The 248917-nt window shown below is 56.9% G+C and overlaps 2 protein-coding genes and 3 long non-coding RNA genes across 14 annotated transcripts in view; 3 read left to right on the forward strand and 2 right to left on the reverse strand.

Annotated features, from left to right (window-relative positions):
* Positions 1–1909, reverse strand: part of LOC108402996 (ficolin-2-like) — a 6749-nt gene extending 4840 nt beyond the window's left edge. The window contains exons 1-2 of the mRNA XM_037007736.2: positions 1681–1909; positions 1–35 (exon numbers count right to left, since the gene is read on the reverse strand). The exon at positions 1–35 is cut by the window's left edge and continues 79 nt beyond it. Coding sequence (XP_036863631.2) covers positions 1–35; positions 1681–1774 — 129 coding nt within the window. The 5' untranslated portion in view covers positions 1775–1909. The remainder of the gene's footprint in view (positions 36–1680) is intronic.
* A 17830-nt stretch (positions 1910–19739) lies between these two features.
* Positions 19740–168766, reverse strand: COL5A1 (collagen type V alpha 1 chain). 8 transcript variants are annotated; one of them, XR_005058395.2, is made up of 68 exons: positions 168257–168765; positions 132195–132362; positions 126370–126583; positions 125317–125479; positions 108321–108452; positions 107359–107496; positions 106631–106888; positions 105527–105685; positions 105269–105325; positions 100901–100942; positions 100610–100672; positions 93525–93599; positions 92597–92689; positions 91009–91065; positions 90108–90161; positions 89697–89750; positions 86406–86459; positions 85102–85155; positions 83875–83928; positions 82806–82850; positions 81183–81236; positions 80567–80611; positions 79898–79951; positions 79647–79691; positions 78814–78867; positions 74769–74813; positions 73991–74044; positions 70789–70833; positions 69000–69053; positions 66792–66899; positions 66108–66161; positions 64327–64380; positions 58552–58596; positions 58375–58428; positions 57323–57367; positions 56857–56910; positions 55780–55833; positions 53087–53140; positions 52235–52342; positions 51137–51226; positions 50989–51042; positions 49693–49800; positions 47987–48094; positions 47061–47114; positions 45997–46050; positions 45803–45910; positions 44929–44982; positions 44721–44828; positions 43469–43522; positions 42468–42575; positions 41818–41871; positions 41465–41518; positions 40414–40467; positions 39762–39815; positions 38836–38943; positions 38682–38735; positions 38538–38591; positions 37505–37612; positions 36193–36246; positions 35358–35393; positions 34950–35003; positions 33885–34140; positions 32842–32954; positions 30011–30079; positions 28724–28852; positions 28148–28636; positions 27560–27748; positions 26560–26698 (listed from the first exon to the last, which is right to left on the reverse strand). XR_005058395.2 is itself a non-coding variant. In XM_037007739.2 (67 exons), exons 1-67 carry the CDS (start codon positions 168366–168368, stop codon positions 22164–22166), a joined length of 5658 nt encoding a protein of 1885 aa, XP_036863634.2. In that variant the 5' UTR covers positions 168369–168763; the 3' UTR covers positions 19740–22163. The 8 variants fall into 8 exon arrangements, 5 of the variants coding, with proteins under 5 accessions (XP_036863634.2, XP_036863639.1, XP_036863638.1 ...); XM_037007739.2 differs by lacking the exons at positions 27560–27748; positions 28148–28636 and adding an exon at positions 19740–22310 and having other exon boundaries at positions 26465–26698; positions 168257–168763; XM_037007744.2 differs by lacking the exons at positions 27560–27748; positions 28148–28636; positions 28724–28852 and adding an exon at positions 19740–22310 and having other exon boundaries at positions 26465–26698; positions 168257–168763.
* Positions 110961–118243, forward strand: LOC140846229 (uncharacterized). Its single transcript, XR_012125191.1, has 3 exons — positions 110961–111221; positions 114704–114895; positions 117965–118243. It is a non-coding gene; the product is annotated as an uncharacterized lncRNA (long non-coding RNA).
* Positions 168767–168914: 148 nt separating the features above from the next.
* LOC140846228 (uncharacterized) lies at positions 168915–169978 on the forward strand. Its single transcript, XR_012125190.1, has 2 exons — positions 168915–169490; positions 169674–169978. It is a non-coding gene; the product is annotated as an uncharacterized lncRNA (long non-coding RNA).
* Positions 169979–205881: 35903 nt separating this feature from the next.
* LOC140846231 (uncharacterized) lies at positions 205882–213217 on the forward strand. Of its 3 annotated transcripts, XR_012125200.1 has the most exons (4): positions 205882–206593; positions 206865–209929; positions 210925–211082; positions 212456–213217. It is a non-coding gene; the product is annotated as an uncharacterized lncRNA (long non-coding RNA). The 3 variants fall into 3 exon arrangements; XR_012125202.1 differs by lacking the exon at positions 212456–213217 and having other exon boundaries at positions 210922–211652; XR_012125194.1 differs by lacking the exon at positions 212456–213217 and having other exon boundaries at positions 210925–211652.
* The last annotated feature ends 35700 nt before the right edge of the window (positions 213218–248917 follow it).

Genomic DNA, 248917 nt, shown 5'->3' on the forward strand with positions numbered 1-248917 from the left:
CTTGTCGGCGCCGTCCAGGCCCACCACCTTCACGTCTGCAGAGAAGCACGGAGTGCCGGTCACCCAGCTCGTCCCGGGCCTGAAGGCTCTGCACGGCCACCCCACTGAGGGGTCTGCTACCGTGGTGACCTCCTGCCCATGCAGATGGCTGCAGACAGCCGGGGGTCAGCCTGGCAGCGGGTTTCCCGCCTCTGGTGGGGACTTGATTCATCCAGCCCCCTGGGGCGCTGCTCAGGCGGGGAGGTGACGCAGGGCAGCCCCTTAGCTTTGGAGTCCACCCTGCCTGAGGGGAGCCCAGCTCCTCAGTGCTGTGTGTCCTCGGGCAAGTCACCCAACCCCTCTGTGCTTCTGTCTCCTGGGCTGCCACATGAGGATAGGCCTAGGGCTGTAGGGAAGGATTACAGCAGATCATGCACATTTTAGCAAGTCTTAGAGTAATCTGTGGATTTAGAAAGGCCTCACAAACAGTGGGTACTTCCAATAAATAATAACAATAAACACTTATAAGAAACTTGGGGGATTTGGGTGAATACTGCGTTTTCACCCCAGACCGTGGCCAGGTGGCCAGAGAGCTCCTGAGCCGGAAGGGGCCCAGGGGCCCCCTGGAGAGGGGACGCGTTTGGTCCAGAGACAAGGAGCAAGCTCGGGAGGAAGCAGAAGCCGAGGCTGATTTCCTCTGTGGGAAGGGGAGCCTTATTGTGCTGATCACAAAGGTGAAAGGTCCTCACGAGAGACACGTTAGCAATGCGGGAACACGCGCTGCTCCCCGGGGCGAGGCAGCTGCCCCGTTTGGTGTCTCCATCCTCACCAGCCGTCTCGTCACTCAGAACAAGTGAAGACTTCTTTTCTTAATTTGCTCAGTTTTTGCTCTTTAATAAACAATACTTGGCAATTTTAGAACAAATCAGAAAATGAGACATATTTAGGGAAGAAAATGGACTCACCTGTAATATGCCTATGAGGAGCCCCCGGGTGCATTTCCTTCCTAACTCATTCCAGGCCTTTCCCCACAGTGAATAGCCCAGGGTATGTCCGGGCTGCCCTGCCCTCACCATGCCTGTTCCTGCTGTGGGCCAGCACTGGGGCAGCACCTGTGCCCGCGTTAGGACGCTGTCCTCCGGTGTGGCTGTGGAGAAGGGCCTGACCCAGACGACCCCCAGGGCAGGTGGAAGAGCCACTGGGCAGGGTGAGGATGTCCCGGGTCTATGGGGACCCTCCCACCCTTGCTCTGCCACCTCAGGGACACAGTGGGGTCAGCTTGTCCCCAAGCCTGGCAGGTCCCCGACTGGGAGTCCCACACTGCTGGGTGGGAGGCCTCAGGCCATCTCCCAGAGCCAGTGATAATGGCACAAAGTCAGCCCAGCCAGCACCCCCAGCCCCACTGCCTGGGCACACAGCAGCATAGTGGGGTCTGCTGCGGCCCCTCAAGGGGGCCCCAGAGAAGACAGGCCACCTGGCAGGGCCCCTGCAGGTGGTGTGGGCTTCAGAATAATGGCTGCCACCTTTCTTTGGTCAGCTGCCTCTGCTTTGTGGTTGAGCTTTCTCCCTTGGGAAATCATAGGCTGCACCGTCTCCAGGAATCACAGAAGGGTGTTCCAGAGAGGCCCAGCTGCGGCCTGGCACGCAGAGGTCAGTGGGCGGAGGCTGCCACTTCCAGGTCCTGCTCACGTGGCGACTCACCTGGACAGGTGTCGGTGCTCGAGGACACGGCACACAGGAAGGCGATGGCCAGGGCAGTAGGCGCCCTGGCCACGGCCGCTCTGCTCAGCTCCATCCCCTGGGGTTTGCCGCTGAAGGGGCTGCTGCTCTCTAGGGCTGCGGCCCCACCTTCTCTCAGGCTTATCTGTCTTCCCTCGTGGCCTCTTCCGCCCCCCTGGCTTGTGGCGCCAGCGGGAGGCGGGGCCAGCCTCGGATGGCGCTCTCTGTGTCCCACACCCCAAGTGACACTCGACCGACTGAAGCGCCCCTGGACATCATTACGCTTCCTGTCGGATGGATAGTGTTCCCAGCAGAAGATGCCAAGGCCGAGCGTGGGAAGGGCCAGCCTTCCTATTGGAATCTCTGGGGGAAGTCTCGGCTGCCCCCTGGCTGCCCAGCTCTGCAGGCCTCTCTGGGTTGGTGGGTTTGTAGGACTGGTGCTGGAGAAATTCATTTGCATATAATGGGCTGCAAATCCACAAAAGTGAGGAAGCTCCCTGGGGGCCAGGATGTTGGTGCTGGGGGGTGATGGGATTCTGCAGGTGGAACTGGGCTGGCGGGCAGGGGGTGCCATGGGGGAGGGGAGAAGGCGGCCAGGCCAGGAGCATCGCGAAGGGGGTGGTGCCTTGGGACGGGGACAAGTGCCAGTCCAACCAGGGCTTACATTGCAGCAGCTTCAGGCTGGGGGCCGTGGGGCACGGGAGGGAGTAAATTGTCCAGGGGCCATTTGACACCTGCCCCAGGAAGAGCAAAATCCTGAAGCCACTTCTCTTCCTGAGCTTTTGGAGACCAGGTGGCAGTCCTGTGCCTCCAACCTCACCATGAGCAGCCCTCGTCCATGTGGTGTGAGAATTGTGACCCCAAGGCGGACAATAAGCCTGTGCGCATCCAGGTTCCGTCGGAGACCATGTGAAGTCCATGGCAGTGTGGGCCTGAGGACAGGACAGCTGGTCAAAGCCCCTTTCTCTGGGGGGGAGGAAATGGATTTTCCCTTTCCTGGCGTTCTTAGCAGAGGCCCCCGCAGTGTGGGCCAGATTAATAAGGGGGGACAAAGAGCAGCTTCTCACCTGGCTGACCTCCTGGGCACATGGGGGGTGCCGGGGAAGCAAGCCCCCCATGACGGCTCAGGGCCCACACTGCGGAATGGGGGAGAGGGGCTGCAGGTTCCAGCAGAGAGGACCTGGCTCTAGGAAAGGCAGCCGGGCCTAGCAGTGCAGGCAGGGGGCCGGCAGTCTGTGACAGCCTGTGTGGGTGTGACATGGCCTTGGGGAACCCGTCCCCGGATGAGCCAATCTTCCTGGTGCGTGGGACACAGGGAACCCCATCCTGGCAGGTGAGGGAGGTCAGGAGGGCTGTTTTTCAGGCACCACAATTCAGAATAATCAGCTCCCCGAAGTGGCCTGTCTTGGGGTGGGGAGCCTGCTACCCTCAACTTAGGCTGGTCACAGAAGGAGGGGATGCCAGGTGCCATCGTGGGTGAACTGGCAGGGGAAGAGGGCTCCTTGGGGCTGTGTAGACAGGCAGAAGCTGGGGACGTGGCCTCCCTTGGGGGTCGTCCCTCCAAGTTGGGGGTAAGGCAAGCACTGAGGTAGGAAGACCATCAGAGCTGGGACTGGGAGCCGGTGTCCTGGGCAACTGCCCCCTCTTGGCACCTGGCACCCTGAGCTCTGAGGTCACGTCCCTCCCTTCCGCCAGCCCCCTCCCCCAACCCCGTGGCTGTGTGCTTCCCACTGAGTGTAGACAGGTGGGGGGACTGGAATTCACAGTATTCGTATGTTAGTATAAAGAAGTCTGTGTCACTTCAGTAATTCGAGTATTGCCAATATTTAAGATAATTTGTCCTGTGAGACTAACAGCCTGACAACCTAATGAAAATGTGAACTTGCTTAACGAGATGAGTCAGTGATTTCACGTGGAAAGTTCAGTGTTTATAGGGTGGGAGCAGTTAAAAGACCCCTAAGTTTATTACATTCATATATATACGTTATTAGACTTCTAAAAACTAGCCTATACACAGAAGCTTTTATTAAGGATGGACAATGAGAGGTTGAAACACAAATTGGAACATATTCATTTTGAAAATGCAATTAAAATGCATAAAGCTGTTAAATTAACTAGGTCAGTGAATGGAACTAGACTTATTCACAGGCCCCTTAAAGGGAGCTATTAAAATGTGCCTTTTATATATAGAATAAGGTTTATAAGTCTAGCTTAAAAGCTTAAGGAATCACTGGACTTCTGAAATTACAGTTTTAATAAATTGAACAAATTATATCTGAATAAACTTAAGAAGATGGCAGCACACTAAGTAATCTTCTCTGAGTAAGAAACCAGGCAAGGCTTGGCGATAAAACACCATCGACGAGAACTACGCGCCATCAGAAGAATCAGGCAGTTCAGCTGCTGTGCTTTGAAACACAGGGGGGCGCCCAGAGAAGGAAAGAGCCTGCCTGGGTGCCACACAGCCTGTTAAAGTGAGCAAGGGTTAGAACTGGCCTCCCAAGCAAGAGAGAAGAGGGCTGTTTAACAAGCGCCTGCTGTGCCAGGCACGGGTCTGTGCCCGGTGACACAGCGGGAAGCACACAGGTCCCCGGACAACGGGTCCCTCTCCTAGTGAGGGAAGGCAGAGAGCCAGCAGGCAAATGAGGACATAGTTACGATGGGGTCTGACTGATCTGATCTGAGAAAACATCACATACACAATAGGAAATATAAGCAGAGTGTATTACCAATGGTTAATCCGACCGAAACAGGCCCACCCTGAAATCTCCGGGACTTCACACGGCACGGTCCTAACAGTGCAGGGTGAGTGCTCCAGGCTGCACGCCTCTCCTCTCTGGGGATCCCAGGCCCCGGGCGCCCCCCGCATGCATATGGCTCCCATCCTGAGGGGCATCTTCATTCCAGCCAGCCCACTGGAAAAGAGCATGGAGGGCCCTGGGGGGGAGCATCGGTCCTGGTGGTTGCACACCTCCTTCCGCCCACCTCCTCTGGCGGGCGCTGGTCCTCAGCCCCATCTGGCCAGCAGGGACAATGGGGAAGGCAGCGTGGCCGTGCGACCCGGGGAAGGGTCACGGGTGTTGCTGAGCACACGGGACAATGGGCTGGGAAGGAAGAGCGCCTTTCTCAAGGCCACTATTGCGCAGTGTCCTACTTCTGTTCGTTTGCTTTCACCCTGTTTGTCCCATGAAAGCGCTGCTCCTGTAAGCGGCCCGTCCCCGGATCCCGCCTGTCCTGTCCCTGCTGACCACCTCTGCTTTCTGCTGCTCGGCTGGCTCCTGCTTCCTGTGACTGTCGGCGCTGTGGCGTCAGCTCTGCCGCCTTTACTTCATAGCCCATCTTTGCTCTGTCTTGCCTGGCTTCCTTTGGGTTGGTCAAGGGTTTTCCAGTATTTCCTGCTATCTCTGCCCTGACTTTCCGGTTCTACCCCTTTGTATCATATTCAGTGGTTGTGTGTCACGTTGCGTCACGCATCTTTAAACGGTCACCGTTGAAAGTGACTTTCACGCCACATCACGCGCCATGTACGGACCCTCCTATATCCTTCTTCCTACTGCTACAGATTTTGCTTTTGCATGTATTTCAAACCCCACAGTACATTTTTATTATCTTTGTCTTCAAAATTCAATTGTCTTTTCACAACGTTTTTGAGTGAGGAAAAATAAATTCTATGCATGGCCTCATCCGTAGCACGTCAGCTCCTGCTCATTCCTTCCCCAGGGTCCGCGGTCCCCTCTGGTACCCCTTCCTGACAGCCCGGAGAACCTCCGTCTGCGTTTCTCGTAATGCGGAGCTGCTGACAGCTTCTCTCGGCTTTTCACGTGTCTGAAAATACATCCATTTCATTTTCACTTTTGGGTCACTGTTTGGCCAGAATTGTATTCTAGGTTAAGAACTTCTGTCTCTCACCACGTTAGAAACGCTCTTTCTGCCCAGTTTGTAGCAGGAAGTCTTCATTGTTAGCATGCTTCCCTCGTCTTTGTCCCCTGCTGGCTGCTTTGACACTTCCCTTTTCCCTTCCTGCTCACAGGAGTGCCCGGGTGATCCCCTTTCTGTTTATCCTGTCGGGTTTCACAGAGTTCTTGGATCTGGAGATGGATGCTCTGGGCGAATCTGGAAAGTTTTGGCTTTCTCCAACATTCTTCGTCCCCATCCCCCCTCTCCCCTCTGGACAGCGACTGCAGGCTCTCACGCGCTTGGCGCTTTCTCGCAGGCAAGGAAGGATGCACCCCTTCTAAGGGAGCTTTGCTTTCCACCCTTCAGTTTGGATAATGTATTCACGTGTTTTTGTACTCGCTAATCCTTTTTTGTATTGTTCAGACAATGAATTTTTTTTTTCAGATACTGCAATTTTTATTTCTAAATTTACAATTGGTTCATTTTTTAGAGTTTTCCTTACCTCTTTTGAAATCCGCATTTTTTCACCCATTATTTCCATCTTTTCTTGTATATTATTCAATATAGTTATCCCACTTATTTTGAAGTCCTTCTCTGTAAATTCCAATGTCTGAGGCACCCCTTAATTTGTTTCTATTGACTTTTTCCCTCTTGATTATGGATCACATTTTCCATCTGTGTGTGTCTAGTGAATCCCGATTCTGTGTGAGACGCTGTGGACGCCAGGTTACAGAGACTGAATTCCGTGCTCCTCCTGGGGAGAGAGCTGGGCTGGCAGGTGGGGTCACTCTGGTCCGCAGGCCTTGGCCCTCACCTTGTTAGGGTGGTTCTATTTTGCCTGTGATCCTAGTGGATAAGCTTCAGTCCCGGGATACTGTCCCTTTACTTAAGGGTTGGTTTTTCCGGGGTGTCCACAGCAGCCTGAGGTGTCAATCAAACCCACCGAAGATGATGGCACTTGAACTCAGCTGCCTGCCTGGCCCTGAGAATTGCTGAGGTCTCCACTCCGCTGTGTGCCTTCTAGTGGTTTCCTTCTGGCAGGTCACTGGTATCTCTCCTCGTGCATGTTGAGGTCAGCAGCCAGCCAAGGTTAGGAGAGGGTGTGGTAAGCAGATTTGGGGGATTCCTCCACATGACTTCCTCTTTTTAAGGACTTCCCACCCCACTCTCCTGCTGCTCTGGTAGCCTGGACCTCTGACACCAAGTCCCGAACTAGTAAGACAGCCTCCTTCTGCTGTAGCCATGCTCTGCCTGCGTCATACGGGCTGGCAGGGCCCAGGAGCAAGTCAGGGCAGCTGGGTCGTATTCTGGGTGGCTCCCTTCTCTTACGGTTCACCCCACACGCAGTTCTGCCTGCTTTTAGTTCACTCTCCTTTGCCTTCAAATAGTTGTATTTTCACAGATACTCTGGAGTTCATTAGAGTTAATATGATGTAAGCTACCTTCCAATTATCAGGTGCTAGAAGTCTGAAGGGTGAGGTTTTCATTTTAGCACTTCATTCCACCTCCTTGAAGAGGTGGCATTTGAGAAGAGAACAGAAATACATGAGTCAGATGTGCAATATTTCAGGTGGGAGTCTTACAGAAAGAGGCAGAGATCTTGGTGGGTTTGAGAAAAGCAAGGAGACCAGGGGTCAGAGAATAGTGAAGATCCTGGATGAGCCAGTGTGAAAGGTGCCGGCTGTACAGGAACACTGGCATCCACTCCTGCACCAAACAGGACATCAGTGTGCACGTGCAGGGGCACTGGCACCTGCCCCTGACTTCACAGCCACCGTGCCGCTGAAGTGACCCTCGAACAGGCCTCTGCCTTCCATGTACCTCCCCCACCCCAAAACATCAGGCTCACAGGTCTAAAGCTTAGCTCCGGTCACATCCATCTCCTGCTCCCAAAAACCTTTCCCTGGGTGTCTGTCTTTTACCTTTTACTCCTGAACAAAGTGTATGCCTAGGAAGTACACAAAGCCGCTTTCTGGCTGACATCCTGCAACTTCTTTCTCTGCCCTCTGGTCAAACTGGGAATGCTCTCATTACCTACACGTGACGCATTTATGTCCCACCTCTATGGTAGCTCCTACAATGATCTCCAGCCGTGACGGGCATCCCTATGTATCGGTTTGCACCTTCTCATTCAGGCCTATTATTTTCCCTTTTGAACAATCATATTCTCCCGGAGGAAATTTCATGCCAACATGCAGGAACAAACCCTCACATGAAGTGCTGACATTCTCCATCCTTGGTCACATGGACCAGGGTCTCAGGCAGGAGAGAAACGCTGCCCAACTCCCCGACACCGCTCTTTACCCTCATCCATTAGAGGACTTTCCACACTTTCTCTGTCTTCTCAGGCTTGCTTCTTCTGCACCAAATTCCTCTCAGAATAAAGGCTGTCAAATTGATTTCTACTAAAGGATCACTATTAAGAAAAAGCACCTCTCAAGCCTTTGAAAGACTTGCATTTTAATGAGATTCCAAGTTTCATACGAAAGGAACAAGTTTCTTTACAATGGAATTCTAGCATCGGGGCGCCATGGTGTGGTGAGTTGTGTGGGTACGTTCTGAGCCTTTCTGAAGTCCAGCAGGCAGGAGGGGTCTTTCTCCTCCATGGCCAGGCTGCACTGGGGTCAGAAGACTGGAAGGCCTCCCAAGCCTGAATGTTCCCAAGCAGCGGCAGGATGCCTGCCAACGTTCTGGGAATCTAGGATTCTCGGGGCCACACTGACCTACTGAGTCAGATGCTGGGGGAGGAGGGGCCCCCAACAACCCATGTTTTAACAAATCTTCCCCATGCCTCTGATGCAGGGTCAAGTGTGAGAACCACAGGCTAATACCTCCCAGCGACCTCCATGCTCTAACCTCTGACTCCAAGGGCTTCCCCTGAGTGTGAAGGAGAAGCACCCCCTCCTCGCCTGGGACAGGCCACTGTGACTTTACTCCAAATCCTCTCTTCACCTCCAGGCCCCAGGCATGAAGCCCCAGACCCGCAGCTTTCCCGGCACCCGTGAGCCTGGCCACGGACCCTTGATGGACAGTCCTCTGTCCCGAGCATCACCAGAGCATCACCAGAACCAAAGCCTGGGCCATGCTAGACTCTTGCTCAGCATTTGGAGGTATGTGTAGGACGGGCGATCATGGCTAACACCTGCACAGTCTTCAGGATGCGTCAGGCACCCCCTAAGTGATTCCCATCACAAGGGCCAGGTAGGCAAGACCCCAGGCCGCTGGTCAGAGTGGCAGGCTCACAAGGCCCTCCCTGCCTGGGGGAGCACGTGGTGGAATCCATGCATTTCCTAAGCAGAGCTGAAGCCCACAGAACTCAGCAGCTGGTGTGGCATCTGGGGTCCCATGGCTGGGCGTGGGCTGGGATGTTTGTCAGCTGCCACCCAGCCAGCTCCCTGTCAACTCCTCCAGGCCCAGGAGGTCCCTGGGACAGAGGGACCCAACCCAGCAAGGGGGCGTACCCTAGCCAAGGGTGGACAGGCAGGATCCCAGGAGTCAGATCCGACTCATCATCCAGGCCTGGGTCATACTTGCTCCTCCATGAAGCCTCCTGATGACAGGCATTTGTGGGGCCCCACCTTTCTGCATGAGTCTGTGTCCCCTTACTGCAGCCTGCTGGTGCCTTGAAGGCAGTGGTCCTTGGGGATGCACAGTGAACACCTGAGCACCCTATTGCCATGTGCATATTGACCTCCATCTGCACAGTGGCCCCCAAGGGCAGGATGCATCTTCCCCACGTTCTCATCCACATGCCGTTTTCCATGGGCCAAGGTGGGGGCTGGATCAAGGCAGACAGCTGCCATGTACCCAGGGTCCCCCCCACCCAGGCCGCCTTGGCTTCGGCTGTGGAAAACGGCGCTCCTTCTGCCCACCTCTCCTCATTTACCTTTCCCGTCTTCTGGGATACCCTCCACAAAGGACCAGTCCAGCATCCGGCCTTCAAGTGCAAAGGACCCTCCACTGAAAAGCATTCCCAACAGTCCTTTGGCAGACAGATGCCACAGAGGTGTGCACGAGAAATTCGAGATATCCTCTGCACGTCTCCCCGTTCTACCCTCGCATCTGCGGTGGATCACGCCTCCTCCTTGGGTCCACTCCAGCCTATTCTGAGCGGACCCAGCACTCAGCCTGTGCATCTGGGGCCACAAGCATTGGCACCTGCCCGATCCTCTCTGGGTGGACCTCTGGAGTGTGGACCCCCGGTGCAGGTTCCTTGGATGCACCTGAACTCATCGCGAGCAGGACGTCCTTCCTGTGCAGCTGCCCACTTGCCAGCGCAGTGCTGTACACCCAGCAGGTGCTCGACACTTAGAGATGTTCAGTGACTAATGTCAGGGGTGTGATGCCCTGCACCTGGGGTCACTCGGCTGGACACTGGGGATACAGGGTTATTCCACAACACAGATGCCGAGGCTCCAGCACCCTGTGCTGCTCATGCATGATCTCACTTGACCCCACAACCCAGCGAAGCACCAACTATCTCTATTACAGATGGGAAAACCGGGAACTCGGTCTTTCACTTAATGACCTGTTTCCATGCAACAGGGGCTAAGAAACTTCCCTAAGGCCTCAGAGTTGATGAGGTGGCATGTCCAGTACACACGTCACCGGCACTGTAGCTGGCAGCCCCGACAGTGCCCCTTCCTGGGCTTCTCACGTGTGTGTAATCCGTCCTGGGATGGGAGCTGGACACAGCGGTCTGCTTCTAAGCGAGAGAACATGGCAAAGGAGATGGGTCATCACTTCCATGGTGAGGGTATTAGTTGCCACCTGGCAGAAGCCCACACAGAAAGGCCCTGAGAGTGGCCTCCCACCAACAGCCAGTGAAGACCTAAGGCCCTCAGTCCAACAGCACTCGGGGAACTGGATCCGGCCAACAGCTGGGTGAGAAAGCTTGAAAGCAGATCCTTCCCCAGTTGAGCCTCCTGATGAGACTGTAGCCATGGCGGAGAGCTTGAGAGACCCCGAAGTGAGGACCCAGGTAAGCCGCATCTAAATTCCTGGCCCTGAGAAACTCAAGATAATACACTTGTGTCATTTTGAATCTCTACATTTTGGGGCAAATGCTAAAAGAGGTGTTCTTAACAGGTCTCCCGTAACTGGAGTGTTTTGCACAGTAATGACCATTAGGCGCTCTCACTGTAGTGGCCTCCAGTTTGAAAATGAATTTGAGGAAGTTCCAAAGGGTAGCGAGATTCTTACGCTGTTGAACGTGTCAGCTGCAACGTATGCCTGGGAACTGGACTTCTCCCAAACCTACGTGATGCTCATTTGGAAATTGGGGGGGGGGTGCGCAGGGAAAGGATGGTTTGTGCCTGTGGCTTTTGTTGAAGTATTTACTCCTGGGACAGTCCAGGGAAGTGAGATTTTTCTGGCTGCGCACAAACACAGACCCAGTGCCCAGAGAGGCTGGTAGGTCATCACGCTGGACTGGAGCGGAACAAGGTGCCCTGCATCTTTCCAGCTTGTGGCAGGGGAGCCGGAAGAAGCCAAGGCCGCTTCCACCAGCCCCTTCCACTGAGGCCCTTGTCACTCTGTTTTGGGTGGATCCTTTGATTGTTTCTTCTCTTCCGTGGGAATTGTCCTCATGATCCAATCACATTTGCGAGATTGTTCAATAGACTGGTGATTACTTTTTTTTACATATATATATATATTTTATTAAGGTATTATTGATATACACTCTTATGAAGGTTTCACATAAAAAACAATGTGGTTACTACATTTACCCATGTTATCGAGTCCCCCCCAAACCCATTGGTGTCACTGTCCATCAGTGCAGTAAGATGCCACAGAGTCACTACTTGTCTTCTCTGTGCTACACTGTCTTCCCCATGATCCCCCCCCACACCATGTGTGCCAATCATAATACCCCTCAATCCCCTTCTCCCTCCTCCCCACCCACCCTCCCCACCCCTTCCCTTTGGTAACCCACTAGTCCCTTCGTGGAGTCTGTGCGTCTGCTGCTGTTTTGTTCCTTCAGTTTTGCTTTGTTCTTATGCTCCACAGATGAGTGAAATCATTTGGTACTTGTCTTTCTCCGCCTGGCTTATTTCACTGAGCATAATACCCTCTAGCTCCATCCATGTTGTTGCAAATGGTAGGATTTGTTTCTTTCTTATGGCTGAGTAATATTCCATTGTGTATATGTACCACATCTTCTTTATCCATTCAGCTACTGATGGACACTTAGGTTGCTTCCATATCTTGGCTATTGTAAATAGTGCTGCGATAAACATAGGGGTGCATATGTCTTCTTGAATCTGAAAAATTATATTCTTTGGGTAAATTCCTAGGAGTGGAATTCCTGGGTCAAGGGGTATTTTTTTTTTTGAGTTTTTTGAGGAACCTCCATATTGCTTTCCACAGTGGTTGAACTAGCTTACATTCCCACCAGCAGTGTAGGAGGGTTTCCTTTTCTCTGTATCCTCACCAGCATTTGTTGTTCTTAGGCTTTTCGATGCTGGCCATCCTTACTGGTGTGAGGTGATACCTCATTGTGGTTTTCATTTGCATTTCCCTGATGATTAGTGATGTGGAGCATCTTTTCATGTGCCTGTTGGCAGTCTGAATTTCTTCTTTGGAGAATTGTCTGTTCATATCTTCTGGCCATTTTTTAATCAGGTTATTTGCTTTTTGGGTGTTGAGGTGTGTGAGTTCTTTACATTTTTTGGATATTAACTCCTTGTCAGATATGTCATTTACAAATATATTTTCCCATACTGTAGGATGCCTTTCTGGGTCTGCTGATGGTGTCCTTTGCTGTACAGAAGCTTTTTAGTTTGATGTAGTCCCATGTGTTCATTTTTGCTTTTGTTTCCCTTGCCCGAGGAGATGCATTCAGAAAAAAGTTGCTCATGTTTATATTCAGGAGATTTTTGCCTACGTTTTCTTCTAAAAGTTTTATGGTTTCATGACTTACATTCAGGTCTTTGATGCATTTCAAGTTTACTTTTGTGTGTGGGGTTAGACAGTGATCCAGTTTCATTCTCTTGCATGTAGCTGCTTCCAGTTTTGTCAACACCAGCTATTGAAGAGGCTGTTGTTTCCCCATCATATGTCCATGGCTCCTTTATTGTATAATAATTGACCATATATGGCTGGGTTTATATCAGGGTTCTCCAGTCAGTTCCATTGGTCTATGGGTCTGTTCTTGTGCCAGTACTAAATTGTCTTGATTACTATGGCTTTGTAGTAGAGCTTGAAGTTGGGGAGCATAATCCCCCCTGCTTTATTCTTCCTTCTCAGGATTGCTTTGGCTATTCGGGGTCTTTTGTGGTTCCATATGAATTGTAGAGTGATTTGCTACAGTTCATTGAAAAATGCTGTTGGTATTTTGAAAGGAATTACATTGAATCTGTAGATTGCTTTAGGCAGGATGGCCATTTTGACAATATTAATTCTTCCTATCCATGAGCACGGGATGTGTTTCCATTTATTGGTATCTTCTTTAATTTCTCTCATGAGTGTCTTGTAGTTTTCAGGGTATAGGTCTTTCACTTCCTTGGTTAGGTTTATTCCTAGGTATTTTATTCTTTTTGATGCAATTGTGAATGGAATTGTTTTCCTGATTTCTCTTTATGCTAGTTCATCATTAGTATATAGGAATGCCACAGATTTCTGTGTATTAATTTTGTATCCTGCAACTTTGCTGAATTCAGATATTAGATCTAATAGTTTGGGAGTATTCTTTAGGGTTTTTATGTACAATGTCATGTCATCTGCAAACAGGGACAGTTTTAACTTCTTCTTTACCAACCTGGATGCCTTTTATTTCTCTGTGTTGTCTGATTGCCGTGGCTAGGACCTCCAGAACTATGTTGAATAAAAGTGAAGATAGTGGGCATCCTTGTCTTGTTCCTGATCTTAAAGGAAAAGCTTTTAGCTTCTCGCTGTTCAGTATGATGTTGGCTATGGGTTTGTCATCTATGGCCTTTATTATGTTGAGGTACTTGCCCTCTATACCCATTTTGTCGAGAGTTTTTATCATAATGGATGTTGAATTTTGTCGAATGCTTTTTCAGCATCTATGGAGATGATCATGTGGTTTTTGTCCTTCTTGTTGTTGGTGTGGTGGTTAATGTTCATGGATTTTCTAATATTGTACCATCCTTGCATCCCTGAAATAAATCCTACTTAATCATGATGAATGATCTTTTTGATGTATTTTTGAATTCGGTTTGCTAATATATTGTTGAGTATTTTTGCATCTATGTTCATCAGGGATATTGGTCTGTAATTTTCTTTTTTTGTGGTGTCTTTGCCTGGTTTTGGTATTAGTGATGTTGGCCTCGTAGAATGAATTTGGGAGTATTCCCTTCTCTTCTACTTTTTGGAAAACTAAGGAGAATGGGTATTAGGTCTTCACTAAATGTTTGATAAAATTCAGCAGGGAAGCCATCTGGTCCAGGGGTTTTGTTCTTAGGTAGTGCTTTGATTACCAATTCAATTTTGTTGCTACTAATTGGTCAGTCCCAATGTTCAGATTTTCTGTTTCTTTTTGGGTCAGCCTTGGGAGGTTGTATTTTTCTAGAAAGTTGTCCATTTCTTCTAGGTTATTCAGTTTGTTAGCATATAATTTTCATAGTATTCTCTTATAATTCTTTCTATTTCTGTGGTGTTTGTAGTGATTTTTCTTTTCTCATTTTTGATTCTGTTTATGTGTGTAGACTCTCTTTTTTTCTTGGTAAGTCTGACTAGGGGTTTATCTATTTTGTTTATTTTCTCAAAGAACTAGCTCTTGCTTTTATGGATTCTTTGTATTGTTTTATTCTTCTCAATTTTATTTATTTCTGTTCTAATCTTTATTATGTCCCTCCTTCTACTGACTTTGGGCCTCATTTGTTCTCCTTTTTCTAGTTTTGTTAATTGTGAGTTTAGACTGCTCATATGGGATTGTTCTTCTTTCCTGAGGTAGGCCTGTATTGCAATATACTTTCCTCTCAGCACAGCCTTTGCTGAGTCCCACAGATTTTTACGGTGTTGAATTATTGTTGTCATTTGTCTCCATATTTTGCTTGATCTCTGTTTCTATTTGGTCATTGATTCATTGTTTATTTAGGAGCATGTTGTGAAGCCTCCATGTGTTTGTGGGCTTTTTCATTTTCTTTGCATAATTTATTTCTAGTTTCATACCTTTGTGATCTGAGAAGCTGGCTGGTACAATTTTAATCTTTTTGAATTTACTGAGGCTCTTTTTGTGGCCTAGTATATGATCTATTCTTGAAAATGTTCCATGTGCACTTGAGAAGAATGTGTATCTGCTGCTTTTGGGTGTAGAGTTCTGTAGATGTCTGTTAGGTCCATCTGTTCTAATGTGTTGTTCAGTGCCTGTGTGTCCTTACTGATTTTCTGTCTGGTTGATCTGTCCTTTGCAGTGAGTGGTGTGTTGAAGTCTCCTAGAATGAATACACTGCATTCTATTTCCCCTTTTAATTCTGTTAGTATTTGTTTCACATATATAGGTGCACCTGTGTTAGGTGCAAAGATATTTATAATAGTTATATCCTCTTGTTGGAGTGACCCCTTTGTCATTATGTAATGTCCTTCTTTGTCTCTTGTGACTTTGTTTTAAAGTCTATTTTATCTGATACAAGTACTGCAACACCCACCTTTTTCTCCGTATTAGTTGCATGAAATATCTTTTTTCCATCTCTTCACTTTTAGTCTGTGTATGTCTTTGGGTTTGAAGTGAGTCTCTTGTAGGCAGCATGTAGCTGGGTCTTGCTTTTTTATCCATTCAGTGACTCTGTGTCTTTTGATTGGTGCATTCAGACCATTTACATTTAGGGTGATTATCGATAGGTATGTACTTATTGCCATTGCAGGCTTTAGATTCATGGTTACCAAAGGTTCAAGGGTAACTTCCACACTATCTAAGAGTCTAACTTAACTCACTTAGTATGCTATTACAAACACAATCTAAAGGTTCTTTTTTCCCCCCTCCTTTTCTTCCTCCTCCATTCTTTATATATTAGGTATCAGATTCTGTACTCTTTGTCTGTCCCTTTTCATTACCACTGCTGACAGCTATTTAACCTTAGGAACACTTCCATCTAGAGCAGTCCCTCTAAGATACCCTGTAGAGGTGGTTTGTGGGAGGTAAATTCTCTCAGCTTTTGCTTATCTGGAAATTGTTCAATCCCTCCTTCAAATTTAAATGATAATCTTGCCTGGTAGAGTATTCTGGATTCCAGGCCCTTCTGCTTCATTGCATTAAATATATCACACCACTCCCTCTGGCCTGTAAGGTTTCTGTTGAGAAGTCTTATGTTAGCCTGATGGGTTTTCCTTTGTAGGTGATCTTTTTTCTCTCTCTGGCTACCTTTAATACTCTGTCCTTGTCTTTGATCTTTGTCATTTTAATTATTATATGTCTTGGTGTTGTCCTCCTTGGGTCCCTTGTGTTGGGAGATCTGTGCACCTCCATGGCCTGAGAGATTATCTCCTTCCCCAGATTGGGGAAGTTTTCAGCAATTACTTCCTCAAAGACACTTTCTATCCCTTTTTCTCTCTCTTCTTCTTCTGGTACCCCTATAATATGAATATTGTTCTGTTTGGATTGGTCACACAGTTCTCTCAGTATTCTTTCATTACTAGAGATCCTTTTTTCTTTCTGTCTCAGCTTCTTTTTATTCCTCTTCTCTAATTTCTATTTCATTTATTGTCTCCTCCACCATATGTAATCTGCTTTTAGTACCCTCCATTGTGTTCCTCAATGATTCGATCTCCATCCTAAATTCATTCCTGAGTTCTTGAATATTTTTCTGTACCTCCAGGAGCATGTTAAAGATTTTGATTTTGAAATCTCTTTCAGTAAGATTTATTAGTTCAGTCTCCCTCAACCCTTTTTCTGGGGTTGTTGAGATTTTGCTGTGAACCAGGTTCCTTTGATGTTTCATATTTGTAGGTGGTGCCCTCTAGCGTCCAGAACCTGTACTCTCTGGAGCTGCTCAGCCCCTGGAGTGATGGCAGGCATTGCAGGGGAGTGGTGCTGGTACCTGGGGGGAGAAAAGAGCTGTTTCCTGCTTCCCAGCTACTATGCCTGTCTCCACTGCCAGAACCAATGGGCCGAACACACAGGTATAAGCCTCTATGCTTTGCGCTTGTAGTTGCTGTAGACAGGGCTTCCCTCTGGCAGGCCTGACACCAGGGCAGGGTTTGCCGGTATGCAAACCAGGTGCAGGCTGGCTGGGAGGAAGGTGCAGCAGGCTGTGTATCATGGTGGGGGCCTTGGAGCTGTGTAGCCAGCCGGGGAGCTGGAGCACCTGAAGATCGTGAAAGCTCCCAACCTGCTGGGCAGAGTGCACCAGGACAATTCTGTTTACCTGTTCTTTCTCTTGAGCAGTAAGCTCTGTGAAATCTTGAGCAGCCCTCTCGCTTTTAGGAAGTCTCAGACTGCCTGGCCAGATCAGCCAGATATGGGTCCCTGTTTTCCACAAGCAGCTGGAATCTCAGTCTCTCCAGGTATTCCGCCTGTCTTAGCTTTCCAACCCCACCAATCACCAGAGCACCATGCAATGTAGGTTTGTGCTCCCAGAGCAGATCTCCAGGGCTGGGTGTTCAGCAGTCCCAGGCCTCCATGCCCTCTTTGCTCTGTCTCTCTTCCTCCCGCCGGTGAGCTTGGGTGGGGGAAGGGCTTGAGTCCCGCTGGGTCACGGCTTTGGTACGTTATCCCATTCCGTGAGGTCTGCACTTTCCTCCAGGTGTATGCAGTCTGGCACAGCCCTCTTTCCTGTTGCTCTTTCAGGATTAGTTGTATTAACTATATTTTCATATTATATGAGATTTTAGGAGGAGGTCTGTGTCTCACCTCTCACGCTGCCATCTTTAATCCTAGTCCTCTGGTGATTACTTTTTAATACTCCAGACACATTTCATTAGGTTAGAAATATTTAAATCTTATTGCAACATCCACATGCATTATATATTTTATATTTGGCATTTATTTTCTATGTGTTATATATTTACATTTTATCTATGTATATAAACTGTATATAACTGTGTGCAAACACACCTCTAACTTTATTCACTGTGGCTTCTTGGAACCCCATTGGTCAGTTTTTAGCATCTGAATTCATCGCAGATATTGGTTCAGCCCACTTTATGCTGTGATTAGCGACTGAAGATGGTGGGGCCTCCACCTGTGAAGTCTGGGTGGGTGGGATGCACATGGTTGTATCTGTAGTGGTTTGAAAGCCCTCTGATTGATCGCAAATTCCTGTGGGGATGCGGATGCAAGAGTCTTTGAACACAGCAGATTCTAGTGGCTGCCCATGCCCCAGGGGTCTGGTTTCCGTCTAGGGTTGAATGTAGAATGTGTATATTTAGGAAATTCTGCAGGTGAGTTCAATGGGTAGCCAGGTTAGGGATCCACCAGTGAATGAACTTCAGTGCCCATCACCAGAAGGATCCATGTTCACCCAGCACGTGGCAGGGGCCACCAGAGAAGGTGAGCTCCCTGCTCTTAGCTCTGGGGTCAGAGCCAGGGCCCCTCCCCAGTGGGGAATGAACCTGAGACCGCCCTCATCTTCCAGGGCCAGCACCAGGGCACTCCTATAACCCTGAGTCACCCCAGCCCATGGCACAAAGCAATTTGTGAAAGTCGCCTTCTCTCTCCCTTCCCCTTCCCCATTAAGGAGCAGGTTGAGCCTGCCTGAGGCTCTTTTCAGGCTCTCTGGTCCATCCCCGTGCAGCTTCTCACGTTGCTGTCCCATCCTACAAATGGGTGGACGGAGCTCCGAGCAGCAAGTTCCTCAAGGCCATGGCAGGGCATCGGTGATTTCTGAGCCTGGGTAATGGGGATGCCTGCTGTCATTCTGTTCTCCCCACCACACCTTAGCTGTGTCTCAGCACATGCATGTGTGTGAGCATGTGTGCATGTGCTCTGGGGGCCTCATCCATAACCCAGGGCCTCCTTGAGTCTCCCTCTATTCACCTCTTAATGCTCAGCAGACCCTGTGGACTCCATGTTTGCAATGTTTTTTTGGCCTGTTCTCACTGTGTCCACGCACGGCCACCTCCCACCGGCTGACTGCAGACGTCAGCTCACGGCCGCCGACTCTTGTTCTAACACAGGCCCAGGAGAGAGCCAGCCAAAATGTAGGGCACGTGGCACACACCCTGTTGAGGCCCGCAGCTGTCTCCTCGGGCAGCGGAAGAAGGTGGCTCCACGGTGCAGCAGCCCAGCCGGCCGGCCCCTGCCTGCCTTCTGCCTTCCCTCCCTTGGCTTTGCTCAGGCCACACTGGCCTCCTCCCCGACTGCGGGGCGCCATCCCGCCTCAGAGCCTTTGTCCCCAGATGGCCCGCCTGTCGGCACTGTGGGGCACATTCTCTCCACCTGCAAAGGCCGCAGGCTTTCCTTCCGTTGTTGTAGAAGTGGTTCCTGCATTCAGGGGCCAAGTCTACCATCCTTTAGGGTCTCCGAGGCCAGAGCATGTCCGTCCAGCTCGAGCACGTCCCAGAACCATCTGGAGGCCTGCAGTGGAGCCGAGGATCTGCACGCCTGCCAAGGGCATGATGCTGGCCCGAGGGCTGCACTTTGGAAAACACTGGTCTGGGACTTGCCGTGTGACCAATGGTCCCTCACACCAGTGTCTTAAAAGACAAAAACGTGTTTCTCTGTCAGGCCACAAGATCACTGCAGGTCGGCTGGGGACACCCTCTGGGCCTGCTGGTCATGCAGCTGCTCCGTGGAACGCGGCTGGTGGCACGCACGAGGGAACCACTACTTGAGAGAGGAAGAGCCACGCGTCACTTTTGATCAGATCGTCAGCCAGAACGAGCCTAGGGCCCCAGGCGGCCTGCGGCACCGGGAGTGATTCCTCTGTGCCCCTGGGCTGCGGGCAGGCCCGCCTCAGGGCACTGGCTGGGCGGGTGAGAGGGAGCCCCACACGCTCTCCAGGCCTGGATGCCCGAGGATTGTGGGGACTCCCCAGGAAGCCTTCTGGGCTGGCGCCTGCCCACATCCTAACAGCCCCCCAGGAACAACCCTGTCGGCGGGCAGGCCCGCGGTCACCTTCCATCCTCCTCCTGTGACCACCGCCGGCATGTGGGTTTCTGCGGTCCCACGGCTGTGCTCACACATCAGCCGAACACAGGGGGAAGGCCCTGGTCACACGTAAGAAGACAGCCAGTCACATTCCTTTATGTTGGAAACAGTCAACTTGATTTATTGAGAAACGATTACAATTATTCATCTGTTACACAGGCTTAAAATATTTTAAAACACCCTTTCCTGGGCATCACAGTTACGAACATGTCTGTGGGATCTTCAGGAAATGTACAGGGTGTCATTTTTGACATTCTGTTTTAGAGGGTCTCGTGTCCTAGAATCTCTACCATAGGTTTTCTGTTTACCATTTTCGTTTTCTTTTCTTCAACACGTGTCCAATGATATAGGTGAAAAAAAAATAAAATTACGCCAAAAGAAATTTCTGCAAATATGAGAAGTAGTTTTATTGCAATATACCGTACGTGGTCTGGGGAGAACGGGACAGACGTATCTTGACTTCAGTACAAATTACAACAGCTTTGAGGGGGCCAACAGAGGCAGAAAATGACAGAATAGGAGACAGGAGGGATGAGAAGTCACAACCGAATCACATGACCTAGATGGAACCCTCAGGGCACGCGTGACAATCCTCACATATGGCTTTTTGTTGAAGAGATGAATGAGAAAGTCACGGCTCTGGCACGGAGATTGAAAGAATCTTGGAGCCCGACATTTCTTTGGTGAGAGCAAGACTCGTTTTTCATGGGAATTCGGGGTGTCCTTGTGAGTGGGGTGTCGTCCTCCTGGCTGGCTTTGCTGTGTCCTCCCAGGTTCTGACAGGCGGGTAGGTGGAGTGCAGCACCAGAACTGTGGGGGCGGGGGTCACAGTTCCTCTCGAGGAGGCTGCACGGGGTCCCGTCGCGGAAGGAAAGGGCATTGCAGTGGGCAGCTTTTCACAGTAAAGGGACTGCCTTTCCGCACCAGCCCCTTGGTCCTCCGCCCGTGGAAGGCAGCCCCTTGCCCTGCTCAGGGAGAGGGAGCCGCACCCAGATGGAGCCCTGCCAGCCCCGCGCCCCACGCCCCGCGTGTCTGCAGGTGGACTCCAAACTGCGCGCAGGAGAGAGGAGCCCCGCTGCAGCCCTGGAGACGCTCGCAGAGCTCGCGGCCCACGGCTGTCTGCCGAGGCCACAGGGGAGGCAGCCCGGCTGGCAGCTTCAGCTCAGTTCCTGGACAAACACAGAAATTAGCACCACAGACACCCGGCAGCCACATGCCGTTACACCGCGGCCAACGCGGGAAGTGTCTCTGCATTTTGTGTGTTTGTTTCCCGATCACAGGAGCATACCCTGATATTCACAACGCGCTTGGTGGCCTCCCGGTGATCCGGGAAGGGAAATGACATGTGTTTACGTTACTGTCCTGGGCAAAAACTCAGATTAGGGAGGCAGTACCGAGGATCAAGAAAGGTGGGAGAACGAGGCACAGCCAGGCACCCCCAGTGTCACCGTCAGGAGATCTTAAAACAGATAGCACCACAAGAGAAGTGTACAAATAAGCACCATTTTCATTTAATTATCCTCTACAGAAAATGTGGTTTCCCTGCCCTGGACATTCTCCCATCATAGCTCTGTAGGAAGAAAAACGGAAAAAGGAAGCAATTAAAATTAATTTAAGTCTGCACTCAGTTTTAATCTGAGTGCATGTAGAAAAGGCAATGTCCACATTTCTTTTTTTCCTCCCTATTCAGAAAAAAGAAAAATCCAGAGCTGATCAAAAAATGGTCTGGAAAGGGGTTCTGCCACCTGTTTTTCAGACAGTGGTGTGAACTCTTGCTGCCCTGGGCACATCTCCAATTCGTCGCACATTCTTGACCAGGGAGGGGCTGGGGGCTTCCCATTTCTGATCGTGATGGGACTGCACCCCAGGACGCCCCCCCCACTTTCTTCCCATTTTCTCTATGGGACTGAGGTTGGCTTTACATGCGTGATTGAAAGTCGGGGACACTGAACATTTATGACAATACAATACAAATATTTACTTAAAACTCACAAAAAACAAAAGCACCTTTAATCCATCAGAAAGGCACACGCAGAATGACATCTGGCCCATCGTGAATGGATCGTGTAGTTGGAAACCGGGGCTCGGCGGGGTGGGGGTGACCTTTACGGGGCTTACCTCGGAACATTTTTTGAAGGTCAAGGAAATACACATCTCCTCGCTGAATTTTTTTTAAAAAGCGGTCTCCAAATTCCGCAGCCCGCCCCCAGCCCCGTGAACTATCCAGGAGTGTGACCTGGGAGCTGGGCGGCCGGAAGAGTGGGCCGTCCCCTGCCCTGGGAGTGCGGTGTAGACAGACGGGCTGGAGAAAGCGGCATTCGGCCATCTAGGTCATGTGATTCGGCTCCGGGGTGGGGCACACGCTTTCCCTTCGCTCCCTCTGAGTAGGGGGGCTGGCACAGTGCGGTGCCGAGGTGCAGACGAGGTCGGGGAGGGACGAGGGGCCTTCACTGTCCAGGACGCCCGCAGACGGCGCGCTGAGGTCACGAGGTTGCTCTTGGGGGCCGGGTCGCGGCTCCTAGCCCAGGAAGCAAGCCGGCCCCACTTCAAATCCAAATTTCTGGGATGCTTCACCGAAGTCGTTGAACATGATGTCCACGATGGGCACCTGCTCCACCTTGGGGGTGTCGATCTCCAGAACGGTCTTCTGATAGCCTTTCTTCGTCTGGGAAGGAGAAGGGCAGCCATTGTGGGAACGGGGCCTCTCGAGGCTCACCACCACCCTGCACACTGTGCCTGGCACCGAAAACAAGCCCCATCCCTCCGGGCAGGTGGGTGAGGCAGTGTGCTGACCAGAGCTGGCCAGTCTCCAGCGGTGGCCCAGGTCACCCTCCCCAGTCTGGGAGGGGCTGTGACGTAGGGTTCGCAGCCCATTCAGAGCCCCTGCCCCCCCTGCCATCTGGGACACCTCTAGGGCACCGTATGTGTGGGCCCCAAGGCAGCCCCGCCTGGACCACCTGCAGAGAACACAGATCTCACAGGAGCACCCTGTGCTCTGAAATGACAGATTCCAAGACAGCAGAGGCAGCTGCCTGCCCGGCTCCGGGTCCCACCCAGGAAGAGGACTGCACATTCACAGGTGCAAGGAGAGGAGGGAACCTCACCCAGTGTGGTCCAGAGGAGTAAGGGGTAAACGGAGACGCGGAGGGGGAGGGCAGCACAGAGGAGCCAGCCGCCCGGTGAGGGAGTCAGTGCCCACCCATTGCTCAGATGGTCTGTTTAATTTCCGGGAACATCCCATTTCACCTTCGACTCAACCCAGGGAATGGGATGCAGGCCCCATCTGAGGGATTCAGACAGGGAGCCTCAGAAACGCGTCTCCCTCCCCTGCAGGGACCATGTCTCCCCAAACAGTGGGAGCAAAGGTGCAAGATGGCCCTGGTCCGGAATGCCCTGACACTGACTGAGCGTGGGTGACACGTCTATGTGAGGGAGCCGGCCCCGCCTCCCTGGCACCCTCCCCCAGGACGCAGGTCCCAGTGTGGGCATCGTTCCCACTAGCCATCACACACACACACACCTGCGGCCTGTGCCGGATGAACCCCTTTTCCTACCTGGCTCGGGGACGACAGTCACTCCCAGGTGGGTCTGGCCCCAGGGAGGGTCTCCCTCTGCTGCCAATCCCACTCCTGCAGATTGAGGTCAGCATGTCCCTCTCAGGGACCTGAGATGCCCACTGGGATGGGCACATAAGCACCTGGGATGCTCTCAGCAAGCGTGCGCTGCCAGGAAGCATGCACTCTGGGGTTGGCTCTCTCCAGTATGGCCCCAGCTTCCCTCTGGCCCCTGTCACTCCCCTGGGGGACGCCCTCGGCAGGCAGCCCCCTGGGGAGGCTCACGGGCAGGCTATCATGACGCAGACCGTCCAGCCTCAGGCCGGTCCTCACGGGACAGGAGCCCTTTGACCTCAGGCACTGTAGGCCGGAATGTTTGTATGCCCCCCACTCCAAATGTGTGATGGCCTCTGCAGGAGGGGCCTCTGGGAGGTCACTAGGTCATGAGATGGAGCCCATGAATGGGATCGGTGCCCCTACAGGAGTGGCGGGAAGGCCGGCTCGTATGGTCCACCACGGGGGTGCGCCGCGAGAAGGCAGCAGCCTGCAGCCGGGGGAGGGCCCCCACTGGAGTCTGGCCGTGGGGCACCCTGGTGGCAGGTGTCCAGCCCCCAGAACAGGGAGCCACAGGCATCTGCTATGTGTGGTGTCCTGCAGAGCTGCCTGGGCCGGCGAGACCCTGTACCAGGACCGTCCGGCTGAGCCACTGCCCACTTCTGACCCTCAGAAAAGGAGTCATAACAAATATTCATTGCTCTAAGAACTAAGTTTGGGAGTAATTTGTTACTAGCCACAGATAATGAACACACGTGGGGCTGTTTTCTGGGGCACAGCAGTGGCGAGGAAAGGAAGGGCCCTGGCAGGGCCCCCGCACAGATGGCAGCCGTGCTGTGCCCTGTGTGGTCCCCGCCCTCCGGCTCCCCTCAGCCCAGACTCCCGTCCTCACAGGGTCAGGAGGGAGTTATTCCAAAGCTGGGGTTGGAACTCTGGAGCCACCATGACTCCCCTGGGGGCTTGTTAATGGGCAGCGCTCGGGCCCTGTTCCAGAGACTCAGAGCCTGGTGTCTCGGCAGGATTCCAAGCTTGCTTTCAGGCATCTCAGAGAACTTGACACTGTCCTGAAGGACCTGCCAGAGGTGGCCAGGAACCCGAGGGCACCGGTTTCAGACAATGTGGCCTCTGCCCAGCCCAGCAGAATACATCTAGGGTGGCCGCCCTGGAATGGGCTTGAAGGGGTGGCCACAGCTCCACGTGTCCAAGGAGAGGGGCGGGGACCAGGTGCACCCCCTGTGGCTGCTGGAAAGGACTGGGTGAACTGGGGCTGACACCGAGTTCCCAGAGACGGCCACCATGCCCTTTCGGGGTGCAGCTCTGGAAGGCAGCTGGCCCTTCAGCCCTTCCCGGCCAGGAGAGCAAGGAGCCAGTCGTCCCACCTGCCTGACCACTGCCCCTCTGGGCCTCTGCCCCTCACTGGGTCTGAGCACCACACAGTCAGGAACCGTGTGAGGGGGCTGGCCTGGTGTCCGCTGGACGGCTGTGATGTCTCGGGAGCCGTGTGACCTTAGCTGAGGGCGGCCTGAGCCTTCTCATGCCAGCAAGCTGACCTGCAGGGCAGTACCTGGCCCTTTCCTCCCCAGCGAAGGTGGGCAAACAGACTTTCTCGGGGTCTGCCACCCCTCACCTGAGGGACAGCATTTGCTGAGCCAGTGGTGTGACTTCCCCCAGATTTATGGGGCCCCATGCTCCAATTATCAGAGCACTTAGGGATGGGTGTATTTAAGCAAGCCACCACACGCACACACTGTTCTGTTACCCCGTTATTCTTGACGCGTAAATAACCATTACAGACTAGCAATGGCCCCCCGAGGGGCACAAAGCTGCACAGAGCACGGGATTTATGTGGCATGGCTCCCTGGCCACTTGCCCGGTGATTTGTGCTCCTCCACGGGGCTGGGCTCTGCTCAGCAGGCCCACCAATCAGGCCACACAGCCCCACAAGGCCCTGGGTGGGACCCATTTCTTTGGCCCTTATTATGACACGAATCAAGCCACCTCCTGGGGCCCAGGCAGGCCCTCCACCACTTAGTTGCATGGCTAAGGCTCCCCTAACATCCCTGACCCCTTTCCCCAGGGAACTGGATCACTGATCTCAAACAGGGACAAGTCCTGCACAGTCTGATCCAAGGGCTGACCCCACACCCCGGGCAGCTGACTCCACAGACCCTGGCAGCTGACCCCCATAGACCCCGGGCAGCTGACTCCACAGACCCTGGCAGCTGACCCCCATAGACCCTGGGCAGCTGACCCCACAGACCCCAGGCAGCTGACCCCCACACCCTGGGAAGCTGACCCCACACCCCGGGCAGCTGACCCCACAGACCCCGGCAGCTGACCCCCACACCCTGGGAAGCTGACCCCACACCCCGGGCAGCTGACCCCACAGATGCCAGTTGGCTGACCCCCACAGATGCCAGTTGGCTGACCCCCACAGACCCCGGGCAGCTGACCCCACAGATGCCAGTTGGCTGACCCCCACAGATGCCAGCATGGACACAGGGAAAAGAGGCTGAGCGCTCAGGGAGGGCTGCCCTGTAGGCACCCTGGCCTCACCAGGCCCTGCACACATGCACCTGTGATGCCCAAGCAGCCCTGGGAGAGCTTTTAACTAGGGCCGTCTGTGGGGGAAAAGAACGGAAGGGTGCAGCCCAGTCCCAGCGTGTCAGTCAGGGAGGAGACAAGATTTGAACCTGGGTCTGCGCAGGGCCTGCTCTCAGCGGCTGCCCTGTAGTCCAGCCCTGTGTGCCAGCACTGCCAGGGGAGGAGCTCAGAGCTCAGGGTGCCTCTCCCTGGCCTGGGACGCAGATGCCCTGGCTGCTCTGTTCAGAAAGTGGGCTGGGATCTCTGGAAGCAGGGACCACAAGCCCGGGCTCCGCGCACCTATTCTCAGGAAAGCCGGCCGAGAGCCAGTCCTGAATTCCAAGTCAGACCAACATGGTCTCCTGAGCTATGTGCCTCGTCACACCAGGGATGGGGTCACAGGCCTCGCCCCTGGGCCTGTCCCAGGGCTCAGCTTTCCCTCGCTGACAGACAGCACTGCAGAAGGTCCCTGAAGCGCGGCTCCCACGGGGATCCCAGTCCTCAGGCAGTGGGGGCCACCTGGGGCCGCTCCTGCCCACACCCAGAACAGCGCCCACGGCAGGCGCCCAGTAATCTGCGTGGACTGAACGAACCCCCCGGGGCGTGCGGGCCCGTGTGTGACACTCACAGCGCAGCCGTCCACCAGGGCGCGGATGTAGGGGCTGTTGTCGTAGGACATCTCCTCGTCGTTGGAGCCCAGGAAGCGCATGGCCTTGTCGTAGCTGCCCGTGGTGGCGTCCTGCCAGGCCACCGACTGGTAGCAGGTGTAGGTGACGTTCTGGTGGGCAGAAGCGCTCAGCAGCCGCAGGAAGGTCATCTGGACCACGCCCACGGGGTTGCCCTCGACGTCCACGTAGGAGAGCTGTGGGGGGGCAGAAAGGGGCCTGCTCAGCAGGGGGCACACAACGAGGCCCTGTGTTCACGGCCTGGGCTTCCCAAGCTTCATCCGCGTGTTGTCTTCTCCAGGGTGTGAGCCACGTCCAGGGCTCCACCCTGAGGCCTGAGTGCACTGGCTTTCTTGGGGGTTCCCTGGAACAGAGTGACCCCCCTTGTTTCTTCCAGGACCTAAGTAGCCCAGCCACTCCTCTTTGCCCAGCTGGTGCCTACTCATCCTTTGGGGTTAGCTCATGTGCCTCTTCTTCTGGGAAGCCTGCCCAGGTTCAGTGCCTTCTCTCACTTTAACCTGGCTCAGTATCCATTTTCTTTACCAGGCTGGAAGGCCGTCCCCACCACAACTGGGCCCCTGAGTCCTGGGAGCCGGGTCTGTGGCCCTCCCTGGACCATGAGCGGAGGGCAGGACCTGGCACGTGTGCCCTGGGGTTGGGCCCTGCGGCTGGCAAAAGAAAGACACTCACTAGGGTAGGTTAGTAAATGAAGACCACCTGCTGACAGCCATGATGCACAAGGCCCTGGCCAGGGGGCCTTTGAGAACTGGAGGCAGTGGGCCTCGAGGCGTGACGTGGGCCAGCTGGGTGCGGGCCGGCAGGCAGGTAGGCCGGCCCGAGGGAGAGTCAGGGGCTGTATGGCCCAGAGCTGAAGGGCCGGGATGACGGGCGCCCACCAGCAGGCACAGAGGAAGTGGTGGCGCTCAGGAGAGGCCATCCCTGCCCCTTCCTGGGCACACAATCCAGGGCCAAGCAGAGCAGGCGTTCCGCCGCCTGGGGGCGCTCAGCCCTGTCTACGCTGAGCGGGGGCAGCCAGGCACTGTGGCGACGGCCCTCACCGGAAGGCCCCGCTCTCTGACAGCAGCCCGGGCCCAGCGTCAGGAGAGGTGATGTGTTAGGTCTCAATGACTTCTCCAGCGTCCCCAGCTGGACACCCCAAAATGGCTATTCAGCCTGGCCGGGCGCAGGGCTGGCGCATGGCATCCTGACAGATGAGCCTTAGTTTCTGCATCTTTTGCTGCTGGGCGCTGCCAGGGGACACGGGTGCTTTTCAGCCCCTGAGATAAGGCTCATCCCCCTTCCTACCCAGGCACCAGCGCTCCTCACACACAGGCGTCCGGCTGGGCGGGGACGGCCACTGTGCCTCCGCATCGGGTGACGGTACGAACGCCAGGGTCTGAGACCAGCAGGTCCCTCCACTTGCAGTGGCCCCACCACCACTCTCTCAGACCCTGCCCCGGCCCACCCCCAGGGAGCAGAACTGGGGGCAATGCCGCCCGCTTGTCTGCATGTTTATAACCAGGGGCTGGAGGTGCACGGCCAGGCTGCCATCCTGCTTGCCCCCATGCTGCCCACCAGCCCCAGTGCCCCACCCAGCCTCCCAACATCCCACAGTCGGGCCTCACAGAGGAGGACTGAATACCAACCGCAGCTGGGCTGCCAGGTGCTCCTGGGAGGAACTGACTGACTCGAGGAAGGGCGCGCATGCGCAGTGGGGGCCGGGCAGTGCTGGACGCAGAAGGACCTGAAGGCCCGGCCGAGCCGGGCGGCAGCTTGTGTCTGGCTTGGAGTGCCCAAACCCCACCATGAGACCTGCCCTCCCAGCGGGAAAGGGTCTCATTGCCGTGTGGCATGTCCAGGGCAGCCCAGCCTGGGAGAAGGGCCTGTTTCTTGGAGGAGGGGCCTGCACCTATGTCCTGTCCACTGTGACAGTCACAGAGAACTAGAACTAATGCCGTGGGAGAGCCCGAAGGTGAGCTGGTGTCGTCCGTTGGACGGCCCTGCACCTCCGCACTCAGGTGACTGTGGAGCAGGACAGAGCGGGAGGTGCCCACTTTGGGCCAGTGCTGAAGACGGGTGTCCTGGGACCATTTCCTCAGAGTGAGGCGAGCAGGTCCTGGCCGACAGGGGCCCGTCTGCGGGAGGCAGGGCCCAGGGCTGTGGAAAGGACCCCGCTGGCCCTTGGTTCTGGGGGCTGCACCCGCTCTGGGCTCTGTCCTCACCTGCCCCGTCCCACCCCTTGTCCCCTGCAGGTCCTTCTGCGTGCCAGCCGTTCCTTTCTGAGGAGCACAGGAGAGGCGAAAGGAAGGAGAAACAGCAGGAGCAGAGGGAGAGGAGAAGGTCTGTGGGCCCTGCAGGAAATAAAGGAGGTTCCCACAACGTGGCAAGAAGAGGCGGGGGCCCTCAGAGTGTCTGGAAAGAGCAGAGTGGCTTGGAAGTGGGCAGCCCGTGGGCGCGAGGCACTGCCAATGAGCCATGAAGGGCCCCCAGTGTAGGGTTCTCCAGAGGCTGCCTGGGAGTCCCTGCTCTCCGGGTGCCGGGGGGAAGGTGGCCAGCCTCGCCCTGCTGCAACGGGGCCTCTGTGCCCACTCGGGGAGGCTGGGGGCTGGGACCAGGGCCAGGGGGTCAGGCTGGAGGTCATGGGGCCCAGGAGCTGGCTCCGGTGCCAGAAAGGCCCTCCTTCAAGGGCCGCTTAGGGTGGGGCAGCCGGGCGAGGACGTGAGCACAGGACGCAGGCAGGGCTCTGGTGGCCCCTGTACCCCATCCGCATTCTGGAGCCCTGGTCCTTCTTTGGCTTGCTAGGGAGACAGCATGAAACTCTGCACTTTGTTCCAGAAAGGGGCCCCAGTCAACCACCTGAGACATTCTGGGGAAGGCGCTCTGCCAGGCAGAGGCAGCCACTGGCCTCAGGTAAATGCGTCCAGGCCAAGTGCGCCCCAGTCTCTACACTGGCGAGAAAGCATCACCTTTGTTCTTTCAAAGGGATGCCAATGTCTTTTCATTTCTGGGATGGATTATTTAAGACTGCCTTCCCAGAAGTTAAAACGGGGATGAACACAGCCGTGGGGGACGCACCAGAGAAGCCCACGGCCAGGTGGGCAATCACAGTGGCCCCTGGGCCCCAGCGGCAGCAGGGACAGGTTCTGGAAAGAGCTCTGACTGGCTAAGTGGCCCAGGACCCATTTATTTCACCTGAGCTGCCGACCAGGACTCTTGCTCCTGGCGTCTTTGGTCTTAATTTCTGGCAGCACCCAGCTGTGGCTCTGGGTGTCCTGCATGCCAACCTCACTCCTAGAACTGAATGGAAAACAAGCCACCTGCTCCCAGGCTGAAAGGAACTCTCATCGGGGAGGCAGGAGCGGGCACCGATGCTGAGTCTGGCTGTCACGTGCCGTGGAGCGGTTTGGCCAAAGGGGTGAGCGCGGGTGCGGCTCACCGAGGCCGTTAGTCCCATGCAGAGCCTCGAGCCAGGCCGTGCTGCAAGCAGACAGTGCCCAGTGGCCACTTACCAGGGACCCTCGCTTGTACTGACTATACCAGGTGGAAGGCTGCTCTTTGGGCCAGCGGGCCATTTTACTCTGTAAGATATGAAACGGGCGGGTTTACAGGACAACCGCAGAGGAGACAGAGGCCGCCTTACCAGTTTACCGCGCTTGAATTCACTGAACCAGGAACCCGGGTTTTCTTTGGGCCAAGAAGTGATTCTGGCCTAAACATCAAGCAGGGGAGGTGGAGAGGGAGAGAAACAGAGAGAACGACAGGGTTACTTCTGCCTCCATGTGTCACGCTGCCCCGTCCTGCAGACACGCCTTCTCCTGCCCGCAAGGGCCTCCATTCTGCTCTCGCTCCAGACGCCCAGCCAGCCAGCCGGAAGGATCCCTCAGCTGCCTCTAACCCCCTGGAGCTGAGGTTGCCCACCCAGGACAAGGGCCAGTGACCACGCTGGGCACAAGGAGACTGACGGCTCTCGAGGTGCCAGCACCCGCCTCCCATGCAGGTGTGTGGGCTGCGCCTCGTTGGCCTTTGTGCACCCAGTGTCCAAGACAGCACTTGGCACTTCGTAACTGCTGAACAATGCTGGGGGGTGGCAGGCTGGCTGGATTCTCACGGGCCCCAGCAAAGGCGACAGTGATAAGAGCCAATGTGTACTGACAGGCTAAGGGAAGGGTGGGGTCATCTCTGACCCCCAGATCTGAGGGGTGTGGCTCCTCTCCAATGGCATCCACCTGGGGACATGTGAGGAGACCCACCAGGCATCTGTGACACAGCAGGGCAGGCTGGGTGTGAGGTGTGCATGGGTGTGTGTCCCTGCGGGTGTCTGTGTGTGTGGTGGGGTGTTCTCCGTGGGTAAGTGGCCTGGGGGCAGTGACCCTAGAGTGCTCACAGTGTCCTGGGGCCCAGAGAGCACGGGCCCCTTCAGTGCTTCCCTGAAGAAGGGGCAGGAAGCAGCCTGTCATCAGGAGAGAGCATCTGCCCCCATAATGGGCGTTTGAAGGTGGCTTTCTGCAGGGGACGAGGTTCCCAAGGACAGGGAGGGGGCGGCTCAGTAATGCTGTGGAGTCAGTGGCTGAATGAAGGACCCTCCCCAGGAGACGTAGCTGCCTGGGGAACCTGCCTGGACCTTGAGAGTGGCCCCGGCCCAGCCCTTGGCTGTGAGAAAGCACAGCCCTGAATCCTTGTCCTCACCCCCTGGCCTTGCCTCTGAGCTGTCTTTGTGCAGGGGAGCTGGAAAAGCAAGGGGTGGCTGGCCTGCCTCCTGCCTCGGGTCTGGTCCTCTCCCCTGGGTTTCCGAGCCTGCTGATGTCCGTGCTGTGCTCAGATGCTGTGCAGGCGGCCTCCCCTGGGAACAGGCCCAGCGATGCGGGCAGGTGCTCACCAGACCCCAGCCTTCTGCTTTAAACCCCAGGCCCTCCTGCTGGCTGATGGGGATGGGTGCCCCAGGTCACTGGGCAGAGGGTCTCTACTTGCACAAGGATGAGTGGCCGTGGCCTGAGCCCGAGGCTGCTAGCCCGTGGATGCCTGGCTGGTCAGCACAGGTGCAGGGGAAGAACAAGGGGCAGTGGGCATTCTTGGTGCCCCACAGGTGCCGTCCGCCTAGCTTGCCATGAACTAGGGCTCCCAGGGGTGTCCTGCTCATTCTCCCACAGCAGGGCCATTTGTGGAGGCCAGACCGGGACAGAAAGGATGAGAAACAGTATCTTTTCCACCTTAATTACCTCCTGGGCCTCTGCCCGATGGAAGGGTCCTGAGCTTTGAACTTTCTGTTTGAACCACAGGGGGTAGTTGGACATGCATGTTACCAAGGATTTAAAATTTCAGGTTGGGGGAGCATGCTTGTAAAACAGGGGTCCCCAAATCCTCCCCATCAGTGTAGGGACGCCGTTCCTGTGAGCTGGGCCCTCCAGCCTAGGGTGCTGGAGCTCCCTACAGTCATGCTGAGGTGTAAGGATAGGTGAGCAGACGGCGCCTAGGAGAACCTAACTTCTCTCTCCGGAGGAAACTGCTTCCCAGCGCCAAGGCCACCAAGAAGCTGCAGACCGCGGACTGCCCGCCTCACAGGGCCAGAGCCTGCACCTGCATGGCCTCCAGGAACCCGCTGCCCTCAGCCCAGGACAGCCAGCTGTCTGAGGGGCATTCTGGACATCGTGAACGTCAGGACACTAACTATGGTCCGTTCAGGCTGGATGCTGAGAGCCCTGGGCTGCAGTCTCCCACCTTTCCAGTTAGAGGCCTTGTCCACCTCCCCTGTCCTGGGCTAAAGTGGGAAGCAGCACATGCCTGCCACACACACACCTGTTCACGGTGTCCACACACACACCAACTCCCCCACGGAGGTGAGGCCTTTTATAGAGGCGACTGCTAAATTGCACAAAACCTCAGTGAGTCAGAACCCTGCCACCTGAAGCTCCACACTGAACAGACGTCCCACCACGAACTGGCCCAGGACAGCGGGAGGAAGGCCGCGGGAGCAGCTGGGACTAAGAGCTGAGGCAGACACCAGCCTCCAAAAGATGGATTTGGGCCACTGTATGCCTGTCCCAGCCCTGCCCTGGGATTCAGACTGGTCTCAGGTCATTTTAGGAAGGCTTTGATCAACCAGGGGTTGACATCCGAACCCTGGGGGCAGTGGGTGGGAAAGAGCCATGAACTAGCCGCCCTTCAACCTGCCCTAACCCGACGCTTTGCTCACCCCGTCCATCGCAGAGAATTTCTTCTTAAAGCAACTTAAGGTCTCCTTCTGGAGGAAATCCTTGATTTTGAAACTGGCCAATTTCTGTTTTGCATTTTAAAGCCATAAACACGTGTGCTAGGAAGGCGGCCAGGGCAGGCACGTACTCACCCCCTCGGACTTCTTGTCGGGGAAGACGCATGTCGAGCCTCCAGCTGTGAAGTTGCAGTAAACTTTGAAAGAGTCCCTGGAGCACCCTTGGTTAGGATCTACCCAGTATTCACCTGGAGGGCAGAGGCGGGAGGGGAACCCTGAGAACTGTCCCTGGGTGGCCCCAGAAGCGGCCACGACATGCAGTTCTGCAGCCCGCACACAGCTAGGGCCTCACAGCCCCTGCCTGCACCTTCCCAGGGTTTCTCTGGTTTCTCTGATGGAATTCTGCTCTTCCTGCCAGGCCCACCAGGACACACGGGCGGACGCACGGCCAAGGACACAGCTGGAGCATGAAGCACGTGGGCACATGCTTGGTGAACATGAGAACACGGGCCCAGCACGCTCAGCAGGTGGACAGAAATACAGAAATGCTGCAGGTGAACTCGGAAACTCATGCTCTTGGGACCAGAGGGCATGGAGCCACGGGCAGCCCCAAATCTTGTTGGAGAAACGTCCATACTTCCCAAGGGGAAACGGCAAGTTACTGCGATTTTACTTTTCAACAGGTGGGCGGTGGCAGGTCTCACGATGGTGCTTTGTTTGTGCGATGTTCTGGGTTAAAGAGTGCCTTCCCAGGTACGAAACTGAATACCGGCACCACCTACAGAACCTTCTGAGGGTTGGCCAAACTAAGTGTGTTTGCCTCCCTCTTTCCCACAGTCCTCTGGCAGGCAGAAGCTCTGACTCCCGTGCTACAGGTGGGTAAAGCGAGGCTCGGGGTGAAGCAGATTACATTCCAGACAGTAGCTGAGACCAGACCAGAACCTGGCTCTGTGACGTCAAAGCCTCGGCCTCTTTCCCCCACTCCCAGGATGTCATGTCCTGCTGTGACTTCCCCCTCAGGTTACAAGGGGAAGCACCCTGCTTGCCTCCTGCGCAGAGGGGGGCCCTGAGGCTGGAAGCGGTGCAGCTGCCCGGGCCTATGTCCCTCCTGCCAGGCCCAGCCGCCTGCCCTTGCCCCACAGCCCCAGCCCTTCCCCACTTAGCCCCACGGGCCGCACCGTCTGGGAAGTCAGGGTGGCAGAGCTGAAGGTCCTTGCAGGTGCGAGCAGGGTTCTGCTGCGTGCCCAGGGGCCGCTTCATCTGCTCGATCTCCAGCTTCAGGGAGTTGAGCGAGCCGAAGATCTCCTCCATGCCATCCGCATAGTCCATGTAGTTCTCGCCTGCCCCATCGTCCAGCAGCTGGCTGGCGTCGATGTTCCGCCGGGTTCTGGATGCCTGGATGGGCAGGGGCTGGATGACCTCGCCTGGAGGGCCCTGGGTGTGAGAGAGGAACACAGGTGGGTGGGTGGGGGGACGAGATAGGGCTGGGCGGAAGCAAGGCTGGGACAGCCAGGCCGTGCCCGCAGGGCTCCCTGGGGCCCAGGGTCCTGTCTACCCTCTCTCCCCTCTTCCTGCCTCTGTGACGTCCTACACCCACTCACTGCCAGGCCTGGCCTGCCCTGAGGCCTTTCCTCCTTGACCCACAGCCCAGCTGCCCCTCCAGCCCAGCTCCTGTGCCACCTGGCCTCCAACTGCTTTTCTCCTCAGAGCCAACACCCAGCCTCCCACAGCCATGGGCCAGTTTGTGTGCATTCTAGGCTCAACTAGACTCGACGCCACTGGCTCTCCTCCTGCACGGGGCTGCACACAGTGGGGCAGCATTAATGCCTCTGTAGCCCAGCCCAGGGCTGCACACAGTGGGGCAGCATGAATGCGTGTAGATGAGAGGAGCCTTCACTTCCAGGGCTGCCAGGAGGCCCCGGCCAAGGGCAGGGGTGTGAGTCAGGGGGCTGCACCACCAAAGGGAGTGTCCGTGGAGCACTCAAGGCTCCCTGGCCCACCCTGGGGCTCCATCCTGCACCCTGGGGCCTTGCCTAGCACGGCCCCACCCGACCCTCCCTCCACCCCCTACAGCAGCCGGCCTTCCCAGGGAGGGGTAGCCTGGGCGCTCTCTTTCCCTTGGCTCCATCCCAGGAACCGGCTTCCCCACCCTCCCACCCCCGGTCTCATGAGGTTTTGGGAGATGGACAGCACAGACTTTCCACAATTCCCCACCCCCTTCTGCATCTTCAAAGGCTGCTTACTGGTGGTCCGGGGGGTCCTGGGTGGCCTGCCTCACCCTTCGGGCCAGTTGGACCCTGGGGAAAAAGAAAAGAGAGCCAGCCCTGACCACTGAGGCCTGGTGTGACTTAAATCCACCTTGAGTTCTAGAATGTTCCCCTGTGGAGAAAGCAGAGGGACGAAGCCCTGAGGTGCCAGGGCAGGACCGCTGCTCCCCAGTCCCGGGTGTGAGAACCGGAGACCCCGAGGGGGGTACTTAGGTGGACAGGGCCCTTTCTGGGGAGGCAACTTGCCCTGCCCTCACCCTGGTCAGGCCGGCCTGGTGCTCAGGCCTCCGAGGGGAAGCAGGAGTCTTGGGGGGGTAGCAGTGGTCTCATCACTGGGGACACCCCCAAGGTGGAGGGGCCAGTTCAGGGGCGCACATCACTTACCGAGGAACCCTTAGCACCTTTTGGACCAGGAGGGCCCTGCAGAGAGGAAGGAGGGCATTGTGAGCGGACGGCCCCTCACTGTGGGGCCGCTAGCCCACAGACCCTCCCAGGCCTGGCCGTCACCCTCCTTGCCCTCTGTCCCCCCACTGCCCAGGAGTCTCTGCTTTCACCTGGGGAGGTGGCTGGTTCTCACCACATGGAGGTGGGAAGGGTCCTGTCTGCCCCAGGCACCCTCACTCCATCCCCCAGCTGGGAACCATAGTTCCGGGGACCCAGTGATCAGTCAGAGGGCACAGAGGGCATATGCCGGCCTGAGGCCCCGACACACGGCCCCCTCCAGCAGCTCCCAGCAGGGGCCAGTGTTAGATCAGACGAGGGCCACCAGGGATCCCGGCTGGGGGATGTGACTACTGGGTCTCCTAGTAACACAGGAGAGGCCCCAGAGGATGGGACCCCAACCGCTCCTGCCCGGGCTAGGCCAGCCCTACCCAGGCTGCTGTAGGGCAGGTATAGCAGCAGCAGCCCTCGGCTTCCCCAGAACGCCCACAGCGGAGCGCCCACGTGCCGGCAATGCCCCGCCTCCCCTGACCTGACCCAAGGCCCAGGGCCCTGGCTTCCTTGCTCTGTTCCTCGGAATCCAGATGTGGAGCTAACGACCAAAGCCACTCTGGGGCTGTGACCCTCACTCGGCTGTGGGCCCCAATCCCGGGGGTCTCTTGATGTTCCCACTTCCATGACTCTCCTGCTGCCACTGAGGCCCCCGGCCCAGCTCACCCACCTCCCTGCTCTCCCAGGAATAACCCGGGGCCATCCACACCCCTTCCCACATACACACCGGCAAGCCAGGAGGGCCTGGGGGGCCGATGGGGCCGGAGGGCCCAGCAATACCCTGGAAAGGAGAACACAATTATCACCATCAGAAAAGGGGGTCCTAGAGACACTGCTGTCCTAGAGGCACACCTCTCAGCAACCCTGATAGGCACATCTGACGTGGGGCTGGCTGCACTCTCAGGGGGCCATCTCTCCTGAAGGGCCTGCCCATCCCCAAGGGACTGCTGAGAGCCCTTCTAATGTTCTAATTTGCAATATGGAAGTGATTGCTACAACACCCGGCCGCTGGCTTGCTCCTTACTGTTTTCCGTTCACGTGGTGGGTGTTCCCCCAGTGTGGGGGTCGGGACAGTGAGGGTCCTGGGGTCCTGCCCATCCCGCCCGCCTGCCCAGCCTCTACACATGCTTCCCATGCTGGGACTGTGGCCTCTGATTCGAGCCTCCCTCCAGGTGGGCCAGGCCAGCCGGGGAGCGGGTGACTCCTGTCCGCATCACTTCCTACACCTGTGCAGCGGGAGGGCTACGGGGGGGTTGGGGCGGATGGGGCAGGTTTTCCAGGGACGCCACCCCACCAACTTATAGGGCCCAGTGACAGTTCTACTTCATCCCCCTGACTCCCGAGTCCTGACGCTTTCAGGTCAGGTGTAGGCTGAAGTGGGCACAGGTCAGGGGCACGTACGACCCCATCACACCTGGGTGGGGACACGGTGGTCCAGTTGTAGAATGAGGCCCTGTGGCCCTCCTGTGGGGAGGGCAAATCCACAGAAGGTCTGGGGAGGTGGGGCCTCCCTTGCTGCAGCCTCCATGGCATGCGTCACCCTCACTTGGCCCTGGGCTCTCTGCACCTGCCCTTCGGGAAGCCCCTTCAGCGGCCGCCAGGTGCAGGGCACGGTGGGATGCCCAGGCTAAGCTTCTGTGCTGTGGTTAGCTGGGCGCTGCAAACTCCAATTAGCTATAGGTCGGTTGTGCACATCTGGGGTCAGGGTGGGAACCTAGCCCCACGTCTCTGGCAAACACGGCTGAGAATCACCAGGGACCTCCAGCAATTAGCTGGGTCAGGGTCTCTTGGTGACGTGGAAGAAATGACCTTCACCCCCGAAGCCACCACGGCAGCAAGGAGGGAGCACATGCCAGCGAGTCAGGGCCTGGGCTGGGCAACGGGTGGGCTGTGACCCCCCAGCTACACTCGTCTGCACCTGATGGGCACGAGGACACCCTCCCAGGCCACTGTGCCTCAGGTCGATTGGGCACTGAGGGCAGCTTTCTAATGCTGCTTATCTCCGCGAGGGGCTGTGCTGGGAGCGCCATCACACGCACCTGTTCTCCCTTAGGGCCAGAGGAGCCCTGGGGGCCGGGGAGACCACGGTCACCCTTTTCTCCCTGTTCTCCTGGAGGTCCAATGAGCCCGATCAAGCCTGGATGACCCTGTTGGCAAAGGCACGGGAGACTCGTGTGGCAGAGCGTCACGTCCAGCCATGCGGGCCAGCGTGACATGGCAGCAAGGCTGCGCCATGGTGCCAGAGTCACCACCCCGCATCCCCAGACAGGTAGGGGGACAGAACAGCAGGTCTGATATGGCACAAACTTGGTGAAAATCATTCCTAAGGAGAGAGACCCAGATGCTGACACAGACCAGAGTGATAACAGGGGCTTTCCTGTGTGATAATGTCTGTTTCCTACTTAGATGGATTTTTCAAGTTCTTTGTGTAAACATGCACACCTTTTGTTATAGGGACCAGAAACAGCACTTACGGACTTTTCCGGGAAGGAAGTTACAGAGTAGCATAGATACTATAATAATTTATGTTTTCTTAGAAGAAAAGTCCCTTACATATGCTGCATATATATGTTTCACATGAGCCGATAGAAAGTTCTGGAAGGGTTCCTCCAGCTTTCATTACAGGAGGTTGGGTGGAGGTGGTGATTGGCTTAGAGAAAGAAAAAGACTCCACAATCCTGGTTTATATGCAGCTGCTCAGCTTGTGGTTTCGCTTTATGTTTGTAAATAAATCGATGCTAGTAGAAAAAAAATCACCCCTAATTAGAGAAGATGGCAGGGCTTTGCCCGGCTGCAGTCTGCACACCCCTGTGGGAGGTCTGAGACCGCCATGTGCGGAACAAGCATGTTGCTCAGATCCTAGACGCCCTCCCACGGGACCTCTGTGCCCAGCTGGAATACCCCGCAGGGGCCGTGCGGGTCTGCAGCCGAGGACAGGGGCAGGCCCCAAACAGCCTGGGTCTGTGCTCTCACCACCTCTCAGGGGCCTGTGGATCACCACCCTGTTGGATTTGAGCTCTGTGTGTGAGGGCCCCGATTTACCACCCCAGAGGCCCCCGAGTCCCCTCTTACCTTTTCTCCTTTAGGGCCAGAATCTCCTTTGAGGCCAGGGAGTCCTGGGGGCCCCTGCAGAGGGAGGCAGCGGGGTCAGACTTCTCCTCCCCGATCCTACCCCCCACCCCACTGCCAGGGGAGCCCCTTAGGAACAGCACTCACCAAGGGGCCGGGGGGCCCGTCAGGGCCTGGGGATCCTGGGAGACCCTGCTCGCCCTGAAACACAGCCGGCCCTTGGCGTGAGCCCCTGAGCCTGTCTGCACCCCACGCGCCCCCTCAGCAGCAGCTGCCCACCCTGGGCTCCCCGCCCACTCACCACCGGGCCGGGGATTCCTCGCAGGCCATCAGGCCCCGGCTTCCCGGGGGCCCCCTGAGGGCCAATGGGGCCAGTCTTCCCGGGAGGGCCTTCCAAGCCAGCTTCTCCCTGCAGGGCAGGAAGGACGGAGGGTGGGACCCAGAGGCCTGGGGTGCCAGCCACCCTGATCCAGGACCCCTGCTCAGAAGCCCCAGGGGGGTCTGGAGAACCCAGAGGCCCCCACATTCCCCACATTCCTGCAGATGCCGTGCCAAGCAGGTCTCCCTCCCCCTAAGCTCAGCAAGCTGGGCTCCCCAGTCTCCCAGCCACCAGCCACCTGGATGGCAGGCACAGCCTGCTGGGTGGTCACGGCCAGCCCCAGCATGGGGTGGACACGGCGCCATTTCCTGAGCAGACACAGGGCTGGACGGTTTCCGCCCAGTCTCAGTTCATGACAGGGCATCTCCAAGGGAGACAAACGGTGCCAACCAGGATCGCTGGGAGAACGGTCCCACGAGAGCTCTGGGTACCCGGCCGCCTGCCAACTGCAGGCGCTGGGGGGCCACCTTCTCCGCAGCCCCAGTGGGCTGTCATCACCTCTGGACCGCAGGTGAGCAGCTGGGGTGCAGCCAGGTCAAGTGCCAGGCCCGGGGTCCCCAAGCACCCTGCTAGCCCCTTCCTCAGGTTGGCAGAACAGACAGACTGTGGTGCAGGAAACCTGGACACCAGCACCCCAGGGCACCGCCAAGCTGGTACCTTGGGAGAAGACGGATGCTTCGCCCCAGGCTTGCAGTGAGAACCCTGCCCCAAGTGGGCAGCCGCCAGCTCCTGCTGCCTCCCTGGCCTGCCTATGTCCACGCACGTCCCCACAGCCCACCCAACTCAGCCCGCACAGAGTGCCCCCTCTGGAAGTCCTGGGTGCGGTCGGCTGGTCGGAAGCACGTTACCTTGGCCCCTTTCTCTCCCTGTCTGCCTTCAGGGCCTGCGGGGCCGGGGGGACCCTGGAACAAAGGCAAGGGAACAACACGTGACGAGGCGGCTCACAGCAGCCGGAGTGGTGAGCTCAGCGTCTGGGGAGAGGTGGTCCTGGGCTCGGGGGAGGGCTGGGGAGGGCACAGTGGTGGCTCCCGGGCCCTGGCCTTAGAACGCATCCTGATGACTCCAGTTCTGGGTGAGGGTTCTGGGCAAGCTGGGGGGTGCCCTGGCCGCCGAGAGTGTCGGGGCCTCCTTCCGCTCACACACCCAGCAGCCCTGTTTTCTGCAGGGGGCTCTGTGCAGAGAAACACCTCTTAGCTCGTTCTGACTTTTCGGAAGGCCTGACCCGGGGAAAAGCAGCTTTTTCTGCTTTGTGGGTGTTTTTCCTCCCATGACAGGCTTTACTGATGGTGTCAGCAGCTGGCTGCCCCTAAAAGGAGAGGGCACATCAACCCAGCAGGTCTGAGATTGACGATGGGGCAGGAGTGGAGAACACACTTTGGATGGAAGCATCTCCTCATCTGTACTGCTTGGAGCACCCGGGGTCCACGCTGGAGGGCTGAGGGAGGGGCATGCTGCATGCAGAAGGCTGACAGGCGAGGGCAAGCTTGCAGAATTATTTACCCTTTTTCCTGGAGGTCCAGAAGGACCTGGTTCACCAGTAGGGCCGGGGGATCCCTGTTATCAGAGAAAGAACACAGAGTTTAGGAAGCAGAGTCTGCTAGACCGAGGAACAGCAGGTCTAAACCTAACAAAACACCCAATTTTCAATCTAATCTGTCCTGGGCTGTCCCAGAAACTGCCCCTCTCCTTTTCTGGAGCAGGCACAGGCGTCCCCAGCAGTTGCCCTAGAATTCTCTGCTCTGACCCCTGCACTCAGGGCTCTGGCTGCAAAGCTGGGGAATCCTGACTCAGTCCCATTTGCTGCATTTTGGAGGCAGACCGTCCCACCGCTTAGCAGTTCCTCTTGCTACTCAGAGACCCGCTCAGGCCAGGCCACTGCCTGCAGGCATCCCCTTCTAGAGAACTGGGAGGGCAAGTGTCATCCGGGTCACCCGCCAGGAAGCGGACACGGGCATCTCTCCAGATAGCCTGGCCTCATTGCTGGTGTCTCTAAACTCTGCGTGATGCTCACCTAAGATCATGACATCAGTGTGTGCCTGAGGATCAGAAGTCCCCAGCAGCCATTTGCCATATTGGTGCAGGGTGGGGGGCAGGGAGAGCTGAGGTCGACACTGAGGAGTCCCACCCAGTGACCCAGACAGACTTGGCTGGAAGCAATGTTTCAAAAGCTCAGTGTAAGAGGCACCACCTAGTGTGATCTCAGCTCAAGGGGCTAACATGGCACATGGCAAGAGCCTTTTAGATCCGATTCAGCAGAAATAAGGTAACCCTGGCATTCATGGGTGGGCATCGGGGCGGGTCACGGACTCCCTGGCTGGCGCTGTGCACAACCACTGCTCTGGCCATAAGCACATTTCCCCTTCTGGGAAGAGACTCCCCAGCTTTCAGCAGATCCTCACAGGGCACTGTCACAGTTAAGAGTCAATATCATAAGTGACAGAGTTTGGGTTTTTCTCAGAAACGAACAAAACAAGTTGCAAATCCCCAGAACACATGATGCCCTCCACCAAGCAGCCGGGTCGGGATGCCTAAAGGTCCCGAGCAGGCTCACCGTTTGTCCGGTCTCGCCGTCATCACCTTTGTCACCAGGGGGACCATCCTGACCCTGTGGGGACAAAAAGCAAGTGCGTTCTGCCCCTTGGACGGACGGCACCCTGAATTCACGAACCAACGCCCGGTGTAGCCCCAGTCCCTTCCCAGAAATCTGACTTTATCTTGTGGCCGGGACATAGTGTGTTCAAATGTGGGAAATGCACCCATCTCACCACCAGGACACGGGGTCCTTTGGGAGAGCGCTGTATCCCAAAGAAAATACACGAGAAAAATCAGAAAGAGAAAATGGGGCTGGCAAAGCCAGGTCAGGGCTGTGGGGCACCAGGGGGTCCTGCAGCCTTGAGCACCTACCGCGGGGCCAGGCTCTCCAGGGGGACCAGGATCTCCAGGGAAACCAACCGGACCCTGAAACACAGAAAGTGGCATGGGCAGGCACTAGGGCCACCAGCCTAGAGCGGACGCTTCCCGCCCACACCTGCTGCCCTCCAACTCTACAGCCGTCTAACAGTTCCGACACTGGCAGTGCACACAACCCCCAGGGCCCTTTCTCAGACACCATCTCTCTTCTGCAACAGGCCTGGCATCAGGGAAGGCGGATCAATCCTCCTGCTTCTGGGAGGCCCCCAAAGGGCAGGCATCTTGCCCACAGCTTCTGGAGCTCCAGGCTGAGACTGGAATCAGGACCTTTCGTCTTCTAGGACATGCTGCCTACAAGCCCCTCCTGATGCAAAACCGGGGCAGGCCACAGGGAGGGGCAGTGTGCACAAGCCACTCAGCCCGGCAGCACCCTGAGGGCCGCCCTCCCCTCAGCTGCTCTGTCCTGCCCCCGTCCTGCCGGCTCTGCCGCTGGCCTGAACATCTCTACACTACAGAGAAATTAACCCAAAGCTTGTAAGGTGAGGGAGCTTTAGTGCACGGCTGCTGAACGGAAATGGGCCCGGTGCAGGGGTGCAGGGGCCCTGGCCCCTGCTGGGTCCCCGCGGCATCGCGGAGCTACTCACGGGGCTGCCCTTGGGGCCGTCGTCTCCAGGCGGGCCCTTGGGTCCCGGGGGTCCTGCAGCGCCAGAAGGGCCTGACTCGCCCTTCTCTCCCCTCTCTCCTTTTGGTCCCTGCAGGGAAGGCCCAGGTCTGTGTTTTCAGAGCCAACCTCCCAGCTTACCGGAGCGAGGTGCTGGCAGGAGGCACATTCCCGTTCATAGGGTGTGGGAAGGGAGCGCCCTGACCAGGCGCCTGGCCCCCTGGCACAGCTGCTCAGCTCCCATGACAGTCTGGCTTCCCCAGGGGCACAGGCCTGAGGAGCCCCGTGGCTTTCTGGGGCTGAGACTCAGCTCCTAGGTGGGAGGGGCTGACTTCTGATCTACACAGCAGATGGCGCGGACCTCGAGGGGCTGCAGGGACCCAGGCCACCCACCCACCCTGGGGCTCACAGGTGGGGGGAGCGCCTAGAACCCAGGAGACCTTTGTCCACCAGCTGCCTCCTGGGCCTGAAAGCCTCCTACAGGCAGCCTGGAAAGGGTGCTCATCTGACTCACAAAAGCCTGAATATCCTCTGGGCAGACAAGGGGACAACAGTCACCCCCACACTAATGGTCACCCATGAAAGGGTCTGGACCACAGATGACAGAGCAACACACAGACATTAAGCCATGGGTGATCACTGCAAACACCTGGAAACATGACATGTGCAAACATGAGTGCACACATGTGCATGCACACACACATGTATGACACACATACACGTGCATGCACACCGGTGTGCACTCATCACCATGTACATATGCGCACACGTGCACACGTGTGCACACTTCCACAAGCATGCACACATTCACACAAGCACACCTGCTCATCCCTTTCACACTCCTCTTTTAACAGTAATTTTGTGAGGTGAGCATAAGGGGAGACACAACTCCCATTTCATGGGTGGGAAAACTGAGGCAAGTGAGTGATTCCAGCCACACCTGCCCAGGGTCAATCCGCCCCTCCCCCAAAGCCTCTCACTCACCGGGGGGCCCCCTTCACCAGGAAGGCCAGGCTCTCCAGCTTCGCCAGGTTCACCCTGAGGAGGAGACGTGACTGGTTATGGCAGCGAGGACAGCGGCCCCAGCTCTGAGCATTTGCCAAATCCTCTCTGCTACTGGGCGCCGGGGCTGGGGGACCTAGGAGGGGCGGCCAGCTGCAACTGTCCTCTCAGGGCCCCCAGGATTGGAGGGAAGGCACAGCCATGTCAGGGATACAGCGGAGGCAGTGACAGACGGAGGCCATGAGTGATGGGTATAGAGGGGGGGATGCCCAGGGGACATGGGGGTGTCATGGTGCCTTTCCTGAGGAGGGGGCACTCAAGGTGCATTTGGAGGAGAATCATGGAAGGGAGGGGGTGGGAAAGCATGACAGGCGGGGGGAGCCAGGGGGATGAGCACAAGATCCTCTGGGATAAGGGGGTGTGGGGTGGCAGATGAAGCTGGGGTGCATGCCGGCAGCAGGGGCACCGAGAGAGGTGCCTCTGAGTGAAAGTAGCGCATCATTAATTTGCGGTCCCAGTAGGTGTATTTCCCAGTAATTTTCATACAGTTAAGAAATGAGCAGTGATGGAAGGCTTCTTCCAATTTAGTGGACTGATGTCAGAAACAAAGTTCTGGACATGGTGTACAGGGAATGCAAATGCACAAAGCTCAGGCATTTCTTTCCTTTGATCCTAAGCAACCAGGATAAGGGCTTTGAAAGTAGCGTGAATGCATGAGACCTGAGAGGGAGTCTGTTTTGGCCCCATTATGCCCACCATGCCCGTGCTTGCAGGCATACACACACCACATACACACAGAGGCCACCGTGCCCACTGAGTCACCTGCGGGACCCAGGCCCCGACGGATTGGAGCAGACAAAGAGGAATCCCGGCTAAGAGAAGACAGGATATGACTGAAATGGAAACTCTAGTCGTGTGCCTCTAGCATGTCAAGGAACAGATGATTCCATCGTTCAGAGCTAAATCTGGGAGAGGATGGCAAGGCCTTTGCTGGCGGTTGTAGGGTGCAGAAATTCTGCAAAAGGCTGTCACAGACAAAGATGTGGGAGCCCCCAGCTCCGCTGTACGGGTCTTCTAAGTTTCAAGATGCATTTGACAGGAATGGCCTAGCAACACCCCTGTACATCTCAGTATATCCAGCTGGACACGTGGACACACACAGACACACACACACCCTGGTTCTCGTCCCACACTCACACACTGGGCACTGGGCCAGTTAAGGGGCATGACTCGCCTTCTCTCCCACAGCACCAGGATTGCCGATTCCACCTGGGGGGCCCTGAGGCCCGTCAGCACCTGGAGCTCCGGAGGGCCCTCGGGGGCCGGGGGGACCGGGAGGGCCCTGGGAGAAGGAAAGTCATTGAGCACAGAGAAAATGCAAACATTTGCCAGAAAAGAACCCAGCTGCCACTGCCAGGCCTCAGTGTCGCCATCACACTCACCATCTGACCCACGTCGCCCGTCTCGCCCTTCTCTCCTGGGGGTCCCGGCAGGCCCTGAGGGTGGGGATGTGTCAGAATCTCAGCCAGTCAGCACGGCTCTATCCAATCAATACACACACAACTCCCACTGTCCCCCAACACGAGGCCAAGCCTCCAAAAGACCCTGGCACGGCATGTGTACAGCTACATGTGAGGACGTCCCCAAGATTCTCAGGATTAGCCCAAGGAAATCGTGAGAAAACAATGCAAAGATTTATGGACAAGGGTGCTTATTGCCGCGTCCCATAGACAATAAAAGCTAATGAGCCCGACAAAAGCAGGGCGATGTTCGAGTGTTATATCACCACCATATGCTGACATACTATGCAGGACTGAAAATCATGTTTTCAAAAATAAAAAGTGACACCTTCAAAGAATATCTAATCACACTGCACATGACTCATACAATGGGGAAGCCAGGGACAGGCTTTGTATACACACAACATGATTCAGGTTGTGCAAAAAGCAAATACAATTACACCCGTGCATGAGATGGAGCCAGACACTGGCGTTTGTTGTTCTGTGTGGTGTTTCAGAAGTCATTTTTGTTCTCTTTTCTTACAATTTAGTGGCCATTTCCAACATTTCTACAACGAGGATGGACATAAATGTCACTGGTTAAGAGAAGTAAATGTGGGCACAGCTGCTCAGGGAGCCCACAGTTCTTCTAATTCACGGGGAAGCCCCTGCTGCCCAGCCTTAGTTTCCTCCTTGGAAGCCAGGAGGGGAGGGGAGGGGAGGGTGAAGGAGGGCAGGAGAGGGCAAGGGGAGGGAGGAGCAGGCAAAGGTGCAGGAGCCATCAAAGGGAACCCCAGCCATGGTAAGCTGCCGTTACCTGCAGCCCCACGGGCCCGGGGGGTCCATGAAAACCTCTTGGACCCTCGTCACCTTTCTGCCCAAAAAGGCCCTGCTGGCCTCGGGGACCAGGCTCGCCGTCAGCTCCCTGCAGGGACACAAATGGGCAGAGGTGAGGCCAGTTCCCGGCTCTGTACCCGCACTTCCTGAGGGTCCCCAACCACGGATACTCACGGCAGGGCCTGGCTGTCCAATGGGACCTTGGGGACCTGTAGGCCCAGGTGGACCCTGTGGAGAGAAAACAGAGACACAGCTGCTTCCCGAATCACAGCTGAGGCAGAGGGAGGGGGCCGGCCAGCAAGCCCTGGGGCAGTGTGTACAGGGCCATCAGGTCAGTCCCCACGTCCTGCAAGCCACCTGCAGGCTCTAGAGCTGGCGATGCTCTTGGCTGAACCCCAAGCATGTTGTCATGAGTAGCCGGTGTGGCTGCCACCCATGTCCCCCCCTCCCCCGTGCATCCTCTGGGCTCCCAAAGCTCCCACGTCACAGGCCCCAGAAGACCGTGCAGCTCGTCCGCGGCCCAGCTGGGCCGGACCCCAGAGTTCACGCTGCGCATGGAGACATCCCGCCCCCACGGTCCCTACCAGGCTGTCAGCACAGGGAGCACGGGAGGGGCCGGCAAAGGGGGCAGCAGGCGCCCCTGTCCTGGGGTACCTGGGCCGCACTGGGCGGCAGCTGTGTGAGGACAGAGTCACTGGCTGCCTGGGACAGGGACCCCTGCTGGCAGGCATGGCCACGCAGCAGAAAGGGCACATTCCACAGGCCCCAGGGAGGAGCTGGCAGCTGAATGCCTGGGCTTCTGCAAGAACACACTAGAGCTTCTGAGCATCTCCTTTTAAATGAGGGGGAAACCAAGAGGCGTTGGCCGAGGTGCTACCCCCGTGGGAGTGTTCTGCAGCCCTCAGATGGGAGGGTGGTGGTTATACCTGGGAGGCGAAACCCCGAGGACAAAATGCTGGACTTGCCTTATTTCATGAGCTGTAGGAAGGCTTCCTGTTTGTTTGCAAGGGGCTCGCTCACAGATGCACATGGATATACACCCAAACATGCCTGTGCGTGTGCCCACGCATGCCCACACATGCCCATGCCAGGTAAGACAGGGGAGGAAAGCCCACCAGCTGTGTCCCATCAGCTCTTGGTTATTGACGTTGTCACATCAGTAACAGCGGTCGACACCGGCGGTGACCGTGCACCCCACCCCACCCTGCCCTGGCCGTGGCTCGCCCGCCTGGCCTTACCTGTTCGCCTTTGTCCCCCTTGCTCCCCTTCTGTCCTGGCTCCCCAATCTCGCCCTGTGGGAAGACGTGGAAGGTCCTTAGCCAGCCCATCACCACTGGATGTTACCTGCTCTCCGTAGTTAATTCTTCCTGGAGATTCATGATAACCTCTGCAGGGGGCCCCATGACTCCCCAAGGAAGACGCATTCCTATATATTAATTGGGCTTCCTCTTTGATATGGGCGCTCCAAGTCTGAGGCTTTGATCTCGCACCACACAGAATTTCAGTACGTTTGAAAATGTGGTAAAAGTCATCATGAAAATATTTACTTTGTCTAGTTGGATGACAAGATGAGGCGGTAACAGACAGATCAATTACTGTGTTTCCAAATAAGTTATTAAAATCTGTCCAGTTTCTGCTGTGCAGGGCTGCCTTCCACCCCAAGAGGCCAGGCCCATCTATGCAGAGGTGACAAAGTCGGAAATGTCACTGGAGAGTTATCACACATGGGAGGTTATGTCGAAGAACTCAATCTCACTGTCTTCATTACATGACCTATAAGGCAGCTATTGCGGCCACACGCTGGAATGAGAAGGCGCGCTCCTACCGAAGGGTGCTTCAGCAGCCCAAGGAAAGACATTTAAAAAACAAATGTCGAGTAAAGCCTCATTAAGTCAGGCTCCACAGTTTGAGAATTTGAAGTGACGCAGAGGACAGCAGCGAGGCTTTTCCCTGCTCCGGCTACTCACAGCTGCTGTCCTGGGCAATGCCGGAACCGCCAGGAGGCTGGAGGCTCCCATGCCCCACGTGTGCCAGAGACCTCCCACGTTGCTGCTTATGGGCTCGCCGCACCCTCGGTTTACAGTGACCGCCTGGGCTGCAGCCTGCCAGCCTGGTGCCAAGCCTGCACCGTCAGGGGCGGGGGGACGTCCCCAAGTTCTCCTACCTTATCTCCATCTTCTCCAGGGGGCCCCACAGGGCCAGCTGGACCAGGGAGCCCCACAGGGCCCTGGAGACCATCTCGGCCAGCCGGGCCTTGTGGACCTTTCTCGCCCTGAAAAGGAGAGATCCCTGGTCAAACACAGCTCTACCATAGGAGCACCCCAACACCATCCCATGCCCTCAGAGAGAGGCCGTGACCCCCACCAGAGCCCTGATGGATTTCAGCGAGGCACACCGAGGGGGGCACCCCTTGCCATGAATTGCTGCGTTTAATCCATTTAACCATCCTAGGTAGGGCTAGTCTTTTCCAGATGGGGAACCTGAGGCATGATTTGCGAACAGTAGGCTGAGGATTCAGACCCAAGCGGGCTCCCCTTTCTCCCAAGAGATGCACAGAACCAGGGTGCATACACTGGGGATGAGGACACAGAAGACTGTGGCCAGCACCTCGTGGTATGTCACCGCCCCATTCAATGCTTCCTGCCTGCACAATTCACTTCCTGCGCCTCAATTCAGTTTCTGCTAATGTAAATTCCTGCCCTAATTAAGCCAGAAAATGCCCAGGCTAACTGGCTTGTCTGGCACTTTCCCATCTGACATTACTGGTCAGGACGGTAATGCTTGGAGACGCCTGACCTTTTCTTGGCCTGTTCCTCTCTGGAGATTTTCTGGGAGAATGACAAGCTTTTAACTGGATAGTGCGACTCTCAGGAGGTTTCTGCTCAAATATTTACTGTCTTGAAACAAGGAACCCAGCTGAACTTGCGAGCGCTCTGCAGGGACGGGACGCCGGACGGGAGCCAGGTGTCTGGCGCAGAGACAGGGGAAACAACGTCCTGGGTGCCTCCCCAGAAACGATCAGACACCATCAGAATTGCCATCTGGTGGCACAGAGGCCCCCAGTGTGGTTTCAATGGGGAGGTCTCCCCCAGGGAAGGCAGGGCCCTCTTCTACCCCTGAGCCATGGAAAGTGAGGCACACAGAAGAACTCGGCCTTTCTAACGGGAATCAGTCAGCAAGCTGTCTTAACTCAGTGCGAGACGGTCCGTGAGGACCCGTGCCCTCCCCTGGGACCCCGGGCCCATTCTAACATGTAATTCAGAAGGGAAGTCTGAAATGAAATCTGTCTCCTCGGTTTCAGGAAGACCCGCTGCTTGTGGGGACCACTAGGGGTCACTGAGGCTGTGGGTGGGGGTCCAGGGAGAAGCCTCCTCCATCACACACCCCAGTCCATCCTGCTCTGCGGCTGCCCCTGCCCAGGAGGGGAGGGCCATCCTGAGACCTGCCCTTCTGACGCAAGCCCCGTGTGGGCTCGGGCCCACAGGGAGGGGCCATGGCCGTGCACAGGCAGCCCCCAGAGCCTGTACGGAGGCCAGGGCCCTGGCCACGTTTGGGCACAGACTGTCTCAGCCTCTCCCTGTCTGCACATGCTGGGGCCTAACTGTGCAGGTGTGACAGGCTGAGCCGTGGCTGGGGACCTCCCCGAGCACCCTCCAGCTCAGGCGACTCGCTGGAAGAAGCTGGCCTGGGGTGGCAATTCGCCCGCAGTGGGAACTGGCCCTGGGACCATAGTCAGGATGCCTGGGAGCAGGCACAAGCTCTACCCACCTTCCCCAGCCTGCATCCCCGGGAAACGCCCATGGGAGGGACGGCTCAGGGCAGGGACGAGGGGGGCATGGGGGACCCCAGGGCCTCTGAGGTGGTACTTACAGGAGCTCCTTTCTCCCCAGCCGGTCCGGGAGGCCCCTGGGGCCCAGGTCTGCCAGGAATGCCAATGGGCCCTGCCGCACCAGCTGGACCTCTCTCCCCTGGAGATCCCTGGGGTGGGGCAAGAAAATGGTTCATTCAAAGGCTCTCAGGCGGCATGGACAGGACTTCCTATGGCACCCCCCATTTATGCCCTTGCCCCTCACTCCAGAGCCTCCTGTGGCTCCCCAGGCCCTAGCGGGCTCGGATGGTTGGGCCTGGCACTCGAGGCTCCGTCCTGTGGCCCTCTCAGCTCTTCCCCTCCTGTAATTACAGGTGTACATTTGCCCCCAGCATGTCTGAGATACATTCTCCTCAAGCATTTCCTGGAACTGTCTTCTCTTCCTGGGGCTGGGGGGACTGGGCCTGTTTCTTGGGTAGCACCCAGAGGCCACTGTTGCCTGGCGTGTTGTCCTGCAAACGCCTTCATCAGAGGGAAAGGCTCTGTTTGAATCCCCACATGCCTCACAGTTTTCCCCTTACTCAAGTGGCCAGTGACTCAGTTAGGGGGCGGGGTCCCCTCTCAAAGCCAGCCTGGAGCCTCGGGCAGCTCCTGGGGCCCCGCATCCACACAGTTGTGGGGAGTCAGATCAGCCCCTTTGAGAGGCAGGGGAGGAAAAGTACGTGTTACATTTCCATGAAGCGTCAGCCAAGAATGGGGTGGGGGCAGAGGGGGTATTCTGCAGGCACATGTCTTGGGGTGGACACAACCTCACGTGGCCCCAATTACCCCAGAGTACAGCTCAGGGTCTGGGAACGCTGAATCTGTAGGCCTCTCATTGCTAGAACCCTAAATCAGAGCGGGATTATTCAGGTTAACAGACAGCCAGGGAGGAATCCCTTGACCCCCAGCTCTGGGGCACAGGTCCCCCGTCTGGGCTGGCTCACTTCTGCCCTGGGCATTCGAACAGCCCAACTCTACAGTCCACGCTTGGAGGCAATGGAGACCTGCGCCCATTCCCCTGCTGGCAGCCTCAGCCAGACCACATAAGCATGTCAGCTTACCCCTTACTCCAAGCACCTAGCTCTCCACCCTCCTCATACAACGTGCCCTGGCACCTTATCACCCTACTGCCAGCTCAGGATACACAGCACATCCCACCCACGTCCGTCTCCTCCCCCACAGCCTGCCTAGGACCCAGGTGGGCCAGGGCAGGTACGTATGCTCCCCTGGCCCTTGAGACCACCCCTCTTGCCTACAGGGGAGGTTTTGAGCAAAAAGGCGGGATAAAAGGCATTGTGCTGGGCAGCACCACTCACCGCAGGGCCAGGTGGGCCAGGGGGGCCTTCGCTGCCTTTCAGGCCAAGTGCTCCCTGCAAAGAAACAGTGTGGTCAGGGGCACTGCAGGGGGAGGCTCCCAGGGCTGAGCAGCGCCCCACTCCTTCCCACACCCGGTCCCCCACTCACCACTGGGCCAGGAAGCCCTCGATCACCAGGGAAGCCGCGGAGGCCTGGAGGGCCGTCTTTCCCAGGGAGGCCGGCGGGACCTGGGTCACCCTGAAATCAGAGCCATAGACTATCTTATGAGTGATGCCCAGGGTCCCAGAGAGCAGGGGGAGGGCTTTCTCTCCCAGACTCGCCTGGGATCGGGGCTGGAGGGGGCTTCCTGGGGCCCCGGGCTTTAAAAGGGACTCTGAGTGCTACCGCGGCTCCGCGCCCGGGAGGCGCACGAGGCAGGCTGGCTGTGTGTGGTTTGGGGATGGCCACGTTTTCTGAAAACATGCACCACCTGAGCATATACCTTCCCTGGGGTACATTAAGGTTTTGATATCTCCCCAGAATTTTCTCTGGGGTCCACCATGGATGCAGAGCCCGTTTTCCAAACCAGAGAGCTCCCTTTGTGACCGGGAGAGATGGTATCTGCATCTCCATTTCTATCTCTCTATATTAGGCACACACATATGTATTTTTTTCAAGTATGTATCTGTGTATTCAAGTACATGTACACGCATACACGTGTGTGTACCTTCTTCAGCATTTCTTCATCGGTCCTACTTTATTCTCCTGGGTGTGGTCATAGGAAGGGCTGGGTTCCTGTGCCCCCGATGGGCTGTTCATTCTCAGGCTGACACAGGCAGCACGAGTGTGAGGGGCGGAGGGGGCACAGGCCTCCTGGGGAAGGGGGAGGAGGCGGTCCTGACCCCCAGAGGCCAGACAGAAGCGCATCGCTTCCTACCCCTCTCATTTATTCTTGAGCCTCTTACAGTGGGACTGCTTTTAAAGGGTTACTTTCTGCCTGGTTTGTTTGGACACAAGGTGTTGGACGTTTCATGTGTTTCTGGTAGCAGGCCTGGCGGCAGGGGGTGGGAAGGCCGGGGTACTTTGGCCCCAGCCCCTGTGACCGCCCGTCGAAGGGAGCTGGCTCACGTTCATCTTCCTGCAAACCCAGCGGAAGCTTGGCGGGTGGGTAGCGTGAAGAACATTTGAGAAACTACCCGCCCATCAAAACACTAGGCGAAGCCAAGGCCCTGGAACAGCCCCTTAGGGCAGGTCTGAGTGACTCACCTTTGTCCCTTCTTTCCCGGCAAGGCCCGGGAGCCCCTGTTCACCAGGCGGGCCTGGAGGCCCGGGGTGGCCACGCTCGCCCATTGGACCAGTTTCTCCAGTGGGACCCTGCGGGGAAAATCAGCACAAGCCACCAAACTTTTCGAGGGACATGCAAATAGCTAAACCTCTTTTCCTAAATCTAAGGATAGCCCAGGCCACGGAGGCGAAGGCCCACCAGGCCTCCACGTTCCTCTGCAAGGCCTCTGCTCCCAGTATAAAACCAGCAAGGAGGTCAGAGGATGCTGTCGCACCGTCCGCTGCACAGCCCTCTGGGGAAGGAGGAGGCGGGGCCTGCGTCTCCCGGGGCGTGCTGGGAAGTGTGTGCAGCGGGCACTGGCCAAATCAGCACCAGGTATGGGATGCCCATGTTTCCTGCAGTCCCTGGCCGAGGTGGGGCAGTAGCTTATTCACAGCTAATCAGGTGTGAACCTTCCCAGAAACGAGGTGGTGGCTGCTCTGAGCCACCCCCTCATTCACCTGCCGGCCCGTGCAGCGGCAGGCCCGTGGCACTGCTCGGATGCCAGGGCCAGAGAGCCTGCTGTGGACGCCGGCCAGGGAAGGCGGGCACAGCTGGGCCCTGCCCTGGGGTGGAAACCAGGCTGCTGAGCCACACGGTCGAGCCCCAGCCTGGCTCTGCCTGCCAGTTCGTGCTGACCGTGCAGTGGCTCCTGCCCTCCCTCTGCCCAGCCGTCCTGTACGGAGCACGTCTCCGAATGCTGACAAGCGCTGTGGGCCTTAGGGTTGCCCTCCAGGAGCCGACCCAGTGCCACAATCCCGTCTCCTGTGGGACCCAGGGGCGCTGCATCTCACCTGCGGGCCGACCACTCCCGGGGGGCCTGGCGGGCCGGTCTTGCCTTGGAAACCCTGCAAAGAGAGAGTGGTCACACCGAGGTGGCCGAGGGCCCCCGGGGGGCGTGGCGGCTCTCGGTGAAGGCTCGCGCGCCCACCCACCCCAGCCCCGAATAGTGAATGTTCAGGGTTCACTGGAGGGGGCCTGTTTCTCCCATTTCATTTGCGCATTAATCCAGAAGATAATGAAGCCAGATGAGGCAGTTTCACTAGCTGCTTCCCATCGCCGTGTCTCTGTGCTAAGAAACCGTTCTCTCTTCTTAAAGCCGCTCATCTTCAGGACGTCACTACGTGTTCGTTTTCCCCGCTGCCGGAAGCCAGACGTGGGAGCTGCCTCCGGGCTGTGCCTCATTAGCCACTTTGTGGAGATGGTCCTGCTGGTGTCCGGGTCCCACTGTGGCACGGCAGGGGGGTCACCAGCGTGCTCCTCGGCCCTGAGATCAGGAAGTCGCAAGGACTTGATACTTTCATAACCCGGCAGCTTGGGTGTGTCACTAGTGTGATTCAATGGGTCTTTCTCATTTCTGCTCTGTACGCTGGTGCATATGTGCCAATCCTGGCTCACTCTGGGCATGGGCTGCGCAGTCCATACTCCCCTTCCAGGACAGAGCTGGGTGTAAGGCAATGCAAGCTTAGTTTCCTGGAGCATCTACAGAGCGTGGCGCATGCTGAGATGCCATCTGCAGGTGCCATGTGGCGCTGGGGCAGTGCACGGATGCTACACGCAGATGGAAGCTCTAGGGTCTAAAGAGGAAAGCGGCTGGCTTCAAGACCACAGCGGACCTGGGGGTGAGCGGCCCAGCCTGGCTGACGGGCGAGGGCAGCTCAGGGCTTCCCTGTCAGGGTGGCTGACACGCAGGCCTTGGAGGTTCCCCCGCAGCCGCCAGGCCCTGTAAGCAGAGCAGGTTCAGCTTCTGCGCCGACCCTAGGAGGGCTCTCTTTAGGCCCGGCTGACTTGCAAGCTATGAACTAAAATGGTCATTTTTATTGCAGTATTCTCTGTAGGCAGCATTTACAGGGAGAGAAACAAGGGATAGTGGGCAGGTGGATGGCACCCTGCTTGGTGGGCCGTGGTGGAAGTGCCCAAGTGGAGGCAGGAGCCTGGGGGTGAGGTAAGGAAGATTCTGCTTGGCCATGGTTGGGCACCATCCTTGGCGGCCGAGGGTGAAGCCCACCCGTAGCCCTTGCTGAGATATGGGCTTTGGGCTCGTGTTTAGAAGGACTGCATTCCTGTGCTTACAATTTCTAAGGAAAGAACAGTGTTGTGACCCCGGTGTGTCTGCACTCCCCACGGTGGGGACACCTGTGCCAGGTGGGGCTGGGGTGCCCCCGGGTCTGAGGGCAGCCAGGCGTGGCAGAGACAGTTGGAAAGGACCTGTGTCACCTTCCCAGCAAAGATGAGCAGCTTAATTATTTTACCAGCCTCTTTCCAAAGTTAGAGGGAGAAAAGCCCACCGCCAGGCCTTCTATCCCGCCTCCTCAGGATGGCATCAGAAAGGAATGTGCAGAGCTCAAGATATGTTTTAATTTTTCTCTGTAAACAAAACAGCGAAGCAATCTCCATTTATCAGCCACCATGTTCTTCGCAGCACAACACTGGGAAGGTATAATTAAAGGGGTTTCATCACCATGAACCAGAGACACACAGGGATTTTTAAAAAAATCCAGCACAAGAGTGTATTAACTCTGGCATCCAAATCCTCCATCCACGAGGACCCTGCAGGGACCTTTGCCCACAAGGAACCCGGCTGCAGAGACAAAGAGGCCTTTCCATCAACCTGCACCAGTCTGCTGGCAAGGGGGTCACCAGGCACGGCATGCCCCCAGTTCCCTGGAGCCACAGGGTCGCAGGGGCCCACACCCTGCACCAGGACGCCTCTACAGTGGCCACAGCGTGGAGCTGAGCCAATGTCACATGGTGCATGGGGCCAGGAAATGATCACATTTCTGATAAAGGCATTTCCTCCAGATAAAAATGTCGGAGTCTTTAGTGTCCAGCTGACAAAGCCTATAGCGGGCACTTCCAAAGGGAGGGGCGAGCTCCAAGGTGAGCCCTTGATGGCAGAGACCACGGGCATGAGCACAGCCGAGCGGCCAAATTTGAGTCCAGCTGGCTGCCCGCCTCCCTTACCGTAGAGAGGAAGTCGAAGGAGCCCTAGACCCCCAGCAGCAACCCTGACGCAGGAAGGACCTGGACAGACAAGGCTGGGGTCCGTGCAACGCCCACATCCCTTCTCCTGAGGTTTTACAGCATGAAACGATTGAATGACCAGGTGGAAATGAAGAACCTTTGCAGCCACTTTCCCAGTTTGAATGCAGGCCGTTCAAGCTAGGCCGCACTCAGAATTATTCTGTAGGAAAGAAAGGCTGGCTGCCTGAGGTTCCAGGGTGCCCATGGCATTTTGTTTGCATCATGGTGGTTTTAAATGGGACTTGGCCGAGTTGCTGGGACAAGTTTGAAGGCGGCACCTGACTTCTGCACAGAGATGTCGCAGGGGCTGGTGACCTGCTCAGGGCTCTTCCCAAGGGATGAAGATGGCCTGGACCTTGGGGGCCTTCCTGAAGCCAACCACGCTCTCCCAAGCCAAACGGGCAGCTGTGGGACAGGCCGGGCTGCGCGCATCTCTGTGTCCGCCAGCACTGCCAGTACTCACCGTCTCTCCCCTCTGTCCTGGGTGTCCTGGGAGTCCGTCCTTGCCCGGAGGGCCCTGCACAAGCAACGGAAAGAAGTTTCAGTCCTGAGGAGCACCTTCAGGACTTAATGCCACACCAGGTGACAGAAATTACCATTTCATTTCGAAGGTGATCACAGTTCAGTTGTGGGGACAAAGTACCACGCAGTGGCCTGGACCCTGGCATCATGTCCTGAACACTCATGCCCAGCCTGAGGGCACCCTGCTGGCACCCTCATCTCCCGCGGGAGAGACGGAGGCAGAGGGAGGTCAGCCAGCCCCGAGCTCCAGCCGCAGGAGGTGCGGGTGGCACGGGGACCAGGTCGGCCTGGTTCGGGCTCCAGCTCTCCCTAACTGCTGCCCTCTAGGGCATCCTGCTAGGCAGCAGCTCCCAGCATTGGACGGGTTTTTCTTCTAGCCAGGTACGGGAGGAAGTATATCGTACCTGGGGATGAGGGGCGCTGTACCGTGTCCCCAGAAAAGAAAGGTTGGGACCCTAACCCCCGGAACCCGGGAACGTGGCCGCATTCGGAAACTGGGTCTGTACAGATGTAATCAAAGCAACGTGAGGTCTGACGGGATCAGGGTGGGCCTACATCCAAGGACTGGCGTCCTTACAAAAAAATAGAGGTTGAGGACCCAGAGAGCCCGAGAGGAGCGGGCCATGGGAAGGTGGGACGGAAGCTGGGGCGAAGGCGCTAGGCCAAGGATGGCTGGCGACCCCCGGGAGCTGGGAGGGGGTGTGGAGCGGATCCTCTCCCAGAGCCTCGGGATGGAACCAGCCCTGCGACACCTTGAGTTTGGACGTGTGGCCTCTGGGTGTGAGGGGGTGAGTTCTTGTTGTTTTGAGCTGCTATCTCGGTGGTATGTGTTATGGCAGCCCTGGCAGACTCATACCCACCTGGAAAACCACCACAAACTTAACGAAGCAGCTCCCAGCAGCCAGTTTCCCACCCACCTCCCTGCCCCACCTGCTGTGCAGGCCGCGCAGCCCAGGGGAGGCGAATGCTCCCGGAACCCCCGTGCCAGGCCCGCCCAACAGGGAAACAGGGTACTTACAGGGGGGCCCTTAGGTCCAGGAAACCCCGTGGGTCCTTGGGGTCCGTTGGGTCCCTGGGGACAGAGAATGGCCAGCCTGAGGACAGATGCCCCTTCCCAGCGCGTGGGGCCAGCAGCTCCCACCAGACTCTTTCTGCGTTGCTGGTTCTCTGGGCAGTTTCCTCTCCCGGGCCCTTGGCTCCATTTGTTCCGGCCACTGCCTCCCCGCATCACCAGTGTGGAAAAGGGTGCCCACAGGGGAGCCAAGGAGGCCAGCATGGGGCCCATCCCGGCAGCTACCTCCTGAACCCCAAGGCCAGGGCCAAGTGGATGGGGTCGCTGTCTTCAGCTGGCATTAGACTCCATCCCCAGGCAGGCTACCTCTGTCCCACCTCTCCTTCAGGCGTCACGGGCATGCCCCACCCATCCCACCCCGGTGAGGCATGTGGCAGGGATGCTGAAGGCACTGCCTTCACGGGGTCCTTACCCGTTCCCCCGGAGGGCCTGCCGGGCCATCACCTCCCGAGTTGCCCTAGGGAGGGAGGGAGAGCGCAAACAAAGCTTATTATGGTTATTAGGACTGTTCCTGAACCCAAGACTCTGGCCCACGACATCCCCAGACCTTCAGAGTCACAAGCTGCTTATGTGCACTTCTGTCCGTCATTCAAGGGCTCAGTAGTGAGTGGAGAGCGTTAGCCACTGATCTACGGCTCCCAAAGGCCACCTGCCCCTCATCTCTACGCACACACGTGACACTGAGCAGTTATCAGCAGGCTGTGGCATTTCCAGGAGGACCATCTGCGGCAGCGAGATGGACGCTATGCTCCAACCGAGATGCAACAAAAACGCACGCAGGCAGGACACAGGTGTCTATTCCAGGCCCACCAAGCAGGGGACAACAGCTGCTCTGTGACGTTCAGTCAGCTTATGGACAAGAAGCAAGGCACCCCAGAGCATACTGTGGGAGGATGTACTGTATCCTCCAGGTGGGTGCATCTGGTTAGCTGAGGGGCAGGCCAGCTGGAAGGCCCATCTCCTCGGTGGCAATGCCTCGGAGCCACGTCCTGCCGGACAGGACGGGACAGGACAGGAAGGGCCTGTCTGGTGGAGGTTTGTTTCCACACTGACAGCAGGAGGAGAGGATGTGAAAGACAGACTCCAGCTCCCACTGCAGGCTTGCTTTAGATTTCTAGGAAAGATCTCTCTGCAGCATTCAGGCCCTTTCAAGGACAGCAATAAGGCCGCCCCACCAGAACCGGGTGGGCCTCACTCCACAGCCCACTGGACCTGGCCGCCTGGGGATGCTCCACTGTGGGACAGCCCATCCTGCCTCTGCTGCGCACTGGGGCCTTAGCCACGGGCGGTCAGGGGGCCCAATGTGCCCGGAGGCTATTGGAGGGGACCAGCTCCTTCCTAAACACCCCCAGAAAGCTTTTTCCAGACATTGAAGGCCGAGGGCCACCCTCAGGCACTCTGTGAGTCTGCGGCCTTTGACTTTGGTTCATGCGCCACCACATGGGAGACTGAACACATACATACCTTGGGACCAGGCTTCCCAGTGATGCCCCGGGGGCCTCTCTCACCCCGTGGGCCCTGGATACAGGGGAGAGAAGAAAGGTCAGCTTCAGCCCTCCAGTCCTAGAGGTTCTCCAGCCCCCCAGGCATGCTCCCTGCAATGTGCTCCCATTTCTGGAAGGCGGCCCAAAGGGTGGTTACCGTTGGGCCTCGCTGCCCCCGTGGTCCCGGCTTCCCAGGGGTACCCTAGAATCAGAGAAGAGGGGGGTCGGTCAGTCTCTCAAGACACCTGCCATTGCCTGAGTGGTGGCCCTGTCCTGAGTCATGGAGAGACTGCTCGAAATCAGAAGCTGGGGAAGGCCCACTCTCCTTATCTTTGTTTTAATAGGTTTTTCAGGGTGAGAGAATTCACTGCACATTCCATGCACAGAGCTTTGTATTTCTGCACACGGCCTGTTGAAATCCAATTTTCTTCCTGTAGTCTGACGGATGTTTACCACTGTTATCTGGTTTTCTTTCCACAAAGCGTCTACACCACCCTCCTTCCCTGTGTCCTCATCTCCCTCACTCTCAGCAGGTGGGGGGGAATCGTTATTGTGAGAAAAAAGAAGAAAGTCGACCCCTTTCATACATAATTTACTTCTGCTATAGTTAAGAATATTAGCCATTAAATTTTCAACAGGCTCTGCAGACAAGCAAACTTGCAATTTAATGTATAAATCATATTTCCGAGAGTCATTTGCTTCTCTTCTAACAGAATCTAGACTCTCTGTTGTTGCTTTGCATTTGCCAAACCACAGAAAACATTTGAACTACATTTTTTCCCCCAAAGCAGACATAATAGCTGGTAAGTGCAGTTTACCTCCAGCCCCTGGAAGTTACGGATTACATGGCCCCTATATCCCCACTGCGTCCCGATTCATATTCTGGAATTTTATTCTGGTTTCTAATGATAAAGCCCAAGACAGGTCTGCGCTGCTAAAGGCCACCTGATCAACTGCCTCTCACCAGTTTCATTCATGCAATGCCAGAATCAAAACAGCTTTCTAGAGTCGCCCATTTTGAAATGATTTTCATAAAACCATTTGTGATGATGAGGTAATTATGTTGCCTTTTAACAATGCACTCTTGGTTTCACTGCTTTAATTATATGGCAATATCCTTTGGCTTCAAATAAATATTTGCATACAAAAATTAATGAAACATCTGCTTTCTTCAAGCAACAGACCTTTGCCAGCGCTGATGCCATGATGAGTCCTGGGCCCCTCTTGGTGTCTCTGGATGAGCATGGCTGCTGAATTTTCTTACACCCGCCCCCCACCCAAAGCTGGAGCCACCACGGTTGGTCGGGTGGGTTTGATCCTGCCTCGTGAATGGCTCGCAGTCCTAACCTAAAGATGCCCGAGGCTTTGGGAAAGAGCCCCAGCCACCAATCCCCTGCGCCTCACAGTGGCCCCTGAAAACTAACCCCAGCCAGAGGGTTTTGGTCCCACGGACCAGCACTTTGAACAAAAAGGGGCTGGTGCACAGCCTCCTTAGCGAGCCACCCACTAAGTGGGTGCCTGTTCCATGTCCTCAAGGGCAGGTTCAGCAGTCCAGAAGTGGCCCTGTTCCAACCGAAAGGCCAAACACAAGCAGAAGAGGCCTCCCGGTTGCCAGCAGTGTTCCCAAGGGGACTGGCTCTTCCCAGCAGGGCCTGCCCAGCCACCACCGTGTCCCCTTACAGCCAGCTGTACATAGAGGCTCACGTCCCTGATGCTTGTACTGAATCCACAGGTGCTGACGCACAGAACTGAGCCAGTGCCGCTGCAGGAGCAGAGACAGGCTGGCAGAGGGCACCTGCTGGCACACAGGCAGCCCAGGGCGGGAGAGGCACCCACATGTGAGCACAGGCACGAATCGATCATGCCTGGTGCCCGGGCACCCAGAAGCACACATCTGACCAGAGTGTATGAAAGCAGATTAGAAAGACCTTTCCAGAGGAACGTAGTACATCCACTGCTTTCCTGTCCATCCCACACACAGCGAGCAGCTCTTCTTTAAAGATTCCCTGTTACTCCCCTGATGAACTTGGCTGGGCGCCCGCACCGCTTTAGAATATAGAGCTGACCGTGAGGGGCACAAGGGCAATGCCAGCAGCCCTGTCCCCAGCCCAGGCCTGCCTTCCTCTCCTCCCTGCTCTCACCTCACAGCCCAGGGAATGTCACAGCCTCCAGGAAGCCTCCTGACTGCCCAGGTGGGGCTCTGGCTCCTGTGAAAACTGTCCTGATTCACCCTGTCCTTCCTCACACTGGGCACTCATGAGCGCTACTCACTGGATGGGCATTTGCCATAGGGGTGAAGGTCTCCACATGAAACCCCAGTCTCTCCAATGCCCAAACCAAGGGCAATACAAGCACAGTCCCGCCAGCGGCACCGGGCACTCATCAGTTCACGGAGGCTCAGAAGGCAGACAGTGTCCGATGCCTCCGGACAGGAGGCTCCATGCGGGGGACAGAGGACAGGCCCCTCTGCAAGGCGCTCAGCCCTCTGCAGACCCCACCCACTCTTGCTCCCCAGACTTGCCACACAGCCATGTCATAGAGAAAGCGGTATTTCAGATGTTGTGCATGTGCGGCTGCCCTGGGCCCGGCTCGGGGGGCACAGGTGAATCGAGGGGAGGTAAAGGCAGGCTCCTCTCTGGGCTCTGCACTGAAGCCTGTTGCCTGCATGTGAGCGGGAGGAGCCCCCGCCTCCTGGCGTGAAGTCCACACTGGGTGTCGGGCTAGGAGCCTGAAGCAGAGGGTGCTGAATTCCAAGCCAGGCCAGATGTCCGGCCACCAGCTGGGGGGCTCCCACCAGTGGTCAGGCACTGGGTGGTTGCCTGGCAGGTGCGTGCGGGTCTAGACTAGACCCGAGTTTTGCCTCCAGGCTTTGTCTGCAAGTCCCCTGTCGGTGGGGCGGCGGGGTGACCTGGGGCCGGCAGCCTGGGTGAGCATCTCTTTTGCCCCCACCCGACTCCCGCTCTCCTGGTCCCCAGCCAGGCCAGGCTGCCTCCTCCCTGCCAGTGGGACAGGAGCAGCGAGATGCTTCTCACACAAGGCCTCAGAGCACCAGTTTCTTACCCCATGGCTGCTGCCTAACTTTCCTCAATTCCCATATAGAGTTTGCAGGGATGACGTTTTCAGTGTGGCCAGAGGCTTCAGGCAGGTGGCGAGAACCACCATGCCCCGGGGGGATGGCTTTGAGTCCTGGGGATGCGACCCCCTCTCACCCCCACCACTGCACCCTGGTCACCATCCTTGTGTCCTGAGGTGGCCCATGTCCCCTGGCCTGCCCCCTCCTCGTGCTGACCCCTCACTCAGGCCTCGGCCTGAACCTCCCGCGTCTGCACGGCCCAGTCCACATCGTCCCCCCAGGCCATCTCCGGCCCCCACCTAAAGTCAGTCCCCCGAGCCCTCCCTGCCCACCTGCTCTATGCAAGCCTTGCACACCATGTCCGCTGCCAAGCCTGGTGCGCTCAGGATGTTGCGTTCACTGTCCCTGCCTCTGCAAGGAAAGCTCTGCCAGCGGGGCATAGGCTTTGCTGCTGTGTCCCCAGGGCTCAAAGAGCACCCGGGGACATGGGGGCAGAGTGGGTGCTCAGTAGTGGCGTTTGAGGGGATGGATGGACACGGGCACCTGATTCTAAGAGAAACCCTGAAACCCGGTGTGAAGAGATGGCCAGAGAGCAGGACTGTGTGGCACGGGGCATTCCAAACCACGGGGCGCGACCAGGGGGGGCTGCTGTCATGGGGGACAGCTCCCTAGGATCCCGCCTCCTTCCGTGGGGAAGGTTCCAGAATAAAGGTGGGACCGTTTCTCAGATGGGGGAAGCTCAGAGCCTTACGGGTCTTCCTGTGCAGGGACACGGCTCTCGCTCAGTCGCCCTGTGGGCACTGGGTGCGGGGAGCCCACAAGCTGAGGAAGGAACAGGCCGGGTCTCAGACCCGGGGCCTTGCTCTCCAGTAGGATGAGCCCAAAAAGCTGCAGCAGCTGGTTCGCGCGTGACCAGGAGGACCTCGGGTGCCTCCCAGGGATGGCCTGGGCCTCCCCAGATTCCAGGTTCTCCATTTGTCCTGTGGCCCCAGTTGCAGGGATGGCCCTGGCCCCGGGCACGTTTCTCCCACAGTGAGTGGCGTGCGTGCCAGGCCTGTCTGGCAGTGCAGGAACCATTCCCCTTGTGAAAGCCGGCATCGTTGTCACTCCCCCACCCCATGCCCCCATCAGGTGTGGCCCCCCACCCAGCCAGGTGTCCACCAAGTGCATGATGGAGCCACACGTACCCTAGAAAATCCTGAAATCCCCAGAGTGGATAATATCTTCGGGGTGTCCACACTGCAGGCCTGGAACCCTGGGTCACACCCCACAACCAGAGCCAGCCCCCGGGCCCACATTCCTTGCATTCCAACTGCTCGGTTTTTGGCGAAGCCCCTGGTGACCCACAGCTCCGAAACACGGGCACAGGGGTCCAACCTTCTCAGCTCAGGGGTGTGGAGGCTGAGAAGCATGAGGGGCACAGGTGGGGGATGGAGCCAGGACCAGAGTGCCAGCCTCCAGGGCCGCCGTCGGCCTCTGCCCCTCCTCGAGGCCCCAGACTCCTCCATGGGGCAGGGCGGGCTGGGGTCAGGTCACATGGCCAAGCGCCAGCCGTCCCGACCCCTCCTGGAGATTCCTGCTGCCCTATGGGGGCTGTCCATCCTCCCTCACCCCATGCTCACCAGACCCTGGGCCACTTTTCACAAATGGCATCTGCATTTTCCAGAGGACGGCCTTCCCCAAAGACAACAGACTGTCTATAAGGAAGACTAGACAGATGGGCAGGCAGATAGACGGGTAAAGAGACAGATGATGGGCAGACAGACACACAGACTGACAGATAGACACAGAAATGACATAGATACAGACACACGTGTACACACAGACCTTGTATAGACAGAGAAGGACAGATAACCATCTCTCTGTGTTTAGGCTGCCCATGTGCACAAAGAACAGGTCCCCCTTTCTCTGCTTGGCAAACGTGGCCCACACGTTTACTTACAGGGGTTCAGGCTCCCTGAGGCCTTTGTCTGAACTTCCTCCATCCCTGCCCGACCAGGGTATCCTGAGGTCGAAGCAAGTGCTCTGAAGTGAGGGGCCGGTCTGCCCGGATGGGAGAGCACGGGCAGAGAACCGGGGTCCCGCCAGGAAGGGCTGAGAAAGGCTGCTTCTGCCACAGCTTGTGCAAAACCCGCTGCCCCACAGGGCCCCAGGGCCTCGCCAGGCCTGCTCTGCGGACGCTGCCCTGCATGCCCCACACATGCCTGGGGACAAGCCCGGCTCAGAGCAAAGGCCCAGGTTGCCTGTCTTGGTCCTGTTTCCCTGGGTGGCAATGCACAGGCGCCGTCACATGATTCCCTAGTCAAGGCTATCCAGGGCTGCTCCTGCCAGAAGGCCGGGGCGAGCAGGGACTCACGGGGGGGTGTGTGGCATGACTACCCCAGCCCACCCCTCAGAGTGATCTTGCTCGGGCGACGACAAAGAGAGTCACAGTGCACACACCCTGGCGGGCACTCTGTCACAGTGACGGCCTGGAACAGCCAGGGAGGGCGCCTCTCAAATCTAGGTTAGCAGAGTCAGTGAGATACAAAATAAAATTCCTTTCCCCTTCCTTTTAAAACAAGCCTGAAGAAGTCGGTCGGTTGGAAGAGAAGAATCTGCCTTTTGCTAATGACCAGCAGAGCTGTTGCTCAGTGTTGATTAGAAAGCCTCTTTCCTCCACATTTTCCTCTAACACCTCCTCCGCTGCCTGCTGCCCCCTCCGGCATCCCGCCCGTCCGTGTGCGGAAGACGCCCGGGCTTAGTGTAAACGCTGCGAGCTCAAGGTCGGCTGTTTTGGACAGCAGAGTGGGTGAGAAATAAACAGGGTGTGCTGGAAATGTACCCACTAGCACCAAGGCAGAGGCCAGGCTTCCTTACCCTGCCACCCTTCTCTCCGTTGGCACCAGGAAAGCCAGGGAATCCGATGGAACCCTGAAAGAAAGGCAATAAGGAGGAGCTGAGAGCTGGACCCGGGTGGCTGGGAGCAGTGTGCTACGGCCCACAGCTCTGACACAGACCCCACCCCACCTCTCTGCCCACTCACCCCCCCTACCCACCCACTCAACAGATCTTTTCCCAGCACCTCACAGACTCCAAAAGTCTTACCCGTGCTCCTCCACCCCCTTCTCCCACCCGTGTCTTCAAGACACTGCTGGTTTAAAGGACAGGGAATGTGCGCTAAGATTAACTGGAGGCGGTGTGCGAGCCCCACGCTCGTGACAGTCTGTTTACTGTGCCTCCTCGTCAGGTTTTGTTATCTTCCCAGAACACCTCTAAATAAAGAAGCTTGTAAAGTCAGAAAGCTTGCAAATGTATGCGTCGCAGCTAATTCTAGAAATCTACAGGTGCACATGGGCAAAAAATAAAATTGAGCGCTTGGGTCTGGCGACCACCCAGTACCTACTATGTGACCCCAGGACATGGGGAGGTGGGGGCTGCCCTGGGGCACGGGGAAGGGTCTCCACTCTCTACATGGCCTTAAAATTTTGACCTGCACATATTCTTAGACCACGAAAAGTTTACATATTTTCAAATGTGGCTCTTCTCACATGGGGCTGAGCTTGGCCAGCTCCCCAGTACACCCATCTGCCAACCAGGCAGGGGGCCTTGTCAGTGTGGGAGGTGGGTCTGGGGCCATATCTCATTTCCAAAGTGCCCCCAACAGCTTCAACAGGCTTCCCTCACCTTACAGAAAGCTGCCTGAACCTGGTCCAGGCACCCGCCCTTCTCTCCCAAATTCTTGCCTGTCCTCCCCTCCCCCAAGGGGACATGTACTCCGAGAAACCGTGTCCAGTGGCCCCTCTTAGCCCACTGTGCATGGACGGCACTGTGGCTGGCAGCTGCATCATGTCCATGTTCAAAGCAGGACAGATGGACACTAAATAAAACACCTGTTTCAGGGCGAACCACCTCCCCTGCATACGGGTGGGGCCACGCGCCGAGTGTGGACACTGGCTTCCCAGGGAGGGCCGACAGGAGCATTTCCTCAACCAGAAGGGACTGCCTGGTGCGCAGCCAGCTCACAGCACCTGCCTCTGCTGACAGAGTGAGCACGTGGGCCTGAGAGGCGCTGGAGCCGGAGCGAGGCAGAAACGGCACAGATGCAGACCTGAGAGAGACAGGGCTTCTCTTTTGCTGTTAATTATGTCTCTGGTGCAGGCAGCTGGTTATTTTTTAAGAAAGAACCATGAATAATAAAAGGTGAGATTTGGAAAAAAAAAAAGTTTTAAATGATTTCCAAAGCTGTAAGGAGCTGTTTCACTTAGAGAACATGACTTCATCTAAGAAGGCCTTCATCTGTCTTTTATACTCAGTTATAAACCCTCAAATCTCCAGGGTGAATCGGCAGAGAGGCTTATGGAGCTCCGGGTGTGGGGAAACCAGCAGACCAAGCCCCCACAGGGCCGCAGGCGCCGAGGACCCTGAGGGGCAGCCTCCCCACGGCCCAGGCTGGGTCTGCCCCCTTCTCTGAAAGGCTTAACCTTCTGAGCGCCTTTGTCCACAGAAGGCTATGAAAAGAGCAGCGCTGGACAGATCCAGCAAACGTGACATTCCCTGCTGCCTTAGCAGCCTCCCCAGGGATGCCAGCAGATGACAGTGTGTGGGGCGGGCAGGGCAGGGAGTGTCCTGGTGTGAAACCCAACAGGGGCGGAAGTTACCTTTGGCCCTTGTCTTCCTGGGTAACCGGGCAATCCTGGGACTCCGAGTTTTCCCTGGGGAGAAAACAGGAGTGGCACTGAATGGCCAGCACAGTCTTTTCCCACCCACGTCCTCAGTGGAGAGAAAGCCGGTGCGTGCAGACGGGGAGGCCCCTGGTGTCTGTCCTGCCAGTGACACCCCAGAATCCCTGCCCTGATTTAAAAACAAGAAACCAGCACCACGGCTGCAGCAAAAGCAGAGACACGTGCCCGAACGAATGCGGTTTTATCTGTCAGCCTTGGGGCATGTTAGCCTTGGGGCAAGCCCTGTGGGAAGGTCACTCCAGGAGCCAGTTCCCGACGGAGGCTGAGGGCAGGGGGCGGGCAGCCTCATGCAGCCGGAATGCACACCGAGGGGAGATGTATGTGGTCGTGGGGCTCAGACCCCCAGGCTTTGTGAACCCCTGTAGGAGGGCATCTTCCAGGGACTGGCCATGCACTCAGAGAGACCCAAGTCGGGGCAGGGAAGGACTCATTTGCCAGCACACAATTTGCCGGGAGGGTGGCAAGAGGGCCAGGTTGGGGCAGAAGGGGCTGCAACCCCATCAGACCACACGCACCCCAAGTGGAGGCCTCAGCCTCCCTGAGCCATTGTCTAGGATGCCCTGGGCCATCAGGAAGGGTGCGGCATCCTGCATCACGTACCTTCTCCCCTGAGGGTCCCAGAGGACCAGGGTCACCATTCGGACCTCCACGACCCTTGGGGCCCTCGGGGCCATCTTCTCCTCTGGGACCAGGTGGGCCTATCTCCCCCTGCAAGCCAGAAAACAGAAGGTAAGCCAGACCACAGCAGTGTCCCCCGCCTCTGTCCTGGGGGCGGCTCCCAGGGAAGCCTGAGGTAGGAGCTTCTTGGCCCACTTAGGGGGGCCTCCTAAAAGCAGATGAACCTCCCAGAGCTACTGACCAGACGTGAGCACCGTGCAGCAAATTACAGGGCTCCGCTGACCAGCTTCGCCGCCCCCTGCACCGTGGAGGGTCAGTTGGCTTCCGGATAGTTTCCCGAGGCTACACAAGCCTGTTTCCCCATCAGCTCTTGGCTGACAGGTCGGTTAGCAATAGCAGCTCTGAATCGCTGCTCCCCCAGATTGGGCAGCATAACCTGCAGGGATGGGGCGGGGCTGCCTTCTTTCCCTGAAGCCCCAGGAGGCATGGAAATGGACCATGGCCCCTAGGGGACAGTTGCCTGGGTGTAACTGGCACACAAGAGACCGTGTCTCCAATGGAAGGGGCCTACATACAGCCTCATCCAACTCCCCCCATGCAGATGGGGTGCCTGGGCCCAGCAAGGAAGAGGGCCCTGGGGGCTTGGCAAGCCGGCAATGCCCACCCCAGCCATCCCCACCGACCACTGGTTTTCAGGAGCTGCGACTGGACATTGGTGCAACCCACAAGAGAAGAAAGCAAGCACGGATAAAGACAGACCACCAAGCCCCCGTCTGCCCGTGGGTGGAGAACTCTGTGCCTAAGAAGTGATTTCCTCAGTCAATGGAACAACTCTGCACATATTAAGTGAACACTTAGGAAATGCCAAGAGCATGGCAGAAACCTCTCTGCAAGAATCAAGGCTGCCGATGCTTGCTCCTTGGCTGAGGGGGCGTCCCAGCTCCCAATCCCGTCCCCATCCACCTCCAACAAGGGGCCACCTCATGTAGCCTGGCTCACGACCGGGAATGTCTTTGGTGCAATCTCTTTTGAAAATGCACCCTGGCAGTGTGGACCCCAAATGCGTGCACTGTGTTGTCAGAGAAGCCCCTTCCTGGGGAGTCAGGATCCTGCCACCACAGAGAAACTTCTGGAACGGCTGTCTTTAGCAGCAGCCTAACTGGGACACGATTGTGAAACGAATCCCTCTTTTATTACCTCCTCCCTTGAGGCAGGCACAGATTGCCTCCGCTTTTTTAGCTTGGAACAAAGCACCAAGGGTTCAGGGCTTTGGTCTGGCATGTTCTGAAAAGGCCCCTGCAGGCCTGCTTTGTAGGGGAATGATTACGGCAGCCGCACAACAGCTGTGCGAGCCACAGCCTCCCGCCCAGGTGTGCACACAGCTGCTGCCCCGGCGCGGCCCGGATGCGCAGGTGTCTCATCTCTGACTCACTGGCAAGTTATCAGGGGAACGTCAAAGTGCTCACACGGTGGTGGGCAGCCAGCCCACTACCCAGAAACTTCCTCCAGCGTCATCTGTGTCACCCTGTCCTCATTTACAGGAAAACACAGCCAGTGGCTTCCTGCTGGGCGCTTGCCACATGAGCAAAGCCCCGTCCTCCCAGCACCAGCCAGCCTTCTCTGGAACTGAGATGAATTATTCATTACAAACAATGGGTTGTTGCCACTGCTGATAGCCCAGCAGGAGCCCACATGCCCGCGACTGCATGGGGCTAAAAAGCAGCTAAAGAGCTGTTTGGGGAACCAAGATGCTCCCAGGACAGGTGGGGCCCCAACTTGCTGCCCTGCCAGAGATGGGCCCCGTGACCTCAGGCAGGCTGCTTCCCTCCCAAATGATCATTTTGGTGGCCCCTTCCTCCCTTGCCCAGGCAACCCTCCTCGACCCTGAGCCAAAGGAATTGCTCTGCAATCCAGGGTATCAGCCAGAAGAAGCCAAGTCCCCCCACTGAAGCAGAGCAAGGCCAGGGGGGCCAGGTAACCACAAGCAGACCCCAGTAACCAGGGGGCTGATACCAGGTGGGGATGCTGAGGAGGGGACGGGGGCCACGCCCTTGGGCTTCCTGCTGTCCCCACTGGGGCCTGAGAATCTCCACAGGTGTCCCCTCCACTCTGGGAGGCTGCCCTGCACCCCAAACACCCCAGCGCCTCCTACAAACTCCTCCCTGATGTTGCCTCCCCCAAAACACTCACCCGATCGCCCTTGATGCCCATGTCTCCTTTAAATCCAGGAAAGCCATCTTCACCCTGAAAAAGGGATCAGAGAGAGACAAGAGTCACACGAAGGTGCCACCTCCCGCTCAGCACATGGCCCCCAACCCCGGGCTCCTGAGCCACAGCACAGGGGCCGGGATTCTGAGTGCCCTTCCCTTGTGAGCACACTCCTGTTGGCCCTTGGCCTCCGCAGACGTGAAGGCCCATGGTTCTGGCCCGCCCATGCCCTGCCCGGCCCCGTGCGGCCCTGCACGGCAAGCAGCCAGCATCTGGTTCCTAGAGCCGCTCACTGGGTCAGCCTATCCGCAGGCCGGGCCACAATGCAGGTGAACATTGCAGGAGGCGACCTGCTGGGAAGTGCGTGGGAGAGTCAGTCTGCCACAGTGGGCTTTGCAGGCAGGGACGGAGGGGCCAGGCGTGCCGCTGTACCCCCTGGGGCTGCCCGTCTCAGCATCCAGGGCTCCTGGTCTCAGTCACCCACCACAAGGGCATGGGACGGAGGGGGCCTGGGAAACTCAGCTGGCTCGTAAGCCCCAAGGCCGGCTGGGAGCTCACACATGGAGGCGGCAACTTTCTGGGACCTGATGAGAATTCCATCCCCTCAGTCAGCTGCTGGCCCACAGTCCTTATCCACAGTGTAAGTTAATGCCGTCAGCTCATCAGCGGTGGTCAAGGGTGATGCCAGAGTCTGGGGCGGGTTCCTCACCCCAACCCGCTGTCTCTGTGGCCCCTTGGGGGCGGGGCGGACATTTTCTGGAGAGGAGGTGTCTCCCTTGGTGATCAGTATCCATGACCAACATTCGCTCAAGCAGCCCCGTGTCTGGCTAAAGACCAATGTGACAAGATAGACGTACCAAACCTGGGAAGCCACCTTGACAGGAGAGGGGCCTGGGACCAGGGATCGGGACTCCAGGGACACGAGGCCTGCAGATAACCTGCCAGTGGGAACACCTGCTCCGTATGGAACACGTTTGCTCCAACTGCAACATGCTCCACCGAGAGGCCAGCGTCCTCGGGCTGGACGCGCCCTCTGGTATCCAGCCTCCAGGGCCCCGGGAAGGAGGGCAGGACGGTCCAGAAGCTGGGCTTAGAGTTCCGCCTCGTGCGGGCCCAGCTCCACAGGAACTCTGATACATGTGTCTGCTTCCTCCAAGAAGTGGCTGCTGAGGATGCGGCCCAGACAGGGGCGCTGAGCCAACACCGTACACAGGGCCCGTGCAGCTTCCATGCCACCAGGTCCAGCATGGCCGCTTGACAAGCCCCCTTGGGGATGGCTATTTCCACAGGAGAGGATCCATGTCTGACACTGAGGGTCCTCTTGGCGGGCCAGTGCCCTCTGCCCTGGGCACCTCTCGCCTTCCTTGCTGGCCCTGCTACAGCTTGAAGGGCTGCCCGGGAAGAGCATCTAACTACAAGGAGACCCGTTGGCAGCTGCCTTGCAATTGGCCTGCCTGGGCGGGAAGCATAGGTGTCCACTGGCCTCTGCAGGGGAGGGGACAGAGCGCTGTATCTTGGCAGGGGGCACAAAGCCCCAGACCCTCAGCATGCCCGCTGGGAGATGCACCCAGTGGCTGGGAGGGCCGGTCTTTGACTTGCAGTTTCTTCGTTGCAAACAGCCTGTCCTGTATGGTGGTATCAAGCCCCTGCACGCCCAGAGCTGACATCAACCTCAGCTGTGTTACAGGAGGGCTGTCACTGAAGGGGCCAGTGGCTGGCACCCAGCTCTGGGCTGGACCGGCCATCACCACGGAAAGGAAGGGGCACTCACCTTCTCGCCCTTAGTGCCCTTCAGACCACGGATGCCATCGGCCCCCTATGCAAACACAAGGGAGAAAGTAAGCAATCTCAAGTCTGAGCCCCAAATACCATGGGCGGCTGAGCGCCCAGCAGCTGACACATGCCTGCCCCCCCACCAATGCCAGACAAGCTCCCCAAGCGTGTCCCCAGCCTCAGAGGGAGCAGGTGGAACGTGGGGCCTGTACGTAGGCTCTAGAATCAGGCAGACTGGTTCAGGATCCAGCCCCGCTCTGTGGCCTCTGACAGCATCCCAGACTGCTGTGTGCCTCAGTTTCCTCATTTGGGAAGTGGGGGTGATGGCAGCCCTCACCTGCTTACTGCTGGTGGGAGGGGGACACCTGAAAAGCCCTCAGGGCAGAGCCCAGCACACAGCAGGTGCTCAGAAAACAGTAGCTCTGCGCCATCTGATTACTTCTATTCTCCTTTATTATTCTTTACATATGATGATGTAAAATTATTAATTACCAATTAGTAATAATAGTACCTCCACCAACAATAATTTTATGGTTATCAGCTTGGGAGTTGCTCATCTCCATGCTAAACAAGGACCATAAGGGGGCGTGTCCTCTTTGGGTAGCCTGCTGGGCCAGCCCCTCGCTGGCCTAGGTGACCAGGTGGAGCAGCCATGCCCAGTCTGCCGAGCAGGGCACAGACCCACGCTGACAGCTGGCAGCTTTCTTGGGCTACCTCCCACGGGACCCCAGAGATGCCAGGCCCCTGGACTGGATTCAGCGGAGGCTGCCCCAGGATGGAGAGCCACCTCCCAGGACCCCTGGGCTACCAGCTGTCCTCTGAACAGGGCACAGACCCCGCCGCTCTGAGCCTTCTCCCAGGAGCGAGAGGGGGCCTGGGAAACTCCGAGACAGGATGGAGACACACAGTGGCTGAGAGCTGGGGCCACGCCTGGGCTCAGCGGCCGCCTCCTGAGTGGATGGCCGCCCTGGCCGCACCCGGCCTCCGTCAGTGCCAGGCAGTGGGACGCTTTGGGGCAGAGGAGGGGGTGCGGCTCTCTGAAACCCTGTACTGCGGGGGGTCAGGCGCCAGCTCTCCTCCCTCTTGCAGGATGTTGGAGGGCTCCCCGTCCATGCCCGTCTGCAGACAAGAGCGTAAGACAGAGACCCGCTAGGACCTGTCCCAGACCTAAGGTTCTACCCCTCTGTGACCATGTCAGAGGCCAGGCTACAGCGCCAAGTGGACAGTGGACCTGGGGTTTCAGCGTCAGCTCTACTGCCGTCGGGGCAGGGTCCTCTCCCTGCCCCACGTCATGGGGCTGCCCTGTGCGCTGTGGGATTACAGCCACACCCCTGACCTCTCCCCATTCAATGACAGCAGCTCCCCAAGTGACAATCAAAAATGTCTCCAGATGTCCCCGGGGGGCAGGTGTCGGCTGTGGTTGAGAGCCCTGGGCCAGAGCACCCACCCTGGGCCCAGGGGGCCGGCGCTTTGGGAAGGAGGACAGTGCTAAAACCCGGCACGGGAGGATCTGCCCCACCAGCGGGGACGGACCTTTGGGGTGGGTCTGATTCTGCTGACCATTAAGCCCAAACATACTCCCAGGGTGGAGGGAAGCCCAGGGGACACTTAAAGGGCAGGAAATCAAAGGACACCCAAGGCTCTGTTCCACAGTGGAGAGAAGCTGGACCTCCCTAACCGAGGGCTGTCCTGTCGCTGCAGTTGGCCGCCCCTCCCACCCCTGCTGTCACCGTCCTTTGGGGCCTGCTGCTCATTAGGCTGCAGATTCTGCTCACATTTTCAAACACCGGGGAGGCTGAGAATCTATTTTCCCAATGAAAGAGTGTTCAGCCTTGCTTTCCCTTCCCCCTCTGCTTCCTAGTCAAACCGGATTGCTCATGTCATGAATGAATTCTAATCAGATAGACAAGATAAGAGCATTCTCCATAAACATTTTAAAGCAAACACCTTCTTAGCTCACAGAAGCAGCATTATGCAATTAGCCACATACGGTAGCTGGTGGAAGCTTTTGCTGTGCGACTAGAATTTGTAAAATAAACATGCATAGAGCTCACGTAATCAGTGTTTCTACTAAATTATCATCCTTATAAAACTCACTAGATGTGCTGGGAAAAGCCTGCTTCAGAGAAAAGCCTGGCCTGCCTGAGGCACCCAACCTTTGGGCAGTTTCTGGGGTGGCTCTTATACCAGGCACATCCTGATTCCTGGGGAATGGAAGTTGGGGTCCCTGTGGGGGTCAACGATGGGGCACTTGATTGGGGAGCACGTTTGGGTTTGAGTTCTGAATGCAGCATTAACTTAAGGGTCGTCTGGAAGCTGGGGTCTGGGGCTCATAGCCACCGTGGTGCCCTCCGATGCACAGGAGCTGATGGGTGTCTCTATGCAAATCCCTCAGGCTAAACCAGTTGCTTTTCATATACATATTTATGTTTTCCTTCACATCAAATTAAAGTCATTTTGAAGGTGAGACTCACCATTAGCTTCTTTAAAGCCCCAGAATCACTCGAGCCTAAAATGCTGCAACATCACAGTTCTCGGAGAAAGAGCATCTCCTTGCACACACTCCCGGGGGCATGTCCCTCCCCACATGAGCGCCTGGAACGCCCAGAGAGCAGCGTAACCAGATAGTGCATCATGCAGCTCAGAGCAAACATGGTCAGCTCCTGGGGACCATTAGGCCGTGACCTGGGTGCCAGCCTGGAGCTCCGTGTCCCCCTTCACAAGGGTCCAGGAACCTTCCTGCCACAGAAACATGACAGAGCAAACAGACACCTCCCACCAACCATCTCCCAGCAACTCGGTCTGCCCAGATGCTGTCGGGGACAGACTCTCACTCTAAGTGTGCAAATGGCCCGGAAGACAAGTTTCTGGGCTTCCCCAGTAGACAGTGCCAAGCTCTCGCCTCGCCTGGGGTCTGCGGTCAGTGAGGGGCTTGGCGAGAAGACATGAGGAGGGAAAGGGTGAGATCCTGCCCAGACAGAGGGCAGAGCCTCCACAGATGCATGGGGACTGTCCCTGTCCAGGTCCTTCCGTGCCACAGCCGGTCACCCCCTCTCCTGCTCAGGCCCACTGTCCAGGGCCTGACCTTCACACCCAAGACCGGGAAGACCAGGGCTCCTCCAGCTTGGGAGACCATGGAGGAATTCCCTAAAACTGACCAAGCGGTGCCCTCCAGGAAGACATGAGCTGCAGTCTCTCACCTTGACTCCCCGAGGACCTGGGTATCCAATGGGGCCCTGGGGGCCGGGCGGACCCTGAAATCACAGGGAAGACCATTAGCTTCGTCTCCAGCGGGCACTGCATGGCTGTGTCTGGGCCACCCCTGCATCCTTCCAGCTTGCAGCCAAGCTGGAGAGCTGGCCCTCCACGAGCACCTTCCCCTCGTGTGAGCGCAGCGCACATCCAGGACAGCCCCTCGGAAGAGACTCCAGGAACACCTCCCAGCCTAGGGACCTTGGAAGAAATGGGAGAGCTTCCGGCTGGGAGAGGGGACAAGGGCTGGTTGTCTGGGGAAGGGATGGCCTTCGACAGCCAAAGGGCCTTGCTGACCGCTGTCCACAGCTCCCTGGGGCAGCTCTGGGCCTGCAGAGGCCGTGAGTGGGAAGGGAGAAAAGTGGGCCTTCGTCGCAGTGGGGCAGCAGGCAAGTCCCCATGGGTTCAGGCCACCTGGAAACTCCAGAGATTTGGCCCCAAACAAACAGTGATGGGTCAAGACCCTGCACGATCACCCAGTTTCTGGTGGTTACGGTCAGGGCCGCACCCACATCCCCAAGGAGTAACCAAGGTGCGGGGGGGCTGCAGGGGCCCAGATGGGAGGACCCCCCCTGGCCAGGTCCCTTCAGCGCAGACGCCTGAGGAGGGAGGCAGCTACCCTGCTGGGCCCTTTGTGACCGGGTTTCCCAGGGCAGTCGGGCCAGGAGCCCTGAGGCCAGCCCCACAGGAGATGCGGGAGCAGTCGAGGGCGCAGCCTGTACCCACCTGGCCTCCTTTCTCTCCTGGAGGGCCTTCTTTGCCAGGGTGCCCCTGTCAGGAAAGAAAAGGCAGGGTCAGTGGCCGCCCTAGAAGGCGGCCTCTCGACATCTCAGCGACCCCCGCAGCCTACAACGTGAGAGCAAGAACTGGGCCCTTCCATCTCCTTCCCTCCCCAGGAAAACACAGGCAGAGAGCGGGCTGCCACGGGACAGGCAGCGGAGGGCACCCCTCCCAGCCCGGGCCCCCGGCCGCTTCCTCTGTAAAACGGGGACAGGGCCAGGCCAGGTGGGCTCCGGGCTCCATCGGGCGTCGGTGTGACCAGGCGCAGCCCACGCCCAGCCCACCCTCACGAGCCGGTGGGCGGGGATGGCAACAGGACATTTGCTCAAGGCCACGCAGCAGCACGAAGCTCTGGCTGAACAAGGAATAACAAAGCAGGGCCAGAGTGCCAGAGCTCCGGGCATTCCTGCTTCTTGGACTTGTGCTGACCACAGATGTGCCCGCGGCCCAGGGACCAGGAAGAAGGGCGGGGCTGAGGCCAGGGTGGCGGCTACGTCCTGCCCTTCGAGCAGGGGCCTCGGCCACCCCCACAGGTGACACGGATGGAGGGGGAGCAGGGGGAAGGTGAGGGCACCCCCCGACACTGAGGACGCAGAGCTGAGGCCCAGCGGAAGGGGTTATGGCCCCTCCATCGCTGCCGCGCCCACCCAGCCCAATTCCATCCTCAGGCCCGCCCCTCTGGCTTCCCAAGCAAGGGCGGTCACTAGGTTCAATGCCCTTTGAGTCCACGAGCTGAACACAGGTGATACAAGCAGAAAGATAAATACAGCTCCATCCCCAGGGATTCCAGAAAAAGATGCCCTGTGGTGTGGCGAGGATGCTGGCAGGGGGTGTCTGGCGGCTGGACTCCCCTCCTGGTTATGCCAGCCGCCCCGCTCTGTGATCTTGGATATGTCGCTTGCCCTCCCTGGGCCTCCCTCTCCTCGTGTGTAAAAAGAGAGGGTGGGCTAAGTGCTCTTTCTTCCTAAGTGTTCTACAGAGCTGGCTAGGATGCTGCTTTTAGAGCATGGCAGCATTATGGAGACCCAGATCTCGTTGAAGAAATGGTTTGTGGGTGTTCTGTTTTGTTTCTACTAGTTGTGAAATTGGATTTGATGCTATTGCAAAGAGCCTATCACAGTGGAGCAAGTTGGAGAGCACGGAAGTTCCCTGCGGGGTGGGGTGCCTTCGGGGGGCCCGAGGGCACGGGGTGGGGAGTCCTGGGAACACCTGCCTCTGAGGAAAATCAGGCACTGGCTGGGCCACGCCCGCTGCTCTGGCCCATCACCCTGCCTTCCAGAAACAAGGCCATGGACCAGCACCTCAGGATGGCAGGCGGGTGTGGGGTGCTGTTCCCTGTCTGCCATATGGGTTTTGGGGGTGTTTACTGCAGTTTCCATCAACCATAGACATTTCCGTTAAGGAACTGGGGGATCTCACATGTAGGGGGCAGACCCCGCATCTGGTCACTGGGGGAAGTGAGCTACTGCTCCCCCAGGGCGATGTCCTCATATTGTAGAGGTGACAACCTGCCTGCACCCCTGGGTTGGGAGGGGACCTAAAGGAGCACAGCTGTTTACACAGCAGTCAGGACTGCGCCCCACACAGAGGGACCGGCAAATGTTACCAACTCTCCTAGTTGTTACCGTTATTTGAATTGAGGCTGAATTTCCTTAGATACATTTTAAGTTGCATTGACAAAATGAGAGGACCCCCGTGGGGGAAGGCACAAAGCTCACTTACGAAGAATACGTTTGAACAGAAAGAGCCAGAAAGGAAATACACCCAGAGAAGAGCGCTGGACCGCCCCCTGATGAAAAGCCAGCCTGCTTCCCTCTCTCTTTCTACCGGTTTGCATTTCTCCACTATTCTACAATGAGCATTACTTTTATCATGGAAAAATAATAAAGCTTACATTATTTGTATTTGATATTTTCCTCATTAAAAAGGTAATATATGCTTATTGTAGGCAATTAGGCAAGTGGAAAGGAAAATTAAAATCCTTCATAATCTTGCTGCTCACAGCAACTATGGCTTATTGTGGGATATAGTTCCCCTAATCTATTTTCTCTGCAAATACGCATGCAAAATTCGCATCAGGTGATATATTTTTAATTTAATATTGTATCGTGAGCCTTTTCTCATGTCACTGAGTACTTGCTGAAATTAGATTTTTACAGGCTCTGTAATATTCCTTCGAACCATAACTCATTTACCCATTTCCCGCCGTGTGCCACCCGGAATGATTGAACACAACTGCCAGCACACCCGGCTGCTCTGCAACATCTCAGACCTCTGGAAAGGTTTTAAATCCATCTTTCCTTTTGTTCTTAATCAAAACCAAACCAAAGCAAGGAGAGAAACAAAACCCTCTCTGCAAGGCTGACCAGCAATGTGCTGCCTCCAGGGGAGAAAGAACATTTTAAAATCTCTCTTTTCCTGAAAATCCATGTGAGAGCATGGGCTGTTTCTTCAGGCCTCCAGTGAGTGTGATGTTGCCTTTTTTATCTTTTACTTTAAGCACGTTCAGTGCCGAGCACCACCGCCTGCCCCACGTGTCTGCCTGGGTCCACTGTCCACCACATCTCAGAGGATAATGTTGGTTGGGGGAGAGCTGGAGGGTCTCTGAGAGGCAGCCTACTAGCTCCTAGAAGCCCCTCTTTCCCCACAGAACCTGGAAGAAAAGTGGTGACTCTTCAGGGACCCCAGTCCTTGGAGACTCCAGTGTGGAGAGGCGGATCCCGGGGCAGAACTGGTAAGATAGCGAAGGGGCAGGGGGCGCTGCGCAGCAGGGCCTCGGGCCTGGCCATTGACGGATGCCTTGCAGGGAACGCTCCATTTACACTACGTCCTTCCAAGAGCAGTGAGAAAAAGTGACACGAAGGACAGACATTCACCTGTGATCAGGGGGCTAACCCATGGGAACAGGGTCAAGGGTTGCTTTCCCTTGTTGCCATTTCATTCGTTTTCCTTATTTTCCATAGTAAGATGTGTCGTTTTGTCATCAGAAGATGCAATTGGGTGAAAATGTAAATTATAGGACATAAATGACCTACTGCAAAGGATTCGTGGTTTTGTATCCAAACTCCCAGTAGTCTAGGAGACCAAGAGCCCCAGAGAGCTCACGGGCAGCCCACGTGCTGGTGGTCCCCTGATTCCAAGAGAGGTGGGACAACTGGGGGCCTGTGGTTCTCAGCCACAAAGACGGGAATAGACAGCCGTGGGTCAGCAAGCCATCAACCACCTGCTGACATATTTACCTTTCTTGCTTAGTTTTTGATGGCGTTATTCAACAATACATTGCATCTGAGATAACAAATACAGCTCATCTTTGTTTTCTGAAGTAGGCTCTCTATGCCACATGAACAGAGCACAAAAAAACACCCAAAAAACAAAAAGCCTGCAAAGCAGCCTACAAAGAGGGTGGTTGGTGCAGAGAAGTTTGCGCGCGTACGCTCACCGTCCATGTCTTCCCCACTGGTCGCCCCGCTTAGCCAGACCGCATGTGCCGCTGACTCGTTATTTCTAGGCGGTGCCTGATTTGGCTCCACAGCTGTGCGCTCGCACACTCAAACGCGTTTGTTCACCCCCCTTCCCAGTGAGTGATCGCTAAAAATACACTCGCAGCACACGCTGCCCCTCCTTTCAAATGCTGGTGACACGTGAGATGGGTTGGAGCCCAGCCCAGCCCTCCTTATGGTTAAAAATGCAAGGCTGACGTCCGATAATTAAACAGCACACCCTCATAAATAACCAGTTTCCTGTTCCTGCAATCGCCACCCTCTGATTGAAGCATGTTATGAAAAAGCGTGTCCAAAACCCCATAATTACTGAGCAATCAAGCTCGCCATCAAATGGGTCTTCATCGACAGAGCTGGAAGACACACACGCACCACCGGCCTGAGTGAGGGGATGCAAGAGGCAGGGGCAGTCTGCCTGGGTTCCCGGTTCCCATCCTGAGGGGACACAGGGCAGGCTGGTGTGGAGGAGAGCAGTAGGGAGGGGTACTCACCGGGGGCCCATCGGCACCAGGCATTCCTGGGAGGCCCGGTTTGCCCAGGGGGCCCTAGAACAAATCGAGACTGTTAGCTTTTGGGGTTCATCTCCCCAGGCAGCCCATGTACTCTGCATGTCCCCAAGGTCACTGCTCGACATTTCTGCTCAAAGTACATCATCTGTAAAGGATGCTCAGAGGTACTGAGGTTCCACGGGTGACCTGCAGCACATAGAAGGGGGACCTTTGCCCTTCACTGTTTCCTGCAAGTTTTGCTATTGGAACAAAGTCCCCCACTGAGTGAAGGCAGGAGCGGTTCTCAGATGGTGGCCTCAGGCCCCACACAGCCCAGTGTCACATTTTAACAAGCCCCCAGGGGACCGTGCTGAGCTGAGCCCCAGGCTCTGCCGGTGCTGGGGTGTTCTGGGTCGCTCCTAGGCATTCAGGACTCAGCAGGTGCCGAGAAGCGTTAGGGTTGCCAAATTTAGCAAAACCACAACCACAACAACAAACAAGATGCCCAGTTAAGCCTGGATTTCAGACAAACCACAGAGCTGAAATGTAACTAGGCGTCTGTATTTATTTTTCTTCCTAAATCTGGCAGCCCTCTGCGTGGCTAGTAACTGAATCTAACATCAGTGAATGCAAAGATCTGGGACCATCCCCAGCTGACTTGACTGGTGCATCACGGTCGGAGCCCCCACCTTGAGAGGAGGGCAAAAGCACACACCCCAAGCTGGCGCCGGCCGGCGCTTCTCTGGGGCCCACACCCCACAGGAGTCGAGCTTTCCCTGGGCAAGGTGCACCCAGCAGGTGGGCAGTGGCCCCTTATGCGCAGCTCAGCCACTCACCTTTTCTCCTGGAGGGCCAATTGCTCCCTGGGGACCAGGAAGACCCTAGAAAGGGGAAGAGCAGGGCACGGAAGGTCAGGGGGCCCGTGGTTCAGAAGCCCTCCCTGCCCTGCCCCGCACCCTCTCCCTTATGCGGGCACTGACTCAGGTTCCAAGTCACCTCCGGGTCCCAGGCCCCTTTGGGCCAGACCACCAGCAGACCTGCCCTTCCCGCTGCCCGTGGCCCACCAGCCCGCCCCCAGCCTCCTCACCTGGGCACCTGGATTACCCTGCTGTCCTGGGGGGCCAGGCTCTCCTTGGGGACCCTACAGGAAAGGAAGCAAAGGCACTGAAGGGGGTTCTGCGGGGCAGCTGGGTCACAGTCTGCTCTCACGCCTGACACGAGCCCGGGAGGGTGCCCAGACGGGACACGGCAGGTGGCCCTGGGGCAGGGAGCGGAGCCTTGGCACCTGTGACACTTTCAACATTGACCCTGGTGCAAGGGGCAGTCATTCGTTTCTCGAACACACCCCAGACACTGCTAGGAGGAAGAGACCAGGAAATACTCTATTTGGCAGAAGATTCCCAGACCACCACGCCACGCAGTCTCCCAGTGTCCCCAGAATGGATGTGGGCTGGAAACCTGCCCCTTGGTGGCGCTCCCAGCGTGTGCTCATCCCAGCGGGCAGGGGAGAAGCTAGGTGACTTCCCGCCGTGCCTGCACTGCATGCTCTGGCTTTGGACTGAACAAGCAGAGACCAGGCTGCACGGGCTGCCCGCGCCCCCACCCCCGTGGCAGGGTGCCCGCCGGCCTGGCCCAAGGCCTGTGCCCGCCTCACAGTCTGACATGGTTCTGACAGCAGTGTATCTCCCCAACCTGGCTGGGGGTATACCCAGGGCGACCACCATGAGGCCAAGCTGCAAGGACCCCAGAGACTTACCACATTTCCTTTTGGGCCTGGCTGGCCGTCCATACCCGTCACACCCTGGATGAAATAGGGAAAAGGAAGATGGAATGTTCAAGAACCCCCAAGAGGAAAATCCTACTCAGCAAGCTTGGGCGCCTGCCGGTGTCAGGGAAGCACACCCTCTGGGGGAGGGGACAGGCTCTTTCCCCTGCAAATAAGCCCTAAAGGCTCAACCAGATCACAGGCAGGCCGAAGTCCATGCAAGTGGGGTGGAGAGCCAGGTCCAGCCCTGGTCAGCCGCCCCCTGGGACACAGCCCCCCATAACTTGGGTTTCTGCTTCCTTCTGGAACTGTCACAGAAGTGGCTGGAAATACTTTCAAGGGAGGACATGTGGCGTCTGGTTACTGTATGTGACCAAAGGGGGCAGTAGTGACGCAGCAGGCCCCCTCCTGCAGGCCCCCACCGGCTGGAGAGCTCCACTAGAGCATCACAGCCCTGCCGAGACAGGCACCAGCGCCGGGCAAGTGTGCACAGCTGTCAGTGTGGTGCGCCACCTGAAGGCCCGAGTGGGTCATAAGCTGGGCTGAGGGAGGGGGGTTCTTGAGGGCAGTGATGGGGACAGGCATGCAAAGGGGTGACAGGACTTACAGGAGGTCCTGGAGGGCCGGGGGGCCCCTTTGGCCCCAGAAGACCACGTGGACCCTGCAAAAGGAAAGAGAAAGGACAGTTCAAACTTGGCCGGGAACTCCATCCCCCGGGCCCTGTCCCCAGGACGATCTGCAGCCCCGATTGGCCCCCATTGTGCCCAGGTCTTTGCCGAGACACGGGCCTCCATGGCCCCCAGGGAGCAAGCTGACAGTCCTCCTCGTCCGCTTCATCCCCTTGCCCCACTCTGCTCAGCTCCGCCTGGCCACCTCGGCCCTGGCAGTACAGGTGGGTGCCTGGGGTGACAGGGGGCTCAGACGAGGGACAGCGGGCACCCGTGGGGAAAGGGGTGCATTTCAAGTCAACTGTGCCTTTTCACGCTGGCTCAGGACAGGTGCACAAAAGCTGTCCCAGCTGAGGCCACATTATGCTCTGCCACATGGAGCACGTCTACGGCTTTGTTGTGACTCCCCTCCAGTCCCTCTGGGCAGCGATTCGCCACTGCACTTCTGACATCAGAGCCTGCCAGCATGCGGTGGACGAGGCCCCTGACGGGGTCATCACGACCGAGTGTGCAGAGATGGGAGTGGAGCTCGGGCCTTTTCTGGGATGGCCACTGCGACAGCGCTTGGTCCTCCCAGCCCTGGCAGCGAGGGGCAGGTGTGTGGGCAAAGCCCGAAGGCGGCCCTGGCCCCAGGACGGTCCACAGGATTGAAGAGGCGGCACTGCCTGCCACGGGAGGAGCCTGCAGCCCAAACGCTCACACCCACCCTGCCCACGGTGGGCGAGCCTGAAGCCGGGGCACCTGATTTCAAGTGTCCTTGATTTTGGTAGAAGCTCTTCAGATGCAGCAGAAAAGAAACCCTTCCCACATTCATGGCCACTTTAGTGTCCCTCATTATGTTAATACCCAGTCACATAAATGTTTTTTAGAAGTTAATAACCCAGAAGGTATCGCTTAGACATGTGTTAAGGAGAGGGCTGTGCTGATGAATTCTTAGCGGCTAATCAAACATCTAGGGTGTAATTTAGCCCTGAGCGAGCGGGCAGACACCGGCCCCAGGCTCTCCTCTGTGCAGCTTTCTTGATATTTCTCCTCAATTAACACCACCAGACGTGCACTCGGTGTGGACGTGGGTAACAACTGTGAGGCGTTTGAAAATGTCCTTTGCACTTGCTTTGGCCCTAAATAGACGTCAGAGTATGGAAAAGAGCTCTCTGACCCCTGCAGGGCCACTGCTGGAGGGCAGTTTTTGGAAAGCACAGCCATCAGAAAGGGTGGCATACTCCGGCGGATTCAGGCCTGCAAGTGCCTCTGGATGCCCACCACTGACCCTGGACACCCCCACGCTGACCCTGGACACCCCCATGCTGACCCTAGATACCCCCATACTGATGCTGGATACCCCCATGCTGCCTGTGGTCACCCACCGTGATAGTGGCCTGGAGCCCTGGCCTGGGCTGATCCTTGGGAAAGGCTCAGACCCATTCTGCCAGTGCCCCGTGGGCCCTCTTCTGTCCCAGGGGACTTCCTGGGCGGTGCCTCCCCGATCTGCGCTCCGGTCCATCCCTGTGCTGCCAGCCCCGTGCTAAGGAGACACAGTCCCACCCAGCCAGTGGACTTACGGGCTCCCCGGGCAGCCCTCTGGGCCCGACTTCTCCGTCGTCACCCTGTGGGGAAGAAAACAGGCGGGATTTCAGGGACAGACTCCAAAGCCGGACAGACAGGCTTTCCCTTGACTGTGCCAGCCAACCCGGGTGCTGCTTCAGTGTGTGCCGGCCGGACAGCTGGGACGTCCTCAGCCCCGGAAGCTGCAGGTGAAAGGTGAGGCCCAGGCCTCTGGGACTTGGCTCAGGGGCTCACAAACCACGGCTCCAAAGGGGAGCGCCGGGCAGAGGGAATCATGGGCTCAGAGGGCTTGCTCACCTCGGATGGTAGTGAGATGAAGGACAGAAGAGGACAGAGATCAGAGAAAGACAGTAGACGACAGGAACATGAGTGACAGCGCAGCGCGGACAGGAACCGGGAGAGTCACCAGACCCCCTAGGCTGATGCCAGGGGCCTGATGTGCCCACCGGCATCCCAAACACAGTGGGGAGCAAACCAAGAGGGGGGCTTTCCTTCTGGTTCGGGGGGGCAGTGCGGTCCCGGCCAACTGGTTCCCGGTCAGGAGCTGCCTGTAAGCACTCGGCTCACAGCCTGGAACTGGGCACTGAGGCCGTCTAAGGGGCCTGCCTCCCGGCCAGGCTCCCACACCAGGAGAGCAGCGTCCGTCCCTTGCCTGCCCCCTCAGCCATTCCGGGCTCTCGCCACCGTCTCCCCATCCCGAGCTCCACCACCTGCCACCTCCGCCAGACCCCCGTCAGGACGAAGCCATCCAAGACACGGACTGCGGCACCATCTCCTGGAGTCAGAGGCGATCTTTCTGAGGCCTGGGGCAGGGGCCCGCCTCTCCTGGACGCGTCCACAAGACCAATGACGTCCAGCTCACCACCCCCGCTGTGCTCTGCTCACAAGTCCTGTGCAGCCTCTACGTCCTGGCCCAGGGCTTTGCCCACCGCATCCCCTCCCTTCCCACCCTCCACACCAGGCGTCCTGTCTCATAGCCACCCACGATCCCCGTACAGTTTTCCTGCCCAAACCCTCCTAGGAGCCAGCCAGGCAGGTGCAGCCAGGGGCCCACACAGCACATACCCTTTCTCCGTCGTCTCCCGGAAGTCCTGGTGGGCCAGAGGGACCAGGGTCACCCTAGGAAGTCAGCGAGGTCAGTGTCAGCCCTTCTGGGGCAGGTCGTGCATGGCTCTGCCAAGGCCCCCATTCCTCTCGCTCTAATTCTAGACTCAGCGCTCAGAGTGTCTGAAAACTTCCCTGGAGCCACAGAAGACCTCTCTGGATGGCGCACACCGGCGCAGCTGGGCTGGTGGCTGGGGAGGCTCTCACCCGGGGCCCTGGGCCCTGGAGGTGGGTTTCTAGACCAGGCATGCAGCGGGGCTGGGCTGGGGCCCCAGGACACTGAGGCGGAAGCAGGGGCGCACCCCAGGCCTGCACTGCCCCCTGGAGAGGGCCACTGCCCTGGATGCTGAGTGCTCTGAGGTCAGCACTGGTGCACCTCGCACGCCTCAGTCAACAGACTGGCCCTGCCCCTGCCCCTGCCCCAGGGGCTGCCTCATCCATTTTCACATGATGGATGGAGCAGCTTTGACAAAATTGCAGCAGACATTTCTCAATGCATCATGAAAGGGGATAGATGAACCTTAGTACAGAATCGGCACATGAGTGTGCATGTGCGTGTCTGTGTGCACATGTGTACATGTGCCTGCACATCTAGAACGTGCCAAAATAGAAGAAGCATTGTCTGCTTCAAAGAAAATGCAGGAGGGAGAAAACGTCCAATAAGCTATGAAGGCCGCCAAGTGCAGACCACCTCAAGGGGATGGGAACTCCGGGGCCGGCCCCCGGCACACCCACCCAGCCTTCTTGGTGGGGCCCAGCCACTGGGGACTGTTCCCACCTTCTAGAATCCCCCCTTTACTGGTGCACGGGGCGGCAGCTCCCAAGTAAGCCGGCTGTATTTCCTGAAGGCTCGAGGGGCCCATTAAATAGGAAGTGCGCTCCTAAAGGGAAGGGCTAGTCCTGCAGCGTCTATGTCCTTCTGCTGAGTGGACCCAGCTGGCTCCTTCCTCATAAGCTGCAGAGACGAGGCCCGCTCGCTCGGGCTGACTTCCCGTGAACACAGGCGTCACACTGGCATTCACGTGCACCCCCTACTCCACACGTTTTCTTTAGTGGCTACTTTGGAATCGAGGGACCCACCCCCACACACGAGATCGAAGGCTCTGGAAGGGCCTCCAAAAAGTGTGTCTGCTGCACAGAATGCGGTGGGAGCTTCATGCCTGCAACTCTCAGACGGGGAGGACTCACCCTGTGGCCCTTCTCTCCCGGCAAGCCAGCCAGGCCGTCAAAGCCGCGGTCGCCCTGCAAGGACAAGAGGCTGCTCAGAGACAGGCGTGCCCCAGCAGTCGGACGGCCCTTCCTCGGCCGCGGCTCAGGCAGCGACCTGCACCTGGGGCCTTAAGAAACCCGCCCCTCGGCGCTCATTCCGCCGCCTGGGTCTGTATCCCGGCTTCTCCCCCAGACAGCATAGCTGCCAACAGAGGGGTGGCTTTTCTCCTGGAGCCACAGACTTGGAGCCGTGCTGGCACAGAGAGGGACATGGGTGCTTGGGGCAGCTGTAACGCTGGGGGTGCCATCTGCTGGTCTGGCTCTGCCATTGCATCCTCAGTGCGCAGGCTGAGCCCCGTCTCAGGGACGCTGCGCACCCAGGGTGAGGTCAAGGGTAGGCAGCTCAAGCCGTCCAGACTCTGATGTCAGAGACCGTGGTTGGCTGAGAGGGACTCGGTGGGCCTTTCCTCTCCTCCTCTCCCCACAGCCGGTCACTGAAGCCCAGAGCCCCTCATTAGCTTGGGATGCCCGGGGAGCCCCTGAGCGCTCATCCGTGCAGACAGGTGAGGTGCACACCTGGCGGTTTGGGTGACCTATCCCCGCCCCCTTCCAGTGAACAGTGTAGGTCTCCTCCCTGCAGGCCACCTTCCTCCGGAGCCTCGCGTGGCCATGGACAGACTCTTCCAGAGCTGAGACGGAAGGGTGTGCCGAGGACGGGGAGGCTTCGGGCCAGCGCTGGGGGCAGAGGGATGGCATGCTGGCCCACAGCAGCTGGGAGGGTGGGGGCTTCCACGGGCTCCGGCTGCAGAGCTCGTGTCCATGCACGCATGATGGCTGAAGTCCCAAGGGGCACGGGTGCCCAACGCTGGACAAGAAGACGCCCCACCCGAGCACTGTGATCTGACCACCTCAACGCCGCATGTTCCCTGCATCGGCCCCTGTGAGCCTCTTATGACACACATGGCTCCTGTGGCCGCGCCTCTACCCATGCTGTGCTCACCACCCACAGATGGCAAGGCTGCCCTCTAAGCACGCCGGCTGCAAGGGCCACACCTACTGGTGGAATTCGCCCCACCACCCATCGTCCTGTCAACGCGCCAGAGAGACCGATCCTGGCCCACCTTCCTCAGCCCAGGGCCTACCCCCAACAGGCGTAAACATCATGAGAATTAGTTGTCATCATGGACATTCTCATCACATAACCTGCACGTTGGCTGCATCACCAGCATGATGACAGTGATGGCCCTGAACGGGGACACGATGACGCAGCGAGTGTGGCCTACCTTGGGGCCAGTCTGTCCAGGCATCCCTCTTGCTCCGTCACTCCCAGCTCGCCCCTGTAACAGAGGTACAGTGTCAAGACAAAGGCATGGCCAGTTCACCGAGACCCTGGAGCGGTGGCTTCTGGGGGCCAAGTGTTGTCCCATGGCCCCGTGTGCTCAGGCCGGTGCAGAGGACCCAGATAGGGGCCTGGGCTGCCGTATACCTCACCACCTTAGCTGTCAGATGGAGATAATGACACACACCTCTCTGTTTGGAGATGGGGCAGGTGAGGCTGCTCTGCAGCAGAGCAGGTGAGGAACTGGTTGGTCTGCAAGCTGCAGGTGTACAACCCAGGAGAGACCACGCCTCGGACGTCAATACAGAACACATGTCCTTCCTCACCTTTGGAAGTCAAAGACCAGAGAGCATAGGGCAAGAGAGAGCAAGCGGCTGGTGTAAGTGTGGCTGGCCAAGGAGGAAATGGGCCCCAGGGCGGTGGGTTGTCTCACTAAGGCCACACAGCTGCCCAAGGTAGAGTCTGCCCTGTAAGAAAGACGCCCCATCCACGAGGGCCGCTCCCACGGCCGTTTTTTCCAGCTATGGAAATAACCGAGGACAAGTCCACGGTCCCCTCCTGAGTGGCCCTGGGCTGAAGGGCAGGGCCCGGACCTCCCAGGGCCCAGTCTGCAGGCCCTGCCGTGTTTGAGGCAACCAGGACTGGGAGAGACATCCACTCGCTAATGAGAAATGTGAGCAGCCCAGGGTGAGGAGCTGGTCCAGATCAGCCGCCTCCCTCTTCCCCGCGTCCTGTGGGCACCTGATCAAACAGGACCATCGCCTGTGACTCAACACCAAGCTGAGAACGTGCAGACAGAAGCAGCTTTTGGTCTCAAAGCACAAGAAAGACAGTGAGGGCGGTGGCAGAGAACCCCAGAGAGAAAGAAGCCTGGGGCCCGGGCAGCAAGGGGATGATGGCCTGTGCTTCCCAGGGTACAGACGGCAGGGGACTGCCAGGGATGACACCTCACCTCACAAAGGGCACCCACCCCACACGGCTCCGGGAGAAATGTGGACGCAACACCAGAAAGGAGGGACCAACGGGGAGCCCCTCCCCAAATTTCCAAATACAGCTCAAGGGAAGCTCACCAGGAAAGTTCACATGGCTGCACTACAGAGAGCTGGCGCCTGCCCCAGGCTCTGTGCCCTCCCACCACCCGTGCCCCTCCAGAGGGCCTCCAGGCACAGGTCCCCCTCCACGCAGATACATGGGCCTGACCAGGCGGCTCTGTGACTAGTCCCATCCTCAAACACCCCTCCTGTCTTTTCTTTTTTCACCTCGCCCTGATGGAGAAGCCATTTTCAATGCAACACTGTTTGCAGAGATACACAAAACACTTAATGAAATAAAACACTTCGCAGAAGCGGATCCAAGATAAATCACCTAACCGTTCACCACGAATGGCCCAATTCCGGCCCTGGTGGCCCCTGTGGAACCGGCTCGTTCAACCCCGTGCCGTGTGCCTGGACCCACCCCACAGATGCGCCGAGCGCCGCCTTGGCAGGCCAGTGAGAGCAAGCGTCCCCACGGTGCCGATGGCCACTTCACTTACTAACTACAGGTGACTCCCAGGACGCGAGGATCCCCGACCACTAAGGACTCACTCACGTTTGCCTTCATGCTCTGAAGCCAGAGTGGGAACTGGTCCCTGAAATGACCAACATCCCTTGAAGAGGTTCATATCTAAACAAATGCTGTATGAGAATGAATTTCTTTTCCCCTCAGTATAAACATTTGCTGGTTGAAAAGATCTACTTGTTAGGAAATGATGGGGGTTAATTAGGATACCTCTAACTTATCAGGATGGTGTTCATGAATTTGTATAAACGTATAAATGCATCTCCTCATGCCAGAGCCATGATTATATGGACACTGACTAGCACCGCCCTCTGGGATTACATTCCAGAGAGTCCCAGGTGGCCAGGAGAGCACCGGGACAAGGGGATGGCCTGAGCACCTGCCCAGGCATGTCCCTCAAACGGTGGCCATTTCTGGAGAAGCAAGACTGCCTCAAGAAAGTGAGGCCGATGGAAACCCTGTCTTCTCAATGCTTACTCCCAAGGGGCCTGGGAAATTGCTTTAACTAAAAATGTTTCTTCAAATTAACACCCAAAAAACAAATAACCCTGATTAAAAAATGGGTGGAGGACCTGAACAGACACTTCTCCAAAGAGAAATACCAACGGCCAACAGGCACATGAAAAAATGCTCCACCTTGCTAATATTCAGGGAAATGCAAATCAGAACCGCAATGAGATCTCACCTCACACCATTCGGAATGGCCACTGTCCAAAAGACAAGAAATAACAAATACTGGCAAGGATAAGGAGAAAAGGGAACCTGCGGATGGGAATATAAATTGGTGCAGCCACTGTAGAAACAGTATGGACATTTCTCAAAAACTAAAACCAGAAATACCATTTGACCCAGAAATTTCACTCCTAGGAATGTACCTGAAGAGAATAAGACCCCCGATTCAAAAAGATACACGTGCTGCTATGTTTATCGCTGCACTGTTTGCGATAGCCAAGATATGGAAGCAGCCTAAGTGTCCATCAGTAGATGAATGGATAAAGAAGATGTGGTGCATATACACAATGGAATATTATTCAGCCATAAAAAAGAAGAAATCCTTCCATTTGCAACAACGTGGATGGGTCTAGAAGCTATTATGCTCAGTGAAATGTCAGGCAGACAAAGACAAATACCATATGATTTCACGTTTTGTGGAGTATAAAAACAAAGCAAAACAGAAGCAGCAATGCAGCAGTGGACTCAGAGATGCTGAGAGGCGATTGGTGGTTACCAAGGGGGAGGGGAGTAGGTGGGGACACAGGAGTGGCCGGGGGATAAAAGGGCACAAAAATTTGTAATCACAATATAAGCTGATCATGGGAGTCCGTTGAACCACTGTGATGTACATTCAAAACCAACGTAAGACTGTAATAAATAATATTTTAATTAAAAAAAAATGTTTCTTAAGCTAAATTCGCAAGCTCAGGACAGTGGCCAGGACGGCACAGGCAGGTGAGCCGTTTCTGCCCCAGGACGCAGAGCACCGGCCAGGGCACCCTGGGGAGTGGGACCCAGGCTTGGGGACAGACTTGCCCTCTGGAGGCAAGGGAACAACCGGGCTTTCCACAGCCCAGCCCGGCCTGCCAGGCAATGGTGTTGGGGTGGGGTGAGCCCTGGGTGGACTCCCACCCCATCAGGGATCCCGCTGCTGTCACAGAGCCAAAGAAAAAACACTTACCCGTCTTCCAGGCTTTCCCGAAGGGCCAGGTGGTCCCTGCACACCTCGGGGACCCTGTCCGGAATCAGAGGGCAGACAGTCAGTGGCACGTGCGTGTTTTTCAGAAGCAAAAGCAAAGCCTTGACCCGTGCTTTTCACCCCAGCCTGTGGCCCGCCATCTCAGCCAACGCGTGGGCAGCGCCCAGACAGGGCACAGGGTCTGCTGCCCCGGGTGGGGGACGGGTACGGGAAACGCCAGGTGGCTCCCACGGCAGACATCCAGGGCTATTTCTGGGCTGCTTCCAGTCTCATAAAGCCACAGCAATGGCCAGCAGCTCCTCTGACAAAACACAGCCTCTGGGACACTACAGACCCGGCCTCCCATACCCAGGAGCCACCCCTTCACAGAGCGAGGGTGCCGCGCCTACGTACCTGTGGCCCCATGTCTCCCGGCTCACCCTTCAAACCACCGCTCCCGGGAGGGCCCTAGGAGACAAGCTCTGGGTTAAGGGAAGCTCAGCAGGCGAAAGCTGGCTGGGTGGCCGGGGAGTGGGGGGTAGAAACTACCAGGCTTGCCCAGTCCCCTGAGGGCCGCAGGGCTCTCTGGCCACACAGCCCAGCCAGCCGGCCTCGGACAGAGCCAAGAGATGAGCTGTGACTTTTCAGTTGTTTTGATCTCCTAGTTTTTAGGAAATTCTGGGCAATGGAGTGTATAAGGGTCCCAAAGCTCACGGCAGTGTCTGTTTCCACTGGAGCTCGCAGCTCAGCTCACGGTACATGTACCCATCTCCTGGCCATGGCGAGGCACGATCACGGGTGGAAGGGAGCAGCCCGGGCCAAGGCGAGGCCGGCGGCCAAGTCCACCCCTCCCGGGGAAAGGGGTGGGGGAACCGTGGAGCCTAAACCCTCTGCTTTCTTGCAAAGTGCAAGGCCACTCGCACTGCCTAGACCCCCGAGCCAGTCCTAAGTGTGTCCAGGAACACTGCATCCTTGTGCAGTGGGGGCAGCCAGGGGGACAGGGGTCCAGGGTCTGCCCCCACACTGAGGTGCTCTTGACTTTGGAAGCATGGCCCCAGAAGAAAGAGGCCAGGAGCCCCTGGGTCATGAGGCCTAACACAGCCAGGAAGAGCGTGGGCCCCCAGACTCCCCAGGCCATGGCAGGCCACCACCCTGTGTGGGACCCTCGCCCGCTGACATGCCCGCGCTAGAATTAGTGCTTCATAAGAGCTCAAAATGCGCTCACTCAGGTGAGCGCTGGGAGCCTAACGGGCAGGGGTGACAGGGGACACCCACCGCTCACCACACACCCTGCAGGACCCCGCCAGTGACTTACCATGGGGCCAGGTCTCCCAGTAAGCCCCATCGGGCCAGCTGGCCCCCTCAAGGCCAACTGCAAGAGAAAATGGGGTGCACTGAGAAATAGCTGGTTTACTGGTGCTGACGGGCGAGACACAGCCAGGCAGGAGCCCTAGAGGGCAGAGGGCAGAGGGCAGACGGGCCCCAGACACCCGGCCCTGCAGCTCCTCTGGGGCCCTAAGTATCCCTCAGGAGAAATCGGTGGGGGGGACCTGGAGGCGGAGCCCCTTCCGTGCCACTCCTGCTTTGGGGGTGGGTGCTCCATCCACTTGGGGTGCTCACAGCCTTTGCTGACCTTCCTCCTGCCCAGCCCACACCGTGCAGAGGACCTGCCCTCTGCCCTCTACCCTCACCCCTCCGAGGGAGCGGAAGTGCGGCCTCCGCCCCCAGCCATGGCGGGGACTCTGCTCTCCTCGGGAAATCAGACTGAATAACATTAATTTCCCACCAGGGCACTCCCAGACCCTTCTAGCCACTGCAGAGGCATTTCAGAGCCCTCTTAGGGTGAACCAAACAGGTCCCAGAGTAGGCAGCTGTTGGCGCACAGCCCCCTGCAACCCACCCAGACACCTGCCAGGGGCTCTCGCCCACCAGCAGGCCACACAGCTCAACCCACTTTCTTAAAGAACCCCTTCTTGCTCCCTTTATGTCACTCGGTGCCCCCTCCACAACACCATTTTCATTTTGGAAGGTCTTTTCATATATAAAATCTTTTTGGAAGCCCATCACCCACTTGGCTCCAACTGAAATATGCACAGATTAAAAGGTGGGTGAGGGAGGCCCAGGTAATCAATCCAGTTGCTGGTAATGGGCAGGTTCCCGACTGCACTGGGCCACACAGGACATCAGCTCCGTGGCAGCAACTCAATACAGAACCCGTCCTGCCATCACCCATGCATTCTGATCATTAGCCTCGGCCCCACCGCACCAGAGTCACATAAATATTGCCCAAACAAGGGGCTGTCTAGCAGCTTCTTGAGACGCCCCATTTCGGGCACCCCACAGAAGGACCACCTGCCCAGCCCTCCTTGCCCACCGGGGTTTGCTCTTATCACAGCCAATCAGCCATCCAGAGCCTCATAGTCAAAAACTCCATTCACTGACCAGCTGGTTCACAGAGAGCAGGGCGGTACCAAGGCAATGCTCCCGGGTCCCCAGGTCAAGTGAGGGGCTTTGGAGCCCCTGGGGTTTCCCACAGTGCGTCCAGAGCAGCCCAGCCACATCACAGGCAGTCCCTTCCAGCAGCCCTGAGGTGTCCCTCTCTGTCCCTGGACCCCAGCAGAGGGCAGCAGCCAGCCAAATGTGGGCCACCGGGTCAGCACATGTGGGAGGGGCCCAGAAATCCCTCACAAGGCTCTGCTGCCACGTCCTTACCTGGGAACCTGGTCCTCAGTGTGGGCAAGGAACCTGAGGACCCTCTTTGGCCTCCCCTGGTGTTCACCTGGCCCCCCAGCTGGACACCGACAGTGGACGCTCCTACAGTCTCCTGAGGCCCCAACAGGCGAGCAATGCGCAAGCCAGGAGAAGGTGGTTCCCCCCACACCGGGCTCTGTTCCCGCACTTACCCGGGCCTGCTGCAGAATGGCTTGGGCCTGGGACTCCTGGGCTGAGACCATGGGGCCTTTGGAGCCCGCATCACCACCCCCTCCAAAGCGGAACTGTAGGGTAAGACAGAGGGTCACGAGGGGACCGTCCTGGGTGCCTGCACAGGACCCTGGGGCCGAGGTGGTGCCCATCGGCCTCTCAGGTGACAGGGGGGCTTGGAGGTCCCGTGGGAAACATCCAGTCCCAGCCCCACTCCCTGAGCACCCCGCCCTCTCTCCCAGCAGGGCTGCCCCAGCCCCACCTGCCAGTTTCAGCCCTGGGGCCATGCCGAGATTCTCCCTATGCCCGGGAGCCTTCTCTCCCTGAGACTCCACCACCCTATTTATTGCAAGGGAAGGCCACTGCAAGGGCCCGCATCAAGAGGCTTAGTGAGGGTGCTCCTGGCTCCACACAGGGTCTCCCTGCACTGGGCCGGCCTCCTGGGCAGCACGGGGTCAGGGAGAAGTGACACCAGCCAGAAGACTGCCGTCCAGGCCAGTGTCCTCCCAGACCTGGGCTCCCATCTCCTTGGCAGACCCACAGGTCATAGGCAGGTCAAGCCTAAGGAAGGACCAGCTAGCAGCACGCCTACTCGGAAGTCCAAGTGGTGACAGAGGCAGATGCCACACAGATTCCCTTCAGAGGGCCAGACTCCTCACCCTCCTAGATGGGCAGCCCTGGGCACCAGTGGACAGGAGAGGCCTTGACTGCTGCTGCCCACTCTGCCATGTCAGTGGGAACACCCCAGAGGAGCCTATTTTTTCTATTAGACAGTTGCCCAGGGTAGTGTGAGTCTGTGGCTCAGACTGTCCCCTCAGGAAAAGGAGCCCAGGGCCACATGCCCTGTGGCATCCTGAGCTCTGAGCCCACCCGCCCCGGTCTCCCGCCCACATGGATGAGGGTACTCACAGGCAGCATGAGCATGGTTCCGGGGGGCCCGGGCAGTCCATCGGCCCCAGGAAGGCCCGGACGTCCGGGGGGGCCCTGTGGACAGAGGGCAAGAGAGCCGTGTCAGCTGCAACAGGGGCGGAAGGGGGCTGCATCAGGATGAGGGGTCAGAGCCGTGGCCTGTCGGGAAACACACTGGACAGGCACAGAATGTTCCAGAACCAAAGCTCAGAGAAAGGAGGGGCTCACTGCGGGCTGAGGATGAGTGAAGCCTTCTGCAGGGAGGGATGCAGAGGGAGGGGGTCCGAGCCGATCGCGAGGGCTTTGGAGAGACACGAGGTGGGAGACTGCAATCCGGTGGGGAGAGGCGGCACTCCGGGCGGTGGGCACCCAGGCACCCCTCCAGGTGTCCACACTAAACTCAGAAACCCTTGCTGACTGCACCACCAGGGGGTGCCCCCTCTGTGGGCCAGCCCCCAGGGACGCTCAGACACAAGACGGGAGGAGGCGCCCACTTGCTTGGACAGACGCAAGGGGCTAGAATAAACCCGAGGACGACACCATGGCCACCACAGATTCTGCTAATCTGGCCTCAAAGGCAGATAGATGCCCTCTACAGATTTGCCAGATGGATTCCGGCCTGTCTCAGGACTACATGATGCAAAACTAACGGGAGAGTTTATTTTCAAAAAAGATGTCGTCTTAGGATTGACTCCCATTCCCAGTCAAGAACAGCAAGAACCTGGGTAGTTCCCTGGGACCCATTGGGAGGGTGGGAACCGCCTGGGACTCGGCGCCCTGCTTCTTCGGAAGTGACTTCATCACGGAGTGATCCCTGTTTCGCGAAATGCTGCGTAGCATGGATTTACAGGGTGAAAAGTGACCACTGGCTCTGCTCCCCCAGGAGGTCCCGGTGCTGAGAGCCGGCTGGACGCCCCCAGCCCCATGACGAAGAGGCCGTCCCCAGGCTGGTGGCTGGGAGAGGGTTTTCATCCCTTATAAGATTATCTTCCATGCCTTGTCCTGCCATTTGCTATTTCTCTTTGCTGCACATCACGGCCTACTTATGAGCTCGGCTTCATTCTAAGAGCCGCAGAGTTTCCACGTGTGATGGACTCCGCCTGGGGAGCCTGTCCCCTCCCGATGCACACGCGGGTCCCTCCCAGCTGTCAGGAGCACGCATGCTGCGTGATGAATGGCCAGCCCTCTTTCCTAGGAAAGTCCCTAGAAGCAGAATCGTTGGGTCAAGGACCACACTTTTTTATCACTAATGGACACAGCCAGATTGCCCTTGCCTGTCATTTTGGAGAAACTTCTCAGAAGATTAAAAAAAAAAAAAAATCCAGAGTGTGTTTTGCTGCCCAGGTTTCCTCTTGGAAATCTGGCACCGACAGCTGCTCACAGCTGAGCTTTGTGCCTCCGAGTCGATCCCAAGACAAACCCTCAGTATAAACATAGGGTCCCGAGGAGGAGATGCCGTCCATGTGGGGTCTACGTACATGTGTGCATGGATGTGGGGCGCTGGGGGCCAGGCAGTACCCTGGGGCAGCCCTCACCTGCTGTTTCCATTCCCAGAGACCCTTATATCTCAGTATGCTTCCTCCCTGCCCTTTCTGAGCCTGGATGCTGAAAATTCAACCTCAGGACTGTGCAAACAATTTCACTCTAGCCACAGATGCTTCCTCTCGACTGTAACCAGACCCTCAGCGGTGCCCAAGAACAGGAAGGCAGGGGGACAAGGATAACCTGGAAGCCCCTGGAGAAAGCGGTGGTGCGGAAGGAAGTCAACAATGCTAACCCCACGCCCACGGGGGTCCTTCTGGAGCTTGAACTTTATGAGTCCTGCACAGCCGCTCACCTGAACCTGCATTTGCCACTGCCTGGAAACATGGTGAGCAGCCCTCTGCCCAGGACCGAGCTCTCTAACAAACCGACTGTCCCCGAGCAGGAAGGTGGCTCCCACTTCTCAGGGCACGAACTCGGGCTAACGATTGCGTGCTCTCTGCTCCACCTTGTGTCGGACACCCCGGACACTCCAGCAAGCTGATGGGGAGGGTGTGGGGACCTTCCTCAGCTCCAGCCACCGGGTGAAAGGTGAAATAAGAAATGTCACCTGGCCTTTGTGCGTTTCTCTGTATCACTTGATGGGCCTTCAAACCAGTGCCCTAACTTGGTCGAACAGCAATGTTGTCAAGCACTGGTATAGAGGGGCTCTGTGCACACTGAGATCTGGCAGAGAAATGTGGGGCCATTTGCACACCAAGACATCACTGCTGGTTAATGGGCTTTCCTGAGGCTGTCTCGGCACCACCCCTGCTTGGAGATGGAGGGACAGGGAGCCCAGACCCCCTGCAAAGCAGCTATCGGCTGAGGCTGCAGATTCAGACTGAAGCAGAACCCAAGAGCCCTCAGCTCAGCACTGGGGAGCCACGTGGGGCCTGGGTCCAGGCTGTGAGGTGGGCTGGGCAGCAAGCAGAAGCCTGAGCTGTGCCATAACAAAGGCAGGGGATGGGGGGAGAGCCCCAAGGACCAGGAGCCTTTACTCTGAGATGTTTTTGCTTTCGCTCTTAGAGAGACCCTGAAAAGGAGAGGGACGTGGCGTGAACCCTCCAGGCCCTGTGGGGGTGGCCTTTCATTTCCAGGCCAGCTCCTGCCCGGTCACGGCTTAGGAATGGCCCGTGAAGAGCTTAGAGGTCACCTCCCACTGCAGGTCTGCAGACTGGGCTCGGGGGCTGTGCTAAGGCTGGGTTCGGGTGGGGCTGGCAGCATGTCCCCGCACGCCGCCCCCCACCCTGCCAATCTCGGCCACCCCGGAGCAGAGGCCGGCTGGAAAGCTGGGCTCAGCAAAGTCCCTAAGCCCCGGAGCCTGCTGGACCTGGAGGGAGGGACCGAGACGCGCCCGAGGCCTGCTTCCATTCCCATGCTCGCCCCCTCTCAGGATGACTCCCCTGCCACATGCTCCCTAAGATGAAAGAAGCTTCCAAGGGGTTCAGGGATTAACAGAAGACTCGATGATGTCTCACGAGGCGGGGACCTGGTCACAGAGCACAATGGCTCCACCAGCCAGGGGACAGCTGTGTCATGGGGCTTAAGGCCTGTGGCTTGTCCCCAGGACACAACAGATACCTGGCACTGCAGAGCATGAGAGTAACCAGGTGTCATGGATAGGAACTGCCGCCCCACAGAGGTAAGTCCCAACGCCAGGAGCACCTTGCAGAGAGCACAGCCTGCCCGGGGGCAGGGAGACGTGAAGCTGAGCCCGGCGTGGCCGGCAGGCAAGAGCGGCCACACGCAGTGGCCTTCCGCACAGTCAAAAGCTTCGTGTGGTCCTCGGCGGGCCCCGTGTCCCTGCCAGCTGCTGGAGAGCCAGTCCGTGCCCGTTCCGGTGGCCCTGGGCGCGAACCCAGCTGGCAGGGAGGGGAAGCGGACACTGGGGGTCGCTGCCCCCGGGCTGGTGTGGCACACACTTTCTTGTACAAGGAGCAATAACTACTGCTCCTCACGGTGTGGTTTACAGGCCTCTCAAGGCACAGGAAATGCACGCATGCAAAATCCCACAGGCAGCCTAACCCTTGGAACACAAAGAGGTGCCAGGTGGCAGGGGAGCCCCCGCGCAGGAGGGACGGCGCAGCAGCATGCCCATGGGCCTGCAGGGGCTGATGGGTGGGGGCCTGCCCTGTGCTCCTCCTGGAGAGTATTAGTGCCTCTCCACTCTGCAGGGAGGGAGGCACCTCTGTGGGGAAGGGTCTCCACTTTGGTCACGAGGCATCTTGGAAGGAACTTGCACGGGGCTCCCCAAGGCCCCGGAGCAGTGCCCAGCCGTGCCCAGTGTCTTGGAGCTCCCCCACCTGTGGTTTGCTTCCGAGCCGCAGCAGGAAGTGGGATCCTCCCGACCTGGGCCCTGGGAGAGCAGCCCCAGCCCCGCCTCCCTGCCATGGCTCCCAGCTGGCCCTAGGCCTCCCTGCAGGGAGTGGACGGGGTGAGGGCTCAGGCCCCTTCTTAACTGATGCTGCCTGGGAGCAAGAAAGGATGTGAGGGTCAAGAAGCTCTGATGATGCCCAAGACAGACGGAGAGTGGTGGGGGCCCCAGGGCATGAGAGGGAGAGAAGACAGTGGCCACTGTGTCTGGCCCAGCGAACGCCTGGGGCCAGGCTGGAGCGGGCTGGCCAGGGCAGGAAATGGGACGTCTGCCCTGACGGGAAGCCTACAGACACAGGGCTGCAGGCAGGCTCATGGCCACTGTCCACAGCTGCCCACGGTGTGCCTGCTGGGTGCCTGGCATGGGGAGGGAGACCCAAGGAGAAATACAGGTGTGGGACTTGTCATCAAGGACCTCACAGTCACTTAGGAAGAAAGGCTCAAACAAGTTAAGGTTAGATGACAAGAAATAAGTAGTAACTAGTAACAGGAAAGCCTACAGAACCCCAGAATGGTGGGGCAGGGCAGGGGGTGGCAGGGCCTTACAGACCACCCAGCGAAAAGCTCTCATGTACAGACAGGCCAATGAGGCCAAGCAGGTGAGGGGATCAGAATATGCTACCCCAAAATATGCCACTTGGGCATAAGGATTATTCTGAGCTGAATGCAAATAAGAACCAACAGATGCAGTTGTTCTCTGTCCTCCCCTTACCTGCCCGCAGCAAGGCCAGGATTCCCCGTTGCGCCAGCGGCGTGAATTACCCACCACCCCCACCTGTACCAGGGGGAGGGTGACCCCTCCCGCTGCAGATGGGGGGCCAGCACCGAGATGCGTCTGCATGAACAGACCCGACTGAGATGACCCTTCTCCTCCAGGGATCCCCCCACCCCCCGCATTTCCTGGTCACCGCTCCTCAGTCGGCTGCCCTCTGTGAGGATGGTGTCCAGGCTCCCAAGTCTGACTGCTTCTCTGACTGTTCATGTCTTTTCCGTGAAGCCCTGGCACATGTAAAATTTAAAATAGTAATACAACTGTATGCTTTTTCTCTTGTTAATCTGCCTTCTGTCGGTTTAATTTGCAGGCCCCAATCGCTAAATCTAAGAGGGGGGAGGAAAGGTTTTCCTTCCAACAGGGATTCTGAGGCGGTTGTACTGGCAGGTAGCAGAACGGGATCCTGGCTCTGCAACCCTTTTCTAGCTGATGAGCAGACATCCAAATCTGGGCACGGAGGGGGCACTGAGCTGTGAGCAGGGATGGATGACCTCCTGGGCAAGGCTGGCTTAAGCAGGGCCCAAAGAGGTGGGGAGTGCTCGGGGACCAGCATGTGCCCCCTCCTCACTTGAAGGCCCTGTGCAGGCCAGTGGGCCACACGTTTCCCTTCCAACTCTGGGTCAGAAGGCTCTGAGGAGCTGGGTTCTAGGCTGACTCCGTCCCCAGGCCCCTGGCTTGAATTCAAAGATACTAGTTGCTTAAACCGACACTGTTGGACCATCAGGGCCCTTGGCTTCAGCAGAGCAGCTGGGTCAGGCCACCATGCTCGAGGCAACCGCAGGGCCACCCACCACTGGCCCAGGGTCGGGCTCAGCCCAGAGGCACGGCCCAGGTGGGGAGCATGTCCCTCTGGCTCGGGACCACTTGGATCCTCAGCCCCGGCACTGTGGGCGCTCAGCGACTGTGTGAGAGGTGGACAGATGGATGGATGGCCGGATGCTTGGGGTAGCACCGAGGCTGAGGAGGTCAGTCAGTATTGGTGCAGGTGCTGCAGATGGCATCCTATCCTATGTGCACGGGGGAGGCTATGCCCTGCGGTCCTCTCTCATTGACATTTGACTCAGTCACCCGTGGGTCCATCTGGTGATGGCTGTGGGGGGAGACGTGGCCGTCACCCCATCTTACACACATCTTTGGGAAAAGGGCCCCCTGACAGAGCTGGGTGACAGACCCCAGAACTCAAGTCGTGCTGGTCCTGGGATGGGGAGGGGGCCTCTCCTTCACCTGCTTGTGTGGAATGCTGACCGTGTGGCAGAGGTGGAAGTAGTGAGCTGCTGAGATGGGGAGCGTGAGAAGGCCAAGCATTCCAGAGGCCAGCCAAGTCCCCCTGCCACAGAGGACCAGCCACCTACGCTGGGTCCCCGCAGCTACCAATCACAGAGGAATGACAGAAGAGCATCTCGTTTGATGTGCAGTCCGACCTGGATGTACTCAGAGGTCATCCAGCCACACCGGACAACAGGAAGAGGGTGCCCAGCCTGACGTAGCCCAGTCAGTCTGGGAGGTCAGCCTCAACGCACACCTGCTTCGTCCACTGGCATCACACTGTCCCGAGCGACTCCCCTAAGCCCCCAGTGCCTTGCAGCCAGGAGCCCCCACCACCACCGGGACGCCCTGCTGTACTGTAGCCACCTTCCCACGTGGCCCAGTCCATTCACATGCCCACCCAAAACCAGTGTGCCTGGCCCTGGGGACAAAGGCCCATGAGGACGCACACACGTCCCTGGTTTCTCTCATCTACAGCTTAGCCATCTGGTTATCAGCTCTTAATCTGACTGTGTCACATCGATATTCAGAAAGGAAAGAAAAGCCACCCTGGACAAGGACCCATGGGCTGCAGTAGCCTGAAGTCCCACTAGGTGTCAGAACAAAATTGTGGCATCTGGGCCAGGCCTCCTCCTCTCCTATAGCACCAGGATGAACCCTTTGACCAGGGCAACCTCAAGATGTGACCCTTTGACCAGGGTGACCTTGGGCAGCCCTTTGACCCAGGAAAAGCTCTCCTATGTCTGTGGCTTGATTCCCGACAAGGAAGGTGGATTGCGGGGGAATTGGGGCCAGGGAAGTCCTTGCACTGGGGGTGATCAGTGCAGATTCTGGGGTGCAGACACCCCTGCTCACTTTAGCCGCTGTAGCTGTTGCATCTGTCACCCCCCTGTGAGCTGGCTCCGTGGGGCCCCCAGCCTCGCTGGGTCCTGCTCCTGTGGGTGCCGCCGGCCCCCAGCCGGGGGCCGGGCAACAGAGGGCCTCCCTGTACCTGAGCAGCCTGGGCCAGTAGGGGTGGGCTGGGAGGTGAGGGGCTGGGGCAGTGTGGAGAAGGAAGTGATGTCCCGGCTGTCCTCTGCACATGTGAGGCGATCGGCCCACAGGGCCGAGAGGACGCACGGAGGAGCCCAAGGGGCCGAGTCACCCTTACCCTTTCTCCAGGGTCACCCACTTGGCCAGTGGGACCCATCGTTCCTGGAGGTCCTGGGAGGCCCTAGAATTAAAAACAAAATCAATACTGAGTTCAAAGCTGCAGCGACAGGCAATAGCCTGTTCCCACCTGGCTGGGAGAGGTAGGGGCCGCGAAGTGCTGGGCCCCAGGGTGTCTGCAAAAGGCGGTGAGCACCCCCTCTTTCCCATCTAGGGGCTTTAAGAGGTGTCCCTGGCCCCCCACCCCCAAGCACCTCCCACACATCATGCGAAAATAAAGCCTGACACTCACTGCGGGGCCCTCCGGGCCGGGCGGCCCCTCCATGAGCATGCCCTGGAAGAGACGGGAGAGAACATCTGAGGGCCGGGCCCCACAGTGAGGACACCCCACAGTGCGCCTGCCGTCCTGGCAGAGTCCCCAGCAGCAGTCTGTAAGGGGGCTGTGGTGGGGACCACGTCACCATGCTAGTGTGTCCAGGTACGGGGCAAGGCCCAGACAGTATCCCACCCGCTGCCCTCGAGCAGCTCGAGAGAAGCACCTTCCGATGCCAAGGGAAGGGGAACCCAGGCCCCCTGGCTCTCCTGTCTCCTGAACGGGAGCACAGGCAGGCCTGGGTGGGGGCCAGGAGAAGGCCCAGTGCAAGGGCAGTCAGGGTGGTGGGGCGGCTGCCCTGTGGATTCAGGGGAGCCTAGAGGAAAGAGGCCTGCAGGCCGAGGCCCAGGAACTGTCAGGCCTGACCGCTCACAGAGGCCGTCCGGAGCCTCCAACCCCCTCCCTCCAGGTGGGAAATGCCCCCCCACGTCCGGCAGCCCAGGGCAGTGGGGTATACTGCCGAGTCGCTGGATGCCGGGCCACCCTTCAGGCTTGTCCCCATGTGGGGGCAAAGACAGTGAGGTCCAGGAGGCCAAGGGCCACCCTGCCTCTGGCCCCCCCAGACTTCACTGTCCTTATGTCCACATGGGGACAAGCCTCTGCCCGCTCTGTCCACCTGGGCCCAGAGGGATGGGGGCAGTGGAGGGGAGAGGGGCTTCAGTCCCCTGCTGGATGGCGCTCCCTGCCCAGGGTGCTCCCCCTCTCGGACCTCCACTCCCAGCCCCTTTCTTCTCCCGACTTCTACCAGGTCAACGCCAGGGTCAGGAATCCCCCCACGTCCTCTGCATTTCATGCCAATTTCAGGGGGTCTGAGGCAATGCATGGCCTTCCAGGGAGGGAAGGGTCCCCTGCCTCTGCGGAGATGAGCACCTGAGAACCCACCGGAGTCTGGGGACCAGGCGGATGCCCTCCCGTCCCGCTGGGCGGCTTCAGCTGCATGCGGGGCCAGTGGGCGCAGGGACAGCCCTCTCCCTGTAATCCTGAGACGGCCAGGGCGGACCCCTGTGCCCATTCCTCCAGACCAGAGAAAGCACAGCTGCTTCTCTAGGCCAGTCAATGCCACTGTGCCCTGGACTGCTTTCCGAAAGTACACAGTCCTCTCATGAAGCCAGGAGTGGCTTCCCAGGAGTAAGGTGCTGTGCTCCATTGAGGCACATGGGTCAGCACAGGTGTCTGGCACCAGGCTGGTGGGAGGCACCCAGCCAGGGGGAAGCAGAGACCTTCACCCCCTTCAACCTCCCCAACAGGGCTCCCCAGTCACTGGGAACATATCCACTGTGTTTACACGGCGTACGCTCAGAGCAATACCTGCCCACGAGATGTAAGCAGACATCCCCCAAGTGGCTCTGGGAACCCAGCGTCCCCATGTGCTCTGACAGGCAGCAGAGGAGGCTCAGAAACCCAGATTTAGATGGAAGCCCTGGCGCTGAGGCTGGGGGACCCCAGCTGTCCTCCTGGACACACTGACCATTCTCAGGAGCCGGGCCATGTCAGGCAGGGACCTTCCGGAGGGCCAACCCAGTGCCTCCAGGTCAGCATGGGAAGGAAGCTGGAAACTGGCAGAGGGGATGCCAGGAAGCATCCCCATGGCCACCAGGGAGGACCATGCCTGTGACAGCAGAGTGCCCTTCCCACACCCCATCAGGGCATAGACGCCAGCCTCAAAATTCAGCCGGGACAGTGACTGTAAGTAAAGGTCACAGCCTCCGCTGAGCTCAGAACAACTCTCAGAGGAGGGCCACCCAAGAGCACACTCAAAATAAGTTTTAACCCCAGTGAAGGGAGAGATGACGAATTATACGCCTCTGAAGGACATGCACCAGGTGATGTAAGACTCTGGATCTGGGGACGCCCTGGTCCCCGAGGCTCAGGACAGCCAGCGGCACCTGGATGCCGATGAACCTGAACCCTCCCAGTTGAGTGGATTCTTGTCCTTTCAAGGAGCCACTGGGACTGCTGACAAATTACAGGAAGTGCCAGATCCAGGTGGGAAATGGCTGGCATGCATGGCCCTGGTGTGGACAGAGGGAAGGAGCTGATTCCGAAACTCAACAGTGCGTCGCATCTCCCAGAAGGAGGTTGCTGAAGCAGGCGAGGGGACAGGAAACAGGGCCACTCCAACCTCCAGGGGCCGGGATGCCACACGGCTCACAGCAACCCCCGCGCCAGTCTCCCAGGCCTCGGCCATCTGTCTGTGGGCAGCTTAGACTCTGAGGACATCTGGCAATGCTCCAAGTGGAGAATTCCAACTGTTTACGGGCTCTCTCCAGGGGACGCTCTGAATGGGCTGTGGGCTGGGCAGGAGCGAGGCCAGAGCAGGAGGGGACCATCCCTAACAGCATCCAGATGGCGCATTTTCCCCCTGGGCAAAGATGAAATGGATTTCTGGAGGCACGCTATTTGTGCTGGGTGGTGACTGTCTCCTCAGCCCTGCCCTCGGGCGGGCCCTCGCCAGCACAGACCCCCTTACCAGGCCAGATAGGGCTGGGGGATGGGAAGCAGGTCCTGACTGAGGGGCTGGCCGAGCCCCTCCCAGAGCCAGGGCACCGAGCCTGGGACTCCACGGAGCCCAGGCACCCACCCACCCTGGGGCCACACTTTCTTCCCAGACAGGACACGGTTTTCACTAATGTGATGGAGGCACCACAAAAGGTGTCCTAAGTCACTAGCAAGTCCATCTGGGGACTGAGACCGTCTGGGGAGATGTCACAGTCCCGACGTCCCATGAGGTGAGGATAGCTTGGGCCACGGAAAGCCACACTGGGGGTGCGCACCCTCGGCAAAACCCCTGGAGCGGTGGCCACAGGCCAGCACCCTCCTGCTTGGGAAGGCCCGCCCCTGCTGCCTGCCCCTCCCCTTCCCCACGGGCCTCCCTCCCTGCATCTGGCCTTGGCATCGGGACTTTCTGTGTTGCTGAGCAAGGGGCTGCCTGGCGTTGGTGCCCCCTCAGAAAGGTGGCTTCCTGCCCCTGCCTGCCCTCCTCCACCCTCAGAGGAGCCCAGCCTTCTCGGACCCAGGGAGCATTGGACCGTGCGAGCTGATGGTCCTGTGCCTGGGCCAGACCTGGAGGGAGAGCAGAGCCACACAGACCACCCTGCAGTCATCTAGATGTTTCCGCGGGCTGGGAATGGGTCAGGCCGGAAGCGCTCTGCTAAGCCTCTGCTACTGGGAGATCCCCCCCTCCAGGAGATGGGACGTGTCCTGCCAGCCCCGGCCACAGCTTGCTGTCCCTCTGTGGGAGGAAAGCGCTTGCTATGTGTCATCACTCAAGGTTCTGAAAGAACCTTCCCACCGAAATTCTCCATCCCAGGAATCCCAGACCAGAAGGAAGCCGCGAAGTCTTATCCTGAGCTCAGCCGTCAGGAATAGTCCTGGTGGCGGGAGCCCCAGCCCAGTGCCAGCCCTGCACCCGGCCACAGCGCAGGACGCTGGTCTCCTCCCTTCGACGACGTGGCAGGGGTGGACCTTGGCAGCCGGCCCCTCCACACTCTCGTGTCCAGAGACACCTCCTGGCTCACGTGGCTGTGCCCACCATGTGCAGCTGCTGTGGCCCCGCCTGGCTGGTCACGTGGTACCTCGCCTGCTGGGGGACAGGGCCTGACCTCGGCAGCTCCTAGGCCATGCTGGTGCTCCCAGCCAGGCCCAGCTCCCCGAAGCAGAGGACACGCCAGCAGGAGCAGAACCACACCAACACCACGGGCCCCGAGGGCACCCAGCCTCCCCATGTGCTCCACACCTAAGACACACAGCGGCCGCTTCTGTTCAGCCGCCGTCCCATCACCAAGCACGGCCAAGATTCACTCAACTGGAATTGCAGCTTGGCTGCTTCACTGAACTCCCGGACGGTGTGAGGACAGCCTCTGCGTTTCAAGACCTCGGGGAACTTCCACTGCACGGAGGTGTGACCGGCGTGGAGGGGCAGATCTGCAGCCACCAGGCCGCCCACTCCAGGCCCACGGCAGTTGCCTGCTGACCACTCTGACCCCTTCAACCGGAACCCCCTGCTTCTCGGAGGCTGTGAGTTTCTTGCAGGTAAAACTGGCCACAGTGACCCACACGGACCTTCACTGCACAGTGCAGAGCTCTGGCCAGTTCCAACCCCAAGCCGCCACCTCACGAGGGTCTAGAGCGCTGCCCCTGAGGGCCCTGGCCGGGTCTCAGCCACGAGCAGCACGTGGAGTCCACTAGGAGTCACAGTTCCTCGCAGTGGCCCAGGGCCTCCCTGCTCCAGCCACGTCCTCTGTAACCCCCAACACTGGTTTCAGAGGGAGGATAAGAGGTCCTTACCGGCTCAACGATCGCGGGCTCTCCCTTCTGACCTTTCTCGCCCCGCGGTCCTTCAATCTGGGGTTTGTAAAGCAGAAAGAAGGCCCGGTTTACACCAAATCTCATGGCTTACAAAGCAGGGGGCACTCACAGCCAGGCCCTCCCCAGGTCCAGGAGACTAAGGGTCAAGACCACGGCCACACTGCTGCTGCCCAGAAGGAGCCCCCACCTCAGGGGCCAGAGGAGCCCCACCAGGCCCCGGGGCACCCCAGCCCTCACCCCTTCGTAGATGGTGTCCTGGTTGGCAGGCATGCCCGGCCCAATCTCTGACGGGGAGATGGTGGGGTCATAGTAGGGATCGTAGTAGTTCTCATCCAGGTTTCTGATGGTTTCTTCGGTGAACTCCCCCTCCAGGTCATCCCCTGGAGGCGGGGCCGGCTGCAGGGAGAGGAGGTGGCAGGGGTCACAGAGGACGCCAGGAGACTGGACGTCACATCCCTCCCTTCTCGGGCTCCAGGCCCCACAGTCTCGGGGCAGAAGGGCAGACCTCCCAGGAGTCTGCTGTCTACCTTGTTGAGGGAGCTCCCTAGTGGCCTCTGCACACAGATTCCTCTCTCTCACAATGGGAAAAGTGTCACTCCAAACTGCCCAGGGCCCCACGGCAAGCAATACCTGCACCATGAACCTAGGAATGTCGGTACCATCAGGGTCTCCACCCCAGGACTCCAGGGCCCTTGGGAACATGCCCCTGATCCCATGCCCGCTGATGGGTTTGGGCCACGAGAACCTGGGAACTCTGTGGCCATAGAGAATTTGGCATCACACAATGGCCATTTTTAAGTGTTCACTGTGTGCTGCAGGCTGGGCTTGAGCCCTAACCTGGAGAGTGACAACTCAGGAGGCAGGCAGAGGACCCTGCAGGGCGTGAGGACGTGGACGGAGAGAGGCAATGCCACTGTCCCAGGTCACGGGTGGGACTCAGCCCGTGGCCATACCGGGGACCACCAGCCTCCCGTCTCCTGCATTTGCCCTGCTCGGCAGCTCATGCACCGGTCCAGCCTGACCCCCACCCCCAGACACAGAGAGGGACACTGCCTGCAAACACGTAAGTCCCCAGGCATCTCCACCTGAACCCCAAGCGACCTGGAGGCTGGGGCTCATTCCACCCATTTTGCAGAAGAAAACTGACCACAGAGATGACTCAGCAAGTCAGAGACTCCAAACTTGCTCAGCATCCCTGGGGGGCATTTAAAAAAGCCCAGCCACCAAGGACCCCAGGGTCAGGGAGCGGGGGAGTCACCCAGGACACCCCTCAGGGGAGAAGCAGAGAACGGGGTGCTGCCCCTTGCCCTGGCCCAGCCCACGCGGAAGGGAAGCAGTCACCCTGGAGGAGTTGGAGGTGCCGGCGGTGCTGGTGGGGGCTTCAGCCTCGCCGTGCTCGGGGAGCTGGTCGGGGAGCTGGTCGGGGCTCCCAACGCCCTCGTGGTAGTTGAGGTCCTCGTAGGGGGGCGGTGTGTAGTAATCCTCACTGGGCACGTAGTCATAGTCCTCTATGCCTATGCCAGGGTCCTCGTCCTCCCTCCCGGGCCCTTCACTGGGGTCAGGCTCTCGGGGGGCTGCCGTGGTGGTCGGGGTCAGCTCCTGAGGGTGGGGCCGGGACATGCGGGCTTAGGGAGCATGCTCAGCCCCGGGCCCCTCCTCCTGAGCGGGGCACAGAGCACAGACCCTGGCCAACCAGAGCCCCGTGGACTTGGGCAGGGGCCCAGACAGCGCCCTGCGTGGACTAAAGCCCGAATCTGCACCTGGAAAGGGTGAATTCTACCTCAAAAGAAAGTGAGCCTCCCAGATGCAGAGCAGCAGGTGCTCCTTCGTGTGTGTGCCTCCCAGATGCAGAGCAGCAGGTGCTCCTTCGTGTGTGTCCCGAGGTCACCGCGGTGGAAAGCCCTCTGCCCACCTCCCCGTTGGCACAGGGCACACACGGTCACTCGGCTGCCCCGTCCCTGGCTTTCCGCCGGCTCCCACCCAAGGCCTCCCAGTCTCCCAGCATCACCAGCCGGCCCCCTGCGCCGGCCCTAGTCCCCTCCCCACCACACTGCGGCCTCCAGCCAGACCTCCGCTATCTCCGTGGTCTCTCGGGCAGCTTCCACGGGCTTCTTGGTGGGGGTGGGCTCCTTGCCCAGGTCCTCTGTGTCCTCATAGTAGGGATATTCATAGTAATAGGTCTCGCCTTCTCCTTCTCCCTCTGGGTACTGAAAGTGATCGGGGCCACGTGAGGAAGGACAGACCCCAGCAAGAGCCAAGCCTGCTTCCTTTCTTGTGTGGGTTCAGCCTGGCAGAGTGGGCACCACAGAGTCAGGCCCAGTGCCAGGCAAGAGCCCCGTACAGCTCCTGGGGAGGCTGAGCCAGCCCCATGAGAGGGCAGGAAATGGGTACCCCAGGTCCCCTTCCAAGGAATTTGAGTCCAAAAAGGTCCAGACATCTGCCCCTTTGAACCGGAGGGCCAGGAGAGCCAGCCCAAGTGCGGCTCCTGCCAGCAAGACCCCGAAGCCTTCCCTGGAGCCCACCCCACCGCGGGAGGCACTCATAGCCGCACTTGTAGCCATGGGGGGCCCCACCCACAGCGCCACGCCAGTCAAAAGCCGGGAGCCTCAGCTGCAGGAGCTCAGCGCTCCTAAGATGCGCCCGCTGCCTCAGCAGGGCTGCCCTTCCTTCCATCCCAACAGCTCATGAAAGAGCAGAGGCCAGGGGGGCGATAATGGCCCCGAAGCACGTCTACTCACACACACCCCACCCCTGGAGAGCCGGTGAGGATGCCCCGCTCTCCACCTGGAAACATGTGTGAAAGATCCTCTACAATCAGCCGTGGTGACTGCCGCTTTGGGGCCCCAACTGTGGGTGCAGTGAGGGAGGCACCCCGCGGCTCTCTCTGGGTCAGTTCACATCCCCGCTCAGGGGTTTATTTTAGGTGGGGGTCCCATGGCTTCTGGGTGCCTCCACCCCTGCCCTGCCTGGCCCGCCCCTCCCAGGGGGTCTGCCCCCGGCGCCCACCATGAACGTGGAGGGGCTGACTCACATATTCATCTGGGTTGGGGTCCTGGGACTGGGGGGTGTCGGGGACCGAGGTGTCACAGTCAGGGCTGTAGTGCTCACAGTAATCATAAGCCGCCCGATGGTCTGAGACGAAGAGCAGCTGCTGGATGTCACCCTGGAAAAGGACAAAAGCTCTTGAACAAGTGGCACACAGGGGACCCACATGGGAAACCAAGAGGCCAGCCTGGTGCCTTGAGGCAGAGAGCAGCCTGGGCCACACCTCGGGAGGAACACCTTCAGGGCCAGCCTTCTGCTCAGGGAGCTACTGCTTCCAGGAATCACTCAAGCCAGGATGGCCTGCCACCCATCTGTCCATCCACCCGTCCGTCTACCTGTCCATTCACCCACCCGTCCATCCACCTACCCACCCATCCACTCACCCATTCAACTACATACCCACCCATGCACCCACCTATCCATCCATCCATTCATCAGACACCAGTCGAGCACCTCTCAGGTGCCTGGTGCAGTGCTCAGAGCTTGTGCACTATGGGTGAGAAATACAGCCTATAAACTCCTCCGCCCTAAACTGTAAGAGCTTAGAGGTACCCTACCTCCTTCCCATCACCTCCAACCACAGAAGCTGAGGTTTATTTTTAAACAGGCAGAATACCATATAACCTAACATTCTAATCCTAAGAACTAAGACAGGTACATAAACCATTTGCCCAAATCAGTTCACCCAAGTAAGAATGGCAAACAGGGATTCAAACAAAAGCACGTATACCCATGTTCATGGGGGCACCATGCACAATATCCAGGAGGTGGGAAAAGCCCAAATGCCCACCAACACATGAATGGATAGCAAACTGTGGCACATCCCTGCAGTGGAAAACCATTCAGCCCTAAAAAGGAAATGACAGACACATGCAGCAATGCGGGCAAGCCCCCACCAGCAGCCCTGGACTTTCTGGTTCATGGAGAGGCACGCTCCTGACAGCCGACAGTCCCCTGCGTCAGCTAGGAAAAGCATGCTGCCGGTTTATTCCCTGTCGCTCGTCAAGCTGTGTGGATGACAGAAAAATGAGGGGTCTGCTACTGGGACTGCCATGCGCAGATCTCATGCCTGGCACCGAACATTCCCCATCTGCTGGGCCCCAGCCAGGTGGGTATAAATGGGCTGTACAGTGATGGTTCTGAATGTCTGGTGCTTTGATGGTGCTCACTGCAGACACATGGTCACTCAGCTGCCTGCAAGATGTATGACCTATGAGCCCCCATTCTGAAGCTGAACCGCTTCTGAAGTGAGGCCCAAGAGGTCACCTGCCCTGCAGCACAGTCCCACAGCAGGGGCACGGGGCCACCTCAATGCAGCCTGGACAGCGCCAACCACTGCCCTTCACCCTCACCAGGCTCAGCACAGGGAACAGAACGTGGAAGAACATGCCAAATGCCCAAACCATGAGGCTGGAGACAGTGGCCCAGGCAGGGCCCATCAGGGGCCCTTCCTTGGGCCCGGATCCCATCCAGCCACATGGCTGTTTTGCAACTGCTCACCCTTACACCACTTTTTTCAGAAAACATTATGTGTGACAGGAAAGGACAGGCCCTGGGGCCACTGTGAACTCCTCGGCCACACCTGCCCTCTGCCTCTCTCTCGCCCTCTGTCCCTCCCTCCCCCCTTCCTCTCTCTCCCTGTCCTTTTCTGCGGATGTCAAAGGCTCCTGGACCACATTTTAAACTCTCTAGCAGATGAGAACCATATGACAGGACAATGAATCAAAACCACACGTTTTTATTAAGCAACATGACTTCTAGTTCAAATTTCATCCAATCCAAATACAATATTTTCCCCATTCAGCTGGTAGCTTGACATCTGAATATATGTTCTCCAAATATAGTTCACGGGAAGGAAGAGGGGGCTTGGGGCCCTGAGGGAGGGCAGCTGTGGCTGCTGGCACTTGGGGGACCCCTTGACCGAGAAGCCAGCATGCTGCATGACCATCATCTGGTAAAGGGCCTACTTCCCAGGACAGCCCAGGTCCTCAGGCCATGGACGTGCCTGGCACATCTGTGTCCCTGTACCCCAGGGCACCCGGTCCAGCACCGGGCTTCCCAGGCCTGCACATGCCACCCCAGTGAGGCGCCTGCCTAAAGGCTGGGGCACAAACGCCCCTGAACAGGCACAGGGCAGGGGGCGTCTCCAAGGACTCACCCCAGGGTCTGGAATCCAAGCTCACGTTCGTGCTGTCCCAGCCTCGGTCAGCCCTGCTTCCCCGCTGCTCACTTCCCATATGGCAGCAGTGAACATGTGATCGGTCAAGGGCCCGGCTGCAGCCGCTCTGCAAGTCCGAAACGCCCTCATTCCCAGCCCTCCCCCCTCACAAACCTGTAATAGTTTAGTCATTTTTCCCACCAAACCCATGAGTGGGTTTTCGCCCCAAAGATTATGCCAGTCTACTCTGTGTGAGTGCCCTCCGAGGGCAGGGGCCTATCTGTCCCCCAACCTGCAGCAGAGAAGGGAAACAGAGGCACCGATGTTGAGGCTCACGCTCAGAGCCGCTCCAAGCTGGGTCAACTGCGGACCTGCATCCTTGCCAGGGCCCCTTCCAGCCCACCCACCACGTCTTCCCTGCACACAGGAAGAGGTCCTTACAACCCCAGGCACCCCTTTGGGGCAGGACTCTGGGGGGACCGGCCTGGCACGAGATCTGCCCCCAGGCTCTGGGAAGGAGCAGATGTCTCCGCCGCCCCCAAACAGCAGGGCCGGGGGGCTGCTCCTGTGTCACCTCCCCGAGGGGCAGGGAGGAGGGCCCTATGACATCAGCAGCCCCCCAGGGCCTGGAGGAGGAGGAGCTGGAGTGCCCTGAGCAATGCCGAAGAAACTCCTGCCCTCTGCCCTCCTCACGCCGGGGACCCCGGTCACCACGGAGACGGATGGCAGGTAGGACTCGGGCCCTTGAGGCTGTGGGCCCTGGGAGGTTCTCACTCTCTCACCTCGGGTGGTTCTGAGCAGACAGGATGGCCACTGTACCCCAAAGTACTAATGAGGTGCTGTGGGACACTGGGCAGCCCTGGCTGAGGGGCCGGGGGTACCAACCTCAACTATACCCAAGGCCCAGAGCCCTGGGACCCTCACTGACCCTGTGAAGACCATGCTGGGTGCAGGGCAGGGAGAGGTCCTGTCTCCTCAGCCCCATACCCAGTAGGGACTGCAGGGAACCGGGCCCCCTCTCAGACACCTGACTTAGTGGGCTCTGGGGCAGGGCCTGGGACTCGGGGTGCTGAAACCTCAGGTCATCCTAGGGTGTAGCCCCGACTGAGCATGGCCCTCCCAGTCTTCAGACAACTCTGACCTTGCATTTTGAGCTGAAGGCAACACCCCTGGAGAATGCGCCTCCTTCTGTCCCCAGGGAGACGGCAGGGGTTCCCTCTGTTCCTTCTGGAACATCGAGGCAGAGCCAACACACGTCCCTCTGGAGCAAGAGAGCCGCGTGCAAAGCTGGCAGCCCAGCTACCAGCAGCCAGGCTACCCCAGACGGGACGCAGCTGCTGGGAGCCTGGGCCCGGCCCGGCCCCCCTCCACCCCCGTGCGGCTGGGCAGAGCGCCTGCCCAGAGCTCAGGGAGGCGAAGGACACCCTGCTCCTGAGAGGGCTTGGGGCCCGCTTCTTGGGTCAGGGACGCCAAACGGCTCGGGCGCCCTTTACAGGGTCTCATCTCCCATGGTGCTTTGCCTCGCTGACACCAGACCAGGGGCGATCTCAGAATCCATCTCCACCCAGGGCTCCCGGCATCCCCCACCCAGGAACTGGGACACGGCACGCCCCTTGGCTGGCCCACATCAGGTACATGTGGCCTTCCAACTGTGAGACACGTGGTCCAGTTTTATGCCTGTGTGCGGAGAGCGCTGTCACGAAGCCGTCTGTGACGGGAAACCAGACTCCAAACCGCAGACCCTGATGCTCCCTGAGTGCCCTCCTGGCAAAGCCGTTCACAGCGGGTGCTGAGGGCAGGTGCTGGGGGCTGGAAGCCCAAGCTCTGACTGCCCACAGCCAGCAGCCCCTCTCTGAGCCCTGTGCCCACAGTCAGCAGGACATCCCCGGGCTCAGGGCAGAAGGCTGGAGCCCGGGGCTGGGTGGGGATGCCCATCTGTGGTTACCAGGGCCACACACAGTGAGGCCCTGGCCTGTAGCCCCTTGGGACCTGACCTGGGTCTAGTGGGAGCAGGATGCTGGCACTGTGAGGCTGGACATAGGTCAGAGCTGACCGTCTGAGGTACTGAGTGTGCCCCAAGACTTCTCCATGCCAGTTGCCCCCTTGGAGATAGGAGGGGCTCTGACCCCCAGGAGCCCTCCATCAGCCTGGCCTTGACCTTGGAAGAGGCTGCATCCCCCTCCCCTGGAGGCAGCCTAGCAACCCCCAGACCCGCAGGCCCCCCTGTAGGATGTGGGGTTATCGGGTGTGCATGCATGTGTGTGCACATATGGGTGTGAATGTGTGTGTGCATGCATGTGCAATGCAGAGACAACCTTTACAGGAACTTCTGGTCTGGGTGACCCACATCTGAATGGAAACAGAAAGGGAGACCCCGCCCTTGGGGATGCCTCTGGCTGGCCCAGGTGCCCCGAGACGCCCTCGGGAGCTGCTCTGTAGCCAGCGGAAGAAGGCGGTGAACGTGGCCCCAGACACGGAGGGCCTGACAGTGACCGGGCACAGGGGACCAGCCACCCCGGCCCCCACCCCACTGCCCGGAACAGTCCACACCCCTGCCTGCTTTGGCAGGTGAGCCAGGCACAGACTCTCGCCAGGCCCCAGCGGTCCCTCTGGGTATCAGTTTCCTAGGCTTCAAGATTTGTGCTGAAGTGATTCCACGTGCCCCACCGATAACCAATACCACTACTCAAACCCAGGGCTGCTCACCTGAGGCAGGGCCTTCCCTTTGCTGGGCACCCCTGGGAGCCCACAGCCTCCTGCCCCCCATAGCCCCCTCACACACTGGGCCCTGGGAGCTCGGCCCAGCACAGGCTTCTCAAAGCATTTCATGGAGGACCGGGGTCCCCAGCAGGCTCACACTCCAGGCCACCCAGAGGATGTTAGGTAAGAAGGGCTTACAGGACTTGTTTTAAAGAATAAAACCCTTTATCTCATTTTCTAGGTGAGGGGTCTGAGGTCAGTGGGGATGGGTCCCTGAGCCCCAGCAGTGGGTCAGCTCAAGGTGTCTGAGCCAGGAGTCCTTCCACTCAGGGTACTGTGACACCGGTGGTGGGTTCACTGGCCACTGTTGGGTGTCTCTCTGAGCCTCACGCAACCCCCATTTTACAGATGGGTAAACTGAGGCAGTGAGGTAGAACTTTCCAGAACCAGGAAGGTCCTACTGTGCATCTCCTCACCCCTGAGGCACTCCTACCACTACCTCGCACTTGACAGGGGCCTGGTGGCCACCTGCCCTGAGTCAGTGCTACCTCACCCCACGGTGGCTGCGAGGTTCCCTGAGCATCCCGGGCTCTGCTGAGCTGACCCCTCTGCCCTGAATTGCTAGCTCCCGTCACCTGCCTGTGGTGTGGGGGTGCCACCAGCCCTACACAGATGCCTCTGCACCTCACCGTCCCCGACTCCCACCCTGGCCGACCAGGACACCGCCCTCCATCCTCCCCACACGGCTGGGCACCCCCTCCACAGAGCCTCACCGGGCTTCCTCCCTTCATCCCACCAAGCCCCAGGCAGCAGGCAGCACGTGTGAGCTCCTGGCCCAGTCCCCGGGTGCCCAGCTCTACACGTGTCACATGCAGGCCCCAGCCCACACCGCTGGTCTGAGGGCAGCTGGAACCGACCCTGAGCCCCTTGCAGCCCCGGGGTGCACTGCCCCCAGCCCATGGGGCATCTTGGGAAAGTGATTCCCTTTGTGCTCACATGGGTGGGCCCCCAGCCACCCCCACAGCCTCCCCAATAGAGCCCCAGCCCGGTCTCCTCTCTCTCATCTCCATCCACAGATGCACAAAGCAAGGCTCAGAGGGGGCGCCACTCTCACAAGGGCACAGAGTGCAGGCTCCCAGTTGCCACTCCACTGTTCCCACCCCAAGGCTGCCTGGTCTCCCTGGAGTTCCACTGGTGTGTCCTGAACATCCAGCAGCCAGGGCTTCTAGTTCCTGTAAATAACACCACCACTGCCTCCAGGCAGCCCTCCACATGGGGGCAGGGGCCAGCCCCACCAGTCAGGCTGCACCTGCTTGCAACCTTGATCCCAGGCTGAGCCCTTGAATCCCTCAGGCGGAGACACCCGGCCCAGCTCCAGCGGCCCTGCCCGGCCTGCCCGTGAGCCCCCTGGTCACCCAGAGGAGCGGGCACTGCTGTTGTAACTCCATCTCCTGCTCTGACGATGGCCGCAGTTCTCTCCTTTTATGTACCTTATTTCTGCCCCCTGCCAGGTTCATAAAGCTCTGCAGAGCCCCCAGAAGCTTCTGCCCCCATGTCCGGGGGTCACTGTGGCCACTCCGCTGCACAGCCTCAACGCCCAAGGACAGGCCGGCAGCCACCGGGATGCAGCAGGGAGTGTGTTGTCCTTGGCCCTCGCTGAGCTGGGAACATTTCTGCTGAGGGAATCAGTTCGGCCTTCTCTGGTAATGAGGTTTTTGTCATGTCAGGCTGTACTTCTGCTGTGAGCTGAGGAAACTGCAAAGTTTTCATTGGAGGGCTTTGCACCCTTGGGGGCTCTGAGGTCGGAAAATGGGGAGTTTGACCAAACGAGGGAGGCTCCTGCGGCTGGCCCGCCAGGCTGGGGGTCTGCGCTACTGCGCCCTCCAACAGTCTGGCTCCTTCTTTCCTCTCCTGGGCCATGCTACCCTGCATTCCTCCTTTCGGCAAAAGTCCCACAGTCCCCAAGGAAGCCAGCCCACCTCTGCTGGCCTGCACCACAGCCCTGCCTGGTCCAACCCAAACAGCCCTCAGGGGCCCCGCCACACGCCCGGCCTTTCCTACAGATTCTGTGCTCCAGTTTCGGCCAGAGCACCTCACGCTTGGAAGCCGAGACCCACAGATAATTTGAGAAGACAAACGTGTCTTGCTCGAGGTCACAGGAGCGGATGGGAAGCATGCAGTCTGTGGAGCAAACACAGGAGGCGGCACAGGCTTTCCTGCCACCAGCGAGCTCTGGCCAGATTTGCAAAAGGCAGCCCAGTCCAAGTCCATGTGCCCACCAACCTGGGCACAAGCACCTGCAGCTCAGACAGGGCACCGGGGCTCCCAGCTCCGCTCACGCAGGGCAGACAGAGGAAGGCATTGGGGAATGCCAGGGCTCTGCAGGCTGGCACACCTGGGCTTCCACTGCACCTTGGGAACTGCTGGGTGGGTGGAGCCCACCCCAGCCTCTATGAGCAGGAGCCGTGGTGTGACTGCATTTCCCAGTAACACGTAGCATGGGGTCACCACCGGTGTGTACCAGGGACACGGGCAGGTACCACGACCACTGGCCACCCTGGCAGAGCTCTCCCCAGGGAGCCTGGTAGATTCTGACAGGCGTGAGCAGCACACGGGCTGGGAGATCGGGCGGGGGCAGGAAGGTTGCTGATCTATGATCCACTTTCCTGGTGTCTTGGGCCAGTTCACACCTAAACAGCCACCCAATTCTCCTGACAAGCTATTGTGGCCCAAACAAATCACATTTACTATCTGACTGTGACATTTTTCACCTACGAGTCACTCCACGGAAAAGGAAAGGCCCCAAGCCAGATGTCTAAATAGTATTTTCCATGATTTTTGGAGTAGCCGTGCAGTCTGAGAGTGAGTTGAGCACTATTTAGGTGACGGTTAAAGAGATCTTTCCATGTGGTCGGAAACCACTTACTGCCACCCCCAAGGTCCCACCTTGCTGGTCCCTGTCTGTGACCTTCCCCCACCACCTGGCTGCCTCTGGTCCCAGTCCAGTTCTCACCTGGGCCACGAGCCAGGTGCTGCTCCAGGGTGTCTGGGGTCATCTACTCACACCCATGCTGGCACAGGCTGCCAAACGGTGCTGAGTCTCCGGGACTGGAGGCACCGGGGCCAGGGGGTGGTCAAGTCCCAGCCTCATCAGACCCTGAAACTAGCCACAGGGCTAGCTTGGTGAGTTCAGAGAAGGGACACCTTGTCCTCAGACCGAGGGGTGAGGCGGGGGCCCAGCCCACAGACCCACCTCCTCAAGAACTCACCAGACTCCAGAACCGCCATAGCTCTCATATCCTCCTCCTGCTGGCTGTGCAACCCTGGATATTTCACTCGGGACATTGAGATGACCAATGCAGACAATCACAAATGCCCATACTTGTCACCTGGGTGGCACACGAATTGTGCTGTCCCTTTCTTCTCCCCTCTGGACTTCCAGGGCAGCTATGGACATTGGACTGACCATGGAGCAGGGAGCTTGCTGGGCACAGGGATGCACACCTTGTGACAAGCTCCACAGAACAAGCACAGACCCTGGGTACCACTGCACAGGGCAAGGCGCTGACCGGCCAGCACCAAGGGAAGGCCCTGACCTCCCAGCACAGGGGGAAGGCGCTGACCTCCCAGCACAGGGGAAGGCCCTGACCTCCCAGCAGAGGCGGATGGCCCTGATATCCCAGCACAGGGGGAAGCCCTGACCTCCCAGCACAGGGGGGTAGGCGCTGACCTCTCAGCACAGGGGGGATGGTGCTGACCTCCCAGCACAGGGGGAAGGCGCTGACCTCCCAGCACAGGGGGGAGGCGCTGACCTCCCAGCACAGGGGGAAGGCCCTGACCTCCCAGCACAGGGGGAAGGCCCTGACCTCCCAGCACAGGGGAAGGCGCTGACCTCCCAGCACAGGGGAAGGCCCTGACCTCCCAGCAGAGGGGGATGGCCCTGATATCCCAGCACAGGGGGAAGCCCTGACCTCCCAGCACAGGGGGAAGGCCCTGACCTCCCAGCACAGGGGGGTAGGCGCTGACCTCCCAGCACAGGGGGGATGGTGCTGACCTCCCAGCACAGGGGGAAGGCGCTGACCTCCCAGCACAGGGGGAAGGCCCTGACCTCCCAGCACAGGGGGAAGGTGCTGACCTCCCAGCATAGGGGGAAGCCCTGACCTCCCAGGACAAGGGGAAGGTGCTGACCTCCCAGCACAGGGGGGAAGGCCCTGACCTCCCAGCACAGGGGGAAGGCGCTGACCTCCCAGCACAGGGGGAAGCCCTGACCTCCCAGCACAGGGGGGAAGGCCCTGACCTCCCAGCACAGGGGAAAGGCCCTGACCTCCCAGCACAGGGGGAAGGCGCTGACCTCCCAGCACAGGGGGAAGCCCTGACCTCCCAGCACAGGGGGGAAGGCCCTGACCTCCCAGCACAGGGGAAAGGCCCTGACCTCCCAGCACAGGGGGAAGGCCCTGACCTCCCAGCAGAGGGGGAAGCCCTGACCTTCCAGCACAGGGGGAAGCCCTGACCTCCCAGCACAGGGGGTAGGCGCTGACCTCCCAGCACAGGGGGAAGCCCTGAACTCCCAGCACAGGGGGAAGCCCTGAACTCCCAACACAGGGAGGATGGTGCTGACCTCCCAGCACAGGGGGAAGCCCTGACCTCCCAGCACAGGGGGGAAGGCCCTGACCTCCCAGCACAGGGGGGAAGGCCCTGACCTCCAGAGCCCTGGGCTCTGGACCCTCCCTCACCAGCTGTGCAGATATAAGCACACCATTTAATCTCTCCAGGCTTCCGTGTGCTCATCTGTAGAAGAGGATAGGAAGAACTACTCACAAAGGACCTGAAGACTGTGATGGCCTGTGCAGAACACTCAGTGGGCCTGGCACACGGCCACACGGCCACCATCACCATCATTACCATCACCACCACCGCCATTACTGCCGCCCTTGGCCCTCGGCCCTGACAAAGGCTCCCCGGCCCCTCCTGCGCGCGGGCAGGCAGCGCTGTTATTTCCTCTCGCTCATTCAAGCAGCCTTCTTAGCGCCTCTAAGATGAGCCTTATGGACACAGAGATGAATAAATCAGTGTCTCTTAGCCCAAGTCTCAAGGTCAAGTCAAGTGCATCCTCGGGAGGCAGCCCAGGAGATGAGCGGCTAACTGACTGCCTGGGGAGGCCAAGGAAGGCATTTCGGAGGGTTGGCCTCAGAGGTGGTCCTGGTGCAGGAGGCGGATGCTGCCGCTTCCTACCTGTGAACATCCCATTCCCTGTCGTTTCTCCGCCCCCACCTCACCCCCGCGCCCTGGCGAGACTCTCCGCCCTTGGGTGCCATCTCCTTCTCCATCCTGCCTTCCCCACCCTCGGCTCAGACCCCAAGCCTTAGCTCAGCCTCTGATCATGGTCCAGACCCTCGATCATCCTGCCCTGTTCCGAATGTGGCCACTAACAGCTCGACGTCCACGACACACACCTGCACCGCAGGAACCGCCGCCACGTCGCCTCCCCACACATTTGCACAAGTGACTGCTGTGAACCCCAGTGTGGAATTCACTTGCTGTCCTACTGCACTTCATTTCTGGGGTTCCAGGACATGGTCCCCGCCTGAAAAGGCCTTCCCGAGTCCCACTGTCGATGGAGAGGAACGTGGCCCATCTGTGACAGCCAGCCCCAGCTTGGGGTCTCTGCAGACCCACAGTCACTGCAGGACCCTCACTGCAGGCAGAGCATGCCACCCCTGCTACGGGGGCTGGGCTGGGCGACGGGAGGGGCTGGACATCCAGGCCAGGGCTGCTCCGCAGGCGCCGTGACAGCTAGCCCAGTGGCCCATTGGAGCAGACTCTGCACCGTGATCCGTGCCCACGTCAGCATTGAGCCGACCAGAGAGGGGCGGACCCTCAGAGGTACAGCCCTGCCCCTGCTGGCTGTGCCAGGCTCCTAGGGGAGCAGAGGCCACAGGGCACAGCTCCACAGCGCCTGTCCTTCCAACACATCCGGGGCACAATGGGGACTGAGTCTGAGATGCACTCAGAGCTGGACCATCAAGCCCTTCAGCGGAAGTCCTGCGCAAAGTCAGCGGGCCCATGGGGCGCACATGCTCAGGGGCAGGGCACCGAGAAGGGCGTGAGCTGACCCTCAGGGATCACAGGCTCTGCCTCCCAAGCCATGAAAGGGCTTGCAGGCATGGCGCCAAAGACCAGCAGCCAGCCCTGGGAGCCCCGCACCCTGCCTCCCGGTGCAGTCTGCCCCTTAGAGGGGGCCCCAGGCACCCCAACCCTCACACTGTAGCCCAAGAGAAGGCCCTCTGCAGGGAGGCCTGGATGGCCACTCCTCTACTTCCCAGCTGAGCATGCAGACCCTCCCCCCTACCACACCCCATTTGTAAGACAAGGAAGATAGCAGTAATGATAATGATCTAATTATGTCACTGTAACAATAAGCAGCTACTTGACCCCAGGGTCATCCTGGAGCCTGAGATTGCACAGGACACACGTGCCTACACCCTGGGGCCCTTGGACACTGTCACAGAACGTACGGGGTCCCCCAGCGCTGGCTGGCTGGTAAGGAAGAAGCCCCGTGCACATGGCAGGCTCCCTTGCCCTCTAGCCGCCCACACGGGCACCTGCCAGGCCCAGGCAGATGGGCTCCCCTTGGCCACCGTCCCCCACCACTGCAGACCCAGTGTCCAGAAGCTTCACCTTCAGTGGCCTGCCCCTCCTCCCCCAGGCCCGCTGTGGCACTGCAGGTCACAGCACAGGGCAATCCTCTCCCAGAACCCACAGAGCAGAAAGTTGCAGTAAGCCAGCAGGAAGTCATTCCCCAAGGCCAGCTTCCAGCGTCACATCAGCCCACTGGGGCGGGGACACAGCCCTGGTGCTCAGTTCCCACAGAACAAGCCTAAAGCCCTCCTGGGCCAGGCAGCAGCAGGTGCCAGGTCCCAGGTCCCACGGGGTGTGGGCAGAAGCAAGGCCTCCTCGCCAGGCGCCCCAGGCAGAGACGGCCTGCCCCCACCCCCAAAAACCTCCAACCACTCAAAGTGCAACTCCAGAAGAAAGGCCTCGGTGGGGACATGAATGAGGGATCTGCTGTTCCCCACGGTCACCCTGCTCCTCGCGGCCCTTCCTGGATGCCCACTGCTCCCTGGCCCCCAGCCCACAGGCTGCCAGCCCCAGGCAGCTCGCCCACTGCCCAGCCCTTCCCGAACCTGAACCAGAGACGAAAACATGCCCCAAATTCCGTGCAAATTGTCCTCACTGGCCAGTCAGCCGTCCGTCTGAGCCAGGAGGTGTGCACAGGCCTGTCCCTGAGCAGCCCCTCTGCTGGGAAGCACCGACCCTCCCGCTCCTGCGCCAGACATGGTCCAGCAGTCTGAGAGAGGCTCAATGTAAAATCTACCAAATATTTACGTCCAGAGACTTGTTTTTTAATTAACCTCATGCTAACTATGCCCCACCAGCACTGACAAGAAAAAACCCCTTTCCATGCTGGTCTGAGCAGCAGGCTAAATGGTGAGCCCCAAGAAAGCATATGTCCCCACCCCTGCAACCTGGGAATGTGACGTTACTTGGAAACAGTATTTGCAGATGTAATCAAGTCAATGGTCTTGAGATGAGACCGTCCTGAATCAGACGGGGCCCTGCACCCAGTAGTAAGTGGCCTTCTAAGAGACACGCATTGGGGAAATGCTGGGACCGAGGACAGGCCACGTGGAGATGGAGGCCGATGCTGGAGGGACGCAGCCAGGAGCTGGGAGAGACAGGAAGGACCCCTCCTCTCCCGCCTCTGGAGGGGGCACACCAGATTGGGGACATGTGCTCTGCAGCAGCCCAGGGAGCTCACGGAGAAGGTCACGTCCCTGACATTCCCAGAAATTAGGGGAGGTCTGTGAGAAGCAGGCAGAGCTGAAGAGTGGTGAGAGGCCTTCCCTTGGCTCAGTCCTGTGCCCCTGCGCCTGCAGGGGCCTGACATGGCAGGGAGGCCCTGCTGGGGAAGCACAAGTGCACACAGAGCTGGGAGCAGGGACCGGAGAGCGTGCAGGTCTTGGGACAGAACCAGGAGCCCAGGCTCTTCCAGGTGTGACCACCTGAGGCTGCGCCCACTGCCGTCCAGGGGTGCCCATCCAGGACTGCAGCTCGAAGTTGGAAACCCTGGGTTTGAGCTGTCCCTGCCCTGGGCCAGGTTTTGGGCCCATGACTCAGGCCTGGGAGCCTCCATGTCCCCATCTGAGGTCAGGAAACACAGGCCCCCACACACGGCCATGCTGGTCGGGGTGGAACAGGGACAGGGCCCAGGGCACAGCACGGCCCACCCAGGGAACCCCGTCATGCTGACAGCTCCAGCACAGCAGAGGTGTGTGGGGTCCACTGGGGCACCACACGTTCCAGAGCCTGGGCCAGGGCAGGGTGCTCGGCAGGCAGAGGTCAGCGGTCACATAGCAAAGGCCAGCTTCAGCAGCCAGTGCCCCTGTAAATAGTTCGTACTGACGCCTCCTGGAAGGTTCCGGGGCTTCAGGACCCCACAGACCAGGGGACTCTGAAGTCCGCGGAGCCTGCGCAGGACCAGCCTAGAGCAAGGCCCGGCACCCACTGGTTCTGTAGGGGACAGCTGGGGAGGGTCGTGGCCCGGTTTCCAAGGCCCTGGTTTCCTTGGGCAGGTGGACAGAGACGGGGGCTGCTGGGACTGTCACGCCCGCTCTCTCTGTCATGACCTCACGGCAGGACCATCAGGCTGTGGGCAACTTCAGATCCAGGAGCAGCCCTCCTCGGCTACCGTTTTGCTGGGTAACCTTCTACAGGTCACTCAGCCTCTCTGGCACTGACTTCTGGGCACAGGGAGGGTTGACAGGAGGGCAGAACACACAGGTAGCAAGTGGTCCCGGGGTCCTGGTGCCTGGTGCTGACCCTGAACAGCCGCCCAGTCAGCTCTGCCCCTGCAGAAAACCACCCTCCTGCCTCCCGCCAAGCACACGGCTCTCCCTGGCACTCTCATCAGGGTCTCCAAAAATACAAAGCTCACTCCTAAGCCCTGGGTGGGAACAAGACTGTCCCTCAGGGGGGCCCACAGGACCCCTCTTCACAGGGGTCTGAGTAATAGTCGCCCACCCTCTCCGCAGTGGGCCCCTGTCCTGCCTGGCACCTACTCCACCTCGGGGCGCAGGATCAATGCCCTGGGACCCCGGCTGCTTGCTGGCCCCAGGGCACAGGCACAGCCCAGGAGAAGGGACAGGACACGCGACACACCCACCTTTCCAGGAACGTGGCAGTAGACGGCGCCCCTAAATAGCCCCACAGAACCCTCTCTGCCTGAGGACATGGCAGCAGGGAAAGGGTTTGGCCAAACCCACCAGGTGGGTGGCAAGACAGTGACCAGGCGCGCCACCCAAGCACCCCCCCAGCTCTCACCACCCCACCCTAGCAGCAGTCAGTCCCACCAAGGGGGCCCTGCCGGGGGCGAAGGCAGCAGTTCACCAGCTTACGCCTCTTAGGGACTGAGATGACAGCAGCACGTGGGCCGGGCCAGAGCACCCAGGGCCCTGACGCTGGCTCGGGGCTGCATGGCCTCCTGCCAGTCCTCTCCCTGCAGGCTTCTCAGCACACGTGTGCTGATGGGCCAGCGGCTCCATCGCCTCACAGCTCAAGGCCCAGCTTTAAGACAGGGGTACCAGCACCTCACTCAAAAGATGGGTCTGGAAGAGCAGAGATAATGGATAGCTGGTGACCCCATGCCACCAGGAGGGAGCACACATGTCACAGCCATCCTGGCTGGGTGAAGGCTGACATCAGGCCAGAGGGCCTCGGGATGGCCCTGGTCCTGACCGCCAAGGCTCTGGGTCAGGGTGGCTGGCTGTGACCCTTAGGGGCACAGACATTTCACTCAGATTCCGTCTGACCTCCCTAAAATCCCAGAACGCTGGCCTCACTGCACAGATGAAGACACTGGGCTTAGAGAGGTTTGGCAGTGGGCTCCAGGCCATTGGCTGGAAGGAAGAACATGAGCCCAAGGCCCACGAGACCTATCCATGCACCACCCTTCCCCCTGAGTTGCCCTGGAAGGCACAGGCATGGCCCCCACTCTGCAGGGCAGACCCATCAAAACCAGGCTCACACCTGGGCTAGGGAGGCCGAGGGAGCAGGGGGCTGCCGACAACACACACCCAGGCCCAGTGTCCACACCCAAGCCTGGACTCTGCACCAGACTTTGCATCCACACCCAGGCCTGGCGTCTGCACACAGGCCTGGCATCTACACGCAGGCCCAGCATCTGGCCCACAGAGGCCCTGGGCACAGCCCCGGGTGGCTACAGCTGGGCACCCACCGCAGAAGTGTTGATTGTGGCTCAGGCAGTCTCCATCCCAGGCCATCTCCCTCAATGGCACTTTACCTTGGACATAGGGGTTCTCTGCGGGGCCATGCACATCCCAGGGAGAGCCCAGTGCCCCCAGCAGGCTCTCTAGAGACCGGTAGATCCCTGCCTGGAAACAGTGCTAAGTATAAAACTGTTTGTGTAGAGCCGCAGCGACCTGACCCTCCAGCTCCCCCAGAACTTCTCAGAGCTGCAGCAGACTGGCTTTTACTGGGGGGACGTCATCCTTTCAGGAGAGGATGTGGCTGCTAGAAAACCACTTTTCACCAGTGCTGCACCCCCCACCCCCACCACCCTTTGGAAAGGCCCTAGAGACACCACGTGGTTAAACTGGAAAGGGCCATTACTTGGAATCTGCCGGAAAAAAAGAGTAAATGATCCCATTTTACAGATGGGGAAGCCAAGACTTGGAAATGCCGGAGCACCTTGCCTGAGGTCCCACAGCCAGCAGCCCGGGCAAGGAGACAGTCTGGCCCCAGCGGTCTGCACCATGGCTGCTGCCCTCTGCAGCCCTTTCCACTGGCAGGCCCTGGAGTCTGTGGCAGACATCACTGCCAATCAAGTAGATATGGAGTGATAAGCGGGTGCCCTCTCCCCCTCCCAGGTGCTCTGTCAGGGTCCAGCTGACACTGTCCAGCTTGGTGGGTCCCAATTCACTGAGCAGATGCACAGACCAGAGACCCCACTTCAGGCACAGGTGCTGGTGAAATAGGCTGGCCAGGCCCAGAGCAGGCCATTCCCACATGGCCACCCATGCGAGCAGGTCCAGGGAGCTCACACTGGCTGTTGGCGATTTGGGGAGGAAATGCTGGCCCATCTCGTCCTCTGCCTCTGGGGACCCCACAGGTGAAATCCAAGAGCTGGGGCAGCCCTTGGGGACCGTCTAGCCTGGTGGCTTCCAAACGCACCTTAGCCGAGGAGCCCGTGGTACACCCAGGTCTCCCTTTGCAAAGCCTGATTAGGTAAAAGTAAAGGAGGCCCAGCAGGACGTCACCTAGCCTGAGAGAGGGACGGCACTGGTCACCTGAAGTGCTCCCCGAATGCAGGTCCTGGGGCCCTGACGCAGGCCCTCTGCCCCAGCAGCCCAGGACGGGACTAAGGGATCGGAACCTGTAAAGTTCCCAGGTGATTCCCACGCACCCCCGTGGGCACCTGGAATCACGGGTCAGCAGCAGTGGTGACCCATGTGTGGTGGTAGGACAGGCTCTCTAACAATGTCTCAGGGGAACCGCGATCCATGAGGGAGAGGGAGGTAGGTCTCCATGGGCTGAAGTGGGGGCTCCAGGGCCCCTTCTGCTCAGCCCCAGCCCCATCTCTGAGGCATTTCCCAGGAAAGCTGCCCACGCTGGCAGTGGGTGCGAGCATCTCTGAGCTGCGATGGCCAGTGCCTTCCTGCAGCTCCACACGCTGGCCGAGCTCTGCCTTCCACGGGCACCCAGAAGGTGGCTGCCCCTCCTCTCAGGATGGCCCTCAGATGTCAGAAGGCAGGACTCTGCATGTTCCCATAAGGCTTGGGTCATGGCTCACCAAAGCCCAAGTCCTTCCCTAGCTGGTCTCCGGGAGACACATATCTCAGGGCCCCTTCCTGCCAGCCACAAACATCCCTGCAGACAGCAGTAGAGGCTTCAGACTGACAGAAGCCGTGTCCATGCGGGCACACCCACCCGCCCCCGAGGAGCAGACAGGAGCCGACAGCAGGCGTGCCAGCTCTGTCCGAGGAACGACAGCCTGCCAGCGTCTGTCCCAGGCAGTGTGCAGGGTGGCCTGCCCCCTCCTGCTCACCTCAAACACTTCCTCATCCAGAATCCGGGTGCCGAACACGATGATGCCATTGACGTCTATCATGGGGTGGTCGCTGCGGTCAAGGAACTTGGTCGTCTTCTTCTTACAATCCAGGATCAAGGTGACATTTTTCTTGTGGATGCTGAGAGCGATTCTGTGCCACCTGCAAGAAACAGAAAGTCCAGGAGGGTGAAAGGGGGGTGTGTCTGCTGCAGACACAGGAAGAAGCCCTAGTCCTACACGTCATGGGTTGAGCAGCTCAGAGCTGAGCCCCTGCAGCCAGACTGCGGCTGGAGAGACTGCAGCCCCCGATGTCCCACTGCCAGACCCAGTCCTCCTCCAAGCCTCCGCCTTCTCATGGCTCAGAGGAGGTCCAGGGTCCGCACCCGTGAGCTCAACAGGAGGCCCCGCAAGCAGCTCTGAAAGCTTGTCAGCAGATCTTGGCAAGTCTGCTGCCTGCGTGTACCATCTGAACCCCCAACGGCAAACCGCAGAGGCTGGAGAAGACAGACTCTGATGGGAAACGGTGGAATCCACAGATCTACATGAAACGCTCAGTGACAAATACAGGAATCACACCCTGTGGGTCTTCAACAGTCACTGCACGTGGCCAGAGACATGTTAGCCATGAAAGAGGTGCCTTTCCAACTACAATAGAGAATTCTGCAAAGACTTGCCTTCCTTTCGGTAAATCATTCGCTCCCACTTCTAATGTGCCTGAATCCTTAAATCCTCTCTGGGACAAGTTGGGTGTGCACACACCTTCTCCTGCATCCCTTGAGATCAAGAGGCTAGCATTTGATGTACATTAGTGTAATTGGTTAAGGAGAAATGGAGGCCCAAGGAGCAGAAGGGGTCCCCCAAAGCCACAGGGGATGACCTGGGACCAGGACCCAGCTCTGAGGACTCCAAGCCCAGCATTCTCTGCCTGGTGCCCTCCTGGGCACATGTCGGCATCACCTGCTCTGACATCCCTATCCAGCCAGCTGGCTTTGGGTGGCCTTCCCTGACCCTCTAGCAACAGGCCTGCATTGCTGAGTGGAGCCCACTTACTTGCCATCTGACAGGTTGATGCCCCTGAACAGGGGGTAGTCCTCTGGCCCTGGTTTCCCTGTGTGGTCCTCGTACAGGAAGACCGGAGAGCGGCCCATCTCCAGGCCAATCTGCTGGATGCCCTGCTCATTGTAGATGGAGACCAGGAAGGCCTGGCTGCCTTTCTTGGCTTTCACAGTGGTCAGAATGGAGAAGTCCTCAGGGAATGCAGATGCTGGAACAGAGGACAGAGATGAGAAGGCGGTCAGGAAGGGCCCGACCAAGCCCAGCCACAGCTCTCTGCAAACAAAACAGCCTGAGGACCCGGCAACCTTTGCTGCACACCTGCCCCTTGGTCAAACTGTTCCTGCAGGCCTTCCTCATCAACACACAGCCAAGCCTCCTCGCTTTGAGGCTCAGTTCAAATGCCAAGGTGATTGGTCCTTCCAGCTGTGCGCCCTGGAGGCTGTCGTCTGGGCTCCTACAGCTGTGCGTACATCTGTGTATAAAGCCTCATCGGAACTCCCTAGACTGGGAGCTTCCTCTGGGCAGAGGCGGTGTCGGGTGTGTGCTTGTGCCACCGTCCCCACCCCCGTGCAGCACCTAACCCTGAGCCCAGCAGAGGTCTTCTACCCTGGAGGGAGGGAAGAGGGGAGAGGAGGGAGGAGAGAGGGGAGAGGAGGGAGGCGGCAGGTCACACTAGACAGGCACCTCTTGCCATTTCCTGGTTGGTGTGCAAAACAGAAAAAGTAGGAAGAAGTCAAAAGAGGGAAGGGGGAAAGATAGGGGAGGGAGGGAGAAGGAAGCCTCTGCGATGACGTGAGGGATGCTCCTCAGAGCACAGACCAAAAACAGTTTGGCCATTAAAAGCTAGACCCACGCTGGCCCTGCGCGGTGCACCCGGCGGCTCTGCATGCCCAGGTCTCCCGCAGGCGTGCCTTTCGCATCACAGCGACAGGAAACCTTGGCCCCTCCTCCCCGTGGATGTGGTGGTGAGGTCAGCACTTCTCACTTCCACACGCAATCTGCAATTCTGCTGAGAGCCTGGGGGCTGGTGGAAAGGGTGAGCAGATCAACGTACACTTGGAGTAGCCAGAAATGCTCACCCCAAGCCAATGTGCCTCTCAGAACCAGCCGGAGGGAGCAGTGCCCAGGTAAGTGTCAGCGGGGACATGCCGTGGACGGCCAGAGGGCAGGTGGAAGCTGCCCCCACGCTCAGTAGCGCTACAGAGGGCTGTGAGCCTGGCTCATGGGCCCGGATGAGGAAAGGCCCCATTATCAGAGCCCCGCTGCTTTAGAACTGTAACAAGGCCAGCCAGATGGCCCAGAAGGCCAGCAGCCCCATTAGGCGGCAGAGCTGGGACCAGCAGCTCCCAGCGAGGAAGCTATCCACGGGCGCCCTCTGCTGGCAGACTGGCTGCAACCGCAGCTGGCCAGGAGGTGGGAGCAGCGGGTGGCCTCCAAACGCCAGGCCAAGGGTGTCCCGGGACCTCCAATGGGGTGGGGGACCACCAGCTATGCCTCGGCGTCCTTTGAGATGGACGGATCTTGCGAGGGAGAGGGCAGAGAGACCACAGCTGCTCCAAAGGAATGAGGCCAGGCAGAGAAGCCACCTGGTGAGCGCTTAATGCTGAGACAAGGGCAGGTTGAAAGCACCATCCTCTGGGCCCCAAGCCCCAGGCTAAAGTGCCCCTGGGGGAGGCCCAAAGCCCCCAGCCTGGGGTCAACCACTGGGTCAGTGAGCTGGACACTGGTCTGTTCTGTGCACACCGTGACTGGCCTTCCCCAGGGGACAACTTAAGGCCCCGTTCTCCAGTATAGGGGCAGCTCCAGGTGGAATTATGACCAGGGTCAGCGCAGCCACCTGCCCAAGACTTGGGCTGCCCTGCCCCTTCTAATGGGAAGTCTTTGGAAAGAGGTCTGTTAAGGGTACTATAGTCACACTGTCTCCCCAAATAAAGGAGGGGACAGTGGGGGTCATGGCCTGCTGCCCCACACAGAAGGGAGGTGATCCGCTGTGTGGGTCCCAGCAGGAGGCCAGCAGTAGGACAAGGTGACAAGGCGCCGAGGTCTGACGTGACGCGCCTCAGAGCCCCCTGCCTGCCCGGGCACTGCCCACTTGTGCTCTGAGCCAGCAACTCACCTCAAAGGGCTACCTGACCTTCCCCACCCATGACCACTCCGTGCCACTCACAGCCAGCATCCTGTCTTAAATAATGAGAAGGACGGGACACAAGGGAGTGTGCTCCCTCCTGTGTGACACGTTGCCCAGGAGCTGAACCCCATCTCCCCAAGGCCATCAAGGTCCTGCTTCCCAATTTTTAAATCTCTGTGGTCACAGATTTTGTCAGCTCAGATAACCTGAAAACATAAATTAGATTTAACATTAATCTCTCCCCTGGCAAAATAACAATGGATTTACTGCCAGTTTAGAGCTGGTGCGCCCCAGTCCTGTGGGGAGCCAGAGGGTGCGCTCTTGATCGCCCAGTGTCTGGGCGGCCGAGAGAAATGAGTCAGCTGCCAGCACCTCTTAACTTATTTCTTGGAGAAGAGTCACAGTTGAGGGGTGGGCTCACTAAGAGCCCCAATGACTGACTTGCTTAGATTGTTTTGTCTTACTTGGGCTTAGGCCCCGGGCGCCAGAGCACCTTGGGAAGACAGTAGGGGTTTCACAAGTGCGTTTGCTATCAAACTGAATCCTACTTAAGCCAACAGTTATCAGACAGGATGTTCTGCTGGGCAGGATCTGATCTGGAGCCCCCGGCCCACTATGGAGGGAGGGCTGAAAGCGACGGGGCAGGGGGACATGGCCACATCCAGGCCCTGCCTCAGATTCTGAGCATAAAGCACGTCTCAGCAGCCCCGAGATTACCACAGGGAAGGGCAAATGGAGAGGACCCCACCCCGAGGCAGGAGAACAGAGGAAGGGGCTGGGTGGTCGCCAGCATGGCCATGGGTGACGCTGCAGGTCCTGGCTCAATGCGCACAGAAGCACCGCATCCCTGGGGCTGCAGCAGAAGGGAGCCTCCCAAAGTCAGGGTGGCCTGGGGGACACACTGGCCTCCTGCTCTCAAAGACAACCCATGACGGCTTCTTCGAGGTCTGCCTTACCCTGCCACGAAGTCCTCCCACATGCAGAGGGTGGGGACGCCTGGAGAGCCCCCCAGGCAAGCAGTGCAACCTTCTCCAGTTTGTCTCCCCAGAGCATCACAGCCTTGGGTCCTGCCTACAGTCCGGTTTGTCCTTAGGGCCCAGTGGACATGGTGGCAGGGCCGCCCAGTACCAGCTGTCAGGAAAAGCCCAAGGCTTGGAGTCCAGCTCCTGGGCCCCACTGAGCTCAGAACATAGGCGACGAGAAAGATGCCTTAGGATCAGGGAGGCTGCTGGTCCCTGTCTCGCTCAGGGGTGCCGACGGCACTGAACTGCGCGCCCTCACCTGCTGGGAAGGAAGCAGGGCCGCTGAGGAAACCCGGCCTGGGGCCCTGGCTTCCTAGACCCCCATCAAGGTGTCACCTTGTATCTGGCCTGAGCTGGGGGAAGGGGTGTGTACTTCCGCCTCAGCCACCATGCCCCCGCTCATGACCCGGACCCACCCAGCCTGCAAAGGGGAGCCCGCATCCTCAGAAGCCAGGCGGCCTGCTTGGGAGGAGTTCAGAGGATTCTCTTGTTATAGAAAGAAGTCACCTGGACTTGGATTTCCCTTTGTACTAAGAGACATCTAGAAACATTTATGCTCAACTCAGGCCACCACGCCCCCAGGCCTGCTGCAGCCAGCTGACCCACACCCCCCTTCCTCTGCAGCCACCCTGCAGACAGGGCACCTGAAATGCAGCCAGACATGGCCGCTCCCTGGGAGGCGGGCATCAGAGCAAAAAGGACAGCCGGCAAGCTCAGTCCAAGGCTTCCAGGCGAGAAGGGAAGAGACACGCCTTGTAGTCTCATCAGATCCCAGGGACAGAGTCACTCTGCACTGATCTGTGAGCATGGCCTGGGACAGCTTCCGCTACCTCGACACTTGGGGGTTGCAGAAGGGACCCCACGGAATTTCCTACTTAAATCATTCCCAAGCAACCTCAGTTGTACTTGGCATTTACGAGGTGATTGTCATGCATGCACCCATCCTACTACATAAACAAATTATGACCAGAGGCCCTGCAAGAGCTTGTAAATTCTGAGTGTCTTAATTGGTTACTAATTTGAGAGCTTAGGAAAATGTGAGCTTTACAAACATTCCCTTTCTTACTGTTCAGGAATTCAGACTAGAGCTCCAATAATCAGCCTGCATTCTAAGATCCTCTGATACTTCTTGCCATGAGATACTGCAAGGGGGACAGGATATAAGGACACCAGTTCCAGGGAGCTGGTTGTGCAGATGACCCTGAGTTGGGTGACAGGGATCAGATCAAACTGTCAGAGGATTTACTACAGATCACCCCCAAGGCAGGACACCTCGTGCCCACGGTGCGGCCCTTTAATGTGATAGCATTATACACGCGCTGTGCGCACCAGGTGTTAATTCTAGAGCCACAGTTCCCGTGGACTGGGCGGTCAGCTCCCTCAAGCCTTCCCCTCGATCCACCTATCAAGACAGGAATTCTGAACTGGGGTCATGGGGTAGAAAAGCAGGTAACTTCTGGACAAACATGGAAGTGAGCATTCAGGGGTCCTAAAAGACACGTTCACCCCAATTGTGTAAGAAATGCTCCTCTGGGTCTAGGGGGAGCTGAGCTCCTGTGGCCCTTATGGGAGCAAAGCAGGGCACCCTCACAGCGACCTCCGTCCGAAGGGACACACTGACCTTCTCAACCCTGGCCGCCCAAAGGCAGGCTCCTCCAGAGGCCTGGCAGGAACCCGGTGCCTGGAGGGTCTCACCAGAGCCAGGCAGCAGTCCTGAAAAGAGCCGACCCAGGCTCTCAGACTCAAAGCTTAAAAGCCCCCGTGGATGTAAGGGAAGGTGGGGAAGACAGGTGGGGGTGCCCAGAGCTGAGGGACAGAAATGCAGCCCCTACAGAGACAGTGGGACGCAGAGAACAGACACACCATCAGCTTGTCAAGAAACGGCCTGAGCCCAGCACCTCAATGTCGGGGTCACGTCCAGGTCACCCAGAAGATGACGCAGGGTCTTCTGCCAATTATAAAACGTCTCCCAAGGGGGCTCATGTACCCAAGGTCCCCAGTCCCATTCTGACCCAAATCGGAAACAGGAGCTCATCTAAGGCTGGGGGAGGCTACCCACTGTGACTATTGACCCATGTCCAGAGAACCTGAGGGTTTAGCTGACTCGGGGTTGGGGAGGGGGGTCACATACACCCACGACTGGGTGACAGGGACAACGTAGATGCTACATCTCGGCAGCCACGGCTGCTCCCCACTCTGGGCCTATAATTAAAAGCAGGGACGCGGTGCTCGGCAATCAGTTCTCCTGAGCCTGCACCACCTTGCTGGGATCCGTGATGTCTGAGGCATGTGGGTCTCAACATCATTGCCCCCAGTGAAGCTTCTGTCTGGAAGCACTTCCCTTCCCATGACCCTGGGGCTTCTCTTAACCTCATCACCTAAGGAAACACCCCCCCACACACATCTTTTTGCATTTGGGGTCCTGGCAGCCAGTCCACAGCTGGAGACACACATGCCAGGAACACCAACAGGGACAGATGTGGCCCCGTGCACCCACCTTGGCTGGTGACAATGAGGTGGTGGGACTGTTTTCACTATAATGAGATCAAAACCAGCTCACTACAAAGGGGCTTCCCGGAAAACCAAGCGTGTTGCTCCCACCTCTCAGCTCCGGGCTCTGCCACAGAGGGAACCGTGCCCACACCCAGGGCCCACGCACGCCCCCTTACCAGGATACAGCTGCTTGGTGGGAGCACTGAGCTGGGCATCCTTGGTGACTCTGTAAGCCACGTCCGGGCCTTTGGACGATCGCCGTGTTGCACAAAAACCTGTCGTCTTGGTTATTCCATCAGGCAAGTTGTGGAAATCTAGAACCTTCAGGAGATCTGCTGGCTGAGCTGAAATGACAGAGGGAGGTGCGGGGTTAGCTGCAGAAGAAAGGCACAGCACACGGGCAGGCCACCTTCTCAGGAGCACCCTGGGGGGTCAGGTGAATTGGGGACCAACCAGAAGCAGCCCGGAAGCCTGAGCTGGGTGGAGGCTGGGTGTCCCACGTGGATGAAATGCACGTGCAGGTGGGTGGGTGGGACCACGTTGCTGCCCCCACCCCTGCAGGCGGCCACCGCGGGAGCAGATCCCGGCCTGTGCCCCTGAGGGCCTCGCCCCAGTTTGCACGTATGTGCCCCCTCAAGCCCAGCCGCAAGCGCAGTTCACCCGGCTTCCAGACACCCCGTCTCTTCAGTGTCATGGGAAGCCCACCCCAAACATTAGCCGGAAGGCTGTGCAAGACCCCACTGCCAATGGAAGGGACTTAGTGGGCGGTGGTGTAACGGGGCAGGGAAATCCGCTGTACAACTTCTGGAGCATTGGCACCTCCTGATCAGGGCATGTGCTGGCATACTGACCCCCGTCACTGTCCAATGAAAACCTAATTCTCCCATTAGAGTCTACAGAAATACCCAGTTTCCATTTGCCCCCAGAAGACCTATGCCTACAGGGCAAGATGGTGTAGAGCCAAGGGCCTGGGATGAGCAGGGCTCTGCATCCCTTCCAGAAAGTTCCTGACCCTCAGTCCAGGGGCTCCTCCAGGGAGAAAGGCAGAGCCTGAGGGCCGGGGAGAGCTGGCGTACTGACAGAGGCCATGGCACTTAGCAGAGAGCTCACCCGGCCCCCCGAACACACAAGACGGCCTCCTGTGCTCCCGGCTGCCCCTCACCTCAGGGCTGCGATGCCCACAGGCTAGGGATCCATGGCCTGCCCTCGACAGAGCCAGGTTCATGGGGAAAGTTCAGCTCATGTTCCTACAAACAAGAGGCCCCTGGGAGTCCAGGCAGAGAAAAGAAACTCACACTTGAGTCAAAGTGACAGGACAGGTGTGCAGCCAGGTGCTGCCAGCTGGTGTGGGTGGGCTGGCCACACCCCCCTCTGGGCACGTGAGCCCTCCCCCCAGCCAATCACTGCACACCACTGCCCTGTCCTCAGTGGTTACTGAGGAATAGGTGTGGAGGGGCAGGGCCAGCAGGTCTCCATCCTGGGGCTCTTTCCTTTGGGAAAGAGAAATCCTCTCTGCTCCTCGGCTCCACACACGGGCTATGACTTGAGAGCTGCAGGTGGCCATCTGCTGGGGGTGAGGGCAATGCCTGTCTGAGAACATAGACAGACCCCGGCCACACAGTCTGGGCCCCTGGATCATGCTGTGCCTAAAGAAGGCTCATCAACATGAGCCAGTAAGTTTGTCCTTATGCTCATGCCTTTGATTTGGGTTAGATTCTGACACCTCCTACTGAAAAGTCAGTGCCTGGTGCCAGGTGCAACAGCAGGACAGACACAAGCTTGCCCCGGGGATGCCAGGCCCTCCTGGACTCTGCAGTCTGCTGGCTCAGGGCCCCCCTCGGCAGAGGGTTATTACATGCCCGAGATTTGCTCAAGAGTAAAGTCCCACTTTCCTAAAAGATGGAGGGCTTGGAGGTGAACAAGAGGCACCGTGCTGTGTTCGCCTTTGCTGGCTTCTGAGGAACCCGCAGCCGCTGCCCTGGGGTTCAGCCCCTGCCAAGAGGCTCCCCAAGGAAGGCTGTGTCCCTGGAGGGCCAGGAAAGAGGGCACAGCTGGCCAGCGGGGTCAGTGTGGGCACTGTGGACGGCACCCTAGGAGGAGGAGAGGGGCCCTGTGGTCCCCACCGTGATGAGCTGGGTGGAGGCTCCAAGGAGATGGGGACAGGAAGGCAGAGAGGCCGCCCTTCATCACGAAGCGCCTGCCCATCCACAGGTCACTGCCAAGGCACCGTTACCCAGATTCCAGAGTTCTGAGGTCCCGCTTCCAGTGGTGCCATTTCTGCCCCTGGTGTTGCTGCAGCCCTCTGCCACTTTAATCAAAGGACCAGAAACACGGGGATAAGGACTTCCCACCTCTGCATGGAAACCCTTAAGAGGGGCAGAGGAAGGGGCCGCGTGGGACCCAACCCAGGACCCTTGGGCCCCCCACATCCAGAGCTGCCACCTGCCGAGGCCTCTTTGACTTTCCTAGGTGGTTCTCGGCTCCTACCCAGAGCCAGTCCCCATAGAGCACGGCCAGTCCCTCAACGTCGGTGGCACCCCTCAAGTGCTCGGCATTGCGGCCCCTCCCACAGGTGCCCTTATCCCTTGTGGGACACTTGGCCACTTGACACCAGAAGCAGTGCCCCAGGCAGCCCCAGGCCTGGACTCGGCCGTGGGAACTGGCGACCTGGGCCAGCCGCTGGCTCACCAGCCGTGTTGACAGGGCACCGTCTCGTGGTGACATGAGCTCTGGCTCATCTCTGGGATTTGGTCCCAAGGCCAGCGGTGGCCAGGGCAGGGAGCAAAGATCCTGGCTGGGGTTTTCTGGACACAGACCCCAAGAGCCTGGGATGCTCTTTCCAGATGCGCAGGCATGCAAACCTGTTTTCCCCATCGCTGGTGGGCAGAGCTGATTTCCAGAAGCCCCCAGGACATGTTTATACACCTCAGCCGCAACAAGCTGAAAAGGCCGCCAGGCCACCCCAGGCCCCGTGCCACACCTCCTGCCGGCCAGGGGCTCCCTGTGCCAAAGCTAGAAAAACACTTTTAAGTTTTATAAAAGGTGAGGAAAGGGCCAAGAGGGATCTGGCAGGACAGGCCAGGGCAGGGCACACAGCCCTCCTGCTCCGACAGCAGATTCTTGAGAAACCAGGGTCTCGGTCAGGATGAGAGTGCTGCTAGGAGGCAGCTTTGGGGACAGGTGCCCACAGGTTCGAGGCCAGTGTCACCCCAACGAGGGAGGAAATGGTGGGACTTCCTCCCTGAGGCCAGTAAGAAAAGCGAGGGCAGCCCGAGCCCCTGGCCCAGGCCCGGGGCCTGCAGCCCGGCAAGTGTGATTTCCTGCATTCGATCTCCTCCCAGAGCAGCCGCCCCCTCTGCTCTGCCCTGTGCAGCGAGCCTGCCGGAGAGCCACCCTGAGCGGGGAGGGGCCCAGCATGGGGCCCCCGGAACCACAGGAGGGTCCACCCCGAGTCAGGAGCCCCATGTGCAGCTTCGTGGAGCACATGTCTTCTGGAACATGCCCAAGGAAGGGCCTTGGCCCGTTCCCCCGCTGGCCAGACCTAAAGACACAGCTGTGCCAGTGAGGCAGGGGCACCAGGTGTGACCCGCAGACCTGCAAGGGGATGGACGGGGGGGATGTCAGCTCTGAGGCAGGAAGGAGGCAGCCGAGGAAGGAATGGAAGTGTGTGGTTGAGTCCGGGCGCCCTGTGCCCGAAGGCAGCCTGAAGACCCCAGAAAGCAGCAGGAGGGTCACAGTGGTGACACACGGGAGGCCCCCAGACTGAGTGTGGGGCAGACAGACGGACGGATCAATGAGCAAAAGCACAAGGGAGGTAGAGGCACCAGGGACGAACTTTACAACTGGCTGGGCAAGCAGTCCAGGGTCCCAGCGGCCAGTGGTCGCGCCTCCACACACTCCCAGAGGACCCAGCGCCCCTGACCCATCACGTCTGGAAGTCGGTGGTCCTGGGCCCCTCTAGACCCAGAAAAATGGAGCGCCACATCACCTGGGGGCCTGCCACCCCTCACTTCTCAGCTGCAGGACACAAGACATCAAAGCAGCCCCCCAGAACCACAGCTGGCACAGCAAGCCCAGGCCACTCACAGCCCGGCCACCAGCAGGCCAGTGTCACCCAGTGGGTGGGTCACACTAAAACTGAGCCAGTGAGCCCCAAGGCCGTGGCACACCGCCCTCCTGGGAGGATCCACCTGAGCAGACACAGGCACATAGGAACCCAGCCACGGCCCACACCGCTCCGCCTTCCTCCCTGGCCAGGATTTCTGCTGGGGCTGCCACGGGCACCTGGAACAGCACATGGAATGAGGAGCTGCCTTGAGCAAGAATTTAAGTTGGTTCCTGGGGGTCCACTGGCATCTGGACACCCCTCTTCAGTGCTAAGAGCAAGGGAAGGGATGCCAGACTTCCCTGGCTTGAGGGCCATCGCAGGCTCAGCACCCCTCCTTCAAAAAGGCCCCTCTGGGAAGAATGCTTCTCCACTGACAGTGCAAAGCCACAGAAGACAGCCTGCTTCGGGGGTGTGGAAGTGGGGAAGCAGTGACCCCCGCGAGCCACAGAGGGTGCATGTGGTCAGGATGGAATCGGAATGCTCCACTGGGCCCTGCTGCCCAGCGCCACCATGTCCTGCCAGCCCCAGGAACACTCAGGGCACCCTCGCTAAGTCTTGGCATTGTGCCTCATCTCCCCTGCCCACCCCAGCCATCAGAGCCTGGGGCTGGCAGGGGGGGACCCTCAAAGCAAAAGTGATTCAGGCAGAAAGACACCTATGTGCAGACACCCCTGGAGCTACTTCCAGGGCTAAATTATGCACCCCCAGGCCCGAGCAGAAACTGACGGAGAAGGGAGGCCACCAATCAGCAGCAGGACAGTGGCCGGGGTTTTGCCATCCGCCTGCCCAGAGCCCACACACACTGTGCACTCAAGCCATGTTTGTTGAATGACTGAGTGAGCAGACCCACAGCTCTCACGTATCCCGGAAGGGCAAGGCGGAGGGGAACGGCATCCTGGTACAGGCACAACGCAGAGACACGGGGGGATTGGTTCCAGACCACCACAATAAAGCAAGTCAAATAATTTTTTGGTTTCCCAGTGGGTATGAAAGTTATGATTATACTATAGTCTATGAAGTGTGTAATAGCACTGTGTCTGAAAAGAATGACGTATGTACTTTAAAAAGTTTGAAACACTGAGAGAATGACCAAAATGTGACAGAGACACAAGGTGAGCAGTGTTGGACTGATAGGCTTGCTCGACGCGGTGGCCACAGACCTTCGCTTCGTAGAAAACACATTACGGGCCAAGTACAGGGAAGTGAAATACAACAAATCACAGGCCTGTCCTGGGGCTTCTCCTGTAGATGAGAAACCCTGTCACCCTGGCGTGCTACCCCACGGGCACACTGTCACGGGGGACCACATCTCAGCCTCGCCACACTGCGCACAGGGGAGGATGGCCCTCCACCTGCTGGGAGGTCCTGGTGCAAGGCCCTGGCCTGGTCAGCCCTCCCGTAGGCTGGGGCTTCTGTTGGGTCCTTTGTTCGAGTTCCACTGATTTTTGCTTTTCTCTAAGCTATGCATATTCTCGAGCACTGACTGTTGGTTAAGGCTGCCTATGAAGTCCAGGCCACCTGCCCCGCCGGGCCAGCCAGCAGATGGGACAGGTTATTGTTCCCGCCACGCCGCAGGCCCGGGTCAGGAGGCTGCAGTTCACCAGAACCTGCTCTCTGGGCCTGGGATCCACAGCATGCCCGTGGACTCGCCCAGAGTCCCAGTGGGAGGTGAGCTTTCCCTCAGTCCCCCAAGTCCTGGTGTCCACCCAAGCCAGGCCGTGCTGGCGGCTGCCCCACACTCCCGAGGTCCTCTCAGGAGTCCACTTCACCTGGGTCCCAGCCCCTGGAGGGAGGCATTGGGGACACACCACCACCTTCCTGTCATTATAAGGTGACTGTCAGCCCTGGGCTCGTGGTCTCTGGGGAGCCCTACATGTTTTTTATGACCCTTCTAGCTCTGAAGCTGGACCATTTGAGAATTCTGAAGACTTCAACCTGATGGCTATTTAGAGGGCTCTGTAATGTTGTCATGCAGATAACAGTGTGGACCCTGGAGCACGCAGAAGGCTCCCCTCCACTGCCCTCGCCCATTGGCTCACCCCACCAAGTCGCTCGGCAGGAGTGGCCCATCTCAGAGGGCTTGGCGCTGTAGCACTTGATCTGTGACCTTTGGAGGATGGGCCATGGAGTTCAGAGTGGGGGGAGCCTGGGGATCCCAACACAGTGATGGGCCCCCGCAGTAAGGGTCAGCATCTTCCCTGCTGGGGTGCTGGGGACTCCATCCGCATGCCTCAGCTTACCCAGGAGTGCTGCCTGGGACCTGGGCTCTTGGGCATCCTGTGCGTGTGATACAAGAGGACCAAGGCCTTGCTTCGCCAGTGCAGATGGGCTGTGCTGGTGACCACAGGGCAGACAGACCTGGCTCCAATCAGCGCGTCTCCCCAGAGACCCTGAGCCCAAGGCTGACAGTCACCTGGTAATGAGAGATGAGGGAGATGTGTGCCCATGGTGCCCTCTCAGGCAGGGGGCACACGCCCGCCTCGGATACACAGCCCGCACCGTGGTTTGCCCGGCTCTTCTCCCACGCGCATGACTATTCCCTTTCCCTGTGGTGTCCACCTGCTTTGCTGGGCTGTAAGTCTCCGGGGGATGGGGGCCCTGGCATGTCCACGCCGAACCCCCAGGCCCAGCACCAGGGCTGTATCTGCTGTTTGCAGAGCACCCTGCACGGTCCCCGTGGGGGCACACCTGCTCCTACCGCAGCCTTACCAGTTCCCTCCTTCTGCTTCCAGGAAGCAAAGAGCCACGGCTCTTTCCTACAGGCCGGAGGGCCAGGCCAGCGAGGCCAGGGTGGGAGAAGGGGCGGGGCTGAGGCTCCCCCCGCCCAGGGCCGGGGCCCCCTGCACCTGCTGTCCCTGCACCATCATGCAGCCCTGTCTACGCGGTCGGCTGGGGTCAGCCCAGGGGGTGAATGCCAAGCAGCTGGCTCCAGGGGCCCCAGCTGAGGCAGAGCCTGCTGTCCCCCCGCCACCCGCACTCCACCCGCAACATCCCCGACCACCCATCGGTCTGTCATTTCACGGGGATGGGAAGCCGCCACCACCTGCCCGGCTCGGGGCCACCGCGCCAGTAATGCTGCACTCATCAGCTGCTTCCACTCACCCTGGTTTCTAAAGAGGACCTGGGGCCCCACCAACACCTTCCTGTGTGGGGGAGGGGTTACTGAAGGAGAGGCTTCCTGGTACGTATTTGTGCAAATCATTTGCACACATCTGTCTTGGTGACTAGACCGCCAGGGCAAGCCCACCAACTCGGCCACCGTCGCATGTGTGGGGGTGCTGGAAAGCACAGGGCTGGGGGTTCAGTGCCTGTGGCTTTGTCCCAGATTCCCCAGTTATGAGCCCCGTGGCCTGCGCAAAGTGGGTTCCATCCCAGAGCCTCCCTGTCCCATCTGTGAAAGAGAAGTGACCCTCTGCAAGGAGTGGCCAGCACCGGGGCCGTGGCTGTTGTGAGTCCTGGGCACCACCTGGCATGGGGGATGTATTAGCTCACCTGCCCAGGCCTGAGATCTGACCACCAGACAGAGGCGACTCCCCAGGGCCCCCAGGGCCTCCCCACAGTGCAGGGGGTGGTTCCAGGGGTTGCTCCTTCCGTGGGAAACAGGGGGGCCGGGAGGGAAGCAGAATGGCCAGACGGCGCCCCTCCTGGCTCCAAAGACACAGGGCTGACACGCCGGCAAGCGGGGGAGTGAGCTAAGATGTGACTGACCAGAAGCCAGAGGCATGTCAGGTGGCAGAAGGAAAGCAGGGTGGTAGTGGGCCCAACAGAGCCAGTGAGCGAGAATCAGGGCCGGAACGCAGGCTCCCCCAGCCCACCTGCTCAGCTCTGGCCCCACAGGCCCCGCGCTCCAGCCACCCAGCCTGTGGGTGACACTGCACACCCACACCCCTGCTCCTCCGGACCCCAAGTCCCCAGGAACTGGAGGCCACCTTGGGAAAGGAGGCCTTTCCAGCCACCCGGCAACCAAGCTGTGCACCAGCTCCCCCCGTGGCTGCCTCCGCCCAGCAGTGCCAGTTCCATTTGGCTTGTGTCGCATGTCCCTCTGCCCCAGAGTGGAGTGAATCCCACCGGACAACTCGAGCCATCATCATGGGCCACCCAGTGCCCAGCAACACAGAGGAAGGGGGGAATCTGTCACTGTTCACAGGAGTGAGCGCCAGTGAGGGGCCATGGCAGCCAGGCTCTAGCAAGGCCACATGGGGCCGGGGGCAGCAAGTGGAGAGAGGCGGGCACAGCCAGGGGCGAGGGCAGCCTCACCGGGCGGGTACGGCTGACAGCCCTGCCTGCCCCAAGGGCTCTCCCAGCAGATGACACTGTGGCTTCAGGAAGCGCAATGAGCCTGGCGGGGCAGCTGACCCCTGGGCACCCGCTGGGCTCCACATGCCCTTGGGGGGCAGCTGACCCCTGGGCACCAGCTTGCCCCACATGCCCCAGGCCCTGTGCCCCATGAGCCCCTCCCTCCCTTATCCATCACGGCAGCTTGTACATTTGGCATCTTCATTTGTAGGTGAGGAAACACAGAAAAGGCTGAGCGAGTCAGGCAGGACCCCCGAGGTCCTACTGCGATACAAGCAGCTGTTTGACCCAGGTCTCCCTTGCGCGCCCGCCCGACACAGACCGACGGCAGAGCGGCTCCCACACACCAAGGCAGATCCCCGCCGAGCCTGCTTTCAGCCGCGTTCTCCCCGGAGAGGCTGAGCTGCTCTGTCGGATGCTGAAAACCTGGGGAAGGCCCGGGGGGAGGGAGGATTCTCAGCACCCGAGCTACAGGGAGCAGAGAAGACTGGTCAGTGGGGGGGGGGGTGACAGGCCCACAGGTCCCCCCACCTTACGTTCTGCATCACAGGACCATTCTGAACACCAACTGAGGAAGGCTCCAGAAGACAGCGCCCTCTCGTTTTCACCAGGTCTCCCCAAACTGCCACACGGGATGCGCAGCAGACCCCCACCAAGGATGGACACATGGACGCATGGATGAAGTGACTGGAAGAACAGAGATGGATGGGAAAATGGAGGGAAGGATGGAGATGAATGGAAAGAAGGAGGGAGGGAGAGATGGATGAGGGATGGAAGGATGGATGCAGGGAAGGATGGATGAAGGATGGAAGGATGGATAAAGAATGGCGCCCTGGACGGAGGGACAGGTGGCTGCGGGTGCACCACCCTATTTAGGATCAGTCTCACTAGGAAGGAGCCACAGTGGGAGGGAAATTCCCGTTCACACATCCACACGCGGGGCCAATGTCCTGCCCAGTTGTCATGACTTGTTGGGCTGATCTGAGGCCCTGGACTGCTGGCCCATCCACGTGACCCCTGCCCTGTGGCCAGACAGCGGCCAGGTGCCCCCTTGCAGGGCTCAGACACACGCATGTGCCGCCACCTGGCCTGAGGGCTCCCACAGCCCAGCCTGGTACCCCACCCAAGTGGGACGGGGACCCTCCACACACACACACTGCCCTTGAGAGTACATCACAGCACCCCTGGGGGCCCATGCAGGCAGGCTGACACAGCAGAGCTCTGGGGGGGAGCCGGCAGCAGGGGTGAGAGGAAGATAGGGAGGTGGGATGGGAGCTGACGGGAAGATAGGGAGGTGGGATGGGAGCTGACGGGAGCCCAGTAGGTTGTCTGGGGCCACGCAGGTAACATTCTGGGCCCAGGTGATCGCCCCCAGCAGGATGGCCCAGGGAGTCCGGGCCAGGGTGCGGCCAGGCCACACGGGGGGACGTGGCTTCCACTGTCCCAAAGACTGTGGGCGCCGTGGGTCAGACTCAGACTTCACACCGGGAGTCAGAAGCAAATGCCACAACGGAGGGGCGAGAGGAGCCTCCCCGCCGGCCTGCCAGGTGGGGGGCACCCAGCTTCTCACAGCACCTCCTAGCACTGTCTGCCTGCAGCTGGTTCTCACTGCCGGCCATCTGTCTACAGCAACAGTGAGCATACCCCATCCTCCCTCAAAGGGTTATGAGCACAGCGGAACGTGGCCTCGGACTCCGATCCTGCAGCCGCCTGCCAAAGGTGCCGGGCAGAGAGGCAGGCTGGGCTGTGCAGGCAGGCACTGTGCCAGGGCAGAGCCGTGCCAGGGCGGAGCCTGCAAGCATGATGCAGAGCCAGAGGATGAATCTTAGTTTCCTCAGAGGTAATTCATCTGCTTGTTCTGGAGAAAAGGGGTGGGGATGGCATCAGGTGCCAGATTCCACCATGCTGGGCTTGGCTGTGTTTGCACGGGCAGGCTCCTCAGGCCCCACCTGCGTCCAGGAGGCCCAGAGGGTGGGCTGGCTGCCATCGGGACAGCTGGGGTCACACTGGGAGGGCCCTCTGCATCCAGAGCCTCACCCAGGGAGGGTTAAGGAGGGAGGGTGGGCACGGGACCATTACAGAAGGGGACCGGCTTCAGGGCAGGCTCCCAGTGGCTTCTGGAAATGCTGGCCTCTGAGGGCAGGCCCGAGCTTCTGTGGGGGCTGCTTTCACTGCAGGGGCTGCTTCTGCTGAGACCACTGGGCACCCAGCCCATGTGGAAGGTCCACACCATTTCTGGGCTGAGCCTCCCGGGCAAGGCGCCAGCTGCACTGACCTGAGCGCTGCCCACTGACCAGTCCCCAGGGGGGCAGGGGCCCCTTGCATGCTCTTGCAGTGTCTGCAGGACTCAGCAGACCAAGGTGCTCGATGGAACCAGGCAGCAGACTCCAAAGCCACAGCAGCACCACAACGCTGGGCCTCAGTTTCCCTGCGTGAAGGACCTGTGTCTCCTGGGAAGTCACGACTGGCAGCTGCCGTTAGCAGCAAGAACGATGCTGGACCTCAGGAGTCATCGTGACAGGTCGAGCGGTGCCCACAGGAGACCCCTTAGCTCAGTGGGGCTCAAGGAGAGCAAGGTGCCCCTCCATAAATGGGGTTGGCCCAGCCATGCACCCCGGCCCACACACACCATGCCTCCCCTGCACTGGCCTGGCAGGGGGTGCTCCTGGGGACCTGCCATCTCCCAGACTGTGAGCTCCTCGGGAGGGGGACAAGCAGCTCCCCGATTCACAGTAGAAGGAGGGCACTTAGCCCAGAGCAGACGCTCCAAACAGTGAACGGAGGAGGCAGTCAGTGTACGGATGAAGGGAATGTGTGCTCTGGGAGTCCAAGATCCATGCCGGCGGGAGAAGAAAGCTTTTCTGGGGAGGGTGGCGGCAGTTTTGAAGCACCCCCATCAGGGTGTGCACACACACAGTGACCTGGCGTCCCCCTGCAGGGCTGAATCCTGCAGAAAGCACTTGTATGTGTGCAAGGAAGTCAGTGCCCACCGAGCAGGAGCTGGTCAAATAAATGAACCACATATGAGATGCTCTGCAAAGGCCAGACGGGCAGGCAGGGGTTGATGTCGATGGCCTGGCACAGAGAGTCAGCCAAGACATGTCACTAAGTGAAAAGAGCAAGTCCCAGGGACTCTCATGGAGTGCCATCCCTTTTATGTTAAAATAAATGAAAGATGCCTATGGGATCTGAAACGGCACCATGTAAGCGCACACACAGCAACGCCCCACACCAGCCCAGGAGTGAAGCGTCGGGTGAGGGAAGGGTTGGGGTCGGGCAGAAGGGCAAAGGGAATGTCTGCTCATCGCTCTTACGTCTACTCCCCAAAACCTTGTAACTATATATCCAGATATTAACAAACAAAAACAACCACAGGTTTTAAGTATGGTAATTCAAAAATGGCCACAGATTCTCTCTTAAGTGCCTGCCAAGAGGCGATGCCTATGTCCCCTCCTTTAGTCGTGGTGGTGGTGGCTCTGTGACTTTGTGACCCACGCCAGCGATGTGGCCCGGCTCAGGGAGCCGAGGCTCCGAGGAACGGGCAGGCTCTATTTCCAGGAGCCCAGCACCACTCGGTGCGGCAGCCTGAGCTCCCTGAGAGGGTTGCTGGTGAAATATTTGTTTTATGTACCAAATTTTGGCAAGGCTACAAATTCCCATCCATTACAGATGGTGTCTAACTGGATGCCTTTTTAGGAGACGATGTGACACGTGGCTCTGCAAGTCCTAAAAGCATTCGTTCCCTCCTCCCACCCACAGGAATTTACCTCTAACACCCAGTTACAGGTAAGCATAAATACTTAATCACAGACACTCACCACAGAACTGTGTACAACACCAAAACCTTTGAAGGAAAGTAAATGTTCCAACCTGGGGACATTATGCCCACCATGGCCCATCTGTATGACAGAAGGCCATACAGGCATCAATCTTATTTCACGTTCTATTCATGGTAACTCATGTTACTAACATTTCAGGTTTTAAGTGAACCTTAATATTGATAAAGGGATATTTAATCACATAAGGAAAAACTTACGGTTTTTTGTTTAGTTTAGGTTGGCTTTTTGAAGGTATAATTTCAGCTCAATGAGTTTCGCCAAATGTATAACCCCTAACCACCACCTTAGTCAAGACAGAGTACATTTCCATGACCTCAAAAGCCGCCTCATGACCCTGTCCCCACCCCCAGGACTCTGGCAACCTTCGATCTTTCGTCTGCCGGGAATGGTCTCACCATTTCTCAAATGTCATACGAACAGGATCATGTCCCATGTACTCTTTCGTGTCTGCTGCCTTCGCCTAGCGTGCTTCTGTGCCCAGACTATTTCACGCCTTCGTGACTTCTATGCTGAGCAGCATTCCGCTGTGCCGATGTACCACACAATTTGTTTATCCATCTCCCAGTTTGGGGTGATAAAATTGCCATCTGAACACTCAAATACATGTCTTTGTATAGACATATGTTTTCATTTCTCTCGGGTACATACCCAGGCATGGAATTGCTGGGTCCTCTGGTAAGTATATGTTTAACTTTACAAAAACCCTCCTGTTTTCCAAAGTGGCTGCATGAGTTTGCATTCCCACCAAGGGGAAAAATGTTGCTTTAGGCAGAAATTTCTTAGAAACTCTATCCTCCCCATACACCTTACCATACACCTAACCCTAACGCAAGTTACGGCCCCTGAACCTGACCCCTCACCATCACCATCAACGTCACCCATGCCTCACCATAACACTGGACCTCAATCTCGTCCTCGCCCTCACATCAGAACCAGACCCTAACTCTAACTGTAACCCTATCCTAACAACCACCGATGAAGTATGCAATCTCTCCCCAGCCTCACCAGTGTGGGTATGGGTCCTGGTATTTCCTTGTTGTTTTAATGTGTATTTCCCTAATGACTACAGCTGGTAAGCACCTTTCCATATGCATACAGGCCATTCATACATCTTTTTTGTTGAAATGTCTATTCAGCTCTTTGGCCCAGTTTTAAATTGGGTCATCTACCTTCTCACTGTTGAGCAATAACATTGACATTCCATTCTATATTCTACATATAAGTACTTATCAGATATGCGTTTTGCAAATACTTTATTTCCATCCATGGCTTTACCTTCCCATTTTCTTAACAGTGTCTTTTGAAGAGCAGAAGTTTTTAATTTGATGAAGGCCAACTTATCAAATTTTCTTATGGTTCATAGTTTTTGTGGACTTTCTAAGAAATTTTTGCCTAAAGCAAGATCGTAAGAAGGGTTTCCTTTTTTTGTTATTGTTTTATTCTTTCTAGTTTTAAATCCTACCTTTAGGTCTATAATCCATCTTAATTTTTATATATGATTTGAAGTAAGGGTCCAGTTTATTTATTATTTTTTTGCAAATAGATGTCTAGTCGTTCCAGCACCAGAATTTTATGAGCACCACTACTAAAAATCAAATCATCAAATATGTGTGAGTCTATGTATGGCTTCTAGTCTGCTCTCTTGGTGGCTGTGACTAGCTTTATGTCAACAGCACAATGATCACTGTAACTTCACAGAAAGTCCTAAAAGCACAGCATGAGTCCTCCAATATCCTTTTCAAAGTTGTTTTGGTTATTTTAGGTCCTCTGCATTTCCCTATAAATTTCAGAACCACCTTGTCAATATCTATTTTAATTGGGATTTTAATTGGCATTGCACTGAATCTGTAGATCACTTTTGGGAGGAATGATCTCTTAATGATACTAAGTCTTCTTATCCATGAGAATGGTATATCTCTCCACTTCTTTAGATCTTCTTTAGTGTCTCTAACCCACCTGTTATAATTTTCAGTGCACGAGTATTTGGTCAAATATATCTCTACGTAGTTTGTATTTTGATGCTACTGCAATGGCTGTTTAAACTTCTACTTACAATTGTTCATTTCTACTATCCAAACATACAATTGCTTTTTGTTTATTGAGTTTGACTTCTGGGACCAGGCTTAACTTCCTTATTGGTTCTAGAACCTTCTGTTGTAAATTCCTTAGAATTTTTCACATAGACAATCATGTGGCCTGCAAATAAAGACAATTTACTTCTTCCTTTCCAATCGACACACCGCCTATTTCCTTTTCCTGCCTTATTGCAGGGGCTGGGATTGCCCTGCTGTTGAATAGGTATGGTGAGAGCAGACAGCCCTGCCTCATTCCTGACCTTAGAAGGGAAAGCATTCAGGACATACATTTTACATAGATGTCCCTTATCAGTTGAGGAAGTTCCCTTTTACTCTTTACTTACTGAGATTTACTCATCATATTTGAAGTTTACAACGATTACAAAGCAGCATGTGACCTCAATTTTCTAAGTGCAGCCATAAAACAAATACTGAAAAATGGAATACATCGAAATGTTCAATTTTTCCTTGATTTGCCTGTACTTACTAGAAGCCGTCATTAGCCTCAGCAACATGGTTTAAACAAGATTATGATGAACTTTTATTTCCTTCCTTATATGTTTTTAGTAGCTTTTAACATTTCTATGACAGACTGCTTATATAACAAATCAATGGGATAATAAATGCCAGTTAATGCCCAGCAGGGGCATTATAATAATTATATACATAATTAAATAACTGTCTTCTCTCCAAGTCTGCCTAAAACAACATAGTCACAAATCTTCTGATCTGTGCCTTGATAGTAGCAATTGTTAATGAGTCTTTATAAAACAAACTCGTATTTGCCCCTCTCAGGAATGTTGACATTTCCAGTCTGACATTTAAAGTGGGCCACCCCACACCATGAGCCCTCAGAGGTCCCCAGTAAGGAATGAGTCCAGTTCACCCCTGCCCTTTTGGACTGAAATGTGGGCAAAAGGCAAGTGTGTCCGCTGGATTACGGTTTTCCAGCACTGGCATCAGCTGGTATTTGCCTTGAAATTCTCATTAGAAAAGACAGCTTTAGAAATAGAAGGAAATTGGCCCCCAGAGATGGCTTAACACATATTAAATGTCACAAAGGAAACAAGAAAGATGAAGTTAAAAGGAATCTTTCCTATTAGAAATTAAAGACACTGTCCAATCCGCCCCTTCACACACCCGTCCAAATGTACAGCGCCTCATACACCCCAAATGGAACGGCTTTCAGAACACAGGCCACAGAATGAGTGTGGTGAAGTTTTCTTGGTTCCGTGTATTCAACTCTGAAATTACTGTATTCAGTTACGTGATTCAAGTAAAAGAATATTGTCCTGGGTCACTCTGACCTTTGGAGAAACAACTTACATTACTTCCCCCAGGACCAAAGGTATTTTTCAATTACAGGAGCTATGCAAGATTTCTGAACACTCTAAGTAGGACTCAAATCCAACTACATAGACCCACAATGAGCACATCTCTGTGCAATGACTATAGAAAGTCCCCCAAGGAGGCCCCACACACGTTGGCTGCCCTCAGAACTGGCTTCCACAGTCATCACCCATGTGCCGACATCGCCAGTCCAGGCTGATTCCCTGGGCCCCAAACTCAGTGAATTAATGAAGTCAAGTGTCAAGTGTCCCCAGCGGTAGCCAGCTAGGGCTCTCGCTCTCCAGGTTCATGTTCACAGGCTGAGAAGCCTTGGTCAGCCCTGCTGGAAGCTGGCGAAGTCCAAGAGCATGCAGGACACCATCTTCACGCCAGGAAAATCCACCAAGGGTCCCTGCCGCTGCCGCAGACTAGCCGGCGGGCTGCCGCCTGCAGGTGAAGCCAGGCCCTTCCCTCCACTCCTCAGCCCCTATCCTGGCCCGGCTGCCTCTCAAGCACCCAGACACCAGCTGCACCCCCAACTCTCACTGGTGCTTCCGGGTAGGCTCCAAGCACCCCCCTGGTGTCACTGCCTACTCAGCCGGCCACAGTAGGGACACAGTGGAAAGGGCGAGGGAGACAGTTAGCATCCACTGATTGTCTATTAGGTTCTAGAAGATTCCCTTATGTTCTCTGACTAAACGGGAGATGGGAATCCAAGGGATCCACTACACGTAAGTTATGATTATTATTGATGATCCGGCTTCCGACCCGCGGGGTAGGGAGGGCTGCCCCTCCAAATGGGGGAGCCGATGCGGCCCTGAGGGCACGAGGGCCCTGGGACAAGCCACCGCCCAGCGACAGCCAAGCTGCTTCCCAAACATGAGATGACAGCTCCCTGCTCCCTCCCAGGAGCAGAAGGGGGAGCACACTGGCTTGCAGCAGGGTGGGCAGCCCCAGTTCCATTCCGCGGTGTCCACCTGGGTCAGCACCTGCAGACAGTGCTGGCCAGGGCACGGTAGCCCAGCTGACAGCTGCCCTCTGTGGGCCCGAATGTAATTCTGCAGTGAAAGGGCTTAAAAATGTTCCTGGGCGCCGACACACGGAGTCAATGTCTAGGAATCCACCCTAAGGAAACAATCAGAGGGGCAGAAAGGGCCTACCAGAAAGGTGTTCATCCACGTGTTATTTCTAACAGCAAACAACTGGAAACAACCCAAACCCAGTAAGACAGTGACAGTTATGTAAACGGCAACGCACGCGTCCAGCACAGGGTTTGGCAGCCATGCAGGCATTTAGAGTGTCCGTGACACGGGAAGCGTCTGTGGCCAAGGGAACACACTTTCTACACACGAGCCCAGCTGCCAGCAGGGAAACCAGGAAAGCGCTGCGGTCTCAATGCCTGTGGCCCCAACCATCACGTGATGCATGCAGTTCTAACCCCCAAAGACAGTGGCCCCTGAGAGTCTCCCCGCCCCTCGGCCCATGTGAGGACCCAGCGGGCCAGCGCCGCTGTGACCCAGGAAGCCTGTCCGCCTCCACCTGCACTGACGTCTCCATCTCAGAAGTCCAGCCTCCAGAACTATGAGAAATACATTTCTGTCCATCACAAGTCACCCAGCCTGTGGCATTTTGTTACAGCCATCCAAACAGACTAAGACAGAAAGGAAAAGAGATTTTTGTTTCCCAGATTTGCTATGAGTATGCTTTACTTTTATAATCAAGAGAAGTTCACAAAAGCATTTGGAGAATTAGGAGAATCTCTGAATCTATAACCCAACGTCCTGAAACGTGGACTCTCTACCTGGCAGCTCCCGAGACAGCACTGACCTTCTATTCTAGCGCTCTGGAATGCTCTGGAATGCTCCCTTGCCCCTCCCCCCCTGCCCATGCCCACCTGTGCTGAGAGCCCCGCTCCGCCTTCCTCACCCCCGGCTACTCCAGATCTGCAGCCCTCCATCCTCTGTCAACACCCAAGAAGCCATCAGCACGTCACTATCATCCTGACCGCACAGCCGGCCACCGCCCCGGGGCCAGATGCTCAGCTCAGGCCAGCAAACAGCTGCAGAATCCACGCTCTGTGGAGGCCAAAGCGGCTCAGCCATCCAGCACCTTCACAGAGTTCTAGCTCAGAGATGGGAGTCTGGGCCTGGCATATGTGCCCCAATGTGAAACGGGAAGTGGCACATAGGGGCCCAACCCAGGACTGTGATGGAAGGATGGATGGCAGCTGGATGAATGGGTGGGTTAATGGGGTGGATGAACAGGTGGCCAGGTGGGTGGGTGGGTGGCAGCACACCTTTGCTAGTTTAAGCTGAATGCATGGGGACTGAAGCCTCACCCCTTACCACTCCTGCTGCTTGGTCACACTGCGCTCTCATGAAGCCAGACGCCAGATTCAAACCCCAGAGCACGAGGTGTCTAGGCGTTTGCACCTCCTGGGCCTCAGTCAGCACTCCCAGTGAAGCCCACACATTTGGCAGACCTTGGCCTAGGCACTGCTGCCCCTGGGACCATGTCCCTAAGCCCCACGCTGGACCAGGGGCCCTCTGGGCTAACTCACAGCATTGGATAGGACCACTCTGAGCAATGGCTGCCGACCACTCGGGCCCACGGGTGGCAGTTTCATATGACTCAACCAAACAGACCTACCACACCCTGCTATGAGTGTCCTACACACCGGACCATGGGGCTCCAGGGCAGGGAGCCAACCCATCCTCCAGTTTCTGGCATCTGCTGGCACAATTAACCTGGTGCACCTGGCACACCACTTTGCCATCAGAGTGTGGCTGAGTGAACAAATGGACCTCAGCTCCCTCCCACACACCTCCCAGCTCTGAGCCCGGCTGGGACAGAGCCAACCCCTGGCGGGGGTGACAGCGGCTGAAGAGTTGGGAAAAGTTCACACCCCAACAGGAAGCTTGTGGAAACAGGACATGGAGGGCCCTAGAGTGCAAGTGGGACTTCAGCTCCTTTTCTAGGATGGAGGGATCTGTTGTCCCTTAACCCTACAGAGCCCCCTCCCCTGACTGTCAACACCTGAGGTCCTCCAGGTGAAGGACCTTCAAAGCCTCATGTTTGGGGTGGATGTCAAGGTGAGACCTGCCCAGCTGGAGCCAGCATCCAAGATGATGCAGCCAGCCTTGGAAAGACTGTGCTGCCCTGGCGAGGGGGCACAGGGAGACAATGCAGGGTCATGAGTAACCACTGAGCCAGGATGGCGCTCATGGGGTCAGAGGTCACAGGGCCACGCCCACCATGTGCAGAGCCCCAGCACCCCAGCACAGAACCTTCCCACAGTTGCTGTGTCCATGGTCCTCTTGTTTCTTCCCACTGACACCCTGAAGGGCCCAGCTGCAAATGTTTCCACAACCCCTGGCCCCAGGCTGTTGGGTGCCCAGCCTCAGAGCATCTGCAGGACAGGCAGACGCCATTCACACCCCGGACCTGCCACCTGAGCAGAAGTACGGCACATGCACATTCAGGCCACATGTGAGCATCAGACCGCAGGCAGGGCACCACCTCTCGGGGCGCTCCTCTGGGGTAGCCATGCAAACCGGGCTGAATCTGCAGCCCCTGCTCTCAGCCCTGTGATTCTGGGCAATTTCCTTTATGTTCCTTGTTGATAAGTAGACTCATTATCAGCACCTACTTCAGAGGATTCAAATAGAGAGTTTCGATGGAGCTCCACCCTGAATCTGCTGGTGGCTCTAGTCATGGACCAGCCCCAGTTTCCCCATCTGTAAAATGAATGGATGGGTCATTGAGGACAGTCTCAGTTCTGAAAATCTACACGTGCATGTTCTGATTTTCAAAGGATCACTGAATGATACATGCCGAATCAGTTCAGCTGGTCTCTTCTGGAATCGATCATGTCTCTCTTCCTTTTTTGGGGGCCACAAACATTTTTAATTGACGAAGTCATCCCAGCCAAAAGCAGCTGCCCACCAGCAGGAAAGGCATGCAGTCCCCAGAGCACCCAGCTCACTCCCTTATCTCACCTCTCTGTTCTCTACACGCCTGCCCACCCTTCAACCAACCCTCATGTTCCAGTGAGCCACTCACCCAGTGGAAAAGAAGCAGGAAAGAACAGGGCCCCCAGGCAGCAGCTGCCTGCTCTAGAGAAAACACAAGCCCCAAGGCTTGTGTGTCCTTCCTTATCATCCATGTATGTACAAGCCTAGATATGTGTCGCTTCTCTTTTCATTCAGATGGATTCATACCATCATAGCTTGGACATCGATCCATTTGCAGTAAATGGAAAGCCATGTAAATCCCATTTTGGGCTACCACACTGTATTCTGTTCCAGGGCTGTACTGTGACTTATCTAAACAGCTCTCATGATGGGCATTTGGTTATTTCAATCCTCTGCTCTTCTAGACAGCACTCGGTGGCTGTTCTTGCACACAGGTGTCTGCACACATGTGCATGTGGCAAAAGAAACATTCCGAGATGCACAGCTGCCAAGTCTTGATATTTTGATGGTACTGTGAATGCCTTTCCATCCGTGCCCACTTCCCCTCTCTGCAGTCAACAGCATTTGCTCTCTGCGATTGCTCTTTGCCCACCTGGCCAGGTGAGAAGTGGTGTCTCCCCACAGTTTCACCTGCATTCTCTCCTAGGACTAAGGTGAAGCCTCTTCCAATGAGTTAAATTTATTTGTATTTCCTTTTGTAGGAACCATTCATGTCATGTGTCCATTTCCTTGGTTCGGTTCCTGGCCTTTTCGTACTGATTTGTAGTAGCTCTTTGATATGATGGCATATCAATCCCTTTTCTGGGATATAGTTTCATATTCTTTTTTTTATGATGATCAGTTGTTTTTTGGTTTTGTTTTGGCCAGGGAAAAACATCTTGATTTTCATGGAGTCAATTTTTCTTTTCTTTTATAACTTACAGGGTTTAAGTCATACCGAGCATGGCGTTCCCATCCTGAGATTATAAAACCCAGTCTCCCATGTTTTCTTCTAGTAGTTTGACGGTTTCATTTTTAAAGCTCGCATCTTTAAACCATCTGGAATGCATTTTGGGGCAAAAGGGAGGCAGGGTCCAACTTCCTTTTCCCAGATGGCTTCTTCCAGCCCATTTCAATGACTCATCCCTTCTTTCTCAGCCAACACGAAATGCTGCCTTTATCAAACCCTAAATTCCTGCAGATGCCATGCCTCAAAAGCCACAGAGCAATGGCTGTGCAGCATGCACCCCACTTCATATCCCACTTGGGGGAGGGGCTTCTGCTCACCCAGCCCCCAGAATATGCTTCTCCCCCAAGTGCAGCTCGAGAGAAGCCCCAGTGTCCAGGGTGGAAGCAGCCCCGGTAAAATCTGGGACAGCATGTTTTGTTAACATGTGGCCACACACAATAAAAAATGGGAAATGACCCAACGTCCAACAACAGGAAACACTTAAGCGAATTGGGCTTTCCACAGGGGTCACGAACAAGAACGGAATGGCTTCCTCATAAAGCGAGGAACTCCAAACCACCTGTGTGGGACTCCAAGGCCTTCACCTTCAAGGAGGGGGTGCCCAGTGGGGACAAGGCCCCTGGCTGAGTGGGACTGAGCCCCACTATTTCCAGATCAGTCCCCATTTCCCTCCATTCTTTATTCTTGGTTCCCAGCTGGAGCCAGCATCCAAGATGATGCAGCCAGCCTTGGAAAGACTGCTGCTCCGGCGAGGGGGCACAGGGAGACGATGCAGGGTCGTGAGTAACCACTGAGCCAGGACGGTGCTTTACAGGGTCAGAGGTCACAGGGCCATGCCCACCATGTGCAGAGACCCAGCACCCCAGCACATGGTTTGAGTATGGGAATTTTCTTTTTTATACTTTTTTGTATTTTCCAAAATGATTATAATGAAAATGTATGCTTTTCATTAAAAAAAACACAATTTAAGTAGGGGGAGGAAGATGCTCAAGCAGAGGGCACACCCTCTCCCCAAGGGGCAGTGGCTCCCTCAGTGGGGTGCAGCTGACACTCCCACCCAGCCCTGGGTCTGTACTGTGTCCACCCAGACACCCTGGGCAGCTTGGGCTCACTCCCAAGCCCACTCCAGGCTGACCACCCCCGTGGCCCTGCACGCACACCCCACAAGCCACTGTGCATAGACTCTGCAGGATGTGGGGAAATACGGTGAGGGACATGCAGCCAGATGGGTCAGAGGCCAGCCTGGTCCTGGATGGGCCCACGCCATCAGCAGGGGTCTCCAATGACCTCTGACCCCTGGTGTCCCCAGCACTCGAGAGGCACTGCTCTCCCCTCTTCAGGGGACTGTCATGGGAATGGGCCAGCACGAGGAAGGGGAGATTTGCCTGGACAGGGGACAGCCAGGGGCCGTGGGATCCTGACTCCAGGAAGGGGAGCCGGACTTCCAAGGCGTCTGGGTCGGCCCATGTCGGGCAGCGTCCTCCACCCCGGGGGGCCGGGCCCTGTGCCCCTCCAGCAGGCTGCATCCAACCCACCAGGCACAGCCACGTGCAGACAGCAGGTGCTCAGTGAATGCTGAGTTGTGCTTTAGGAAGGTGGGCTCTTCAACCAGCCCCCTGGCAAAGCCACGCACAGTACCTTCAGGGTCGCAGGGTGTTGGCTGGGTTTTCTTCATACAGCGTTTCCAGCACATTTCCACCCAGCAGAGAGGGCACCCAGCAGGTGTGCAGCTCACATACAAGCAGCCCCTTGGCGAGCAGCTTCCAGCACTAAAAGCTCCCAAGGTTAGAGTTACAGACTTGGGCACAGAATTTGTGGCCTAGCAAAGACATGATTAACATCAGATCCAGCGCCCTGTTTCCCAGGCCAGAGCATTTCGGGAGAGTTCTCGCCTTCCCATCCAAACTGGCAGCCGCCCACACCTCCTTCTCCTCTCCGAGCCCTGATGGCTGAACAGGGAACAAGCCACCCCCCAGCCCCGCGATGCGAGCGTCCTGTGGAGAGGCCTGAGAGGCCCGGGGCGGGGCGCGCTGTGCACTGGGCCGGTGTTAGGAAGGACTATGAGGGCACTCAGTCTGCCCAGCTGGCCCCAGCTGGGTGCAAACATCACCGCGGAGCTTCCCAGGGAGCTGGGAAGTCCAAGTGGGAAGGAGGGGCAGCCAGAGGGAGAAAGCAATGATTCGGCAGAGAAAAATGTGCTAGGCGTGAAGCCTGACGTACCCCTGAGAGGGGCGCTGCTTGGACATCAGGGCCACTCTCGGGCACAGCTGCTAGCTGGCTGTTTACACTACTGCAGGAATCAGATCAGGAAGCATTTTAATAAGGGACAGGACAGAGACCAGACTCCCCTCTTTGGGAGATTTTTTTTCTTTTGGCCAAGAGACTGATCAGGCATTCAAGTTTCTGGAGAGAGGCACATGCCCAGGGCCCAGCTTTCACTGGGACTGAAATGCAGCCCAGAGGGGGCGCTTCCATCCTGGCGCCAGGTGGAGGGCAGAGGGGCACCCCAGGAGGAGCCATAGGTCACCCACCTGAAAGTCCTGACAGCAGAAGAGCTCAAGGTAAGGGCTTGGACAGGACAAGGCGGCTGAAAACGCGCAGGCAAGCAGACAGCAGTTAAGGATTTCAGAACAGCTGGCAGAGTTTCTGGAAGTGATTTACAGGGTGAGATGACTCACCTGAAATTAAAGGGGCCTGAGGGGAAAGGGTCTGGGGAAATTCACCGGGAGACCCTGCAGCTAAGGAGCCAGTGACAGCTGGGAAGATGTCAAGAGGAGGAAGGGGTTCGGGGACCGGCAGGAGGGGGCGGTCTGGGGGGCTGCAGAGCCTCATTCAAATTCCAGGTCCGCTCCCTGTCTGCCAAGTCACCTGGACAGCTCATCACCAAACTGTCCTCACAGGGCTGCTGGGTGGAATGAGAGCCTGCGGGAGGCACCACTGCGTCAGCCAGCTGCCTGCCCAGGGGCCTGGGGCCTGGGAAGATGGGGCTCATGCCTGCTCAGACACACACACTCGCACATGCGCACACACACACACACACCCTGCCACAGATGGGCCATTTGCTTGGGGACCCCTTGAGAGATCTGGGGTGGTTCAGACTGCTGTGCGAAACAGGGCACATCGCTGAGTCTAGAGTGACTGATGTCAGTGCAGGGCAATTCAGCGGGGGCCCAAGCCCAGACTCCAGCCCCACACATCCTGCCCGACGCTGGGAAAGGCGCTCCCCCCAGGTGCCCGACCAGTTCCAGCACGACCGCAGGCAAGCCCTCAGCTCCTCCTCTCCCCACACTCTCCAGGGCATCAGGCCAGAACAGTTGCCTCTGCCAGACAACGGGGTACCTTCCAGCCTCCCCCAGAACAGCCCAGGCCTCCTTGAGGCTGCTACCCTGCCTTAAGACAGCCAGGCCAGAACACACGGGCCAACACCGCAGAGCCCGCAAAGCATTTCAGTTCAATCCCACAGGGGTGTATCGGGCCCCTCGTAAGCTGCAGGCACTGTGAGGGGCAGTGGAGACCCAGAGAGACCCCCTCATTGTCATGGGGGTCTAAACTGTGCTCTGTGAACCCTCACCATAAATCATGAGGCAGACACCATCAGCTCCATTTCACACATGGGGAAACTGAGGTTCAGGGGGAAGATGGATGACTGTGCCGTCCACCAGCAGCCCCAGCTCACTGGGGTCTCACCGTGTCCAGTACGGCGGGGGTGCAATTGCCTCTAGGGGAGCCACTCCCATACTTGGTCTGGAAACTTGAGGCCTCCACATTACAGTGAACGGGGGCCTTGCTGCACCGCTTATGCGACTCCAGCCCACGGACATGACCTACAGCGAGAAATATGCAGGGTAAACCCTCTTCCCTTGGGCTCCAGTGAATTGACATTCTCTGGCTTTTCCCAGCAGAATCTGCCTGGGCCCTGCAGCAGGGTGGGGGGCCATCAAAGCAGCAAAGTTTCTGAGGAGACAATTCTCTGGGACTCACGACCCATTTTTAAGGGAACCCCAAAAGCAGAACATTTTTGAGCCTGGTCCTTGGCAAGCTGGCAGTCTCTGGCTTTTCAGACACATCAGAGGCATTTTGCTAATCAGATAAAGGGCAGGCTCAGAAATGAAGGCCCCGGGGCCTTGCTTCCCTCCAGGTTTGTTTCCTTCTCCTGAAGTGGTGATGGTTTAAAGATGTCCCGCTTCCCCGACCCAAGAGGTTACAGCTGCTAAACTATACCAGCTTCACTCCTGGAACATCTGACGGATGGCTCGGCCTCCCCCTGCCCTCTGAGGGGGTCGCTGTGCAGAGCCTCCCACCCCTATCTGTTACAACACTTGGCCTGCTGGCATAGATTCCCACATGGCTCTTTCATCGTGTGTCAACTGACATTAAACAGGCAAGACCTACCTGGCTGCAATCCTCTCCTCTCTCTTGCCTTCCCACTAAAACGGAAAAAATGACTCAGACCAGGGCCGCTCACCCCCTTATCCAAACACTGTACTCACAGCTGAGCACAGGGCTCAGGACTTAGCCCCATATACCTCATCTAAGAAGCATGGGGAGGGCACTGCGGGGCCCGGGGCTCAGGTGGCTCCGGAAAGTGGGTGCTGACTGCCAGGGACCAAACACACTGTTTCCTCCTCAACCGCCCAGCATCCGCATCAGTCAGGCCTGGGAGACAGGTGGGGGGCGGGGGTCATCTGTGAGCCTGGGCAGCTTTCCCCAACCTCCTCCCCTTTCAGCCCCCTACTGCCAGGACGAAGACCCCAGAGGGGAAAAAACAGCCCCCACCTCCCTGTGATTGATGTCCACCCTCAAGTCAGACTTTAAGCATTGGGCTTGTTCCCAGGGAAAGCCGGACAAAATGAAATTTCCATCGCTCAAGTGCTATTTTAAAGGCTCCAACTCTGTCTTTTACTTGCTAGGCAGCTTCTGTGGGCCTCAGTTTTCTTGCCTGTAAAACAGGGCTGGTGACTCCTTCCTTAGAAAAAAGGTGACCAGCATAAAACAGTGTTAAAAGTGCTTAGGAGGAGGTGACCAAGCCAGACAAGGAAGTCCCGGGGAATCCTATTCTTCACCGTGAGAGAAAATTCTCGAAGACACGCCCCCCGTGTCCCATGTCTTCCCACCTCAATTGACATGCCCCTTGTTCAGCTCTGGAGGGGTCTTGGTGAGTGCTGGGAGCCCAGGGCTGGCTTGGAGCTCAGCCGCCAGCACCCTCCAGGCCCAGAGGCTGACTTCCACCCGGTCGGAGCGACGGCTGGGTCCGAGAGCCTTCAGGACAGCCAAGTCAGCGCCGGCCCCCTCTGTCCCAGCTCAGAGTGCGGAAGAACTCCCACCCCCAGGCGCCTCCCAGCCTTGGACGGCAGCCCTCCCCAGGGTTTGGGAACCCTGCTCTCGGGCCAGGCAGCTGTTTGCAATTGGACAGGCCTTGGCCCAGGAAGGGGAGGTGGGAGACTGGCCGCACGGAGGGGCCCACGGCGCTGCAGGCAGGGTGAGGACAGACTGAGCCCAAGCCAGGGGCCCCAGCTCAGGCCTGGCGTTCTCCGCCCCCAGAGCACGCCTCCTCCCTGTGACGGTCCGAGGGGTACTAAGGACGCAGGAGGGTGTGAAAAGGAAGAAAAATGGGAGCATCTCCGCTTTGGGCAGGCTTTCATCCTGCTTCTGGTGAGCAAGGAAGCTTTAAGAAGTCCAAAGCCCGCTGTTTGGCAGCATAAAGGTGAAAACCATGGGCCTCTGGGTCTGGTCTGGGTACTGTTCACCTGCACGGGGCTGAGCACCCCCATCACAGATGCCTGGCAAACAATGGTCCTCAAATCCATGCTGGACAAAAGGAACCCCGAGACAGCAGGCCTGAGACCCTCTTTGGCCCTGGGGATCTCAGGACACATCTGTGAGGCTCAAACACTGCCCCTGATGGTGGAGACCAGCGGCCTCCCTGCCCAGCTCAGGACGCAGGGCACAGCCCCCCAGTGGGCAAGGAAGCCCATCCCAGGGTCCAGACACCAGGGTCTGGACCCCCTGCCTCTCAGCAGCCTGAGACCCCAGGAGCCCCAGGTCCAATGGACCTGAGTTTATTCACCTACAGAATGATGCCAAGGCCAGAGGCCAGAGCACCAGCTCGGTGTGCCCTCCAGTAAGACTTCCAGTTCCTTCCAGGAGCCTGGGTATGTCCACCATCACGGCCCGGCACTCCTGGCCAACAAGTGGCCTCTGGTAACTCCCTGGCATTAAATGCAGTGGAAGTTTGGACAGCGCCCCTGCTCCGTCCGGGTAGGACCTGTAAACTGCAGCCCCTCAGTCATGAGCTGGGGCCTTGCACTGAGTGCCCCTCTCCGGGTCCAGCTGGAGTCCTGAACTTGCAAGTGGCAGGTTTGTTCCCACCTTACAGACACTTTGGAAACTAAGGTCTCCCTGAGCTCTGCCAGCAGTGACGGTAGGAGAGAACGAGGACACGTTGTGAGGATGTGGTGGTGACAACAGGACAGCAAGGGCGGTCATCCTGCCCCCGCAGAGGCCTTACAGCCACACGCAGTCTCCCCCTTCCATCCTCCTTGCAGCCGCCCCTCCAGGTGTGCCTCTGGTTTGGAGATGAGCTGACTCAGCTCAGAGAGATGAAGAAAAGCCTTAGGTCTTCGGCGGGCCCCATCCCGCACTACTGGCCCCCAAGGCCGCCATCCCCGTCCAGGGCGCCTCATCTCCTGAGCATCCTTTCAAACATCAGAGTGACAGCTGTGAGCTGGCGATGGGGGGGCCCGCACAGGGAGAGGCCGCCAGGAGGAGGCCAGCCCCTCCCACCCTCTGTGCCTGGGGTTTCCCAAAGTACAACCACTGGTCCCTGGCATTGGAAGTGGGGGGCTGGCCCCTGGTTCCCCACCAGGCCCCAGAAAACCCATCTGAGCAGCCCCCCAGAATCCCCCAGAACCCAACCTGGCAGGAAAAGGGACCTGCTCTCCCACCTCCTTCACACCCAGTCAACCCCAGGCCAAGGTCGACTCAGAGGATCCACCCTGTGCAAAATGCCAGCAAAGCTGCTGCCTTCGGACCAGCCCTCCGACCGGGGACATTTGGGGGCCAGGGGCTCCCCTGCACAGCTGCAGTGACAGCACACAGCCTGAGGGGGGCACCCCACAGTTCTCTTCACCCTCTGGTCATCACCCACATCCTCAGGCTGAGCCAAGTCTGGCCACACCTTGTCCTCTGCTGTTTGGCCCCCACCAGCTCTCAGCAACGTCTGAAGCCTGGGGACAGGGAGCCCAGGGAGAGGGCCTCCTCTGTGCGGTCAGGCTGCGTCTGGGCAGCCCACCCAGTGCACTGTGGGCCCTGCCAACAACAGACCGAGGGCTGCCCTCCCATCTCAGGAGCGTCCCAATCTGGCTGCAGCTGACTGAAGAGCTGCGAGACTGCACCATGAGCCCAACCCATGCTGTCCTCGGGCCTAAAGAGGACAAAGAGGGTGGTCCCTGAGTCCTCTCTGGTGGTAAGCCCCAAGCGTCCCAGCGACGCGGCATGAGTGAGGTCCCCTGCACAGAGGCCACACACGGGCATCATGCATTTAACACATGGCATGGAAATTAGAAGGGCCAGTGCTGTGAGCCAGGTAGGAGGCGGGGCCCACAGTGCAGGCCCCGGCTGACAGCCTGGAAGTCGCACACCCTACCCTCCTGCGCAGGGCACCACTTCTCTGAGCTCCGCCTCCGTGTCCCTCAGGGAGATGCCCCACCTCGCTCCCACACTGACACCTCACAGAGCCGGAAGCACCCAAGCTGAACAGCCTGCAGGCACTCCCAGCCGGATAACATGGGGATGCTGATGCCAGCTGCGTGAGACGGGATATCAGGGATTTGCCTCAGCGAGTGGGATACAGGGGAGGCGTGCGCAGTGGCTGAGGTCGGCCGGGGCTGCTCCTGGCCAGACCCACCCTGTGGACTGCGGGCACTTGCTGTGCTGTCTGAAATCTCTCTGGAGAACAACGACAATAAGAGCGACACCCTTGGAGCCAAGCCTGCGGGGAGCCTTCCTCCTGAGGCCCCCTCCCCTCCGGTCTCTGCCTTCCTGTCCATGTGGCTGGAGCAAAGCGGCCAGCTCTCCTCCAGGCCCGGGAGGAAGGCACAGCACCGGGGGCGAGCAGGGAGACAGGGAGAGGCCCCAGCAGCCTCCACGGGGCCCCCGACTGGCGATGCTGAGGTCTGCAGCCGACCTGCACCGGGTGACGGAGGCCAATCCCTCCCACACCGTCTGCAGCTCCAGACCCTCCCTGGGCATTGTGACCACCCAGCAGGACCCCTGTGAAAACCCGGCACCCACCCACCACGTCCCCTCCCAAAAGCTGGTGCCATGACATGGGGCTCCCAGGGCCCACCCGAAACCCGGCCACTGCCCCAGGAGGCTTTTTGAGCTAAAGGCCATTATTTAAACTAATGAACCTAAATAACATTGATAATGTTACTTGGTATAATATATATTGTATCAATAATAATCCCCAGGAAAACACTATGCTTAGAAATCCCGCTTCCCGCCCGTCCATCCAAGGAAGCGCTCCCCCCACCATTCTCCAGGTGAACACTGTCCAGCCTGCCAGGGAGAGAGCTGATGTCCCTTTCTCCTTCGCCGAAAACCACCGGCATGCTGCTTCCCCTTCTCCTCAGGTGAAGCAAGTACAAGGACCCCTGACGCAGGGGACCAACGCCTTTACCTCCTGTCCCCAGGAGGGGAGCTCAGAGAGGGCACAGAAGGTGGGGCAGGAGCCGCCCCCCAATCTGGGACTGTAAGGCAGCCGGCTTTCCTGCACCCACTTGTCTCCGCTGCACCCTTCCTCTGCAAGGCTCTAGGCATGGCCAGCTCTCCCCATGCCCACGTCTGCCACCCCCAAAGGGCTCCAGGAACTGACCCAAGTGGGCCCGGCCCCAGCTGGGCACTTGGGGCACAGCGGCACCACCATCCTCCCAAAGGAGGCCTGGGCACTTGGCAACACGGACCTACAGCTGGAAAGCCGAGCTCACCACACACCTTGATGTATCAGCATCAAAGGTGAGACAGGACAGAGGCCCTGATGCTAATGCTGTGAGCAGGGCCGTGGACCTCTTTCCGATGCACTAGACCCCTGGTTGCACAGGATTCTCCCACAGCAAACAAAAGCTGGAGCTGCCCAAGGCTCCTCACTCAGCGCTGGGAAGAGCAGCTCACATCAGGATATGCGACGCTAACAACCTCCACCCTATGGGGACATGCTTACCCTGGAAGGCGGCAGGCAACGGGCACTCCTTTGTGCCAACTGGGCTCACAGGGCCGCCACCTGCCCTCTGCAGGGTGGGACCAGCCCCACTGGGCCCAGGGCTGCGCTGAACATCATGGTGTTCCCCAGGTGCCACCGCACACGGAGGCCTGGCTAAATATGACCGGGAGCCAGAGGAAGGACACACGGGGGAAATTGCCATCTGCATCCTCAAAGGAGCCCCGTCCAGCTGGCCCCGGGGAAGACCCCCAAACCTGCAGGCCCTGGCAGAGCAGGTGGGTCTCTGAGGGTCTCTGGTTCATCAATGCCCCATGGGGGCTTGTAGGTAGCCCCCTCTGATTGGCTGGTGGCCCAGGAGCTGGCAGGTAGCTCCCTCTAACCGGCCGGGGCACACCCTGCCTGCTACTGCGCTATCATTAGCCGCTTGGCACTTCACCGGATACAGCCCTCTGGTCAGGGGTCTGATGCCGCCACAGCACTGGAAGCTCCATGGGGCCGGGCCGCTCACCTGCTGCTCACCTGTGTGCCCACTGCCCCGTGCCGGGCACAGGTCGGCACTGCGTCAGAGGCACGCAGACGCTTCCCGCATAAACACAGTCACCCAGACTTCTCGAGGCGAGGGCCAGCCGCTCCTGCATTCCCGCTGCATCCTCCACAGGGAAGGAACCCCACCAAAGCTGGGACCCCCGCCCCATGCCCAGACACCCCGCCGGCAGAATGGGGGACACCTGCTTCCCACCTTCCATTTAGGATGAAATAAGCCCGCTGTTTTCCCAACACAAGGTCAGAGTTTTTACATTTAAGTCACTCTCACTATACATACACAACCTGATGTCATTTTTTGGCATTTATTAAACTAATAAAGAAGTCATTAAAATCTCTATTGCCAAGGTACTGGGAGGAAATACCAGGAAAAAAGTGAAATGTCCCCCTAAAAGACACAGGTCTAGATTCAGAAAATAAAGGAGCCCCATTTCCTGCACAAAGATGTCCGTGGAAACAGGCTGGGCCCACCCTGGAGGTCCATACAATAAAACTGGGAGAAAAGTGGGTCAGACTGTGGTTTCATTTCTTAGGTCTGAGTCACCAAAGAGTGGCAACATTTACTCCTGATGAGAGGTTATTACTTAGGTTGGGAACCTGCCAGAAAAACTACTGGGTGAGTCAAAGCTGATGAGGTAAAAGCTCAGACTATGTGACACACACACAGTCACCCCCCCCACACCACACAGCCACATGCACCCACGTGTCCACGCACATCCTCGCATTCTGTCAGCGTGCCTCCCACCACCTGGGCCATCTGAGATGTCAAAGCCCTGGCCTGTGCCCACTGCAGTGCAAACCCTCCCACTGTACCAGCCACGACCCACAGACATGTCTTCAGGGCAGAGAACCAGCATCCCTGAGGAGGGTGGGGCTGATCCATTCCTATCTCTGAGTACCCAATTCCTCCCTGTAAAGTGGGGGTGGCCTGAGGGGGAAGGGGCACTGCCCTGGGGACCCTCCACGCCCAGGATCGGAACCACAGAAGCTGCAGTGAGAGATCTGATCAACTCACCAGTGGACACTTTCTGAGCCATCTCTTCTCACACTAACCAGTGAGGGAGGTGCTAGTGTGACTGTCCACCAGAGAGAGAGGGATTGACTCACCTGGCCAGCCAGCAGGCAGAGCCAGGAACTTGGCACTGCACCCCATACCCACGACCCTTACAAAAACCCTACAGGAGTTACAATCATCACTGCGTTCTCACAGATAGGGAAACTGAGGCACAGGAAGGCTAAATGCACAGCCAGAGGGGGTAGAGCTAAGATTGGAGCACAGACCATCCAGGCCACCCACCCCTGGCCATCACCCACACTGGGGTCTTGCTGTGCCCTGTGGCAGGGGCACCCTGCCTACAAGGGTCTGAGCAGGCTCCGCCTCCCAAATCTCAGGATCTCCGCCAGCCAAGCCAGGCCAGAAACCTTGGGGCTAACGTTTGGCAAAGTGCTGACACCAGACAAGTGGGCTGTATGGGAGAATATAAATAAAGGAGACAGAAACTATAATGTAACATCGCCCTCCTGTGAGTAAAAACAGACTCATCAAATTATCAGACCCAGCTGGACCCAGCCTGTCCTGTGGCAAGACCACCACCTCATCGGTGCTGCCACTGCCCCTCCCCTCCAGCGGGCAAAGTACCACAGGAGGCCATGTGAACACACGTTCATGTGCATGGGTATGCACACACACATGCTCATATACATGTGGACTCCCCCAAATGCACATGGTCACATCACACACACATGTACACACAGACACATGTCCATGCAAACCTGCACAGCACGTGCACGAGCTCCAACACACACACACATGAAAACATACATGCATGTGCATCCCTCGAGTGGGCATGAACAGCACCTCGTATGACCCATATACTGACCCCACGAGGCGGTATAGGGAAGTGGCTCCACAAAGCAGATGTGGGAGCGGCCCAGACAACGCAGCTTGGGGATGACAGAGCCCCAAGGGGGTCTCACCAGCAGCCACAGCCTCCTTTGACATACCTCCCTCCACAGTGCTGCTTCTGGAAGACTTCCATTAAGGGAGATCATGGCGACACTGTGGTCATTCCTTTTGCAAAAATACCACCCAAAAAGCAGCCATAATAAGGCCCATGCACCCTGCCCACTGTATAGCAGACATCCAGGGCTGCCTCCCGTCCGTCTCCGCCCTCTCCACCAGCCACCAGCGCAAGCGTGGGGCTCTCGCCATTTCCCAGACAGGAAGGCTGAGGCTCAGCAACTGGCCACAGAGCAGCCACCCGAGCAACAATCAGGAGCAGAGAAACTCGGCTGGCACTGGCCACCCCACGGTCCACGCTGTCCCTGGGGCCCAGCAGTCAGACTGCCAAGGAATGTCCCCTCCCACAGCCAACTGTCTGCCACCCAGCACCAGAACCCAAAGTCACGGCTGGTGGCCCCTGCACCCCAGCTGAGGCTAGCGGGGGCCGCTTCACTACACCGGCCACACATGCAGGCCTGAGAGGGTAAGGAAGCCACGTCTCCCGCTTGTCCTTCTCAGAGACCCCCTCTTTCCCAGAGCAGCCACTTCTGCTGGCACAGCACTCCTGGGGCAAGCATGGTTCTGGGGGCACCCCGCCAGCCAAGCTAATGAGGGACTTCCCAGCAAAGGGAAGCAGCCCCAAGGACACAAACGGAGTGTGGAATGTCCTGCCAGGAAGGAGGGGTGGCAGGGACTAAACCCAGAGGCAGCAAGGGCACCTGCTATGGAGGCATTTTGGTGCATTTCTGGAATAAAAGGAAGGGGAGAGGTGAGGGAAAGGCCAGGGTTACCATCACCTCCTCCAGAAAGGCCCCCCCCAGATTCCCCCAGGGGGCCAACCTTCCCAGACTGTTTGAAGTGACACTTGGTGTGAAAATGAGCCATAAAATTAAGTGTCCACATGTGTGCCGCCCATCAGACTTTAAGCTGCAACCCACCGCCTTTGCCTCCGCCTTTGCACAACCCTCCAGGCCAGGTGCAAAGGCACAGCCTTCAGGGGCCAGGCAAATCGTGCTGATGAATCAGGCCCCTCTTGAAAGCATTCCAGTTAAAAAGGAGGGGAGGAGAGAAGGTGGGAAGGGAGGAGGGCAGAAAGTGAGCCCTGTGCTGGTCAAATGCAACCACCATCATGCCAGGGCCACCTCCAGCTGGTTCGCCAGGCTCAAATGCAGCCCAGACCACCAGGCCTCCAGGGGAGACTGATAACCGAGAAGATAAAAAAGCTAAGGCACCGAGGCACGGCTGTGCCAGGCAGAAGGCAGCACTCACTTGGGGCCTGGGCTCGGAGGTCAGACAGAGCCAGGATCTGGGGTCCCTGCTCCCCACATCCTAGGTCTCTTCGAACATCAGCCTTCCCTCACCCCAGGCCTATGTGAGTGTCCTGAGATGATGTGGGCCCAGGGCCAGGCATGTGCCAGCAGATGCCTTATAAGCATCACCAGGTGGGATGCACTTGGGGTCGGGCCCCTGCCTCGCTCCTTAAATGTAAACCCAGGGCCCCAGTGTGACCACTGCCACCATCTGTGGGGTGCCTCGACCCTCCAGGGCTCAACACTAGTCTGCCTTCTCTCTGTCTCTGTTCTTAAGTATGAGGGGTGGGCGCCATGGGTGTCTGTTCCCCACACGCCTCTGCTCCCCCCAACAGCATCTGTGACCCAGGGAGGAGGCAGCGACAAGACAGGGCGGGCCAGCCAGAAGGCAGGGGCAGGCCAGGCGGGCATCAGCTGTGCTGGGCAAGGGTGTGGCCATGGTGAGAGTCCAGAAATATCTGAGGGTGGGGCAGCGGAGCAGGCCCTGGCCAGCACCCCGGGAACAGCCCTGGAGCGACATCAGAGGACAAGGAACTTTGTGCTCCACCATTGGGAAGAAACTGCTGCCTGGTCCCAGCGCTGGGCAGCCCCAGCTCCCCCAGCCCCTGAAGCCTGGTCCAGCTGAGCGGGGGCTCCTCTGGGGGCTGTGCTTTATGGGAGCAGGGGAAGGGGGAGAGGATGGAAAAGGATGTCTTTCCAGCCAACTTGATTGAGTCAGAGGAAAGTTAACCGTTTGCTATCTGTCAAATCCCACAAAACTTGGACAACACTTCCCACAAAATTAGTGCAAAAAGCAATCATGTGACTGGAGGCAGCCAACGCCGTGCCACAGAGATGACCTCAATTTCCAAATATCGGGGTCATGTTTCACTTCACACACTTCCCTCCGCCCGTTAAGATGTTAAATGGCCCCAAATGCAATCTTACTTTTCGTTCACTTCACACACTTGGCCAAGAAGAGGGCAGGAAAAAGAACCATGTTCGGAGAACACTCGGGAAACATCTGGGGGATCGCAACGTGGAGCAAAGGAAAGGCGCCTGCTGCCGACCTCTCCCCACCGCCCCCTCTGGCCGCGCACCGAGGATGACTTCAAAACGGGTCCCACCCTGGGAGGTGGGGAAGGGCTGTGGCACCCATCCAGGGAAGTGGCCTCTTCATATGCTTCTAAACGCCTTTTTGACAAAAACAAGATGTGCAACTCCACAGCCAGGCTCCAGGCAGCTGCCTGGGGCCCAGCTTCTTGGGGTGGCGACGCCCCTGCAGGATTCCCTCCTGGGTTCCTGGGAGAAAGTCCATCAGAGTTGCTGGCCACCATGCGTACAGGGCCCCATCCCCACCCTGCTCCACACCACTGTCCTGGGGGCCTGTGCCATCTCCACTGTCCCAGGCAGAAACACGGCCAGTTTGCCAGGGTGTCGGGCGTGCTGGTGTCAGCCAGGGATAAGACCCGTCCCCAGAGCTAGGCCAGGCACCCCACCCTTCCCTCCAGCCCCTGATTGGCTGGACGCTTTGATTCCTGCTCACCCTCTCTGGCCCACCAAGCACTCAGTGCCAGGGAAAAGGGAGAGAATATCTTAATTGGCAAGCGGAACATGGAAAGTGAGTCTTTCCACATGTTTTCACATTTTGAAGTGGAGAAGAGAAGTGTGGGGAGGAAGTGGTGCCTTCCCCCCCAGAATGGCTGGCCGGACCGGCTGTCCCCTGAGCCCACTGCCCCATCCCCTGCCCCTCACTTCCCCTGACCAGTGGCTGTGAGCCTCATCTCCCCATCTGCTAATGAGGGCTCAGGGCACTTTCCGGGGCATCTGGTGACTATGGGTGAATGCAGACCCATCCATCCCGTCGGTACCCCCAAAGGTGATGTGTGGAAACCACTGTCCATCGGGAAGCTGAGGTGGATGCAGTGGGAGGTGCAAGAATTCAGGCAGGCACCGAGTCCTCAGGGCCCCACCGGCGGAGCCCGTCCACACCAGAGGGCTCCTTCTAAGGGCAGGCCCCTGGCAGACGGAGTCCCATGGCTGTGCCCCACCAGAAACCACACACACTCAGACTCCAGGACCAGTTCCTGGCTTTGCTCCACAAAGCTCATGTCCCCGCAGCAAACCCGAGAAACACTGCCTCCCACGGCAGGTCTGGGGTTGCGATTAGAAGCAGGGCTGAGAGCTTAAGATTCTGGGATTCCCCCCAGCGTGCCTCTGCACCCCAAGCCTGGACTGGAATTGACAGGCTGTGACTCTAGGGGGCGACCCGTCCCGGTTTTCAGAAAAGTTCTGCTGGGGGCTGAGTGGGCCAGAGCTGGGCGCTTGCAATGTGGGCCAGGGAATGCTAAGTCTGGGGACAAACGTTGGCCGGCCTCTGGACAGCCCCGCTTGCTGGTCCGACCCGGAGCCCTCCGTCCGGCTCGCAGGCCAGCCCCGCCCGGCCGGCCCGTTTGGCGCGAGGGGCATTGTGCCGGCGTGAGTCCCTCTCCTGGGCCCCCAACTAAGGCCTTCTGAGTCCCGGCCCGCGCATTCCACAAGCCAAGCGGGAAGGCGGTGCAGGCGCGGAGGGGACCGGCGCGGCGCGGGGATGACAGCCGCGCCCCGCCCTTACCTGCGCGGCTCGGAGGCGGCGCCCACAGCAGCAGCAGCAGGAGCAGCGGGGTCAGCGGCGGGACGCGGGGGCGCAGAACGCCGCGCGCTTTCCAGCGGGTGTGGACGTCCATGCCGGCGGGGCGCGGGGCGGGCTGCACGGGGACGCACTGGGGCGCGGGCTCGGCCCGAGCGGCGGACTCGGCGGGGACCGAACAAGCTCAGGAAGTCATGGGGGCAGGCGCCGGCCCGGGCTCTTTGTGGCGGCGGCTCTCCGGCCGGGGTCAGCGGGCGCGCTCGCCCCCGGGCGGGAGGGCTGGACCTGGGCCCGCGGGGCGGCCGGGACCCCTCGGCGCTCTCGCCCTCGCCGCCTCCAACTCCCCCCAACTCCTCGCCGCCTCCTCGCCGCCGCCGCCCCGCGACCTGCTCCCGGTGGGCGCTCCGCTCGGGCGAGGTCCTGCGCCAGCCGCGGGGACGGGGAGTGCGGACCTCGCCTCGGGCGCCGCGCACTCTCCCCCCTGCGCGCCCGCCCTCTCCGGGAAGGCACCGCGGGGGCTGTCGATCCCCGGCCCCTGCAGCGAATCAGAGCCCGGCGCCGGGCCGGGCCGGCCGGCCCCCGCCTCCCACTGGGCGCCGCGGGCGAGGGGGTGGGGACGGCGGGCGGGCCGCGGCGAGGAAGGGGCCGGCCCGCGGCGGGAGGCGGCGCGGGCGGGGCGGCCCCGGCTCCTCCGGCGCGCGCTCCCCGCCCCAGGTGCCCGCACCTGGCCGAGCCCCAGGCGCAGTGCGGACGGTTCCGGCGTGGATCACTTTGGGCCGAAAAAAATGTGCCTCTCTGCCTGCCTAACTTTTTCTTCTCCGTGGAGGGCTGGGGGACTCCTCGCCTGCTTGGAGACTGAACTTCCAGTCCAGCCAGATCGGGGCGCCCAAGACTGCGGCGGACTTGTCAGCCCGGACGGAGGACCCGCCCCGCCCCCTGCCTTCACCGAACCGCACGTTGGGCGTTGGTGCCCAGTTAGGGTCTGACTTTCTAAGGGATCCCGAAGGAGCTGGGAAGATGCACGTCCGGATATCCGTCAAGCGAGGCTGGCCCCTGGCCCCCTTCCCCTCCTCAATCCCCGGTCACCCCTCCGCAACAAGGGGAGCCAAAGAAGACACCCCGCGGAGGCCGACACCCCGTGAAGCAGGGCCGGCTGGGGACCTGCTGCCCCGGGACTGCTGCCAGGAGCTGCCTTTCTGTTCTGGCTTCTTCAGCCTTGGTGAGGTATCCCTGGGGCAGGGGGCCTGGGGGCTCAGCGGTGGGAGCCCCTTCCACCAGGCTCCCCAGGCCCAGGGCCTCCCAGCTCAGCAAGCCCCACTCACACCCTGCCTGGGAGGGCTGCAGGGCTGGTTTTTAAAAAGAGAAGAGTGAAGGCAATTCGGTGGCTTTTCCACACCCTAAGCCATCCCCAGGCCCTTTGAACAAACAATTCTACCAGTGTTGCTACATCTCCACGCTGGGCATGAAGCTCCCCAAAAGCTCTTTAATCCCCATCCTGCTGCAAATGGGCGCGGATAGGAGCCAGATGGAGTGGAGGTGTGCAGGGTGCCTCCTGAGCTGGACGGTGGGCTGCTGAAGCTGACTTGACATCCCCCACCTGTAATCTGGGCATCAAATGTCGCCCAGAAAGACAGTGAGAGGGGCTGCACACACAGATGTGGAGAGAAGGTTGAGCTTCGTTAAGTAAAGCAAAATGTTCTTTCCGGCTTTTATATTTCTTTGTTGCTTTTTCTTTTGTAACAACCTGTATAAATCATACAGGATCACGGGAAATGGGCATGTGAGGTGTGTGGGTGTTTGTGTGTGTGTGTATGTTGGTTAAGCTAGAGCCAGTCCTTGACTTTCCTACAGACCTTGATGAGAGGGAAATTTCACCCTCAGCCCCCAGCTCCAGCCCTGCCTGGCCCCGGAGTGTCCCCAGCCAGACAGAAGGCCAGCTTCTCCCCACAACTTGGGGTGCCCACACAGGTCAGTGGCCTGGCTATCAGAAGACAGCACTGGTCAGCCAGCCCTCCCAACATCTAGAACTCAGAGCCAGCATCTGAGCTTTGGCCTGAGCTAACACAGCTGGTGCTCCAGAACCACCCAGAGACCCCCAGAGGGCTGCCCTCTTGGTAACGAGAAGGCTTGTGCCTCATGGCTGTCAGCAGACAGAACAGGTAGATGTTTCCTTTCCTGGAGAGCAAGGGGTGTGAGGCTTGGTCGAGCTGGCACACGTGGGTCTCCACTTCATCCAGCCTGGAGTGGGTGGAAGGCACATGAGCCCAGGACGCTGGGAGGAAAAGGTGACTGTCCAGATCATGATCTGAATTCTAGTAGGGACACTGAGAACACTGTCCATCCCGGAGGGGACCCCGAGCGTAGGGGACTTACCCAAAGGACCAGCTCATCTGGGATTGAGTCAGAAATGGAACCAAGGTTTTCCTTTGGGCAGGAAAGATGCCCAGGTTCATGCAACAGTGGCTGGTGGCAGTTGACCCCACCCCCAACCCACACCATAACTGATTAAATTGAGGGGTCCTTCAAAAATTGTTTTTTTCCCACTTGGCTCTATGAAATCTGCCACAAGCAAGATGCTCCAGGTCCCTTCAACACTGGCCTGAAATGCCAATCATTGACTCCAACACCTGGATGGGAGTGGCCACGTGTTTGCACATGATCTCCTCACCTTCCATAATGAATGCCAGGCTCCCACTGACCCAACCCTGTGCAGCCCGCTCTGTAGTGGAAGGGCCTCCCCACAGTCCAGGGCTCTGTGCACCCCCAGCCAGCCTCTCCTGCATGCTACAGCTGGGTGGGCTTCCTCATCCCCTCATTTAATGGGGCAATGATCCACCTTCTGGGATAGGGCAGAGGGGTGGAACCACTTGCTGGAGGTCCAACAGCAGGTGTAGCTGTCCCCGACATTAACCCAGGCCTCCCTGCCTGCCCTCAGCCCCGGTGACCGTGCTCTCCAGGAGGAGGGAGGCTGTCCATCAGAGGCTGGCCCTGCCGGCTCCAGCAGCCCCCCTCTGCCCATGCTGCCCCCGGTTCACCCTCCGACACCTCAGCCCTGCCCACCACCCTGTGCAGCTCACCAGGGGCTGGCAGCCTGCCACAGAGCCGGTGGGGCTATCCCCGCAGGCTCAGTTGGGGGCAGGGCTCTTAAATCCCAGTGTAATCGCTCAACAATTACCAGGGAAAGTCTACAGCTTTAAGGGCCTGGGATGAAACATGTCCCTCATTACCCCATTCTCAAAGCATTCTGCGTTCAAGGTTGACAGTGGAGGAGGGCGGGGAACAGGGGCTGGGGCAGGTCCTGAGATGGCCAGGCTTCCCTGGGAGGCTGCTCAGGTGGCCCTAGCAAAGTACCACAGGCTGGGCACATAAACTACAGAGATGCAACCTCTCCCTGCCTGGAGGCCTGAGGCACAAGGTCCAGGTGTGGGCAGGGCTGGTTCTGCAGAGGCTTCTGTCCTCCGTGTGCAGACACAGGCTTCCCGTCTCTTCCCTCTTTGCGTGTCTGCATCCTCATCTCTTCCTGTAGGGACACCCTGTCTTATTGGATGAGTTCACCCCAAAATGACCTCATTTTAACTTGCTCTTTAGAGGTCCCATCACCACAGACGTGTCCTGTGCTGAGGGGCTGGGATCTAGACTTCGACATGTAAATATGAGGGGACACAATTCATCCCACAATACCTTGGCAATCCTCGTCCATGGCCCTTCTGGAGAAATCCAAGGATGGGCACTGTCCTCCAGAACAATAGGGGCATTCTGATGCCTGTGGGGGTGCCCTGTCCAGCAGGGGCGACCTCTGGGGCTGCTTGTCCAGCCCTGCCGGTAACCTCACTCCTCCGGCACGTGGGGTTGAGGGCCTCATCTGTGACCCAGCCACACTGGGTGAGGGCTGGGACAGCATGCCATGCCGGGGCAGGACACAGACTGAGACCAGCCGCCCATCCCTGCCACAGCCCCTTGGCCTCCCCTTTCTGTGACTCAGTGCCCCTGGCCTGAGTCAGAACCCCCCATCAAGGTGCCCAGGGTTCAAGGGGCTGCCTGGCCATCTCTGGGACGAGCCTGTTGGAGGCAGGTGTGGTTGAGCATCAAGGTGGGAGCCGGCCTTGGAAGGCCACAGAGCCGTGGTCACGTATCCCCACACCTTCAGCAGGGCAGCCACCAGCAGGGCCTGATCTTGGCATCCCTGGCTGGCCCACAGTCTGTGCTCCATCCAGATTAGCAAGTGAACCAGAGGGCACTTGGGGCTGTTGCCACACTGAACCCAGGGCCCCACGATGCCACCTAAAACTCCATGGGTTGACTCAAATGGTTTCCCATGATGCCCTCCTCCACCCACAGCCCTGAAAAGTGATGGCTTCTTCTCCACCCACCCATCCCCTCCCACAAGCAAAGGGGCTGCCCTCCTGTCAGAGCTCGCATCCAGGACGCAAGGGTGCCAGGACCACCCGCACGCTCAAACCAGCTGTGCCCACGCAGACCAAGCACATAGGTCTACCAGGGCTTCTTTTCTTCACGGCTGCAGAGCGTCCACAAAGGGCCCCGAGGCAGGGCCACATGCCCCTCCCCGCAGCCGCCAGCCAAGGGCAGGGACGGGGTGGCATAAATCACAGAGCCCATGCCATGCTGGGTAAGTCAGGCCTGGCAGCCCCACGCTGCGCCTGGCCCTCTCCCTGCTCCCTGCAGCGCGGCTTTCTGTCCATGTCAGGCCCACAGAGGCCTGGTTTTACTGAACCTCAGTGTTCCTGTCAGGGGCCAAGTAAACTTTGCAAAATGGAATTTCCAGGGAAAATAGCCCCTGATGAACAGTAGTCGGACTGTAGACACATGAACTTCACGATGGGACAGACAACGGGATGCCCTGCCGCTAGCCGGGGGCGCCACCCTCCCGGAGGAGGCTTTATAGGCAGAAAATGAGTCTGCAGCCCAGGGGAAATGTCACTTAGAAAAATCCCTGCTCTTAGCTCCTTTAAACAACCCTCCTGACAGGCGGAGGGAGCTGCCCGGCTGTAGGTGGGCTGTTTCCCAGATTCAAATAGCATTTCTGGGGTGCCTGTGATGGCCAGCACATGCCCCTCACTTTGGAAGGCAGAGCAGAAGGCCTTGTGGGTGTGCAGACTCAGACCCCAGCTTCTCTTTTGGAAAATGGAGCCAGGAGAGCCCCCCGCCATAGACTGTGTGTGTGTGTCAGTGGAGAGGCCCCGGGCAGAGAGAACATGCGCAGACAGGTTCTGTCCCTCCTGCTTCCCCCAGCTTCACAGTCAGGCACTGTCCCTCACAGGGGTGGACAGGCTAACCAGAAAGTGGACGTGTTTGGGGAGCCCAGGCCCCCACCTCTGATCAAAGACTGTGCTATGGGCTCTGAGCTCTGGGCTCCTCCGGGGTCTGCGAGCACAGACAGAGGCCACGCCGCCAGCAGAGGCACTATGTGCCCTGTAAGAGAATTTCTCCTACCGGTGAGAGGCTCCTGCCCCCATCTGCAGTGGGTGCTGAGGTGCCTTTGAGGATCCCAATCTGCGTGGCCCTGCATGGGGTGTTGGCTGCTGACGGCCATGGCTGAGGCCCCTGGCCCCCTCCCTACCCAGGGGAAGCCCACTCCAGCACCTGGCCTGGATTTGGGACAACTCTGAAGAGACTTTGCTGAACTGCATGCACCTCTGCCTGGGCTGCTGTCCTCATCACATGGACAAATATTGCTCCCCAAGCCTCCCTGTGTGCCCTGTATGCTCCCCAAGGCTCGGGGACAGGTGCTCTGCCCAGACACAGTCTTCCAAGGCAGTCTTCCCTGCAGCCTGCCTGGACAGGACAGGTGCCTGGAGCGGGAAGCAGAGGGCCGGTGGGCACACATCTGAGGGCTCCACCCACCAGGGGTGGGGGCTCCCGGAGGAGGGGACATTGAAGCTCAGACCTCAAGGTCCGAAAGAAGCTGCTCAGGGCCTGGTGTTCTACCAGGCCTCAGCCCCCAGAGAGCAGGGCTGTCCTCTGCTCCGATCCCACTGACAGAGGTGACCATGAGTCCCTCCCTCCTGTGAGCAGGGCCACTACTCCGTGACGATACTTTCATCTCCTCCCATCCTCCCACCAGAGCCGTGTGGCCAGAGCTGAGACTTCACTCCAGGTATGCCCTGGTGCTGACAAGTTTGGGAACATGCGTCCCACCGTGAGGCTGGCGCTGCCTGCCCTGGGCACCCCGTGGGCGGCGGTCCTGGGCACTGGTAAGAGGAGGGCAGACGACCCAGGCTCAGAGCCCGACATGCCACCTCCTTCCGTTCCATGTCGCCCCAGCTTCGGTCTGTCTCAGCTCCAGCTACACGCGAGTTCAAGGCAGAAGCCTGCGATACTTTTTTCTCACTCGGGCGCATGCTTCTCAGGGCAGTGGGAGGGTTAGGGGCCAGGCAGCGTCTGGCGGAGAAAACACAGCTGCCTGTTCACGGACAGCCATGCTTAAAAAGTGCCCATCCCGGGGCCATGCCACCTTGTCTTGGTCCTTGTCCGGGTCGCTGCCCTAGGGCTGCTGTGACAAGCGACACAAACCAGGCAATTAGAACAAACAGCAATTCACACTCTCCCAGCGCTGGAACCGGAGGTCCAAAATCAAGGGGTCAGCCAGAGGTGCCCCTCCAGAGGCCGTAGGGGGCATCCCTCTTGCCTCCTCCAGCTCCTGATGGCCCAGGCGCCCACCACTTGTGGGCCAGCCTCTGCTTGAGGATCCCAGTCTGCATGTATTGTCTCTGCTCCATCCTCACGCGGCTTCTGTGTGTCCGTCTTTACTCTCCCTCGGCCTCGTTACAAGGACACCCACCTGGGTGATGCGGGATGATCTTCTCATCTCAAGACCCTTAACTACACCTGCAAAGACTTTTTCCAAATAAGGCCCCGGGCCCAGGGGGCCACCGTCAACTCACAGCCCTGGACACGGTAAAATAGGCCTCCGTGCCTGCAGTTGCCGCATGTTCCCCACCTCTGAGGCCAAAGACACTGGAGCCAGTGTGGAGCCAGCGTGGTCTGGAACAGGGGGTCAGTGTGTGCACGCCGGTGCAAAGGCGGGAGTCCCGCCGCACAGCCTGGTCCCGAGGCCAGGTCCCCAACGGCCAGGCTCAAGCTGGCCACGGGCCCACGGAGCCCTGGAGCCCGTGCGGCGGCCCATCGCCCGGGCGAGCCAAATGTTGCCTGGGCCGGTTTTTCTTTCCAGTAAGGTCTGTTTTATTTGTTTTCAGTTTTAGTATTAAATCAATATTTTTAATGGAAATAGCTCCCAGATTAGATTTTCTTCCATAAGAGGAAATAAAACAGAATATAGAATTTAAAATGAGTCTCTTAAACTGAGTCCAACCCAGAAATTGAAGACATTTGTTCCTCAAAATCTTTAGCGCAGTCCATGAGCTGAGCCACGGAGAGGAGGCCTGGGACTGGGATACCAGGAGCCGGGGAGGAAGGGAAGGAAGGGGGGCGGGGGAGGAAGGGCAGGGGAGGAGGCGAGGGTGGGGGAGGACTACGGGGAGGGCAGCGATGTCCCAGTGCACGCAGGCGTAAGCCTTAACACACAGGACCTTCTTTAGTCCCCCTCACGCCATGAAAACAAAGGCATCGCCACTTTGCAGCTGGGAATTCAAACTCAGAGCATTTGGAAATGGCCCCTAAGCCATCACACTCCCAGACGGAGGAGCCGGGATCAGAACCTCTTTCCATCTGCCCTGCCTCTCAGGGGAAGAGGCCGAGCACCTGGATGCAGTGGGCTCGGATTTGACTGGAGGACCCCAGGTAGGTCCGGCTGTGTGGGAGGCTGACCGCAGCCCCCAGAGAGAGGTCCACGCTGTAATCCCCAGAACCGGTGAGTGGGACCTTATTTGGAAAAAAGGTCTGTGCATATGCACTTAAGTTAAGGACCTTGAGATAAGGAGACGTCATCTTGGTTCGGCCAGCTGGGCCCTAAATGCCATCACTATGCCCTCAGAAGAGGAAGACACAGGAGACTGAAGCCAGACGCAGAAGAGAGGGCCATAGGGAGACCGCGGCAGAGACTGGAGGGGCACCGCCACAAACCAGGGCCGCCTGTGGCCACCAGCAGCTGAGGGAGTAAGGCGGCCTCCCCAGAGGCTCTGGAGGGAGCGTGTCCTGAGACAGCGTGACCTGGGACTTCTGCCCTCCAGGACTGGGAGGAATGAATCTTTTTAAGCTGCCTGGTTTGTGGCCATTTGCCACAGCAGCCCCAGGACACTGACACATGGCCTTTCGAGGCTTCCAAGTGGGCAGGCCCACAGCACTCGGCAGGGGGTAGCACATGCCAGGTGGCAGGTCTGGTTTGAGCCCAGGACCCATAGCTGACACGGCCCAGTGACCTGACCCCTCGCTTGCCAACGGGTGTACCTGGGTGAGGGAGCCAGGCCACCCCCCAAACAGGTGGGGACACAGCACCCCACTGGAGGGCTGCTCCCCTACTGTCCCCCCGGGTGGACTCTCAGAGAAGAGGCTGGGCTCACAGAGGCAGTGGGTGCGTCCTAAGTCCATTGACAAGTGTCCATATAAGAAACAGAAGAGGAGGGACACCAGAAGAGAAGAGGCCATGTGAGCACAGGGGCAGGGGCTCGAGGGACATGCCCGGCCCGGGACTGCCCAGGGCCCTGGGAGCTGGGAGAGGTGGGAAGGACCCCCGCCTGCGGAGGGGCATGGCCTGCACACCTTGTTTTCGGACTCCTGGCCTTGGGAACTGGAAAGAACAATTTTCTGTTGTTTTTAGCACCCAGTGTGTGCTCCTTTGTTACAGCAGCCCCGGGAAGCAAATACCCTGTGCCAAGGTGGCTCCCCACATCCCTACCTGAAGACCCGGGGCTCCAAGAAGTGAGAGCCCAGCTGAACTCTGCCCAGAGTTGGGGCTGAGCTGGGCTGCCCACCCTGGAGCCTGGCACCACAAGCCGACTGCCCATCGGTGGCGTCCCAGGCTCACCCACCTGCCTGGACTCGGGGGACACTTGGCTCCGCCGCCCAAGCCTGCCACCAGCATCCATTGGCGTTCACGTCCCACCTCTCACTTTAGGAGAATATAGGCTGCATGCCAAGGGAAAGGGGGGCAGCATGGAGGCGCTAATGAGACCCTGGGCTCGGGCATCTCCAGGGTGCCTTCCCGGGCACCCGGCCAAAGCCCCTGCCCGCATAGGAATTTCCCTCTTGAGGCCCACAGCCTGTGCCAGCTGGGAACCTGGGATTTGGTTCCTTTCAGAAAAATAAGAGCAACGTGCTGATGGCAAATGTTGGCATTGACTTAGTTCCCTTTATTTCTGTTTTGTTTAAAAAGGAGATTTGTTTTAATGGGAACCAGCAGAGCCGGGGGCAGACGTTCCACTCCACAGGTCTCAGCAGCATCCCCGGGCTCCCCGGCCCTCCCACAGGGTAGGACACTTGCGGATCTTGTGGACGGGCCTGGCCAGGGAAGGGGCATCCGGGGAGAGGGGACCTGGCTGCCCCAGGCGCTCATCTGGCCCCCGCCCCTCTCTACAGGCTCCCCCTACTGCCCAGCCTCAGCTGTGGGCACCCAAGCGCACTGTCCCCTCTGCTGCTCCCCATGGCTGTTCGGACCCCAGGGGCAGGTGCTGAGCCATCTCCCACCTCGGGAGTACCCGGGACAAACGTGCTTCCTGTGAACTGATTGCGCACCTTGGCCACGGCCTCAGCCCCTCCGTTCCTCAACTTCCTCATCTGTAAAATGGGGGCCCTCAGTGGATTGTCATGAGGATTTTCAGTGAGATAAACAAAGCCTCACAGCCCGGCATGCAGAAAGCCCTCGGCCCGTGGTGGCTGATACTGGTCAGGCTTTGGCCTGGACGGGGACAGCCAGACAGAGGCCTTTGTGCCACATTAGTTTCTGGACTTGCCAGGGCACCGGCCTCAGACACTCTGAGGTCTAGACACTGGTAATAATTCCAAGCTGGTGGGAGCCCAACCCCACCACCCCGGGACCACCCCACGGCCCTCTCTCACTCCACAGACTCTGGCACACTCACCCTTGACCCTGGCTGTAGGATGTTAGATGTTAGGAGCCGTCCAGCAGAGGACTGGTGTGGCCTGACTGAGCCCCTGCAGCAGGCCGTGCGCTTCTAAAATAGGCCGTGGTGAGTGTTTACCCCTCGGAAACTGGCAAGCACAACATATCTGGGCCTTCTGCCTGAAGAGCCCATCATTAAACTGTTACCAGCGCCCCACTGACTTCACCCTAAATGTGCACCTGACCTCGATCACTCCCTTGAGGCCCAGGCAGTGGCTGCCATTTTTCCTGAAACCTTTGAGGGGTGCATCGGGCCCTGGGGGGAGGATGGGGAGAAGGGGGTCCGCCTGTCCTGTTCAGAAGCCCAGATTTCCTGTGGGGCGGCCATCCGCCTTCCTGAGAGGTTGTCTTTCCTGAACAGCTGTCTCCAGATTCATGGACTGTCACGTGGAGAAGGAGCGCCACATGGGCCCAGAGGAGAGCAGAGGTACCCCTGGGTGGATACTGGGGAAACCGTTTTCTTTACATCCCGCATAGTGTTAGAGCGACGGGGCCCCTTCCCAGGGATTTTCTCGTCTGAGGGCCCCTCCATACGCAGCTCATTCTCAGAACAAGGAGATACTCGTGGGCAGATCGAATCCCTCCTGTGCCCAATTACTAGGCATGCCTGGCTCCTCCCGTTCTCATCACCCAGATGTCCTCGCGGCAAGAATTCAATGCACAGCGGCCAACAGGCTGCTGTTTGCAGCAAATCGTGAAACTTCAAAGTGGGGCTCTTGGAGGAGGGCTGAGCGCCACCACTTCAATTCTCAGCAAACACCCGAGGGGACGGGAAGACGATTTCCTCATCACGGCCCCAAACTGAGGCACCCAGAAAAATGAAGCTCGGCCTCCTGCCTGCTGGGTCCCGGGCTGCACCTGCAGGCAGCCGAGCCCCCGGCTTTCCTTCAGGCCAACAGGGGCCATAGGGGATACAAAGCAGGCTGTTCGCTCTGCTTTGTTACAAATTAAAAAGATAAGCAATAGTTCTAAACTCGGGTTGATTGGCAGTCTCTTGGGGCTGGTGGCAGTGATTATGTTTGCCTGAAGATCGATCTTAATGTCACCAAAGAAAAGCCCATATTTAACCAATGAATGTGAGCATTTCCTTCTATCTATTGTTGTTCACAGTTTACACGATGCTTTGAAACACAGCATTTCTTTCCTACTTCGCAACAAACTCGCAAGGAGAATAAGGAGCCCACGTGGAAGCCAGTGTCCCCCCAAGTCAGTGCTGGGGCTGCAAAGCCAGGGCAAGGGCTCTGGGATCCCGCCAGCGGTTCAGCCTTGGCTCCTGTGTAGAAGCCTGGCTCCAGGGTACGGCAAGGATGGCCCAAGCCAGTAACAGCCCCCGCGGCATCCATCAGGCACAGGGTAGGTGCCGGAGACACACAATCCTACTTTACTCCTGCAGCAATCCTGGAACATGCTGGCCCCTCTGCCGCCCAGACAAAACCTGAGGCTGAGGGAGGGAAGGACATGTGGTCTGGGGCATGGACCAAGCCCGCCCAGCCGGGCGGGGAGCCCCTGCCCCTACACCCTGGCCTCACGGCCTAGGGCACCCCTTCAGCTCTCTCCTGCCCCGAGCCCCCTGCCGGCTTGAGCCAGGGCCAGGCGAGCCATGCAACTTGCTCAGTAGGGAAGTGTAGGTCTGTGTCGTGATGCACACGGAGGTGTGAATCAGAGAGGGTGCTGGGCCTGCTTGGGAAGGCGTTACCTGTAGAGGCAGGACAGCCCATGGGTCAGCTCACTGCCAAGTCAAACGCCTGACCTATTTTCCTGCTCCTCTTGGGGGTGAGGTTTACTGCTCTAGGAGGACTCTGTGCCGTCCGCTGCACCGTCCGGGCTGAGTGAGTCAACCATCAGGAAAGTCTCAGTCACCCTCAGCAATGAGCAACCGTACTGAGGTGGGGGGTGGGGGTGGGGGGGCGTCTGGAGGCCCCGAGACAGCTCCCGTCCTCTGCAGGGAGATTGTTTTCAGTGGCTGGAGTACGGGGACAGCCACAGACATGTCTCACACCCTAGCCCCACTGGCCGGGCCAGCTGGTGACTAAGGGGCACGGAGTCAGGCAGATCCCAAGGTAGGTGGCCCCTGAACTGGGAGAGGCTGGTCCAGAGGGTGTGGACCCGGGGATAAAGAGGCCAGTTGAGCAGATGCCAGGAGACCCCTCGGATGGTGCTGGGCTTTCTGAGACTGTGTAGTGGCTGCTGCAGGGCTTCTGAAATATCATGGAACCTTCTGAAAAGCTGACAGTCCCTTTGTGCATAGATGCTGCAGGGGGTAGACCAGAAGGGCAGTTGAGTTTTTGGTCCCATTCTTTTATCCTTTTTTATAGGGTTTGGAGTATTTTTTGTTACTACTGTTTTGGCTTCTTTTAACTGAAGATGGAGTCTCTCTGAGAGGATTTGAATGTCCATACAGAGTAGTTGGCTGCAGTGTTCCCACATTGCAGTGGGAATCTCCCACTGGCTTGAGAGACAGAGATGAACTCCTACACACGAACTCACGTCGATCTTAGCACCTTGAGCCGTTTATGTACCTTCTCTGAACGTAAGCTTCCCCCTTCTGGGCTGTGGTGAGGAGGAAATGGAGTAAACTCACACTGTGAGCACCTCCAGGGCCGAGCACCAGGGCGTGCCCCCCAGGGCTCCGTGTAAGAGTCCTGTCTGAGCAGCTGCCGGCCGGCTCTGCTGAGTAACGCTCTGAACTGATAGACAGGGTGCAGATGTGGCCGCAGAGGCCCCTGTAGCCTGTGAAGGGGCCCCCGCGCGCAGGGCCTTTGCTCCAGAATCTCGCCTGTGTGCATCATCTGCTGAGCAGTCTTGGGTCGGCCCCAAAGGCTCAGTCTGTCTCCCATCTGCACCTCCGAGGCCTCTACTTGCCTGTGAAAGGGCCTCCCGCCCCAGGCTCCTTCGGCCTCCACAGATGCAGTTTGCTGCACGGAGCCCCCAGCATATAGAACCAGTCACTTCCTTGTTAAAAGCAGGGCCTCAGAAACACAGTAATTGTCATAGTCCTCGGCATGAGCCCAGCCCACTGAAAAATCTCCTCCGCCTTCCAAAATGTTTTAATGGAAATTACTTTCAAATGGAGAGAGAACTGGCCAGGGAGCCAAAACCCAGTTTCTTGAAAATGAATCATGTCATTTGGCCTGAATCAGGGCCTTGGTCTCCACACAACTGATGCTTATTTCTGTCCATTCAGAGTTTGTGAAGTCTGCTCCGGATTCATTTGAGTTCTGGAAAATTCATCAGTGTGACCCAGAGGAGGGCTCCAAATGCCTGCTGCTCCTCTCCAGCCCAGAGCAGCCCTGTCCTCCCATGGCTGGCTGAGTGTCACCAAGGAACAGGGGCCTGTCCAGAGCCAGCCCTTCCTGCGGCCATATGCCCATTGCCTGGGCTCTCACACTGCCAGCTGCCCTTCAGTTCTCAGAGTGAAAGCCTCAGCTCGGCCGGGCCAGCGGAAGGTGCCGGGCGCCGCAGCCCCAAAGCAGCCCAGGGCTCGGGTCCTGCCTCCAGGGGGCTGGTCAGCTGCTCGCCGCCGTGCACCCCGGGAGGCTCCACATTGGAACCTGTACAGAGCATGTGCCCAGGGGATGTGAGAGTCATTCTGAGGGCAGCAGGAAGAAGAGGAGGAAAAGGTGGGGAGCACACGTCTATGCTGACAGGCACCAGTTGATGTTCCAGCCCAAGCAGAGCACAGACGGCTGCCCAGGGACTTGCATCGGTGCAGTGAGGATGGCCAGGCCCTCGGAGGCGAGGGCAGGCACAGGGGCTCTTGTCTGCCACCAGTGGTGGGATTTTTGTCCACCAACTGACATTAAAATGACCCAGAAACACAAGTCAGCCTCCCATTGTTCCCCGGCTCCTCAGGGTCCAGCACATGGGTGTCCAAGGGACTTCAAAAGAACACCCTAGGGGTGTAGCTTGTCACCCTCACCCAGTGCACCCCACCCAGCTGGCCTCCCGCCCCTCACCAATTCCACCAACTGGCTCCGTCCCGGCCATCACCACGGCTGCAGGTGTGGCCTGATGACAGCGCGGGCTAGGATCACGTGTCCTTAGGGTGGGGTTGTCAGGCTGGCACTGCGGACGTTCAGCCCAGGTCATTCCCCACTGGAGGCCGCCCTGGGCACCACAGGAGGATGGGCAACATCCCTGGCCTCTACCCATCCCATGTGCAGCAGGAGAACATCTCCAGACATCGTCACATGTCCCCAGGGGGTAAAACTGCCCTCAGCTGAGAACCACTGACTGGGGGCCCTTGGCCAGCCTTCCCCGTGGCCATGCCCGCCAGGCCGTGTGTACTGTGCCCTGGCCCATGTTCCCGGCCTCTCTCCAGGAAGAGTGGCCATTGCTCTCAGCAGATCTCACAGGGCCACGGCCCTTAAAGTTCAGGCCTGGGATCCAGGAATGTCGGGAACTGTTTCTGTAAAGGGTCAGACAGTAAGCATTTGGCTTTGCAAGCTGCACGGGCTCTGCTGCAACTGCTCAGCTCCGTGGCTTTAGGGTGGAAACAGCCACAGATAATAATTCACTATGGTCAGAGCTGTGTTCCAACAAAACTTTATTTATAGACCTTGAAATTTGAGTTTCGTGTAATTTTTATGTGTCATTAAAGTATATTTATTTTTTTAACCATCGATTTAGAAATGGAAAAGCCATTGTTAGCCCGTGGGCCAGACTCACCAAGGCAGCAGGTGGACTTGGCCTGGGGGCCCCAGTTTGCCGACCACGCCCACGCGTGCACACGGCCTTTGGCAGCTGTGTCAGTGGGTCTGTCCAGTGGGGAAGCCACCGCAGCATCCCTGGGACAGCCGCCCCTCCACCCTGATCCTACAGCCGTGGCCTGCCCTGGGATCCCGTGCCCAGTCCTGGGAGGGAGTTGGCCCCAGTGGCATCTATCCCAGGACACACTTGAAGCTGGCGATACTGGTCTCTTCCTGGACAGCAAGGGTGTCTGGTGGTGAGTGGAAAGGAACTGACCTTAACAGGAAGAAGCTGGATTAATTGGGGCCTGGGTTAATCCCGCTCTGTGAGAAAAGTCACCAGAAAGGTGACAGCCATGTCAGGAAAGCCTGCACGCTCATCAGAACCCAGGGCTACTCGACGCAGCTGGCGGGCAAGGGCGTCTGCAGCCTCCACAGCATGCAGCTCCGCCGTAAAGCACCCTCACCCCAAAAGGACTCTTCCCCCCAGGGACAGGCTGCCCTATTTATAGCTCTGCTGTGCCTCCTCAAGACAGCAATTTCACGCCCATCCATAAATCTCCCTTTCCTGACCAGTACTTGTAGCTCAGCAGGGAGAGGGCCAGGAACCACAATTGCTGGATGCTGGGGTTGCTGAGGTGGGGACGCAGTCAGGATCCCAGGCGTGCAGCAGCCCAGGGCTTCATCTGAGGGCAGGACACGTCGGCTGTGGGCACGGGTGGAGCCCAGGAGGTCGTGTGGGCAAGCAGCATGTCCTCAGAGCCCAGCCAAGCCCCACTGTGTGCAGCGCAGGGCGAGGTGCGGGCTCTGGCCACCAGCATGCCGCAGACGTGGCACCCTACGCCAAGCAAGACCGTGCTGCTGGTTCACAGTGGCCGCCTGCCTACTCTGCAACCCACAGGGACAGGACACAGGCCTCTCACAAAGGATTGCCCTGTTGGTATGAATAGCTGGACGTGTCCTAAAGACCCACCAACTCACTCAGATCGATACCACACTGGAGAGGCCTGGGGGTGATGGGAACACAGGAGAGGGGTGCCAGACAGAGACTGGACACCAGGCCGACGCAGCCTGATGAGAGGTCAGGCCCAGCACTGTCCCAGCCACCACCTGCCCCGAGCCCACCTTCTCTAGACCACATGAGGGGCAGCTGGGTAGAAGGTTCTGGAGTCCAGTCACAATAGTGCTGGCCACCTGCTCCTTCTCAAGGCTGGAGAGGGTTGCCTAAGGGAGGCTGGAGGCCTAGGGGCAGGAACGGAGCTCTGCCTTCGGGCAGCTGTGGGTCAAATCCCGGGAGTGAAGATGATCCCAGCACCCCACAGACACGCCCAGAGAGGGTGCTCTTGGTCCCCTGCACAGCGCCTCCCCCAGGCCCAGCCTCGTCTTGGGCTCCCCTGTCCTCCTCCAGACAGGATCAGAATTGGTGCTCCCCTGAGTCCTGCAGGGGTCCAGGCTGACGCTCCACCAGGTCAGGGGAAGCCCGGTGCTGATGGTCTGTGTTCCCTGCGCCAGAGGCTGTCACACCCAGGCGGACCTGCGTCTGGGCGCTATGGAGGGAGACCCCCTCACCTCGTGCAGGCTGGGGGACCCAGGTGCTGCCATGCCCTGTCCAAGGCCACAGAAAGGACCCCCCCAGACCCCCGTGGTCACCCCTGTGCCCTGCGTGTCCCTCTGGGGTCCGGCCTTCCAGGATGCAGCCTGCGTCCCTTTATTACCCTGACCTAGCTCCATCTGCTCAGACGGTCACCTAGCTCCTGGGATCTACAGGTATTGTCACCCACCCCGGGGTTCCCCGGAGGCACGGTGCCGCCCCCACTCACGAGAAGCCCCCATCTGGTTGAGGAGAGAGACTTGGAAAGGGATTGATTAAGCCTGTTGTCAGGGGAGGTGAGAGGGATCAGCAAGGTGCCCCAGGACTGGATGAACCCCAACTCTGCCACTGCCCATGGACTAAAGCTGAAGTTCCCTTACCAACTCCTCGGAATGCAGTGGAAGGAACACGGCTCCCCAGGGAAGGGTGACACAGAACAGCCAGAGCATGTGTCGCACGCCTGGCAGGTGAACGCCCAGCACGTGGCGGAGCAGAGGGCCAGCCTCAGCGAGCCTCTCTCCCACCTGGCCCTCTGCCTCTCCGACACACACCCTTCGCTTATTTGCTTACCCCTGTGCTTCTCCAGGGAGCTGGACCATCCTTCCAGGACCTTGAACATACCCCACAAAAGCTGTCTGACCCCCCTGCCCTCTGCAAAGGAAGCAGGGCCCCCGCAGGTATCTTGAGCTGCCCGGAGTGGCCCACATTGCTGTTCTGAGCAAGGTGGGCAAGGGCTCGGTCTCTGCATGGGAGCCTCCACATCTGTCCTGGTTACCAGGGCGGCCAGCACGTCCTAGAGTCCCAAGGAAGGGAAGTGAATGAGCCTTAGGACAAACAAATGCCAATGAACTTGAGGAAATGGAAAACATCAGATCCATCCTCTGGCAGGAGACCCAGGAGAAGGGCTGAGCAGAGCCAGGGAGGGTTCCGGCCCGGCCCGGCGGGTTTCGGAGCAGCTGGTCTAAGCATCAGGTCTGGGAGCCGGCACTCAGCATTCCCGGCCGAGGAAGCCCACATGTGCAGGCCTGCAGGAAGCTCATAAAAGTGACTGGCTCTGAGTTGCAAAGTGGAGAGGGACATGGCCTGGACAGTGCAGGGTGAAGGAGAGGGCCCTCCAACTGGACCTTTCCGAAAGTCAGCCAAGGGGCTGGTGGGTTATTCCTGCAACATTATAAGACTTAATTACTTTTGTTTTATAACAATTCTTGAGATCTGGAAAGTCATGTTCTCCTATGGTGTTCCTCTTTTCCAGGAGTGTCTTTATTATTTATGAACCCTTGATCTTCTATATAAATATTCAGATATGAAGCTTTTCAATCTGTATACATGTCTGCACACACACACGCACACACACGTACACACTTGGGACTTTAATGGGAATTACATTGTCAATAGATGAATTTGGGGAGAATGAACATGATACTCTATCATTCCTATTTGGAGAGAACATGCTATCTCTCCGCTTATTTAGATTTTCTTCAAATTCTCTTAATAAGGCTTATAATTCTCTCCACAAAAAGTACTGCACATACGCTATTAGGTTCATTTCTAAGTGTTTTGCAAAATGTTATCCTTAGCAGTAACCTTAACAGTATTATTAAAAGTATAAATAGTATAAAATGCAAACATATTTAGTGGGTATCTCAATGAATTCTACATTGGCACCCATATAGCCACAGCCCAGATCCATATACAGCACGCCCGTAACTCCCAAAGCTTCCAGCCTGACCTTCCCAGTCAACCCCGCACCCCGAGGTAACGACTGTCAGTCTGGTCCCTGAAGATTACTCTCGCCTATACTTGAATTTCAAAGAAATACGATTATACAGTATGTACTCTTGTGTGTCTCACTTCCTTTGTTCAGAATTATGTTTTGACATCATCCATGTTGCTGTGTGATTAATAGGTTTTCTTTCATTCCTGGAAAGTATTCCACTTATGAATACACCACAATTTGCTCACCCCTTCCCATTTGGTGGAAGTTTTGGCTAATCATAAATTAAGTTTATGATCAACCCCAAATGAGTTTTTGCTCATGCGATGCAAAAGAAATCAAGGTCATTTTTTTTCTGTATCAATAGCCAGTTACTTCAACAGCATTTTTATTGCAAATAATTGAATTTCCCCTACTAAATTCAATTGGGGCTTTGTGAATCTATTTTTCAATTCCCTTTTTTCTTCTGCCCATCTGTGTACCCTTCCACCAAAGCACATTGTCCTAAGGACTGTCAACTTTTCAACGAGTCTTGAAATTTCAGAAAGTAAATACTCCAACATTTTCTTCTCCAAAATTATTTTGGCTATTTATTTTAGGCTCTTGTCATTTCCATCTAAATTTTAGAATCAACTTTATAATTTTTATTAACCTTGTCTCTTTTGTTTCTTTTTCTTCTATCTTCTACTTCCCATTCATGTTTTTTATTCCAGTTATCCTTTGTGCTTACACATACTATTTCTACTATAAATGGCTACCTTAAACATTTTTAACATATACATTGAACCTATCAAAATTCAAAATTAATGAATATATTTACAATAAGGGTTTAAAACACCTTAGCTCAAACCACAACTCCCTGACTTTTCTATTACTATAATTTTTAGTGCCCCATAAAGCATTTAAAGATCTTTGCACAAACATCGAATTACATTTTCCACAAGTGTATCCCTTTCTTTGCTCATCACTTCATCCATCTCACCTCCACCTGAGATCACCTTCATTCCGCCTGACACACACCCTGTAGGATTTCCTCTAGGGAAGATTTGTTGGTAGAGACATTTTTATTTGTCTAGAAATATTTCTGTTTACCCCTTATTCTTGAAAGATATTTCTTTTGGGTATACATATTCAAAGTGGATTTTTTTTGCTAAGAAAGTAATGATCCCACTTGCTTCTAATTTCTACTGTTGATGCTGACTAGGTAGGCATCTCTCTGTCATTCCTTTGTGGGAAATTTATCTTCTCTCTTTGATACTTTTAAGATCTTGTCTTATTCTTTAAGGTTCTGCATTTTCACTCTTATGTCTCTGGGTACACAGCAGTTTTTATTTGTCCTGCTTTGGATTTATTTATTTATTTATTTTTTATTTTGGTATCATTAATCTACAGTTACATGAAGAACATTATGTTTACTAGGCTCCCCCCTTCACCAAGTCCCCCCCATATACTCCTTCACAGTCACTGTCCATCAACATAGTAAGATGCTGTAGAAACATTACTTGTCTTCTCTGTGTTGTACAGCCCTCCCTGTGCCCCCCACACTATACATGCTAATCGTAAGGCCCCCTTTCTTTTTCCCCCCCTTATCCCTCCCTTCCCACCCGTCCTCCCCAGTCCCTTTCCCTTTGGTGACTGTTAGTCCATTCTTGGGTTCTGTGAGTCTGCTGCTGTTTTGTTCCTTCAGTTTTCCTTTGTTCTTATGCTCCACAGATGAGTGAGATCATTTGATACTTGTCTTTCTCTGCCTGGCTTATTTCACTGAGCATAATACCCTCTAGCTCCATCCATGCTGTTGCGAATGGTAGGATCTGTTTTTTTCTTATGGCTGCGTAATATTCCATTGTGTATATGTATCACACCTTCTTTATCCATTCATCTACTGATGGACACTTAGGTTGCTTCCATATCTTGGCTTTTGTAAATAGTGCTGCGATAAACATAGGGGTGCATCTGTCTTTTTCAGACTGGAGTGCTGCATTCTTAGGGTAAATTCCTAGAAGTGGAATTGCTGGGTGAAATGGTATTTCTATTTTGAGCATTCTGAGGAACCTCCATACTGCTTTCCACAGTGGTTGAACTACTTTACATTCCCACCAGCAGTGTAGGAGGGTTCCCATTTCTCCACAGCCTCGCCAACATTTGTTGTTGTTTGTCTTTTCGATGATGGCCATCCTTACTGGTGTGAGGTGATACCTCATTGTGGTTTTAATTTGCATTTCTCTGATGACTAGCAATGTGGAGCATCTTTTCATGTGCCTGTTGGCCATCTGAACTTCTTCTTTAGAGAACTGTCTATTCAGCTCCTCTGCCCATTTTTTAATTAGATTATTTGCTTTTTGTTTGTTGAGGTGTGTGAGCTCTATATATATTTTGGATGTCAACCCCTTATCAGATCTGTCATTTATGAATATATTCTCCCATACTGTAGGATGCCTTTTTGTTCTATTGATGGTGTCCTTTGCTGTACAGAAGCTTTTCAGCTTGATATAGTCCCACTTGTTCATTTTTGCCTTTGTTTCCCTTGCCCAGGGAGATATGTTCATGAAGAAGTCGCTCATGTTTATATCTATGAGATTTTTGCCTATGTTTTTTTATAAGACTTTTATGGTTTCATGACTTACATTCAGGTCTTTGATCCATTTTGAATTTACTTTTGTGTATGGGGTTAGACAGTGATCCAGTTTCATTCTCTTACATGTAGCTGTCCAGTTTTGCCAACACCAGCTGTTGAAGAGACTGTCATTTCCCCATTGTATGTCCATGGCTCCTTTATCATATATTAATTGACCATATATGTTTGGGTTAATGTTTGGAGTCTCTATTCTGTTCCACTGGTCTGTGGCTCTGTTCTTGTGCCAGTACCAAATTGTCTTGATTACTGTGGCTTTGTAGTAGAGCTTGGAGTTGGGGAGCAAGATCCCTCCCACTTTATTCTTCCTTCTCAGGATTGCTTTGGTTATTCGGGGTCTTTGGCGGTTCCATATGAATTTTTGAACTATTTGTTCCAGGTCGTTGAAGAATGCTGTTGGTAATTTGAGAGGGATTGCATCGAATCTGTATATTGCTTTGGGCAGGATGGCCATTTTCACGATATTAATTCTTCCTAGCCAGGAGCATGGGATGAGTTTCCATTTGTTAGTGAACTCTTTAATTTCTCTTAAGAGTGTCTTGTAGTTTTCAGGGTATAGGTCTTTCACTTCCTTGGTTAGGTTTATTCCTAGGTATTTTATTCTTTTTGATGCTGTTGTGAATGGAATTCTTTTCCTGATTTCTCTTTCTATTAGTTCATTGTTAGTGTGTAGGAAAGCTACAGATTTTGTGTGTTAATTTTGTATCCTGCAACTTTGCTGAATTCCAATATTAGTTCTGGTAGTTTTGGAGTGGAGTCTTTAGGGTTTTTTATGTACAATATCATGTCATCTGCAAATAGTGACAGTTTGACTTCTTCTTTACCAATCTGGATGCCTTGTATTTCTTTGTTTTGTCTGATTGCCGTGGCTAGGACCTCCAGTACTATGTTGAATAACAGTGGGGAGAGTGGGCATCCCTGTCTTGTTCCCGATCTCAGAGGAAAAGCTTTCAGCCTCTCGCTGTTCAGTATGATGTTAGTTGTGGGTTTATCATATATGGCCTTTATTATGTTGAGGTGCTTGCCCTCTATGCCCATTTTGTTGAGAGTTTTTATCATGAACGGATGTTGAATTTTGTTGAATGCTTTTTCAGCATCTATGGAGATGATCATGTGGTTTTTGTCTTTCTTTTTGTTGATGTGGTGGATGATGTTGATGGATTTTCGAATGTTGTACCATCCTTGCATCCCTGGGATGAACCCCACTTGGTCATGGTGTCTGATCCTCTTGATGTATTTTTAAATTCGGTTTGCTAATATTTTGTTGAGTATTTTTGCATCTACATTCATCAGGGATATTGGTCTGTAGTTTTCTATTTTTGTGGTGTCTTTGCCTGGTTTTGGTATTAGGGTGATGTTGGCTTCATAGAATGAGTTTGGGGGTATTCCCTCCTCTTCTGTTTTTTGGAAAACTTTAAGGAGAATGGGTATTATGTATTCTCTGTATGTCTGATAAAATTTTGAGGTGAATCCATCTGGCCCGGGGGTTTTGTTCTTGGGTAGTTTTTTGATTACCGATTCAATTTCGTTGCTGGTAATTGGTCTGTTTAGATTTTCTGTTTCTTTCTGGGTCAGTCTTGGAAGGTTGTATTTTTCTAGGAAGTTGTCCATTTCTCCTAGGTTTCCCAGCTTGTTAGCATATAGGTTTTCATAGTATTCTCTAATAATTCTTTGTATTTCTGTGGGGTCTGTCATGATTTTTCCTTTCTCGTTTCTGATTCTGTTGATGTGTGTTGACTCTCTTTTTCTCTTAGTAAGTCTGGCTAGAGGCTTATCTATTTTGTTTATTTTCTCGAAGAACCAGCTCTTGGTTTCATTGATTTTTTTCTATTGTTTTATTCTTCTCAATTTTATTTATTTCTTCTCTGATCTTTATTATGTCCCTCCGTCTGCTGACATTAGGCCTCATTTGTTATTCTTTTTCCAATTTTGATAATTGTGACATTAGACTATTCATTTGGGTTTGTTCTTCCTTCTTTAAATAGACCTGGGTTGCTATATACTTTCCTCTTAAGACTGCTTTTGCTGCGTCCCACAGAAGTTGGGGCTTTGTGTTGTTGCTGTCATTTGTTTCCATATGTTGCTGGATCTCCATTTTAATTTGGTCGCTGATCCATTGATTATTTAGGAGCATGTTCTTAAGCCCCCATGTGTTTGTGAGCCTTTTTGCTTTCTTTGTACAATTTATTTCTAGTTTTATACCTTTGTGGTCTGAAAAGTTGGTTGGTAGAATTTCAATCTTCTGTAACTTACTGAGGCTCTTTTTGTGGCCTAGTATGTGGTCTATTCTGGAGAGTGTTCCATGTGCACTTGAGAAGAATGTGTATCCTGTTGCTTTTGGGTGTAGAGTTCTGTAGATGTCTGTTAGGTCCATCTGTTCTAGTGTGTTGTTCAGTGCCTCTGTGTCCTTACTTATTTTCTGTCTGGTGGATCTGTCCTTTGGAGTGAGTGGCCTGTTGAAGTCTCCCAAAATGAATGCATTGCATTCTATTTCCTCCTTTAATTCTGTTAGTATTTGTTTCACTTATGTTGGTGCTCCTGTATTGGGTGCATATATGTTTATAATGGTTATATCCTCTTGTTGGACTGAGCCCTTTATCATTATGTAATGTCCTTCTTTATGTCTTGTTACTTTCTTTATTTTGAAGTCTATTTTGTCTGATACTAGTATTGCAACACCTGCTTTTTTCTCTCTGTTGTTTGCATGAAATATCTTTTTCCGTCCCTTGACTTTTAATCTGTGCATGTCTTTGAGTTTGAGGTGAGTCTCTTGCAAGCAGCATATAGATGGGTCTTGCTTTTTTATCCATTCTATTACTCTGTGTCTTTTGATTGGTGCATTCAGTCCATTTACATTTAGGGTGATTATTGAAAGATATGTACTTATTGCCATTGCAGGCTTTAGATTCATGGTTACCAAAGGTTCAAGGTTAGTTTGTTTACTACCTTACTGTCTAACTTAACTCGCTTATTGAGCTATTATAAACACAGTCTGATGATTATTTCTCTCCCTTCTTATTCCTCCTCCTCCATTCTTCATATGTTGGGTGTTTTGTTCTGTGCTCTTTTTAGGAGTGCTCCCATCTAGAGCAGTCCCTGTAGGATGCCCTGTAGAGGTGGTTTGTGGGAGGCAAATTCCCTCAACTTTTGCTTGTCTGGGAATTGTTTAATCCCTCCTTCATATTTAAATGATAATCGTGCTGGATACAGTATCCTTGGTTCAAGGCCCTTCTGTTTCATTGCATTAAATATATCATGCCATTCTCTTCTGGCCTGTAAGGTTTCTGTTGAGAAGTCTGATGATAGCCTGATGGGTTTTCCTTTGTAGGTGACCTTTTTTCTCTCTCTGGCTGCCTTTAATACTCTGTCCTTGTCCTTGATCTTTGCCATTTTAATTATTATGTGTTTTGGTGTTGTCCTCTTTGGGTCCCGTCTCTCAGGAGTTCTGTGTGCCTCCGTAGTCTGAGCAACTATTTCCTCCCCCAGTTTGGGGAAGTTCTCAGCAATTATTTCTTCAAAGACACTTTCTATCCCTTTTCCTCTCTCTTCTTCTTCTGGTACCCCTATAATGTGGATATTGTTCCTTTTGGATTGGTCCCACAGTTCTCTTAATATTGTTTCATTCCTGGAGATCCTTTATCTCTCTCTGCATCAGCTGCTATGCGTTCCTGTTCTCTGGTTTCTATTCCATCAATGGCCTCCTGCATCTTATCCATTCTGCTTATAAATCCTTCCAGAGTTTGTTTCACTTCTGTGATCTCCCTCTGGACTTCATCCCTTAGCTCTTGCATATTTCTCTGCAGCTCTGTCAGCATGTTTATGATTTTTATTTTGAATTCTTTTTCAGGGAGACTGGTTAGGTCTGTCTCTGCAGATCCTCTCTCAGGTGTTGTCTGAACTATCTTGGACTGGACCATATTTTTCTGCCTTTTCATGGTGGTTGCAGTGGCTGTAGGCAGGTTGCGGTGTGTCAGCTGGGAGAAGCAAGTCCTTTCCTGCTTGCTGGATGCCTTGCCCTGCTCCGCTGCCTGTGATGGTTACCCGCACTCCTGGAGCAGCCACTGGGTTAGTCCCCTAAGCTGCTGTGAGCGGGGTCTCCATCAGAGCAGCATGGAGCCCTGTGGGGAGTGGCAGGCACGCCAGGGGTGCTCCTCCGTGCTAGAAGCACCCCTGCTGGGCAGCTGTGTACCAGCAGCGGCCTTTGGGGCTGGCCCAGGCAGCTTGCATTGGGCTGGGATTCCAGTCGGCTGCTGGGAGCGCACCTGCTCCCTCTGGCTCCGCTGCAGGTGCACGCGGGGCTCTCCCACACGGGCCTCTACCAGGCTTCTCTGGCTCCACTGCCACCGGTGCATGCAAGCCGCACCCGGGCTGTTTGGTTGCCACCACTGCAGGCTCACACAAGCCTCTCCTGGTCCCCTCTGGTGCTGTTGGTGCATGTGATCTGCTCCCAGTCCCTTCTGGCACCGCCACCCCCAGCATGTGCTGCCACTCTCCTGCTACTGGGCTGGTGTGTCGGGGTCTGCACCAGTTGGAGGAATGACTGGCAGACTGCTTAGTGCCGTGAGGGGCTTCATAGCTGCACCGCCTCCCCAGGGTTTAGGGCACCTAAGGTTCCCCAGGATTCCCAGCTGCTGGCTAAGTGTGCCAGGACAACTTCATTCAGCTATGGGGTCCCTGTATCTTTAAGGCTTGCAGAAAGCACTCGCTTTTCTTTGGTCTCAGGGGAGCCAGTTGCTGGGACCTGCCCACAGGTTTTGCTTTTCTGTTTCTCTAATATCCAGCACCCCATGCACCTTGTGTCTGCATTCCAGGTGTGGATTTCTAGAGCTGGTTGTTTAGCAGTCCTGGGCTTTCACTCCCTCTCGGTTCCAACTCCTTTCTTCCCACCAGGTTCTGGGGTGGGGGGGGGAGCGTTTTGGTCCCACCTGGCCGTGGCTTGTATCTTATCCCCCTCATGTGATATTGAGTTCTCACAGATGTAGATGTATCCTGGCTGTTGTACTGCATCCACTGGTGTCTCTTTTAGGAATAGTTGTATTTATTGTACTTTCATAAATATATATGTTTTGGGGAGGAGATTTCCTCTGAACTACTCACGCTGCCATCTTCCCATGATCCCCCCCTGCTTTGGATTTAAAGGGATGGATGAACATAAAGATTGGTGTCTTTTATCAGTTCTTGGATTTCTTGGCCATTATTTCACCAAGTATTGCCTCTTCTCCCTCTGATTGGATATAAATGAAAACTTCTCACTCTCTTCCCATAATTCTTATCTCTTTTTTATATTTCTGCTCTTTTTCTCTCTATGCTGCACTCAGGATAACTTCTACAGTTCCATCTCCCACTTTATTGATTCTTTCTTTAATTGTGTCTAATCTGTGGTTAAGCTCCTCCACTGAGTTTTCAATTTCAGTCAAAATAATCTTCATTTTTCATGATTATATTTTGACTGTTTTTCAAATGTGTTTGGTCGTTTTTTTTTATACTCTTTCTCCTTACCCATACTTTAATCTCCTTTTGTTTCTTTAAATACATTAAACCTATTTATATTCTTGTCTAATTCTTCCAGTGTGTGAGGTCTGGTGTGTCTGATTCTCCCAATCGCTGCGTTTTTTTCATCTGGGGCTTGTTCATGGTGCCCTGTTTTCTCATATGTGGACTCAAACCTCTTGAAGTGGGTTTACTTGGGGGAATTCCTTGAGGCCTGACTTAAAGGGGGGTTCCCCAAGAGAGGGTTTATACTCTCTCCTGTCAAGTATTTCAAAGTGCTGCCAAGTCATGACCCCTCCAAACTGAATCTCCAGGCCAAGGCTCTTTGGACCACCCAGGCAGTGTGGACTCGGGCTGCAAACTGTGTGAGTGCCTGTGGTTATAAATTCTCAGGGAGATTTTTTTGTCTCCCTGTCAGTGCCAAATTCTCCCTAGTTGGTTTTCCTGGCTGCCCAGAGGCATATTAGGGTATTTATTTATTTATTTATTTATTTATTTAAATTTTTTAAAATTTTGGTATCATTAATGTACAATTACATGAGCAACATTATGGTTACTAGACTAGCCCCATCATCAAGTCCCCCCCACATACCCCATTACAGTCACTGTTCATCAGTGTAGTAAGATGCTATAGAGTCACTATTTGTCTTCTCTGTGTTGTACTGCCTTCCCTGTGCCCCACACCCAACATTATGTGTGCTAATTGTGATGCCCCTTTTTCCCCCTTATCCCTCCCTTCCCACCCATTCTCCCCAGTCCCTTCCCCCTTGGTAACTGTTAGTCCATTCTTGGGTTCTGTGAGTCTGCTACTGTTTTGTTCCTTCAGTTTTTTCTTTGTTCTTACACTCTGCAGATGAGTGAAATCATTAGGTACTTGTCTTTCTCCACCTGGCTTATTTCACTGAGCATAATACTCTCTAGCTCCATCCATGTTGTTGCAAATGGTAGGATTTGTTTTCTTCTTATGGCTGAATGATATTCCATTGTGTATATGTACCACATCTTTATCCATATATTAGGGGTATCTAACTACACTGATATGAGGCCTTTAGAGTCACAGCCATGGACTCTGTTAGAATCTCCTCGTTGGGCAGGTTGTGGTCATCCCCGCCCCCTGGATCCCCCAGAGGCTGACATTCACCTAAGGTCATTGTACGAAGGCCCATTCTGGTGCTTAGGTTTCTGCTTATACAGAATTATCCTGCCTCAGAGAATCCCTTCTTTCTTGCTAGGAGGGCACTTTGACAGATTAATCTCAAGGAATAAACAGATGAGAATGTAGCTAAGGCATTTGGGGGAAAATAACAGAGTCATGACACACACTGCCCTACACTGTAACGGCTAATTATATGTGTCAACCTGACTGGGCTGGAAATGCCAAGACAACTGGCAAAACATTATTTCTGGGTGTGTGTAGGGTGTTCTGGAAAAGAGTTGCACTTGAATTGCTAGACCAAGTAGAGAAGATGGGCATCAGATATTAAAAATAAGGCTTTGACAGCAGACTCATAGACATGGAGAAGGGAGTAGTAGTTACCAAGGAGGAGGGGGAAGGGAATAAAGGGGCCCAATAACTTGCAATCACAATATAAGTTGGTCCTGGAGACAGCAGTACAGCACGGAGAATACGCTTAATGATTCTGTAACACCTCACTACATCGATAGATAGGGACCACACTGGAGGCCATGAGGATTTAATATAGGTAACTGCTGAACCACTGTGTTATGTATTTGAAACTAACATAAGATTGTACATCAATGCTGCTTTAATTTTAAAAATCATAATAAAATTAAGGCTTTGAACAAAGAAGCCAAGGCAACACAATGGAGCAAAGAGAGCCTTTCATTAAATGTGCTAGAACAACGGGATATCCACATGCAAAAATATAAGGCCAGACACGGACCTTACACCCATCATAAAAATTAACTCAAAATGGATCATAGATCTAAATGTCAATTGCAAAACTGTAAAATTCCTAGAAGGTTATGTAGGAGGAAACCTAAATGACCTTGGCTATGGTGATGTCTTTTAGATAGAATACTGAAGTCATGATCCATGAGATATCACTGGCAAGCTGGACTTCATTCAAATTAAAAACCTGCTCTGCAAAAGACAATGTCAACAGAATGAGAAGACAAGCCACAGACTGGGAGAAAACATTTGCAAAAGAAACATCTGAGAAAGGACTATTATCCAAAATATACAAAGAACCCTTAAATCTTAACAGTCAGAAAATGAACCACTTGATTAAAAATGGGCAAAAGAGTTCAGCATGGGGAATATAGTTAATATGACAACAACATGAAGTGACAGCTGGCAGCTAGGTTTATTGGGGTGATCCTCTGTAATATATATAAATGTTGAATCACTGTGCTGTACACCTGAAACTAATATAATACTATATGTCAATTATACTTCAATTTTTTTTAAATGGGCAAAAGACATGAAAAGAGAGCTCAGCAGAAAGGTACACAAATGGCAAATATGCACATGGAAAGATACTCAATATCATATATCACGAGAAATGCAAATTAAGTCAACAATGAGAATGGCCAAAATGGAGAACAATGACATCACCAAGTGCTGGCAAGGATGCGGAGCCACAGGAACTCTCATCACTGCTGGTGAGAATGCAAAATGGTACAGTCGCTTTGGAAGACAGTTTGGCGGTTTCTCACAAAACTAAACATACTCTTACCAGATGGTCCAGCCATCACACTCCTAGGTATTTACCCAAAAGATCTGAAAACTCATGTCTACATAAAACCTGCACAGATGTTTATGGCAGCCTTTTTCATAATTGTCAACACTTGGAGGCAACCAACAAGTCCTTCCAGAGGGGATGGATTAATACACGGTGGTCTGTCCAGAAAGTGGACTACTACTTGGCACAAAAAAGGAAATGAGCTATCTAGCCGTGAAGACATGTAGGAAACTTAGATGCATGTTATTAAGTGAAAGAGGCCATCTGTAAAAGTTATGTACCGTTCAATTCTAACCATGTGACATTCTGGAAAAGACAGTACTGTGCAGATAATAAAAAGATTAGAGTTTGGGAGAGGAAGGGACACATAGGCAGAGCGCAGGGCGGGGAAGCGGCTCTGTGTGGTGCCTTAGTGGTGGATGTACGGAATTCTTCTCTTCTCCAAACCCATAGAATGCACACCACCAAGAGTGACCCTGATGCAACTGTGGACTCTAGGTGGTGATGATGTGTCAGTGTAGGTTCATCAGCTACAACAATCTGGTGCACAATCTGGTGGGGATGTGGGTGAGCCGGGAGGCAGTATGGCGGGTCAGGGGAGGAGGTATATTGGGAATCTCTGTATTTCCCACTCAGTTTTGCTATGAACCTAAAACTGCTCTGAAAATGTTATTAACCAAAAAAATAAAAATCATTCACTGAGAACTGTTTAGCTGCAGGGAAAACACCCATGATACAACGTCAAGTGACAAAAACACATCCCGACTGCAAGTATGATGGGCTTGATCCATTCACCCGACGTTTACTGTGTGTCATACCCTGGCCAAGCACACAGGATCGCAACTGAGTTGCATCTGAGGGTAAGAGAGAGAGAGAAAGATTGTATTTGAGAATGCAATTGAAATTTCATGTAATGAATGGAATTGAATTCCAAGACAGTGTAAATTTAGTGCAAATCATAGCTCCTAGAAGTAGCTTAGCCTTGGACACGTGACCCAACCTTTCCAGGTGGGAATCACTTTGACTCCAGGAGCAACCCTGGCCAATGCCTGCATCACACACACCCTCAGAGGGAGAGGGACCTAGAGTGAGGGGCTGGGAGAAGCCAAGGAAGGAAGTCATAAGGCCAGGAGTTAGGCAGAAGGAAGGAGAGAAGTGCATTTGCATGGAAAATTCTTCCCCCCCCTTCCCTCCCATCCTATCTTTTTTTCCTGCTCTCTCCCTCCCCCCTCTCTCCATCTCCCTCTCTCAACCACTCAAGCGCTTAGCTAGTGCCTTCTGAGTCCAGGACTATGCCTGGCACATAAAAATGGGCACGGCTCAGGTCTAACCTTGAGGAACATCTCATGGGGAGATTGCCCGGTGCCTGCTCACTTCTGCGCCTAGCCTTTCCACTCACAGCAGAATCTCGGCCGTGCCACGTTCCCACGGGGCAGCTCCCCACCCCCCCACGTCGCTTTGGTTGGTTCCTGCCCTGCAGCCCTCTATGCCTGGGATCAGAGTGGCCCAGTGGGGCCAGCATAATGACCGCCTCGCTGCTCCCCCGGGGCTCCAAGGCCCGCGGAGCCTACCGCTTCTCTGTGGCCTTTACCTATCATTGCCGAGCGCATAGAGGGGTGAAGGCCACTCCAGATGGAGTCTCAGGAGAAGGCGGCATTTTCATCAGCCGGGGAAAGCAAACAGCAATTGACTAGCAGGAGTCATCCATCTCATACCAGCTGCATTGGAGCACAGTGCCTGGCGCCAGAGTCCCCCCTCCAGGGCCACCTTGCTGCGACTCTGCAGGGGTGACCAGGGTGAGAACTGTGTTTTCTTTTTCGAAGAAGAAAAGTGACAGTGTTGGGAAAAAGAGACGCTTTGCAGCAAATGGCAACATTATGGGCCACAAGCTGTCCTGTGGGCTCAGGTAACTCAGGCTTGTCTGAGCAAATTTGCATGGAGCCACTGAAGTGCTGGGCGTTACTCGGGCCATCTGCCATCACTGCCTGCCTTGGGGACAGGCCTCAGCCCGAGGACTGCGGCGCCCGCCTCCACAGCTCTCCCTCGGGCTGCCTCAAAACTGGGAGATGGGGAAGGGCTCCAAAGCGCAGGCTGATTCCTCAGCCCTCAGTTCTCAGAAATTCCACAACCTGGTCTGGGACGTGAATCATGCTTCGGGTTTGGAAAAAGTTGCAGAATCAAAGCTGTGGGAGGGTTGGGGCCAGTGGACGTGGTGGTGGAGCAGGGGGCTGTCCTGGGAATGGGCCAGCGGCATCTCTATCTGCTCCTTCTTGGGGTGGGGTGGCGGCTGTCAGCCCCAAGGGACTTAGTCACAAGTCAACTTTCTCAGAAATCTGGATTCATCTGGGCAACTGTCTGGTTATTCCTGGTGCCACAGTTCTCAAAGGAGCCTCCAACAGTTTCTAGGGGTGTCCCAGAATTCCTAGAATCAAACCGTTAGTAAAGCAAGTGCACAAAAGCCCCACAGTGAAACATCATGTATACCATTCACAATGTCAGTGCGAGACCGAGGTGGGCAAGAGAGCCTCCCTCCCAAAAGTCGAGGTGCCCCGGTGACCTAGCTGCAGAGTGAGGTAGCCCTCACAAGGTGAAAGGCCACATTTTCCTTTTATAAAAGAGAAGCTGAGGTCCAAACAGGGAAAAGGACCCCTGCCCCTCCCACCACGTCCCAGAGTATCACACAAGACAAAGCATGTGATACACATCCTCTAGAAACTTCCCTTATTGGGGTTAATACTTAAGGACCTTCTGAAGATATATATGCAATTTTTCAATGTTTATGACCAAACATGTGAGAATTTGCATGGAACGAGTCCGTCACGGCCACACCTCACCCATGCCCAGCCCCCGACCCCTGTGTGTCTTCACATCTTTCACTCGTGCACGGCTGGAGGGCACGGGCACCCTTCGGGATATTTTTCTAGGAGGATATACTGCCTACAGCAGGACGCCTTTCTGCTGCCATCAGACAGAGGTGACAGCTTGCGGGGCATGGAATTTAGGGTCACAGCCTTGATTTCAAGTTCACTAGGATGTTGCTCCTGTTGCCATTTCATGCTATGGAGACATGTTGATATCAACTTGATTTCTGTCCCTTTGTAAATAAACTTTCATCTGCACCATGTGAGGATTAAACCATAAGACATAAGATTTGCAGGGCATGGAATTTAGGGTCACATAATCCCAGCAAGAAATGAAGAGAAGATCAGCGCAGACCCCCCTTGGCTTTGGGTCAAGTACCAGGTTTGGGTCTGACAGCCTCCACTTTGTTCAATCACCAACCGGGTTTGTGACCTCGAGCAGTCGCTCCACCTTCCTAGGCACGCTGCCCGTGTTTCTAATAAAGGGAAAATCTTTCCTTCCTGTATCTGTTAGTCCAGGCTCAGTTATGCCAAGAAACAAACATCCCCCAACATCTCCATGGTTTAAAACAAGAAGGAAGTGGTTCTCGTTCATGCCACTGGTACCCACGACACCATCACTTAGTGAGCCAGGCCTGGAGGCTCTGCCCCTGGAACGTGCCCATTTCCACAGCAGGGAAATGACCAGCCCCTGTCTTGGAACCTCTGCTCAGAAGCAAAGGGGCCACTTCCACTTGTGTTTGATTTGCCAGAGCCAAGAACATGGCCATACTCGACCTCCGTGTGAGGAAGCGCTGCCCCTACCCAGGGCGGTGGTGATTGGTGGGAGTGAGCACCGCACCCCCCCCAGATGGTGTGAGGGACAGGGATGCACGGTCACAACAGGGAGATGCTGTCACAAACAGGGCCATCAGCACCCAGGGGAACAGACAGCTGCCAAGCGATCCCCTGGCAGCATCTACCCCACAGGAAACTTTTATGGGAAGCAGGAGAATCCCAGATGATGGCTGGTGGGTCTCTCTACCCTCGTTCCCTAGCAGAGCCCAGGAGTGACAGTGCCTGAGGGCACCCAAGGGCCAGCTCATCCCTGCGGACGTGTGGGAGGGCAGGGCCCCAGCTCCCAGAGCAGCGTCCCTCCGGCTGACTCCCGAAGCCTGGGTGGGCTTTGCCTCCAGCTCCCTGCGCTTGATGCCCGTCCGGGCGGGGCCTCCCCCTGCCTGGGGAGCACAAACGGATGCGCCTTTAAAAGGGGAGAACCTTACAGCCTGGAGCAAATGGGCTGTTCTAATTTTCTAAATTCCTGGTTCCTTTTGATCTTTAAAAAGTGAAGCATTCTTATCTGAGGCTCAAGAAGTGCTGGAACTCAGGTGGGAGGGTCTGGTTTCCAGTGAAGGCCCCGTGGCCCCCGGGCACCACCCCTGCCAACCCGCTTGGCGCGGCCTCCTCCTCCCTCGCAGCTCCTCTCTGTGTGTCTCTCTCTCCCTCTGTGTCTCTGTGTCCGCCTCCCTCTCTCTCCCTCCGTCTGTATCTCCCCTGCCTCCCCCTCTCCGTCTCTCTAAACCAGACGAAACAACATGATGTAACCTGAAGCCCAACTAGCCAGCTTGTGTGTCTGAAGAATCCACACGTTTTCTGTGTTTCAGAAAAGAACTACATCCTCTTTCTCTTGGGAACAGGGTAGGGCAAGCCACATCTCCCTGGAATGGAGCACCCAGAGCCCTGAAATTAGGAGCAGGGTGCCCCTGGGGTCTGCAGCCCCCCAGAGCCCAGGGACCTCCTTGCTCGAGGAAAACGGGCCTCCTGGAGGCTGCTGCACTCTCCCGTCCCGGCAGCCCTGGCAGTGTCTGCCGGAGACAGTGGGCTAATGACAATCGCAGACCCATTGGAACCGCCCATCTGGGCGCAGACAATGTCCCCTTCCAGCCCTCATGTTTTCTGCGCTCTTCTCTGGGCCAACTGGTGCCGACACGTGGTGGGTCACCCACCGCTGGCGCGGGCCGTGACTCCAAGCAGCCGAGCCCTGGCTCCCACGGGGACACGCACGCCGCCTGTGCCCACCCAATCGGGGCTGTCATCCGCACGGGAGGGCACATGGGTCCCGTGTGGACTTAGGGGAGAACGTGGGGCTGACGCAAGCTTCCACCACTGGCACAGCTTTTCCTCACCAGCGATTCGCCAGAGCCCCGCTGCAGCCGCAGGACCGCCCGCGCTTGGGACACGGACACGCGTGTGCTGTGTCTGCTCATGACGCGAGGCCGGCACGGGAGGCTGGAGTCCGACGGGACGGAGGCTAGAAAGATGTGTACTCCTCTTCACCTCGGTTTTGTTTGAATAGGCCTCCGAGGCAGAAGAATTTGAAGATGGAGTGGGGAAGAAAAGGGAAGATCATTCCAGCTTTTACACAAAGGCAAAGATTTTAAAATGACGTCGTGGAAGTCACGTCTCACTTTACAGATGGGGAAGCTGAGGCACGCATGGGCGACAACTTGTACAGGCTCTAGTTCTGTCTGGTGCTCTGAGTCTTAGTCCAGAACTTTCCCTTTAGATCCTGGCCACGGGGAGAGAGAAAAGGGCTATGGGAGGAACAGTACGCGGCTTTCTTCCCGGCACTGAGGCCGAGACAGGAGCGGGCCGGGCAGTGGCCGCTCATGACCGACTGGTCAGTCAGCTCTGGCTGCAGAACACGCACCGTGGCCTGAGCGGCCAAGACGACAGACATTCCTCCCTCGTGGCTCCGGAGGAGGGAAGCCCAGGGTCGAGGTGCTGGCATGTGGGCCCTCCCGCCGGCTCACGGACAGCCACCTGCTCCTGGTGCGCACAGGTGGCGGGAGCAGCTCATCCTCTTCTAAGGACACTAGTTCCATCCTGAGGACTTGGTGCTCATGACCTCATCAGATCTGATCACCTCCCAAGGGTCCCCACCCTGGAGACCATCGCACTGGCAGTAGGGCTTCAACATATGAAACTGGGAGCAGGGGACACAAGCATTCCATCCACAACACCATCCTTGCCCCCCCCACACCCCACACCCTGTTCTCATGGATGGAAACAGTGGGAAGACGTAGCAGGGCCACTGCTGAAGAAGTGCAGACTGCCAACGCCTCGGGGGTACCAGTCACATGGTGGTCTGTGGACAGATTCCTGGAGTTGTACAGTGCACAACCTGTATAACCATCCACAGTGAACCTGAGCCTGGTGTATGCCAGTCACTTTGGTGGCCCTGCATTTGGGGGGTTCTCTCCATGCTAGTGGGGCCCCCCTTAACTAGCAGGTGATACATAAGAATGTTAAACATGTAAAGATGCTGTGGCCCAGGTGCAGGAGCCCAGGAGCCCTAGAGAAGACAGTCCTGCCCACCTAACATGGGCCTGGTGCCACCTCATACGCTTTCAGGTTCCTGGTCTGGTTTGATCCTCCCTGCTAGCCCGTCAGGGAGGCTTTGCTTCCTCGGTTTACAGGTGGGGCTCTGGGGCAGGTCCACAGTTAGAACACACACTAGACTCCCAAACCCCAGGTGGCTAGCCCCAAAGCCCCCTGCTGCTCCAGCCCTGCCGCCGCTGTCTGCTGAGAGCTGGGCAGCAGGGGCTGAAGGAGCAGTCGCACTCCCTGAACAGGCGACGGGTGAGTGGGTGTCTGCACACGCTTCTCTGTCATCCAGAGGGACTCCCCAAGCTCCGGGCCACCTCCCCGTGACATGCAGACCTGACAGGTGCGTCGGGCTGGCTCTCCGCAAGCGTGTGCCACAGGCAGGGACCAAGCTGGACATTCTAGGCCCTTAGGCTCATTAAGCCTCGTGGGTCCCAGTTTCAACCAAAGAAAGAGAACTAGTAGGAGGTGTAGACGGACTTATTGCCAAGAGCTGGCTCATGAGATCGGGGGTGCTGGCCGGGCAAGTTGGGAACCTGTAGGGAAGGCCGTGCAGCGGGAGGGTGGACGGGATCTCTGCTGCTTTGGGGAAGCCTCAGCTGTGTGCCGCCTGCGCAAGGCCATTCCAGATGATCAAGTTTAAAAGGCCATGAGCTCTAGTCGCACCTACAAACCCTCCATGCTGCGTCAGTGAGTCCCTGAGGCCCTGAACCAACACGGGACTACCAAATGGGACTCCGGACTGCCCGTTTCCCGTGTGCTTGGCGTGCCTCCAGAGCCCCGAGATGCATGGCAGGGGACCCAGCTGCTGGGGGCAAGGGAAGGCTTCCTGCAAAGTGGCATCTAAGCCAAGTTCAGGACACTGAGTCAGAGTCAAACTAACTGTGAGAGCTGGGTGCCCACTTCAGGGGGGAGAAACAGGCCTGTCCCACTGGAGGCAGGGGGGCCTGCAGCACTGCAGGGTGCATGGCCTCCCAAGGGGCACGGAACAGGGGCACAAGGGCTCAGATGCCACCGAGGACACATGTCCACGGTGGAGGCCAGCAGCCCATGGGTCAGTCCATTGGGCCATCCTTCCTGCGGTGCATGGCGAGGCCGGTGTCTCCTGGGGGTCGGGTCCGGTCCTCATGGGGAGGCAGAAGGCTGAGAGTTCCTGGAGTCCTGAGTGGAGCACCCCCAAGATGGTCCAGCCTGCACTCCCCCCTGCCCGCCCCACATCCATGGCAGTGCTCCTTGGACTCCCTAGGGCCGGCCCCGGGTCACTGGGCCCCCATGGTCTGGCAGATGAGTTTTCTTCAGCCAGGGGACTGTGGAGGAAGAAATGTCGCCTGTGCCCAGCCCTGTGTGGAGCAGGTCCCCTTAGGCGCTGCCCTGGGGGCACAGCCTCACAGCAGGAGGGTGGGTACCTATCCAGGGTTCCAGTGTAGGGTGCCACAGGTTGGGTCAGCCCCCAGGACAGACAGAAGGTTCCTAACACCAACCCCCTGCTGCAATTATGCCAAAGTCAGCATTTGGCTTGGGGGTGGCCTCAGGGACCCCACCCACCATGGCTCTTCTGGGGATGCCCAGAGGCATTGGAGAGGGGCCGAGCTGGCGTGTTCCTCAGCATAGCACAGCAAGTATGTGCCTGGCACTTAGGAAATGCATCTTGAATAATTGCTGATACAAGGGTGAGTCCTCAGGAGGCCCCTGCAAAGCCCCTCCTTGATTCAGCCCTTCTACAAATGTTTATGGAGCACATTTTATATGCTAAACTTTATGCTAAGTCCGAAGGAAAGCAACTTAAGAAGAGAGAAAGAGGCGGAGGGGAGGGTGGTGGGACCAGTCCCTACCCAAGCCACTGGCTCTCCCGCCCCTTGGGACAGGCCGGAGTGGGGGGAATGAGGGTGTGTGGAGAGGAGCAGGGAGGTAGCAGGCCAGTCTGGCCCTCTTACTCATGCGGCAGCTGCCTGTGGCCCAGGGCTGGAGGGGGTCAGGCAGACAGCAGCAGTGCGCGCAGGGATGGGGTGGGTTGGCCCGGAGAACACAGGATTTCAGGGAGCCAGTGGTGGGGCCCCTAGATGGTGGTGCCGGTGAGAAGGGGCACATTCCCAGGGCATACCCTGGGAGAGCAGGTGCGGGGGAGCATGGAGGGGACAGGGCCTGATGGAAGGTGGATGCCTACCAGGGCCGGGCTTCTCCCAGCCCCAAAAGCAGACATGAAATAGTCCCCGCTGTTCAGGAGAGCCCCAGGCCCCAGCAGAGGTGGCCGAGTGTGGGCTCAGACTGTCCAGGAAGGGCTTCCAAAGCCAGCCAGGCCAGATGGCTCAGTGCCAGGCCCAGCGCTGTCTACGTGGGGCCCCAGGTGGCCCCCATTCGAGAACCCCGAGTCCTGGGCCGTGTTGCACAAGCGTGGCCAGGGCCTGGGAACCCAAGGGGAGGCCTCGCGGCCAAGCGGGGAGGGGGCCGTGGCGCCGGCAGGCGGAGGATGTTTGCACAGTGAGTCAGAGCAGATGTGGGACTCCCATTGCACACTCGTCCACGGAGGCAGGAGATGAGGCCTTGCAAGACGGACGGCCGCCGCCTCTGCTCCCCCCTACCAAAGGGAGGCCCTGGGAGGGGGAGGGGAGGGCCAGCCCCTGCAAGGGCCGCGGAAACACACTGCCTGTGGCCGAGGGCCAGTTTGAATGAGGGAACATCTGAAATGAAGACAGTTCTGTTTTGTTCTAAGAACCCGAGTCTGTTAGAACAGTCGGCCACAGATTAGCAGCTGAGGATCACCGCCAGCCCGGCGTCTCGCTGGGCCTGCCTCGAGGAGCAGATATAAATAACTCGCTTTCAGAACATGGACCGCTCAGCAGGCAAAGGGCACGATTAAAGGGACCCGAGAGCCGGTCCTCCCAGGCCAGGCACTCTGAAAGCTCAGGGTCAGTGAGTGGATTTGTGGAAATGCCAAGCAGAGGGCTTGTTAAGCCACCAGGCAGGTCTGTGGCACAGCACCGGGCCACTGGGAGCAGGCAATGCTCGAGGCGGCGTGACTGTGGTTCTAGAGCGTCGGAAACTTCCCGAAGGCTGTGCCAGTAGCAGCCTCGCACATCGGCTACTCTGCTTTATGAACAGAAAAAAAGGCTCAGAAATTCTCCTGTGGCTAATTCATTCCAGAAGGCACCAGACTGAATATCACTACTGTAAATAGATTTCTTCATTATCCTGGGGCATATTTTGGCCAAAACACTAAGAAAAAAAACAGGAAAGACTCAGTAAGTGTCTGGGCTCCCAGCAGGCCCCCAGCAGGGGTGTAGGAGGGAGGCTGGGGGCGGCTAGAAAGGGCAGCATGTTCTGGCCGTGGACGTAACGCACGTCCGGTCCGTTAAAGCTCGAGCTTGCTTGCTCGCCCAGCTGCAGAGTCCTGGGCTGCGAGTCCGCGAGAGCCGAGCCAGGAGGCAGCACCGCCTGAATGCCCAGGGCTGGGGGTGGGGTGCGGGGGGACCGGTCAGTGCTTCGTGATTCTACCCAGGATCTCGTTTGCAGGGGTGACCACGTGACCACACGACAAGCAGAGCTCGGTGACTCTGAGGAAGAGTTTGTCAGTTACGGTTCCCGGGAGACGGGGCCCAGCTGGACAGGGCCAGTCGGGGGGGCGCACCAGGCAGGTCAGGAGCAGAGGAGGGTGGGGAGCGAGACCTGTGCTGTGGCTTCTGCGGGAAGGACAGAGCGCACACGGGCTGGCACCGTCAGTCTGGCTGACTCCGTGGCCTCGGGGCTGCAGGGCGTCTAGCTGTGTGGCACCGGGCCCAGGTGGTTTGGAGCAGGGGGAGTGTGCGCCTGCACACCGGGGAGTTAATCGGGGCAGGGGCTGGGGGTGTGGGGTTGTTTTCTGTCTCCAAGAATTCACTCCCCTCCTGGAGCGACAGGGTCTTCCTAGCCACCAGGGCCCCCAAGATGTTAAAACATCATAAGACAGAGAAAAGGAAAAAGGTGACGCCTCCAGGTGGAGGGATGCCCCCCGGGCCAGTGCGGTGGTCCCCTCCAGAGACAGCCGGCCACTTCCTGGTCCCGGGCCTTGCCTCCCCTGGGGCTCTGGGGCCTTCGCCTCTGGAGTCGCCTCCTCAGGCCCTGGTGCTGGGCGTCCTCTGCTCCGCTGCCATGCCTGGGAGAGCCATGTGGGTCCCCACCGCCACCTCTCCCTAGCCCTTCTCCTGAGCTCTGCACGTCTCACTCCTGGTTGGTGCCCCAGATCTCTCTCCCGTGTACTTCTCCCCTGTGGTTTCTGTCTCTGGATGGACTGTCCTTCCTGTCCATCAATCAGGCCGGAGCCCAGCCCACCCTGGCCTCTTCTGCCCATGTCCATAGAGGATTTCCACAGCAACCGCCCCTGCCTGTCAGTGAGACCCACCTCCTGACACCCTCGTCCTGCGCCACCTAACTCACCCTGGAGGGCGGGAGTCTGAGAGCAGACCCTGTGATGACCCAACCTGATCTCGCCCAGCCAGCAGCCGGGCAAGGCTGTGTCCCTCAGCTGGTTAGGACTTGGGCAGCCAGGGGTAGTCCATGCATGCACCTGACCAGCTCCACGAGAGACCTGCAGGTGGCCCTTCCCACCGGGGCAGTGCCCATCTGGCTGCCTGGCAATCCTTAAGGAGCTCAGGGCTTTGACCCTCACACATCCTCGCAACAAGCCCATGGCTGGCTTCCTACATGGTGGGTCCCTTGAGGAAACAGGAGCTGCTGTGAAACTCAGCTGCAGTGACACCACCAGGCAGATGACGTGCCCCACAAAGAGACCAGGACCTGTAACTCCCACCCAGGAGGAGGTTTAGAAGCCCTGACCCCAGCCCCTGCCAGCCTCACCTCCCACCCCACCTCACTGGCTCTAGGGTCCCCACACTTGATTGCATTGGCTCAGCACACCTGTAAATGGGAGACAGGGCCACCAAAACAGGCTTGGACCTGAGGCAAACGTTCAGGACCATTCCCTGAAAAAGATGAAGGGGCGTAAGTGCACACACACCACATGGCCCCCAGGCCCTCTGAGACCCCCATGTGCTGCTCTGGCCATACAGTCAGCTTTGGAACGCCAGGGAGGCACCGAGGGCCCCACACAGTGGTGCATGGCCTGGTGTCCTGACCCCCTCCCCTCACCTGCCAGAGGAGCTCCATACCCCAGAGCAGCCATGCAGGAAGCGGGGTCCAGCCCCTCGGCAGTCACTGTGTGCCACCCCCTGGGTGCTCAGGTGGGGTGATGCACCACATCTGCCCAGGTCAGCATCTCCACGGAGGGCCCCTGATGCCGCTTCTCCCTAGTGGTGACCAGGGGGCACAGTCACCTGGCGCCCAGATCTGTGCCAGCCTGGGTGGCCGGCCTCGGCCTCCTCAGGGCTCCGCTGGGCACACAGGAGGACACCACCCACCTGTCCATGCCCCACAACCTTTGTCCTAGAGAGGTCAGAAAGACAGGTCGGGGTGAGAGGGCCTCTGGGGCAAGCAGCGTCCCATCAGAACAGCTCTTGAGCCCCTCGGGCAGCTCCAGGCAGGGTGCCAGCCATGAGAGGAATCTGCCACTGCTGCCCAAGGCGAGGCCAGCCCGGTCCTACCCAGGCCTGCAGAGGAGGGGGCTTCAGCGCAGAAACAGGCCTCAGACTTGAAGGTCAGGGGGTGACTGCGGGGCTCATGCCCCACAGACCCAAGGCTGTCACACCTGCCGCTCAGCTGCTTACCTCTCAGACCCACCCACCACTTGAGCACTTGCGTCCCAGAGACCTGCCCCCTCACCCCGTGCCCTTCTCACCAGTGGGGAGCCAGGAGGCTGGCCCCCCGAAAGGCAGCTGTGGGCTAACAGAGAGAGCCCAGGAAGCGTCCAGCCAGCGGGGCCCGTGTGGGCATCTGCAGGTACCCAGGGCTTTCTGCCCCTTCTTGCCTGCCTGTCCCACCTGCTTTTGACAGTGACTATGCTCAGTGTAATTACTCGTTGGCCTGGCTGTCTCCACACTGGGCATTCAGCTTGGAGAGTAGGGGCTGCGCGTTTTCATTGGCATTTTCCCAGCTCCCACTTAGGCTGAACCAAGGGCATTCACTGAGGGACGAGGGAGCGGCGTGGAGGTCTCTGGAAGGGGAGGGGCTCCGCCTCGCCTCGCTCCTGCCCTCCCTGCTTCCTCCGGGGCCTATTTCATAACACATCATAGGTGTCCGGAAGTCCCCCCTCCACCCCAAAGCAACCGCCTGTCTCCTACCGGGCAACCACTGTCCTAACGTCAAACGCTGCAGGTTAAAATGCACCCATGTTGAGCCCCCTGTGAATGGAATCACACAGCACGTGTGTGTTCTTATCTCTGCCTAAGGTTCTTTACCTCCACATCTGTCTGAGACCCACCGCATGGCCCCCTGCAGCTCCTTCACCCTGATGTGCATACCACTCATTTGTTTAAAAGCCCATTCTCATGCCGATGGACATTGCGATCTTCCAGCTTTGAGCTCTCCCAAAAGGCCTGCTGTGAACTTTCCCGCACGTGCACTGCGCTCTGCTGATGTGCACACTTCCACCAAGTGCACACCAAGGAGTGGTGCTGAGTCCCCGGGTCTGCGAATTCTCCACACCGGTAGGTGAAGCTATCTTTGCCATCATGCCAGCTGAGCACGTGCGTTCCAGCGGCTCCGCGTTCTCATCAACACGTGGTCTGTTGATCATTTTTCATTTGAGCCATTTTGGCTGGTGGGGAGTCATATGTCATTGCAAGTTTTCAAAAAATAATATGAGTGAAATTCACATAAAATTCAACCTTTTAAAGTGAACAATTCAGCAGCATCTAGTACATCCACGTTGCTGCAACCACCCTCTCTATCCAGGTCCCAAACACTTCCATCTCTCCAAAGGGAAACCTCTCATCTCTTAAGGAGTTTCTTCCCAATCCTCCTCCCCCTGCACCCCGACCACCACCACTCTGCGTCCTGTCTGTACAGATTACGTGCTCTGGACGCCCCGTATGAACAGAATCCCACCACACCTGGCCTCCTGAGGCTGGTTTCCTGCCCTCAGCATGATGTTTCTGAGGCCCATCCGTGTGGTGGGTGTGTCATTGCTTCGCTCCTTTTTATGGCTGAGTAATGTTCCACCATGTGGTCGGGCCATCTTTTTGTCACTGATTTTAACCCGTCTCCTCCTGGTTGCTAGTGAGTCCAAACTCCTCTTCTAACGTCCCTTAGCCATGTGAATACCCTCCTTTGCAAAGTTCCTGTTCAAGGCTTGTCCATTTTGGGGGTGGGGGTGGGAATTTGGGTCTTTTCCTTACAGATTTGGCATATCTTAGAGTTCTTTGCAGTTACAGTGTTGTGAATATCTCCTGCCCCTTTGTGGCTTGCATTTAAGTCATATACCGATCATTCATCCATTCTTTCTGCTTCAAATCCATATTCAAGTGCTCAGGCACAGAGCTGGCCATGGACTGTCAGGTCAGCTCGAGACCCCTGCTTGCCCCTGGGTTCTACGCAGAGTCTTGGAGAAGAGACTCTCCCCCAGCTTCTCTGGTTCCTGGCCTGCTCAGGTGGGGGTCCCAAGGAGGTTGGCTCTGGGGTTCATCTGTTTGACTTCCAGCAGCTCCAGACCACAGACCTCCAACCCCAAGCCCACTGCCGGGAGGGCTCAGAGGACCCAACAGTTCAACGCGGCTCTGCAAGTCTGTTTTCCATGCCTGCTCAGAGTTGAGGCCGGGAACAGCCCCTAGCCCACATCTGCAAGCAGCTCAGGGTCTCATGGTGAGGGGCTCTGGTGCTGGGTGGAGGGTGGGGTGGAGGTTGCTGCTGAAGGCCAGCCTCAGCCTCCCACCCCCCACAGCATTAGCTGGAAGCATTCAAGGGGCTCACATCCGCAAGGCAGACACTGGGCTCCCAGGGTCTCACCTCTGGGCAACAGCATGTGCAGGGGTTGGAGGGATGGGAGTGCCCTTCACCCCATGGCACTTCCCCCGGAAGAAGGGAGAATTATGGGTGGGTGTGTTCAGCTGAATAATAGCCCTAAACACCCCACCTGCTAATGGTAGAGCCTGTGGATGTGGCCTTATGAAGATAGGGTTAAGGGTTTGCAGACGGGAGCAGCCCGAGGTCATCACAAGGGGCCTTATAAGAGGGAGGCGGATGTGATGCCATGAGCAGAGATTGGGGTAACAGGTTTGAAGACAGAGGCAGACGTGGAGGCCCCCAGAACGGGAAGCAGGTTCTACTCTGGAGGCCCCAGAAAGAACCAGCCTCTGCACCATCGTGATTCAGCTCAGCCTGGTTTTGGACTTGGGCCCTGGGACTGTCAGAATAAATGTGTGTTGTTTTACGTCCTCCGCCTGTGGCCTTTGGTTATGGCAGCCCCAGGAAGCTCCCAGGCGGACAGAGATGGGAGGAGAGCTGGGAAGGGGCAGGAGAGTGGGCTGTGGGTTTACACACTGGGTGCGGGAGGGGCATCGGAACTGGCTCCCGGCTGTGCCACAAAGTGACAGGCCCAGCCAGCTGCAGGCAGCAAACAGCGAAAACCATGATCTCACTGAGACTAGCAAGGATTCTCAGACCTTAATGCCTGAAGTATGACATCTAATATAACTCCTCCTGAGCATGTGCTCAGGCTCAGAATCCAGATGACCAGAGACTCATAACCCTGGGGCCTAGTGAACTGCCGCCCCTTCACGTGAGAACAATGCTGGCAGCAGCAATGGTCAGTTATCAAGCCCCAAGGCCGAGTTAGAAGCACAGGGCGGGCTCCCAGCAGCTGCTCACACAGGAGCTGCTCCACTTCACAGGTGCCCCCAGGGCCACATAGTGGACTAATTCCTGACCCCAAAGCCATCGCTTCTAATCCTGACTCTTTGTTGCGATTCTAAATCCCTGGGGGCTCTATTCTTTTAAGTAAAATGAAAGAAAACTCCACAAACACTAATTTGGGCAACACTCCTTCTGATTTGGCAAACCTGGGCCCTTTTCCTAGCAAACCATCTCCTCAAGTGCAACTCATGTCCCCAGCACCACCGCCCAGCGGGTCTCTTAGAAAGTTGGAGGAAACGTCCGCACACTCTCAGAGGCTCCCCTGACAGTTCACACAGAAGCAAGGAGCACGTGCCCCTGACCTGTTTGCTTGGTCCTTTAAGGAGCTCACGGAGGTGATTCCAACAGCCGGCACACCTTTCTGAAATGCCCACACGCACTCCGCGTCAAAAACTGTACTTACCCAGCCGACTTACTCAAACGTCTGCAGAATTCCTGTTGGCCAATCTCCTAATGAACTCAAGTCAGCAGTGGCTCACCATCCACCTCCGACCCCCTGTCCACGTGCTGGCCACCATCCTGGGCGGTACAGGGGCCGAGGCCACTGTGCTCGTCCACAGCAGTGAGAGCGGCCAGGAGGGCCCGGACCCAGGAGCGCACCGCCCGGCTCCTCACGGGAGCAGCCTGCACCTGTTCCCTGCCCCACAGAAATAGGCGAAACCACCTGGGAGCGGACATCCTCCTGCCTGGGACCCAGGCCCCACCCCCTCCGAGGTCAGATTGAGGGTCAGGAAGAGCCCCGCCCACACCAGCTCTGCCCCAGCATCCACCTGTCCCTGGTTGAGTTCCTGCCCCAGTGCTGACTTCTGCACCACGGAGGAGGGCTGGCTTAGGGACGGCTGGGCCTGAGGATGTTATTAATCAGTAAAATGAAAAACACATCAGAAGGCCATCTAGGGGTTGCCGGCTTCTGGAAACCATTTACTATCACATCTTTCTCATGACAACAGAAAGGACATCATCTCAGAATAAAGGATACAGCTAAGCACGGGGTGCATGGGCTGTATGCAGACCTGGGTGTGCTGTCCTCGCCTGGTTTATTTCTCCGCGGAGCTGCAGAAACGTCACCCACATGGGGACACACAGGCTGGGTGGCTCTAAGCCCTGACAGTTCCTGACACTGAGTCTCAGGAAAGCCGAGGTGAGGCAGATGTCACCGCCCGGCCTCCTGGCCCACCAGTGGCACCCTCAGAAATCCTTTGAGGCTTAAAACAGGGCAGCATTTTCCAGCATGTCTCCTCACAGCTAATGCCGATCTGTAGCATGAATACGCAAAGGAGCAGCCCCTGGGCAGCGTGCTAAGTGTCACCCAGCCTGACAGTCTCCTGGCTGCAGAGGGTGTGAGGTTCCCAGGGACATACACTGCGTTTTCTCTTGATTAACTGTTAACTTGTGTTCTTAATTTTTTCTCTTCTGGAAAACATAATTCATCCCTTTCAATAAGGCCTCACATATCCCCCCTTGGGCGAGTGCTTCGCCCCATCACGCGGCCACCTTCCCTTTCGAATCTGGTCTGTGACGTGGGAGCAATGTCTTCAGTCTTCGGTCACCTTTGTCTTTCCTCACGTGTTTTTTTGAGTTACAACTTCCCTCAGATTAGTTTGTTTTGTCTGTTGCCAAAATAATTTATGAATTCCCTACACTCCAATGTTTCAAAAGTAAATGTTTTTTTCTTTAGAAGCTACAATTCCTTGTTACGCCTTCAAACAGTCTATGACGTGTGTGTATGTACAAATCAGGGGCAGGCACCACAGACGCACAGCAGTCAGCGTGTCTGACGATCTTTATAAACATGGTGCGGGGACAGGACGCTGTTCCAGCGCAGGATGTGGGCCTGGCTCCTGTCTCAACACAGCCCGTGTTCCTTTGGGCTGAATGTTTAGGGTATGAGGCTTAATGGAGTAGACTCTGCTTTGGTTTCTAAATTTGATCTTTATTTCAGGTACAAAAGAAAAACAGCAAAAGATCAAATATTTGGAATCAGTAATCACCAATGAGAATTTTGGAGTGTGTGTGTATGTGTGTGTAAGTTTATTTATTTAAACTTCACGCACTCCTTGCTCTCTGGGTTGGCTGCAGTAACCTCCTTGGGGTTCTGAGGGCTCCAGAACACCAGTAATACCACAGAACACACACAAATGCCTTGCTTTGGAAGCAGGCCGGGCAGGCCACCAAACCCCGGGACGGCCACCAAACCCCAGGACTAGCCCCACCCTCACTCACTCCCTTGATGTGAAGCGGAGCTGCGCGGGTGCCCACCCCACACCGATCCCAGGACAATGGTCCTATGACCCAGTCCCCCTCCCCCCAGAAATCTGGGGTGGACAGATGAGAAGGGTATCTCAGGGTGCCAGGAAAGACACCACGTGGCGGCTGTGACCACTCCTATGGCCCATGGGCACCGTGAGGGGCTAACCCTGCAATCCACTGGCCAGATCCCTCAGTAAACACAGAAGGACACGGAGGCAGCCACAGGGTGGTCTCCAGCAGAGCCTGAGCCTCAGTGCAGGGCTATATACGCCGGCCCAGAGCTCTTTCGCTTGCACCAAAGACACGAAGTCTGACCAAAGGACTGCAGAGGGGATGTGGGCCACAGGGCAGTCAGAGCTGGGCCCGACCCACTTGGAGCCACCCTGCCAGGAGGGGAAGGTGGACAGTGGCTGGAAACATCTCCCAAAGCCACGTGCCAGGCAATAAAACCCCCACAGAGCTGTTCTGGAGGTAAAGAGGAAGGGAATGTTGGTGCAAATCTTGCTGATGGGGAGAAAAGGCAGGGGTGAGGGTCACCTGAACCTTCCCAAATTCACCCACACAGGGACCCACCCCAGCTTAGCCTGGAATCCTGCCACAGAACGGGGGACTCACTGAAGTGCCATGGTTCCAATGGTTTCGATCAAAATTAGTGGCAGTCTCATTAATTTGACATCTACTTGATTTTTATAAAATCCTTGGTTTTAAAAGTCACACCAGTTTTTCCTTTGAAGGCTTTTAGTAGACTCCAGCAATAGGTTCCAGAAGCCTGCTCCTTGAAAGCATTTGATAGAGGGGACGGCAGGCAGGGAGTAAAGTGGAACAGGATTTCGCCCTCCAGAAAGACAAATGGAAAAATAAAAGGAAGAACAGAGGGAGGACCAGGCAATAAATGCAGCCGCATCTCACTGGCCGGCACCGGGAGGCTGTGCATCTAATGGACCGTCCCCCACGGACGCGTGCGGCAATGATCTTCTTTCCTGCGTGCTCGTGGAAAACGCCACCTTACTCTCTTTCCATCAGGGGAGGTCTGGTCCCTTCCATGCATCTGGGGGGACTTGAGCCTGCTTTGGCTAATGAAGTAAGGAGAGAGTGACCCACATGACCTCTAAGTCCATGTCATGGGGTCACATGCCCTCTGCCTCCTCTGCTGGTGCCCTGGCTTCATATGGATCAACCCATCAAAGACGGGGCTTCTCTTCATTATGATTATTAGTTTTGCTCACAATGATTTCCTCTGCTGCAAATTTCCTGTTCATTTACTTTGCCCATTTCCCTGCTTTTTTAAGAGTTCTTTTTTTTTCCTGTTGGTAATATGAACATCATTTATGCATTCTGGATACTAGTCCGTCATTGTGGAAAGTATCTCCTGCCCCTCCATGGCCTGCCTTTACACTCTGCCCCTGGCATAGTTTTACAGTCGGAGGTTTTTCATTTTGATGTGCATGAATTTATGAAAGGTTCTTGATGTGTGTGTCCTTTTAGTCTTTTGTTTAAGAAATCTTGCCCTGCCCTGATATCATTAAGACAATTTCCTACTTTCTCTTCTAGAAATGTTAAAATGTGCTCATCACATGAGGCTGATAACGTGTCTGGAATGTATCTTTTATGAGTGATGTGATGTCAAAATCCAGCTGTATGTCTTGTCCATACCGGTAACCAAGCTGGGGCTCTGCCGCATGGCAAGGGGCCTCCCTGTAAGAGCAGGTCTGCTTCCGGCTCCTGCTCTGATCGCTCGCCCTCCTCTCCTTGCCTGGACATGACCTCTTTTTTTGCTGCAGCTTCATAGGCTTGACAGTCCAAAGTAAACGTAATCCCACCTTGCTCTTCAGAAGCGTTTTGGTTATATTCCCACCCTGGGCCTTGCTCAGCAGGGCACACTGTCGAATCAGACCTTGGTGAGGGTGCTGGTATTCTGCTGAGTGCAAACACTTAGTAAATGGGCATGGTGACGTACTTAGGATCCTGAGCATTCCCGCCCCTGAGCCCAGCCCGCGACCTCATCCCCTCCTTCCAGATGCCCGGGATTTCCCTCCAGGTGCGCCTGTTACCCAGGAGCCCCCTACTGATGAGCGGTGGCCCAGAGTTCCGGGCTGTCTGCTGTCAACATGTTCAGTACTGTAGTGAACATTTCCGTGCATGGATCTTGGAAGAGAAGAAAGAGGATCTCGATAGGATGCGTCCCCAGAAGTGGAATTTCTGGGCCACATGGTCACAGCACTCTTAAGCTCTGGAAAACGTACCAAATTTCCTTCTGAAAAGATTATTCCCATTTGCTCAGTGAGGCTACCAGACTTTAGGTGCGAGCCATGGGTGCAAGGCTGGGGGGATTTGGTTCATCTTGACCCACTCACAGGCTGCAAGGGTGGGGGTGTCTCGCCGAGTCCCTAGCAGCCGCAGGCCCCTGTACCTCCAGCACCAACAGGGCTCCGAGGACAGTGGCTGGAAGTGTGGCTTCTCCGCAGCTCTTCTCACAGACCTGGGGTAAGGCCCGACCTCTCCCCCGTGACTGTGGAGCTTATCTGACCTGTTCCGTACGGTGTGAACTCTGCCCACGAAGGGCCCTCCCCGTTGCATCGCCAGGGCTGTGGCAGCGCCTATGCCAGAGCCTGTGCTCAGGAAACACTCGGGCAGCCCGGTGGTTAGGAACCCGCCCAGCTGCCACGGGCATCTCCTAGGCTCCACCCTTGGCAGAAGCATTTCTACTCCCGTTAACAAGACATGCCCGGACCCGGTCCTCCGTGCACCTCCCCCAGGCTCCCAGGGGCGCGGGAGGGCCTAGCAGCAAAGGACCTAGGGAGCCACAGGCCCTGTGAGCTGGCTTTGCAGCCCAGGGGTAACCTGCCCCAGGAAGCCTCCAGCCTTACCTTCAGGGAGGACTCAGGAGTTCTCGGACATCACTCCTGCCGTGTTTTATGGGTCGATGTGGTCACAGGGCCAGCCCAGCTTCAAGGGAAGGGGAAATTAGCTCTTGCCAGGGAGGTGATGCCAGTGTACAGGCAGGTAGGGACTGACAGTGGCCAGCTCTGGATCCAGCCACTGACTGCTCTTCATACACTTCAAGAGAACACACACCAGTGTAACTCCTGCTGGGTTCCCAGACCCCATTCCAATGCGTGTTTGTGAAGGACGGGGTCTTCCCACACATAACACGGAGCAGTTCTCAGACACCAGCAAGGGGTCCCAGAACTCAATTCTGAGCTGTCTGCCTGGAGATGGCACCAGATTCCCCAGGCTCAGGGCCCCGTCCTACAGGACTGCCCTCCACCCCCCACTCCAGATGCCAGTCGCAAGCCCCAGGCTGTTCCCTGTGCTTCTGACCTACTGGCTACAGACTGGAGGTGCCAATAGCCTTCCCCTTGGGTTTGATTAAGTTGCTTGAGCAGCTCAAAGAACTCAGGAAAACACCTTTACCAGCTTAATAAAGAATACAAACACAAGTTAACAGTCAGATGAAGAGAGACACAGGGCAGGGTCCCAAATAAAGGAGCTTCCACCCTTGTGGGGCTCAGGGCCTGGCTCGGGGGCACGTGGAGGCATCTGGCTCCCCGAGCACAGCTCTCTCCAACAGAGAAACAGGCTCCAGGGGAGCAGAGCGTGAGAAGCTCTTCCCAGGGGTTTTGGGGGGGCTTCATTGACTGAATCATTGGCCTTTGGCTGATTCACCCTCCAGCCCCCCGTCCTTGGGTGGGGGTCCAACAGTCTCTCATTAACATGACAAGATATTTCACCCATTTCACCCATTTCACCTTTAAGACTGTGCAGTATTTTCAGGAACTGTGGGTAAAGACCAAATATCCCTGGGAAATAGAAACTGGGTCACCTGAATGACCGGGTGTGTATTCCTTATGACTCGTTCTATCGCAGCCCCCCGAGACAGCGACAATATTAGAAGCCATCTGTTAGTTTAACCCAGGCCAGACATCAGGCAGGGTACAGTCCTTCCAATGGCCCTTCCAGGCACATACTTTTGTGCCCGTTTCATGGATTGGTAAACTGAGATTCCGAGTGGTTCAGTGTCTTGTCCAAGGCCTTACATCTAATGAATAGCAGCCCCAGGGTTCAAACCTCTACCGTCCCGTCCTAAAGGTGTTCCTCTTTCTAGGCTTCATGCAGAGAGGCCCTGTAATTACTTTCTAGGATATTTTTTCAACGGCATGCAAATTACCTCAGCTCTCCCAGATATCTCACCTTTTTAAAATTACTGTAATTGTGAAACATAAGCTACAAAGGACCATATAAATTATTATAAAGCAAATATCCGCCTGTCCACCACCAGGTCAAGGCGTAGCCAGCTGATCGCCAGCGCTCCGGACTTCCCGGCCGTCCCCGCGGCCCGCCGTCCCTCTGGAGGTAACCACCGCCCACTTTCTGTGGTAACTGCTTCCTTCTTTCCTTGTTGGCTTTACTATCTAATTAGGCAGCCCTAACGATGCAGTGCGGCTTCGGCTGTGTCCTCATGGATTATAAATGGAATCGGACAGTAAGTATCCTTTTGCATTTGGGTTTTTCCCCCTCACTTCAAAATTATATTTTTTGGTTCATCCAAGTTGTTTCACAGAGTTCAATGTATCCGTGTACGTCTGTGTGCGGTTTTGCGGGTCATTTTTCGTGGATGCTGACCCACTCTGCTGTATTGCACGACGGCTCCACACTTAATTTCGTGTTTCCCTCATGAGGGGCACTGGGGTTCGGGCAGGGCGGCTGTGACCTCGCGTACTCACCTCCCGGTGCCCACAAGCGTGGGCCTCTGCAGGCTGCGCTTCTGGGCGAGGAGTCTCTGGCTCCCAGGAAAGGTAGATTTTCAGCTTTACCAGATCACAATGGCCTGTTTTCCCATTTTCAGTCCCCTCAGCAGGAGCTGAGTGTCCCCAAGCTTTGCATCCTCGCCAACACCTGCTATTGATGGATATTTTCACTGTTGTCCGTCTGGTGGGTGCATCATGGTGTCACAATGTGGTTGCACATTCTGCAGCATTTTGCAGCCATTTCCAGGGGCACCACGAGCGAGTGAGCCTGTTGAATCATGACCCACACACCATCCTGTGGGTGCCTGAAGCACCACGCCTTCAGCGCCTTCCATCTTGTCCTGTCTTCATTCCTGGTGACTTTAATGGTCGCCACAGGTTTGGACAACAGGCAGACCCGTCTGCCTTTCATGACAGGTTACAGGGTTGGGCACAGCTGTGAGTCCGCGTGGCTCACCCAACCACCACCCGCTGCCCCTGCGTCCCGCAGTCCCGTGAGCCGAGCAGGACAATGGACCACTCATCTGCAAACACTGGCAGGAGTGTGGGCCGCCATCCACACGTGCCCCACTGGCACGCCCCTCCGGGCTCTCCACTCTGCGACCCAGTCCTCTGATGAGTGGTTTGGCGGTGCTGCAGTCAGGCATTGCCATTTGCTCATCATTCCTTCAACGCAGTTCCTCACGGGCCCACAGCGGCCCGGGAATGGCTACACGCCCTGGAGCACCTGCTGCCTCGCACCAGGCGCTGTCCTCAGCATTTCCAGGGTAGTAGCTCATTGAACCCTTATGTAGCACCTTCTGGGAGGCATGATAATTTTTTCTTCTGACAGGCAAAAACACCAGGGCACAGAGAAGTTAAGTAAATTACCCAAAGTCACACAGCTAACAAAGGATGATGCTGGGGGTCAAACCCAGGCAATCCGCCTGCATAGCCAGCACACAGAAGAGCCCACCACGCACTGTGTGCTCAGGAGACCCAGAAACCATCCCAGCCCCTGCCTTCCTGCGGGTCTCGCCTGCTCCATTCCAAGATGCGCTATAGAGCCACAGGCCACATGACGGCACAAGGACAGACTCGGAGTGGAGGGAGGGAGAGGCCCCGAGACAGAGCCACATGAATATTCCCCAGTGCCCTGTAAAGATGCACTGGACACTTGAAAATACTTTTGAGTTTAGGGAAAAGTCACAAAAAGAGTCCAGAGAGTCCCGTACACTCAGCACCCAGCACCCCAGCGCCAGCACCTGCTTCTTCTCCCTCACACGTTTGTCACCATGAAAAACGGCACTGACACAGTGTTGACTAAACTGGCACTGGTGGTAGCTCAGGCCTACACCTTCCTCTGGCTCACCCGTGTTTCCTGATGTCGTCCCCTGCCCAGGACCCCATCCAAGACACGACATTACGGTTACCCGCCATGTCTCCTCAGCTTCCTCTGGGCTGTGACAGTTTCCCAGACAACTGTTTTCCTTGTTTTTGATGAACTTGGCGGTTTTGAGGAGGCTTGGTCAGCGATTTTAGAGAATTCCCCTCAGCTGAGGTTTGTCTGTGTTCCTCTCACGGCTGGACCTCTCACCCCAGCGTATCGAGGGCACGTGATCTCTTGTATGGTGGTCAAGTCCCACCACGGCTTACCACTGCTCACTTGACCGTGGCCCCCTGGCTGAAGTCACCTTTGCCAGGTTCTCCACTGGGGATTCTTCTCCTTTTCCATGCTGTCTGCTTTGGAAGGAGGTACAGCCCACACGCAAGGTTGGGTAGAGTAAACAAGAGTATCTACATAAACTATTTGGACTTCTGAGAAAATTGGTCTCATTTCCCCAACTATTTATTTATTCAATTATTTATTTGTACCCATATGGAATCATGGAATCATTTATTTTATAATTTGGGTTATATTCCAATTCTACATTATTTTCTTTTGCTCAAATCGCTCCAGCTTTGCCCATTGGCCAATTTTTCAGGGGGGCTCCTGTGTCCCTTTGACAAGAACCCCAATCCTTTTGAACTTGTTTCCTTTTCTTTCTGGCACTACCATTTATTCCAGGCTCATTTCATGTATTTCCTGCCCCAGCCCTAGACCCAGCCGTCTCTCCACGGAGCCCCGGTCCTTTGATTGCAGGATGGTGTTAGAGAACATGGTCTGGGAGCTGGGGGGCTCAGCTGTTGCTGGGCATCATTGCTTCTCAATCTTCTCGGCTGACAGCTGGGAAATATGTGTGTTAGTCTATGTACACTCTCTATGCTTGCTTCTCTATCTGTCCATCTCTGTCCTTAAGCTACCGTGAGCTCACGCTTATGTCTCCAACTCTAACCCAGTACCATGTAGACATCCTCGCCTGGCCCCCTGCTTGTCTGTAATCTCCTCTTCAAACAGGAAGAAACCTAGATTCCACTACCCACCCTGTATTTATTTCTTTGTTCAATTCTGGTAGGCCTGTAGAGCCTTTGCAGAGCTGTTCACCTATACCCCCATGAGAAACAACCTTACAAATAGCATAGTGTCTACACATGGTTCCTTCTACCTTCTGCCACACAGTGTATGGTCACAACACCATTTCCTGCAGTTACCTCGGTCAGCGTCTTCCCTCTTCTCTTCAGAGATGGCACGTCACCCATTTGTCACGTTCTACAGTCCATCCCCTCATCTATTGTGGTTGATGTTCTAAAAATTTCACACACTCAGACTCACTCCTTGTAAAGTTGTGTAGGTTTCAACAAATTCATGATGTCGCGTGTCTACCCTCCAGCCACACAAGGCAGTTCCACCACCCTAAAGATCCCCTGTGCCCCTCCCTTGCCATCTACCGCTTCTTCCGTACCCAGTGCCTGGGAACCCGTGATCTGTTTTCTATCTTTCTAGTTTTGCCTTTTCCAGAAAGTCATACAAGAAGAATGCTAAAATAGGTAGACTTTGTCGTCTGGCTTCTTTCACTCGGCAAAATGCACTCCAGACTCTTTCACAATGTGGCATGCAATTAATAGCACATCCCTTTCTATTGGTCTATAATATTCCATTGTCTGGATGCACTATCATCTATTCACCTGCAGAGGGACAGCAGGGTTGCTTCCAGCGTCGGGTGATTATGAATAATCCTGCTGTAAATGTCCGCAGGCAGGTTTTTGTGTGCGCATGAGTTTTCAATTCACTCGGCTAACTCACAAGAGTGTGATTCTGGGTTGTACAGTATGCTGGTTTTATGTTAACTAAAGAAGAAACAACCAAACTCCCACAGTGCACCATTTTTCTTTCCCATCAGCATGGATGAGAGCTCCTGTGGCCACACATCCTTACCAGCATTCAGTATTGGTGGTGTTTTGACTTTTAGCCATTCCGACAGGTGTATAGTGGTATCTCATCATTGTCTGAATTTGTATTTTTCTACTGACCTTGATGTTGAGCATCTTTTCATACACTTTTGCCACATATCTTCCTTGGTGAGGTGTTTGCTCAGATCTTTGCCCATTTATTAAATTGGGTTGTTTTCTTATTGTTGAGCTGTAAGAGCTCTTAATATATTCCAGGTACAAGTCCTTCATTGGGCATCAGATTTGAAATATTTTTCCCAACCTGTGGCTTGTCTTTTCTCCAGATAGTTAGATCTTCTTTGATATCTTTCACCAATGTTTTGTACTTTTCCACATAAAGATCCTGCACTCTTTTTGTTGGATATATACTTAAGTACTTAATTCATTGTTTTTTGGAGGTATTCAACTAATTTTTAACAATGACATGAAGAAACTTCAATGGAGAAAGTAGTCTTTTCAACAATTGGTGCTGAACAAATGGCATCATATGCTCCCCCAACAAAGAACTTTAACACATACTTCTCACTAAATAAAACAAAACAAAAAGTACCTGAAATTCTACATGAACCAGATCCCCCCCTTGGCCTCCCCAGCCAGAGACATGGGAGCCTGACGGCCCAGGTTTGAATCCCACCACTGACCAGCTGCACAGCTGGGGCAGGTGACGTCAACACCTCTGCAACTCAGATCCTTCATCTGCAACATGAGGACACCAACACAACCTCCTGGTAGGCTGTCGTGAGGAGGACATGCACAACACACAAGACATTAAATGCACTAGAACAGCGTCTGCCAGGAGCAGATGCTGAATAAGACTTTGCTGTTGAAACTGAGGCTGCAGCAATGCGGAACCCCCCTTGCTGGCTCCCATCCCTCTAGGAGGTCCTCCCCTGGGATCTTGCAACCATGATCTCCGAGCATCCTTTCATGTTTCCAGACTCTGTCTCTGGATTTCAGAGACCTGCCGCCATTCCTGAGGCCCCTGTGGGAGGGCCTGGTGCCTGACCGAGGCCATGTCAGGCTCTGGGCAGGGGTGGGACACATCCTGTGAACATGGGCTCCAGTGAATGAGCAGGCAGCCCACACCTGGACGAACATCACTGGAGCTGTGTGGGCAAGGGAGGCAAAGGTCAGAGGGCCTGTGGTTGCCTAGGGTCATGCAGCTCCGAATGGCAGAGGGAGGATCTGCAAAGGCGGCCTAATAACATCGCGGGGTCCCCACCCACTGCGCTGCGCTGCCTGCGGGCATGGGCTGGTTAACTCCCAGCACTCAGGGGCCAGCTCTGACTGGGAGGACCCTGGCTGGGTGGCAGACTGCCTGGGTCAGGGAAGCCATATCTCAGTAGCTGCTGCAAATCCTTCTAACCTTTTCTAGCATGTTCTCACAAGTCATGCAGAGACCTTTGGAATCCTTACCCTTATCCAGGAAAGCAGAACAGGGAGGGAATGAATCAGAGGGAGAAACGTGCAAGGGACCCAATTGCATATGGCGGCTGCAGACTTTTAAGGACGGCCCGTGAGCGCATCGGCTTCAGGGACTGGAAAGAAAAGGAAAACCTACCCTTTGACACACTCACTGATCCCACACGCGGGCCCCTGTCTGTCTTCTGCACACATCTGCGAGCCAAGTGGCTGTTCCAGAAAGCTGATTGGCCAAGCCGGGGACCTCTTAATCATGGTGCGTGAGGAGCGCAGCCCGGCTCCAGCTCACTTCCTGTCTGTTAGGACATTTCTCCCCTGGAGGATTCCCGAGCCCCCAGCATGCCGGTGTGAATCTGTTTCCTTGCAGACTGCGTATCTCAGGCAGACGCATAATGTATAGGAACAGCCAGGCCATCTGGGCCAGAGGCTCTGCAGGCACAGGCTGACGTGTTCAAGTGCTGGATGCACCCCTGGCCCCACACCCAGCTGTGCTGGCATGCTTTCCCTCCCTTTCACTCTCCAGCCGCCATCAGTAAGAGACTACTCCCCAATTCCAGTCCCAGGGAGCCCCTAAATGTTTGGCAGGAGTCTGCCTGGGCTGTGGGGTGCATAGCTTCAGTGGTGGCCTCCACGAAAGCAGTGGGTACAGAACTGCTCTGCCCCTCACTTGCCATGCAGCCCAGGGAGGCAGCAGTGCCCCTGTGTGTCCATTTCCTTGTCCATTAGATGGTGTAGTGAAGCCACCAGGTCTGCTGGGGGGACTCTGTTGGGAGGAGTCAGTGAGGCCACGGGGAGCTGAGAGCTCAGTAGGCAGGACCTACCCCTGCCCTTGGGCCATGTTTCGTGGCCCCTGCTCCCACCCTCAGCTGCCCTGGACGTCCTGGAGTCCCCACCCCAGCCCCCACCCTGGCGCCTGACAGTGTGAGGTCACTGATTTCTTTCCATGGTTGGGCAGGACCCCCAGAGACCATGGCCCCTGCCCAGTTTACTCCTGAACTCAAGCTCCTGGCACGGGCCTGGCACACAGGGGGCTCTCCGAGGGGCCCCAAGGGCCGCTCTGCTTGCACAGACTTCTGGCTGCATGGTGAGACCAGGAGCTCTTTGAGGGAGGAGCCAGGGAACATGGCAGGTGCGCGACGGGAACAATGGCCCAAAGAGGGCAGATGACTGACCTGAGGACACGGGCAGGTCAGTGAGCAGAGGGCGTGAGGCCCGGCCTCCTCTGCCCAAAGCCGCTCGGGAGCCTTCCTGAGGCCCCGGCCTTCTCGCAGCTGGGGGAACCGAGAGCCCAGGCCCTGCGTGGAGGCCCCACAGCACCTGACACCGACCTCGTGGCTGGACTCGAGCCCACGGACTGCCGGAGTCCTGGCCTTCCCTGGATGCTTCTGGGCATAATTCAAACCCACCCCGACCCCCCCAGCCCAGCCAGCTCGGGGCCTGGAGGGGAGCTGCCGGCCCAGCGTGAGAACGAGCCCAGCCTTCGCGTCTGCTCTCCAGATGCCCGACTCCGAACTGCCTCTCTTCTCAGGCGATCGTCTGATCCTGCCCCAGAGCACACATTCCTCGGCTTGTCCTCAGAAGACAAAGGTCGCTCACCATGTGTGCCATGCTCTCTGCGCAGCTCACCCCAGCCGAGCCAGGGACCAAGGCAGGCCCATGACCAGGACGGCCGGCAGATGCCCCCTTGCACGTCCCTGGGGCTGTTCACGGGGCTGACGCGACAGCACGGCGGGGCCGGCCTCCAATCCCGGGAAGACACCGGGGTGGATTCGTGCTGTCTGCCCTGGCTGCGAATGGAGGGCGTTTGTCTGCAGCTGACCGAGGGCCTTGACTCTGCACTGTTTGCTGGGGAGGGTGGGGGGCGGGGACCACACCTCCTCCTGGGGGCTGCTCTTCCTCACCCATGGCTCCCCGAGCAGACCCAGAGGTCCACCCAGCATTCCCGCTCCTGACCAGACACTGCAACAGTCAAACTGTCACCACCAGTTGCCCCATTCAACCCTCACTGCAGGCCAGGAGGGTGGAGCCAGAGGGGCGACCCCTGCCCCATGGGAGAGCTGAGCCCCAGGGGGGCGGGAAGAGCCCAGGCTCCAACTCAGCTCTCTCTCAGGCCCACGCAGGCGGGGCGCCCGGCTGAGACCCCAGCCTCCCCCAGTCCCACTCCACCCCACCTCTGCTGGGCAGGCCTGGGCCAGCCCTCCAGTCTCACCCTGTGTGTCTCCCCACATCGTTCACCTCTCTCTGCTCGCCTGGGTCCCCCACTCCCTCTGCCCACAGGGCCCCTGTCGCCCTGGCTCCCCCTGCAGGTCTCAGCTGGCTCTGTGCCCCTCAGGCCCCCTCCCGCCTGCCCTCAACGTGCTAGCGCCCTTCCTGTCCAGGGCACGCTGCATTCACGGGGGAGTGAGTGTCCCTCCCACTCTCCCGCTCCCTCCCTGTCTCCCCGCCATCTGGAACATTCCAGCAGGAAAGTGCCCACTGACCCAGCCCAGCCCGGGGTGGCAGCGGAGTTGCGCTGGGGTGGGGGGGGCACCAGAACCGCAAATGCATCACCATCGTCACAGACATATTTGCTGCATGTGTGTTTTCCTGTGGAGACCGTGGGACCTAGAACCTTCCGGAGTTGCGTGGGAAATCCCCTGGAGGCTCTGACAGGGCCCCTGGGTGAGCCGGGATCCCACAGGGAGCCGAGAGCTTCTGGGAAGGCCACACAGACTGTGTGTGTGTGTCTGTGGGTCCTGCCAGGCTGGGTCCACCTGCCCCACCCCAGGCCGGCCCGAGCGGGGCTGGCTGACGTCTGAGAGCACGTGCTGGGGGTGCCCCTGCTCTTCTCCCGGGGAGCCGGGAGCCCAGGAGGGACGGTGTGAGAGGTGCAGGATGGACAGCAGGCGCCCTGACCCAGCCTGGGCGCTGGGTTCATACGGCACTGGGCCAGCCAGGCCGGCACCGTGCCTGGCATGCGGTAGGCACTTAACAAGAGTCTCACATGCCAGTCTGGGACGAGAATCACAGCTGCAGCGATGCTCTCCCACCAGCCGTGGGGGGAGTTCTCAGGACAGGGCCCTGCCATTGCTTTGACCACCAATCAAATGGCTACCACGCATGCTCTGAGCAGCAGTGAAGCCATTTAGGAGTGGGAGGAGGTGTGACGGGGCCCTGTGCCCAGGGTTCTGTCACTGCTCATCTCCAGACGCCTTGGAGGCCCAGAAGGCTGTGGGCACCGGGCTGAGCTGGGAGCCCCGGGCTGCCACGGGGGCCGGGTCACAGGTCACAGTCATACTGTGGCCATCCTACCTGCCAGTGGGCCGTGTCGGGCATGGTGGTGTCGTCCGGTCCTCCCAGCCCCTGACCAGTCATTCCCACCTGCCTAAAGGAAAACACCGCCAGCTTCCTGGGCAGGGGAGAAACCAGGCTGGTGAGGAGCTCCAGCCAAAATCAGCCTACAGTGCTGAGCTGCTCAAGTTCAGAGTTACCCCTCCAATGTTTATCAAGCTCCCAAGGCATGGCCAGTCGGCCCTGACCAGCAGCCATGACCCAGAGGAAGGCCCCGGCCCTGTCCTCAAGGGGACCACAGTCCAGGCAAGCTTGGCCCCAGGATGCAGGCGCCCATGGGTTCAGGCCCTTGGTTTTCTCATCGGCTAATGAGGTACCACACTGGGGCCCACAGGACCCCCAGGAAGGGACGGTGCTCCCAAGGTGCAGAGTGGCACCCAGCGAGCAGCTAGTTGTCAGTTGTGGCAACTCCGGTCATTGCAGGTGAATGCCCCGGTCACAGTCACCATGACCTCCCCATCAGCTCCTGTACCCCTCCAGGTTCCTGCCCCTGCCTGCCCAGCCCACAGATCCCAGGAGGCAGAGGGAGGCACAGGACGCCCACCAGCCAGGCTCCTCGGCGCCCCCTCAGGCCCTGCGCACCGGCCCCAGTGTCAGCGAGTGGGTGCTGCAGGGCCATGGTAGAGGGCCCAGGGCTGCGGGGGCGTGGACGCCGGCCCCTCCCCTCACCCCTCCTGTTTGACTTGGCCTCCCAGGCCCCTGCTGCTTGCCACTGCAGTCCACTCAGGGCAATTTCCTTTCTTGTCTGAACACTGATTCCTCTCCAGACAGCTTCCTCCCACTGTGCCCTCCACCAGGGGCCTGGGCCAAAGCCCAGGGCTCAAGGCAGGCAGGAGCGGCGGAGGGTGGCGGGTGGCAGGAAGGCGCCGGCTTGGAGAGGGCAGGGCTGTGCAGAAGGGCCCAGGCTGAGCGGCTTGGGGCCAGTCCCACCAGACCAGGCACAGTGGCCACAACTATGCCATGAGCACATTTTTAGACTGTGAGTCAAACTGTTAATAGAGTGATTTTTTTAATCATCCCAGAAGGAAAGCTGACATTCAGCTCTTCTCTGCAGAGTCGGGAGAAGGAGGAGCTCAGAGAGGCCTGGGTGGGAGGGAGGCAGCGGGGCCCCCTGTCAGCCACTGGCCAGGGCAGGGACAGATCTGAGAGGCACGGCAGACCCTTGGTGGCCCTCCGTAAGGAGCCTGTGCGCCCCACAATGAGATGCAGCACGGACTCCACCAATGGACCCATCAGCGCGGTCACAGGGTCGGGCTCCCTGGACACCGGCCCACGTCACTGTCGCTTCGACTCCTAGTTACAAAGGAAAATCAAGTCCACAGAAACTGCTCCTCCGTGTCCCTGGCCTGCGCCGAGGCTTGTGGTAGTAAAAGATGAACAAGACAAACCTCACAGGAAGAAAGGCAACACGTGTGAGAAGGAAAGTTCCGGATCCAAACAACAGTGGTTGCGTCCCATCTGTGTCTGCAGAGCAAGGACCCCTTTGGACCAGGCTGTTTATGTTCCAAGGGCCGAACATGCACTTCTCCCTACATGGTGCCCCAGCTCCCGCCGCTGCAGGCGGGGGGTGAAGGAGGCTGATGCAACGGAGCCTGGTGGCCAGCCCCGGGGGAGCTCCCGCCCTCGCCTGCCCCGCCCTGGGGGGAGTCACAGCCCCGTGCTGGGCAGGCACCAGCCAGAGCACAGCGGCTTCTGCACGGTGGCTCCCAGGACCACTGGGATCTCCACTTGGAGTGAGGCGGGAGGCGGAGCCTGCAATCTCAGTGACCCAGCTTCCCACCTTCCAGGCCACAGAGCCTTAGCACCCGGCCACTCAGCCCCACAGCCCCTCAGGCTGGCAGTGATTCCCACCACAGGCTGCGTGCCCAGGGGGCACGACCCCTCTAGGTCACAGATCCCTCTGCTATAGCACAAAAGTCATGGTACGAACCCCTCACAGAGCATGTAAAGCAGGCAGACCCTGAAACGCCGACAGATGGCAGTGGAAGCGCTACGTGCTCTGGGGACAGCAAAGGGCCCTCACAGGTCTGCCCCCGTCCCTCTGGGACCCGTGGCAGCCGTTGCTGACAGAGCTCCTTCCTGTAGGTTCAGGTTGGCCTCGGGTCCCGCTCAGCGCAGCCCTCTGGGCCCCCACTTGGGATGGATCGGTGCTGCCAATGAGCAAGTTCCTGCCATCGCTGTTCCGCTCAGAGATGGAAGGGATGCTCGACAAGGCGCAGGACTTGCCTGAGATGGATGGTTGTGGGGAACAAAGAAGCTACAGCTGCCCAGACGGAGGAAGGAGGGAGAGGGGGAGGCAGAAGCGCCCTTGGGGCGGCACAGATGCCCCTCCTGAGGGTCCAGAGCTCCAGGCTGAGCACGGAGCGGGGCCTGGCCTGGGGATGCTGAGGGCTTGCCACGGCCAGGCCAGCAGCCAGCGCTGCCCAGGAGAAGGTCAGCTTTGGTGTGAAGATGAGCGCGCCGGTCACATGGAGCATCCCTTCCTGCCCCCAGAAGGAGGGCCCTACGGGGTCGCTCACACAGAGACTGCCATCAGGGGCAGGGCACACCCCAGGTTCTGCCAAGGGCGTGGGCACAGTGCACACAGCCAGCAGGCCCCTCGAGCTGGTGCACCCTGGGACCTGCATCTAAGGGACGAGGCCCTGACGGTTCCCCAGGGACATGAGGCAAAGGTCATCCACGACTGTGTTCCTGTGTCCGCCGGAGCAGACATCACAGCTACACCTTCTCTGCAAGCTCCACGATGCTTGCCCAACAGAGACAGACAGGGGACACCAGGGCGGGGCCTGGAGGCCAACAGAATGCGGGACGGGGACAGGTATAGGAGCTGGGAGCCAGGACTCCCTTTCAAGCCACCAGGACAGTATTCTGCCCCAAGCGCAGGTCTGGAAACAAGCCAGAGAAGAGGGTCAGTGGCATACAAGGGAAGTTCTGTCATCAGACAGAAAGTCTTTCTCAGTGGTGGGAAAAGAACATAACTTGGCCCAGGCACTTTCAATGAATATTCCAAACATCCGATAAGCAGCAAGATGCAGGAAGAAATTCCCTCCGTCAGAATTCCTGAGAGCCATTCCTTAGAAGGCTGCAAGACCCCCCACAGAGAGCTGGGGCCCACTGACAGCCCGGGGGGAAGCCCCTCACAGCCAGGGAAGGCCTGCAGAGGCCCCCCAACACTGCCCAGGGCAGGGGCCTGCCCACCTCCACCCCCGGCACGCAGTTCAAAACAAAGCGATGGTGTACACTAAAATGAGGGGAAAGAAACCTGACAAAATGATGATTTTCTCCCGAAAGGCTGCTGCAATGCTCTTTATGAAATACAACAATCATAGTATCTTTTACTAGCTCTAGAGGATCTGAACAGACAGTTCTCCAAAGAAGAAGTTCAGATGGCCAACAGGCACATGAAAAGATGCTCCACATCACTAATCATCAGAGAAATGCAAATTAAAACCACAATGAGATATCATCTCCCATCAGTTAGGATGGCCACCATCCAAAATACAAACAACAACAAATGTTGGTGAGGATGTGGAGAAAGGGGAACCCTCCTGCACTGCTGGTGGGAGTGCAAATTAGTTCAACCGTTGTGGAAAGCAGTATGGAGGTTCCTCAGAATGCTCAAAATAGAAATACCATTCGACCCAGGAATTCCACTCCTAGGAATTTACCCTAAGAATGCAGCAGCCCAGTTTGAAAGAGACATATGCACCCCTATGTTTATCGCTGCACTATTTACAATAGCCAAGAAATGGAAGCAACCTGAGTGTCCATCAGTAGATGAATGGATAAAGAAGAGGTGGTACATATACACAATGGAGTATTATTCAGCCATAAGAAGAAAACAGATCCTACCATTTGCAACAACATGGATGGAGCTGGAGGGTATTATGCTCAGTGAAATAAGCCAGGCGGAGAAAGACAAGTACCAAGTGATTTCACTCATCTGTGGAGCATAGGAACAAAGGAAAACTGAAGGAACAAAACAGCAGCAGAATCACAGAACCCAAGAATGGACTAACAGTTACCAAAGGGAAAGGGACTGGGGAGGATGGGTGGGAAGGGAGGGATAAGGGGAATAAGGGGCATTACGATTAGCATGCATAATGTGGGGAGGGGGGCATGGGGAAGGCAGTGTAGCACAGAGAAGACAAGTAGTGACTCTAGCATCTTACTACGCTGATGGACAGTGACTGTAATGGGGTATGTGGGGGGGACTTGATAATGGGGGGAGTCTAGTAACCATAATGTTGCTCATGTAATTGTACATTAATGATACCAAAATTTTAAAAAAAAGAACTAGCTCTGGTGTTCTTGGGGGGCTTAGTGTGCACACTATACATCTCATTTTATTCCAACCCCGTGTGGGGCTGGGGAGCCTTGCTCTCTCCCACACACCACCCCCAAGGGCTCTGGAGGCAAATGGTACTACGGGGCACCCCCGCTCCTCCAAGAGACCTGAGCCCCTGTGCATGGCACCCCACCCTGACCCCAGCCCCAGGCTGGTGCACGGTGCCCCACCTCCCCAAGTACCATTTGAAATGCTTTGTGAGTTAGAGGGTGGCCTCCTACGAGGCTGGCCTTGTGACACAAGGGATTCCATGGATGCTGGCTGCTTGGCAACATCAGCTCCTACCCGAGAAGTTCTACACTTTGCACGGCTGTACGCACCTGACAGTGGGGTGAAAATGGTACAGATGAGGAGGAACTCATGGACAAACGTCTGCTCCTTCTTGGTCAGAAACGGTTTGGGTGCAGCCACCACATCAGTGCAGCCAGAGAGAAGTGTAGCCAGACACTCACAAGGTTGGAAGGGTTTCAGAAGGTGGGGTCGGGGGTCAGGCATGCCTGTGTTCAAGCTGTGGCCCCACCACAGCCTAAACCTGATTCCCGGAGGCCCCTGACCTGTCTGCTCCCAACTCCCCTCATCAGGAAAGCAGAGCAGATCCCTGCGCTCGAGGGCAGCAGCCAGGGCGGATGCAGTAACAGGTGCGCACGCGGCTCAGCACAGGAAGCCCAGCCCTGGCCCTGGAGCTCTGTGTGGGTGTTGCACAACCGGCTGTGTGTGGAGAGGGGAGAGCCCGCCTGGCAGCGTTTGCGAGTTTCCACGGTGTAAACACTCCCACCAGAATGGACTTCAAGCACCCGACGTGATGACTCTGAATGTGGAGATGGGAAGAGATGCACACCATCAGCTCCTGCCAGCCAGCCAGCCCGCCTGGAGTCCAGTGAATCCCGGGGAAGTCTGGTCCCTTCGCTGGCCACTTGTCCAGAAGCTGCAGCTGAAGGAGCAGCAGAAGGGCCTTTGGAAAATGCCACTGAGGCCCCAGCTCGGAGATGACCCTGGTAAGGGTGAGGACAGGCCCCCCAGGACGCGGTATGTGCCCTAAATCAACAACCTGCTCCCAAGAGGTCCACTCCGGGAGTCTAAGGACCTGGGGGAGAATAAGGTGTAGTCCACTCCCACCACTGTCACCACTGCTCCCAGCCGTGACATGGGGAGGCTTATGCTCCTGCCTGCGTGACTCGGTTCTCACCCATGACCACAACCTGGTGAGTTCAGGCTGCTTGTGGCAAGAGGCGAGCCGCTCAGATGGGCCACAGTGCCACCAGCAGGGCCACCAGCCTGTTAGCAGGGAGTCACTGCCCTGCTGGGCAGGGCGGCCATCACAGGGCAGGGCAGGGGGAACCTGTGGCTGCTCTGTGTTCGCCCTAACCACGTGTGACGGCAAGCCAACGCACAACAGCTGCTTACTGGAGGCAGGACTCTGGGGGACGCTGAGCCCTCACGGCCTCCAGCCAGCAGAGCCCAGAGTCAGCGGCAAAGGAATCAAGACAAGGTAGTGGGGCAGGGGCGCGAAATGAGAGCAGCAGCTTCATGTTAGGGCCTCGCTGCCCCGGGGTGACAGGGGAGGTGTGCTGTGTCTTTGCTCGACCGCCAACCTCTTCCCCAAGGAAAACTGACTTCCAGGTGGGGTCTGTACCTTATGAACCAAGTGGGGGTGAGCGTACCCCAGACCACCTCTCACCACCCTTGCTGGAGACCACGGTGCTCCTTCCGCACAAGCTGGTGCTCACAGCACAGGCTCCCTGGCCATTGCTCCAGACCAAAGGAGCCGTGCTGGGCAAGGCCACCCCCTCCCTGGGCCAGCCTGCGCCTAATGCCTAACAGCCTAGGGAGCGGGTGGTACAGAGGCCACCTCCTTCCCTCACAGTGGGACATGACCAGAGGCCGCTGGGCTCCAGAGCTCCCCGTGCAGTGGCTGCAGCCCCATCACGACTGCACCACAGCTCAGCTCTGCCCTGCCCCTGCCCACCCGCGCTCCTCACCCTCGCTGAGCCGTGAGTGTCCAAAGCCATCTGTACCTAATTCTCTACGTCAAGGTTGCCAGCAAATCCATGCCCACACCGGGAGGAGGACATGGTGGCCGGGAGGCCCGACCACCCCGCTTGTGCCCCTGGGGGTTGGGTAAGTTGGCTGTGTCTGAGCGCCTTAAGGGCCTTCCCTCCAGTGGACTGCAGGAGGGGACCGGGATGCCCTGGGCTGGCCTTTACTGCCGTCATCCTTAATCCCACCGAGCGCCAGGTGGCTGCTAGTGGGGACAGCGCTTGTCTGCGTGGCATAAGGGGTGTTGGGAGAATCAACTGCACGTGAACTAGCTGTGGAGAAGACGGTCTGCTTCTCAGCGCCGATGGAACTCTGCTCTGGGATTTTCAATATGGTCCAGAGCCAAACTTATTCCTCTAGGAAAAACATCTGAGATTCTACTGAAAAGCAGTGAGAAAATAATTCCATGTACACACGTTAGACAGCCCTCGTGCTGGAAGGGCTGTGGCCTGTAAAGCCAGGCCTGCCTGGGTGTACACACGCTGGAGGTGGACTCCCAACATGCAGGTAGCAGGAGGGAGCGACACAGAAGGTCTCCGGGCGAGCATGGAAGGCTGGGCCATTTTCAAACCGCTATCTGTGGCCCTCGGGGACCTACTGATTCTCGGAGGCTGCTCTGGGGCCAGTGCGGGCAAGTGGCAAAGGGCATTGCCTCAAGAGGGCCCACTGCAGTGTATCCCACACCCTGGGCATCCACACAATTTCAGGTGGCAGAGGGGCCCTGTGGTTAAGGAACTGCAAAGGCACGTGTCACATAAATGACAGCCACGCTCTTGCAAGGTCCCAGCCAGAAAGAGAGGAGCAAGCCAGCTGGGCTTCCTCAGCCGCATGGCAGCCGGGTACCAAGCTGCCGGGTTCCACGTAGGCAGCGTGCTGGGCCACACGGGTGGGGGCAGGGTAACTGTGGCAACCTTGCCCCAGTCAGCACTAAGTAATTCTTCCACAATGTACAATTGCTCTGTTTATAGGAAGAATGCTGACCATATATTCTGGGTTTCCATGTACAGTACCTCACTAGGAAAGAATGCAGAACCCACCAGAAGGAGCACACATTACAATTTTCAACCGACTCGCTTCCCCGTCCTTGGGGAAGAAAGATGACGGGTGGGCTCTATTGCACTCTGCAACCGAAAAGGTGCAGATCACCCCGGTGTGGATTCGGTGCCCAGGAGCGGGTCCCCACAGGTCAAACCGCGCTGAACCCAGCTGAACATCTCCCTGAGGCAGAAGGGGTGTCTGCCTGCCCCCGTGCGGGTCTGGAGCCTGTAATCAGGCCAAGCCACCAGGCACACTCCTTCGTCAGAATGAAATTTCAACCCCGGATTAACTTGGAGAGAGTTTTACTTCTCGCTGGGGAAGGCCACAGGCATTTCTTTGTGACTTCAGCTGAGCTTTGGTTTAGGAGGGGAAGATGAGTTTCAGATGCTAAAAATAATCTTTGGGGACCTTTCAAGGAAAAGCAACAGCCCTGCAGTTAGGCCAACCTTCGGAGAAACGTTTCACTCTTGATTTCCGGTTTTGATGGATGTGGCACTCAAGTCATTGATATTCCAAACGTGGCCTGTAATTTCCTGCGACCTGGAAATCCAGATGTTCCCTGGCGTAGACTTTGCAACTCAGAAAAGAGAATTTTAGTAAAATGCACAAAGGAACTCTTTGGAGACTTTTTTTTTAACGTTCACTGCAGAAAACTGCACAGATCGACAGTGTCACTCAACGAATGGTCACGAGATGTGTGCCCAGGGAAGGACACACAAGCCAAGAATTCGGGCAGGATGGGCTCCCCGGAGTCCCTGAGCCCCTCTCGCCACCATCCCTCCCTGCCTCCGTGGCCCCCCGGTGCTCTCACGCCCCCCTCAGGTGAACGGATCCTGCAGTACACAGCCCAGTGGCCCTTTCCTTTGCTCAACACGCATGACATCCACTTGTGTCGCTGGGTCCAGTTCTCATTCATTCACTCCCATTGCTGTGTAATCATATCCAGACTTAAAAAAAAAAAGTCAGTGGGGAGAAAATTAGCTTGTCATTATTTGAAGGAGAAAGCTTCCCCGGGGTGCAAGCTTTGGGGCTGAGGGACCTGGCCCCCGGGGCGGCCCCCCCCAGGGTGCGAGCCTGGGGCCAAGGGACCTGGCCCCCGGCTGGGACAAGGGTCTCCTGTTGCTCCATCTGCCCCCATCTGCGATGAATGGCGCCCGTGTGTGACTCAGGCCTCTGGTATTTTAAGGCTGCCTCCAGAGACTGGAGGATTCTGGCGGAAGGAACCTCAGTTCTTAAGGGCTGTGCTAATTACAAGCGTCTCCCTGCAGCTGGTCAAAGTGGGAACCCCAGCCCAGCAGTCCCAGTGTTCGTCCAGTGTTTAATAATACGAGGGAGAAAGCTGGTCTAGGACTCGGAAGATGAGCAGGGGCCCCCTGGACCCCCAGCGCCCTCTTTTCATCCAGAGCGTGGGCACCCCACCCAAGCGAGGCCTCTGTGATGGGGGAGCGTCCACGGCAGAGGGGGCTGCAGGGGCTTAGCTGGAAGGGCTGGGGACACCCATCCCGTGAGGGGCCTGGGCCCTGAATCAGGGTACAATAACCGGCTGCTCTCGTCGGAACCCAGTCACAGAACACTCCCAAATCCAAAAATAACTAAGCGTATTTCACAAGAAATACACAGGATCTATATGTAAAAAGCAGGAAAACTGGGTTATATGAAATAAGACGAAAAGGGGGAAAGGGGGGAAATTCATCATGGATGGAATGCATATTAACTATAACGCCATCTCCTCCTGAAAGTATATATTAATTCCACCGATTATCAATTAAAATGCCAATAGTATTCTCTGTGGTGGTGGTAGAAGGAACTTAACAAGTGATTTTTCAGTTCAAACAAAAGAGTTCAGGAGGACAGACCAGAAAACTCTGCTACAATAACAAAGTCGTTTAAATAGCGTTCTCTGCTATGGAAGCCACCACCCGTACCACAGCCCAGGACTGGAGATGTAGGCCCAGCGGTAAAACCGAACAGATCCAGAAATAACCCCAGAAAGACTGCAGCCTCTTGGAATACGACAAATTGGAGAGAGAAGACGGGACGCGCTATGAACTGTGGCAGGACAAACGGCGAGTCATTTGGAGGCAGCAGAGCTTAAGGAAGAACTGAATTTCTACCTCCCTCCTTACACCTGAACAAATTCATGGAGAGAGCTTCGAACGTGAAAACTGAAGCCAAAAAAGGGTAGGGGGAAACCAAGTGAGTTTATAATGCAACCCTGGAGTAGGAAAGGCCATTCTAGACAGTTCCCCCAAAAAGTTGTGTCAGAGAATATTAATTGGCTTGAATACATAAAATCTGAAGGTTCTGCAGAGCCCCCACACACACCCACATGCAGATATGTGTGTATATCTGTGTCAACCATAGAGGCTATAGGTATGCATGAGTGTGTATTCGTGGGTACACATAAATATACAGTTGACTCTTGAACAATGTGGGTTTGAACTGTGAGAGGCCATTTACATGTGGATTTTCTTTCAGTAAACATATTGGAAACCTTTTGGGAGACTTAGGACAATTTGAAAAATATCTCCTTTTCTCTAGCTTACTTTATTGTAAGAATACAATGTATAACACATAGAACTTATGAAATATGTGTTAGTCAGCTGTTTATGTTACCAGCAAGGCTTCTCCCATCAACAGCAGGCTATTAGTAGTTAAGTTTTGGGGGAGTTAAAAGTTATATGTGAATTTCCCAGGGTGGGCAGGGGTGGGGGGCTGTCATCACTCCAACCCCTGCATTGCTCCCGTGTCAACTGTGTGTGTAGATATCTCACATATGTATTGACATATAAAGGAAACCTGGCCAAAAAAAAATCTTCTACAGGACAGACCAAGGCTTCGGTTCCTCAATAAACCAAGAGCTAATATAAATCAATAAGAAAAACAGGCAATTGACACAGAAAAAAGGAAAGAAAAACAGCCTACAATTATATAAAAATATGCACAACCCAACTCACATTATTTTTGACCTAGTATATTAGCAGAAATTGTAATGTTTTCCATACCCAGGTATCGGTGAGGGCACAGGAGAGGCGAGTGCCAGTGGGCGCATTAGAAGGCAGGGCCACGCGATCATGTAGCCGGACAGTTAAAATGTACCTCTGACTTCTCAGTTAGGAATCTACTGCAGTGGATTTACTTATTCCCACAGAAGTAAGCTAAAATACACACAGGCGAGTGTTTCTAAAGGCAAAACACTTCAAGTGATGGGACGGCCCCAACACCTCAGGCACTGAGCCGGGCATGGTTCCAAGTGCTCTGGGAGTGTGAGCAGCTTCCCTGAGATCAAGCACCCCATCTCCTATGAGGCACAGAGGCTGCATCACTGCTGGGGGTCACAGGGCAGGAAGGGCCGGAGCCTGGCATAGAAGCTGACACGTGGCAGAAGCCTTGCCCGGCAGCCAGCACTGCTCTATCATGACGGGCCCTGGGTGCCCCAGTTAATGGTTTATTGAAATGATGGTATCATCCTTCCAGAGAGTTTGCAGACTCTCTTACTGAAGCACTCTAAAAGCAAACTGTAAAGCGGGCTTGACCGCAGGCAGATTTGGTGTCCAGGGCAGACTGTTGTCCTGGAGGCCACAGGTCAGCTCTGTGGTCCTGAAAATAGGGGCCCTGCAGATTCTGGACATGGGCTTCCCTGCCGAGCACACAGTCTGCAGCCAGGTTGGCCAGGCAGCCCGCAGCCGAGCGCAGCCCAAACCCTCTGCATGGAACATGCTCCCCAACAAGGCCGTGGGGGCTGCAAGCCGCACTCGACCATTTCCAGGAAGTTATTTGAAGCGGGTCATAAAAGCCGAGCGCCCCCCTTCTCCGGGTTCCGGCTCTGGGCACTTTCCAGATGCTGTCCCCACACCCTTGGCGGAGTTTCAGGGGGATTTTTCCCTCTAGTTGAACCAGAGAATCAATAGGGGGTTTGTCCCACAGATGAGGTGGTGGGAACCCAGGCCACTGGAGGCCAGTGCGGAGGCCACTCGGGGAGGTCGAGGCCTCAGCCCCCAGGGCACCTGGAGGATGTCACTGATCCATGCCTCACGTGCCCGCAGGTCATGAACCCTTTCACTCAGGGAGACCCGGGACCCTCCCTGGAGCCACCGGAGCTTCCCCAGGGTCCTCAGGAGTAGTAAGGGGAGGCCATCAGGGGCCACCTTAGGGGTCCACGGGGGCATGATTTGGCCCAGTGGTGGGGAGCACAGGGGCTCTTTCCCCAGACAACTGGTCTACCCTGGCTACCACGCACACTTCCCTAGTCCTGCGAACAAGCTTCGCTCCCAAATCTCGTAAGAGTGACCCACTAAGAGGGACCATGGGCTTAGACAGAGCAGGGTAACGGCCTCCGGAAAAAGCAGGGCAGGGTATTTACAGTCAAAGCGATGTAATAATGTAAAGGCCCTATGAAAACTGTGTTCAGCATTATGCAAAGTCAAGGTGACACGAATTCTCTAGGGTAAAGATACTAGACTAGGAACATAGCCATCTTCAGTGAGATCAGTTAAAGGTCAAAAGGCCAGGAGCAACTAGGCCTGGAATGTTTGAGTGTTCTGCAAGTGACTTCACTGTAAACAGCCCTGGCAAACAGACAACAACCCAGCCCACCTTGAGGGCAGGGCAGGTGGTACAAGTCCACATCCTAAGCCATCAATTCCCCAAAATCCTCAACTGCTTATAAATCCCCTAGACAACGCACCACCCCAGGCTCTCTTGTCCCCTCCTGGCGTGAGCTGGGAGCTCTTTCCTCTCACTTTATTTCTAAATAAAAGCCTCTCCCTGGCTCTCCTACCTTGGGTGTTTGCTAAGTTCATTCTTCGACTCCGCAAACAAGAACCCCGGCATCAATACCACCCAGCTCTGCTGAACTAGTGTATGTTTACAGGGGGGTGGAGGGGTGGCTGCCTGGCTGGGGAGAAGGGGCAGATTAGAACTGGCCAGTCTGTTGATAAGGAAACAACTGTCTGTAATTACCCCCGGTTCAGCCATGACCACCTTGTGCATCAACACCTACGTCCCTGCAGAGAAACCACAGCCGAGGACAGTGAGAGGAGCAGGGTGGGAACAGACAGCCAGGAGGTGGGTGCCTGGATGCAGCTGACTCTCTCCCCTGAGGCCTCCGCTTCCCAGATGAGGAGTGGGCTGCATCAGGCTCCAGTGGACCTTCAGCTGGACCTTCTGGGCATTTCCAGGCGGTGGAAGGCAGCCGGTCACAGCGGGAACATCAAGGGACCAGCAGGAGGCAGATGGACTGGAGAGGGGATACCCTGAAGGGGCCTGGGGTCATCCGAGGCCCGGGCACTGAGTGAGGGGCCAGGGCGAGCGGGAAGCTCATGTGCCGAAGCAGGCCCTGAAAGCCAGTGCAGGAGGACAGGGCGGCCCCGGCCCCGGTGGTAGTGAGGTCCCTTCTCCCACGGCCACAGCTGGGTAGCAGCTGTTTGCCTTCGGAAACTTCCCCCACTCCCCACATCCTTTGCTTAGAGTGCATTTTCTCCATTTGGAATTTCATTCCAAATGGTAAATATTTGATTTCCATCTGTGAGGCCCCCATACCGATGACTTCAGCACAACATGGAAAATACCTTTGCTTCTCAATTCAGGACAGAAGTCCAGGAGGCGAGTTAGCTGTGCAGCCAGGAGGTAAGCTTTTGGCAAAACATTGCACCTTCTTTTGGACCCTGATAAACCCAAGGAATCTGCGCCCTTCCCCCCATCAGGGGCCCGCCGTGGGACTGGGAGATGACATTACCAGGGTGAGGAGGCCGGCGTCCACATGCGGGTTTGTGTTTCAGTCCTGCAGGGCCTGGAGCTGGCACACACCCCTCCAGCCCCTGCACAGGAACACCGTGGCTGCCAGTCCAGTCTTGAGAACCCACTTCCTAGCCAGGCAACCTTGGGAAGCTGTGTCCCTCTCTGATCCTCGCTTTCCCCTTCTGTGACCCATTTCACAAGTTGTCACAAGCTCTGAATGAAGTGACCCGTGCAAATGCTCAGCCTAAGGCGGCTGCTACGGCAGAAGAGGCTTAGAAATGCAGTCCTGTCCTCAGGCTTCAACGGCACAGCTCCTTGCGTCGCTAACTGCAGGGCATCTGGAGCCCCAGGGCAAACCCTGTTCTCATACCAGCACTCCATGCCCCAAATCTGTAAATATTAAAAGAAGACCAGCTTCTTTGGGTGCCTAGCGAGCATGGAGCTGCCCGCCTGCGCGTGGAGCCTTCTCTGGGCTCCTGCCGCCAACTGCATTCCCAGGGCTCAGCTAAAAGTGAAAGATGGACAGCGGTGGGGGGCCCCTCCAGTTCACGCCTGGACGTGCCGGCCTCTTAACACAGCCAAAAACAGCTGCCTCATAAATGCGGTTTTCATTAATTTCCTGGAAGATGGAGGTTTAATTTCCACACGACCGGTCTTGGGAGACCTAGAAGGACCCGAGGCAGAGCTGGCTCCCCCCACAGCACCTGCCCCCCTTGCTTGTGTTTATTCCCACATGGTGTGCAAATCATCCCCAGCCTGCCATTCTGCCACCCGAGGGGAGGGAGCACGCCCACAGGAGCATCCCCGACGGCCTTCCTGGGGGCGAGACTGTGACTCGGAGCTGCTGGAGGGCTCGGGGGCAGAGGCCCCTGCAAAGGACAGCGAAGACCCTCCAGCGGTGGGGCTCCCTCACTTCTCTGGAATGTGCTGCACGCATTCCCAAAACGTCTTGTCCCGGGGACAGGGCTGCCCTGGCCCAAGAGGCCCGGGGAGAAAAGAGTCAAAACGTACAAGGACATCGCTGTGTTTGGACAGACACAAAGTCTGCCCAGTTCCGAGCGTTCAGAAGTTTTGTTTTCTTCAGGTTTTCATTAAACCTCCAATACCGGAGAGCAGGGGCGTTTTCCTAGGAAGGCCAGGGCGTGGGTGGGACGAAGTCGTGCTCCTGGGCTGCTGGGATCCCAGACACCCAGGGAACGTCCACACAGCCCGCGTGACAGAGCGGCCACTGCACAGCCACGACCACAGCCACGCACATGGGCAGGGGCCGCCGCGAGGCCGAGGGCACCTGCTCTCACCTCTGCTGGGAGACATGGCCTCCGGCTGGGGAGCAGAGCTGGCCAGGCAGGGACCTGAGTCACTCTTACTCCAACACAGTTTAAAAACATGGAAAGAGGCGGGACGTGGAGCGGAGGAGAAGGGGTGTGCACTCCGGGCCCCCTGGACTGACCATGTGACCAGGGGTGGGTCGCGTATCCTGTGTGCCTCAGTTTCCTCTTCTGTAAAGTGAAATTCGTGAGATCTGCTCTCGGGGGAGTGGCATATATTAAATGAGCTAAGATTTGCAGTGTTTAAAATAGCTCAAAGCAGATGGCAAGTTCTTCAGAAGTGCCAGTTGAATGAAGAAAATGCATAAGAAAGGGGGCCAATTCTAGGAGGAGGGGGGCTCCCTGGCCCTGCAGGAGGCCAGATGGGCGGGTTACTTCACAGGGAAGGAACTGAGGATTCAGAGACCCAGCGACCTCCAGGGCAGGCCCAGCTTGGGGGCAGGAAGGCCGTGAGAAGCCACCTTGGACCGGATCCTTCTGGGGAAGGGGTGGCAGGGTGGCCCCCCCACTTTGCTGCATCTGGGGAGGAGGAAGACAGAGTGGAATTCCCTCTGCGGTCACCCTGCACAGCCTCGGAGCTGCCCGGACATCTGCAGGGCTTTGCCAATGACCAGTGACTTCCTGGCTTGAAACTCAAACAAGGTCCCTGCTTCCACAAGCACTGTGTACTGGCCCCACCCAGGATGGCCTGTCCACATCCCCAGACCCGCCCAGCTCGGCAGGGCCAGTTCCAGGCTGAGGGGCTGGGCTCCAAGTTCAGAGGCTCCAAGTCAGCTCATCCCAGGCCAGTGCCACCAGCACCCGCCCAGCCAGTTCCTCCCCTACCTCTCATGTGCCACCCGGGTCCAAAGCACAGCTTGCTTTGTTGTTTAGTTGGGGGCTTTTGAGGGCATTGCTTTAAAAGTGTTAACTATTTCAAATACGCCAGGAGGTGTGCAGCAGGAAGGCCCAGCAGGGCACTGTGACGATCAGGCTCCTCGCCACCTGCCCTGTCTCATCTGGCAGCCACTAGACAGACACGAGGGCCCATGGGGCTGTGGAAATATGGCTGGTGCACCTGAGGACCTGCATTTTTAACCTAAATTTATCTTAATTCACATACATATAAACAGCTGCAGGATGGCCAGGGCTGCCCTGCAGGACAGCACAGGTTCAGAGACCATTTGTAGCATTTCTGCGAAGTTGACGTATTTTCTCCAGAAACAGATGCTGCGGCAGAGATTGGAGAACAAGTCTTGTTTGGCAGAAGGGGAGGATGCCGGGGCTGGGGGCACAAAGAAGGGGAAGCAGCCGGTTAGGGGAGCATCAGCTACCAGGCGGGCACCCAGAATCCCAGCTCACAGCAGCCAAGAGGCAGGAACAGCCCGAAAGCCCTCGGAGCACTGGACCCGTGAACCAGCTGGATGTATCCAGACAAGGGACTGTTACTCCACCGTGTCCGGGAATGAGGCCTGACACGGCTGTGACGTGAATAAGCCTCAAAAGCACTGTGCCGTCGAGGAAGCCAGACACAAGAGGCCACACACAGAGGGGTTCCATTTCATGGAATATCCAGACGGGCAAATCTACAGAGGCAGAGAGCAGGGCTTCGGGGAGGGGAATGTGGACGTGGCGGCTAACAGGGATGGGGTTTTATTTGTGATGACAAAAATGCTCTGTGACGATTTAGGGGTGACAGGTGCACGGCACTGTGAACACCACGGAGCTGCTCGCTTTAAGACGGTCAACTTCATATGATGTGAATCTCACCCCAAAAAACAAAAGTATGTGTGTAGCCGGTTCCCGCAGGGGGTGGCCAAGCATTACAGGGCACTCAAGGCAAACAACCAGAGGTCAGGGGGCTGGGGCACTGATGCCAGTCCTGATGTGGGCACAGAGGTGCAGCCCCTGGGGGCTGAGCACCAGGAGCACTGGAGGCTGTATGGGGGTGGGGGTGGGTACGATGCTGCCACTCCAGTTAACAATAAACAAACCAGCCCAGGCCTGCAGATGCCCCCATGCCCGCCAGATCCCCTCCCCTCCCCAGAGACCACCTTTCTCCTGAATGTCGTGTCTACCACTCACCTGTGTGGTACAGAGAATTGCACAAATGTGTTCTCATTCCCGGAACCCACGACTGTGTGGCCTTACCTGGCAGCAAAAGGGACTTTGCAGATGTGATCGACGGAGGGCTTTGTGATGGAGATGTTTTGGATGATTGGTGGCAGGGGGTGCCAATGCCCTCACAAGGGGCCTCTCCAGAGGGAGGCTGGAGGTCAGAGTCAGAGAGGGCGTGGGGACAGAGCTGCGGTCACAGGAGAGAGGATGCCGGCCCCGAAGGTGGAAGGAGGGGCCCCAGCCTGGGAGCCTGGCAGCCTCTACAACCGGGAGAGGCCAGCAGGCGGCTTCCGGAGGCAGGTGCCCCGCAGAAGGAACCAGGCCTGCTGACACCTTGACTCCAGCCCAGGGAGACGACTCTGGACTTGTGCCCTCCGGAGCCGCAAGGCAGGAACTGCTGTCTGCCGGCCCTAGACCCGTGGTGCTCTGTGACAGCAGCCGGGGGCAGGGCGCTCATGAAAGGAGCATTGAGTATCCAATCATCCGTCTTTCTTCCACTTGCCTCCCTCCCTCACGTTTTGTTCACCCTCGTCAATACCTGTAAATGTCATTCATCCTCTGGCCGTGATATTTCGCCACGTGCACACAATTCATTGTCCCATCACCTGTGGCCAGGCACGTGAGCGGAGCCTGCGCCACGGCTTTACAAACTATACTATCATAAACGTTCTTTCCCATCTTCCCCCATTTTGTAGACAAGAGTTTCTCTGGACTCACAGGTTCTGGTGTTGATCTATTCAGCAAATACTTCCTGAACATCTGCATACTATGCTGATCACTAGGAATACAGCCAGACCGCCCAGCCACACCCCCTGGGACACAAGCAGGCTGCGGGGGTTCCCTGGCACCCCTCCGCCTGGCCTGCCCTGGGGAGAAATCCCCCTCTTCCCCACCCCCACGTAGCACCCTTCAGCTCCCCAGAGACGCTCCCTGCTCACCTCTTCCAAAGGAAGCTGGGCCGCCCTTCTGCCTGCCTGGGGGCGGGTGAGGCACCACCTGGCAGATGGTCTGCACCCTCTGTTCCTGGCATGTGCTCCCCTGCCCCAGCTCCCAGACAAGAGGAAGGCTGGGTAGCATCAGACCAGGAGCGTTTCAGGCCAGCGCTCGGGGCCATGAAGACTCCCACCACGGCTGTGAGGTGATGTCACGGCACAGGCTGCTCTGGCCTCCCCAGTACATGCCCCTCGAGGTGCGCCCCTCTGTCCACAGTCATCTGGGTAGTCCTGTGGCGAGGGTAATACTGTCCCCAGTTTGCAGATGGGGAGCCTGAGCTCGGAGAGGTGAAGGCACCTGCCAGGTGGGTGGAGCATCGGCCTCGCACTGGACAGACCGCAGGGCCTTCTCGCTCTTCTGCCAAACGAACCTCCCCCTCTTCATGGGACTTTCCTGAGCCCCAGCAGTCATTTTGGTTTGTTCAGTAGGTGAGCAACCCCCAGAGAGAAGGCAGGGGCTCAGAGCCTCAAATGTGCATGGAAAAAATGGGTCCTAATGAAATCAGTTTTTCATTTCTCCAAAAATCCCATCCTGAGCTCTGCCTGGTGCTGGGCTTGGGAGGGTTGGTTGGCTGCACCCCATTGGCAGGTGCACGGTCAGAGCACCAACAGGAAAGAGGTGGCTCACTGAAGTCCAGGGGATTCAAGGAGGGTCTATTTGTGCAGGGTCATTTGCATGGTGTGGGTGACAAGGAGCCCCTGGGAGCATGCAGTGACCAGAGCATCATCCCAGACCCCGGGGCAGTGGCAGAGCTGCAGGACGCTGCACGGAGAAGCCACCTGGAGAGGAGCACGCCAGCCTGAGATGGCCTCACAGGGATCCCACTCACCTCCTTCCTTTCCTCCAACCCCCCACCCATGGGCTGAGCCCGACCTGAGGTCAGAGGGCAAGGGGGCCCTGTGGTGTCTGCCCATAACATCCCACCCCTTCAGCCCCCAGTCCTGAGCTGATGAACCAGGTTCACATCCCCAGCACAGAAGACCCAGTGTCCCCTGCGCTGCCACATTGCCATGGGCGTGTGCCAGTGTGACTGCAGGACCCTCTTCCACCTGTGACGTACAACCTCAGCTCTTCCTGCAGGGGCCAGTGCGCAGGCCTGTGGAGAGACCTGCTGCCCCAGCTGGGGCTCTGGCTTCCCTCTCCCGCCTCAGGCGCCCGTGCCCTTTGACCTCTGCCATAACCTCCGCCATTGGGATGAGCCAAGAGTTCTCGTGTGAGGATCTGGGTCCTTGGTGGCCCTGCCTTTACTGTCTCACCTCCTGAGGGATTTCGTAGGTAACAGTGCATCCCTGGGTTTTATACAATTTTCCAATCCTCAAATTAGAATTCTTTTATCCAGTAATGGTGGACAATGTTGAGCAGGACCTGGCACCCCCCCCCCCATACTGTCTTTTCTAACAGTAGCACCAATCTGGCTGTGTGCACATATGTGTGTGCACACATGTGGAGGGCCCTGGGGATGGCAGGCCCCGGCACCTGCGGGCGTCGGGGCTGGAGGCAGGTTGAGGCCTGAGGCCACTCCTGGTGGGGCACCTCCCCTGGTCAGGCCTCCACGAGATCTGGGTGAGCAGGTGCCCGCACAGCAAGGCCTTGGCGGCCCACCTCCTCCTTTGGGGTCATTCTTTCCTCTAGAATCATGTCCCTGCCACCTTCCTTTACTGAGGATCTGTGGGGACTCCCAGACTTTGTCTCTCTGAAGCAGCATTTATCCACTGTTATTTAAAGGACATTTCAGTGGCGTACGACTGAAAGTGGCCGTTATCTCTGGAGCACTTTGGAGATATTTACTTTCTGCTGTTGCTATTTGCAAGTCTGCTGTCGGCACCGTTGCTCTTTGATGGGGAATCGGTCCTTGCTCTCTGGCCGCTTGCAGGACCTCTCTTTGTGCCCGGTACCAGCTCCCCGGCGTGTGTCCAGAGCGGCTCACTTTTCATCACCCAGCTTGCCTGGCCGAGCTTCCTGAATCGGGGATGTAAGTCTTGCATCAGTTCCAGGCACTCCTTGGCTGTGGCCTCTCATTTCTGCCCCTCTTCCGTCCTCTCCATCCCCCACTTGGACAACTTCCGTGGGTGATTGTGTGGTATGTGAGTTACACAGCAGCAAAACTATTTGAGAAACTGGATCTCTCCCTCCCTGAGCGTGCAGCTCATTCAGAGAGCCGGCTTCCTCATGCACGAGACCCAGCTCTCCACCTGCTGCTGACTGGGCCTCTCCTGTCTCTACCTCCAGGAAGGCGGTTTGGGTCCGTGCCAAGGAATCCTGAGGGCTCGTGGGTCAGGCTCAGCCATGTGGTCAATGCACGTGTCCCTTGCCCCGCCTGGTATGCCGGATTGTCCTTCTGCAGCCTGTGCTCATTTATGCATTTGAACGGGTATGTGTGCAATTCATCCAGAACTTCCAAGTGTTTTGGTGTGGGGCAGGGATCCGAGTGTCACTGTGCTGAAAGACTGGGGTCTCAGGCCAGCATCCAACACAGGGATTTCCACTGGAGCTTTTCAAAGAATGCTCAGGGACAGGGACTTCGACAGCACCCAGGAGGGGTGCAACCCAGCTCTGCTGCTCTGCAGCTGTGAGGACGGGCGGGTCTCAGTCTCTCTGAGCCTGAGCTTCCATATCCACAAAATGCATCCCTTCCTGCACAGACCGTCCTTGGCCCTAAGCATCTGCCTCAGCCCTCTCTCCTCCAGGAAGGTTCTGGAACCTTTGCAGTTAGACACAACTTCTCCTTTCTCTGGGCACCAGGCCTCCTTTCAGGCCTTGAACTTGCAGAGCATGTCCCACTGGGTCCCACGTCAGACGCTTCCCTGGAATTTCTTGCTATGTCCACAGATTAGCAGCATCTCCTTTCCTGTGTCCCTCGTGGCATCTGGTGCTGGGCTGTGTAGCTCTGAGTCCCCACGTGAGGCTGCGTGGAGAGCCGACTACCCGAAAACAGGTGCCCCAGAGGGACTCCCACGCCATCACGAACAGGGCAACTGCATCACTGGCTTCCTACAGCTGTGGGACCCACTTTGGCCTCGGCATTACCAGCATGCACCCGTCATGCAGGGCCGACACCAGTACACAAACCAGTAGGAGCTGGTTTGTGTTTCCAGAATGAACACCAGTGCAGTTTCTTTCCTCTTTGGCTGCTAACGGGGGAGTGGAGAGTGAGCCACACCCCGTCTTATCCTAGCGAGGCCTTTGGCGAACATCCCTCTGGTCCATTTCTCCCCTTTCCAGGCAGTTTCCCCTGGCCCTGCGTTTGGTTTGGTTTGGTTTTAACTAACTTGGTGAGTATGCATGTGGTAAAATACACATAACATAAAATGTACCGTTTTGACTGCTCTGAAATGACGTGTGCGATCCTGGGGCATTCAGTGAATTCACGAAGCTCTGCAATGACCATCAGCATTACCTTGAGGTTCTTTGGTGGGTTCGAATGTTTATATTTTTCTCTATGCATTTCCTGTGAGCTGCCTGAAATCCTCACAGAATGAGGCAAAGCAGCCATTAAGAAAATGCCCACATGGAAAAGACTGAGGCTGGACTCTTCCAGACGCGTGACGCTGCTCCTGACAACGCACAGCTGGCGCAAGCAGGAGAGGCTCCTGGATTCTGGCACTGAGCACTCTTCCTTCAGGCCCCGCTGGCTCGCAGCTCCTCTGCTCCTGGCCCAGGGGGCGTGGGGCGGCACTCCCCAGGAGCTGCCTGGGACCCTAGGTTCTCTGTTTCCCTGGGTTACACACAAAACTTTTGTCCCTGTGGCTCTGCAGACAGGCTCTGTGTGACACAAACCGAGCAGTGCCAAGAGGGGACGGCCAGCAGCCAGCGCCCTGGAGAGGCCGGAGGGTCTACTCCAGGCACCACGGCCTGCTGCCTGCACGTCGTGGGCCAGGGCTGGCGGCAGGGGGCCCACCGTGAGGCCCCCACAGCAGCCGCCTGAAGGGCAGCAGCTCTTCCTGCAGCTCCGAGGCTGTGGCTTCTCTCTGCTGTTGCTCCTCCTTGCAGCATCTGGGCCAGACACTGAGTGGAAACATCTGAGCAGCTCTGGCAGCATCTCAAGGTGGGATCCGAGCACAGTGACTCCGTGTGCAGCTCAGGGATGCCTCCGTGTGCAGCTCTGCTCAGTGTCTCAGGCTGTCCTCCACATGGGTCTTAGACAAG

This window comes from Manis javanica, chromosome 2, assembly GCF_040802235.1.
Source record: "Manis javanica isolate MJ-LG chromosome 2, MJ_LKY, whole genome shotgun sequence".
Lineage (NCBI taxonomy): Eukaryota > Metazoa > Chordata > Mammalia > Pholidota > Manidae > Manis > Manis javanica.

What these genes read in the sequence shown, in the direction of transcription:
- COL5A1 (XM_073221881.1), bottom strand. Translation starts at nt 168,368, where the DNA reads ATGGACGTCCACACCCGCTGGAAAGCGCGCGGCGTTCTGCGCCCCCGC. An exon ending in AGCCCGCGATCGTTGAGCCG is followed by an intron (nt 100,943 to 105,268) that starts GTAAGGACCTCT and finishes CGTCTCTTCCAG; the next exon opens with GGCATGCTCATGGAGGGGCC. An exon ending in GAGGGCTTCCTGGCCCAGTG is followed by an intron (nt 51,043 to 51,136) that starts GTGAGTGGGGGA and finishes GTTTCTTTGCAG; the next exon opens with GGAGCACTTGGCCTGAAAGG.